General features: G+C 38.6%; 3 protein-coding genes, 2 non-coding genes and 1 pseudogene across 7 annotated transcripts; 3 read left to right on the forward strand and 3 right to left on the reverse strand.

Moving 5' to 3' along the window:
• Positions 1-1,134: 1,134 nt before the first annotated feature.
• On the reverse strand, positions 1,135-95,721 carry TOGARAM1 (TOG array regulator of axonemal microtubules 1). 2 transcript variants are annotated; one of them, XM_075531022.1, is made up of 21 exons: positions 93,454-95,721; positions 74,177-74,330; positions 70,350-70,487; positions 65,243-65,539; positions 63,847-64,109; positions 57,363-57,595; positions 55,018-55,118; positions 50,831-50,980; positions 45,246-45,344; positions 43,906-44,081; positions 42,721-42,874; positions 38,166-38,319; positions 24,297-24,402; positions 23,793-24,028; positions 23,243-23,401; positions 20,089-20,215; positions 19,148-19,266; positions 7,926-8,115; positions 5,746-5,965; positions 3,144-3,230; positions 1,135-2,290 (listed from the first exon to the last, which is right to left on the reverse strand). In XM_075531022.1, exons 1-21 carry the CDS (start codon positions 95,494-95,496, stop codon positions 2,037-2,039), a joined length of 5,460 nt encoding a protein of 1,819 aa, XP_075387137.1. In that variant the 5' UTR covers positions 95,497-95,721; the 3' UTR covers positions 1,135-2,036. The 2 variants fall into 2 exon arrangements, with proteins under 2 accessions (XP_075387137.1, XP_075387136.1); XM_075531021.1 differs by having other exon boundaries at positions 65,231-65,539.
• Positions 19,888-19,960, forward strand: TRNAK-CUU (transfer RNA lysine (anticodon CUU)). Its single transcript has one exon. It is a non-coding gene; the product is annotated as a tRNA-Lys (tRNA).
• Positions 95,722-95,900: 179 nt separating the features above from the next.
• Positions 95,901-123,820, forward strand: KLHL28 (kelch like family member 28). The gene is made up of 5 exons (XM_075531023.1): positions 95,901-96,050; positions 106,546-107,444; positions 115,236-115,679; positions 117,993-118,201; positions 119,387-123,820. Exons 2-5 carry the CDS (start codon positions 106,546-106,548, stop codon positions 119,548-119,550), a joined length of 1,716 nt encoding a protein of 571 aa, XP_075387138.1. The 5' UTR covers positions 95,901-96,050; the 3' UTR covers positions 119,551-123,820.
• A 12,454-nt stretch (positions 123,821-136,274) lies between these two features.
• DORIP1 (dopamine receptor interacting protein 1) lies at positions 136,275-158,897 on the reverse strand. Of its 2 annotated transcripts, none has more exons than XM_075531373.1 (5): positions 158,557-158,890; positions 152,299-152,823; positions 148,496-148,585; positions 146,992-147,126; positions 136,275-139,182 (listed from the first exon to the last, which is right to left on the reverse strand). In XM_075531373.1, exons 2-5 carry the CDS (start codon positions 152,820-152,822, stop codon positions 138,999-139,001), a joined length of 933 nt encoding a protein of 310 aa, XP_075387488.1. In that variant the 5' UTR covers position 152,823; positions 158,557-158,890; the 3' UTR covers positions 136,275-138,998. The 2 variants fall into 2 exon arrangements, with proteins under 2 accessions (XP_075387488.1, XP_075387489.1); XM_075531374.1 differs by lacking the exon at positions 136,275-139,182 and adding an exon at positions 143,854-145,744 and having other exon boundaries at positions 158,557-158,897.
• LOC142426954 (U4 spliceosomal RNA) lies at positions 143,306-143,446 on the reverse strand. Its single transcript, XR_012779812.1, has one exon. It is a non-coding gene; the product is annotated as a U4 spliceosomal RNA (small nuclear RNA).
• An 87,610-nt stretch (positions 158,898-246,507) lies between the features above and the next one.
• On the forward strand, positions 246,508-248,191 carry LOC142425945 (WD repeat and SOCS box-containing protein 2 pseudogene; annotated as a pseudogene).
• Positions 248,192-261,154: the final 12,963 nt, after the last annotated feature.

Below are 261,154 nucleotides of genomic sequence, written 5' to 3' on the forward strand. Positions count from 1 at the left end.
ACAGTCTTTACTACTCTTAAAAAATGAACAGGTACATTGTCAGGAGGGAAGAAAATTTCTGGGTACAATTTCCTGGCCTTTTTCTCACCAATGGAATTTTCAGTTTTCTTATAACTTCTGAAAAATAAGCAGGGTCCTTTAAGAGAAATCTATCAAGATTACGCCTTTGAAGTCCCAAAGAACATTCACAACCTTCTGAGCTAACCTGTCTTGAAATTAGCTGGCCCAATAAATGCCCTTGGAAACCAGTGTTTTGAAACTTTTCTTTTTATATAAAGGCACCCTATTGAGACTGAAAGAGAAGTATATTATTGAGAGACCTTGCCTTCAGCTACCCACAGGTTACAGAGGTAAGTTTAAACTCATTTTAATAAACCTATGCATGTGTGAACTGGAATGCCAGTAGCAATACTTTAAAATTTTACCATCATATGTATAAGAAATACATATATATATATATATATATATATATATATATATATATATATATATATATATATATTTCATTTAAAAACCAGTATGTGACAATCTGAGACCTGGAATATTTATTTTTTGGCCGTTTACAGAAAAGACTGCCAACTGCTAGTCTAAACCATAGGAATATAACAAAATACACATGGAAGATAAGATATTTTAAAACAGTATATGTCATTATAAAATAGTTCATATAAATAGAAAAAGTAACCAACCCTTTACCTACCCCCCTTTCAAGTAAGCTTAAAGTTGTGGCAAATATAAACAAAACCTGGCTTTTGTATTTTTCTGAATTATACAAGGAATTAAAACAATGAATCACAATTTAAAAATCAGTTAAACAAATTAGAAATAAGGGAAAATAAATGTAGTTTAAATTTGTAATAAACTGATCATTGAATTAATTGCAATATACAATTGTCAGAATCTTAGAGTAGGACCAGGACCTTGAGAGCCATCTAATTCAGCACTCACATTTGAAAGATGAGAAAACTGATGCCAGTCCATGGAGTAAATGACCTGCCCAAGGTTACACAGTTTTATGTAAAGCTGACACAATAACCCAGGTCTTTTGTTAGTATGAAAATAGCATGCTATCGCTATATTTCCACCATTTTATCATATATGAGAATTTCAAGAATAGAACACCTCTCACACATCTACAGAAATAAATCCTTTTTATTTTATAACATTCCTTTTCCTTTTTTTAAAGATGCATACAGTACATATAGCTCAAGAATTCTGAGAAAAGCTATAGGACACCTGGCACTATTTTTGAGAATTACACAAATGGGCAGCAAAATAATACCTTTTAAAATGTTGTGACATATATAAATAAAATTTAGTGTTTGCACACAAAAATAAGAAAGTTACATTCAGCACGTTTTTTAAAACGTGGATTTAAAAGGTTTTAAGTTTCCTAAAACTTTGGTCATCATGCTTTATTATTAACTTGCTAATTTCATAATTATATAGATGATTAAGCCCAAAAGATAAGCAAATACATCACATTAACACAGCAGCAAAAGCAAGCTGATACTGTACAATCATATCAGCAAACTGATTTCAGAAATACATGTTTTCCAAAAATAGCACACAAAGCTTAAATGTTTGTGATAACATAGTTCAATGACCTTTCTTCCACCTCTTAAAATAATGCTGAGTAATGAGACATAGCAGAACATGATTACATAATAAAAAGTATATTTTTTAATTACAAATCTAATTGTACAAATAGGGTGATAATTTGCAGATTCTATAGAATAGTGCAAATGGGCAGGACTTTTCTCCAAAATATTAAAATTGCATTAATTCTACATGACCTAACATTTCATGAATATTAGGTTATAATAATTATAATTAGTTTTTGTACTTTCATACAAGTGTTAGGACTGATACTGGACAAATGTGGACTTATGGGCTAAAAAATAAAAATAGCCATTTACTTAATTTACTGGATGAGAAGTACAGGCACTGAAATGTAACTTTAACAAAGCTCCATTTGTCATGTAAACAGTTTTGTTCATCATACCATATTTCAGAGTTAAGATTCATAATTCCTTTTAAATTGTCATATCAAGCAATTCTTCTAAACTCTTTTTGATATGTGGTGGCTGAGATGCAGCCTGATTCAACAAATTCTGACCCATCTGTGCAAAAAGTGCTTTTGATAATTTAGCTGTGGCTGTTCGTATATTTCCTCCGGCTCCAGGCAGAGAGCCACTGTTGGTCATGTGACCTAAGAGGTGCCACAAAACCACCAACACTTTCTGTTCTGTGGCGTGGGGCTTCCTTTGATACAGTTCCATAACAATATCTGAAACACAAAATCATGGTGAACAGTCAGAATGCTCTGAAAGAAGTAAACTAGATTTCTGATCATTGAAAAGCACCTGAAGTCTGTGCTGGCACCATGGCTAGAGTGCTCAGGTGACCAGTGCATGGCTGTGGTTGAAACTATCGGCAGCATCTTGGGACAAACAACATGGCGATCTACTCCCGGAGAGGCTACAGTTTAAGAAACCCTACACAGCAGTTCTCCTCTGTCCTATGAGTTTGCAATGAACCGCAGCCAACTCATTAAAAACAAAATTTATGAATCCTTATCTCTATGCCTCATAATGTTTGGCATCATAACATACAGAAATAAGAAGTCAGAAACTTTCTTCCAGGATTAAAATCTTCTGGAATGAGATTTGCCTATGTAATGATGAGTTGAGGGAAAAGTGGTAAAGAGAGAAATCAAACATAAAATTCATCTTGGTGTTTTCTAAATGGAGTTAAATAAAAATTTATATATTTTAAAAACAGAGACTTTATACAAAACATGTATTTTGAAGCAGGAGTTTTCTGTGATTATCAATATTTGCTTTCAATGTCTTTGTATTTTTTTTCTGTATTATTTCTACTAAGGAAGACTGAATCCTTCCTTGGGGAAGAAACAAAACAAAAAGCAACTAATTTTTTGAAGAAAATCGCTGGGGAAAAAAGTCTCATAAAGTTCTCTTGTGAATCATTATATACATATTTATATCTACTTTACCTATAGATGTTTATATCTAGTCCATAAATTTATATCTACCTTACTTAGAAGCTATCCAAAGATAGTTATCAATTCCTAATTTCTAATAACTTTTATAGTTAAAAATATATATTTAAAAAATATTTACCAGCAAGCTTTTCAGTCATATCCTGTTTTGCTTTTCCGTTTAAAAACTGAGCTTTTGTGCAAAATGGCTGCAGAAGCAAATAATTGTCTAAACAAAAAGGACAAAATAGAGGTATCTTTAAACAGTTATGAGCGATCTTATTTTCAATTTATACAGCATTAAAATGAAAAACTTACATTTTTTCAAGGGAAATGTCTTAACAACTGAAAACATTTATATCAAGTTACTATTTAAAATTCTCTATTAATAAAATGAATATTCTTACAGAATATCAGAAAAATAATTTATGGGGTATGAAATATTAAAGGAGTTATAGTATAAAAAAGACAGAAAAAGAATTGTCCATCTCATGGGTATTTTCCATCAGAAGGATGTACTACAGTTTGTTTAACCACCTAATTGCTGAATCTATCTGGGTTATTACCAATTTTTAGCTATGTTCAAAAGCTGCAATGAAAAATGTGTAGATTGCCCATCTGTAGGCAACTGGACATCCCCTCACAGAAGGGTCGCAGGGAGGAGATGAGTCAGCCAGGGTGCAGTGTAGCAATGATGAAACATACAACTTTCCTCTAATCCTTAAATGCTTCCTCACCCCCCTCTACTATCATGATCCCAATTCTACCTTACAAATCTGGGTAGACCAGGTGATGCACACTGGTACAGATCAGAGCTGGAAACACAGGGACTCCAGCACAGATAAACCTCTCAGGACCAGTAATGACAGTAGCTATACCAGGAGGGGAAGGGGAAGGTGAAGGAGAAAGGAGTAGCTGGTCACAAGGATCTACATAGAACCCCCTCCCTGGTAAACGGACAACAGAAAAGTGTAAGACATGGGAAAAATAATTTATAAATTATCAAGGGCTCGTGGGGGAAGGGGGGCGGGGAGGAAGGGGAAAAACTGAGAAGCTGATACCAAGGGCTCAAATAGAAAGCAAATGTTTTGAGAATGATGATGGCAACAAATGGACAAATATGCTTGACATAGTGGATGTAGGTATGGATTGTGAGAAGATTGTATGAGCCCCCAATAAAATGATTTTTTTTAAAGTGTAGATTTGTCTCTACTTTTATGGAATAAATAACCAGGTACAATTCATGGATTGCATAGTTAGTGTCATTTAGCTTTTTTTTGGTCATTTAGCTTTTAAAAAATGAATTATCACACTATTTTCCAGATTGTATTATTATTTCCTACACAACAACAATGTATAAGGTAGGTAGTGAGCATGTTTTTAATTTGCATTGACCTAATGACTAGGTTGGACTTTTTTATATGCTTGTCAGCCATTTGTATAGTCTCTTGAGTAAAATGCGTCCTTTTGACTTTTTCTAAACTTGTACTTTTTGATCTTTAATTGTTGAGTTTTGAGATCTTTATATATTCCAGATATGATCCTTTGACAGATATGTTTTGTAAATATTTCCTCCCAACTTGTAGCTTGCTTTTTTTTTTTTTAATTGAAAGGTCTTTCTTATCCACACTTTAGTACCATCAGTTTCCCAGCTAAACACCGAGCCCTGTGTCTCACCAACCCGTGCTGAAGACCCGTGAGACACAGCCTTTGTCCAACTCTCTCTCCTTTGGGGGACCAAGGCGCTCTCTGAGGGAGGCAACGTGAATAGGGTCCTCAGGGGAGGAGTCAGAGGACAGGACCAAGCAGCATAATGTGTGGAGGTGGGTGGGAGATGGGGCCCCTCTTGGCACCCCCGGGGAGAGGCGGGTGGGGTTGGGGGGGGAGACTTCCTAAGTAGTGAGGGCTCCGGGGCAAGGAGCACAGTGAAGAGGATGAGGATGCGGACGAGGACACTCATCTTCACGTTCTTCTAGCGAGTCACTTTCTGCTACGTCATCTTGAAGTGCTGGGATATGCCTTCCAGACCCTGTCTGTGGCGAAGGTGGTCTGGGTTTTCTCCTTGGGCCAGGATCTGCCCCACATTCTGGGTCAGACTATTCTTGACTCCCCACACCGCACTCTGCTTGTTCTGCACCTGGTCATCTCCTCCACCTGCACCGCCCTCCTCCATTTCTCTGAGTGGCCAGGACCTGTCTGCCGCTGAACTCCAGTCTAGTTAGTTTCCATAGCTTGCCTTGTAATCCTCATAATAGTCTTTTAAAGAGCAAACATTTTGAATGTTGATGAAGTTCAATTTACATATTTTTCTGTTAACATTGTACCTTTGCTGTCATATCTAATAACTCTTTACTAAATCCTGAGGTTCTAAAGATTTTCCTCCACCCTCCTTTTTATAACGATTAGTGTAAAGTTTTATTTTTAAATCTTTGATTCATTTTTGTTAAATTCGTGTAAATTATGGCAGAGAAAAAAATTTAAAAGGCCAAGAAAACAGGAAGGGAAAGTCAATTTAATGAGGTGATTTTTAAGTATTAAAAGTAACTGAAAATGGTATTGAGAAATGGAAAAGTATTTCCATGGCCATAATTATGGATAAAAGAAGATCTTAGCATAATCATACATATGTACGATCAGAAAAAAATGCAAACAAAAGTAATCTTATTAGAATTACAGAACAATGTGTGATTGTAACATTTCTGTTTATTTTGCTATTGTACCTTTTGGGTGGTAAGATCGCTTACCTACGTGCTGACTTAGTGCCTGAACTACATTTGTGGCAGCAGCATAGATCCCTGGGTTCTTGGAATTCAGGTTGTTATCCACTATTGCAGGAATTAGCATGTGGATTATTGGCGACAGATTGTCTCCGAGCAAAGGAATCATTTTGTGCATGGTCTCGAGAGCCACCAGATTTACTTTACTATTGGAATCATGAAGCCGAGATTTAAAAGCATCAAATATCTGAAAGCAAAATGGTAAATTACTTAAATTTAAATAATTGTACAGTTATTATATTAAAACACTTAAAGTCTACTTTTGCATTTCATAGTATCACCTTTAATCTACTATTGAAAGACACACCTAGACATACGTGCACATTTCAATTGATGTAATATGCTAATACATTAAAATTGAATATGGAAAGTGTTTTGATTTTAAAAAGCTGACAACAATGCATCAAAATGACTTCGAATGACTTTGAACCTCTTACTAAGGTTGAGAAATTTGACTCGGTAGGCAGAAAACGGAAGCACTCACTATAAATGTGGTAAGACCCTGTTTTCTAGAAGGTCCAGGTGAACTTTGCTAATGCTAAGAGCTTAAGGAATGTTTTTCTTTTCATTTCTATTCATAGCACAGGGAGACATCAGACTTATTTTTAATTTATTCTGGTAGAATTCTAGAAGCAATTTCAGAGATAAATATTATTATTGTTTCTTAACCTGTGTGATTAATAATTAACCCTTCTTTAGAATTCTTAACGTTCATAAATTCAGCATACAGGCAGGCAACTGGCAAGGTAAAAGACAAAATCCAATCCTAAGTGTGTCTTTAAGTGGAATTTATAGGGAATCCATAATAGGTGCAGATAATTCTTCTTCAGCCGATATTTAGTGCAAGGCAAGGCCTCGAGGCTTTTCAGTGATTGAAAGCTGCACATGCCGCAAGGGAAGGAGACTGTGACAGAGAACTTATTGCAAGTAAGGGCTTCTTTAAAGAGTCCTAGTAGGACATGGTTAAAGCATTTGGTTGGATACAAATAGGTCAGAGAATGAAACCCAAACCCACTAGCAGAAATAAGCGGCAGCCTGCTATGAATTGGAACGGATTCACTGGCAGTAGGGTTGAGTTTGGTTTTAGGAGTTGGCTCAACTGTTTCAAAGTGAGGGTAAGTTTATATAACTTATCAAGTATGAGTTGTCCATAACTTGGACACTTGTAACTTGGTAACTTGTTATACAATGAATTGTAATTGTGTCAAATGAGTAGAGAATACTCTATGAGGCTGAAAATATTTAGTAAAATCTTGATGTTTATTTGTCTAGCAATTATTTTCACATTAAGAATAGTTTTTCCATGAGGTTCGTTTTTAGACAAAAGTACATTAGAAAATGTTACTTTCTGACTTCTAAGAGACAAAATATAGTATTTTTATTTTTAATAAGATAAGAGTAGCTATCAGGTCCCCATGGGTCAGAATTGACTCGATGGCTGTGGCAGTGAGGTGGATGGCATGTTTGACCGGAGACCTGGGGGTGCTCATTGAAGGTCACAGGTTTAAACTCATCAGCTGCTCCATGGGAAACAGAGGGGCAGTCAGATTCCACAGAGATCATATCCTTGGAAACCCTAAAGGCCAGCTCTCCTTTACTCTCTCCGGTTGCTGCTGTAAATTGGAATAAATGCAGCAGTAGCACATTTATGTCTGCTAGGTTTAGTGTATATTATCTAGATAAAAACGACTGATAAAGTACTCTGAGAATCAACTGAGATAAATTCAGCATACTCTGCCACACCCACCACTCACTAGCCCCACCTCTCTGGCTGTCTTCTTAAAGTGACAGCTGGTCCACACAAGCTGCTAACCCACATGACAAGTTCTATTATCTCATCTAGAGAAAACTCAGGTGTCTAAAATGTGCTTGTTTTTATAATACCTTTTGTTTCACTCACCATTTACTTATCTTGAGACTGAAAAGCTCTCATGGGACTTACTCAGCTATTTTCTTTTTCACTCTTTCAATGACTTCATTTGTCCAATCATGCTTTAACAAAGCAAAATTCAAATTTTTTTCTACTATGTTTCTTTTAACAACTTGAAATGACATAAACCCATTTACACAAAGTACTACTTTTTCTCTACTGATAAACTATATTAGTCACAGATTTTAAGTGAAAATTCATTTTGAAAGGCTCTTACCTTCACAATGTTTCCAACCACAAGTTCTTGATTGCTTTCAGTATCTGACAGAAGCTGCTTAATCCCACTAATACGATCACGGAAATCTTTTGCATTTAATAACCCTGTCATGACTTTAATGTACTCAGTACTTTCTACAGAATTACGAGGAATTGACTTTTTGGTGACTTCACGAACTTCAGTTACCTCTCTAAGTGAAAGAAAAGTATATTTAATTTCATTATTAACTTAAAAATGCAATTTATGAAATAATTTCCTTTGAACACTCACTTCTTTTACAATTCACAAAACAATTCTGTTTGATTTATGATATCTATTTCCACATTTCCTTCAAAAGATCGATGATCTTTATAAACACACGTCAGTAATCTAAAACTGTACTATCTGGGTCAGTATTCTAAGAAGCCCTTTTGGTGATTCACTAGAAGGGCTCACAAGAATCAGCACATCATATCCAAGACTAAGATAAATGACACTGAAAGGACACAGAGTTGGGTTAGGATTCGGGTTAAAAAAAAAGGAGGACACAAAGCAAAATTAGTAAAAGACATAGTGGGGTTGCTAAAAAATTTGAGCAAAGAATTACGATATGACGCAACAATTCCCCTTACTAAAACCTTTAAAGCAGGAACTCCCATATACACCAACATTCACTGCAATGTTTTTTCCACCAGAACATAGAAATAACTCAAATGTTAGCAACAGATAAGTGGACAAAATCTAATATACTAGAATATTATCCAGTCCAGAAAGAAAAATGAAATTGACATATGATGCAACATACATAAAGCTTAAAAATATTATGTTGAGTGAAGTAAGTAAAACAACAAAGATTGGAGTGGCAGGCCTGGTAGGGAAATGATCAAGGGTAAGGTTGCGTAGAGAAGAGGTATAGCTGGTAACCCAGGTGGGGACGGAGCATGGAAGTAGGGCAGGAGGAAAGTCAAGGGAGAGGGAGGAAAGAGCTAGAAGTCAAAGGGCATTTATAGAGGTCTACACAAAGACATGTACATGCAAATACATATATGAGGATGGGGAAATAGATCTATGTGTCTATTTATAGGTTTAGTATTAAGGTGGCAGAAGGACCTTGGGTCTCTACTCAAGCACTCCCTCAATGCATGAGTACCTTCTTTTATTAAATTGGCACTCTACGATGCTCACCCTCCCGACACAACTGCTGAAGCCAAAGCAGGTGAACAAGTAAATGTGGTGAAGAAAGCTGATGGTGCCCGGCTATCAAAAGAGATAGTGACTGGGGTCTTAAAGGCTTGAAGATAAACAAGCGGCCATCTAGCTCAGAAGCAACAAAGCCCATACGGAAGAACACACCAGCCTGTGTGATTACGTGGTCCTGAAGGGATAAGTTATCAGGCATCAAAGAACAAAAAATCATATAATTGGCTGTACACCTCCATGATATGATCGCCGAAGACAAATGGGTACATAAGCAAATGTGGCGAAGAAAGCTGATGGTGCCCGACTATCAAAAGAGATAGCGTCTGGGGTCTTAAAGGCTTGAAGGTGAACAAGCAGCCATGTAGCTCAGAAGCAACAAAACCCACATGAAAGAAGCACACCAGCCTGTGCAATCATGAGGTGCCAAAGGGATCAGGTATAAGGCATCATGCAAAAAAATATATATATATATACCATAGTGAATGAAGGGGGGGGAAGTACAGAGTGGAGACCCAAAGCCCATTTGTCAGCCACTGGAGATCGCCCTCACAGAGGGGTTTAGGAGAGGAGATGGGTCAGTCAGGGTGCGATGTAGTACCGATGAAGAACACAGCTTTCCCCCAGATCCTGGATGCTTCCTCCCCCCAACTACCGTGATCCGAATTCTACCTTGCAGGACTGGATAGGGCAGAGATTGTACACTGGTGCATATGGGAGCTGGAGGCACAGGGAATCCAGGGTGGATGATACCTTCAGGACCAGGGGTGAGAGGGGTGATACTGGGAGAGAAGAGGGTGAGTGGGTTCGAAAGGGGGAACCAATTACAAGGATCCACATGTGATATCCTCCCTGGGAGATGGACGGCAGATAAGGGGGGGAAGAGAGACTCCGGATAGGGCAAGATATGACAAAATAACAATCTATAAATTATCAAGGGCTCATGAGGGAGGGGGGATCAGGGAGGGAGGGGAGAAAAAAAAAGAGGACCTGATGCAAAGGGCTTAAGTGGAACTATGCTAGTGCCCTGAGCTGGAGAAGCCACATGGCCCTACCCTGATGCAACCAGACCTCTGAAGCCAGACAAGGGAGAACTTGGCCAGCACTGAGATGCTTACAACACCACTTATCCAAAGACTTTCTACCCACTGGCCTGTGATCGTCCCGCATTTGGCATTATTGCATGTGTTTTGTGAGTCTGAAAAGGACTTTATAGATTGGTATTGGACAAATGGCTAATATCAAACTTATGGGCTTGGACTGGACTGGGTTGGGATGCTTTCTAAATGTACAATTACCCTTTATATAAAACTCTTTTATACACATGATTTTCTATGGTTTTATTTCTGTAGTCTACCTAGACTAACACAGATGGTTAGAATGGAAAAGACAGAAAATAAATATCGGCCAGGATATGCAGAAACTGGAACCCTTCCTTATCCACCACTGGTTGACTTGTAAAATAGCAGGGCAGTTTTCAAAATTGATCATGCAATTTCTCAAGATTAACGAGTTGCCATACGACCTAGCCATTCCACTCCAAAGTATATACCTAAGAGAAAAATAAAATACTACGGAATTATTTACTTTAAAAACATGAGTTAAATACAAATGTAAGTCAAAATAGTGCCACTATGAGTTTATTCCATATAAAAAGAGCTTAAACTTGTCTCAGTGATCGGTGGAGTGTCAGACAAGTTTTTTCAGTAATCTATTGCCTTAGTCTCTTAGGGTGCCTTAAAAAAAGAAAAAAGGTTCAATCAAAATAGTCGTTTTAAGGAGATGTGAAGGACCAGTTAAACTCAAGGGAGAGAGGTCAGCTCTAACATTACGTTGATGATTTACTGGAATTTCTAAGGACTAATCTTGACAAGTGTGGTGGTTACATAATTTTATGTCAACCTGACAAATAGTTGTAGGGGTGGAGTCTAGCCTGTCAATCAGGTCACAGCCTGATGGTACCTCCTTGTGGGCGTGGCCTTCTCATGAGACTTCTGAGAACTTCCTCTCTTTCTCCCTGGAGGAGAGCTACACTCTGTCTCACTTTCTTCCTGTTGAGGAGCCACATTCAGACAGCTGAAGGAACCACATGGAGACCCACGCCAGCACTGAGAGGCTTCCACCAGCACTGGAGCCACAAGACTTTTAACCCACTGGGTTGTGACCTTCCTGCATTCAGCATGATTGCATGTGCTGGGTGAGTCTGAAGAGAAATTTATGGACTAGTATTGCCATATGAGCTAATATCAGACATATGGACTTCATCTGTACTGGGTGGGGATGTTTTCTCAATACACAATTGCTCTTTGATAGAAAGCTTTCTCTTACACACATGAATGTTTTTGGATTTGTTTCTCTAATCAACACAGGCTAACACAACAAGTTTTCCTGGAGGATACAGGACAATCAAGGGAACTTATTAAGAAGAACTTTTAAGAAAACGGAAAACTCCATTGATGAGAAAAAGGCCAGGAAAGCTGCACTGAGGATTTCCCCTCCACGCTCCCTTTCAAACCAGCACACCGAATCTACTCATTCTGTGACTTTCCTGTGGGAACTTCACTGGGAAATCTTATTCCATCTATCCTACCCCCACTTCTCCTTACCTATCCAGAATTCTTTTTATTTTCAAAACTCAAAAGAATATTTCAAGGGAACACTATTTGAATTCCTTGAGGATGCCAATAGTGCCATTAGAAATAATTTTACTGAATTTTATCAGTATTAAGAACCTGAAAATCATTTTAGGTAAATAGATTAACCATTTTCTTATTTTTAAAAGAGTTAATACATATATATCATTCCACAGAGCAATCACATCAGGTAGAATGGTACAAATGCTACCACAGTCAGTTTCCAAACATTATTTTTCTTCCTGGACTCCTTGACATAGTTTCCCTTTTACCTATCCCCCCACCCCCCAAAAAAACCCCAAACCCCCAAACCTAAAAATTCTTATTCTACTTGCTGTCCTTATAGGCTCATCAATCCTGGTTTTCAGATACTGAAAAACATGTAATATAACTTCAAGAGGATGACCCCCAAAGACAGACACCTCGGAGATAAACCCTAATATGAACAAACAAAAAAAGCAAACACGACAAAAATATAGAAAATGTTGAAAACCAAATCAGGTTCAGCAAGTATCAGAGGGGGGATCAACTGACAAGGTTTTAACTGTTCAAATCAGATTTATGCTTTCGATTTTCTATACTCCTCTCCAATGCACTCTGTTCAGTAACCACTATCCTTTCATCCCCCAACTGTGGAAAGAGGGAGTTCAGTGGAGTCTATTTCCTATGCAGTTCCCACAAATGAATCCTGGCCTCTCACTCTCATCCACTGCCTATTGAACACAGGATTCTCACAATTTAGGCTGACACTAATTCCTCCTTCCACTTTGAATTACATGGACTGCAACACCTCAGTGACTGATGATGGTGTACTTCTTCCATGTGATTTCAGCTACCATCTCATTTAGATGGCTGCTTATTTGAAGATAAGCCCTTAAGATCACAGACACTATTTTATCTGATAACCAGGCACCATTTAATTACTTTGCCACATTTTGCTATACCACTTGTACCTTCTGTGTTCCCTTCCTGAGGGTAAATATGCAGTAGGGCTATGATGTAATTTTTTTTGGGGGGGGGTAATTGGTTCTTAAGTTGGAGCTAGGATATAGTGCAAGCCCAAAACCCATTCCTGGAACTGTATATATTTTAAATATTAATTGGGAGTTAATACATATATTATTCATAATTTAATCACATCAAGCAGAATTGTACAACTGCTTCAATAATCAGTTTCCAAACACACTTTTTCTTCCTGTACTCTGTAGCCTCATCTCCCTTTTACAACCACCTGCCTCCCCTCTACCAGACCCCCAAAGCAACAACAACCCTATTCTACTTAAAACTGCCACTTTGACATCGTGTGAGTCAAAGGGTAAAGGCTTTTATGAGAAGGGTTAGAGATGGGAACACCACTTTTAGAGATGTATAGCCTAGATGGAGGATATGTTGGGAAACAATAGCTTCACGTTTTTTATTTTCGTTTAAATAAATCCAGTGTTAGAGATGTTAACAGTCTTAGTAATTGGTACAAATATATAGAAGTGTTGAATAACAGAAAGCAACCAACTTGATCTAATTGACATTTTAGAACATTACATCTAACCAGTGCAGAATACACATTCTTTCAAGTAGATGTAAAACATTCACTGAAATAGACCATATTTGATAGACCATAAAATAAGTGTCAATAAATGAAGGAAGACTGAAACCTTTTGGAGCACTAACAGGAAAAATTAAATTAAAAAAATATAACAAAAAGATACTTAGTCTTCAAATATGTAGAAATTAAACATTCCTTAAAATAACTCATGGTTTAAAAAAGAAATTCCAAAGGTATTACCCAGCAATGTCCCAGTACTTGAACCAAAAATCATTAAAACAAGGAAAACTACAGACCAATACCCTTCATGAATGTAGACAAAAAAATATACCCAAATAAAATCTACCTATAAATATTACTATCAAGTGGGGCTTAATCATTCACGTAATTGCCATTGAGTCACGGCTGACTCTTGGCCAACTTTATGACAGGGTAAAATTGCCTATAACTGTTTACAGGAGTAGAAAGCCCTGTCTTTCTCCTATGGAGAAGCTGGTGGTTTCAAACTGCTGACTTTGAGGACTGAAATCGATGAGGTAACCACTACACCACCAGGGCTAATCCCCACAAAAAAGAATGTTTAAAAATAATTTTAAAAATCACTGTTGACTCCACAGGTCTGTCTGAATAGGACAGGCTGAATGAACTATCTGGATGAAAAACAACAGGACCGACAGTTCCGGGGGGACTTGGGGTGGGGGGTAGGGGGGGGTAAGGAAGTGGTGTTAACAAACCCAGGGACAAGGGAAAAACATGGGACCCCAAAGGGTAGAGAAGGGGGAGTGGCAGGCCTGGTGGGAAATGATCAAGGGTAAGGTTGCTTAGAGAAGAGGTATACTCTAGCCCAGGTGGCGATGAAGCATGGTAGTAGGGCAGGAGGAAGGTCAAGGGAGATGGAGGAAAGAGCTAGGAGTCAAAGGGCATTCATGGAGGTCTAGACAAAGACATGTACATGCAAATATATATAGGAGGTTGGGGAAATAGATCTTTGTGTCGATATTTATAGGTCAAGTATTAAGGTGGCGGAAGGACCTTGGGCCTCTACTCAAACACTCCCTCAATGCATGAATACCTTCTTTTATTAAATTGGAACTCTATGATGCTCACTCTCCCGACACAACGGCTGGAGCCAAAGTGGGTGAACAAGGAAATGTGGTGAAGAAAGCTGATGGTGCCCGGCTATCAAAAGAGATAGTGACTGGGGTCTTAAAGGCTTGAAGATAAACAAGCGGCCATCTAGCTCAGAAGCAACAAAGTCCACATGGAAGAACACACCAGCCTGTGTGATCGAGTGGTCCCAAAGGGATCAGTTACCAGGCATCAAAGAACAAAAAATCATATCATTGACTGCACACCTCCATGATAGGATCGCTGAAGACAAATGGGTGCACAAGCAAATGTGGTGAAGAAAGCTGATGGTGCCCGGCTATCAAAAGAGATAGTGTCTGGGGTCTTAAAGGCTTGAAGGTGAACAAGCGGCCATCTCGCTCAGAAACAAATAAGCCCACATGGAAGAAGCACACCGGCCAGTGCGATCACGAGGTGCCCAAGGGACCAGATATAAGGCATCATGCAAAAAAAAAAAAAAAAAGATATAAGTGTGTGTATGTATGTGTATATATGTGTATATGTATATATGTATGTGTATATATATATTATATTAAATGAAGGGGGAAGTGCAGAGTGGAGACCCAAGGCCCAAGTGTCGGCCAATGGAGATCCCCTCATAGAGGGGCTTAGGAGAGGAGATGGGTTAATTAGGGTGTGAGGTAGTATCGATGAAGAACACAGCTTTCCCCCAGATCCTGGATGCTTCCTCCCCCCAACTACCATGATCCGAATTCTACCTTGCAGGGCTGGATAGGACAGAGGCTGTACACTGGTACATATGAGGGCTGGAGATACAGGGAATCCAGGGTGGATGATACCTCCAGGACCAAGGGCGTGAGGGACGATGCTGGGAGAGTGGAGGGTGAGTGGGTTGGAAAGGGGGAACTGTTTACAAGGAGCCACATGTGACCTCTTCCCTGGGAGAGGGACAGCAGAGAAGGGGGGAAGGGAGACCCCGAATAGGGCAAGATATGACAAAATAACGAGGTATAAAATACCAAGGGCATATGAGGGAGGGGGGAAAAGGGAGGGAGGGGGGGGGGAAAGAGGACCTGATGCAAGGGGCTTAAGTGGAGAGCAAATGCCTTGAGAATGATTGGGACAGGGAATGTATGGGTGTGCTTTATACAATTGATGTATGTATATGTATGGATTGTGGTAAGAGGTGTTGGAGTCCCTAATAAAATGTAAAAGAAGAAAAGAGAAAAAAATGATTAGGGCAAAGACTGTACAGATGTGCTTTATACAATTGATGTATGTATATGTATGAACTGTGAAAAGAATTGTATCAGCCCCAATAAATTGTTAAAAAAAAATCACTGTTATTTCACCATAGTAAAATAATAAAAGAATTTATGATCATAGTAACAGATTCTGAAAAAAACATTTGATAAAATTCAACAGCTTTTAGGATAAAACTCTCAAACTATTGTCAGAAGACTTCCTCATCCCGATAAAGTGCTGAATAGAAATCTACAAATAACATCATACTTGAAGGTGAAATATTGAACCTAAGTTTTGGACTACTTGTCTACAGTTACTGATAAAGTAAGAATGCCTGTCTTACTATTTCTATTTAACATTACATTTAATAGTCTAGTTGGTACAGAAACAAGCAAGAAGAAAATAAAAAGCAAAGATTAGAATGGAGAAAATAAAATGCACGATGATCTTGGAAAATCTTGTGATGCAAGAAAGAAAATATTCACTAAAGGATGAATGAAGCATGTTAAAAAGTACAACAGGTAACCAAAAGCAGATGGAACAGGTTGAAATACAATGCAAATAATGATAGCACTGAGTCATAAACCCATAGAATAATGTATTTATTATCATTAGATATCACTCATTAGCATATCAATAATATATAATATTTGATATTATCATTATATATTAGTCCATACAAACAGAAATAAATATTTGAATAAATAAATGGAGACAAACAGACAGGTTTGTTTTTTTTCTAAAAGTAGATTTCAACTAGAAAATGTAGAAGGAATGAGAATGAAATAAAATAATCATTATACCAAAATACATCCAATAACTGGTATAATACATATCAAGTCATTAAAGTTAGTAGACATAAGTATGATAATAGGATATTTACATAGCCTAATGTATCCCCAAATGCTTATTAATTACAATGAGAAAACACATTAAATTTATAGTGAATAAATAAGATAGAAATTCACTTAACCAAATGATTAAGGTTAGCATCATCAGTAATAAGACATAAAAAATCATGAATCTGATGAGCTGTAAAGAGAAGGCCACATCATCACTTTTTTTTGGTATTCTTGCCAAAAACGAATATCCTCATAATTAAAAAATTACTTGTAAGGGCATATCAGACAAATCTAAATTGAATAACAGTGTACAAAACGAGTAACTTGTCAATAAAGGGCTCCGAAAAGGTCTAGCACACAGTATGCTCTCAATAAATAGTCTATAAAATTTTTTGGTTATTTTTGTTAAGTTCCAAGAAGTATTTTATACCAACTTATCTGATCCATGATTTTATGTAATTATATCTTATGTGGGTAAATGATAGAATCTGACTCAAAAGGTCTGAAGGAAGTCAAGATTCTGCATTTCAAATAAGATCTAAAGTGGCTGTTCTGTTAACTAGACTTTAATTAACAGGATGCTAGATCATATTTTCATATAGATTTTTATTTTTTCACAAATTTAGCATTTAAACTTATAAAGTATTTCAAAGAAATATAAATTCAGAAAATATGGCAAATATCCTTTTATCTACTCATATAGTATTTAACTGATGTTCAAAGTATATTTAAAAATACACCCAATAATAATATATAATTGATCAAGGATAGGGTGGGAGGGTTGGGGAGGAAGCGGGATAAAAGAGGAGCTGGTAACAAGGGCTCAAGTAGAAAGGAAATGTTTTGGAAATGTTGAAGACAACATATGTACAAGTATGCTTAATACAATTGAATGATGAATTGTTATACGATTTGTAAGAACCCCCCCAATGAAATGATTAATAAAAGCAAAAGAGAAAAAGAAGAATAAATAGACTTGAAGAGACGGAAGCGAGAATTAGTGAACTCTAAGGCACATCTTTTGATTCCAACCTATGAGAAAAACAAGCAACAATAACAAAAATCAAAGAAGACCAAATACAGCCTAAGAATTATGTGGGACCCAATCAAGAGGAACAATATACAACTTATAAGGATTTCGAAGAAGAAGCAAGGAAATCCACAGAATAGTCAAGGAAAACCTAAGGAAACCCCAATCAGAGTAGACTCCAACATAGAAACTTCGTGACATATTTTAGTCAACTTTTCCAACATCAGAAACTTCTGGCATTTCTGTTAGCACCCCAGCTCTGAACCCACTGACCAATCATGGCTGTTTTCACAAGATATAAGGTGTGGGACACAGAAAGATTTTTCCCCAGGTTGTCCCCCCATGTCATATGCCAAACCAAAATGCTGTTTGCTATCACAAGGTCTATGTCTCTACACTTGGAGGTCAGCTGTTTAGAGGGTACCTCCCTGAGAGTATGAGCCATCAGACCCTATTGTCTGCCCCACCCTAGGTGGGGCCCACTCCCTACTGATAAGGAGAGTGGATTGTTCCCCTTAAGGAGACCCCAAAGACAAGGTCAATCCAACTCAGGAGGGTCAAGTTAGGTTGCCATCTTGACTTTAGAGTCCGCCCATCTGGTCACATGTACACCCCTAGTACCTCCTCTTCCTATTGCATGTACACCCCTAACTCATCCTCTTCTTGACACGTGTCTGCCCCTTCCTGTTACCTATGTGGTTACCTGTATTTAGGGGAACTTACACATCCCAAAATGCATATGAGCCATGATCAGAAATATATTCTCTCTGCGTGGACGTGGCTGCTAAGATCATGGCCATCCAGAGGGTGAGCAATTGCATGCTCTATATTGTCTGGTGTCTCTTTAATTTTACTCCTCAATTACACAACTACCCCTTGGATCCATTCGATTGTGGGGCTGGTACCCCACAATAAGGTATATTAAAAAACAATAAAAATATGAAGATAAAAAATACACCAGTAGACAGCAAATGTTTTGAGAATGATGAGGGCAACAAATGTACAAATGTGTCCGACACAATGGATGTATGTATGGACTGTGATAAAAGTTGTACAAGCTCCCAATAAAATTATTTTTTTTGAATACCAAAGAGGTTGCAGTAGTACTTAGGAAAGAGTTAAAAATTGTATAATCAATAAATTTAATATTGTGAAGTAGCTTAAACAGATATAAAACTATACTGAAAAAATTTTAAGAGTAGATTTTTTGGGGGGGATTGGCAAAATTATGAGTATTTAGTTAAGTCCTCTTTTAATGTTTGTATTTCCAAAGCTGTTTTAAAAACCATAATATATTGGATAAGCTTTGGTTAGCAATAAAATTAGGCTCTAAAAAACCAAAAACCCATAATATATATTACTTTTATAACCAGTAAAAATAAACTTATTTTAAAAAATCAAGTTTTTCCAACATAAGTCGAATATTGACTAGTTCAAAAACACTAAAGATTTACTAATGGGCACAAGTGTAAAAGCAAGTTGTGGTAAATATATAATTGCCTTATGAAAGCTAATTACCTTAGACTTTTTACGTTCATACCAAACTTTTAAAACGCCATTAAATTTTGACAAATACCCTTGGGATAGTTCATGAAAACATCCAAATGAGACTACTCTCACTAGGGAATGAGTTCCCTACCATTGTGGACATCAAATGATCTTACCGTTCAGCTGGATTGAAAACATCTCTAGAAACCGACGATGACCTGGCATTTCCAACACTGCTTGTATGAGAACGTCTTCCTTTTGCTGAAGGAGTGTCTACTGGCATCTCTCCCAAGCCCTATGAGTACATATACCGAGAAGAGCAATCTGATAAAGGTCTTAAAACTAAGATAAAATAATTTAGATAATTTCATTTTCACTATACCAGTATTGATTTTAATGACAGAAAGCATTTTTATCTGCGTATTTATACTTCAAAGGATATAGGTATATCAAATACCTTGAAGTTAGTAGTAAATGAACAAAACACGTGATCTACTAAGAGGAAATCATACTACTTAAACAAGCTTTAAATTAAAAAAATCAACTAATATATTATTGTTTTGAGTGAAAATTTAGATTGCAGCTTAGGTTTTCATTCAATCATTTGCCCTACAGGGGTTCCCTTTAAATGCTTCGCAGTATGGTACAAAGTCTAGTAAAACATACGAGCATGGTGAACATCATGCTTATTTTTTAAAAGCACAAGTTCTAGCTAGTGACATAAAGTTAAGTGCCTACTTACCACGTTGCTAACTCTCAGAGCCGTGGGTCAAAGGGCAGGCTGGCTTATAATTTCCAAAGTGCTGAATGTGCATTCTAGCAAATACGTGTTCACTAATTATTTACTTTCCATTCCTGACATTACAGTTTACCCAGGACTACAATGTGAAAATGCCATGAATATAAATTCTGATGTGCCCGGCTAGCTCAGTCGGGAGAGCATGAGACTCTTAATCACATGGTCGTGGGTTCGAGCCCCACGTTGGGTGCAGTATCTTACATATAAATTCTGAACGCTGACCGAGTCATAATGAGATAATTATGTCTATTCTTTATCTTCCAGGGCAAATATGGTTCATATTTAAAGTTGTTTAAAAAACAATCTTTTTCCACCTACCTTTTGCCGTAAGTTTTTAACAGATTCCTTAATATAAGGTAAATCTTTAGAGGGAACATACTTTTCTATCATTTTATCAAAGTTAGGATGACACATCATGAGAAAAAGCATCTTTCGGCCATAATACCTGTAGATATTAGAGAAATATTTAAATAACATTGAATATCTCATAGTAACAATGTTTCTGTTTTTAACTGAAATTTTTTTCAATGGGGGGGGGGAATCTATCAACATACATCAAGATCCCCAAACCTATCTTAAGTCAGTACTGTAATGTAGTTATACTAATTGAACCAAAGAGTACTGGATTCTCCTGTGTGTGCCCCTGTCCACCTGACTGAAATGCTTTCATTCCCAGCCTCCCAATCACTTCCACCCCCTCGTTCCCATTTAAAGGCACCCTAGTGACCACATCAAGGCTGGCAATTGCAGAAGTGAGAAGCAGAAGTGTGTCCTAGTGCCCTTTGCTGGTCCCCTGCTGGCCCGATGTATTGGCTTGCATCAACTCCCCTTATGTCTTGTATTTCTGACCTTCTCTTCCTTTTAACCCTTCCCTGGGCCTCCATTCTTCAAAAACCTGTTCTGTGCAAATATATGCAATATTAACTGATAACCTTGTTAATTAATGCTATACACTCTCCTAATATGCTTACATGTTAATGAATGCTATAATACTTCCCAGATTAGGTTTCTACATTATGTGCATTTTAAAAACCCCAAAAAACTCCTTAGTATAATACTTTAAGCCAGGATATTACTCCTAGTGAAGTTTCAGATTGTGTAAAAGTTTGTAATGAACCATCACTCCCCCTAATTCACAATTTAAAAATCACTTATTAAAAGAAAGGTGCATATTGAAGTTTTCTGGATTGTTACAGGAGATAATATCCGAGACTTCAGTCTTGTATTCAACATCTGGCCCTAAAATAAATCATAATGATACTTTTGCCTGTACGTTGGGGTATCTGAGGCTAGAAGAAGCAGAGAAAGCAAGGTCTTATTTTTGGAAGGAGTAGTAATAAGGTGATTTCAGGATTATCTATATCAAACAAAACCAAAAAACCCTCACAGGCAGAGTTAACTGTGACCTGCAGCAGACCTGACATTGACCCTACAGTATACAGTCCTGTGGGCTCCGAGAGTGCAAATCTTTATGGGTGTTGAAGATTTCTTCCACGGGGTGAACGGTGGGTAAAACTGCTGACCTTGTTGCTAACAGTCCAATGTTTGACCCGCTACACCACCAAAGCTCTCTGTATCACACCAGACACCTTCCAACAGAATTTTTTTTAAAGGAAAGGTGTTATCAGAGACTATTTATTACTCTCTTCTCCCCATAGTCATAATAAGGTCTGTGACAATATAAGTTTGAAATCAATTACTGGTCCAAGGACCATTCCAATGTTCAGTCTGAAATGTTCAGCATGGGTCCACTGTATCCTATGGATATAGGAAAGCCTAATACAAACTACAAGTCTGCCTAGGAATATAAAACGTAACATATAGCAAAACTTGAAAATATGGTAATAGCCATTTTATATTTTTAAAGTTTCAAATAAGAATATAAAAATACTGCAATGAGTTGACAAATGACAATGCCGTTAAAAGATAAAGTAAAAATGCACATAAATTATGACTTTGTTCTTGTTGCTAACTTGTTTATCATGAACACTTATTTTTTCTTTTTATAGCTTACTGTGTTTACTATGAATATACATAGAACATAAACTAATTTAACAATTTCTATATACTATTCAGTAGCACTGACCAATATTTTTAATCTTCACAAATTTAAAAAAATCACAGCATGAAGAATTTGTTTCCCTAAAAATGACTTGCCCTAACCTCAGCAATCTGTGAATATGATGAGGTATCAGTTCCATGATTGTTACATTATATGGCACCGTTGACTTTAAGATCGATTATGCGGGTAGGATTAATCCAATGACATAAACCCTTAAATTCAGAGTGCTTTCTACACTGGTAGAATAGAAAGCTGGAGAGATTCCAAGCTCAAGGGAGATTCAACACTGAAGTTGAATCTGGCTTGAAGAAGGAAACTGATGAGGAATATAGATGGCTTTTAGGAGCTAACAGAGAACCTTTGCTGACAGCTAGCCGGAGAAGGGGATGTCAGTCTTACAATCATAAGGAAATGAATTTAGCCCACAACTTGAATGTGCCTGAAGTGGATTCTTCCTAGAGCCTCTAGATATGAGCCCAGCACAGTTATTACCTAGATTGCAGTCTTGTAACTCCCGAAATAGAAAATCCAGTTTAGCCATGCTAAATCTCTGACCTAAATTCTCTGAACTTGTAAATTTGTGTAGCCTAAAGCCATTATATTTGTGGTAATTTATTATACAGCAGTTAAAAACCTAATATATTTACTTTCTGCATTAGCTTTAAATAAGTTACACAAGATAGATTTAGCTAAATAAATAGGATTTGTCATAAAATATTAAAAATTTGATCCTTCTTATACTTTACTTTCCATGAATTCAAGATCCTCAAACTTCCCTTTTAATATGCCTTCATATGTAATTCTTATAAAATTTTAGGTTTGTGTGGGGCACATTATGTTACCTGGTTCAACCCCCTAATTTCATAGACAAAGAAACAGAGAACAACAGGGATAAGTAATTTGCTTAAAGATAAACAAAGGCAGGGATTTGACTCTGTTAAAAATTTCCATTACTATCACAACTATAGTAGTGTACTATGTGCAGTTATCTTACATTCCAGGGAATAATTTAGTGTTTTCTATTTTGCTTACTATATTTTTCATGTGTACCTATTTCCGTGATTTACCTGATAGCTTAGACAATAATATCATTTCCCCCAAATGCAGTACTTTAAACTTGCCCACGTTAGAATTCCTGTAAATTTGGATAGTCTTGTACCATTTCAATATAGTTTATTCTTGTGACTTACAATTCACTACCTAGAAGTATGTATTCATTAATAAATTTGGAGAATTCAGTGGTCACCCCATCAAGATCACTTACAAGTTTATTAATAAGACCATCCTCCATCACCAGTCCTTAGGGACACTGCTTTTTCTAGTTAGAAAAATATTCATTTTCTTTATCCTGTTTCCTATTTCTAAGCCATTGTACAAGTAGACTTAGCAAACATCATTATCACCGATTACCTGGTTTCTTGTGAACTGTCCTGAGCAAATTTAGCAGCAGCTGGTATCATACGATCAGCCATATCCTTTGCTCCAGATAGGACGCGTCCCGGTTCCATACATTCCACTACATCTGTTAAGTGCTGTGCTGAGCATCTTCTCACTGCTGCGTGTAAATGGCTGTTAAGAACACATGTCCAATTAAACAAAGCTGCTATTGGAAAAAGGTTCATGTATGAATTATTTTCCAGAGATTAAATTGTTCCTATACTTCAACAATCATTCTTTCTGGTTAAAGTGACAAATTATATGCATTTGCTATTCCTTGCTAAGAAGTTAAAAATTAAGATTCTTCGTATGCTCCCACCTGATATGATACTTATCACATGTTGCTGTTATTAGGTGCCTCCAAGTCATTTCCAATGCATAGCAACTCTATGTACAACAGAACGAAATACCGGCCAATTACTTTTGATTGAAATGCACTAATCAAGTTTTCCTTTTTCTACACCCAAGATTACAAACACCTGCCTTTTAATTTAAGGACACTGCAGGTCATTTGGAATATTACCTTTGTCCTCCATTGATAAGAGAAACGATTGCACGTGCAGGGGTTACATTATTAACCATGGCCCTCAGTGCTTTGTCAACGTCTTCTCTTATAAATGTATTTGATTCTCCCGCTTTATGCAACAAGACTTTCACTGTCGCGTCCAGCTCTTGATCCATGTTCTTTTTCAAGCAAGTGAAAAGATCACTTAAACAGACCACAGCAGCACGAGAAACTCCAGAGCGTAAATTTTTCACCTAAAAAACAATTTTCCAAATAGTACATTTTGCTAGTCTGAATAAAAATCGGTAATAATGATTTTGAAACAACTTTACTATTAAAAGCACACATTTTAACATATATCAATCTAAAATAGATATATAATCTGTCCTAAAGTCATCAAATACATTGTTTTTAATGTTGCAAGGAGTTATTTTTACTTCACATATGCCTGTATCATTTAGTAAAAGAATTTAAAAAGTCAAATAAATGTGCTTATCTGTTGCTATTCACATAATATTTTACCTCTTGAACTACTGCAAAATTTGCTTCATGCAACTTTGTGTTCAGTGTTTCAGAATGGAAGGCAGCTAAGCATCTAATAAAATTCAATCCTTCAATTTTCTTCTCCCTATGAGAAAGATAAACAAATTCCAAGAATAATCATTATGGTGCTCAGCAAGAACAAGAACTTATTTTTTTGTGTATGGAATAGTATCAATAAGGAAACCTTGCCTGTTTTCCCTATCTTTTATGAATCTAAAATAAAAAACATGTAATTATATTCCATACAGTTTTTTGTGATTCAAAAAATCTTGTATGAATCAGATCCAGCATTGATAATCAAACTAAGTTAATTATTTGTAGTAAAAACAAAAACAACAATAATAAGCCATTATCTCCTATTAGGAACAATATAGAAGAAGGGGAAGAAGAGAGAAATAAAAGTGAGGGGGGTGGTAAAGCCAAATATGTTGGGAGATCAAACCACAATGACATACCACTTGACATGCACTCTGGGATGGCAGTTTTTTAAAAAAGTATACCTATGATTTTGAGAAATATTTACCATCATCCATTGTAGAGGGAATGCAGAGTGTTGCACCTGCTGTAGAAAAGAGTTTGATAGTTTCTCAATGAACTAAATCTATAAGCTTATTTGCACCTGCAATTCCACTCCTAGGTATAATTTAAACAAACAAGTGTACACAAAGAAACTTACACGCAGTAACATGACTCAAATCAAAACGAAGACAGAAACAACCCAAATGGCCATCAGGATGAGTGGATAAAGCAAATGCAATATATATATATATCCATATAAGGAAATACTATTCAGCTATAAAAAAACAAAGTATTGATACATGCTACAATTTTTGATTAACTCTGAAAACATTATGCTAAATGAAAAAAGCCAGACAACAAAGGACAACATATTCTATGGTTTGATTTATAAAAAATGAAAATATAAACAGATAAAGCAGATTAATATTTTCAAGAGACTGAGGACAGGAAAGGAAAATGGAATATGGCTAAATGGGCACAGCATTTCCATATAAAGTGAAAAAGAGTTGTGAAACTAAATAGTGGTGAGGGTTATGCATTATATATACGGTAAATGGACTTAATTTAATTGAATTATATACTTTACAATGGTTGCATGGATAAGTTATTACATATGATTTACCATACACATAATTTTTTTAAATGAAGAAAAGTCACTATTTGCTATCCTACTGGTGTATCATCCAAGAGCAGAAAATCACCATTAGATGTTTCTGCAACTTGTAATTTTTTTCCTATTATGTGACTAAATAAACCACATGAGGATTAAGATGTATACTAACATGAGGATAGTTAAGGGGAAATTTAGATGACACATTTCCAATTTGATGGCTTTCACCTTGTGCCCTGGAAGAATGTGAGCTGGTAATACTGACTTTTCCCCACTCCCCTCCCCCCAGCTATTAACTTCCCTGACATATTATGGTAAATAGTGAGAAAAGTCTTAAGACTCTAAGTTGGCAAAAGTAAACATGTTTACATAAATAGCCCTCATACAAAATTTTCATTTTTTTAATAAGCATGAAATATTTACAGTTTGGTTTGGCTGCAAACACAACCCAGTTCTGCATTCATAAATAGAAAATAACAAAAAGCATTGTGTGAGGTCATCCAATCTTTGAGGTTGTGGGACATTTTGAATATAGGTAGATCAGACAGGATTTGAGTACTCAATATATTTATCGATTAGATGAGAAGTGAAGCAATGAAAAGGAAGAATTTGAGAGAAAAATTCCCAAATAAAAAGAATGTGGGGACAAGTATGATATGGGCAGAAAAGTTGACAAAAGTAAAATCTACCCATTGAGAGTAATTTAACAAAGTTTATTTGGGTCAAGAAAATAGCCTAGGAAATCAGAATTTAGATTCAAAGCATTTCTTATCTTGACCCCTCAGGTAATTATAAACTCTATCTGGACTAAAACTCTTCTCTGGGCTCTGTAATTCCATATTGTCTTGGCTTTTCCTTTTAGACACTTAGCCTTCATTCTAAGCACCATTTTCTACTTCAGTTTTCTTCTATGTAATACAACTTTCTCTCCTATCATTTTTGTTAATCATTTTATGGGGGCTCTTACAACTCTTATCACAATCCATCCATCCATCCATCCATCCATTGTGTCAAGCACATTTGTACATTTGTTGCCATCATCATTTTCAAAACATTTTCTTTCTACTTGAGCCCTTGGTGTCAGTTTCTTTCTTTTTTTTTCTTCTTTTTTTAATTTTAACAATTTATTGGGGCTGATACAATTCTTTTCACAGTTCATACATATACATACATCAATTGTATAACACACATCTGTACAGTCTTTGCCCTAATCATTTTTTTCTCTTTTCTTCTTTTACATTTTATTAGGGACTCAAACAACTCTTACCATAATCCATACATATACATACATCAATTGTATAAAGCACATCCATACATTCCCTGCCCCAATCATTCTCAAGGCATTTGCTCTCCACGTAAGCCCCTTGCATCAGGTCCTCTTTTTCCCCCCTTCCCCTCCCTCCCCATTCCCCCCTCCCTCATATGCCCTTGGTAATTTATACATCGTTATTTTGTCATATCTTGCCCTATCCGGGGTCTCCCTTCCCCCCTTCTCTGCTGTCCCTCTCCCAGGGAAGAGGTCACATGTGGATCCTTGTAATCAGTTCCCCCTTTCCAACCCACTCACCCTCCACTCTCCCAGCATCGTCCCTCACACCCTTGGTCCTGAAGGTATCATCCACCCTGGATTCCCTGTACCTCCAACCCTCATATGTACCAGTGTACAGCCTCTGTCCTATCCAGCCCTGCAAGGTAGAATTCGGATCATGGTAGTTGGGGGGAGGAAGCATCCAGGATCTAGGGGAAAGCTGTGTTCTTCATCGGTACTACCTCACACCCTAATTAACCCATCTCCTCTCCTAAACCCCTCTATGAGGGGATCTCCATTGGCCGACACTTGGGCCTTGGGTCTCCAGTCTGCACTTCCCCCTTCATTTAATATGATATATATATACATATATACACATACATATATACATATACACATATATACACATACATACACACACTTATATCTTTTTTTTTTTTGAATGATGCCTTATACCTGGTCCCTTGGGCACCTCGTGATCACACTGGCCGGTGTGCTTCTTCCATGTGGGCTTATTTGCTTCTGAGCTAGATGGCCGTTTGTTCACCTTCAAGCCTTTAAGACCCCAGACACTATCTCTTTTGATAGCCGGGCACCATCAGCTTTCTTCACCACCTTTGCTTATGCACCCATTTGTCTACAGCGATCCTATCATGGAGGTGTGCAGTCAATGATATGATTTTTTGTTCTTTGATGCCTGGAAACTGATCCCTTTGGGACCACTCGATCACACAGGCTGGTGTGTTCTTCCATGTGGACTTTGTTGCTTCTGAGCTAGATGGCCGCTTGTTTATCTTCAAGCCTTTAAGACCCCAGTCACTATCTCTTTTGATAGCCGGGCACCATCAGCTTTCTTCACCACATTTACTTGTTCACCCACTTTGGCTCCAGCCGTTGTGTCGGGAGAGTGAGCATCATAGAGTTCCAATTTAATAAAAGGTATTCATGCATTGAGGGAGTGTTTGAGTAGAGGCCCAAGGTCCTTCCGCCACCTTAATACTTGACCTATAAATATCGACACATAGATCTATTTCCCCATCCTCCTATATATATTTGCATGTACGTCTTTGTCTAGACCTCCATGAATGCCCTTTGACTCCTAGCTCTTTCCTCCATCTCCCTTGACCTTCCTCCTGCCCTACTACCATGCTTCATCGCCACCTGGGCTAGAGTATACCTCTTCTCTAAGCAACCTTATCCTTGATCCTTTCCCACCAGGCCTGCCACTCCCCCTTCTCTACCATTTGGGGTCCCATGTTTTTCCCTTGTCCCTGGGTTTGTTAACACCACTTCCTTACCCCCCCTACCCCCCCACCCCAAGTCCCCCCGGAACTGTCGGTCCCGTTGTTTTTCCTCCAGATAGTTCATCCAGCCTGTCCTATTCAGACAGACCTGTGGAGTCACTAACATGCACGAAAACAAGACAGAGGAAAACAAAGCAACAGTATACAACCAGACAACAAAACAACAAAAACAAACCACTGAAAAAGAGCAGAACAAAACAGTTCACAAGAGAAAAGCTTGTAGTTAGTTCAGGGATCGTTTGCTGGCCCTTAGGAGCGTTTTCCAGTCCAGTCTGTTGGGGCACCATGCCCTGGCCCCAAAGTCCACTTTCAGCATTCCCTGGAGACCTTGCCGCTCCATTCCCTTGCTGTTCCACTGCACTCCCCCAGTGATTTGCCTCGGTGTGGTGGGATCAGGTCAGGTGCTATTCCCACACTGTGTCTCCGGTGCTGTCCCCTGTATCGCCCTTAGTCACTGAGGGGCATCATGTCTCATAGTAGGGCCAGCCATGTTGTTCTCTCTGTGGACTGGCTGCTCTACTCAGGAACATCATCATCATGGCCTGGTGGGCCAGGCTGTGCTCCACTCTCTCCTCCTGCCCCTTCATCTGCTCCCGTGTGCTCTGATCAAATATGTCCATCTCCCATAGCTGCAGAGTCAATGTCGTCCTTTGGAACAAATTCTTTTCGGGGAAGGGGCAGGAATCCACTTAATTTATGGTGCTGGGGCCAGCCTCCCAGACCTCTCCACCGGTCAGTTTCTCATTCCCCCTGGCCCTCCCTCTTCCATTTCTCCTATCATTTTACATTTTATGCCTCTAGGTGATCTAGTGCCTCCAGGGATGTTTCATAATCATGTCTCATCTTACAAGTTATCAGGAGAGACTAGTTCCTGGAAAAAGGACAGGTTGGAAGAGTTGATGGTCAGTGAAAAGAGGAAGACACTCAAAACAAACAAAAAAGGGAAGAGGAAGACACTATGAATTAGATCCACCCCGTGGATGCAACAACAGCACAAACTGAACAACTGTGAGCATGGCACAGGGCCAGAGTGTGTTTTCTTTGTGATGTTCTATGTGATGTTGCTATGAGTTGGGTCTAAACAATAACACAATAATAATTTCAGACCATTTAAGTAGAATTTCTGTATGAGCCCATGCATGTGAATATGAATATATTCATTACTTTCTATTCTACCGAGGACTTAAGAAGATAAAAAGCTGGCATATCAAATGCTTTGCCAATATCCTTGAAGATGACTGCATCATTATGATTTATAGATTTATCAAATGATAAAACTCCTTGGGAGAGTTCTTAATACTCAAACATATTATTTCCTAATATTAAAAGGTATTACTGAAGCAACCTCATGTAGTCAGAATGTCATTTTTACGTGGTTTACTCTGTTTGCTGGTATTTTATTTGGAGGGGCCCTGGTAACGCAGTGGTTTACTCCTTGTTCTGCTACAAGAAAGGTGGAGCTTTCTGTTCTGTAAAGGGTTACAGTTTCAGAAACCCAAGGAGGCAACTCTATATTGTCCTATAGATTCACCATGAGTTGGCTATTGACTCAAAGGAATTGAGTATTTTACTTAAAAATTTTATGCTGACACTTGAAAAAAGTAAGACTGGTCTATAGCTTTTTTAATGTTCACTTTCTATCAGAATTTATAAAAATCATAAGAAGAAACTTTTAGACATTTTCTTTATTTTTTCTGAAGAGGGTGTAGGAAGCCTGATAGGGCTTGATCAAGGGCAATGTAACCGAGAGGATTAATGAAATCCAAATGAAGGCTGAACATGATAATGGGACAAGAGGAAAGTAAAAGGAAATAAAGGAAAGAACTAGGAGGTATAGGGCATTGATAGAGGTCTAAATACAGGCATGTACACATGTAAATATATTTATATATGACAATGGGGAAATAGATCTATGAGCCTACATTATAGGTTTAGTATGGAGTAGCAGATGAACATTGGGCCTCTACTCAAGTCCTCACTCAATGCAAGAACACTTCCCAACACGATCACTGAAGACAAAGTGGGTGCATAAGCAAATATGGTGAAGAAAGCTGATGGTGCCTGGCTATCAAAAGATATAACATTTGGGGTCTCAAAGGCTTGAATATAAACAAGTGACCATCTAGCTGAGAAGCAGCAAAGCCCACAAGGAAGAAGCACACCAGCCTGTGTGATCATGAGGTGTCAATAGGATCAGGTATCAGTCAGCAAAGAACAAAAAACCATATTGTGAATGAGGGGGAGTGCGGATCAGAGACACAAAGCCCATCTATATGCAACTGGACACCCCCTTACAGAAGGGCCTCGGGAGAAGATGAGCCAGTCAGGGTGCAGTATAGCATCAATGAAACATACAACTTTCCTCTCTAGTTCTTTAATGCTTCCTTCCCCCCACTGACATGCCAATTCTACCTTACAAATCCAGAGGTACAGATAAGAACTGGAAACACTGGGAATCCAGGACAAACCCCTCTGGATCAAGAATGAGAATAGCAATACCAGGAGGCTAAGGGAAGGTGGGGGAGAAATGGGGAACCAATCAATATGACCTACATATAACCCTCTCCCTGAGGGACGTACCACAGAAAAGTGGGTGAAGAGGAACATTGAACAGTGTAAGACATGAAAAAATAATCATTTATAAATTATCAAAGGTTCGTGAGGGAGGGAAGGTGGGAGAAGGGGAAAATGAGGAGTTGATACCAAGGGCTGAAGTAGAAAGAAAAATGTTTTGAAATAGATGATGGCAACAAAAGTACAAATGTGCTCGACACAAAGGATGTACGTATGGATTGTGATGAGTTGTACAAGCCCCCAATAAAATAATAAAAAAAATTGTTTGGTGGAAATCTCTATTCTGGGCAGTGTTAGTAAACTGCATGTCCTTATGGAAGTATCTAGTTACCCTGGTAGCATAGTGCTAAAGTTGGGATGCAATCTGGGAGGTTAGGAGTTTTAAACCACCAGCCTCTCTCCTTAGGACAAACCTGGAGCTTTTCATTCCCATAAAGCGTTACAGTTTCAGAAACTCACGGGCAGTTCTATACTGTCCTTTAGTTTCGCTGAGAGTCAGCATGGATTTAATGGAATGGAATGAATGTGAGACAAGTAATCTATTTTCTATTTTTATGCAAATGTATTTCAAATGAATGGGCAAAATAGACTGTTTTCTTACTATTTAAGTTTTATGAATATATCCTCTTATTTTGCATTTATACCTTTTCCTTTTTTTCTTACATGTTCTAATGTTTACATTTTTCTACTTGAAAATTTTTGGTTTTTTAAATATTAGGGGCTCATACAACTCTTATCACAATCCATACATAAATTGTGTAAAGCAAATGTGTACATTCATTGCCCTCATCATTCTGAAAGCCTTTGCTCTCTACTAAAGGTCCTGGCAGCAGCTCATTTTGAAATTTTATTTTATTTTTTTAAGAATCAACTCTAGGATGTTATTTAAGCAGCCACGACAGAGTAAATACGATACAAGACTTAGCCTCCCATATTAAACAATGGTGGGTATCCGAACAGAACATAATGGTTTCACTGAGGTGAAGATGACAGAACTTGTTTTCGATAGATTTAGGAACTAAAATCTGTTAGGCAGAGTAGTAGAAAGACGAAAGCTATGCAGAACAAAACTTCATAGGGTACTGAGATGTAGTCAATCAATATGGCCTTTATAGCCATAATTCCTTATGTGATGTATTCGAATTCTAGACTCTATGCCTGTGGAGGGATATGTCTGCTATGCTAATGGGCAAAACTGTTGTTAGGTATCATCTCGTAGGTTCCTCCCTGTAGCAACCCTACGCACAACAGAACAAAATACTACTGGGTCCTGTGCCATCCTCACAATTGTTCTAGTGCTTGAGCCCACTGCTGCAGCTGCCATGTCCATCCACCTCATTGAAGGTCCTTCCTCTTTTGACTGCTGCTCTCCTTTACCAAGCATGAAAGCCTTGACAACATGCACAAATCTGTGAGATAATGTCTTCTCATGCGTGCTGCCTCTAAGGGGCAGTCTGGCCTTCTGCTCCCAACATAAGATTTGCTTGTCTTTTTGGCAGTCTATGGTGTTTTCAATATTCTTCTACAGCATCACAATTCAAAGACACCAATTCTTCTCAGTCCTCCTTACTCAAAGTCCAACTTCTATATGCATATCAGGCAATGGAGAATACCATGGCTTGGGCCAGGTGCACCTAAGTCCTTAAAGTAACATCCATGCTTTTCAATATCCTAAAGAGGTCTTGTGTAGTACATTTACCTAATACAACACATCTTTTATTTTTTAACTGTTGCTTCCATGAGCACTGATTGTGGAACCAAGCAAGACAAAATCCTTGACAACTTCAATCTTTTCTCCTTTTATCATGATGTTACTTATTGGTCCAGTTGTGAAGATTTTTTTTTTTACAATGAGTGGTAATATATACTGAAAGTTACAATCTTTGATCTTAATAAGCAAGTGCTTCAAGTCTTCCACATTTCAGCAAGCAAACTTGTGTCATCAGAATATCGCAGGTTGCTAATAAGCTTTCTTCCAATCCCGATGCCCAATTCTTTTACATATAATCCAGCTTCTCTGATTATTTGCTTAGAATACAGATCGAATAAGTATGGTGAAAGGATACAACCCGACACAGACTTTTTCTGGTTTGAAATCATGCACAAATGCCTCTTGATCCATGTACATGTTCCTCATGAACACAATGAAGTATTCTGCAATTCCCATTCCTCTCAAGCGTATCCATAGTTTATTTTGATCCATGGAGTGGAATGCCTTAGCATAGTCTGTAAAACATAAGTAAATTATCTTTCTGGTATTCTGTGCTTTCAGCTAAGATCCAATTAGCATCAGATTTCCCTTGTTCCACCTCCTCTTCGGAAACCACCTGGAACCTCTGGCAGCTCCTTGTCAATGTACTGCTGCAACCACTATAGAATGATCTTCAACTAAATGTTACTTGCATGTGATATCAATGATACTGTTCTATAACTCACACAATCTGTTGGGTCACCGTTCTTTGGAATGGGTACAAATAGGGATCTCTTCTAGTCAGTTGGCCAAGTAGCTGTCTTCTATAATGCCTGGCATAGATAAATGAGTGCTTCTAGTGCTTTATCAGCTTGTAGAAATGTTTTAATTTGTATTCCATCAATTCGTGGAGCCTTGTGTTTCGCTAATGCATTCAATGCAGCTTGAGCTTCTTCCTTCAGTACCATTGGTCTTGCTCCTATGCTACTGCCTGAAATGGTGGAAATGTCAATTTGCTCTTTGTGGTGCAGTGACTCTGTGTGTTCTTTCCATCTTCTTTGGATGCTTCTTGAATCATTCAATAGTTTGCTCATAGAATGTTTCAGTACTGTAACGCAAGGATTGACTTTTTTTTACTTTCTGTTTAAGATATACTGTGTTCTTCCCTTTCGGTTTTATAACTCTAAGACTGTACATTTCAGTTTAGTTTGTCTTCTTGAGATACCCTTTGAAATTTTCTGCTTAGCTCTTTGACTTTAACATTTAGTTCTTCTATAGCCTTAGCTAGTCTATGATTAAGAACACATTTCTGAGTCCCTTCTGATATACACTTTGATCTTTTCTTTCTTTCCTGTCTTTTTAACGATCTTTGCTTTCTTCATGAGAGATGTTCTTGTTGTCCTCCCACAGTTCACTGGGTTTTCTGCCATTAGTGTTTAATGCAGCAAATCTATTCTTGAGACATTCTCAAAATTCAGGTGGGATAGACTCATGGTCCTATTTTTGCCCTTGTGAACTTGATTTAATTTTCTTCAGCATCCACCTAAAATTACATATGAGCAATTGATGGTCTGTTCCACAGTCAGCCACTGTCCTGGTTTAGCTGTTGATACTGAGCTTCCTCATGGTCTCTTTCCATAGATGTAGTCAATTTTATTTTGTGTAGTCTATCTGGAGAAGTCCATGTATATAGTTGCTGTTTATGTTGTTGAACAAAGGAATTTGTGATGAAAAAACTGCTATTCTTGTAATATTTTCCAACTACTATTCCTTCCTCTTGGTATCTAACTTTTGCATTCCAATTGCCAATAATTAGCAATGCATCTTGATTGCATGTTTCATCAATTTCTGACTGAAGACATTGGTAGAATTCTTGTTTCTTCATAATTAAGTTTTGTGGTTGGTGCATAACTTTGAATAATAGTACATTGAATTTCCTTGAAGGCAGATAGATAAAATCCTATTATAGGCAGCACTGTAATTCAATATAGACCTAGAAATGTTCTTTTTGACATTGGATGCAACACCATTCCTCTTGATTGTGTCATTTCCAGCAAAGCAAACCATATGATTTTCAGATTCAAAATGGCCTATACCCATTAATTTGGCCTATACCAAAGAAATGGATCTTTATGCATCCATTTCATTTCTGACAATTTCCAATATTCCTAGTTCCATACTTTGTATATTCCCAGTACTGATTCTTAGTACACTGACTTTTGTAGCAGTTTTTACTCACCTTGAATTCAGCCCCATCTGTAAGTGAAGATCCCTAAGACTCCATTCCTACAGGCTTTCCTTGATTTCGGCCTGCTTCTACTTTGAGAAGGCAACTGCTCCTCAGTCACTTTTAGATTATCTTGTGACCTGAGGGGTCCATCCTTCTGCATTATCTCTGACAATGTTCTGCTTCCATTCATTAGGCTTCATTGTATCTGACAATGTTTCTATGCTGTTCATAATAAGGTTTTCTGCAGCTACTTCATCTGAAGTAGACAGCTGATTTCTTCTTCATAGTCTGTTCTTAGTCTGTAAGCTGCATGTTCACTTTGGGTGACCTTTCTGGTACGTGAAATACCAGGGACATAGCTCCAGGATTACAACATTTTCAATGTTTCAAATCTCTTTCAGTAATTTCTGATCTACCATTAATCCTATCCAGTGTTTCCATATGTAGAAAATTAGATTATTACTTTTTAAAGTTAAAAATTTTATCTCTACTTGACTTCTTCAATTTTCCTTCTGGCTTTTTTAACAGCCAGAAAAGAATAATTATAGTTTTAATTCACCCATTAACATGTATCATCTAGTCTAATTCTACCATCTACCTCATTTGAGATAATGAATTTCCATATATACTTGAGTATAAGCTGACCTGAATATCAGCCAAGGCACCAAATTTTACCATAAAAATGTGCCGAAAAACTCGACTTATACACAAGCATATACGGTCTTATCCTTATTATTATGGCCTATCTTTTCCTATTTCTTGGCATACTTGATATTTTCCTAAATGACAAACATGGTGGATTTTATCTTGAATGTTTTTGAATTCCTGTAAATATCATTGAGCCATGTTCTGGATTGCAGTTAAGTTCCTTTGAAACAGTATGATCCTCCAAAGTCTTAGAAACTTTGTTAGGTTGGACTTAAGCAGCATATACTTTAGGGATCATTTTGCTACACTGTGAAATAAAATATTTCGAATTATTCTACCCAATGCTCTGTGAATTGTGAACTTTTCCGCTGTGTTGATGGGAACAGAAAGTATTCTTGGTTTTATATTTGGTCCAGGGTTTGTTCTGATAATTTTGGATGATCCTTTATTTGGCCTTGGGTAGTTTATTTGCATGTACATTCAGACCATTATTCAGCTGAACACTCAAAGGGAATTAACGGTAGATCTCTGTTGTTGTCTACGTAGCTCTATCCTCTGGCAATCTGCTTGGTAAATTCTAGCCACCATGACTTTCTCAGACTTCCAACTCCATATGCTGGGTTTCTTTCTCCTCTGGAGCTAGGACCCGCAAAGTCTCTCCAGGAAGGAAGTCGGGTAATTGTAAGGTTCCCCTCATTTTTCCTCATCTCGTAGGGATCACCGCCTTTCATTGTCTGGTGAATAATAATATGAACATGGTTGGTTCCATATATATTTTGTATAATACTTCAATTTTTCAAGTGGGAGAGTTAATTTGCTTGCTACTAAACCTTCCAAGCAGGGAGTGAAAGTGCAAGAATTATACTCTGGACATGAGCCATTTAATATGCCTGTTAGTGGGTTATGTGCTGAATTGCTAACTGCTAGGTCAAAAATTGAAACTACCAGCTGCTCTGTGGAAGAAAGATGAGACGTTTTACTCTTATAAAGCTTTATAGTCTCAGAAATCCTCAAAGGCACTTTGTGTCCCATAAGATTGCTGAGTCAGAATTTAGGAAATGGCAGTGAGTTTGGTTTTGGTATACTGGAATGTAAATGAACCCAGGTAGCCTAGTGGTTCAAGTTCTCAGTTGCTAACCAAAAAGGGCATTCAAACCCACCATCCACTCCACAGAAGAAAGATGTAGTCTGCTTCCTTCACGACTACAGCCTTGGAAACCCTATAGATCAAATTCAATTAGATGGCAGTGAGTTATTGTCATCTGTGTAAAAGTATCCCATTTGCATTTAGATTACAAGTCTCAAGAAGATATCAAGAATACACAAAAAAATCTGTAAGGAATCACAATATAGGTAGAATTTAAAGCTGTGGGCTGGGTGAGATAATTTAAGGAAAACTCAAAAAATCCCAAGTGCTAACGAGTTGACATTGACTCATAGCAAACCTCGATAGGGTTTCTGAGATTGTAAATTATTATAAGCAGACAGCCTCATTTTTCTTTTGAAAAGTGGCTCATGGGTTTAAACTGCTAACGTTATGGTTGGTAGGCTAGAGCCTAACCCATAATGCCACCAAGGTTCCTTAATTTAAGGAAGGGATTGGGAAACTACAGTTTATAAGCCAAATATGACCTAATGTTTTACAATCAAAACATTATTAGGGATCAGCTATCTTCATTTAGTTTCATGTTACCAAATGCTGCTCTTGCAGTACTACAACTGCAGAAGTGAGAAATTGTGACAGAGAATTCTGGTTCACTAGTATTTGCTATCTAGCTTTTTATGGAGAAAGACTGACAACATCTAATTTACATAATGAATGTACATAGAAAACAGCAAATACCAGTGGACTGAAAACAAGAGCATTCCAAAATTTCGAGGTCAAACAGAAAAGGGACCAGAAAAATAAGGGAAGCAGGAAGAGTACAATGAAGAAAAATGAAGAAAAAATAATCAAGAAGAAAGTTGTGTCAACCATATTAAGTATGCAAAAAGTGAAGGCTGATGTATGACCAGTGTACATTTGACACAATGGTTATTTTGTAGTTTGGGAGAAGTGGTAAGTGGCTATTATAGGGATAGCTGATTAACTATGATTGAGAAGACAATGTGAAGTGAAAACAGGTAATAAGCCAGTCTTTCTTGAGGAATTTTGCTAAAAAAGAGTAAGAAATGCATACACATGAAACAAACATGCAATTTTAGAAAGATCTAATAGACACAAGATATTACATATTTTTGTTGAATCTAGGAGAGAGGCAAAATTGATGAAGAAGGGTGTGGGAGGGTGAGGACAGAAAAGCTATTGAAAAGAGAGAAGAGGTATTGCGACAAGGGCAACCACTGTTGTCAATGTCCTGTGTTATCTGTGATTTATTAGTCAGCTAGGTTGCTATGCAGCTATGACAGGAGCAGGGAAATATTTCTAAGGATTGCAATGGGGTATATTTCAGAGGAGCAATTTGGGAAATGGTGAGATTTATAGTCCTATAACAAAAAGTATGCTTAATTCATTAAAACCTAAACTACATTTTTATTATATATGTGATAAAATAAATGCTGACAGTATTACTTGAATTAGAGTTCAGCTATATAATAAGTTGGAAAGATATTTTCTGACTGCCTAAGAACTAAAACCATCACTTCTATTTTAAATGGAAACTGTGCTTCAATGGCTCTAATTAAAAAAATCACAGGAAACTTTGGGTGCTTTCTAGTATACGATGATAGAGATGGTGAACTTACCAATCTTCATCATCTAAAAGCTTTAGAGCTTCTGACAGTGCTACTTCTGGTTTGGAAAACGGCCGCAGTTCTGATGAATCCATTATTTCTGGACTGTGTGTGACAGACGGTATCCTTTCTTTATACTGTGGGATGGCTCCAGGAGACACTGCACCTGAAACAGAGCATTAACACAACCTCAGAGGACAGGCACACATGTTGACTAGAGGGAGAGGCAGAATGGGAGTATACCCACAGAGGATATTTGTATATATGTATTTACTTTTATTGGAAATATATCCATGAATGTAGTGGTGTATACAAGGGACAATGCTGAATAAAACTTCTTAGAAATAATCAAATACCTTAAAGGAATGAGTCACTGGACTTCAGGACTCAGGAGCATAATCTCTAGGGGCACTAAGGTTCACTGAAATAACACAATTCAATCGCCAATATTCTTTAAACAAATTTAGAGTAATAACTGGAGTCTTAATGGTTTGTGAGCAGTCATCTATTAGTCTCAGGGCCACCAAATATTGATTTCTTTCCATCCAGAGGCCAGAAGAGTGATTACAATCCAGAGACAAATGAAAAGAATTAGTCCAGTGAACTAATGGACCACACAAACAACAGTCTCCATGACCCTGAGACCAGAAGAACTACATGGTACACAGTATCGTGAACATCAGCTCTGAAAAGGATCACATTAGGAGGTCTTGGGCAGAGGAGGAGAAAAATATGGAACAGAACTCAAAATCATCAAAAAGACCAGGCTTACTGGTTGGATGGAGATGGAGGGACCTCAGAAACTATGGCCCTTACCCTTCAGGAAATTCATTATGATTTAAGATCAAAAGGTTACATATATTGAAGGACAAAGTTCAGAGCGTTGGGAAATGAGACATAGAAGCAGGAAACACAAGAAGTGGGATAAATGATAATACACTGAGAGAATTGGAATGAATGGGTTGAATCAGATTGTGATTCAATAAATCAGTGTAAATGAGGTGGGGCAGAGTGGAGACCCAAAGCCTATCTGTAGACCTTTGGACATCCTCTCACAGAAGGGTAACAAGGAAGGGACAAGTCAGTCAGGGTGCAGTATAGCACCAACAAGACATACAACATTCCTCTAATTCTTTAATGCTCACCTCTGCCCCCAACCCACTATCATAACTCCAGTTATACCTTACAAATCTGACTAGATCAGAGCATGTACACTGGTATAGATAAGAGCCCCTGACACAGAAACTCCAGGATAAAACCCTCAGGAACAATAACAGAGTAGCGATACCAGAGAGTAGAGGGAAAGTGGGGAAGAAAGGGGGAACCAATTGTAATGAGTGACATATAACACACACACACACACAACCCCCTGCCAGAGTGATGAATAACAGAAACATGGGTGAAGGGAGACAGCAGATGGTGTAAGATATGAAAATAATGGTAATTTATAATTTATCAAGGGTTTGTGAGGGTGGGAGGATGGGGGAGAGAGGGAAAAATGAGCTGATACCAAGGGCTCAAAGTAGAAGGAAAATGTTTTGGAAAGGATGATGACAACATATGTACAAATGTGTTTGATACAATTAATATATAGATTGTTATGAGAGCTGTAAGAGCCCCCAATAAAATGACTCTTGAAAAAGATAAACATGAATTATATTCTACTATTCACCTGACAACTGAAAATTAACCTTCATGGCACTTGTATGTAGAATTCTACTTGTCTTTTTTTCTACTGGTATAGAATTAATGGTCTATTATAAACCCTGAGGGCCTGTTTAGTAATAAGAACATTATTTATTCAATAATCAGGCATTTGCCAAACATTTTCCAGAGGTAAGGTCTTCTCCTTTGTGTTAAGGATACAAATGATAGCTACTGAGTTTCCTCAGAGTATAAATGTCTACAATTAATCCTAGGGACATGCTAATAATCACTTTACTAACACCTTTGATAAGACATACCACCTACATTAATTAGCTTTGGGAATACAGACTTTACATAAAAGTCTACTACACTTCTGATTAAGAGTTGAACTACTAGTTCAAAGTTGGCAATTTGAAATAACCTCAGAAGAAGCACCTTAGAAGAGAAGCCTGGCAATCTGTTTCTGAAATGCTACAGCTTTGAAAACCCTATGGAAAATTTTATTCTGCACAAGCTGGGTTATTATGAGTTAGAGCTGACTTGATAGCAACTAATAACAACTCTATTTCTAGCATTATAAAAGATAAACTTCAGACATTCAACTAGCTCAATTTGTTTTATATTTATCTCTAGGAAAGAATTTGAGGGCACCAAATATAATTCACACAAGTTATTCAGGAATAATCACAATAATGTTTACAATAGTTCAACAAATTTCCATTTCAAACTGATTTTCCTAGTTGTTACTGTGATAGTTAGAATGTCCATTTGAATTTTTACGAAAGTGTAGGAGTAGAGTCCAACCTTTCAATTAGGACACGGCCTGATGATGCCTCGTTTGGGATGTGGGTTACTCTTAAGTGAGGAGACTGGGAACTTCCCTTTCTCTGCCCATACCTACTAGTAATCTGCCTGTCTTGAGGAGCAGACCCCAGTGGGTTGCCCAAACCTGGGAGCTGCCACAGCCCTGCCATGTCCTCACTGACCTTGGATCCACACAACTCTGAACCCACTGGCCTATGATCTTCCCACTTCCTTGTTCATCTTTCTGCATCACCAGTCTGCAGCTATATGAGTTTGAAGAGAGTCCTGGCTTGAATCAAACTTGTGGACTTGAATTGGACTGGGCTGGTGTGGTAGTTACATAATCTTGTGTCAATTTAAGAGATTACGAGTGAAGGGGTGGAGTGTGGCTGATCAATCAAGATATAACCAATGAGGTCTCTGTGTGGGCATGGCCTTCTCCTGAAAATTCTGGCAACTCCTGTATTTCCTCCTAGGAGGCAGAAGACACTTTTCACTCTTGGCTCACTCCCTTGGAGAGACTCTACTGACAAGACACATGGAACTACACTAGACCCCTGGAGCCAGAGAAGACACTGCCAGTGCTGAGATGCTTACAACGCCACTGGATCCAGAGCACTTCCAACCCACTGGCCTGTGATCTTCCTGCATTTGGTGTCATTGAAAGGGCTTTGTGAGTCTGAAGAGGACTTTATAGATTGGTATCAGATATATGGGCTAATATTGGACTTAAGGTCTTGATCTAGACTGGGTTGGGATATTTTCTCAATATTCAATTACTCTTGGATATAAACCACTTTCATATATATACTTATGTATGAGTGTCTATGAATTTGTTTCTCTAGTCTACCAGGCTAACACAGCTAGGATGACTTCTTCTGATATGATTATTTGTTTATATAAAGTACTTTCTCATACACGGAGGAGTTTCACTGTATTTGATTCCCTGGACAACCTGGCCTAACAAGGACCAATACATACCTAGTATGTTTAAAAAGTAGTACCAAACCAAATACCAAACCCAGTGTCACAGAGATGAATGCAATTCATAGGGACCCTACATAGGGCTTCGAAAACTATAAATCCCTATAGCAGTAGAGAGCCACATCTTCCTCACAGGGGTGGCTATTGAGTTTGACCTACTGACCTTGTAGTTAGTGGCCCAATATCTAACCTACGGTGCCACCAGGGATGCTCTTGGCCAGACAAAGAACATAGTAGGCCCTCAATGAATAGGTTGGACAAATAAAACATACAATGACTTAAAAAAATCATGATCTAATTCAAACCTCCTTCACTCTCTTAGTTACCTCAGTTATGAAATGGGGTAACAAACAACTCTGCCTTATTAGAAGAAGTATAACCAGAATGCTATACTTGGAGAACTTGTGCGATTGTTAAGGACGGTGCAGGACCTGGCAGTGTTCTGTTCTGTTTATACACAGCATTGCTGTGAGTTGGAACTGATTTGATGGCACCTAACAACAACTTCTCAGAAAATGCTCAGGAATGATAGAAGGCTCTAAAGAGAAAATCGTTACACCTTTGAGATAATTTAGACATTTAAGGGAAGAAGATTGAGACCAAAGTTGTTAATTGAGCATTTCCAATGCAAGTTAAAGGCAGAACTGATTTTAAAGAAGATAGGACTTAAAACTGCTACTTCAGAATTCTTTCTGTCACAATGCACTTAACCATGCATCCCTAATTTAACAAGCATTTAGATATCACTATTTACATCTAAACAAGGGATTTAATCACATCTGCAAACCCTGAAGAGGATGACCTTTCAAAACTGGCCCCTTCTCTCCGTGAAGGGCAGAGAGGAATGTTTTCTACAGGGGCACTCCTTGTTTTGCACTCCTACCTCCTCTCCAAACTTATTGAAGCCTAGAAGGGAGAAAAACAATCAATTATCTGTAACTTGCTTTTTATGAAAATAAACAAACAAAACAAAAAGAGTAGTTATAGTAAAAGAAGCTACTGGGTCTGCAATTTCAATTTTCTAGGACATTTATCTTAGACATTTATCATCCACAGTTAACATGTTCAATCTTCCTATTAGCCTTAGTATATTCCAAGTCCAAAAGTATACTGAGAATTAAATTCCACTTACTTTCAGACGTCATTTTCTCAGTTCCTGCATGTTTTACTCGGTCCCAGTGATACTGTTCTTTTTCTTCACAATCTTTAATGTCAAAAAGGTCTTTCTCTTCTTCTCTCTTTTGTCTCATCTTACCATAAGTAGATTTTGAAATTGAAACTTTAATCTGCATGAAAAAGTTGAGATAACTACATATTCAGGGGATTGTCATGTGCATTCATTACTCTCATGTCAGACATCTATCTGTATATATCTTCCCTGTCTAAACAGAATAAACTATGCAATCTTAGTCATTACTCCAGTAATCGTAAAGTCTAACTACATGTTGCTCATATCCAATGAACTCTGTACCTGAGCATATTAGTTAGCTATTCCTAGCTATTCCCAGGAAATTGCTGAATATGTATATGCTGTTGTGTGCCATGAAGTTGATTCTAATTCATATCGACTCAAGAACAGCCCTCCAGGGTTTTAAACATTTTAAACATTTTAAACCTGTCATCTAATAGTACCCAGATTACCAGGTCTTTCGCCGGCAGAGCTCCTAGATGGGTTTAGCTTAGTGCTGAACCAGTGTACTGCCAAGGCTCCTTGAATATGTGCATATATATGAACATGCAGATATAGATATATTTGTTTCTGTTGGATGTTGTCGAGTCAGCTCTGAATCATGGCGACCCCTGTGTTGCAGAGTAGAACTGCTGTCATGGAGCTTTGAAATTTGTGATCGATTAGAAGTAGAGTGGCAGTCCTTCCAAGACGTCTTGGGTGCACATAAACTGCCAACTTCTTCGTGAATAGATGAATGCTTAACCATTTGCTTCACTTAGGCACTATCTACTCTAACATCAAAATTAGAAAGTAAATATCATTTAAATGATTACTACTCCTCTCCTATCAGGTTAATTTTGACTCATGGTAACCCCCTATCCGTTTCTGAGACTGTAACTCTTTACTCAGTAGAAAGCTCTTTCTTTCTCCCCCAGAGTTGCTCTTGGTTTCAAACTGCCAACCATGCAGAACGCGGTCCAGTGTGCAACCACTGCACCAGCAAGGCTCATCTTTAAATGACTAAGGATCAGAATTTTCATTTTTTAAAAAGTTTTATTAAAAAACAATAAAGACACTAAATTTGATCTATACAACGATGACATTCATAGATGTAAACTTATCCTAGTAGTTAAAAGATACCCTTACATTTTTTTCATCTTCAGTGTCAAGATGTGACGGAATACTTTGCTGGGCAGCTCTTCCATAAACCCCCGATGGGGGTGCAAAGCTTTGCTTGACAGAAAATGTCTCCCCATTTCCCACAGAAGCTTTCACTGATTGGCTGCAGGTTGCTGGTGCCAAATTTGGGCTTCCAAATACACCTGAAATTAATCAAGCATTAGGTATTTGTGTATGATAGCACTATGCATGCCAAAGGGTGAAATTATGTAACAAGACAGAAATACCAGAGGTGTCATTAGGCAGTTCATGACTAACATTAAATGTGAACCACATACTCATTGTGATTATCATTCCTGTAAGTTTATAAGAATGCTGTTGTTCCAGGAACCCAAGTGGAAGGTGAATTATGAGAGTGATGAGTGCAACGAATGTATAAGGGTGCTTTGCTAATTTGATGTATGTACAGATTGTGATAAGAGCCAAACTACGTGAGCCCCAATAAAAAGATTAAAAAAAAAAAAGAAAATGATTAGGGCAAAGAATGTACGGATGTGCTTTATACAATTGATGTATGTATATGTATATGTATGGTTTGTGATAAGAGTTGTATGAGCCCCTAATAAAATGTAAATAAATAAATAAATTAATTAATTAATTAAAAAAAAAAAGAATGCTGTTGTTAGCTGAGTTTAAGATGGTTTCAAGGAGCTGAGACAAGGAAATAGGTTGCATTGGGCGAAACAAAAAAGGAAGGAAAAGAGGACAACTTTTTGGATGAGGATGCTTGTAAGCAGAGTTGACAAGTATGAAGTGAATTAATTACGTAGTTTGGTTGGAGAAATGGCAGATAAAGGAGACAAGGAGATAAAGAGGTATACTTTCTATGTCTGTGTACACGTTTTAGTTTTTGTTGGTTTAAAAAACAAAAAGAAACTACTACTTAAAAGCCAAGGCAAGGCAAATATGTTACTAAAAGATCTATTCCCCCTAAAATATATAATTTAGGAATTAAATTCTTATTCATCCATACTAATTTATATTTATAATTAGGCATATAAATGAGGACTACCATTTCATTTAAATTATGCTAATTAACACTCTTAGCTATCCTAAAGTTACGTGAGAAGGTACCTAAACTGCAACTATATTGCCTATTTCTCTGAATTGCTGACATAATTTTGCCTCAGTTTTTTAGAAGATAAGGAATGCCAAGTTAGGTATTCACTTCTAAGTCTTTCAATTAATAATAATAAAAAACAAATTTGATTCACCACCTATGTTATACTCATGTCTACTTTTTATTGTTATGCTTTACTTGGGTGTGAAGAGCACATATAACAGAAAGCTAAGTAACTTTGAAATACCTTTTCCAACAACTACTACTGAGTCTTCTGGTAAGGTATTTGTGGATGTCAAGTCAAAACTGGAAATTTGCTGTATGTTTGTTGTTGACCCTGTACATCCTAAAAAAAAAATACAGACCCCGTATTAAAAAATATTTATTTACTATATAGTATTTTAGGATATTGTAATAAGGCCTTTAAAAACTGATATTTTATTTCATATAAAAATTCACAATTTGTTTATTCACACAGATCCATTAATTAAATATTCACAATGAAAAGATTTACTATGGTCAGGCACTGGAGAGAAATGTTTTTCCCCCCTGAAGGAGCTTATATAATTCAGGTTTAGAGGTGAGAGATATACAAGCAAACAATCACAGCATAAAAATCTGAAACAAAAAAGAAACAACAAAGAAATCTAAAACAAAAGCATAAATATAAAGGAAGTCTTCCTTAACTTTATCCAAACAGTGTAGGTCAAGGTTTTACTTTCCAGTATTTATCTGGATTAACCATTTTTTAAAAAAGAGTTTTTTTCTCGATTAACTTTTAACTCAGTTTGTAATTATATGTCTTTGCTACTAGACTATAAAAATGTTCATGTATTATTTTTCCCCTAAAAACTAGTATAGTGTTTAGCACAAATTAGCTGTCCAGTAAACATATGGTAAATGAATATACCATGGCAGGAAAATGCAAACACAAAATAACTTTAGGGTCAATGAAAGCAAACCTGTTAACTACTGGAAAATTTAAGTAAACAGATTTTAAAAAATCATTTTATTAGGGGCGCATAAAACTCTTATCACAATCCATACATACATCAATTGTGTAAAGCACATTTGTACATTCACTGTCCTCAAAACATTTGCTCTCCATGTAAGTCCCTGACATGAGCTCCTTGTTTTTCCCCCTCCCTCCCTGGTCCCCCCTCTCCCTCATGAACCCTTGATAATTTATATATTATTATTTTGTCATATCTTACACTGTCTAATGTCTCCCTTTACCCATTTTTCAGTTTCCATCTCCCAGGGAGGAAGTTATATGTAGATCCCTGTAATCAGTTCCCCCTCTCCACTCCACCCTCAATAACAGAATTTTTAAAAAGTAAACTGATAAGATTATTTTGCTCACCTGCTAAGGTAAATGACTTGTCTGGCTGTGTGTGAATATGGCAGAGAATAAGGGAAAAAACACTATGAATATGAGAAATTTTCACATTTACTTTCTTATTTATTTAATGAAATAGTTTATTGTGCCAGCCTGGCTGATAAACACATGTGGGATTAATTGAAGGGCGGAAAGATAAATGGCTCGGTGAGCCTCGCCTTTCTTGCCTCTCACTCTTTGATCATCTGACCAGTGTGCGGCTGCCTTGCTTGTTCTGTGCCTCAATTTACAGGCTACACTATCTGTGGATGTCTAGCCTGTGGACTGTGTTGCTATAAGTTCCCTTTAAGACCACATAATTGGAATGTACATCTCTGGAGCTGGGGACTGACGGTTGGTGACCTGGCTGACTGTTGGTGACCTGCCTTGCTGTTTGCTGCCTGTGCTGATATAGCCTAGCTCTCTCTATAGAGGATTAACTGGCGGCCCTCAAAACTTGAAGGACTGCCAGTGTCTCACAACTCTCACACGGGAGTGAGTTGCACTGAGTCATTTTTACTGCTTTATAATTTAACAGTTCATTTCTTGCATTATATATCTTTACAAATATATATATAAATTACTAGCAATCTGGTTTTGTCTCTCTAGAGAACCCTGTCTAACACATTTAAGTATAATCTGAAATAACAGAAATTAATGTGCCCTCTTTCAGCCCAAGGAAGAGACCTGATGGTGTCATTAGCACAAGGTGGGCGATTAACCGCAAGGTCACCAATTAGAAATCTGCTTTTCAGCTGCTTTGCAGAAAAAAAGACAAGTGATTCTACTGCTATAAAGAAGTACAGAGTGGGGATACACAGAAGCAGTTCTCCCCTGTCTTACAGGATTACTATGAGTCAGAATTAACTCAATGGTAATGAGATAGCACATACCAACTGACAGAAAAAACTGTTAGCCCAAAAAGCTATTTAGTGATAAAAGCACATCTTAGTGAATGGAGTAATTTTCTCATCAAATAGTACACAAACAGAAAGACTTATACTTAAGTAATTATGAGATGAATCACCAAATAAGATAAATTTCATGAGGAAAAAAGGTATGCTTCTGCTAAATAATTTAACTTCATTTTAGGGAAGCTCATGTAATTAATAATTTTTAATGTTATTTTTACTTCTGAACAAAGAAATGTTGAAATTAATACTGCGTATTCAGCCTCCAACCAAATAAACACCAGAGTGTTTCAGACTTTTCATGAAGAAATGCAATTTTTCCACAAGCTTTTGAGGCTCCCTTGTGCATGTCAAAAGATTTGTTACACATAAACTATGTGAAGCCATTGATTTTTACTTTCACTCAGTTCATTGAAGCAGAGAGAAAACATATTCACAGAGGATCTACTTTGCTAACACCCATTACTAAGCACTTTCTGAAGTCATGACTCACAGCTCCAAGCTGTGGCAATGGAAACGTGCAAGTTCAACAGGTAGCCAACAGAAGACAGGAAGGAAGAGGAAGATGGGACTCTGAGAACAAATCCATTCATATAAATTGGAAGCTTTTTAATTACGTTCAGATTTACACTCAATATTAATTTCAATCTGATTAATTTAAGATGTAATTAAAATAGTATTTCACTATGGTATAATGCATATACCAAAGTATTACTAACGTCGAACATCTTTGTGTGCACACTGTTCTAATTATGTCCTCCATGCTGTGCAGCCATCAATGCTAATCTCTTTCCAAGTTTCCCACCACCCCTCACACAAATTTAGAACCCCTTTAACTACTAACTTCATTACTGTCTCCCTTCTATCTTTGCATTGCTACAAAACTTTGGTCTCTTTCAATTTGGCTGTTCTATATATTTCTTAATAGGGAGATTATACAAGTTTGTGACAACTTTCATTTTTTTCATTCCATTCCCACGAACTTTTGAAGTCCCCTTGCATAAGTGGTTATCATACAATATCTGTTCTCTTGTGGCTGGCTATGTCACTTAGCATTAAGCTAGCAGAAGTGTCGAAGGGATCAGATATCAGGCATCATCAGAACAAAAAATCTTACCATAGTGAAAGAGGAGGGAGTGCGGAGTGGAGACCCAAAGTCCATTTGTAGGTCACTGGACACCCCCTTACAGAAGGGTCTCGGGGAGGAGATGAGCCAGTCAGGGTGTAGTGTAGCAATGATGAAACAAACAACTTTCTGGTGTTCCTAAATGCTTCCCCCCTCATCCGCCACTATCATGCTCCCAATTCTACCTTGTAAGTTTGGTTAGACCAGAGGATGTACACTGGTACAGATAGGAACTGGAAACACAGGAAATCCAGGACCGATGCTCCCTTCAGGACCAGTGGTGTGAGTGGTGATACTGGGAGGGTAAAGGGAGGGTGGGTTAGAAAGGGGGAACCGATTACAAGGATCTACACATGACCTCCTCCCTGGGGAATGGACAACAGAAAAGTGGGTGAAGGGAGATGTCGGACAGTGTAAGATATGACAAAATAATAATTTATAAATTATCAAGGGTTTATGAGGGAGGGGGGAGAGGGGGTAAAATGAGGACCTGTTGCCAGGGGCTTAAGTGGAGAGCAAATGTTTTGAGAATGATGAGGGCAATTAATGTACAAATGTGCTTTACACAATTGATGTAAGTATGGATTGTGATAAGAGTTGTATGAGTCCGTAATAAAGCAATTTAAAAAAATAAAAAGTGATAAAAATAAAGAGATGCAAAATGCCTTGCAAGAAGACTCATAATTACAAGCATGCTAACAGAAAAATACCCAAATTACAACCCTGCTAGCAGAAAAATACAGTTAAGACTCAGAAGTGGTAGGACTGGATACTGTCTGAACTGCAGGATGGAAGGGACAACAAAAATGATTCTGAAGTGTTTAGTAATTAAAGTTAGGAAAAATGATTTATCTAATAAAATAGATAACAGGTCAGAAAAGGAAAGAAGGAATGGTTTGAACATGTCGAATTTTATTGACCAAAGACCTAGTAAGTGCTTTGTAATAAGGCTGGGAAATGCTACTACAGAGAATTTCTTGGGTAAAATGAACTACTTATCAAAGGATTTAAGATATGGTTCTGTTATACAAAAAAGAATGCTGCTAGCCATAAATAAACATATTCATCAAATTTCCAAGCATTTTAAAATTTATAATAAGTTAGGGATATGGGTTATCTTCAAGAATAAAAATATTTCAATAATCAACATATAGTGTCCACCCCCCACTTCCCTGGGTTACAGAAACATGGGTAAAGGGTGATAGCAGACAATGTAAGATATGAAAATAATAATTTATAATTTACCAAGGGTTCATGAGGGTGGCAAAAAAGAGGAACTGATACGAATGGCTCAAGTAGAAAGAAAATGTTTTGAAAATGGTGATGGCAACACACACACAAAATGTGCTTTACACAATTGATGCATGGATTGTTCTAAGAGCTGTAAGAGCCTCTAATAAAATGATTTATTAAAAAAAGAAAAAAGACATGACAACTCAAAAATGCACACAAAAAGAATATTATTTGTCCTTCCTTTTCTTTAAATGAAAAAAAATATTAAGTAGAAAAACACTTATTAGCTATTTTTATAAAACAATAGATAACTGTTCTCTGTCACAGATATACTGAATTATATCAGGGATTACATTTTAAGAAATCTACAAGAAAAAACAATAGGAACATAAGAGAAAGTTTCTAATCATACTCTCTCGTACTGTTTGGGGCACTTCTATACATAAATATACACAAACACATCTGATTACTTAAACATATACAATTTAAGTTGATCCAAAATAACCAAGTATAGCAGCTGACAACTGTCAATTTAGTACACACACACACACACACACAGGCAAAATCCTTACTACTTATTGGTGGATTACAAGGTTTCAATATAGATAACATCCAATAACTCTATTTAAATTTTTAATACCTTTCAAAATTAAAAAAAAATTAGAGCTATAATAGAATCTTTGAAGACATGACCAGAACACTTAGCTCAACAGAATAGAATGAAAATAGTTAACAGTGGTTAGTGACAAAAATGAAACCTTCCCAAGCTCTACCACAGGGAAATCATTCTCCTGTTGCCACAGCTTTATTCCATAGTCACAACCTAACTAGGCATTTGGGAGTAACTTACATGATTTTCTCCACCCCATTTTAGTGGCAGAGTATCTTTAAAAACTGTGTGTCTGTATATTTTAGGGGTTGTTGTAGCAGGAATTCCCTAATTTTTATCCTCTTGAACTGTTGTTCTCTGAGACTGCTCAGGCGATGTCATAAACCAATACATTTGAACCTGTGAGCTCTCCTAACTTGGCATAATTATTTGAGCAACAACATAGCGGCAAAAGGGCAAGATAAAAATTTAAAAATAAGTACGGTAGTTTTCAGTTCATTAAAAAAATTTTATATGATTAGAGAGGATTCTTAGAGACAATTTAAAAAGTCAACTTGTCATGAAATGCACTAACCTTTTGGGTGCTTATACCTTGGGTGTTCTTTATTCTGTATTTTCAGACTATTTGGTGAAATGTCATGTAATTTATCATCTTCAAAATCACCACATCCATACCCATAGTTTATACGCTGACCGATTATGCTTACATTGGAGGCCATCATCCCTATGAAGTAAAAGAAATGTATGGGGTCAAAAATTATTACATGATCACTAAATATCTCCTCTTTAAATTTATCTTGACTTCTAACTTTTTAAACGGTCCATAACAATGTTATAAAAATCTAAAGTTTTAACCTATTTTAAAATGTATAATAGTTTTAATCTTAGTAATAGGTAAAACCATTTATTATGAGCTATATTACATTTCTGAAAATGAGCTCTAAAGTTAAAATGAAATAAAAAAGTTTGAAAGACATAAATATTTATCCATTTACAAATGGCAGGCACTTAACTTATATCTATAAGAAAATTTTAGAAATCAAGAATTCAAACTCTGCAGGCTGAGAGATGTTCATATTCTCAACTTCTTCCCTTCCCTCTCTCCTCCCTTCCTTCCCTATGTAATGGGTTTATCCTGGACTGGCTAGTGAGCCAGTAAACTACATATTAATTAGGACTTTGGAACCTGGAATCATGTTCTCGTTATAAACCATAGTGCAGGCACTTAAATCCATAGAGAACCCGGGATTACCTGTTACCTCATCTGCAAAATGGGGATAACTCTAGCTGTTCTTCCAAAAGGACTATGCGGATTAAACGAGATAAACATATGTAAAGGGCTTAGCACAGGGTTTATCGCATAACAAAAATCCAAATGTTATTAACATGTCCTCATTGAAAATTCAGCCAAACTCCATAAGCTAAGGTAAGCCTCCTTTCAACCAATATAAATCAATCTACATTGGCATATTAAAGGTGATTACTTACATTACTATTTTGAGCCTGTTTAAACAATAAAACAGAGGATACATGCTTCAGTAATTTTCTATCGATATACAGCTTAGATGTAAAGTGTTTAGAAATAATAATAAAATACAAGTCACTTCGGATAATGTTACAGATATTTTAACAGAAAAAACAGGGAGAGAAAGACTGGAGGTAGCATGGTTAGAGAGGGCTGCAGAGAGTATCAGTTCACAAAAATTTAAGAACTATCTGCTGTTAAAAGACAGAGAAGTTCTGTATTCTTCTTAGTTTTGACACTTAACTTGTAAAGTATGTTACATAACGATACTAACTTTGAGTAGAAATGCTTTCTATTAAAGGTGACACTGAACTAATCCTATAGGATAGAGTTTACTATATTCTCTACCATTCAGTAAACAGAGCCCAGCCTGATGTAATGGTGAGATGCACGTGGAAACAGTAGAAATGCTCTTGTCAAGGCAGACTGCATTTATAAGTTCACATAATTGTTGAGTTCTTATTCTTCAGTTTATCGTTATTTTAATCATTGTCATTTTCTTAAGTTATTTTTCATTGACATTTTAATACTCTAATCATTAAACACCAAGAAACTAATAGAAAGCACATACTTATTTAAAAAAAACACAAAAATCTGTTTCCATGATCATACATATGTATATATATGAGTCCAAATTTATAAAGTCCTAAACCATAACAACTTAATATTTTAGAGAATGTTAAATTTAACAGGTATATCTTACTATAAATAAATAATAGTACTGTTGCCAAACTAATTCTAGAAATATCTGTTATTTGTTTAAAACACAGATCACTAACCCTGAAAATTCATCCATGAGGCATATGAGGGAGACAAGGCCCCAGAATTTATATTTGTAATATGCAAAGCAGGTGATTCTTAGGAATAGGCAAATTTGAAAAACACTGAATACTACATATAAAAATATATGCAGTGTTTTGTGATAATGTCTATCACTATAAAATCTATCACAAGGTCATACAACGAGGAAGGGGGAGAACTCAATTCCAGGTTTTAAAAAAATCCATTCTTTTTTTCCATCCAAAGTTATTCTTTCAAAAGAGGGTTCTGGTTTTCCAACAAGATAAGATCTAGTGATCCAATGTCTCTTCAAACGTATAAAACATTTGTAAAATTATAGATTACGATGAACAGCATTAAAAATACTATTGATGGGCTTTTATGCACTGTGTGTCTCCTTCTTAAGGAGACCAAATAGCAAGGGCCCATAATACACTAGGTGCTTCATGTATATTACATATATATTAACAGATGAGGGAAATAAGTTTCATAGCACTTAAGTAACCTGTGGAGTATGACAAGAGTTAACAGGATCAAACTGGGACTTTAACTGAGTCTGTCAAATTTTTTTTTTTCTCTAGTTCTTTTTTTTTTTTAACAATTTATTAGGGGCTCATACAACTCTTATCACAGTTCATACATATACATACATCAAATGTATAGCAGAGTCTGTCAAATTTAAAGCTACCCTCTTCCTGAGTCTAGCAGAGAAACCAGCTCTGTCCCACACTAGCTTGTATATATCGCTATACCAGGCGCACACTCAGGATTATAACAAGCACTTGATCAATATTCAAAGAGAAATAATCTCTGGAGTTCAAGAATCTGACAGTCTTAAAAAACAAAAGTAAAATAGTAGTACCACTAAAATGTAAGTTGGCATAAGAAGAAATGGGAAAAATCAGCTTTGTGTAAAAATTAGTTAAACCTTTCCTGCAAAAGCAACTGGATGGTGTTTTAAGAGGTGAATGGAGGATAGTGTAGATTACTGATGACAACAATTAGATTCTGCATATGCCAACATTCAAGTGATTTAACTGAAGTACAAGATGCAAAGAGAGAAGGAAAAGTGAGGATGATGTAGTACCCAATGGTCATATCACAGACAGATGTCTTGAATGGATTTAGGTCAGGCAAGGTAGTCAGATTTGCAGTGTGGGACATATACTAGAAAGAATTAAGCTTCCCAGTGGATAGAAAATTCAGAAGGCTATAGGGGCAAGCAATGATGGAAAGTGTTAATAGTGGTAGGGATTAAAAACATGATATTAAAAGATGTTTAGAACTGAGGAATTAAAAGTCTTAGCCAACAATTAGATATAGTATGTTAGCAGAGTAATTATTATATAAAAGTCACCTTAAAGTTGTTAGGACTTAATATAACAGGAGCATATGAAAATAAGCATCATATTATAATGTGTGGCATTTAAATCACAATTGAATACAGCTTTCCTTATAAAAAAGAATCATATGCAATTCCCATTCTAAACAGACTACCTTTCTGAATATTCTACACAATTAACTTTTCTGCTAATGGATTACTAATAACTAAATTTAGTTTCTGAGAAATGATGCTCTAAGTGATAAAAGACTTCCAGGCCAACTTGTAAAATTTTAGTACAAAGCAGAAAATTGAATAAATGCTGTTAAAAATTCATAATACAAAGTACCTTGTTAAGTAACCAATATTTAAATATCATCACTCTAAAGGAATTATTGTTTGGTGATGCCACATTCTATGACCATAGTGGCTAAATTTTGCTGTACATTAGAATCACCTTGGGAGTTTTACAAACTCTGAAGACTGGCTCACACACTCCAATCTAATTAAACTAGAATGATTGGAGGTGGGTGCCATGAATGGGTATAGCTATGGGCTTCAGAGGGGATTGATTATTCATGTAGATAGTTTTTTCTTCAAAGGAATATAATTGTTATTTTTCTAAAAATTGTTTTTTGAAGTGTTTGAAAATGATCTATCCTGTGGCAACTCAAATGTTCAACATAACATACTCTTTTCACTTAAAAACATGCTTTATATATATATGCTATTTTAAAAACAGTCATAGTAAGAAAATGTTTTGAAAATGATGGTAACATGGAAGGAGAGTGGGGTGGAAAAGGGGAACCGATTACAAGAATCTACATATATCCTCCTCCCTGGGGGATGGACAACAGAAAAGTGGGTGAAGGGAGATGTCGGACAGTGTAAGATATGACAAAATAATAAATTATAAATTATCAAGGATTCATGAGGGAGAGAAGAGTAGGGAGGGAGGATAGGGGAAATGAGGAGCTGATGACAAGGGCTTAAGTGGAGAGCAAATGTTTTGAGAATGATGAGGGCAACGAATATACAAATATGCTTTACACAATTGATGTATATATAGATTGTGATAAGAGTTATATGAGCCCCCAATAAAATAATTACATAAAAAAAAACAGTCACAGAATACCTGCACTGGGGTTTTGTTCAGCTATATGAGAGTTTTTATGTTTTGCTGAAGAAAGTCTTGTTGGGCCAGGCTTTGATCCAAATGTAGGAAATATGTCTGACCTACAATAAAATAAAGTTATTTCAATAAACATTTAAAATTCAGATGTTTAACATTTGTATATCACAAATTATCTATGTTTTAATAACTCACAAAACATTTCATTAACAAGGCAGTAACAAATATGTACTTTGTCTGCAACAACTATGACTAAAACTATCTTTTACTGGCATTCAATCCTTTGAACTTTTATTTCTTTTAAACATATGGTCACTTCTTATCTAGAATATTTCCATTGGAAATGAAAACCCACTGATTTGTACTGTATTACTTTTGGATGGGTTATAAATAACTGCTCTAAGATAATTCATTTCAAAACCAAATCAAATGATTCCAATTCTCTAACACAATTGTCACCAGCTAACAAAAACAGGGACAAAACTAGGAACAAGTGAGTTTGGCAGATGCTACCTTCTTCTTGAATTAGAAGAATATTCCTTGCAGTACTCTCCTAAAATAATGAGAGCAAACAGAAGAACATTACACCCGAATCTAAAGGAACTATTTAAAAGCCCAAACACAATGCCATCGATCAATTCTAACTCATTGTGATCCTGTAGAGCAGAGGTGAACTGAACAGAAAGGTTTTCAATGTGTAAATGTTTACAGGAGCAGTCTGCCAAATCTTTCTCACTTGGAATGACTGAACTAGAAATCCTCCAGGCAGCAGTCAAGCACTTCAACCACATGCTACTAGGACTCCATCAATAAGCCAGTGATGGGTATTACAGACTTTACACAGTACAATTTTTTATAGTAGGCATATTTGCCAATGAACCTAATGGGAAACCAACAATAAATATTTTAAAAGAGTAACCCTGTTAGAAAAAAATTACTATAAATTTATATTTAAACTTAATGTATTTATATTACATATTTATACAATCTTACAACCGTAAAAGTATAAAATTTCACATTTTATACTTCATTTATGGAAGATTCACATTCATGGGAGATGAGAAATATCACCTTCATGGAAGATGAGAAAATGACTTTAAGTCTAAAACAAATGACAACTATGTAAATATTCAAACGCTGATAATTCACTTCTCATGGAGCCATTTTAAATCCATTATGTAAACATATTCTCTATCTGTATAATTACAACAAAGAAATATCCAATAAGAAAAATTTCCATTGCAAAATTATCTGCATTTAAATTAATAATATAGAGGGAAAAAATCATGGGATGAGAAAAACCACCACAAATTATACAAAAAATTGAGTTTCATTTTATGAATTGATGAAATAAAACAACTTTTTCCTTTGATAACCTATAATAGTAGACTTTGCAGTTAGCATGTGCCAAAATATTTGCATTAAATTTTAATTATTTCTAATAGCTGTATTACCAGCATAGGTTGGGATAAAATAAAAAGAAAATAAAGACTACACTTACCAAATGTTAGAAGGATGTGAAACAACTGAAAATCTTATGCATTACAATGATAGTGTAAAATGTTACCACTATTGTAAAAATCTGTTTATAGTCACTCAAAGAGTTAAATATACATCTACACTATGACCTAACAATATTATTCCTAGGTTTTTATCCAAAATAAAGGGGAAGCAGATTCCCTAAATTCCTCTATAGGGTTAACAAAGGTACCTGAAAATCAGGGGATGGATCACTCTGAATTTAGGAATTACAGCAGTAATCTAGGCAAACCAGTGAATTGCTATACTACAAAGTCATTCTGTCAACAAGGGGTGGCCAGAACTATTGGCTAAAGTGACTCCTGACCATGAATTCCTGAGCTTCTATAAAATAATGGAAATTTAAAAATACCTTAAAATAGTGGAACAAGGACTGGTTGAATTTTATTAATAGATTACAGGAAATTACTTCTGAGTTTAAAATGAAGCAGCAATCTAACTATTGGCCAGCTGGCAAGAGTCAGAGACTCAGAAAAGAACTATAGGACAAAGAATTTTAGGGTTAAGTTTAGACAAAAAGCAGCTGGTGCTTTGGGAATCAGTGTTAAATTTATTTTAGAGCTTTGGTTAAAGATGAAGTTGGAAAAAAAAGAAATATGATGTTGTACTCCCTGTCAACCTCACCACAAGCCCAAACAATTTAAGGTACTATATGTAAACATCTCATCTTCTTTTTAAATGTGCTTCAAAAATATTTCAGACTAGCATACAGATAGCTTTAAAGTTTTTCTCAAATATGAGCTCCAGAATAAAAATTATTAGTAGTATTCATTTAACATGCCAAAAAAAAAAAGAAAAGAAGGAAATACATTATTCTTTTCCCCTGGGGAGTGGTAGACAGAGAAGATGTCAGTGATTCTTGGCTGTAAACTCCACTTTCACTGTAGGAGCTGATGTTTGGGGAGGAAGATCGGGATAGGGAGTCCACGGTCAAGTCAAGCTTAATTGCAGAATCTGGACTTTCAAGATCAGAAGTACTGCCACTCAGTTTTGCCCTTTTCTTTGCCGCACTATTCCGAAGGGATCTAAGAGAACTCTGCATCTGCGGAGAAAATAGAAATACATAATTTTATGAAACTATAAATTCTTTATAAGCGATCCTAAGGTTTTAAACTCCATTAACTAGACCTAGTTAGCCACATCCTAGTCTACCCAGATGGATGCTAATATGTGAGTTGTTGCTATGTGTCACTGAGTCATTGCTAACTAATCTTGACCTCATACATAACAGAACTACATGTTGCCTGCTCCTGCACTAGCCCCACAATCAGCACTGTTGCTGGCACTGTTTCCATCCAAATATACAAGTGCTTAATCTACGTACCCAAATTCTATTATTCACTTATTTACAAACATGTTAGGCTGTAAGCTACTTGAGGAAAAGCTATGCATAGTTCACCATGCTCTCTCAGCACTGAGCCCCGTAACTAATACTGCGTAGCCACTCAAGTACTTAATACAAAATCAATGAATATGACAGCATTCATTGAGCGGAACATCATCGATAACATCCATCAGAATTGAGCCACAGAGGACTAGCTAATTTTAGGTCACCGCTATGCTGATGTGGCTGTTTAGCAGTTTCATAAGAAGGTTACCATACATACTCGTGTATAAGCCGAGCTTTTTCAGCACATTTTTAATGCAGTGTTTGTGGTAAAATTAGGTGCGTCGGCTGATATTTGGCTCAGTTAATACTCGAGTATACACGGTAAACAACACCAATCAGTTTTCTAGAGTCCTAAATTTAGATAAGCTTGCACATGCTCAGAGAGTAACAAGTAGTTTTACATGACTCATGAAGCTGAGTATTTCTAGAAATGAAGAGTAGATATTTATTACAAATTAATACATTAAGGTTGGGAATTAGAACTTTAAGGAATATCACCAACTGTGTAGTAGATACATTTTGATTTGTACAGTTAAGCATTTAAAAAAATCATTCTTATTGGTGGCTCTAACACAATCCATACATTGTGTCAAGGACTTCTGTACATGTTGCCATCATTTTTAATATATTTTCGTTCTACTTGAGCCCTTGGTATCAGCTCATTCTACTGCCTACCTCCCACCCCCTGCTCCCTCATGATCCCTTGAGAAATTAAAAAATCATTTTAATTTTAATCTTATATCTTCCATTGTCTCACTTCACCAACTTTTTTGTTGTTCGTTCCCTGGGTGGGGGAGGGGTTATATGTTGATCATTAAGATCAGTTCCCCCTCTCTCCCTCGACCTTCCCCCTTCCCTCCTGGTATCGCTACTCTTGTTTTCGGTGCTGACGGGTTTGTCTGTCCTGGATTCTCGGTATTGCAAGCTCTTATATGTACCTGTGTACATGCTCTGGTCTAAACAGGTTTGTAAGGTAGAATTGGGGTCGTGATAGTGTATGTTTTGGGAGAAGCATAAAAAACTAGAGGTAAGTATTACGTTTCGTTGGTGCTATACTGCACCCTTACTAGTTTGTCTCTTCCTTGTGACCCTTCTGTAAGAGGATGTCCAATTTTCTATAGATGGGCTTTGGGTCTCCACTCCACTCTCCCCCTCATTCACATCAATATGATTTTTTGTTCTGGGTCTCTGATGCCTGATCCCATCGACACCTTATGATCACATAGGCTGGTGTGCTTCTTCTATATGGGCTTAGTTACTTCTCAGCTAGCTGGCTACTTGTTTATCTTCAAGTCTTTAAGACTCCAGACACTGTATCTTTTGATAGTCGGGCATCATCAACTCTCTTGACCATATTTGCACCCATTTTGTCTTTAGCGATCATGTTGAGAAGGTGAGCATCAGTGACAAGTTATTAGAACAAAGTTCTTGCGTACTTTAGTAGAGGCTCAATGTCCGTCTGCTGCCTCAATACTTGACATATAAACATATGCACATAAAGTTCCCTATTGTACATATTTACATATGTACATGCCTGTATTTAGATCTCTATACATGTCCCTTGCCTCCTAGTTCTTTCCTCTATTCCCTTTGACTTTCTTCATCCTACTATTTACTTTACTTTCCCAGTATCACATTTGGCCCTCATTCGGGTTTCAGTAATTCCTCTTGGCTACATTGCCCTTGATCAAGTCCCACCAGGCATCCGATGCCTTCTTTACCGTAAGACACATCTTCAAATATTCACAGCTACCCCACAGGGCAGGATAAAACTGCCTGTGAGTTTCTGAGATAGCAACTCTTTCACTGTGGTCCTTTTCAGAGCAATTGATAATGATAACAGGGTACCATGTAGTTCTTTTGGTTTCACGGTATGGAGACTGATGTTTGTTGAACTATTAGTCCATTGGGTTAATTATTTCCATGTGACTTTCAATTTTTATCACTCTTCTTTCTTTGTGATTTTTAGTACCTTAGGTGGCTGGTTGCTCATGAGCTTTTGAGATGCCAGTTACTACTACTCACCAAATTAAGATCATACACATTTTTGCAGTGTTTTCAACAATTGTTATATTTTGTTTCATCTCATCCATTGCATTCTCCTCTGTACTATCAGTTACCCCACTTCCTCCACGTGTTTCCTGTTTCTATTCCACTTCCTTTCCTAAAGTTACTTTAGGAAACTTTCACTTAATTAAAAAAATGTTTTTTAAAAGTGTATCTTCTATTATTTCCCCCCTTCAAATGAAATCCCTTGGAGCAGTAAAACACTTGTCTTAGTCTCATTAAGGTGCCTTCATTAAAAAGAGGCTAATAAAAACTGGCTTCCCTGGAAATTGACTGAGCCAGTTAAGTTCAAGGGGAGAGATCAGCTCAGAAGGGCACAGCGATTGTTTTTTTTAAGGATAATCTTGATATGTTTTCAAGAAGGACACAGGATGGTCACTGGGACTTCATATGAGGAATTTTAAAGAAAACTGAAAATTGCACTGTGAGAAAAAAGTCACAAAAGTTCCACCCGGAATTCCCCCTCCCGGCATCATGACAATGCGCCTGCTTATTCTTCGAGAGTACTAAAGGCTATCCTAGGATAACTTTGTTGGGAGATCTTAGCCTTCAATCTATAGGACTCATCTTGGCCTTTCAGAATTCTTCTTGGTTCAAAACTCAAAGAACATTTACAATGAACACAATTTGAGTTACTCAAGGAAAACAAACTGCCATTCCAACAAAGTTCACATCAAAGACCACAGAATCCTCAAGAAGGATGAAAGAGAGCCACAGAGGTCATGTGGAGATACAATAGCTTCACATGTTGTTATTTTTGTTTAACACAGGTTTCTAAGATTTTTAAAAATTATTTTATTGGGGGCTCATACACTCTTATCACAATCCATACATACGTCAATTGTGTAAGCACACTTGTATATTTGTTGCCCTCATCATTCTCAAAACATTTGCTTTCCGCTTTGGCTCTTGGAATCAGCTCATTTTTCTTTTTTTAAGTTTCTAAGATTTTATATCACTGCTTTTGGGAAACTGGCGCAGTCAATGCACAGAAGCCAGCCCCACTATGAGACATGATGTCCTTCACTGACCCATAGTGCTACGGGGGACAACACTGGAGACACAGTGTGGGAAATGTGCCCAATCTGACTCCAAGACACTGAGGCAAAACACTAAGGGCGTGCAACAGAACAGCAGGGGGAGCAGAGCAACGAAGTCCCTAGGGAATACCAAAAATAAACTTTGAGCCAGGGCTTGGTACCTCAGCAGACTCAACCGGAATATACTCCTAAAAGGTCAACAAACAGACCTTTTACTATTTATAGGCTTTTCCTTTTTTTGGTTGTTGGTCTTTTTTGTTGTTGTAGTTTTGCTTTCTTTTGTTGCTTTGTTTTGCTCTGTCTTGTCTTTGTGCATGTTATTATCTCTACATGTCTATTTATGTAAGACAGGCGGGATAAACAATCTAGAGGAGAAAACAACAGGACCAATGATTCTGGGGTGGGAGGGAACATGGGAGAGGACCAACAGTTCTGGGGGGGGAGGACCTGGGAAAGGGGGAGGCTGGAAAAAGGAAGTGGGTGCTAACAAACTCAGGGACAAGGGAACAAGTGATCTGACAGCGTTGGCCAGGAGGGTATAGGAGGCCTGGTAGGGCTTAATTAAGGGAAATGTAACCGAGAGGAATTACTAAAATCCTAAAGATGGCTGAACATGATAGTGGGACAAGAGGAAAGTAAAAGGAAATAGAGGGGTGGGGGGAAAGGAAATAGAGGAAAGAACTAGGAGGCAAAGGACATTTATGGAGGTCTAAATACAGGCAATATACATATATAAATATATTCATACATGACAATGGGGAAATAGATCTATGTACATATATTTATAGGTTTAGTAGTAAGGTAGTCGATGGACATTGGCCCTCTACTGAAGTACTCCCTCAACACAAGAACACTTTGTTCTATTAACCTGGTATTCCATGATGCTCACCTTCCTTGAGACACAATCACTGAAGACAAATGGGTGACAAGCAAATGTGGTGAAGAAAGCTGATGATGCCCGGCTATCAATAGATATAGCGTGTAGGGTCTTAAAGGCTTGAAGATAAGCAAGCGGCCATCTAGCTGAGAAGCAACAAAGCCCACATGGAAGAAGCACACCAGCCTGTGTGATTAAGAGGTGTAGATGGGATCAGGTATCAGGCATCAAAGACCCAGAACAAAAAAACATATAATTGTGAATGAGGGGGTAGTGCAGAGTGGGGACCCAAAGCCCATCTGTAGACAATTGGACATCCTCTTACAGAAGGGTCACAAGGAAGAGATGAGCTAGTCAGGGTGTCATATAGCACCAATGAAACATACAACTTTCCTTTAGTTCTTTAATGCTTCTCCCTCACCCCGCCCCACCACTATCATGACCCCAATTGTAACTTACAAATCTGACTAGACCAGAGCATGTACACGGGTACAGATAATAGCTGGAAACACACGAAATCCAAGACACATAAACCCTTCAGGACCAATATAGAGAGTAGCCATACCAGGAGGGGAAGGAGAAGGTGGGGGGAGATAGGGGGTGCAATCACAGTGATCTATCTACAACCCCTCCCAGAAAGAGAGATGCACAACAGAAAAGTGGGTCAAGGGAGACACAGAACAGTATAAGATATGAAAACATAATAAATTATAAATTATCAAGGGCTCATGAGGCAGGGAGGGAGGAGAAAAAATGAGAAGCTGATACCAAGGGCTCAAGTAGAAAAAACTGCTTTGAAAATAATGATGGCAACATGTGTCCAAATATGCTTGACACAATGGATGGATGAATTGTGATAAGAGTTATACGAGCCCCCCCAATAAAATGATTTAAAAAATTTCTCAAATCATAGTTAAAGAAAATCTTGAACATTCATAAAATATATGTGAACAATGTTCATCATAGTGTTGCTCACATAGTAAAAATTGGAATGGGAGTGTGCATGAGTGTATTATGTTATAAATATGTTTAATTTTAAAAGGAGTAATATAAGAATAGAAAAAATACTGTAAAGAAACACATTTGAAAGTTCATGGTAGTAAGATTTGCTGAATCTTCTTCCCAATAGTTCATTGTCCTTTCCACATTTTCCATAACAAACCTAAAATACTTTAGTAAATAAGAAAAAGTTACAGTACATAAGTAATTTATTTTTCTCAAAAATTTAGGCTACATATTAGACAAGGGATTAATCTCTAAGATTTACAAACAACTTCAACATTTCAACAACTAATAGACCAATAATCCAATGCTATAACGGGAAGAGCCAAGTCCAAAAGACTAATGGACCATACAAACCTTAGCTTCCACAACCCTGAAACAGTAAGAACTAGATAGGTCTCTGACAGGTCCTGGATAGAGAAGAAATAATACATGGAATAAAGCTCAAAATAATAAAGACTCACTGGCTGTCTGGATTGAAGATTTCCAAAAACTATGGTCCTTGATCAAGCCTTGACCTGACTCCCCCTGTGGCTCAATTCTCACTTCAAACAATAGGCAAGTCTACAAGGTAAGTAATAAAACACCAGGGAACTATACACTTCTTAGAACAATCAATTATCCAAGGTCAAAAGGAGAGCATTTGCTCAGAAGGCCAGAAGGGATTGGAAAGAAGGACAAATGAAAACGAGAAACAGGGAGGAAAGGAGCTAGCTGCTCTTGTTACACTGCATGGACTGGAGTCAAAGGCATAAAACAAAATGTGTAGGAATTAGTGAATGGAAAACTGATTTGCTCTATAAACTCAGTCAAACCAGAATAAAAAGAAAATAATTACTTGATTTTCCTAAAATAACAGCTTTAATACATAGAAAATACCGTGAGTTTTACAATAGTAGATTATTCTTGATTCTAACCTCTTCTTGATCCAAATCTTTATCCTTCACATTTAATTCGGAGATATCAATTGCAAGACTATCTTTTTCAGTCTTCCAAATATCATCAGGGTCTTTCTTTTTGTTTCCCACTGTGCTTAAATTAGCTTTATCAGGCAATAGGTTTATTCCTCTTGGTATGGGAGGCACAGGCTTTGTCCCATTGAGGCCTCGTCTGAAAGACGGTGATCTCACCAAAGCAGGTACCAGTTGAGCTGGAGAAGGTTTCCCTTGAGAATTTTCTCCTGCATGAAAAAGACATGTTTCATTTCTTTCATTTTAATTTTAAAGAACAGGGAGTTAACATCAAAAGTGTTTGCAATATATTGTTTTTAAGTGAAACGCATATTTTATTACAAGTAATGAGCAGTATCTAAAAAGTGATCACATTGAAGTATCAATGACTTCTAAGACAAAGTTTCTTAAACTGTGGGTCTCCAGCCCATACGAGGTCATTGAAGGTGGGAGTGGCAAAAAAGTTGGCAACAGAAAAAGTTTCTGAACATGCAACAACAAAATATTAATAAAAAAGCAAACGATTTTTAGGCGCTTCTGGCAACACTTGACCATAAAAAAAAAGGGTTGCAAGGAGAAAACGTGTAAGAAGCCCTTTCCTAAATTCTGGATTGATGTCCCTGAGAGTTATAAACAGTTAAGCATTAACCTTGTATAAAACACAGGCATGGAAAAACTCAGAGACTAAACGTTTAGTGCTATGAGGAAGGGATGAGATTTGAAAAGATATTAAATTATCTTTATGGTTGTATATTGGAACACTGTTGTCACAGGGAAGTTTAGAGATAGAAGAACTATCTTAGATGCTGGAGATAGGAAAGCAGTGGCAAAGAAGGTAGCCTTTGCTACTGGAGGTACCCCAAAAGAATGATTGAATTTCATGATTTTAGAGTGTGCTATTGCTAAAAAAAGAATATTCTAGTTTATAACAAATATTAGAGAACAATTCAATATAACTGTAGCATATAATAAACATTCAATAAATAATAGTTGAATATGCGAATATTAAACATTCAATGTTAAGGATATGAACAATATATTTATAAAGCTAAACTATGTTACTGGATTCTCAGGGAACATAAGTGACTTATGTCTACTATAAAGTCAACATAAAATAGTTTCTAGCTCTAAAACAAAGAGAAAGATTTTGGAGTGACAATGATTTCAGATAGATTTTATGTTATGCATCTGATCTATTCAACATACTGTTAAATGCAACCTTAAATATTTACTCACATAGGAAAAGAAAATATAATTCCCGGTTTTAAAAGATCTGTTAACTCTATGTACCAACTCCAAAAGAACAATTTAAACATTCAAACAAATTTGAACAAAATATATTGCTTTTTACCATCATGTCTACCTGTAGGGTCAGATGATTTTTGGCTGACAAGCTTTTTCTGTGGACTTGGCTTTGAAAGTCCTTCAAAACTTTTAAGAGGCCAGGAATTTGAAAAATTAATGGAATTATCTTGACACTTCTTTGGAGATCCATTAAGAGGAGATGTGTGCTTTGGACTAGTTCGGGGTGATGAGAGAGGATAGGATGGAAGGATGAAGGCTCCTGAACTTGGATTTGGACCAGAGTATGAAAAAGCGTGCTCTGTTTGACTACCAAATGTTTGCTGCGTCTTACTGCCAAAAGTTAGGCTAGCATACACTGTAACAAAAACAAAAGAAAACATGTTATGTATTTACTAAGGATTTTACAGTTTTGCTTTTCATTCAAATTCCTATCTTATTTGGTATTTGTATTTTGCATAGCATGAATCAAAGAGTTAATTCTTTTCCCTCCCCCATATTGAAAGCCCAATATTCCTAAAACCATTTTTTAAACTGATCCATCTTTTTCTTGTGTTCTATTAAGTCCCCCAATAGTTTCCCCCCCAAATATTTTTAAGTCAATCCATAGATACTCCTCATGAAATTCCAATAGCCTGTTTACCTTTCCTTTCACCACAATCACAACGTTTTATCTATCACTACTCCATCTGATAGGAGGAGCCCTGGTGCACAGGAATTAAGTGCTAAGCAGGGAATCCAAATGTCTATGGTTCAAGTTTAATGGAGAAAGATATGCTGGTCTGTTTCCTTAAAGATTTATGGCCTAGGAGAATATCAGGCAGTGCTACTCTTATAGGGTTATTATGAAGTCTTATAGGGTTGTTATGAAGAGGGACAGACTATATGGCTGTATATTTGGGAGTTTTTTAGGAATCAATTTGATGACAATTAGTGTGGTGTTTTGATTTGGTTATAGGACAAGCATCTGTTGTTTTGAGTTTTTATATTATGTTGGCTAATCTTTCACATAAATTTTAGAATCTACCTGTCAGGTTTCATAAACTGTTTTATTGTGATTTCTACTGGAATGGCATTGAATTTGCAGATTAATCTGTGAAGAAATGGCATTTTCCAAATACTGAGTCTAACAGTTTAAAATTACAGTATTTCATCTATGTGGGTCTTTTTTATTTTTTAAAACTATTATGTTTCATAATGAATACTATATTAATTTTTGTTAGGTTTTCAGATATCTTATAAATTTTGTTGCTAATGTAACTTCTTATTGAAAAATTACGTTTTCTGTATATAGGTACTTTATTGACCTTTGTTGACCTTTGGTAAATATTACACCTCAGCATAAAAAAACAAACCCTTATAACTAGACCATTGGGCAACATCATGATAAATGGAAAAATAAAGACTGAAGTTGTCAAAAATTTGGCTTATTAGTCCACAACCAATGCCCACAGAAGCAGCAATCAAGACATCAATTGGATACGCCCTTGGGAAAAACAATTAGCATTACTTCTACAGACCCCCAATGGGATACTACAGTCTGTGTTATTTTCCTAATCAGTCACTGTTGATCGAATTTCTATTTAGCCCTGGGTGACACATGCCAAGTACCATAGATAATTAAAACTTGACTTTGGACTGTCCTTTTGAGATGCACAACTCCTTCATGGGCCACCCCAGCAGGATTCAATCTGGAAATCCCACTAAGCAAACTGAACTTTACCTTTCACACCTGTAGTAGATGAAATGAAACACTCCCTTGGACTTAAGGCTAAAACGCCCTAGTGTGGAAAGCAGCAAATGACTACCCCAATGTTATGGATTTGGAAGTTTGTTCAACTCTCCTGCCTTGAGGATGCTCAACAATTGGCAATTTAAGACTAGCATATATTCGCTATTTTCATACTCATTGTTTTTATATGACATGTCTTAGTCGAGCATGCATAGTTCTGACTTAATGAATAAGCATTATTCAAGTTTTGCCCTAAATCCAGTCTTCATAGTTTGCATAAATACTGTCTAGTCACTTATGTTTTTAATCTGTACCACAACCCAAATATTTAAGTCCAAAATATACATGTATACTTTCTTTTTCTCATCAGTATTTTAAATTATATACTAATGGCAAAATTAATGTTACTATTAATAGAGTTATCATATGTTCAATGGGGATTATTTATAACAGTCCCAAATGATAATGCTATCTCTAAAGTGGACCAGAGACATATATAAACCTTAGATATGAATGTACGGATTTTGAGCTCACACTTAATCTTATGCCCTAATTCAAGTACCGTTAATTCACATAATGGGATCCTACTCAATACCTGTGCTCATGAAGAGATCACTAAGGATATGGGTGCTACAGCAAAACTTGGTGAAGAAAACCTATGGTCCCTGGCTATCAGAAAGAATAGTGTCAGAGGTCTTAAAAGTTTGTCTTAAAACAACCAGTCATCTAAATGAGGTGTCAGCTATGTCCACATATGTTGTACATATGTTGTTGTACATATGTTCCTGAGAGTTGGATCCCACTCAATAACATTGACAACATGTCTAGCAACCTTGCTGAATTCTACTAGATTTTCTTTTCTCATTCTTAATGGAATTAGACTTTCTACACATATCTAATAATAATGATGATAAGACCTAATGTTTACTGAGCACTTACTATGTGCCAAGCAGTGTTCAAGGAACTTTGTATGTAATGATCTATTTAATCCTTACGATATTCCTATAAGGATAACAGTCCTATTTCACAAATTTGAAAAATAAAGGGGTTGATAACTTCTTAAAAGTCACATAGGTGGTAGAAAGGTAAAATACCATCCCAGGTAGTCTGATCCCTAGCCCTGTGCTTTGTATTGTACCATATTTTATCTGGATACAGGCAAGTTTTGGGTTCCAAAGGCATTCAAGAGTCATGATTTAGAGACTATCTACATAATTTAGAAAAATTAATTTTTTATTAGGAATAACATCACAAAAAAAAAACCTTAAGCAGTCATGTGGCCTTTTGGAAGAAAGGCGAAGGAAAGGGTAGCTAAAATATAAATGCTAGGCTAACTAAATCTACTTTAGTAATTTCAAATGACAGTACTTTATCATCAACAAATAAAGAAGTACATTTCTATCACTTTTGAAATTTTTTCATACAGAACATAAAACAAAAATTAAAATATATTAAAAAAAACAAACTCACTGCCCACAAGTCAATGCTGGCTCAAAGCGAACAAATTCCTCGGGGTTTCCGAGACTGTAACTGTTTACAGGAGTAGAAAGCCTACTTTTTCCCTCATGGAGATTGTTTTGACTTGCTGACCGTGAGGATCGCAGCCCAATGAATAATTACTACCTCACCAGGGCTCCTTAGGGGAAAGATGAGACTTTCTACTCCCGTAAAATTACAGTCGTGGAAATCCATAGGGGTAGTTCTGCCCTGTCCTATAGGGTCACTGTGAGTCAGAACTCACTCAGTGTCAGTGAGTAATCTATAAATAGTATTTGAAAATGTTATTCACAAGCATGAAAATTAAAGAAACTCCTTAAAATCTCAAATTCATGTGACTGATAGCCTCAAACTCTTCCTTTTGTTTAATCTTGTATCCTCTGAAATGATAGTCATTCAGCAAGTTATGGTTCCTAATAAGAGGCATAAGAAATTCTAAGTATTCTTAAAATTTAAAACTGTCATGGAAAATAATTGTCCTTTGCTAACACAGAGATGTTAATGGATATTATTATTTATCATTCTATTGGAAGTGTTTACAGATAACATACCATTCCATGGTTCAATCATATCCAGCAGTATTGTACAAACTGCTACCACAGCAGGTTTCAAACCATTTTCTTTCTTCCAGAAGTCCTGAATATCAGCTCCCCTTTATCCCCTTCCTCCCCCCACCCAGGAACCCTTACATTTATTTATTTTTGTCACATCTTACAACATCCAGTATATCCATTACGTACAATTCTGTTGTTCACTCCCCCCAACTGGGGTTAAACAATTATCAGTGCTATCTACCTCGCTTCCCACTCCTTCAGGGAACTATTACTTCTGTTACTGTTTCTGAAGGGTTATCTATCTTGACTTTTATGTATCCAACGATCTTAATTATACAAATGAACATATGCAAGTCTAACATTATTGATGAGTAAAACAAATAAAACCCTAATAGTAAGGGAAGGGCATAATAAAGAACTAGAATATAGTTATGTGTTTCATCGGTGCTATACAGCACCCTGGATTTATTATCCCTTTCACGTGCTCTTTGGAGAGGGGCTGTCCAATTAACTTGCAGGTGGATTTTGGGTCTCCACTACATCCCATCCTTCACATCGACTTGGTTGCTTGGTTGTGAACTTCTGATACCTTTTCCTGTTGATACCTCATGATCATACAACCTGGTGTGCTTCTTCCATGTAGGCTTTATTGCTTCCCTGCTAGATAGCTGCTTGTCTGACTACAAGCCTTTAAGACCCCAGACACTATATCTTTTAATAGTTGGGCACCATCAGGTTTCTTTACCACATTTGCTTATGCACCCATTTTGTCTTCAGCGATCCTGTCAGGAAGGTTAGCATCATACAAAACCACAGTATTGGGACAAACCATTCTTGTACTGAGGTAAGGTTTAAGTAGAAGGCCAAAGTCCATCGGCTTCCTTATTGCATTTGTATTTACATGTATACATAAACAAAGATGCATATATTTAAATAATTACATATTCATATATTTAAACACATATGTATACCTATATATTTTTCTTTCTTCTTTCCTTCTGCCCTACTATCACATTTACCCATCGTTCACCTATCAGTAATTCCTCTCAGATAGAATTCTATTGATCAAACATGACCAGAAAAGCTACCATCACCATCTATTTTAGAACCCCCTATAAATGGATATTATTTTTTTAGTGACTTTGTATTGAGAGTTTCTAAACGCTCTAATTTTAATCCTTAATATTCATATCAAGATGATGAAAGCTATTATTTTAGGAATAAAAATGATAAAACTTTATTAAAATTGTTATTAAAATATAACAATATACTTTAAATTTTTGTGATGAGCATAATTACATAAGCTGATGTTTTACTTAGATGGAGAAATTCCATGATATTTATAAATCACTTGTATCAAAAATTTTAAATATTGAACTTTATACCTTTATCTTGATGACTGTTAGTTGTCCCCAGAAACTGTACATCAGAATGCAAACTGCCACTTTTACCACATATCTGTGAGGATCCGAACGGCCCACATTTCCCAGATACATTTGCTTGAAGAGCTCCAGTAGTGCCTTCTGAAGAACGGGCAGAAAAGGACATGCTAGTGAAGGCTAATTTTACTTCATGACTGCCTCTCATTCCACAAATGTTGGCATGATTTGTTTAGGGAAAATCACAGGCAAGCACTCAAGACACAAGGCTTTTGTGAGAGAAGGCTTTTGATAGATCTGACTAGTGGCAAGACAGGAGGCAGACTGGTAAAGGAGAAAAAAAGTCGATTGAAGAACATACAAAAAGGCAGGATTCTACTGTTTTTCTCACTGTTCTCCTTTCACCATGGAGTATTTTTCCAGACCTGGCTTTCCTTCTGTCCAAAAAACTCTGCAGAATTCTTCTACTTTCTTTCCTAACATAACATGCAACTTATACATAATTCATAAACTTATCCCATAATTCCCAAACACATCTCCTAAATTCCTTTTTCTCTCCAATGGATTAAAAAAAGAAGCAAATTCACGGCCATCCAGCTGATTCCAACTTAGAGTGACTCTATGGAACAGATTACAACTGCCCCTGTGGGTTTCCGAAACGAACGTTTTATGGCAATAGAAAGCCTGTCCTTCTCCAAAGGGGTATAGAACTGTTGACCTTGTGATTAACAGCCCACAGTTCTAACAATTATGCACCAGTACTCTCCCCTCCAGTGGATGCTTTTGTTGTTAGGTGCCATCAAGTAGGTTCTGACGTATAGTGACGCTATGCAAAACAGAACAAAACACTGCATCTTTCCATTGCTCTAGCCAACGATCCTTAAGTCATTCTTTTAAAAAAATTAAACAATCATTTTATTGGAGGCTTTTACACCTTATAACAATCCATATATCAACTACATCAAGCACATTTGTACATGTTTCCATCAATATTTCTAAAACATTTTCTTTCTACTTGAGCCCTTGGTATCAGCTCTTTTGTCCCCCTCCCTCCCACCCTGGTGAACTATTGATAATTTATAAATTATTTTTATTTTCATACTTTCTACTGTCCGCTGTCTCCTTTCACCCATGTTTCTGTTGTTCATTCCCTGTGGGTGGGGGGTTGTATGTTGATCATCATGATCAGTTTGCCCTTTCTTTCCCTATCTTCCCTCTACCCTCATGGTACTGCTACTCTCATTGTTGGTCCTGAGGGATTTATCTGTCCTGGATTCTAGGTGTCCAGACCTCTCATCTGTACCAGTGTACATGTATCCAAATTTGTAAGATAGAACTGGGGTAATGATAGTGGGGTGAAGGAAGCACCAAAGAGCTAGAGGAAAGTTGTGTGTTTCGTTCTTGCTATTCTGTACCCTGGCTGGCTCGTCCCTTCCTTGTGACCCTTCTGTGAGGGGATGACCAATTGTCTACAAATGGGCTTTAGGTCTCCATTCTGAGCACCTTCGTTCACATCTAAATGGTTGTTCTGGGTCTTCTGATGCTAGATACCTGATCCCACTGACACCTCATCATCTTATCAGTTGGTGTGCTTCTTTCATGTGGGCTTTATTGCTTCCTTGCTAGATGGCCACTTGTTTAAGACCCCAGATGCTAGATCTTGCAATAGCTAGGCACCATCAGCTTCCTTCACCACATTAAGTCATGTACCCATTTTGTCTTCAACAATCATATCAGGAAGGTGAGCATCACAGACAGCCAGGTTATTACAACCAAGTGTTCCTGTGTTGATGTAGTACTTGAGTAGAAGCCCAATGTCCATCTCCTACCTTAATACTTAACCTATAAATAATATGTACATAAACCTATACACTATCGTTATACATTCATCTATTTACATATGTACATGCCTGTGTTTCTACCTCTATAAATGTCATTTGCCTCTACTTCTTTCCTCTATTTCCTTTTTCTTTTCTCCTGTTCCACTATTATGTTAGACCTTCATTTGGCTCTCTAGAGTTAAGTCAATCTTGAGTCTTCTCTCCCATATTCCATTTCTCATCCTAACCCATCAAAATCATATCAACTCCATAAGTTTTCATGAACTTCTCACAAAATTTATTACTATGTTGGTCAAAGTATCCAACAATTCTAGCCAGAATTACTACATCAGATTACTAGTCTTCTTCTTTATTCTAAACACAAAAGCCAAGAGGAGCCTGAAAAACCTAAGCAAATGCCAGACCTTTCTTCAAAATGAAGACACATAAAATAAATGATATCCCTTCTTTCACCACTCAGCAGAAAAGTCAACGTTCATTCGACAGCACAGGAACCTTTATAAATAAGGATCCCTAAGTGAAGAAGACTTAAGAGTACTTACAAAGATCAAAGAATAAAACCATCAGTACAGGTTACAACTTAATGTAAAGAAGAGAAAAATTCTCACAACTGAACCAAGAGACATCATGATACATGGAGAAAAGAATGAAGTTGTATAGGATTCCACAATCAATACTCATGGAAGCAGCAGTCAAGAAATCAAAGATGCACTGCATTGAGAAAATGTGCTGTCACTTCGAGGACTAGGGTGCACCTGGTCTAACCCATGGTATTCAATTGCTTATGTGTGAAAGTTGTCAACGAATAAGGAAGACCAAAGAAGAATTGATGTATTTGAATTATGGTATTGGTGAAGACTATTCAGAGTACCATATATGGTCAGAAGAACAAGTAAACATCTTGGAGAAGGTACAGCCAGAATGATTCTTAGTAACACAGGATGGAAAGACTTTGTCTCACATACTTTGTACATGTTATCAGGAGAGAATGGAAAGAAGACACAAGGTTGGGTAGAGGGTCAGTAAAAAGAAAGATGATTTTTAATGAGATAGATTGATAAAGTGCCTGAAACAATGGCTCAAACATAACAATTTTACAGATGGCACAGGACTGGGCAAAGAAAGAGCACTAGAGTGGGATGCAACATCCTCACCCAGGTCTGATCCAATATATGGGATCTTTTATAAGAAATTAAGAGAGAGCGAGAATTGAGCAGGGGACAGGGGGCCGGGGTGGGGGCTCAGTACCAGGAAGAAAGAAGAGCCAGGAACAGAGTACATCCTTTGGACCCAGGGTCCCTGTGCTGAGATCCTCCTGGACTCAAAGACTGATTCTCATACACATGGGTATGTCCGTAAGATGCTGGGCCCACACAGGTTGAAAAATATACAAGGACCTTCCTCCAAGAGTCAACAAAATGAGAAAGCCTTCCCCTAGAGTTGGCACCTTAAATTTGTACTGATAGACTCCAAAGCATGAGAGACTTTCTATTGTTAAAGCCATCAACTTGTGGTATTTCTGCTATCATAGCACTATATAATTAAGACTATACCTTTCTGAATCTGGCCTTCTTTTATAACATTCATTTAAATAGTGTCCCCACGACATTCCACCTCTCAGCTTTATCTTCCACATAGCATTTCCCATCACGTAGCACATTATATATCTTGTGTTTATGTAAGGTCCACTGACCCACAATTAGAGTGCAAATTCTTCCAGGCAGGACGTTTTCTCTTTTGCTGACACATGGGAGATGCTCAATAAATTTGAGATGCTGACTAAATGATAAGTATTCAACATTGTTGCTTAAAGAGGTCCAGTGAAATTCCTTAAAACAATTATGTCAAATGTCCCTCTTTCTCAGATGTTTAATAAATGTTTGCTGAATCTCAACGGTCTACTAGATCATAATTTTCATGAGACCTTGAATAATTTCAAAGTTCAGTCTTTATTGCTGTACAACATGTTTATTACCTGCAACTGTTGCTTACCAGAACATACAGGAAGAGAATCTGGGTTACACTCTCGGCCATTCTGAAATAAGTTTCTTGACACTCTTTTTCTGCTAAAACACAAATCGTCATTGACTGACATTCCTTGAGAGGGCTTTAACTTTGGAGATGAGATGTAGTCATATGCTGAGAACTATAAGAACAGAAAAATAAATTAGAAAATTTATATTAAATCCATTTGGTAAAAAGTATGACAAAATTATACAATTAAGATGACAAGAAAAATGTAGATTGATCAACTATATGATACAAATAAACATCCATCCATATATAGTGTAGCGCACAAACTGTATCATTCCATGACAAAGATGTTTGTATTTTATTAAAAGGCAATTTTATTGGGGACTCTTACAACTCTTGTGACAATCTATGCATCAGGCATGTTTGTACAAATGTTGCCTTCATTATTTTCTAGACATTTACTTTCTACTGAGCCCTTGGTATCAGTTCCTATTCCCCCCCCCCCCACACACACACACATACCCTCTTGAGCTGTTGTCCTCTATTGTTCTTCCCGCTGGGGTGGGTGCATGGTTATGTGTGTTGACTGCTGCAACTGGTTAATGTTTTATTTTTTTCCTTCTCTCTCACAGTATATCTCCCCAACCCCTTTCTGTACCTTACCTTCCTCTTGTATACATTTGGCAGCTAGGAAGTAAGAATATAAATGACAAAAAGTAGAATTTATAACTTGAATAGGGAGAACACTTCTAATTGAGTGGCATAACCCATCACACACTGTGCTTGTGCTGTCTTCGAGCATTAAACAAGGACTGTCCAGCGAAGGCCACTGAGTATGTTAAAACATCACTGTTCTTTTTTAAAGAATCATTCTATTGGGGGCTCTTATAACAATCTATATATCAATTGTATCAAGCATATTTGAACATATGCTGCCATCATTTTTTAACATCATTATTTTCTAAACATTTACTTTCTATTTAAGCCCTTAGTATCAGTTCTTAATTTTCCCTCCCACCCCCTCCTATCTCATGACTCCTTTATAAATTATAAATGATTATTATTTTCCTATCTTATACCGACCACTGTCTCCCTTGACCCATGCTTCTGCTGTTCGTCCCTCCTGGGGCGTTCTACTCTTCTTAATTTGGCAAACTTACTATCATAATCTGTAGCCTAAATACAAATGTATACTTGGTAACCTATGTCATGGTTTCTTTGTTAAAGCCATGTACATATGTTTTTTCAGTATCTTATAGTTTCCAAGTCTTTTCCCACATACCTCATTTGATCCTTTAGGTATAAATGTGTCAGGACAGAATTCTGAAGTTCTATCTAATCATAGTTAAAACTAAATAGAGCATGAGTCAGGTGTTCAGTCCTTCACCAATGATGACCCCATTTTTTCTGGATCACTTCATATTTACCAATGTGTATAGAACATTTTAAAAATTAGAAGAAATTAAAATTGCTATCTCCATCGATAAGGGACTTCAAAAAATTCATGGAAATTTTAAATACAAATATAACGAAAAATTTTCAGGAACTTTTAAAAGACCTTTCATATGTCTGCTTGGAAGTGAACAAAAATCAAAGCTAACCATTTTACTATGTCTCTTTGGAAATCCTGCCCAGTATAAAGAGCATTAAAAAAATCAATGATGTCTATAACTTCTTAGTCACTTGTCTATTATGAGATTACATACTATGGAATATACTAAAAGGACTAATTAGTCCACATCTAATTTTGCAAAAAGCCCTTCAAAATTAACCTAAAATATTTTTACTAAAGATAAATGAAAATGTTCTACTTGAAAAGAGACCTGCCTTTACTTTCTTAAAGGAGCCCTGGTGGTAGAGTAGTTGAGTGCCCAGCTACTAACTAAAACGTTCACCAACTGATCTGGAGGAGAAAGAGGGGGGAGTCCACTTCTTTAAAGATTAAACCTGGACTCAATGCCACTGAGTGAATTCCAACTTTTCAAGTCTATACAACAGAGCAGAACTGCCCTGCTGGGTTTCCAAGATTGTTTGAATCTTAGAAAGCCCTAAATTCCTCATGTGGTACAACTGGTGAGTTTGAACTCCTGGCTTTGCAGTAGTAACCTAACATATAACCCCACTCTGTTACCAAGACTCAGAAATCCTCTGGAGCAGTTCTGTCTTATAGAGTTGTATGAGTTGAAATTGATGTGATGGCTATATATACATACATATATATTTACTTTATTGAAACCTATTATCATTTCTCTCATAATTACATAGCAGTAAGTTAAAACTCATTTAGTGGCACCACAAAGAAAGTTCTGGACTTCTGCTTGCTATAAAGATTATAGCCAAGTACCCTGCAAGGTCAACAGTTTAAAACCACCAGTTGCTTCATGGAACATACATGTGGTTTTATACTCCCATAAATTGTTACAGTCTTAGAAACTCATGGAATAGTTAATTCTACCCTGTTCTATAGGGTTGCTATGAGTTGGAATTGTCTTGATGGCAAGATAGCAATGAACTGTTTTTGTTTCTAATTGGTTATTGAATGGAACATAGTATTAATGGGTGATACTATTTATTTTATAATCCAATCAATTGTTTAGATGAAAGGTTACTACGAGTGGCTTTCCCTCCAATTTCTAAGTGTATGTGATAGTTTTGGGGTTCTTTTTTTCTTCTTCTAGTGATCCACTAAGTTTTGACATTTTTAAGAGATTGAGTTTGTGTTTGTTGTACATTTCCTCCCTTTCTATTAGGTCTCCAGTCACAAGATCAGTAGCGATAGCCAGGCATCACTGCATTCTTCTGGTCTCAGCCTCAATAAGGCTATGGTACAGGTGGGCTTTTAGTACGATGAACTAATTTTTTTCTTTGAGTCTTTGATTTCCTTATAAAGAAATAGAGGCACATATGCCTTTAGGATGCCAGACACTATGCATTAATGTAGAACACTGTCCTGATGAACTATGTTACACCAATTGACTGTGTCATTCCACAGGTTATAGCCCAAGCCTTTAATCCCAGTAAACTGATCCGTGCCTAAGAAGTAGTTCTCCTCTGTAACATAGAAGACTGTCATGAGTCATAGCGACTTGGTAATACGGTTTTTCCTTTTAAAAGTATTTTTGAAATGGAGTAAAAATAAAATCAATTATAGTCAATATCTGATTAGAGATGCTAAATAAAGGCATACCTAGCAGAGTTCCAAATAGTGAGTCTTCCAGAAATAATTCTGCACTATGGGATATATTTTGTATTAAATCTACCTTGTAGTTAAATTAGTTCTGCTTAGGTATCGGAACATTATTGTTATTCAAAATACATGTACCTGGTGGAGATGGTCACGACACTGATAAAAACATGTGTATGTGTGAATGTGTGTGCCATTTTGGGAACTCTAGAAGCCAGTGGCTTCTGAAAGCAGACTCCGAACACACAAAATATTAATATGAGAGACTCAGTTTTCAATCTATAGCCAAAAGTAGAAAAGGTCAACTAAAACACCAATAAAAATAAGGCTATCAGAAGAAGAAACACAAACTGACTATTTTGTCTCGTACTTCTCAAAGCACTGGGAATAAGGGGGATAAGAGAAACGAATGTGATATATTATTTTACTATACACAGATGCACAGACATTCAAGGGTGTGTAAAATAAGGGCCAGAAAGAATGTCAGATTATGAAACAGAAAACCTACCTTCTAATTCTCAATCTGCTAAAAATCAAAGTGAGCTTGGACTAAAATATTCAATAACCCCGGGCTTTAATTTACCTCATTTATAAAACTAGTAAGTTAAACTACATGATCTCTAAGGCTCATCTAGTACTAAAATTCCTACCCATGTGTCAAACTCACTGAACTTACAGCGTTACTGCAGTGCAGTGAGTTATTTAATGTGGCTCTTCTTCCCAGTTTCTGTAACAGCCACCAAGCGACCCTTCCCTGATGGTTCTGAGTAAGAGAAAGTGGAGGAAACCAGTAATAGAATTCTGTTGTAAATGACTGTTACACAGGAGTCATTGTGATTGCCATCCTGTTGAGTATGACATGAGATATCTCAAGAGGAGGAAGCCGGACGGCAATCGCTCTACTAGCAAGAGAAGAACCAGGAGTGGATTGTGTCCTTTGGACCTGGAACCTCCTGTAAATGGAATCTCCTTAATCCAAGAGACAGCTTTGACACAGAGGAGTGTCTTCAGGCTGAAGTTTATGCTGGAGTGGCATGCCCTTTGGACATTTATTAGTAGTTCCAAAAGAGCTTTGTAATATTGCAAAGAAAGACTAGAGAAAGGCCTGTTTGGGTGTTTGACTGAGGATGTCCTGAGTAAATACACCCTGATCATTTGTAACCTGTGACTTTGTGTGTGTGGCACTTAATCCACATCACACAATTTGTAGTTCAATCATATCAAGAAGTATTGTACAATCATTACCACAATCAATTTCAGAACATTTTCTATCCCCATGATTAAATCGCCTTTAAAGAGTTGTGTAATCACCTTCAGTTTTAGTGCTCACTCCCCATTCCACCTTCATTGTTTACTCCCCAAATCCCCTCACCCTACCCATCTCTCACCCCTACAAACCATACAAACCCTTGCATCAATTATCTCTATGCATCCACTTCTTCTGTGCTTCACTAACTGGAAAACCCAACAGAAACAATAAAAAACAAAAACAAAATGAAGAGGTACGGATAAAACAACAGTAATATAAAGATAAAAATACAATTAATAAGAAAAAAGGACCGGATCAAATTTTAAAAAGCCGGGGAAGAAATTTTTGTCATAGAACAATCAATAGATCTTTGCACCTAGAACAAATGCAGGTAAACTGACCCAGTATCAAGTCTGATCCAGCAAAATCAGGATTACAATTACCTGTGCTTGATAGTAAGGCTGTTTCAGACCTTTGCCTGTGGCTAGAGGATCTGACAGCAGCTTAATCAGACTAGATACGCTGTAGAGAGGTTTCGGGTACTCACTGTACTCTACAGCCTGTGCAAATTGGGTGTTCACAATTTTAGCTCTGATACTTTCCCCTCCCATCATTATTTTAATTTTATTATTGTCACCTTTGGATCACACAAGCTGGTGTGCTTCTTCCATATGGGATTGTTGACTCCTCGCTTAAATGGCTTCTTGTTTGAACACAAGTTTTTAAGAGCCCAGACACTATTCCAAAGGATAGCGGATTACCTTTCTTAATAAACCCTGTGAGTTCTGTGTGACTAGTGCAATGAATGGTAGAACCAAGCTACGACGTACAGAATGCCAGGGGAGGAACATTGAGTGCCGTGAGAAGAGCAGCTACTAAAGTAGTTGTGTAATTGACTTGATTAGATATTGTCAATGAAATAATGGCTTGTTACAAAGTCAATGTTAGTCTGGGTACTGTAGAGAAACAAATCCACAGAAACTCATGTATAAAAGAGAGTTTTATATAAAGGTTAAGTGCACACCAAGAAAACATCCCAACCCAGTGCTGCCCAAAACCACAAGTCCAACATTAACCCAATAACCCATATGTTCAACACCGATCCATAAAGTCCTCCTCCATCTCACAAAACAGACGCAATGAGTCGAATGCAGGAGGAAAGCCGAGTCAGTGAATGTGTAAGCATCCCAGTGCTGGCAGGGGTCTCCACACGACTGCTCCAGCACCCAGGGGTGCATCAGGGTAGGTTCATGTGGCTGGCTTCTCCTTGGGGATGTCTTGCAGGAAGTCAGCCTTGCAAGCTGAAGCAGGGAACTGCTAAGGCAGCTGCACCCTGGTGCGACCATCATAAAGCAAGAGACCCGAGAACTCGAAAGGCAAGGCTCACCGAGCCATTTATACCTCCGCCTTCAATTAATCCCACGTGTTTATCGGTCAGGTTGGCACAATAAACTAACTCAGTCAAGTACACACATTCATCACTTATGACATGGTTAGGTTTCAAAGATCAGGTGATTCAATTCTGTGGGGACATGGGGGAAGGGAAGGTGAGGGGAAAGGTAGTGGTGTTAATAAACCCAGGGACAAGGGAACAAGTGATCCAAATCAGTGGTGAGGAGGTTGTGGGAAGCCTGGTTGGGCATGATCAAGGGTAATGTAATCAAGAGGAATTGCTGAAACACTGGTGGGGACTGAGCATGATAGTGGGGCAGAAGGGAAGTACTGGACATTGGGCCTCCACTCATGTACTCCCTCAATGCAAGAATACTTTGTTCTATTAAATTGGCATTCTATGATGCTCACCTTCCCGACACAACTGCTGAAGACAAAGAAGGTGAACAACCAAATGTGGTGAAGAAAGCTGATGGTGCCGGGCTATCAAAAGATATAGCGCCTGGGGTCTTAAAGGCTTGAAGGTAAACAAGTGGCCATGTGGCTCAGAAGCAATAAAGTCCACATGAAGAAGCACACCAGCCTGTGTGATCACGAGGTGCCGAAGGGATCAGTTATTAGGTATCAAAGAACAAAAGATCATTGTGTGCTCACCTCCCTGATACGACCGCTGAAGACAAATGGGTGCATAAGCAAATGTGGTGAAGAAAGCTAATGGTGCCCGGCTATCAAAAGGTATAGTGTCTGGGATCTTAAAGGCTTGAAGGTGAAAAAGTGGCCATCTAGCTCAGAAGCAACAAAGCCCACATGGAAGAAGCACACTAGCCGGTGTGATCACGAGGTGTCGAAGGGATCAGGTATCAGGCATCATCAGAACAAAAAGTCCTACCATAGTGAATGAGGAGGGGAGTGCAGAGTAGAGACCCAAAGCCCATTTGTAGGCCACTGGACATCCCCTTACAGAAGGGTCTTGGGCAGGAGACAAGCCAGTCAGGGTGTGATGTACCAACAAGGAAAAATTCAACTTTCCTCTAATTCCTAAATGCTCCCCCCTCCCCCCCGCACCACGCCCCGCAAGTCCGGCTAGACCAGAGGATGTACACTGGTACAGATGGGAACAGGAATCACAGGGAATCCATGGCAGATGATCCTCTTAGGACCAATGGTGTGAGTGGCGATACTGGGAGGACAGAGGGAGGGTGGGTTGGAAAGGAGGAACCGATTTCAAGGGTCTACATGTGACCTCTTCCCTGGGGGACAGGCAACAGAAAAGTGAGTGAAGGGAGATGTGGGACAGAGCAAGATATGACAAAATTATGATTTATAAATTATCAAGGGTTCATGAGGGAAGGGGCAGTGGGGAGGGAGGGGGAAAAATGAGGACATGATGCCAAGGGCTTAAGTGAAGAGCAAATGTTTTGAGAATGATGAGGGTTATGAATGTACAGATGTGCTTTATATAATTGATGTACGTATGGATTGTGATAAGAGTTGTTTGAGCCCCTAATAAAATGATTTAAAAAAATAAGAAAATGGAGGATGACTGCACCAGATCGAATGGGAAACGACTGTAATATTACACAACTGCCAAACTCTCTGAGAATTATGTCCCAGCCAAGTTGAACACAACCTTAGCCATCACAGTCAGTGTTACTCTCAGGCTAATCCTGCATATTCATTCCTGACAGAGATGTCATTCATGCACAAACAATTTCTTACCATTGTCATGTGAAATGTTGGATAATGAGGTAGCTGGTGAGGAATAAGTGTGTTTACTTTAAGTTTATCTTGCCCCCTTAATTGAACCATTTGGCTGAACTTTATAAGTCAGTTTCAGTTCAATAAACCATCACTTAAACTAAGTTGGCAGATATTTTTAGTGCCTATTATTTGCGAAGTTCTAGCAATATACTGCTGAACAAGAAAAACAAAAAAAAATATGGCATGTAAAGCTATGAAGCTGAATGAGATAAATTAAAGGACGAGGTGGATAAGAAGAAAGCTTCAAGGCTTGAATCCTGTAGAACCCTTCACTTTAGGAGTCACGTAGATGAGGATGAAGCAGCGAAAGATACTGAGTGAGAACAGCCAGGGAGATAAGGAGAGTACTGTGTAGAAAAGAGCTGACATTACAGATTTGAGATCGCTATCCTACTTGCAAGTTTGGTTCTGGTTACCAACTGGGAACTTAAAATTTTGAGAGGTTCTCACCATTTCCTATGTAATAAAATGTCTCACATGTTTCACTGTGTCTAAACTATTCATACCAAAATAAAAAAAAGTTTCTAAAGAATGCTCCCTTTCCTTGTAGGAGTCCACCCTCTAGTAGAGGTGACTGTGTGACTGATACCTGATGGAAACCTGTGCTCATAGGTCCAGGCAAGCTGCACTGGTAGAAACATTTTACGGTTGTTACACAATCCTTTGTGAAAGAATTAAACACACCATACATGATTCTACTAGCAGAGGCCTCTTGGAAGCTTTTACCTGGTTCCTTAAGACATTGTCTTTCTCAGTTATCGAGTGCTACGATAACAGAAATACCACAAGTAGATGGCTTTAATACATAGAATTTATTTTCACAGGGTTGGAGGCTACAGGTCTGAATTCAGGGTATCAGCCAAGTTGACAACATAATTCAATCCATAACATTACCCTATGAAACTTTTCCCTTGGCTGATTTTGCTTTGTATCTGCTTTTTGCTATTATACCTTTTAAGCTGAGAGCACAACTAAGTTGTGGTCCATGAATTTTCCTGGCAACTAATTGAACTTGGAGGTAGTGATGGGTATCCCTGACATGGTGTGGTTTTGTGGAAGTCAACAACATGTGTGGAAGAAGGAAATGCAACTGGGTCAAACTGAGAGGTCACGTAAGATGAAAACCAAGAAATGGTCACTGTATTCATAAGTGACCTTAATGATATTGAGGAAAATGTTAGTAAAATAGAGCAAGAGGCAAATCTGTTTGGAATCAGTTTAAGAGAGAAAAGAAAAACTGTAGCTAACTCTTAAGATGCTTTACTTTAAAGAAAAAGGAGAAAGTGAGATCAGGGGTTATAGGAATACATTGGATAGTGACATTGTCTGAAGACAAAGGAAATCTATAAAATCAACTTTTGTCATGATTTAATATATTAGCAAAATAGGAATTTTAACAATTCCCCACAACAAGTGTTCACATTGCCAGGACTTAGTCTGAGACATTATTTCACCGAATTGTTTTTTTTCTTCAAAATTTACACATATGAGATATGAATCAATTTTAATCTCATCCCAGAGTGGTTTTCTTCTTTTCTTAGTTCATATTTTGGAACACATAGTTGTTTAAAAATATTAAAAAGGCTCTCCAGTTCTTGCTAGTTGAGACTAGCTTAAATTAATTAGATAACTATATGTAAAGGTCATAAACAAAAACATTATAGCATACTAATTAAATATTCCAGAAGCACACAGTTCCATAATTAAGATGTTAAAAATCTAAATGCACGGTAAAAAATGTCAAGTTAATGCAGATTATTAGAGTTTTGAAATTTTTACTTTCAAGCTATTTTCTTTGTTAAATTATTGAATTGCAGTCATTAGAATCAAACTATTTTCATCTGGGTAAATTTTGATATCATCAGTGGTCTGTCAATTGGACATACTACGATGAGAGGAAATTTCTGTCATGATACTGGAGCTATTTAAATTTCAAATATCATCTCTGTGACCATTGTGGATATATTTCAGAGGAACTTTCAGATGGTCTGGTCATCTAATTTAAAAATTAGCCAATAACAAGCCCATGGATCACAACAGAATACCATTCAATATTGTGTTAGAAAGGAATGTTGGTGGTGCAATGGTTAAGTGTTTAGCTGTTAATCAAAAGGTCAGAGGTTTGAACCCACCAGTGGCTCTGCAGGGAAAAGACTTGGTGATCTGTTCCTCCAAAGATTGACAGTCTAGGCAACCCTACAGGACAATTCTACTCTGTCATATAGGGTTACTATGAGTCAGAATCAACTTGATGGAACACAACTTGATGGAACAGGGTTGTTGAGCATAGAAGATGAGCCCCCAGAACTGAGAGGCACTCCAAACATATTTGACCACAACAATGGACTCAAGCATCCCAATGATAATGATGACACAGGTAACATGTCAGTCTATGAATTAAAGCGGACTCAATAGCAACTAGCAATAAGTTTTAATATGACAAAAATTAAATAATGATACAAGAGGGGAAGGAAGTGGTTATAGTAGAAAGCAAAAGCAAAGATAAAGTTTGAAAGCATTTTGAAAAAGTTATAAAATATGAAGTCATTTGTTGAGAAGATCTTAGAATTCTAGAAACATTAGAGGACCTTAGAATTCTAGACATATGGACATAAATTTTCAGTTGCTGAAATTACTAAAAATCCATTTAGAGATTAAATCATGGTAAATCAAAGTGTTATATTAAAAAGAAGCTTCATACTTAATAATGGTTCTAAACTTAAAATGTATTACCCATTCTTAATAAAAACTAAGCAAGTTAAGAATAAAAGTGAACTTCCTCACCTTGATAATAAGCAAGGTAGCTATAAAGCCTACATTTAACATCATACTTAATGGTGAGAAAGTGGATACTTTCCTCCAAAGACTAGGAACAAGACAAGATGCACCCTTCCTACTGGCTGTATTAAACATGGTAAGGACTCTAAATGAATTACATCATCTGGAAGTCTTAGCTAATGCAATTAGACAAGGAAAGGAAATAAAAGGTATTGAGATTGGGAAGTCTTTTTTAATAGGGATACAAGTAAAGCAGTTCTACTAGGAGTCCAGTGCATACATGCATGGGTTTTCTCCAAACAAGACATGTTTAACATGTGTCTGTCATTAGTGATTGCCTTAAAGAAAGGTACTCTGTAATAATGCTTCTCTTGGTCTCAGTATCATTAAGGTACATCCAACAACAATCAGAAAAAGGGATACTTTTTGTGGCATGATTTTGAGGTCAATATCAAATTTTTAACCAAACACAGGTGGACGGACCTATTGCCAAATAATTGAAACTTTGTAATAAGTTTACAGGAATACTGCTGCACATAAAATAACAGGTTCTGCATAACGTGTTTTTAAAAAGGTCAGAAAGAATACAAAGAGCCAGAGAGGACATACTGTCACCTGGCAGAAGTCCAGAAACTCATGAAGGCAGAAGAATAACCATTGATGTGATATTTATTGAACCTGGAATCTCAGATGGCTTGGCATTTTCAATTTTAAGCAAACATCATGGCCCCAGTAAGCATTCAGATAGAGTGTTAAAATTGTGCAAAGATCCTAGTCTTCTAAGCAAAATGAAAGCTAATTAAGAACACTGTATGGCATTATACTGGGGCTGGGTCTTGCATTTACCAAACTGATCCCGAGAGCAAAATCCAATCATAACAGTGGCTTCCAAGGGGATCTGCTAGGCCAGTGAAATTCAAGGGAGAAAAGGCAGCTTAGATGATTATAGTGACTATTTTGGGGAGAGTTAATAGTTTCTCTCAAAAGACACAGGACAATCACAACTTATTTGGAAGAATTCTTAAGAAAACGGAAAATGACATTGGTGAGAAAAAAGGCAAGAAAACAGTGCCACAGAGTTTTTCCCCATCATGACAATATACCTGCTCATTCTTCTAAGATATTTAGGGGTGTTCTACTCGAGCTGTGTTGGGGAGCTTTATCTCCTCCACCCTACATCCTTATCTTGCCCCTCAGACACACCACCACCCCAACTCAAAGAACATTGAAAAGGAACATAACTTGAGTCTATTGAGGATGCCAAACCTGCCATTTTGACATGGAAATTGAAGAGTGAAGAACACAGAATTCTTTGGGGAGGTGTTGCAAAACTGCCTTTAGAAGAATACAGCTCTAGAGGGAGGCTATATCAAGAAACACTAACTACATATCTGCATACTTTTTCCATAGGGGTTTTCTATGATTTCATAGCAATGTACTTTGGCTTTTCTGCATTTAACTGTGTATGTATAGAATGCCAATGAATTGCGGGATTGAAAACAGGTGAATATAATACAGCAGCAAGATACAAGGTTAATATGTATGTCAATGCTTTTCCTATGTCTCAGCAACAAATTGGAATCTGAACTTAAAAACAACACACCATTTTCATTTAGCTTACCATTCTTATCATCTAATTGTCAAGGTTTATCTATATAAATCCATTATCGAGACCTAATGTATGTGAGAGAACAATTGTGTTCCAGAGAGTTTTCTTTTCTTTTTTAAACATTTTATTAGGGGCTCATACAACTCTTATCACAATCCATACATATATCAACTGTGTAAAGCACATCTGTACATTCATTGCCCTCATCATTCTCAAAACATTTGCTCTCCACTAAAGCCCTTGGCATCAGGTCATTTTTTGCCCTCTCTCCCTGCTCCCCCCTCCCTCATGAGCCGTTGATAATTTATACATTGTTATTTTGTCGTATCTTTCCCTGTCCGACATCTCCTTCACCCACTTTTCTGTTGTCCGTCCCCTAGGAAGGAGATCACATGTAGATCCTTGTAATCTGTTCCCTCTTTCCAGTCCACTCTCCTTCTACCCTCCCAGTATCACCACTCACACCCCTGGTCCTGAAGGTATCATCCGCCCTGGATTCCCTGTGTTTCCAGTTCCTATCTGTACCAGTGTACATCCAGAGTTTTCAATGGCTGAATTTTTAGAAGTAAGTAATCACATTTTTTTTTCAGAGGCATCTCTGGGTGGATACTTATTCCTTTAGTTTAAAGCAGGGACTTAAATAGAAAACTGTACACTAATGGTCACTGTAGCATTATTCACAGCTATGGTGAAGAGAAATTGCTTCAGTATGGTTTTTCTATTCATGTCTTTATAACTCTCACCAAATAACTGGATGGAACTATGCAAATAGTCTGTGTGAAACACTCAGAGGGGTCTGGCCAGTTTTACCATTCCTGTGGGTATGAGAGAGCCATCCCAGAAGCAGATGGAGAGGATTCCGTGACCATCAAAAAGAAGAGCCACCAGTAAGTCAGAGAGCAGAGGCTGCAGCACCACGACCATGAGGCAAAGAGGTGGGCTTCACAGCCCACAGAACAAGGTGGAGGCCAAAGGACCACACGACTGACAGACTGAGGACTAAGAGAGACTTGTGCTGCTGGCACTGCTGAGAAGAGGTGCTGCTGTGGACAAGAGGGCTGTTGCTTCCATGTTTTCTGATCTTGACCTGGAGTAACCTATTATTTACCCTTATAAAGCCCATAATCCTGAGTATTGCACCTGTGAGTTCTGTGTAACCATTGCAATAGATTATTGAAGCCTGAAAAGAAGTAGAATGCCATGGAAGAGATGACTAGTGTCAGAATATGGTAAAAAAGGATAAAGGGCAGAGACATGTCAGATTTCTGCCTTGTGGGACTAGGCCTTCGGCTGGGTGGAAAGGAGACCATTGGTAGACCCCATGACAATTCCTTGGTAGCCAACGTGGAAACAACCCAAGTGCCCATCAACAGCTAAATGGATAAACACAATTATTATATAGATGTACAATGGAAAATTATTCTTTTAAAAAAGGAGTAACATTTTTAATACACATAATCTCCAAGCAATGATTGCATTATGTTCCAATGACTCAATCCCACAAGGAGGTACACCCCAAAAACTGGAATTTTTTCCCACCTAAGCTATGTATTTTAAAGTTTTTTACAAAACAACCTTATCACCTTCAATGTAATCTCCATTACACTTAATGCATTTTTCAAATCTATGATTCTAATCTTGAAAGCATTTTTTTAAAAAATTTTTTTATTTTAACAATTTATTGGGGCTGATACAATTCTTTTCACACTTCATACATATACATACATCAATTGTATAAAGCACATCTGTACAGTCTTTGCCCTAATCATTTTTTTCTCTTTTCTTCTTTTACATTTTATTAGGGACTCAAACAACTCTTACCACAATCCATACATATACATACATCAATTGTATAAAGCACATCCATACATTCCCTGCCCCAATCATTCTCAAAGCATTTGCTCTCCACTTAAGCCCCTTGCATCAGGTCCTCTTTTTCCCCCACCCCCTCCCTCCCCACTCCCCCCTCCCTCATTTGCCCTTGGTAATTTATACATCGTTATTTTGTCATATCTTGCCCTATCCGGAGTCTCCCTTCCCCCCTTCTCTGCTGTCCCTCTCCCAGGGAAGAGGTCACATGTGGATCCTTGTAATCAGTTCCCCCTTTCCAACCCACTCACCCTCCACTCTCCCAGCATCGTCCCTCACACCCTTGGTCCTGAAGGTATCATCCACCCTGGATTCCCTGTACCTCCAGCCCTCATATGTACCAGTGTACAGCCTCTGTCCTATCCAGCCCTGCAAGGTAGAATTCGGATCATGGTAGTTGGGGGGAGGAAGCATCCAGGATCTGGGGGAAAGCTGTGTTCTTCATCGATACTACCTCACACCCTAATTAACCCATCTCCTCTCCTAAACCCCTCTATGAGGGGATCTCCATTGGCCGACACTTGGGCCTTGGGTCTCCACTCTGCACTTCCCCCTTCATTTAATATGATATATATACATATATACACATACATATATACATATACACACATATACACATACATACACACACATATCTTTTTTTTTTGCATGATGCCTTATACCTGGTCCCTTGGGCACCTCGTGATCGCACTGGCCAGTGTGCTTCTTCCATGTGGGCTTATTTGCTTCTGAGCTAGATGGCTGCTTGTTCACCTTCAAGCCTTTAAGACCCCAGACACTATCTCTTTTGATAGCCGGGCACCATCAGCTTTCTTCACCACATTTGCTTATGCACCCATTTGTCTTCAGCGATCCTATCATGGAGGTGTGCAGTCAATGATATGATTTTTTGGTCTTTGATACCTGGTAACTGATCCCTTTGGGACCACTCGATCACACAGGCTGGTGAGAAATGATCAAGGGTAAGGTTGCTTAGAGAAGAGGTATACTCTAGCCCAGGTGGCGATGAAGCATGGTAGTAGGGCAGGAGGAAGGTCAAGGGAGATGGAGGAAAGAGCTAGGAGTCAAAGGGCATTTATGGAGGTCTAGACAAAGACATGTACATGCAAATATATATAGGAGGATGGGGAAATAGATCTATGTGTCTATATTTATAGGTCAAGTATTAAGGTGGCGGAAGGACCTTGGGCCTCTACTCAAACACTCCCTCAATGCATGAATACCTTCTTTTATTAAATTGGAACTCTATGATGCTCACTCTCCCAACACAACGGTTGAAGCCAAAGTGGGTGAACAAGTAAATGTGGTGAAGAAAGCTGATGGTGCCCAGCTATCAAAAGAGATAGTGACTGGGGTCTTAAAGGCTTGAAGAGAAACAAGCGGCCATCTAGCTCAGAAGCAACAAAGTCCACTTGAAAGCATTTTTTAAAAACTCATTTGTATGCATGGCTGACAGTACTGCCCTCGTTTTTTCTTCAACTCTTCCATGTTGTCAAATTGCTGTCCTTTCATGTCCTTCTGCATTTGCAGAAACAAGTCACACAGAGCGAGGTCAGGTGAGTAAGGTTTGGGGCAAGAGAGGCATGCTGTTTTTTGCCAAAATTGGTGCACTGAGATGGCAGCATGAGCAGGTGTGTTGTCCTTGTGGCAAAACCAGTCCCTAGTCTGCCATAAATCAGGCTTTTTTTGTCGTACACAAGTATACAATCTTTTCAGAACCTCTAAATAGAAAGCTTGATTAACAGTGTGACCTGGTGGAGCGATCTCCAAATGCACTATGAGTCGACATTTTTTTGGTCCATTTGGGAAGCTGACGGACAAACAAGGTTTGTCTTCAATTGACATTTCACCTTTTATGAAACAAGAAAAGCACTCATATATTTGAGTTTTCCCCATAGTGCTGTCCTTGTAAGCTGTACTCAACATCCCAAGAGTTTCTGCAGAATTTTTCCCAAGCAGGAAACAAAATTTCACAGCCGCATGCTCTTCTCTGAAATTGGCCATCACAAAAAACAGTTCATGCAAAACTGCTTTTACAAAAAAATTCACTGTGACCAAAATGAATCTTCCCAGGTGATGCCACTGAGTGCACCAACTCAGTGCGGGTTGCTCAATACTTTCTAGTGGAAAAAATGCATACTACAAACTCTCAGCCCAGTGGAGCTTTTTTCCATTTTGGGCAGGGGTGGGCACCCCCTTGTAAAGAGATTCTAATATATATTGAATATGACATTTAAAACATGTTTCTACTATTACTGCCCTTTATTATCAATATTTTTATAAATCACAATATTGAACATTTGTGAATGAACATCTGAACATCGTAAGTTCTTAGCTGTTGTATGCTACAACCTTGTATGTAGTATAATATTAAAAATCCACCAAAAAACAAATCAGATGGTTATAAGTGTGGCTTTTTTGTAACCTTGAAAGCATTATACTAAGTGAACGAAGCCACATAGTGGATAAAGACATCATGTTTGGTAAAGTGGAGAGGCAGCAAAAAAGAAAAAGAGCCTCATTGAGAGGAACTGACATAGTAGCCACACCAATGGTGCAGGATTGGGCAGTGTTTTGTTCTGTTATATATAAGGTTGCTATGAGTTGTAATTGACCAACAGCATCTGTTAGCAATATTGTGTGATCCCATTTATAATAAATATTTAGAATAGAGAAATGTATAAAAATAGAAAGCAGATTAGAGATTACTATGGGCTCAGAAAGGGAAGAATAAAGAGTTATTACTTAATGGAGACAGAGTTTCTATTTTGGGGTGATGAAAATATTTTGGAAACAAAATGATACACAACCTTGTGAGTGTGATTAATGTCATTAGATTATATAGCTAAAAACAAAAAAAAGGGCAAAACTTAAAAAAAAAGATAGTAAGTGATACAAGGTAAAATATCACTGGTAATTATGTCTATAATATATCAGAACACAAAAATAGCTCATTAAGAAATAGAAACATTCGTAGCGGTATGCATGTTCTGGTCTAATCCAATTTGTAAGGTAAAATTGAGGTCATGATAGTGGGGTAAAGGAAGCACTAAAGATCTAGAGGAAAGGTGTGTGTTTCATCAGTGCTACACTGCACCCTGCCTGGCTCATTTCTTCCTTGTCACCCTTCTGTGAGGGGATGCACAATTGTCTACAGATGGGCTTTGGGCCTCCAAGCATGACCACCTCCCCCATCAAATTCACATTGTTCTGGGTCTTAAATGTCTGATCCCTGATCCCATCAACACTTCATGATCACACAGGCTGGCATGCTTCTTCCAGGTGGGCTTTGATGCTTCCCTGCTAGATGGCTGCTTGTTTGTCCACAAGCCTTTAAGTCCCCAGAAGCTATATCTTTTGATAGCCGGCACTATCAGCTTTCATCACCACATTTGCTTATGCACCCATTTTGTCTTCAATGATCGTGTCAGGAAGGTGAGCATCACAAATGCCGGATAATTAGAACAAAATGTTCTTGTGTTGAGTGAGTACTTGAGTGGAGGCCCAATGTCCATCTGCAACCTTAATTCTTAACACACACACACACACAATATATATATAGATTTATTCCCTACTCATTACATATATTTACCTATGTACATGCCTGTATTTAGACCTCTATAAATGTCCTTTGCCTTCTGGTTCTTTCCTCTATTTCCTTTTACTTTCCCTTTGTCCCACCTGATATGATATGCCTGTGACATGGTATAAAGTGAAGTTCATAAAATCCTCCCTGTAAGAGTCTTGCCAAGTGTTATCTTGAATCTAATCATAAGGAAATGATCAGAAACAAATGATACCATTGGATAGCCTACAACACAAACACCCAGACTATTCAAAAAGTCAATGTCATGAAAAAATAAGCAAGCAAACAAATAGGTGGAGACATTTTCTAGATTTAAAAAAATGCATTAATTACATGAGCTTTTAATGGATCCTGAGAGAAAATGCACTTGGGGGATATTCGAGAAATTTAAATGCAGACTATGTTTTAGATATTATATTACCATTGATATTCTGTAGTGTGATAATATTATTGTGGTGATAAAAGATAATGTTCTTATTCTTTGGATTAGCATACAGAAATATTTAGAGTGAAATGTCAAGACACCTGCAACATATTTTTAAACAATTCAGCAAATAGGGCAAATTGTTGACAAGCGATTAAGTATAAGTGAGGTATATGAGTATTCATTGCACTGTTCTTTTAACTCATCTCTAGATTTGGAACTTTCAAAATAAAAACTTGGGTGGGGAAGGGGAGGAGCCTCAGTTCAAATATCACACCTTCTCTAGAGGGCTCTTTTGATGCTTTAGTTGTCCTGGTGGTATCGTGCGTTGCACTATCCCAAAGGGCAGCAGTTCAAAATCACCAGCTGCTCCTCTGGAAAAAGATGGGACTTTTAACTCCTGTAGGGTTACAGTCTTGGAACCCCACAGGGGCAGTTCTACCTGGTCTTATAAGTTCACCGAGGGAAAGCAGCTCATTGGCAGTGAATCTGAGGAGCTTCAGTATCCCACAGGGCTTTTAGCTGCCTGTCTCTTCCTCTAAACGTATTTGGCATACTACCCCTTTTCAGGAAAAAACAACATTCAGCACTTTCCTGGAAATGAAAACCTTTTGTAGTATATAACCCACAATCCAGGATGAGGTGTAGTAGAGGCTTTTGCCCCCAATCGTTCCAGTGCCCCTTCAAGGTCGATTTCATCCACTTTGGAAACGCTGTTCTAAACTGTGTGAAACCAGAATTTAAGTTAGTACCTGGCCCTCTACTCAGTATTCAGGGTGTTTTGTAGGAATAAATGACATACCCACAGTGACAAGTCAAAACTAAAGTTGTCTATAACACCTTGTACTTTAAAAAACAAACAAAAACACATCTTGTACTTCAAATTTAACCAAACCCCTCAGGCTCAAAGCTTTATCAGATTTTAAACAGGAAGAATCCCTGGATAATGAATGCAGTTAAGCATTTGGCTAACAAACCACTTTGCTGTACTCCACCCACAGAAACCTGGAAGAAAGGCCTGGCAATTTACTTCCAAAAGAGAAACCAAAACCACTGAAACCCATTGCCATTAAGTTAATTCTCACTCACAGTGATCATACATAGGGTTTGAGGCCGTAAATCTTTACAGTAGCAGCAGATAGTGGTGTGGCAGGTGGGTTTCAACCAACAATGAGGGTTCCTTCCAAAAGACTAAAGCCATTAAAATCCCCCATTGGATACAGTTCTACTCTGATATACATGGGGTCACCATGAATCAAATCTCACAATAACTGGTATTAGTCTGACCTGAACCATTACAATACCCACATCACCATTCAAATAGATTTAAATACACCAAACCACCTCGGATACCACAGCATAAGTGACTACAGGCTCTATATAAACATTTTTATTTCAAATTATTTCATAATCTTAATTCAAGAATATTAGAGAAATTCATACCTGCTCTTTTTCTTTGGCATTGGAAGTCTGGTTTTCTCCCTTGACCTCAGGCTGCTCATTTTCCCAGGGTAATTTATTTTTCCCTTTTCCAGCACTTAAGACCCTTCGGGTACAAACAGTTGGACTGTAAGATCCGTAAACTTGCATACTGTCCCTCGTGTGTTCGCCACAGTGACAGTGTGCACTCTGTGTTCTGTTGCCAGCCAACAGCCAGTCTGTATCTGCTCCGTGTGCTAAATGGCTTGACCTACACTGGGCAGAAGATGGCATGAGTACTGCATATTCCACAAAGCCCTGGTCTGTCAGTCGTGGGAGGGTTTTCCTGGCCAATCTGGCCTGAACAGCATTCATCACTCCATCTCCATTATCTTGTAGTTCCACAGTATCCACAGCTTTGAAAAGGATACTGGTTTTACCTGAGCCCATTGATGATGCCAGCACAGCAAAGGCTTCGAGAGCTGCTTGGCGTACCCTGCGTTTACTATCTACAAGAGCTGGGGCGAGATCAAAAGACATTTTGGGCAAGTCAAAATCTTCACTGGGATAGGTCAGGAGGGAACATATGCAAATGTTCACCACCTCCTCTCTCACTCTGGAATGCTTATGTTTGAGATGTTCCAGAAGTAAACAAAGCACCTGTTGAGGACCAACTTCCTTCATCAGCTTGAGGAAGATTTTCATGTATTCTTGCTTGATCACTAGCTTGTTGTCTGCCAGCACTTTGACAGAAGCCGCTATAATTGGGCCCAAGAACTGTTGTGCCTGCGCTCCAAGGCGATTAACCAGTAAATGCAGGACCTGGAGTGTGCCGTGGACCACTTTGAAGTTGGAATCATCTAACAAATTATACAGCAAGCTAATGAAACCGACAAGACTAGACTGAAGCGTCGAACTAGGGTTAAATCTTCCCAGCACCTGCTTTAGCTCTTCAACGGCCTGAGTCCTGTTTTTATAATCTTCTTGATCCAACAATCTTGAATGCAGTTCCTGAGGAATAATGCCAAATTTAAGATTGCTGTTGGAAGGAGTCACTGCACAGGGAAGGGGCTCTTCAGGAAATCCAGGGGCTTCAAGTTCCAGATAATAAGGAACCTGACTTCCAAAATGAGACTCCAAGTGGCGATTGTAGTGTCTCCGCAAGGCAGAAGGCAGGCGAGAGATGTAGGATTGAAACCTCTCTTGGCCAAGTCGCTCCCCAATTTGTTGGAGAGCTGAGAAGGCGGTCTCTGCTTCTTCCTCTAGCTCCTGATCGCCAAGCTTTCGCGCTAGGGATATTATTACCTCAGCAAGATCGAGGCTGAGCAACAAATCTTCAGGAGTAAGCAAGATCGGTAGCAGGAGGGCTGTGGAAGCTCTAAGGCGGGCATCCGCACTTTCTAGTCCTTGTTGGATAAGTGTTCTCAGCACCTGGCCAGAACTACGTTTCAGGCACATATGCAGGATTTGTAGCGCATCCTTCCGCATGGCTGGGTTCTCTTCTCGTAAGGAGACTACTAGTTGAGGCAGAAGTGCTAAGCTAAAGGCCTCTTCCAGCTGGCCTGCCTCCCCCTGGCCTCGAAGAACGTCCGAGAGAAGTTGTAGGCAAAGTCGCTTCTCATCGCTGCCGCCTTCCAACAGGACTCGACCCAGGGCCCGATACACAGCTTCCTTCCGTCGGGGAAAGCCAAGCCGGCCACCGCGCCGAGGCAAAGCCGCTTGCAAAGCCTGGAAAGCCTCGGAAGGATCCGGAGCAGCGCGGAGGAGTTGTAGGAGCCGAGTTTCTTCTTCATCTCCCCCGGACAAACCACCTCCAGACCCAGACCAACTGCTCGAGACCGCGTCCGCCGGCATCAAGAGGGTCGAGGCCAGAGGAGACGGGGTCCGGGGGAAGGAACTGTGGTCGCCGGCAGCCCCACGGCAGTAGTTTTTCTCTCCTCTCATGGTGCCCCCAAGCCGACTGTCATCAGTCTCTGAGGCAGAAGGTTGATAGCGGCGCTGGAGGCGATAGGCACAGGGGGTTGGACGGGGCGGCAGCTGGAACAGCGCGGAGGACGCAGCCGCCATGGAGGGTCGTCGGGTGGCGATGGCTGGAGGATATCATTGTCATATCGAAAGGGCTCAGTGGAGCCCAGTCTCCAAGTTCCTCTCCAGGCTGCAAGCTGCAGAGGAGGAAAGGGAGTCGCTCCAACCAGCTGTTAGGCCGCGCCTGAAGTCTATCTTTTAGTAAAATGGCCCCCGCCAGGGCCCCAGACCCCACAGCGGCCACGGGCGTAACCAGGGACACCACGTGACCAAACCGATCGCTTCCATGGTGATTTACCCAGCACGGAACTCTTGACCCGGAAATGAACCTGCCGCGACGAATGCTGGGATATGTAGTGCACACCAGATGTTTGGCACAGACAGAAATTTCAAGGTGGCGGGAGTCAGATCCGGAGGGGCGGGTCCGGAGGGGAGGAGTAAATGCATTAGACGGAAGTGACGTTTCCCTCTCGGGCGGAAGTTCCCCGCCCCACCCGAAAGAGTTGGGCTTTGACCAGAGTCAAGTGCAGCTTCTGTTCGGGCTTCAGAAGTCCACGGCTCCTCCTCTTGTCGCCGGCGTGATTCTTGAGACTCAGGTATTTTCCTTTTGTTATTCTCTTGGGACACATGCACTGACAAGTTTTGCTTGGAATGCCGCGAGACTGAGAGGTAAAGGAATGGTCGGTAGCAAGCGGGGAGAGGCGACATCTTCTTGGCTCGGTGCTCGTTGCTGTTGTGGACGCGTTCTGTGGAACCCAACGATAAGTGGGTTTCCACCTGCTGTGCGCTTGTCGGGACTTGACATTCAGACAAAGGCCAAGAGAGCTCGCGTGCGGTTTTCCAAGTTCACGTCTGTTGGGCCCTTTACTCGTCCCTCCACCCCGCCCCCTTCCCTTCTCCTAGAACCGAGGACTACTGATGGGTTTCTGTTACTTTCCCTCGTGTTTCTCCTAGGTTTTTTTTTTGAAGCACAAATAATATGGGGAAATGTCTATTTTCCTTATAGCTGACCACCTCCATTTTACCCATTTTCAAAGTCTTCTAATGCATTTCTTCTGTGGGGCTGGCTCCTTCACGGTACTCCTCCCCCCCCCCCTTCACCTCCTCCCGCAGGATCCTCACGTGTCTCTGCAGCCTCTTTAGTCTCCTAGAGACAGAGATTGCAAAGACAATTTTAGTTGGAGGTGAAGTTCTTGGCTTCATGGTCCGCAGAGAATTCTGCCCTATGGATTTGGGACTACTAGTAGACATCTCTTTGTTTTAGAGAGTACATGTAAACCCGAAGAAGTCTAGCGTCTGGTGCAGGGCTGAGTTCTTTGGAGATTCTATTTTTTTTTGTTCAGAAATAACACATACTTTGGACGATATAGAGGGAAAATCCCACTTAGGGTATTTGCAGTACGACATATATGCACCTTGAATGTAAGTGCTGTGTTCGAGATAGGGTACCTCTTCAAATATTTTCAAAGTCTTGAAATAATTGAGTCGCTTATGCCAAACCACTTCAAAAATAACGTTCCTGGATGATGAGAATTCAAAAATAATTATTTGATGTTGCCTTTAAAAGACAGTTTCTTTGGGAATAGAGTATTAATGTAAATGAAGTTTGTGTAAACATATATCCTTATTTTTGGTTACATTTCAGGCTGTACTTTTTTTAGTTTAGTCATTTTGGTGTTTAAGTGAATCTGCCAATATTTGATTTGGCTAGCATATTTTAACAGGCCATTTCAATTTTCAAGGCAGAGTGGAAAGGGGAGCGAGATCAAGAGATATGGCAGCTGTCAGTGAGGAGTGTCTCATTTTCATATTTCCACTTGATGAAGCTTACATTTATGCCTTTACTTGTTTATGCTAAGTGTTCAGTAACCCTGTCCAAATTAAACTAGCAAGAGAAGTATATACATACACACATTAGAATGCCAGTTTATGTTGGAATAAAAGATAAACACTTTACAGTGATCAGAATTTTCAAGTTTAAAATCCAGTGAGTGAACTCTTTCTTGTGCCCGAGAACTTGAGAAACCAAGTTAATATTAGAAAGTTGTGTGGACTCAAAAGAAAAGGAACTTGGAAAGTCTTAAGTGACTTTTATCAAGTTTATAGTAGAAGCTTTACAATTTTCCCATCATTCTATAGAGAATACATTATTAGGGACATGGGTACATATCATTAACCAGCCAGCTGCCCTTTTCCTTGAAACAGAACAAAATGAGTTTTCATTTGAACATTTTTTCCCTCAAATCTCTGAACATCATCATACATTAGAGAAAACAATTTAGTCTCTTTGTTGAAGACTTAGAAGATGCATTAGTCTTAATGGTGAAGAGATTTAAAGTGGAATCTCAACATTATATATACAACTATTGAAGTTGTAGCTTTAGTTTGTAGAAGAGAAATAGCATCTACTTAGTATTGGTTCTTTTACTTCTATAGAGTGGTATTTGTTTGTTTTAATATATTATTCTTGGATTCTAGGGACTTACTGTATGCTGACTAGAAAAACATTATATATTTTTATTGATTTTAAAAGCAAACAAAAAAAATCACTGCTTTGGAGTTGATTCTGATTCAGAATGTATGGGACAGACTAAAACTGCAGCATAGGGTTTTAGAGACTGTAACACTTTATGGGATTAGGTGCAGGTAACATCATCTTCTGTGGAGCAGGTGGTGGGTTTGACCTTAGTTAGTAGCCTAGTGCTTAATAAACTGTGCCACCAACACTCCTTATTATAGCTACAGATAGGGTAAAATTTTTAAAATAATATTCCACAACAGTGGATCCAAAATACACTTCTGAAAATTGGAAAGACGTAAAGGATACATAAATAATAGCAAATTTGTGTAAAACTAGTTAAATTTTAGAGTGTGTTTTAAAATTTTAGTTGAATTAATGAATTACAGAAATGTTTGTATGCATCTTTGTTGTTGTTGGATAAAAACCTTCATTTCCATAATTATTCATTGGTATAGTTATAGCCAAAAGTATTATTTGGTTGAATTTTTTCTGTATCTTTACTCAGATTTACTCAAATATTGTAACTAAGTGTGAATTCTGTAAAATACTAAGAATTTTATGTGACTTGATAGGTTATTGTTTAGAAATGTTATCAAATGAAAGGTGCTTTTAATATTAGCAGATAACTAGAATATTATTACCACTTTTTGAATGTGTCAGCAAGTGCTAGACTCCTAGTGAATATTAGCTTATTTAATTATCAAAAATGATTATGGTTACATTTTCAACATTTATAGTATGGCACATTTTATGGGTATTTCCACTGGGAATAATTGGGCAGAGGAAGAAAGCAAAACTTAGTCAATTTAGCGATTTGTTTAGCACTGTGGGAACGTTTCGATGCGGAATAGTAATTCAAACTCTAGGATGGAATTAGATTTGTGCATCATTATTCGTTTATTCTTTATTTAAATGTGTTCATATGTATTTTGTGCTGCTTTTCTAAACCTTTTTGGTCTTTATTAGAGTTAAAACGTTAATAAGATTAAGAAATTATGAGTATAGAGAGTGTTTTGCAAAGTAGGTGATAGACCTCCCTCTGGGGGGTGCTGAATGAACCTGAGAGCCTGTAAAATCAGAGACCTACACTTTATCCTGCATTATGGGCTTTAAGAGGTTTTAACTGCCAGCAGTGTACTGAGAATATGTTTTCCTCTAAAAGGGGGCAGAAACCCAAATGAGCTTGGAAACCTATGGAGATAAACAGACAGATGCACTCATTAAATAGATTTTTGTTTGTTTTTAAATGTGTTTTAGTGATGTATGTGATCTTCATAGGTTTAAGTTTGGAGTTGGGTTCTTATAGGAGTCCTGGTCATGCAGTGGGTTAAGCATTGGACTGCTAACCAAAAGTTTGGCAGTGTAAACCCCAGCCGCTTTGCAGAAGAAAGGTTAAACAGCCTGCTTCCATAAAGATTTCCAACCTCAGAAGCCTGATGAGAAAGTCTTTTCTGTCCAATACTGTTCCTGAGAGTGGAAATCATTTGAAGGCACTAGGTAGTTAGGTTTATATGAGAGGGCTTCAGAAAGTGCCGGGAAAAATTCAGCTACCTCTTAGTCCAAAGTCATTTTACATTTCTGCCTTGAGTCAAAACTATAATTTTAAACAAAAATATATTTCTATTGCATTGCAAGCACTCAGATTAAAAAGGCTTCAGACCTATTGCAGCAAATTTTGCAGTGGACAGTGATTAATTATGTAGTACTTTTATTGAATGTAGTAACAGCCTTGAGAACTTTCTTTTGTTATTTCTGAATCCGTCACAATGATTTATACTATGACAGGCTTTTAATTTTTCTTTTATTTCTCTAGCTGTAATAAAAATCAATCTTGGATGAAAGCGAATGTTAATGCTAACTTGTTCTATATAGAATCACTAACTAAATTCTATGTAGCATTAGTTGAATCATTTGGTGAGGAAAGTTAAATTTGAAGAAATTCAAGAGTAGATTGGATAAAAAAAGAGCGGGCTTCCAATTCTACCTTACAAATCTGGCTAGATCAGAGAATGTACATTGGTACACAGGGAATCCAGGACAGATGACTCTTTCAGGACCAGTGGTGAGAGTGGCGATGCCTGGAGGGTGGAGAGAATGTGGGGTAGAAAGGGGGAACCGATTACAAGAATCTACGTATAGCCTCCTCCCTGTGGGATGGACAGCAGAGAAGAGGGCTGGGGGAGACGTCAGACAGTGTAACATGGCAAAATAATAATAATTTATGAATTATGAAGGGTTCCTGAGGTTTGGGGGAGTGGGGATGGAGGGGGGAAATGAGCAGCCGATATTAGGGGCTCAAGTGGAGGGCAAATGTGTGAAGAATGATGATGGCAACAAATGTACAAATGTATTTGACAAAATGGATGGATGGATGGATTATGATAAGAATTGTATGAGCCCCCAATAAAATGATTTATAAAAAAGAGGGGGGTTCAAAAAGTTTATAAAAAATAGAATTTTCCCTTGAGCGATTTAAGGATTCCTCATATTCATAACTTGATAAATTGCATTTTTCAAAGCAACATATATACGTTTAGATTTTTTAAAAGCAATCTTCATTTCTCTCCAATTATTTGTTCACTGTGCTCTCTATATTTATATAGTAGGAGATAATTGCCTCCCAAGTGACTTAAGCACCACTGTTTTGTAGCCTAGGTATCAATTAAATAGCTATTAAACTTAAAGCTTGACCTTATTAACTTGGTTTCAGAACTTAAAATTATAAGGTTATTGTAGATTATGGATATTTTTATTTTAGTTTAGTTTCCTCTTCTAGTATCATTTTATATATATGTATATATATACACACAACAAGAATATGATTAGGGAGTGACATAATTTTATTACATTTTTAAAACCTTTTGAATCAATACTGTTTAATATAACTAATCCAGTTACCTGGAGTATTCCTAAGTAATTGTTTTATGGTATCAAAACTAAAAATAAAAAAGTAGGACATGGATGTCGGGGAAGAAGAATTAAACCTGTTCGTATATAAATAACACAGAGTACTTGTTTTGTGTATCTCTCATTTCATTTACACACCCTGCTATGTTTTTATATCTGATATATATATTATACATATATCTAATTTAACAATTTGGGTTTGTATTCTAAACCTTTAAAAAATTAATTAGAATTAATGCATATATCAAATCATTTTTTCCCAAATCATATCATAGTCAGTCATGCCCAGCAGAATTGTACATTTGCTAGCACAGTCAGTTTCCAAACATCCTTTTTCTATGTGGAAAAAGATGTCATCATCCCTTCACCCTACTACCACTTCTGTGTCCCCTCACCCTCACTTCTGTGTCTCCCCACTTCTACTCATGTGTCCCCCCACTCCCGAAACCCTTATTCCACTTGCTGACTCTGTAGGTTCATCAGTCCTAGTTTTGATACACCAAAAAAACGAAAGCACATATAAACTCTAACTTAATGAATAGTGAGACTCCAGCATAACTTTTACAACTCTGGAGACAGATTGTTGTTAGGTACCACAAAGTTCATGCTAACCTGTAGTGGTCATAAGTGTTGATTTTGGTATATATTTCTAAAAGATGAAAGTTCTTAAAACCAAGCTGCAATACTCTAATTCAACCACAAATATAACAATAAGTAAGTAATATGTCGATTAGTCAGTGAGCAAAATTTTATTTATCCTAATTATAAAGTTTGTGTCCATGTCTGTATATGATTTTTCATTTGATTACGAATGTCTTTTAAGTCTAATTTGTAGATTGCTTCTCCCTTAAAACTAAACTATAATACTAATATTTACCACAAATATAAGTGTAAAGTAATATAAGTCAATTATCCAGTCAGTGTGCAAATTTTTATTTGTCCTAATATAAGGTTTGTGTGTATGTCTATGTGGTTTCACAGTTTGCGTTTGATTGAAATGTCTTATGTCTAATCTGTAGATTGCGTCTCTATTTCTTTTATTTGTTGAAGAATTGGATTATGCACTCCATAAAATTTCTCACAGGGTTTTATTTTATTATTACTCATTACATATGAGGGACCTTTAAAATTTTGTGACAAATTCCATTATCTTTTTATTAAATTTTTCCATGAAAATTGATAACAGTTATCTCTGATAAAGTTTAGCCTGGTTTTAGTATTTCTTGGAAATTTTAGTTCCATCTAGAAAGTTGCTTAGATTCATGTTTGATTTAGGAAGTGGTGAGGTTCAAGAGCATACATGCGGCCAAGTTCATAAGTTGGTTTCAATTTATGGTGACCTTGTATCGAACAGAAAGAAACGTTGCCTAGTCCCATGCCATCCTCCGACTCCTTGCTATGCTGTAAGTCCCTGTTTCAAATGTTGTGCTCACCACCCTTTTTTTTGCCTATCCTTTACCAAGTTTGATGCCCTTCACCTGGACTGTCATTCTACTGATGACAGATCCAAAAATCATGTGCCAAGAAGTCTCACTATCTGTATTTCCTGAGCATGTTGGCACCTAAGAAAGTGTCATCGTTGCTTTTGAGATTTTATAGGTCTTCTGTAAGATATTTGCTTTCCGTAAAACATCATTGGATTTCTTGACCACTGCTTCTGTGATCTTTGTGGTGGATCCAAGTAAAATGAAATGCTTGACAGCTTCAATCTTTTCTCTGTTCATAATGGTTTTGTGTATTTTTCTAAGTGAGAAAGTATTTGCTTTCATTGCATTGAGTAAACCATACTGAAGACTGTGTCAGTTTTACATCTTCATCAGTAGAGGGCTTCTAATCTTCTTCACATGTGGCAAGCAAGGTTGTGAACATTGCATTCACAGATTCTTGAATCTTCATCAATCCTGATGCTATGTTGTTCTTCATATAGTCCAGCTCAGATTATTTGCTTAACATTCAGATTAAGTATGGTAAAAAGATACAATTTTGCCACACACCTTTTACAGTTTTACTAACTGCTACAGTTTGAAGTTAATGAAATATGCAATTCAAATGCATTGATAATTACTGGACTTTGGAATGTGAAAGTTGGAAACAAGGAAGAAGAATCAGTAATTGGAAAATATAGCCTTGAGTGATGGAAACAATGGGAAGATCACATAATAGAATTTTGCAAGACCACCTACTCTTCAGAAATACCTTTTTACCTAAACAGAAATGATGATTAAGTATATGGACATCTTCAGATGCAATATACAGGAGGCAAATCAACAAAATTTTTTAAACAGCTATTGTAGAAGCTCCATATCCTCAGTGAGGATCAGGCCAGGACTGCTTGTAGGACAGATAATGAATGCTCAAGTTCAAGCTGACCATGAAGAAAACTAAACAAGTCTATGAGAACCCAGATATGACCTTCAATATATCCCATCTCAATCTATGGTGATGATATCGAGGGCAGCACTCATGAAAAAGCAAAAGATCATTATCAAGACAGAAAGGAAATGAAAAGCCAAATTAGGTGTCCAAGAGGCTCTGAAACTTGCTCTTTAGTACGGTACTAACCCAAACCAAACCCGACTCAGTGCCATCGAGTCAATGCTGACTCAGAGCAACCCACCTGTGGGCTTCTGAAAGCCTGCTGCTGGTTTCACATTGCTGATCTCGTAGATCGCAGTAGATCGCAGCCCAACTCGTAACCACTACACCACTAGGGCCCTACAGTAGCTAAAGCAAAGTGTGAAAAAGGATGACGTAGAAGAACTGAACAGAAGATTTCAAAGAGCCTCTTGAGAAGATTAGGTCAAGATTACAATGGATTATACGAAAACCCGGAGTTAGAAAACAGAAAGGGAAGAACACACAGCGTTCGCATGTTAAAACTGAAGGAACACCTCCAGCTTCATGAAGCCAAGTGGAAGGATTCTAAGGGCCTGGTGTTGCTTTATGTCAGACATTGTGTCACTGACTGCACAGGTGGCTGCATAGCAGCTATTCACAGCTGCTAACCTCTATGTTTCTGTTGTTAGGGCTGTGAGTGCCCAATCCCAGGCCATCCTTTCAATTGCTGTTATGTTTCAACCCATTGTTGCTAATACTCTTCGCACAGATGCAGTACAGTTGATGTCTTTATGTTCTGTCTGAAGAAGTCCACATGTGTAGTTGTTGTGTTGTTGAAAAGGTATTTGTGATGAAGACGTAGTGGGCCTTATGAAATTCTTTCATAATGTTTCAGCTTCCTTTCTGTCACCAAGGCCATATTTTCCAACTACTGCTCCTTCCTTTGTTTCCAAATTTTGCATCCCAATCGTTACCAGTTGTCCATGTATCTTGATTGCAAGTTTGATCAGTTTCAGACTAAAAATGTTAGTAAAATTCTTCAGTTTCTTCATTTTTGGCTCCAGTGTCTTGTGCATAAATTTGAATAATAGTTATTGTATATACTTGAATATAGGCCGACCTGAATATCAGCCAATTTTACCACAAAAACTGCGTGTAAAATGTGCTGAAAAACTTGGCTTATACACAAGTATATATGGTATATTGCCTGGATTTCCTGGTATGTACATAAATATCATCCTATGTTAGACAGCATAGTGCTTCAATATAATTATTGCAGTGTCTTTTTTTCACGATAAATGCAGCACCATTCCTCTTGAATTTGTCATTCCTAACAAAGTAATAAACTATATGACTGATTCAAAATGGCCAAATGAGGCCATTTCAACTCACTAATTACTAAGATGTCCAGCTTCATGTATTCCACTTTATTTTTGACTTCTGGCTCTAGATTCATGCAATCCAAGAGCCAATTTGTTATAGTTGCGTGCATCTGGTTTTTTTTTTATCATTTTGAGTTGTACCCCATCAGCATGTGAAGGCTGTACTCCTTCTACATCATATAGTTGACTCTACTTTGAGAAGGCAGCTCTTCCTCAGTCATATTTTGAGTGCCTTCTGACATGAGAGGTTCATCTTCTGCCACTGTTTTTTAAATCATTTTATTGGGATCTCATACAACTCTTATCACAATCCATACATCCATCCATTATGTAAGCACATTGTACATTTGTTGCCATCATTTCAAAATATTTTCTTTCTACTTGAGCCTTTGATATCAGCTCCTTATTTTTTCCCCTCCATTTTTCTTGGTCACCCTCCAATCAAGCTAATTAACCCCCTGATTAAACTCCGTCTACATAGTCTAAGCTAGCATTACAACTCTGTTGCTTCACTATAGTTCCTCACACTTAGAGCTTTGCCATTTACTATATACATTGCCTGATCTGATCATCAAAACCTTTCTGTATTTTATTTTACAGATAAAGGAAATCTATCTGAAAGAAGATAAAATTTATATATTCACTTGTGTTTTCTGTTGTTCATTATTCACTTTTAAGTCTAGGCATCAGTTTGGCCAGTTCTGGAAGTTTTACCATCCTCCACACGCCCACCTTCTCTAGGGGGGATTCCTTTCTTTGGCTCTTCTGGTTTCTGGTAGCTGCCAGTATTCCTCAGTTTATGGCTGCATTTTTCTAATCTCTGCAGCCATGGTTACTATGCCTTCTCTACTGTCTGTATCACATATCTTTTTCTCTTATGAGAATACATGTGATTGCATTTAAGGCCTATTGATTTATTCCTAGTTTACCCAAGATATCTTCCTAACTTAAAACCCTTAATCATATATGAAATGTCTTTGCCATATAAAGTAATATTCAGAGGTTTTGGGATTAGGACATGGTATCTTTTGGGGGACCATTATTTAACTTAAAACAGACCTTATATTCACTCTTCCTTTTTTTCTGTCTCTTCATTTTTCCTTCCTGTTTTTATTTTTTTCAATAAGGAAAGTGATAAGCAGATTGGGGGTGGGTGTTACCTTTCAATTCCATTTTTCTCGGAGCTTTTTAAACACTCCCAACACTGGGCTCTGATGGTTAAGTTCATGTGTCAATTTAACTGGACCATGTTTCTCAATGGCTTGGTGGTTATGTAAGGATGGCATTTGTCTGTTATACAATTATGTAGCCCTCCTCTACTTTGTGATTTGATGTGATCATCCTCCATTTTTGCATAATAACAGTTTTCACATAATGATATGACCTTTGGATCTAATGATGTCCTTAAACGGAGACGTGGGTATGCTGACTTTGGGATTTAAGTTTTTGAGTTAATATTATGAAATTTCATGTACATTAAAACATCTGTTGTTTACTTTGGCAGGCACTAATACTGAGAAAATGGCTAAGTAGAATTATTTTAATATTGGCTTTAGGTTAGGCAGTTTTTCTATTTTTTTGCTTGTATTTTATTGCAATGACAGCTCAGATTTGAATTTAATGAAAGGAAACAGGTGGGAAGAATTGGCAGAGTCTGATATAAAGATTTCATTGTCAAGAGACCTATGTGGTTTTGGTCATATAAATGCTTTTATTTTGTACATTTTTAGACTTCACTTTTCTAATACTTGTAATAAAGAAGCTAAATTATATGATTATTAAGTTTCCCTCAAACTCTTAAAGCTTCTGTTCTACTATTTAGTATAAGGGATTTAAAGACCAACAAATAACAAATCTAACCTATTTTGCACTATTTGGAAAAATCATATTGCTAAGATTACTTAGATAACTACTCATGCTCCCCCCCCCTTTCTTTTCCTGCAGATGGACCACACATCACCGACCTACATGCTTGCTAATCTGACTCATTTACACTCTGAGCAACTTCTGCAGGGCCTGAATCTTCTTCGTCAACACCATGAACTCTGTGACATCAGTCTTCGAGTAGGTGATGTTAAAATTCATGCTCACAAAGTGGTACTTGCCAGCATCAGCCCATATTTCAAAGCTATGTTCACTGGAAACTTATCTGAGAAAGAGAATCGTGAAGTTGAATTTCAGTGCGTTGATGAAGCTGCTCTGCAGGCCATTGTGGAATATGCCTACACTGGAACTGTGTTCATTTCCCAGGACACAGTTGAATCTCTTCTTCCAGCAGCAAACCTACTCCAGATAAAACTTGTGCTGAAAGAATGTTGCGCATTTCTTGAAAGCCAACTTGATCCTGGTAATTGTATTGGAATTTCTCGTTTTGCAGAGACCTATGGTTGTCATGACCTTTATTTGGCAGCTACTAAATATATATGCCAGAATTTTGAAGCTGTTTGCCAGACTGAAGAGTTTTTTGAGCTAACACATGCTGATTTGGATGAAATTGTTGCTAATGACTGTTTGAATGTAGCCACGGAGGAGACTGTTTTTTATGCACTGGAGTCTTGGATTAAGTACGATGTACAAGAACGCCAGAAATACTTAGCACAGCTACTAAATAGTGTGAGATTGCCGTTGCTGAGTGTTAAATTTCTCACTAGGCTGTATGAAGCAAATCATCTTATTCGTGATGATCGTACGTGTAAACATCTTTTAAATGAAGCCCTAAAGTACCACTTTATGCCTGAGCATAGGCTCTCTCATCAGACGGTCTTAATGACGCGACCTCGCTGTGCTCCAAAAGTACTTTGTGCAGTCGGAGGAAAATCTGGACTGTTTGCATCTTTGGATAGGTAAATATAAGGCTTTTTAAAAGAATTGATGCTGATAAGTTTTATGTGTTTTAATATACACAGCAACGCAATGCTAATCCAACCTTTGTACATGTCCAAACCCGTGGCATTGATAGCATATTTCACGTTGTGTAGTTTTATGCATTTTAATGTGATGCGTTTCTATGTGTTTTAGAAATAATTGGTTTTTTTCTTTGCTTTTTTTTACCACCCTCTCCTCTTTTTTCCTTTCTACTTAAAACACTTGTCTGGTTTTAATAATATTTCTATCCTTTTTTTTTTTTTTTCAAAAACTCTTTAACTCTATCCTCGCTTGGAGGAACTGGTGGTGTGATTACATGTTGGACTGCGATGTGCATCGTCGCTGGCAGTGTGAAATCACCACGCGCTCCCTGGGAGAAAGACGGGCCTTTCTGCTCGAGGAAACACTCCGTCTCGGGAGCCCACAGCTAGTCACTCTGAGTAAACATTGACTCGAGGGCAGCCAGGTTGATGTTTTAGTCTCTTCTGCCCCCACCGCTTCTCTATCTTATCCACTTTGATCACTAGGTTTTCTTCCATTTCGTACCTCTTTTTTTCTCTTAGCCCTTGTTTTGGCATGTAAATGTACATCCTTAATTGAGTCAGACCAGGCAAAACCAAGTCAACTGCCATTGAGTCCATGCTGCCTGTTAGCGACCCGCTAACATAGAATACAACCGCTCCCTAGGGTTTCTGAGGCTCTAAGTCTTTACCAGTCATCCTCAAACTATGGCCCCCGGGCCACATGCGGCCCTCCAAGGACATTTATCCAGCCCGCCTGGTGTTTTTGCCCCGTTTGTTTTTTTACTTCAAAATAAGTTAAGTGCAGTGTGCATAGGAATTTGTTCATAGTTTTTTTAAACTGTAGTCTGGCCCTCCAACAGGTCTGTGGGACAGTGAACTGCCCCCCTGTTAAAAAAGTTTGAGGACCACTGGTCTTTGTAGAAGGAAAGAGTCCCAACTTTTTCCTGAAGAGCAGATGGTGGTTTAAACTGATGAGTTAGCACCCATCATGTGGCCCCACTATTCCACCAGAGTCCCTTCAGTGAAGTGTTGCCCAGCTGTATTAGAAGCTGTTAAAGAGGAGCACTAGAAACCTGTTGTGTTAGTCTGGGTTCTTTAGAAAAACAAATCCACAGAAACTCATGTATAAGAGAGAGTTTTATGTAAAGGGTAAGTGCACATCAAGAAATCATCCCAACCCAGTGCTGCCCAAACCCACAAGTCCAACATTAACCCATTGACCCATATGTCCAACACCAATCCACAAAGTCCTCCTCCATCTCTCAAAACACATGCAATGATGCCGACTGCAGGAGGAAAGCGGAGTCAGTGAATGTGTAAGCATCCCAGTGCTGGCAGGGGTCTCCACACGACTGCTCCAGCACCCAGGGCTGCATTGGGGTAGGTTCATGTGGCTTCTCCTTGGACATGTCTTGCAGGAAGTCAGCCTTGCAAGCTGACGCAGGGTACTGCTAAGGCAGCTGCACCCTGGTGCGACCTTCACAAAGCAAGAAACGCGAGAACTCAAAAGGCGAGGCTCACCGAGCCATTTATCCCTCCGCCCATCAATTAATCTCACATGTGCTTATCGACCAGGTTGGCACAATAAATGAATTCACCTGTGATGTGAGTAGAGCGAGGACAAGAATGTTTTATTGGAAGTACTGCTAAAGAAATGGGAAAATATAAAATAAAGATATAAAGCATGACCTTTATAAGCAGTATTTTTTTCTAATGTAAATGTTTCTTGAGAATAGTAAACTGCTTTGTTTTTAATAACTTAAGAGCTTGTGAGACTTCTTCTAAAAAAGATAGTAAAGTTTTTAGATTTTGTGGGCTATATATAGTTTCTGTCACACCTACTGAGGTCTGCCATTGTAGTGAAGTTTAGCCATAGAAAATACATAAATGAGTGAGCATGGCTGTATTCCAGCAAAACCTTATTTACAAAAATAGCTAGTAGGCTAAAGTGGCTTACAGCCATAGTTTGCCAAACGCTGACTTTTATATAACATACTTTTATACAGTGAAAGTACAGTTATACCAGGGGCTTGAGTGGAAAGTAAATGTTTTGAGAATGATGATGGCAACAAATGAACAAATGTGCTTGACACAATGGATGTAAATATGGATTGTGATAAGAGTTGTATGAGCCCCCAGTAAAATGATTTTTTTTAAAAACCACTAGTTGCTCCAAGCAACCAAAACAAGGCTCAGCTCCCGCAAAGATTAGCAGCCGTAGGCAGTTCAGCCCTGACCTATAGCATTGCTCTGAGTGGAACTGACTCTATGACAGTGAATATGGTCTTGCAAATAAAACCATATGGGTATTAATGGGCCATATGCTAACTGACCCTTCCAGACAGTAAAGAAATGGGTACATAATATTCCTCAAGAAGACCCTTGGACAAGTCTATGGGAAACTAGGATCCTGAGCCTGGTATTCTGATTAACTGTATTCCCCATTGATACTGAAGCACAGCCAAAGAGCCCTGTTGAAAGTATGCTTTCTACATGGACAGCTTAATGTAGTCCTTAGGGATGTTACTAGAAAGAAAAGGAGCAGTTGCTAAGGAAATTGGAATTTTGTTTGTAACCTTAAATAATAACAAGATTTCATAAGGGCTGAATGTGTAAAGCAGTACAGAAAACGTTTTTGTAATTCATTATACTTCTAAGAAATTCTATTACAGTTATCCGAAAGAATCAATGTGCCGCTTTATAAGAACTGTGTGTCCTCTCGTGGGTTTTTCCCTGCCTTTTTCTAAGCTAATAAATACATTCAGCTCCTGAAAGAGCTAGGAATGTCTTGACTTTGTGGAATAGAGTATACTCAAGCAGATACCAGACTGTACAAAAGATAACTATTATGATGTATAAACCATAAGGCTTATAGAAATAAAATCACTGTTAAATGTAAAAAAAAAAAAAGTATAGGTAAATATTAGCCCTTGTACCAGACTGCTTCAGTTTGTTTCTACTTAGAGAACTGTACTTCTTTCTGACCATTTCCAGAACTTTTGTAGGTTACCTTCCTCTCATTCTCATGTAGGCAATTATTAAATTTATCAGTGGCAATTTATTAAATATCTGACTACGCATATTAGTTGTAATCTGACACTGCTGCTATTGAAATTGAGCTATTGGTACTTATTATGGTGGTAACATGGTGCTTGTGAACTTTCATTTTTGAAGGCATTGATTATTGTCATATTAGTTAAGTGTCATGATAAAGATTCTAAAATGAGTATACATTATTAAAAATCTTGAGCAACTGCTTCTTGAGCTCTCAAATACAGGCATTCTCCAGTTTACAAATGTCTAGTTTCTGTATAGCCTGTAGTTATGAAATGTCATAAGAATAAATTGAAGTTTTGGTATTTGAATGAATACAGTACTAGGGGGTGTGGGAAGTAGTGAGGAAGAGAGAAGAATCAAAGAAAAGCCAGATTTTTTAAGTTAGATTGGGGTGATGGGTTATACTAGCAGCAGAATGAGAGAATATGGGTGGGTGAACCATTTTAGGGTGAAGATAATGTTTAGTTTGGAGCAGAATGAGTTTGATGTACCTATGCAATATCCAAATAAAGAATACCCTATAGCTAGCTGAATGTGGGTTTGTAGCTTAAAAGAAGAGATCACGGTTAGAGATTTGGAAGTCATCATAGCTTATAATTTAGAGGTAAAAGCTAAAACCATGAAGTCTTCTGTGAACTTTTGACTAGCTTAAATGTCCCTTTTGGTACATAAAATAAAAGTAGAAGGTTTTGAATAGGAAGAATGGGACTCAATGTTCTGAGACCGGAAGGTGAAGATAGATTTATGGGGGGCAGGAACAGATTTATGATAAATTGTGACTAAGGGCCTCAGTTTTTCCTTTAGCTCCCAAAGTTTGTTATCTAGAGAGGGAAGTAGGTAGGAGTTGCCTAGATGACTTAAGGAAAGTGGTTAAACTCAATAATTTTTTTTTTACATTTTATTAGGGGCTCATACAATTCTTATCACAATCCATACATATACATACATCAATTGTATAAAGCACATCCATACATTCCCTGCCCCAATCATTCTCAAAGCATTCGCTCTCCACTTAAGCCCTTTGCATCAGGTCCTCTTTTTTTTTTCCCCTCCCTCCCCGCTCCCCAAACTCAGTAATTTTAATGATTCTATTTACACATAAGGAGTTGTACAGGTGACAGTACATTGAGAGCATTTTAAAGTAATTATGCACATATGTTACAGGTACCTTTAAACTGGAGTCGATGGGTAGTATAGATAGTTAAGTACTCAATTAATAGCCTAAAGGCTGGCCGTTCAAATCCATCTAAAAGTATCTTGGAGAATTACCGTATATACTCAAATATAAGCCAACCCGAGTATAAGCCGAGGTATCTAATTATTACCTGGGAAACCAGAAAAACTGATTGACTCTAATATAAGCCTATGGTGGAAAATGCAGAAGCTATTGGTGAGTTTCAATTATCAAAACAAATGAAAATAAAAAACTAAAAATTGAGACATCAATGGGGTAATATATTTAAATATTTATTTTAAATAAAAAATAAAAGGACAAGAAGTCATTTAACATTAGTAAACTAGCACAGTAAGTGGGAAATAGGTTCAACAAAAAACAATAAGGTATCAACAATGATACCTTAAGAGTACTATTCCCTGAGCTCAATCAGCAACCAAGCTAAAATGTAGAGTTAAAATCCTTCAAAACTGGATTCCTCATCATCATCTGTATCCCAATGCAGAGCTTCAGCTGGTGTGAGGTCATCATAGACGCTGCCCTCGCTGGGGTACCACTGACCCATGGATAAGCCGAACCCCAGTTTTTCAGCATATTTTTTGTGCTGAAAAACTCGGCTTCTACACGAATATATACAGTAACTGCTTTTGAAATGTCACAGTCTAAAAACTGCTGGTATCTCACCCTCCCGCTCTTTCTCTTTTTCAGTGTCATGTGTCACAGGAACCGGAGGCTAGATAGGTATTTTGTTTTTCTTTGCCTTCTCTTAACCACTTTTTGTTTAAAACGCTTTCTTATTTCAAGCATTTACCATCGGGCTATATCACTTGCCTCCTTGTTGCTATCATCTTCTGTTCCTTTGGTTAGTTCACTTGTTAAAAACTATATACCTGGCTCACTGGTTTTCTTATTGCTCATCAGCCTTCATTCTTAAAAATTTCAATGTCCACATAGACCGTTTATCTTCTCTTCCTTCTTCTTGGCCTCATCTTTGCCACTCATTCCCAAGATCTTCAACATATCCATTAGCGATAATTCTAACATACTTGAAATCTTAATTTCAGACATCTTTCTCTGACTGCCACCTTCTCTCTTACTACCACTAGGTTTTTGGTCCTCTACTCAGCCGCTTTGACTGCTCGTGGACTGCTCCACGTCCTGACTTCACTTCTTACTCAGCTTCCGTTCCAGTGGCATCACCCCTTTGGCCCTCCTATCCTCGTATCCGTCCCATCGTACTTATCTATGCCATCTCACTTACGTAGCAGAATGGAGCTGGAGCACACATTTACCCGCTTTGATATCATGGGGAGCCCTCAGCACCCTCCAGCACTCCCTGTACAATCACTTAATCAGTTCACCCTTTCACGGTCTGTTTTCTACTCAGTTTAAAGCCTTAGCAGTCTCTTTCCCTTCACCTCTAGCCCTAAGCTAGTGACCTGTCTCGTTCTGAGAAAAGAGGAGCAGTCAGAAAAGAGCCACCTTATTTTGTCTTTTCTAAATCTGCCCAATCCCTTAGCCCTGTAACTAATCGGCCTCCCCTTGTGAGGGTACCTGAATGAACTTTTCTACCTTTACTACGTTTTTCTAGCCTTTTTCTAGCCAACTACTCCAGTTGCTCACATGTGCACTGGGTCACCTCCCCGCTCCTGTGCACAGGACTTAGCTCTTACACTTCTCCTTCCCTCCTATCTGGGCACCTTCTGCTACTGGGCTGTGCCATTGCTATCAGCATGCAAGCCTAGTCTGCTTTAAGCTTCCAGATTAAGTGAATTTTCTTTACACTCCTTGCTCTCGCTCTGTTTTACTTTATAGCTACCTCCTCATAGTTTTTCTACTCAGTATAGTCAAAATCCTTGGAACAGTTGCATCAATTTAAACCCATTGTTTTCACTTACTTAACTCTTGTTCTCTTTTAAGTAACTGTTTTTTTTTTAATTCCAATGAAATTGATAAATCAGGGAACAATCTGACCATAACACAGGTAGTGAGGTGGTAGGGGAAGAGTCAAGATTTGCCCTACCACCTCACTGAAACTACCTGTATTATGGTATTTTAACAGTTTAATGGAATAAATACTTGTTTTCAAAAGAACGACTAGAACAAACTGACCATAATAGGCCTTCAGCACTTTTGAATGAATTAACAAATGGAAGAATGCTCTTTGATCCTATTGGGTGGAGAATATACATTGTTATGATACTGCTTTATTGAGGTAGGGGGCATTGGCTATGATTTTCAAACTATTTATTGTAGTGAAATATATTTACATGGAAAATATGCATGCAGGGTATGAAGAATTAATACCAAGCTCTATTAAGTAGCTTAAAAAGTAGAATATTAACAATAGAATTTAATGTCCTAATGTGCCCTTTCTCCCTTTCATCTCTCCATCCTCATAAGAATTGACTCTCTTGAATTTTTTATGTATTAGCCCTTTGCTTTTCTTTATGGTTTTGCAAGATTGTATGGATCTCATTGCATTGTTCAATTCTACACATTTATGTGCAAATGTTTATATTCTTCAGAAATGACTTTTGCTGAACAGGAATTTTGAAATTCATCAGTGAGATTGCATGAAGATATGCTTTATTTAGTTGATGCATAGTATTCTAAGTCAGTACAATTAATTTTTTCAATGAAAATTTTGTAAATTCATTAAAAGTATAACTAGATTAAGTACACACATACCAAATGTGCAGTTCAGTGAATTATCACAAAGTGAACATTAAAGACCAGTTCAAGAGCAATGTGAATGAAACACAAAGCACTGCATTGTTTTTCCCGAAGGTAGCCACAGTTCTCATTGCTAACCCAGTTAGCTTTGTCTGTTTTTAACTTGATATAAATGAAATTACACAAAATATATTCTTTTGAGTTGTTGTTATTATGTCATGTGTATAAGGTTCATCCTTGTTTCATTTAGATGTAGTTTTGATCAGTTTGTAATATTTTGTGCAGTGTGGCAGTTTATCCATTATACTGCTGGTAAGCATATGAATTGTTTCCATTTTTCTGTTATTATAAATAATGCTGCTGTGAACTCCTTGTACATTATAAGCACATGTATCTATTTCTCTTGGCTACATATCCAGAAGTGGAATTGCTCAGCCACAAAGCATATATACTGTATCTTATTTTTCTTTCCTTTGTTAATGAGTTAACTGTGCTTTGGGGCTGTTTATTCTGTGTAAAGCTGACTAATATACATTCAGTAGAGTAGGTACATAGGCATGAAATTCCTGGCTCATAGTAGGTGTGATTCTACTTTATTAGATACTATAAAATTCTAGACTATCAGTTTACACTCTCAACAACTGAGTATGCGTTCCTTGATTCATTTTCTTACCAACAATTGTTATTATCTGATTTTAAATTTTTGTCAATACGAAGGTATGTAATGGTTTATTGTGGTTTTAATTTGTATATCCCTTATTACTAATAAGACGAAACATTTTATTTTCTTCTGGGCCATTTTGATTTAAATTAAAAAGAATTTTTTTCTCATTCTCTAGTGTGGAGATGTATTTTCCTCAAAATGACTCATGGATTGGTTTGGCACCTTTAAACATTCCTCGCTATGAATTTGGAATATGTGTTTTAGATCAAAAAGTGTATGTGATAGGTGGCATTGAAACTAACGTACGTCCTGGCGTCACTATCAGAAAACATGAAAATTCAGTAGAATGCTGGGATCCTGATACAAATACGTGGACTTCTCTGGAGAGGATGAATGAGAGCCGAAGTACCCTTGGCGTGGTAGTACTTGCAGGAGAACTTTATGCTTTAGGTGGCTATGATGGGCAGTCTTATTTACAATCTGTAGAGAAGTATATTCCCAAAATCAGAAAATGGCAGCCTGTCGCACCCATGACGACGACAAGAAGTTGCTTTGCTGCAGCTGTACTGGACGGAATGATCTATGCCATTGGTGGGTATGGTCCTGCCCACATGAACAGGTATTTAACTTAGTCACGTTGTCTACTTGTGTGGTCTGTTGGGCTCTCTTCCTGTAGAGTTTCAGGCTCAGGAATGCACACAGGGCAGTCCTCCTCTGCCCTGTAGGGTCCCTATGAGTCAGAATCCACTTGATGGCAGTGATAGGATACATGTGTACTTTTCTTTAAAAGTAGCATTAGCAGTGCTGAATTTTAAGTAATTTATTTTGTGAATGAGCTTCCTTTTAAAAGATGTTACAGTAACATTGATAGGCATTTTTGGAATGTAATATTTTCCATCAGTATAATTATAATTGTTTTTCTTGGGAATTTATACACCCTAAGAAATGAATACCTCTTATTAAAACTTACATTCATTTATTCACTGTAAATGGAATAGATTTTAAAATTTAAAAAGACCAGATTAGTTACAAAAATAATTTTTGGGTGGTAGTAATCTCTTACTACATTATTTTTCCTTTCTGGGATTCTTCTGGAATGATATATCCTGTTGGTGGGTATGGTCTAGTCCATACCCCTAAGAATCATCACATGTATCTGAGCTTCACTGGTGGCTCAATGTGAGATTTGTGACTACTTGTATATGGAAAATTCATCATAATCCTCATAGCAAGTTAATATACTAAAGATTTTATCTTTAGTAGTAATTAGAGTGGCCAGTATCTTAATTGCTTATGAGTATTTTAATAATTTTAATCTTATTGTGATCCAGGCATATTTAATCTTGTGCCTTGCTGATTGAGAAAGTAATGACAACAGCATTTTCATCTATAAATTTTTATTTCTATTAAAGGTAAACCTTTTAATTGCCCTGTTGACCTTAAAGGAAGAATACTTAGGGTTCATACCTGCATTTCTATTCTTTGAAAGGCTGCTGGCAAAAACTTCCACCATAACTACTGTATACAGTATAAGCTGACCCAAATATCAGCTGAGGCACCTAATTTTACCACAAAAACTGTATTAAAAATGTGCTGATAAACTTGGCTTATACATAAGCATATATGGTAAAGGTTAAATATAGTCTTGAGGTTATGCCCTTAAAGTTTATTTTCTTATTACAGCTTATCAACTCTTCTTGTGTAATGATTCAGGCCTCATGATTGTTTGTTATGTGGACTCTGAGAAACATTCTTTTTTCTAGCCAAGAGCAAGCTTAGCTGACTTGCTTTTGTGCCTCTTCAGTGCTAAGCATAATCCTAAAGGGTTCCCAGAATTTTCTAGGGACAATTTTTAGAATTTCTGATTTGATTTAGATTTCCATAATGCAAATTGAATATACCAAGGCTTCTCTAGAATGTAGACCTGACTTAAATTCCTGGATTCTCTAATGAATCACTTTGAAATACTTAAAGCTCAGCCAAGATCTGCAGGAATTTCTTTTAAAAAACTAACCACCATGAATCTTTTTGTGAAAAAAAAATTCTCTTCTCATCTTCCTTTTCCCTTAATTATGTAGAAGCTCCTTTGTCTCTTTAGAAAACACAGTCAATTTGTGGTTTTGAAAGTACGTTCACAGTCATACTTATTTGATTTTATTCCTATAAGATTATTCTTATAGGTTCTGCCCTATTTTTATGGATGATAGGGAATAATTTATATAAAATTACACAAATGCAGAATGGTAGGGCGAAGGTTCATCTAGCTCCAAGTATGTAGTAATAGTACTTGAAGTCTTCTGACTCCAAATTCTATTACCTTCTGAATATATCTTGTTGGTGAGACAATATAATGGAATAATGTGGTTATTGCTACATCCTCCGTTAGGGCAGGTTGACTGGAGAAATCCATTGACACTCATGAATGTGTACGAAAGAGCTTTAGAAGAAGAATTCCCAACCCAGCCCAACTCAAATCCTTACAGGCTGGCACGTGCAGGGTTGTGTGGATCCCAGGTCTGTGGAAAAATGGTTCCCACCTGGTTCCAATAACTACAGTGGTGGCCAGAAAGTAGGAAGATCAAGGTAGAGCACTTGGGAGGAGGTAGGAAGGTATCCTGGGCCCTCCTTATGAGAAGGCACCATCAGGCGGTGACCTGATCGATAGGTGGAATACCGCCCCCACACTTTTAGATGTCTTCAAGTGGACATGAAGTTGTGCAACCACCACACCCTCTCCACAAGGAAAATGTTTATTCCTGCAGTTCCATTGTAAAAGCTAAATATTTGAGACAGGCTATTGTTTTATATCTGTATTTATATATATATCCTTAAAATTGTAGTACATTTCAGGTTTCTAAATTCTCTAACAAATATACTTTTTACTTGGAATGGTGCAAATAACATGAATTCTTTCTTTTGTGAATATCTACAGTGTGGAGCGTTACGATCCAAGTAAGGACTCCTGGGAGATGGTTGCCTCCATGGCAGATAAAAGGATTCACTTTGGTGTGGGTGTCATGCTAGGCTTCATTTTTGTGGTGGGCGGACATAACGGTGTTTCACATTTGTCAAGCATCGAAAGATACGACCCTCATCAAAATCAGTGGACTGTGTGTAGGCCAATGAAAGAGCCCAGAACAGGTAATAATTATTTATTATTTTCTAAACTCTTGGGGGAATGTAGCAGTAAAGATGCTAACCCAAGGAAAAGCTTTTTTTGTGTTATAAGCTTGAGAGACTAGACTTAAAACTACAAATTTATTTACTCAGAACTTAATAAACCAGTGTGGACATTATTGTTTCCCTAAATTGGAGAACACATTGTGAGAAATGCTGATGATGGAATTTATCTTAAACTACATAAGAGATGTTGTCTTTTGATAAGGAGAGGGGTGAAGCTTCAAAAAAGTTAATGAAAAAGAAAATAGAATTAAAAGATAGTGGAAATTTTCCACCACAAATGTTGATACACACAGGGACATTCATACACATGCACACCTTCCTTAGAGTGTTCCGTTTGTTTCTCTGTTTTCTTTTTTAAAATTCCAACCATCCATATGTTCACTTTTAAATGTTCTTTCCTTTCCAAGGCATAGAGTTGCATAACTATTTTAGTTATTATTGAAAGTAGTTACTATGAGTCTGCTAGAAGGAAAATTATGAAACAATGAGAGCATAAAAATTTAGTACAGGGTTTCTCTTTTTATATGTGATAGATTATATAGTAGAATTTCATATAGTTAAATATCAACTTGAAATATTTCAATATATTTGAAAACCTAATTAAGTGAATGATTTATAGAGGGAAAATGTATATTGACAAGAAAGCATTTGGAAAGATACATAGTTTTAATACTTGTTTATTGGGAGGGAGGCGGAGGCTTAGATAGAGATGAAGGAATATGTTAACTCTTTTTTTTTCTTTTTTTAAAAATTTTTTTATTTTAACAATTTATTGGGGCTGATACAATTCTTTTCACAGTTCATACATATACATACATCAATTGTATAAAGCACATCTGTACAGTCTTTGCCCTAATCATTTTTTTCTCTTTTCTTCTTTTACATTTTATTAGAGACTCAAACAACTCTTACCACAATCCATACATATACATACATCAATTGTATAAAGCACATCCATACATTCCCTGCCCCTATGTTAACTCTTATAGTGAGACTCCCCGCCCTCTCCATTGCTATATTGCTTGTATGATTAATGCTATATTGTTGACATAGAACATACTTTTAGAAAACACTAAATATACGCCCCATGGGAATAAACCTCTATTTTATGGTTAATATGCTTCTTACCCCTTTTTTCCCTAGGAGTTGGTGCTGCAGTAATTGATAACTATCTCTATGTAGTTGGTGGTCACTCAGGGTCGTCCTATCTCAACACCGTGCAGAAATATGACCCTATCGCGGATGTGTGGCTGGAGTCAGCTGGCATGATATACTGTCGCTGTAACTTTGGATTAACTGCACTTTGACACATGTGGACTTGGAACTAGTATGATGGTGAAACTTGTGCCGCATGAAAAGATGACCAATTTTCAGAGCTCCAAACGCTGCATTGCTTTCGTTAACTTGAAGTGACATGAAGACGCAGAATTTTGTTGGGTACTTTGAATTGACAAGTAGCTTCGATTGCTCTTGATTACACAGTAAATCAATAATCAAAACAAAGAAAGACCTTGCTAATTAAACTGTTCCCTTTTTTTTAAAGCTGAGACTGGGATAAAATAGTTTAAGTGTACGCATGGTACAACCTTGCTGCTTTTTGTTGTTTCTTTTCAGCCTTAGCGCCTCCCTCCCTCCCCCTCCCGGATGTGTTCCACAATGTACTAGATGAGAGGCTGCGACGGCTGAGTGCATCGAGTGTCTGTACAGTGCTGACGATGCCCGTTGGATGTACATTCATAATGCTTCACACTCTCTTTAAAACATTAACCCAAACTTTCTTTAAACAAACAAAGGGCTGCTTTTTCTTTTGGTACTTTTAAAGGTTTTAAAAAAAACATAACATCTAAAGTCATTTGGGTTTTCTTCCTACCAAATGGGTTTAGCCTGGGGATACATGGTAATAAGTTTGCAAGACAAATGCTTTTATCACCATGATATCTGGGTGCCTATTATAAGAAGTTATGTATTTGCTGGTTTTGCCTATTTTAAGATGGGCTGGCTAATGCTGAGTGAATTTTAGTTAAGCTTATATGCCATAATAAGCATGGATTTAGAAAGAGCTAATCATATTCATCATTTCATAGCTTTTCTTTATAACTACTTCAGTGTTGATTTGAATATTTGAGAAATGTTTAGTACCAGCCTCAGTGCATAGTGATCCCCTCCCATACACACACATATCCTTAGAATTTGTTTTTTTGAGGTCAGTTCTTGCTTTTTCACAGTGTTCAGATATAAAAATGGTGCTAACTGTAGGATCTATAGCAATGCTATAACCAATGTTTTTTTTGGATATTCGGTATGAAAAATATGCATGACTTCTTTTGGTAGTGTTTTCCATTCTTAATTGATTTGATTAATTTGTGCTTATTAAAAATGTTAGTGAATATACTGTTAATATCCAAAAATCATCTAAGTGGTCGATCCTGACCCTTTCATGGTTCCTGAAGATGCATTTTGGTCTTCTTTCTTCTATGCTATATATTACATATCCTCTTAAAAATATATATGCATTAAATATAAAGCACTATAGGCAATTATGCATTACTGTGTACATTTCTAGGTAACTGAGTATTTTACAGTAACTGAGGAAAACTGGAACTTGATGTTTACTTGAGTAATGGTCTAAATTTGGTTTTTCTTTGACTAAAGAAATGTTCTTTTAAAACAAAATAGTTTGCCGTAGCCAAGTGACACCTTATTTAAGAGTAGGTTAATTTATTTTATTTGAGCATGGTTTGCTTAATATTTGTTAGTCTAAGCACGTTAGCTTACATTTTATTATGGTGTTGGTACTTGTATTTTTGGTACTCTTGCCATTTTCTTTCCTGTGATTTTTTTTTAAACAGTCCTACGATTAGCTTTGTAGTTTCTGCAAAGCTGGTGTATGTTATTTTTCTCTCTAAGAAAAAACTCACACTTCATTCTTAAGTGCCATAGTTTCCTAATCTATTAAGCCATTTGTAATTATAAGCATAGGTTCATTTGTTTGTATATGTTATTTTTTGCAAACTCTTTGTAGGTGGGCAGTTTGCTGTTTTCCTTGTTCTTCCATTCAACTGCCAGTGTAGATTTGAACGTATGTTACAAACCTGTGTAAAGCCACCTGTAATCATAAAAGTAGTGTCGTGCTTTAAGAATGTTTGCACAAATTATAAAACCTTGCAAGAGATTTTTAATCTGATTTAAAGTTCAATGGGAGCTACTAATAAAATCGACAGGCTGAATATTTTCTATCTTGCTTGTTTGAATAACAATGATCTATAGCAATAACTTTTTAATTTATTTAAATAAATCTGTTGAATAGAAACCAGGTGTAACTTATGATTGACGTAAGTTTTATCTAAAGAAAAGCAATTTAAAGTAGATTTCAACACATACTTAGTTTTAAATTTACAAGCTCTTTTTTTCTGTATATATCAGTGAAAGTAACTGGATCCTGTGACTCTATTTTTAGCCCCCACCCTATGAAAGGTAGAAGATTTTGAGACTAGAAAATTCTTTAAATTTTTAGAACAGATCTATACTGTATATAGTATTTTAATAATGTTTTACTTGGTTATCACCCCTACTTTCAAATTAGTATAAGATACATAATCACTTGATAAATTAGATCAAAAGTATATATTAATAATTATTTTTGAAAAAATCTAAACTTCATAGCTTGATGAAAACTAAATGTGAAATACATTGGACAATAGTAGGAACTGTATACCAGAGAGCAAATTACGTCAAGTTGCAAGGAAAGGAAATTTATTTTCGGGTACTAAATCTGCACTGCTTACAACAAGGCAACAACTAGTAACATGACAATAGAGCCTTCTTTTAAATTGTGTCAGAAATCGCAGAATAAATACTTCATTGGCAAGTTGTGAATTGAAAGCCAGATGTCTCTTACGTTCAAAAGGATTACAGTATTTTGTTATAAATACCTAAAGTTGATTTTAGAACTAATTATATTCAAGCAAAGAACAGAAAGCTATTTAAAGTTGCTCCGAAACATTTTGCAAAAGAGTTAATAGTGGGCAATGATATGAGTCTATTTGATTGTAAGATAATTGCTTTCTCTAATTATTATATGAAAACTTACTCTGTTAGAAGTCTTTTGCTATTTCATATTTTTTGGCTATATAGGACAAAAGTGATTTTCAGCCTAGTTCAAAGGATATTTAATGTAAGTTCCATATGTTATTGTTGATATTACTTAAACATAAAGAAATACTAAATTATAAGGAGTGGTATCAGGGGGTAGAAAGTTGAGAGTTTCGCATGTGGAGTATCTATTGTGCATGTACATTGTGCTCTGAGCTTAATGCCATGGGGCTAGAAATAGAAATGTTAACACACTCTTCACTGAGTGTAAAGTATAGGGGGAAAGACTTGTACTTAAATTATGATGCTGATGTGTGATTCTAGTTCCTTTATCTCCAGCAGTATAAGAAGTGATTAGAAACCCAATTTAGTGTATAAATAATTCTTTAGTATCTATTAGCTTTTATTGGCATGAAAAAGAATTTTAGCAAACCTAATGTTTATAGAACTAAAAAATTTCCTGGATTTGACAATGTATTTTCTAGTAGAACAACATAATTAAAGAAACTTAAATTCTCTCTCTCTCTCTATGTCTGTATACTACCTATAGTACCAAGGCTCTGGATAACACTGAGGAAATTATATGTACATGTAATATTGTGTTTATTTTAAATTTTTGTGTTGGATTCCTGGTATTGCCACCTAAGTGCTCATTTTCAGGAAAATAAATTTCTACAATAAAAGTACTGCTTAAACTTCAGCAACCTTGTGATAACCTCTATAACCTCCATACTCTGAAAGTGAAAGGTGTCACATGTCAAATTAATACCCGGTTCGACTTCATAACCTATTTCCCCCACCCATTGTAACCAGCACTTTAATTAGATGTGATTTAATTAGGTGGATTATTCTGTGCTTGGATATATCTTGGCTTTTCACTTACAATATATTGATTCAGTGTTGATATACATTTATTTGAAAAGAGTGAGAAACAAGTTTTAAATTAAAAAATAGGTTTACACATTTTCTTATTGGTGTGAATTTAGAATGAATAAAAATCCAGTTTACATCTCTGCAGAGAAAAATTGTTACCCTTATGTATTTTATATTTAACCTAGAAATAATTTATTGTTAATTTTGTCAAGTTATCATGTATAAGTTCCATTTAATTTAATATACTAAGCAAAAAGTTCCAAGTTTGCCTTAAAATACAAGTGAAATTAAAGAACTGGATGACATTGCCTATATTTTTGCCTTATGAACTGTGCTGTATCACCAACCGGAGATGGTTTAGATTTTAACAGGATTCTGAAATTTTGTAGATGTGGAGTACTAACATGTGTACTCTTGTAAAGAATGTGATCTTGTGAATTAGATTAATGTTTAAGTGTTTTTGTATATGTATTTTACCTCTGACAACCTTTTTTAGCATTAGGGTTTTATTTTTGTTTACATGGTCAAGTGGCATATAATTTGTTGAAGATTGTATTTTTCCCCTTTATTTAGAAAGTTTATTGTTGCATACTATTGTGGTAATGCTCTGTAATGATTAAGTTAAATTTCATCTAATATGAAATGTTTAAAATAAATATGGAAAATGAGATTTTTTTAATGTGTCATATGATAATTTATAAGCTGACTCAAGCTAACTTACTCAGGTACAAATCTTTAGGTTTTCTTTGGTAGGTAGATAATGTCCACAATAGGTGAAATAGATGTGGTATAGCCAGTTTTGTTTTGTTTTTGAACATTTTATTGAGAACTCTTACAGATATCATAACATTCCATAATTCAGTCACATCAAGCAGTGATGTACAATTGCTACCGTAGCCACTTCTTTATATCTTCATTATTAGTTTATGAATGCATGTTTTAGGTTAAATCTTATCACATGTTCAGACTTTATGAGATGAAGTCCTAACTTTCTATCACTTTCGATTACTCTTCTATAGTCAAGGTTTACTACTTGTTAGCTGCATACTATAAAAACACTATTTTAAATCGTTTTTCATTTAATATATTTGGGAGATTATTCCATATCAATTTATCAAGGGAGTATCTCTATTTTTCCCCCCAGTTCATTTTTCTCTCAATTTTATTTTGTCATCAAGAATATACGTGGGAGCCATTCCACCAATTCAGCAGTATGTACATGCCCTATTTAAGGACATTGGTTTGATTCTTCCAGTTGCACAACCATTCTGACCCTTCTTTCTGGAGTTCCCCTTCCTTAACAAAAAACCTCCTTGCCCCATAAGGTGCTTGTCTAACCTTCTGAGTTGGCCTTCAACTGACTCTCAAACAGGGAGTTCTTAGAAGAGTCTAATGCTCAAGGCAGACATTTTTACCAGTGATGTATACTATTGTTTGGTTTTTAAAAGGCCTCAGGGACTATTTTTTGTTTAAGATCTAAGGCTTATCTCAGGACAGTAATTTCAGTTTATCCAGTACTGTTGGCTCCAGAATGTCTCTGGAGCAGTGGTTCTCAACCTGTGAGTCACTACCCCATTGGGGGTCGAATGACCTTTTCACAGGGATCGCCCAATTCATAACAGTAGCAAAATGACAGTTATGAAGTAGCAATGAAGATAATTTTATGATGGGGAGTCACCACAACATGAGGAACTGTATGAAAGGGTGGTGGCATGAGGAAGGTTGAGATCCACTCCTCTAGAGTCTATGAGAATTTGAGATTCTGTTGTGCTTTTCACTCATTTTGATAAGGATTCTATTAAGGAATTTTTTATGAAAATGCTCAGTAATTTTAGCTGAACACGGTCTGGTCTCAAGGCCAAGGAGGCAGTTGTTCATGGTGGCTATTGGCCATACATTCATATCCTCCTATACCTGACTTCTTCCTTTCCAGGTGAATGGAGACCAGGTCGGCCATGGATGGTCATTTGCTAGCTTTAAGACCCCAGGCACTATGCAAGGAACATGGAGGTAAAACTAAAGCACTGACCTCCTTACTAGTTCATTTGACTAGGATTGCTCCCGGCACCCCAACCTCCAAATGAAGTACCGTATATATTCGTGTATAAGCCAAGTTTTTCAGCACAAAAAAATGTGCTGAAAAACGGGTTCGGCTTATACACGGGTCAGTGGTACCCCAGGAAGGTGTAACATCTCGCTGGGGCCCCTGAGATAATGGGATGAGCACCTGTTATCTTGCGGTGATTGCTCTTTTTCCACTGTTCATTCAAAGCCCCACTGACACTGCAGGGCTTTGAATGTTTGTTTACTCACATCTAACCAATCAGAGCCGTCCTATGACGTGGACAGCTCCAATTCGCAGAAGCACCAGTAGTGATTCACTTAAACTGGCAGCTGAACTGGTAAGGATGTGTCCGTGGCTAAGCTACTTCTCTCCCCTCTGGTCTCTGTGTTAATTCACATCCCGCATCCCCTACTCACGGCTTCCCCCTTCCTCCTGGCGGAGGGGGTGGGGGACGGGGTATTACCACGACAGTTCTTTTTCAAAGTCTTGTTTAAAAATATTTAAATACATTACCCCACTGATGTCTCAATTTTTAGTAATTTTATTTTCATTTGTTTTGATTATTGAAACTCACCAATAGCTTCTGTATTTTTTACCCTAGGCTTATACTCGAGTCAATCAGTTTTTCTGGTTTCCCAGGTAATAATTAGGTACCTCGACTTATACTCGGGTGGGCTTATATTCGAGTATGTACGGTAAGTAAATCCCATGACATGTTGGCAGATTAGTCTCATCAGCTAGAGTGTTGGAACTTTTGTCAATTCAACTTTTTACAGGTATACAGCTTGCGGACAGCTGTTGTACTTGGCTTTACAACCTGCCCTCACTGCAGAATTTTCATCACTGCTAAGCTGCCTTTCTCCCTTTCACTCCTCGAAACCACTAAGGACATTGCTTTCTACATATTTGCCTTTTGTGCTTTCATATCAATGTAGGCCATATAATACTTACTCTTTTCTGATTAGCTTATTTCGATGAGCTTAATCAAGTGCCATTAATACTCCTCTTCTTTGTATCTATTATGACTTCTTTGTACCTCCATGGAACATTTGGCAGGTAATTATTAAATATATACATTTAATCATTTTATTGGGGTTCATACAACTCATCACAATCATCCATCCATTGTGTCAAACACATTTGTACATTTTTTGCCATCATCATCCTCAAAACATTTTCTTTTTACTTGAGCCCTTGGTATCAGCTCATTTTCCCCTTCCTGCAACCACCCTTCCTCCCTGATAATTTATAAATTATTATTTTAATTATTATTATATTAATCTAGGCAATGGCATAGGATTTCAAATAACAGTGAGAATAGGAAAATAAATGTGTGGAGCATTTATTCGGATTAAAAAAAGTGAACACTGCTAAGAATAATGGGGGTTAGACACCAAGCAAAAATTTCAATAACACTAAGGCAAAACTATGTCTGCAGCACAAACATAAGTAAACAAAACAATGAAAATTGCAAATACTGGTTGGAGTTAACCAACTTGTTGGTCTTAACCAAGTTGTTAATTATTGAGCAACCTCAAAGGCATGAGATTTGAACTTAAGTCCAATGACTTAAATGACCATGACTTTGGGATAGCAGTCATCTCTTTCTCACTGTAGGGTGTTTAAGTTTTAAATTCAAGGGAGTGCTTCGGTTCTTTTAATCTACAACTGGTGTGTTTAAGGTAACTTCCAGTTCACTTAGTGGGTTTTCCAAATCAGATCCTTCTGTTAGGGCCCCTGAAGAATGCTGTACACCTGGAAAAGCCTCACTCTAAAATCCAGGTAACCTACAGGATGAGGCTTGAAAACATTCTGTTTTGAGCACACCCACCCTTCTGTCTTTTTTTAAAAAACATTTTATTATGGGCTCATACAACTCTTATCACAATCCATGCATATACATACATCAATTGTATAAAGCACATCTGTACATTCTTTGCCCTAATCATTTTCTTTTTTCTTTTTTTTACTTTTTATTAGGGGATCATACAACTCTTACCACAATCCACACATATACATACATCAATTGTATAAAGCACATTCGTACATTCTTTGCCCTAATCACTCTCAAAGCATTTGCTCTCCACTTAAGCATCAGGTCCTCTTTTTTTCCCCCCTTCCTCCCTGCACCCTCCTCCATCATGAGCCCTTGATAATCCACAGATTGTTATTTTTTCATATCTTGCCCTATCCGGAGTCTCCCCCCCCCCTTCTCTGCCGTCCATCTCCCAGGGAGGAGGTCACTGTCTTTTTAATGATACATTACTTCAGGTATGATGCTTTTTTTCATGTGTGATGCTCCATCTCACAGCTCATCATTGCAGCAAATCTGTTCGTGAGTTTTTTTGAAGTTCAGGTGCGATATATATAATGTCATGTTTGGACTCTCATGGAGCCGTTTTAATTTTCTTCAACTTCAACCTGAGCTTGCATATGAGCGACTGATGGTCTGTTCCACAATCAGCCTCTGGCCTTATTTTAGCTTGTCCATTATCTCATCCCACAGATGTAGTTAATCTGATTTCTGTGTGTTACATCTGTAGAAGTCCAGGTGTGTAGTTGCTGTTTATTTTGAACCAAAGGTTTTTGTGATTAATAAATTGTTGGTCTTGTAAAATTTTAGCATGTGAGCTCCAGCTTTGTTTCTATCAACTAGATGGTATTCTCTTTCCTCTTTGTTTCCAACTTTTGTATTCCAATCACATAATTACATCTGGATTGCACGTTTGATCAAGTTCAGACTGATGAAATTGGTAGAAGTCTGATTTCTTCACTAGCTTTAGAGGTTGGTGTGTAAATTTGAATAATTGTGTTAAGTGGATTTCTTCATATGCTTATAGATATTAACCTATCACAGGCAGCATTGTACTTCAAAATCTTGAAATATCGTTTTTGATTAATGCAGTACCATCCCTCTTAAATGTGGTGTTCCCAGCACAGTAAACCATACGATCACCCGATTCAAAATGGCCATTGTCAGCCTATTTCAGCACGCGAATGCCTAGGATATTGTTCTTTATGCATTCCATTGCATTTTGATGAAATATCCAATTTTCCTATATTCATACCCCTACATTCCAAGTTCTGATGAATCCGAGCTGTTTTCAGCTGTTTCTTTTCATGTTGAGCTGTGTCCCATAAACAAATGAAGGCCTGAACGTTCTGTTTCATCCATGCCATGGTTGACTCCTCTGAGAGGGAAGCTCTTCCCCAGTCGTGTTTTGAGTGCTTTCCAACCGGAGGGACTCATCTGCTGGCCCTATCTCGCATAATGGTCTGGTGCTGGCCATGAGGTTTTTAGTATCTGACAATGCTCCGCACTGTTGATAGGTTTTCAGTGACTAATTCCTCAGAAGTGGACACTCTGTTCCTTCTTTGTAAGCAGTTCTTGGTCTGGCAGTCCTGCTGAAACCTGTTCACTTTGGGTGACCCTGCTGATTCTGACATACCCGTGACACAGCTTCTAGCTGTCACAGAAACATGCAAGCCACCACAGGACAGCTAACAGACAAGTAGTGGCAGTTTCCCAGAGATGTGTGGGGCATTTCTGATCTCGCAACTCCAATCCATCGCGCTCTCTCCGTCTCTTTAGATACCTGTACCAGGCTGCTTTGATCTCCATAACTCTCGAATATGGTTTCAAATAAGGAATTGTGACCCCTTCTAGTATTGTTCTCTTTCAACATTGTTTTAGCCTTTTGGAACTTCTTGTCAGCTAATAGAATATTGAATTTTTTTTCTATTTGGAAAACAGAAAACTTGAAATTTTCATTGGAATTACATTGAATCTGTAGATTGTTTTTGATAATATTGACATCTTAATAATATTGTCTTCCAATCTATGAACAGTGAACATCTTTACATTTAAGTCTTAATTTCCCTTTAGCAGTGTTTTATACGTTTCCTTATCTAAGCCCTTCAAGTCTCTGATTATATTTATTGCTGTTTTTTATTTTCATAGATCTTATTGTAAATGGAGTTGTTTGAATAATTCTAATTCCCATATCCACTTTCTGATTGCTGATATATAGAAATTCAACTGATTTTTGTTGAACTTTCACCCCGTAACTTCGCTAAATTCTTCTATTAGCTCTAGAGGTTTTCTTGTGAATGCTGGGCTTTTCTGTTATAGAATGATATAATGTGTAATTGGATAATTTTACTAATCATTATTTAATCTGGATAACCCGTTATTTCTCTTGTCTCTTTGCTCTATCTGGCACCTCTAATACAAGTAGGCTTTAATAAGTTCATGGATGAATTAAGGCTCTGGTGAATCCCCTCTGACCATAGGTCATAATGTGAATAGTCTTGTTATGATGCAGAATGCATTGGAGAGTGTATTATTGCAGATACAGTTAGGATAAATTGAACACTTTATCATTTTATCTCCCTTTGATCCGTTTTAAGTTTGTTCTAGTTTTTAGTATTTTCTGCTTTCTTTTTTATTTAGGTTTCTATCTATTTTTACTTTGTTTTGTCGTTAGGGTTTTGTTTGTTTTTAATGTTTTTTCGATGTATATGAAATCCAGGACAGGTGAATCTGTAGAGACAGTAACTGGATGAATGGTTTCTGGTGCATATGGCAGGGGAGAAACGATGGGGGGAATGATGACCCAATAACAATGAGTGTAAGAACACCATTATCATTTTATGATAGAGCACATTGAAAATCAGTCCTCTGGGGGCATAAGGTAGATCTATTGATAGTGAAATTAATTTAACCAATGGTATAAAATAAAATACTCTTGAGAAAAGGAGGTTATACAAGTATAGGCTGGCCACAAACTTCATTACATTAATTGTTGACTTACAGAGATTTAACTCTTAAGTGACTGGACAATGGGGTTGGTGATAGGGTAAACTTTCAATAGCATTCATTCACAATGGCAGAGCCGCACCTACCAGATTGATACTTGTCATAATTAAGCAAGGAAGCTATTAAAATAGTAAACATATGGTAGTGTCAGGCCACCAATCATTGGGCACCCTCAAGGTTAGAGATCTTTTTGAAAAATTATTTTATTGGGGACTTGTACAACTCTTATCACAATCCATTCATACATCCATTGTGTCATGTACATTTGTATATTTGTTGTCATCATTCTCAAAGCATTTTCTTTCCACTTGAGCCCTTGGTATCAGCTCCTCAGTTTTTCCCCCACCCACCCGCCCTCCCTCCCTCATCCTTGATAATTATAAATTATTATTATTTTGTCATGTCTTACACTGATCGATGTCTCCCTTCACCCACTTTTCTGTTGTCCATCCCCAGGTAGGTGGTTATATGTAGACCATGGTGATCGTTTCCTCCTTTCTCCCCACCTTTTCCTTACCCTCCTGGTATGCCTATCTCCTGGATTCCCTGTGTTTCTAGTTCCTATCTGTACCAGTGTACATCCTCAGGTCTAACCAGATTTGTAAGGTAGAATTGGGATCATGATAGTGGAGGGAGGAAGCATTAAAGAACTCGAGGAAGGTTGTATGTTTCATCGGTGCTATATTGCACCCTGACTGGCTCATCTCCCCGTGACCCTTCTGTAAGGGGATGTCCAGTTAAGGTAAGAGATCTTAACCATAGCCCAATGGACTGCCAATTCCGTACCCTTGGGATAGCAGCCATCTGCTTCATCTCACACTAGGAAGTTTCAGCCAAGGGCTACATACAGGTGAGTTTGCCTCCGAAGGACAGAGTTGATTTCATATTCTTGCTTCTTTGGGGCTGGAAATTAGCAACTGAGAACTGATGTAGAGGGAATTCAGTCAAAATTCTGAGAATTCAGATGGAAAATCTGCTATTTCATTACCTTTTGATGGATTAAAATATTAATCCTGGATCAGATTTTCTGGCATAACCCAAGGGGAAAGGAATCTAACTCATCTCAAAAGAAGTGAAGGAAATGGGGGAAGATTCCAGAAACTCATGAAGCTTTCAAGAAAGGAACTGAGGAAATCCCAGGAGCAGGTCTACAATTCGAATTTTAGCTTACAGTGGAAAGACAGCAGAGCCAGTCTTATCAAAAGAAATACAAGTTTTTGCCAAGTTATGTGTGTGAAAAAAAAGAACAGGAAAAACTAGATTTCCATCAAATAGAAGTAGGTTAGTAATTCGTGGACAAAAAGTTCTGTCCTTTTACAGAGGGAGAAGCTTATGCCATCTCGTGGTCATAGAGCGCACCGCAGGAACTGGGACAAACGTTCAGTTTCTCCACAAGTTTGTTCCAGTATGAAAGAGCCCACCAAGAAACTCATCTTCAAATCTCTTAATTCTTTTCAGCCATAGAAAATATTTAAGATTATTACTTTCACTGTAATAAACTTTTTAATAGGAGGTTTTGAAATGTCTAGCATTTTTAAATTGAAGAATTTATATCTCACATAGAAATTAAGGTGGTAATACGTTTAGGACAGAGGCCGAAGGAATTAGACTTCATAATTGTCCTTGAAATCACAAGTTAGATCATCTCTAGTGTCTTTCGTCTATAAACCTGCTGCAGGGATGGCTGCCGGCTGCTGTGAAAGGCGGGTTTAAAAGACCTCCCTGCCACTTTGTGCTATCAGATCCCCTGCTACATAGTGTTTTCCTCTGGACAGTCGTCATGGATTTGATCAGAGACAAGCACAGGTCCCAAGCAGAAATTCCTGTTCGATTCAACCAGCAAAGCGCATATCCTCAGTAAATGTCTTCAATGAATGCGATCAACAACTCTCAGAGAAATTCATTGTAGGGGTCAGTTCCCACGTCAGGTTGTTTGCTTAGAGAAAGCTCTCCCCGCCTTAATCTCTTCTTGGCATGAGACTGGCTCTCCTGTATTTCCCTCTTTCTCATCTGTCCACTTCTCTCCCTTCCTCTCTCCACCTTTACTTTGACGTCAAGCTTCCATGGGAGCCCTGCCGGTTAGTGGTTACACTGCGCTGCCATCTGCAGAGTGGCCAGTTTGACATCACCAGCGGCTCCGTGGGAGAAAGGCTGGGCTTTCTAGTCACATAAACATCTGGTCTTGGGAGTCCAAGGGTGACTGTGAGTCAGCCTGTACTCAATGGCAGTGAGTTTGGTTTGGGGTTGAAAGTTCCCATGTGTCGGGGATTCACCATTATTTATCGTGCCTGCGCTCCTCATCTTTGCAAATTCCCGCAGCCGACTTTTCCCCAACCTAATGAGCAAGCTAATTATAATGAGTATTTAATTTCTTCGTAAATTCTGAGTTAACAAAAACAGAGGCTGTTTATCTGATTCTATCTATTTTAGGACAGTTGTACCACGGAGGCCTGGCTGCTTAACTTAGGCCACTAGGATACCAGACTTGAGATGTACGTAGGGAAGCATAAAAGAATGACATACTTTACCAAATGATTTTGAAGGTTGGAAAACATGAAACGTTCTGAAGGCAAATGTACAGATAGGTAGCTGCAGTGTTTTTGTTTTGTTTATCAGTCTTGCTCGCCCCTCAGAGCTTTCTCATTTTGACAATTTCTATCATCACTAGGCCCTCGGGAATAGATCTCTTTTTTTTTTTTCAAAATCATAACTCCGTGATTCTTGGCTTTTGTCAACACTACTGAGTTATGATGGATTTTTCAAGAAGGTTTTAGCAGCAAGACAATGGTTATTAATGAACACAGAAATTAATATTTTCTTTTATGTTTAAAACTTTATTTTGCAATAAACATTTTAAATCATAAAACTTCACAAAATACAAAGGGAAAACAAGGCTGTATTGAAAGCACAGCAAGTATGCAAATGGTAAGCTTCTAATGTGTCTATACAGCTAATTTGTACCCAAAGCTCCTGTTCCATTCCATGTCCTCTTTGAAGAACCCGCTATATAGAAGTTCACTTTTTCATTTTAAAATAATATCACCTTTGATCCTTTTTACAAACAGATCTCCTTGAGAAAACAGTGGTTGGAATATGGAGTTGATTGCATTTAAGGGTAAATGATGTAATGTATATTCCCAGGAAGGTTAGAGTATAAAAAGAAACCATCTAGTTTACAGAAGCCTTCCCACTAATTTTCTCCTCCTCAAAGTTATAAGCCTTTATGCATTAAGTGCTGAGAAAAGTCTTGCACGAAATCCCACTACCATCAAACTGATTATCACCAGGGCTCCCTTCTTTCAGTTAAAATCAAGCTCACGGCCATCAAATTGATTCCAACCCATTAAAGTAAGACTCAATCAAATAAGAGGTTTGGGAAGAGGGTCTGTGATTGGTAAGTTTATTGTGCCAACCTGGCCAATCGGAACATGTGTGGTTAATCAGGTCACAGTTTGATTGGAGAAAAGATATATGGCCCTGCAAGGCCCACCCCCTCACTCTTGCTCTCTGGTATCAGAGCATGCTGGAGCAAGCGAACTACTGCTTTACTTCTCTGCCTCAGTCTTTGTGCTACACTACCTGTGGGCCAGGCCAACCCTTGTTCATTTCCATGTGAGGCCTGCTTCTTCATGCTGCTGGTACACACATTGAGCTTGAGGCTGGTGGATCCTGTCACCTTGCATTACTTGTGATGGATATCCCATCGCCAGCCTGCTTCCCTAAGCTCTTGAGTTACTGTTGGTGACTCACACTGCGGCTTGCTGCCTGTGGACAGACTCTGCTTGCCTTGTCCCAGGGAGAACTCTGCTGTCTGCTTCCTTGACCTTGAACCTGGCAGCCCATGTGAGATGAAGGACGTCTAGTATATTAACTGTCCACTGAAGTGAGTTGAACTGCACCCTCTGTACTGCTGTGTACACTAATTAGCTGTGATATTCCTCCTTGCTGTATAAGTATATAGATAGATTAGATAGATAGATAGATAGATAGATAGATAGATAGATAGATAGATAGATAGAATCATAAGTGTCCTGGTTTTGAGTCTCTAGAGAACCTTGCTTAACACAGGTGGGTACAGTGGTGGTGGTAGGGTAAAAGGGATACGATATCAAGGAGTCCATGTAGAAAAAAATGGTTGGAAACTAATTGAGGTAGCAATTCTACAATTCTATTTGTTGTGATTGAAACAGAGAATATGTTATATGTATTAAATCCCAACTAACAAAAAACTAAAGGCTAAATAAGAACCATATACACTTGCTCCCACTTGTTTCCCTGGGATCAAATTAAATTTGAGGTAAGGGAAACTATTTAGGATGATGCTGGATATTGAATCCTGGACTAGTTGGGTGGGACAGAAGAATCCTTACTGAAATTAAGTCAGATTTAAGACCTTTGTATAATTGTTTCAATAGAAGTTTAAAAGCTATGTGATTTTAAGGTAGAGGAATTTGATGCTGATTTTAAATATTGGAACATTAACAAAGGAAGATGGAAAAAACATGTTTGCTTTGGCTATAGTTTAGTAGCACTAATTATAGTAATTTTACATCAACTGCTTACTCTTATTATAATTAAAATAATTAGATATCATTAAATCATTGTTATAAAATTGCTCACATGCTCAAGATGGAAAACTCTTTGTTATGGTCCTGATAGTTACACACAGTTCCCCATGTTATGAGTGTCCAATTTATGGACAACATGTAAATTCCTGTTAGTAGGTAATTTTGCCCTCACTTTGAAATGAATGAACCTCTACTCACAACTTCATCATAATCACCTGCACTTGCTGCAGGTGCAGCTTTTAAGTCATTGAAACTACTTCTGGCACTAAGCCCCACTTCTGCTTTTCCTATTTGTGGTTTGTGGGATTCTGATTAAAATATATAAGGAGGCTTCCCAAAGTTTGTAGAAAATTAACTTGAAACGACAATGACATTTGTCCGCGAACTCTTTGAAGCCCCCTCATATTCTGAATTATTTCCTTCTATCTTTTGCTATCCTGAATATTCTGGTCAGCCTTTTAAAATCCCTAATCTGAAAACCGAGAGGCTTCTGCAAAGGTCCTTTGTGTTCAGAGAATTTTCCATACTCTCACCTTCACATTTTGTGGATAATCGTTCAATTCATTCCTTTTGACTGTTTTTCTTATTTACTGTCAGTTTGGTCAACATATTTCTTTCAGCACACTGGCCAACTTCATCCTTATAGTAAAATCTCAGTTTGAACCTGATTAATTTTTCTAAATTGTAGCAAAAATATACTAAACCAAGTTTGCACCTATCACTTATCATTAGTGATACCAAAAGGAATATTTATGACTTTACAGATTATAAAGGATCAAATTTTATTCACAAATCTCTCAGATTTTAGTAGTAAAATGGGATTTAGGAAATTACTCTATGGAAAGCAATTTATAAGATTAAAATGAATTTTGGTATATTCATTAGTACTATTTAGTTACCGTATTTCTCAAACCAGTCACGTAGTCCTCAAATCACGGCAATTTACCCCCCAGGAGACATATCTGGAGACATTTTCATTGTGAAGACGCAGGGAGGGCCACAGCTGGTGTTTAGTGGGAATAGGTCAGGGCTGCTGATAAACAGTGCACAGGGATCCTTCCCACCTCTACTCCTAATGAGGAATTATCCAATCCAGAATAGCAGTACAAAGGTTGAGAAATTCTGAGTAAATTCTATTGGAAAGAGCAAGCCAAATGCCAACATGTATTAGTTTGAAGGTACAAAGCAGACATTTCCTCACTTAGTCCTCTAATTCTAACGTGTGTCTTCTAATTGGTGAGATATTGGATGTGGAATCCCTTTGCTAAACTTTCTCACATTTTCAGTCTTCTTTACTAGTAGTAATCACTTCAGATGACTGTAGTCACATATATGTGACCTGATGGTCATTAAATCAACGTGAGACTGAAGTACAAATAAACTTGAGAAAATGCTTCCTGTTCTTACAAAATTAAAAAAAAAATGAGTTGCGCACCACGTGATTAAACTGTATTTCTCACTCACTGACTGCCGTGGAGTAGATTCTGACTCATCGCAACCCCATGGGGCGGAGAACAACTGCACTTGAGGCTTTCTGGGACTGCTGACTGGAAGGAGTCGGAAGGCTCAGCTTCCTCTGGAGGAGCACCTGGCCACTTGAACCTCTGGCCTGGGGGTTAGCAGCCATGTGTGTCGTCACTATGCCACCAGGGCTCCACAGATGTATTCACTGAGACGAATGCAACACATAGCTAGTAAGCAGTTGTCCCAAATATGAGTCTTTGGGAGAGCACTTTATAAAAATCAGTTCTCTCGAGTACATTATTGATACAAAATACTGCCTAAATAATTAAAAAAATTGAGACCTTCCTGTACATGAAATAGATAAAAAAACAATGTTTTATTATTAGCACGTGTGATCAAGATTTTAACAAACATCTTACTCCTCACAACAACCCTGTGAGGTAGGTAAAACATTTTTTTGTAACTAACTAGTATTATCCCAAATAAAGTGCAAATGCTAAAAGAGTAAGTCTTCACGAAGAATTAACTTTGCTAAGGACACTGTTTATGTGTACTTCTGTTTTGTATACTTTGAATCATGCATTTAATGAGTCAGGACTCAAAACTTCCGCTAGCAGGTTGATTCTGTCTCAGAGGCCCTGTAGGGCAGTCGGCCTGTCCCTGTGGCTTTCCACGGCTGTACGATAGCCGCCTCTTTCTTCCCACACACCGTCCACTACGCCATCCCTACTGACATAGACCGAGACATCACTTAAATACACTGCGTGGCGAGGATTTTTGTAAAATAAGTAGATTTTTATAAAAAATTTTCATAGTACTTGCTCAGTGGTATTACACACACTTATCTATTCTACCTATTCCTCAGTAAGTTACCTTAATGTGGCACCAAATGAATGTAAGATTTCATTTTCTGAGTTAAACTTCAGCAATTTGGTACATGGCAGTGAACTGCATTGTCACTAAGTCTCCTATTGCATTTAATCTCAACCCCCAAACTAAGGCAGACACTATTTATTAAAATGTAAACACCAAAACAGAGCCTGATCAGTTTCAAAAAGCATCCTCCCTTGAGAATTTTACTTTTTCTTCTGAAAGGAAGAGCTATCTCAGGGAGTACATAAAGAAACATAATGTCTGATAGGTATAAAACTTTAGGGACTTACAGGGGTAAGTAAAAAAGTATTGCAACAAAAATAATCGAAACTTCTATTAAGTAAAAATATCTAGATGTGAGGTTACTGTTTCTGTATACATCATCCATTATAGGTCTGTATAATTATGAGGTGTTTCCACCTCTGTAACTTTTCTCCAAGGAATTCTGAGCTCTTCAGTTTACACATCAAATGGCAGTGTAAGTATCCTCAAGGGATTCAAATATTCCTTTTAAATGTTGACTTTTGGGGGGAAACTAAGGGATCAGCCGAGGGCTGTAGGGTGGGTGGGATAGGGTTTCTCACAAAGTCTCATTGGACAGATCTTGTAACCCTCAGAGAATAAGCAGGTGCATTGATCTGATGGGGAAAGAATTTCTTGTTGCACTTTCCTAGCTTTTTGACCAGTGCAATTTGGAACTTAAAATTTCTTCATAATGAATCTGTGACTGTCTTGTGTCCTTCAGGAAAAAATCTATAAAACATTACCCCTTTTGGAATCTAAAAAACCCAAGTCTCCACAACCTTCTGCATTGACCTGCCTTGAATTTAACTGGCCTAGGAGGTCCTCGCAGAAGCCACTGTTTTGAATGGACTTTTTTAGCAGACACCCTAAGGAGAATAAGACAGGTGCAAGAGAGAACTTGTCTGCAGCTATCCACTGAGCACAGAGACAGGGTTGGTTTGGAATCAAACCTTGCATGTATGAACGCGAACGCTGGTCACAATACCTGTGACTTACCCTAGTGCACTGCAAATCAGAACTTCATGCTTTCAATCTATCACAAGAGAGGCAGCAGATGCCACTCCCAAATGTTAAGTATTTTTTCTGTCAATATAAGATTTATATGGAAAAGGAACATACTCATTCATTTTGCTCTTAAATATACAAAGTACATTTATATTTGCTAGTCCAACATTAGCAAATATTCTGTTACTATCCTTATGGTTGATTTATATACAAAACATTTTAAAGACAATTTTCATTAAGATTTAGTGATAAGATAAATGTTTAGGATAATTAAAGAATTTGTTTGAAACAATAACTTTAAGTTTGGAAACTAAATTAATACTTAAAGTCCACCAGCAGGTTTTTATAATACTTTTGAGCAACTGGCTAACAAAATATTCCATTATTAATAAATAATTCTAACCCAGAAAAAACACTCTCACCTATATATTGTCAAAACTTGCAAATCAACAGGTAAAATAAACTAATCCTTCTGCACGTTGTACATTCAAATCCATAACAGATCCAATAGTGCACTTTGGATTATCGTGAGGTAAGGCAAAGCAATAGATATACTTTGAACTGTTAAGTTTATATAAAATGAAATACTGAGTTCTATCCAGCTTTTATTTGGATATCCAAAAGGAAAAAATTAGAATTTAAAGGACAAAGTATACTCTTGGATGATAGAATTATACAAACTCTGACACAACAATCAAAACATTTGAGGTACATATAAATAAAAAATACAAAAGCTACAAGATATATTTTATTTCAACATAAAATGATTGTATAAAAATAACCCAGGAAATATAAAAAGAAATACAAACATTTTGCATAGATCTCCTATAGAAAACATTTACCTGGGGCAAAACACCTCCGAAACTAGTATAGTTGAATTATTTCCTTGGATACCAAGTAAACCCAAAACAAGCCCTTAAACTAGGGAGCATGGGCAGGAGGGAAACAATTTAATTTAGCATCAGTCTATATTTATTTCTCTGTTGCTCTAATATAAACCAATGATGACAAGAGAAGAAACTCTGGGGGTTTATTTAACAAAATTAAATTCACATTTCTGAGGCCATCATAGTGCATCCAGTGTCCATCAATCTGGAAAGCTGCAGAATAATGATGTTCCTCTTTGTTAAATAATGTGGCACCTTCCAATAAGTACCTGCAAAGTAAATGACAAAGTGTAGCAAAAAATGTTTAATACTTCATTCTTAAGATAAATATTTCTTAAATTCTTAACCAAGGAATTTTAATGACTTGCATTCTATTTTTAAAACATATCTACCATTATAACTCATGTACTATAATTGATTATTTGGAGCAAAATGCTCAAGATTTTTTTTAAAAACATATTTTAAGTGAAAGTTTACACTGCAAATTAGGTTCTACTTTAACAATTTTTATACAAATTGTCCCATGCTATTGGTTACAATTTTTTTTTTAAGTTCAAGGATTGTTCCTTGGCCTTTAGGATCCTAAAGTACTCTCCAGTCCCATCTGTTGGGGCACCACTCTCTGGCCCCAAAGTCCACCTTCAGCACTCCCTGGGGACCTTGCCGCTCCATTCCCTTGCTGTTCTGCTGCACTCCCCCAGTGCTTTGCCTCAGTGTGGCAGGATTAGATAAGGCGCAATTCCCACACTGTCTGTGGTGCTGTCCCCCACAGGGCCATGGGTCAGTGAGGGACGCCATGTCTCATAGTGGGGCTAGCCATGCGGTCCTCTCTGTGGACTGATTTCTGTAATTGGGGTCATCGTCCTCAAGGCCTGGTGGGCCAGGATGTGCTCCACTCTCTCCTCCTCCTCCATCTGCTCTCATGTGCTCTGATCAGATATGTCCCTCTTATGTGTGTCAGCAGTCTCTTTATTTCTACTATATATATGTTCTGTTTCCACTGATCTAACTTACCCTCCTCTTCTCACTTTTGCTTTTGGATAAATGTTAACCATTTGGATCTCATATAGTTCATTTAATAAGGAAGTATATTACTCATAGATACTATTATTTATTTGATTAGCAAATTTATTACTTGGATTTGAAAGATGACCTGCAAAAATAGCTTCAATTCCATGTTCAAAAGTTACTTAGGGCAAAAACCTTGGAGTTTGTTCTAGTCTTTATTGGCCTAGTAGGTGTGGCTGTTTTTTGGAATCTGAAGTTTCTTCTGAATTTTTCTGCCATTCTATTCAGGACCTCCTATTGCGTCCCTGATCAGAACACTCAGTGGTGGTAACTAGTTGTTCTGGTCTCCGGTTAGAAGAAGCTGTGGTTCACGTGGGCTATCAGTCCTATGGATTAGTTCCTTCTTTGAGTAATTGGTTTCCTTCACTTTCTTTTGCTCTGTACTATTAGAGACCAATAGTTGTCTCTTAGGTGGCTGATTACAAGCTTACAAACTCCTAAACACTTTACTAAACTGGAAGGTAAACATTAATTATCTTTTAAAACTATGTTATGCCAATTGACTAGGTTGTCTCCAATGAATATGATTTTAAGTCCTTTGACCCAGTAAACCAATCCCAAGAATTGTCTGGATCTGTCTAGGAAGCCTCTATAACAATGCACACCTTATATATGGTTTAAGCCTCTATAACAATGCACACCCTATATATGGTGCACAAATGTGCACATTCATATGCCTGCAGGTATCCCTATACATGCATTGCATTTATTTTTACGTGTCGTTTGATCTCTCGACTGCTACTTCCATGAGCACGCATTAAGAAAGATGAACTCCTTGACAGCTTCAATCTTTTCTCCATTTACCACCACATGTCTGTCAAGTCTGTCATACTGTGTTGACTTGTGTGTTGCTGTGATGCTGAAGCCCTGTCACAAGCATTTCAAATGCCATCAAAGTCACTCAAAGTGAACAGGTTTCAGCAGAACTTGCAGACTAAGGACAGGCTATGTAGAAAGAATCGGTTGTCTACTTCTGAGGAATGAGTCACTGAAAACTTTATAGACAGAATGTTTTCATGTGTTTGTTGAATACCTGAATGTCCTTGTTGATTAAGGATCTGTTTCTGCGCTTTACCCATTTTTTAAACATTGGAGGTTCTTTTTGCTGTTAGACTTTTATCAGATACATCTTTGCCAAATATTTTTCCCAGTCATAGGTTTCTTTTCACTCTCTTGGTAAAGCTTTTTGATGAGGATAATATTTAATCTCTAGAAGGCTGCAGTTATCTAATTTGTCTTCTGTCATTAGTGTGTTTTTAGTTTGATAAACTGCTTAGGTTAAAGACTAGGTTCCCTAATTTTGCTTCTGTGTTACCATCTAGGAGCTTTGGTGCTTGAACTTGTAGGCTTTCAGGGATTTTCAGTCAGCATGTGTATGTGTACGAGGTATGGATCCTGATTCATTTGTTTGCATGTGGTTATCCAGTTCTGCCCTCATCATTTTTTAAAGAGAATGTTTCTTCCTCGTCAAATAGACTTTTGTGGAGTTTTGTGGAGGATCAGCTGTCTGAAGGTCTGCTGCTGGTTCTCATTTTTATGCTACTGGTCTATGTGTTTGCTATTGTATCAATACCATGCTGTTTTCCTTTTCAATTCAATGGGAGTTCCCCAACATTTTATTTCTTACTAGACACTGGTAATACTGTTGCTCTACAGAAAGGCTGTTAAATTTGTTTAGCACAAAAACTCTCCACTTTTTCCTATTCTGAAGTGAGTTAGAGTGGTGGGAGTCGTGGGCTGGTGGAGGAGAGGGGGCTACTGGTAGTGGTCCTGCTTCTGGTAATGGGAAAGAAGTGCTGGTGACATCACTTTAAAGACCAAGATGTCTTTGACCCAAGCCCTCATATTTTCAGTCACCTCAATTGCATATAAATGCTGGACAATGAGTAAGGATGACTAAAAAAAAAAATCAATGCATTTGAATTATAGCGCTCAGAAAGAATATCAGGCTGTTTTGATTAATGTGGCTATACAGGAAGTTTCGAGATCAGGAAGTGTAAGGTCTTCCTTCCACTTTGTTCTTCAATAGTGCTTTTACTATTTATTTTTGTATAAATTTTTGGATTAGTTTCTCTATTTTATTAATGAATGTTGTTCGGATTTGGATCATGATTGTATGATATTTATAAGTCATACAGTTCTCTTCCGGTTCATGTGATGGAAGGCTTTCCCATTTATGAGTCTCTTACTTCCTTGCAGCAGTGTCTTACTTTTCCTTACGCGTGGCTTTTATGTCCCTAGTTAGGCCTCTTCCTTTTGCGGGCTATTGTAGATCGTACTGTTTTCTTGACAGCCTGTTTAGTGTCCTGGGCAGTGAGGAACTCAGGTGATTTTTGTGGTCATCTTGTCATCTTGCTGAATCCTTCTGTTAGCTCCAGCACAATTTTTCATATTGTTATGATCCATTTTATCTCAGTTTATGATTATTGTTGTAATGTCATCTCATCTCTCATTTTGCTATTTGCATCGTCTCATTTTTCCTTGTCAAATGTCAATTTCCTTGCTTTTTCTCAAAGAAATAATGCCTAGTTTTGATTCTACAGCTTTTCTATTCTCTAGTTCACTCATTTCTGCTGCAATCTGTACTATTTTTTCTTCTTCTAGCGACTCTGGACTTCTTTTGCACTCCTGTTCTATTTGTTCAGGTTGTAGGTTGAGCTGTTGATTTTAATCCTTTCTTGTTGGATGTGTGCTTTTACTCCTATAAATTCTCCTGTAAGCACTGGTTTAGCTATGTCCTGAAGGTTTGATATTTTGAGTTTCATTCTCATTTGAACCTAGGAATTTAAAATTTTCATTTTTAATTTCTTCTGCTACACACATGTATATCAGGTGTTAATCAGTTTCCATTTACTTAATTTCCCACTGGATCTGTTATTGATTTCTAGCTTTATAGTGTATGAGAAGAAAAGATGCTTTGTATTATCCAAAATTTTTAAGTTTATTGATGTTTGCTTGGTGGACTAAAATATGGCATATACTTAAGAATTATCCATTTTTCAGTGTTTTGCTGGTGAGTTGTGTTCTGTTTATTTTTGATGTGGTCACAGTGGCTGATTGTACTTGGGTTTTCTTTATTTTTGTTGTTTCTGTCTAGCTGTTCTGCCCATCATTGAAGTGGTATGTTAAAGATTCCTACTATTATGATAGAATTATCTATTTCTCTCTTTAATTCTGTTGTTTTATGTATTTGGGTGTTCTTGTAGGGAGTGCTAATATTTTATTACAATTATGTTCTCTGGGTGAACAGATTATATAATGCCCTTTTTTGTCTCTTATAGTGGGTTTGCCTCGAAAGTCTACTTTATCAGAGATTTTTTTTTCTCTCTGTGGAGACCGTCAAAAATTGTCAGTGCTGACTGTATTTCAAGTCGTTACGGTGGGGTATTGGGTAAAGTTTTCAATGAGCAATAATCGCGCCTTGGGTAAACCTCATTGGCTACGATATTGCCACTGTGCAAAGCTTTTATCAGAGATTATTATTGCCACTTTCCCCCATACCTGTTTATGGCTTTGTGTCAGAGGTGTGTTTTTTGTCAAAATATTGATGGGTTGTCATCTTTTTATCTTTTCTGCCACAATGTCTCTTGATTGGAGCATGTAGGACATTTACTTACATTCAGTGATTATCAATAGATATGAATTTATTGCTGCCATCTGTGTGTGTTCAATGATATCAATGGTTTGTTCTGCTTAATATTTTGAGCTGAGTTTTTTATTATGAGTTATTTTGCTTGTGTCCTCTGTTGTTGCTAAATTTGTATTTGCTGAGTCTTTTTTGTTTTCTTTATTTTGGTATGGACATACAATGATTTTCTTTGGGTTATCCTAAAATTTACCTTTATTGTCATAAGTTTATAGCTGTCTGTTATATTTTGTTGTCATCATGTCTTCCTCTCCATATACAAGTTAAATGCAACGATTCCCTATTTTTGTTCTGAAGTTGTCATTGTTGATAGATTGAGCCCTTTAGTTCCCTGCTTTCAGTTTTGTGGTTTTATTTTGCTTTCGAATATTCTCTATCAAGGTTGGCTTGGGGAATTGCTACTGTATGTGTCTTCATTTAAGGCTATTGTCTGACGTTTCTCTGTCCAGAGGACTCCATTGAATATTTCTTATAAGATTAGTCTGGTCTTCACAAGTTCCTTTAATTTCTGTTTATCTGGAAATGTCCTAGTTTACCAGAGTATTTGAAAGACAATTTTGTTGTATATATGATTTTGTCCCAGAGAGTCACTATGAGCTGGAGCAGTTTATACTGACATTTGATTCATATATCATTACAATTCAATAGTTCGATCACATCAATCACAATTCAATAGTTTAATCACATCAATGTTATTTTTTCTGTGTTTTGGTATATGAAAGCCAGGATTGATGAACCTATAGGGACAGCAAGTAGCTTCAGGGTTTGGGGTAGGTATAGCGGGGTGATTGCAGGCGGGGTGGATGTGTGGGTAAAAAGGAGACCATGTCAAGGAGTCCATGTACAAAAAGAATGTCTGGAAACTGATTGTGGTAGCAACTGTACAATTCTGCTTGATGTGACTGAACTATGGAATGGTTTATGTATTAATGCCCAATTAATAATCAATTAAGAGAGTTGTACAATCATCACCACAATCAGTTTGACACCATTTTCTTCATTCTTGTTCTCATCATTATTAGCTCTCCATCTGACCCCAACCTCCCCTTACCATAACCCCCAAGGAACTTTTAATCCAGCTATTGTCTCTATAGATTCACCCATCCTGGCTTTCACAGAGAGAAAAACTTTAAAAACAAAAATAAAAACAGTATCAAAGTAAAACAGAAAAAAACTTCAAACAAAAAGAATAAAATATTAAAAACTAGAGCAGATTTAAATAGAACATTAGAGAGATCAAATGATAGGGTGCTAAATTCTAACAACTTCATCTGCAACAATCCACTTTTCAATACATTCTGCATGATAGCAAGGCTACACATTCCTGGTCCAAGGTTAGAAGGACTCACAAGGGGCTTAATCCATGTGTATTTCCCTTTGACTTTTTTTTTTTAATTAACTGAAACAGCTTAACAGGGATCAAAAGGGAGATGAAGTGATAATACATTTTAACCTAACTATGTCAGCCATAATTGACTTTACAGTGCTCCCTATCACATTCCTCAGCTCTCATCAGAGGGGATTCGCCAGATAATTAATCCATGTATGGACCCTCCAAATGGATTTTGGACTTCCATTGTCATCCACAGTCTTCTGCAAACCAGGTGTTCACAATTTAAGCTCTGATACCATTCCTTCCTTTAGATTTGGGTTTTATTTTTTTACAACCCTTGGATCACACAGCCTGGTGTCCTTCGTCCAAGTAGACATAGTTGATGCCTCACTTAGATGGCTGCTTCTTTGAAAACAAGCCTTTAAGACTCAAGATGCTATTCATCCTCATAGGCAGGCACCATCTAGTTTCTTCATCACACTTTGCTATAACACCCATATCTCCAGTCATCTCTTCATGAGGTCGAGCATCAAGCAGGGTCATGTCATAAGAACAAATTCTTCTTAGACCAGGACTACAATTAAGACCAAAATATATTCATACATCCATTGTTTATACTTGTCTGTGGTTCACTTTAGAGACATCATTGTCATTTTATGTTGGAGAACATTATCAGTCACCGCCCTGGGACATCATTTCTGGCAGTAAGTTTAGTTTTGGATGATTCTTAGTTGGCAATTCTCTTCTTTCAGGGTATTGTATATGCCATCCACTGCCTTCTTGCCTGTACGATTTATGCCAAGAAATCAGAGTTTAGTGTGATTTTGTAGGTGCTATTTTCTTGAGTTACTCAACTAACTTTTTGTCTATTTTTGGAAATTTCATGATGATCTGTTTTGGGGATTTTCTTTGGGATTTTTTATGGGGGTTATAGAATTGCTTGAATAGAAACCTTCTTGTCTTTCCTAGTCTTAGGGAAATTCGCTTTCAGTTAGGCTTCTACAATTCTCTGGGCTCGACCCCACTTCCTATTCTAGAATTCCCATTATGTATAAATTATTTCCCTTGACTTATCCTGTGTAACTTTTAGGTTTTCTTCATTCTTTTTCTGATTGTTCCTCGTACAATTAGTATATGGAGTTTGTCTTATATTTCATTCTTTCTTCAAGAATGTTTTTATTGATTTTTTAATGCTGCATTCTTTAAAAAACAGATTAATTTATAATGTATATAGTTATATGAGGGTCCCTAGGGGGTACAAAGGTTTTGTACTAGACTGCTAACCTAGGGACCAGCAATTCAACCCCCCCCCCCCCCCAGTAACAAGGAAAAAAAGGCTGGTGATCTGCTTCCATTAAGATTATTAGCCTAGAAATTACTACTGTTCATTCAATACTTTACCCACTGTATCACCAGGAACACTGTAACAATAATAGTTTTATTGACAAAAGAGAAAATACACAGGAACACCTTTAAAGGTACAAAGTTTAAAGGATCCTTTATGTCTTAATTTGTATGTATATATTTTATATCCACTGATAACAAATAACATGTTTAAATGATGACCTCCTATATAGTATACATACCACATACTACTTTGATTTGTAATTAAAAAAATACCCAGTATTGACTGTTTACTTTTATGTGCTGAGTCTCATGCTAATCACTTTACATATATAATGTAATTAAATCCTCAGAATAATGGAACTAAGTATCTACTATCATCACTCTTTTATAGATAAGAAAACTAAGGTGGCAAATTAAGTAGGTTATTGGCCCAAGAACTAACAGCTTATAAAATGAGTTGGTATATCTATCTAATTCTGTGTACTTCACTGTCTTAAGAATGCAATCATTATTCACACTGTCACTTCCTGACTCCCCATCATAGATTCTGGCCCTATTCAGAATACATGAATTTAGAGACAACTATGTGTCTTTAACAATATCTTCTTTAAGGGTTAGTCAAAATCATGACAGAAGAGCAGAAAAAAATGTTACATTAGTTTTAACAAAGATAAAAACACTTACTTATGATCTGATAAGTCCAAGTAATAGGGTACATATGCCAGATCTTCAGATTTCCAGTGCTGCATATTTAAGACAACAAAAGGGGGTGCCCCATGGCAGAAAACTCGTTGGGAAAATTCTCTTAAGCCACCACACCTAAAATGGAAAACAGGCATGAACATTACTACAACTGGGACAAAGCTGCCTCTCAGTACTTCTGGATTACCTGTATGACTTTAATTCCCCAGGAATTAAACTCATAAAGGTAAAATTTATAATGTAAATAGGTACACATAATTCTCTAGTATACTTATTGCAATGGCTTGGATACTCATTACTCAATCTACCTATTCCCAGGAGGCCCTGGTGGCTCAGTGATGAAACTTCACCACTACAATAGTTTCATTGCTGCAGGAGAGGATGATTTGGCGGTGTGCTTCTGCTCAGAGTTCAAGCTTTGGAAACCTGAAGGGGAAATTCTATTTTGTTCTCTAGGGTCATAAGACCTATACTGCACAGCAATGGGTTTAGTTTTGTTTGGTTTCTCCCTATTCTGTTTATAAATTGTAAGATTATTAGAAATATACTTTTAAACTCTATGAAACTTTCTGAGCTTATAACAGTATATTTTCTGCTAAACTAATAAAAAAACTTTTATTTTCTTTCATTCTCTCGTAGCTGATTTAAATAAGGAATAATGAGGGGGGAATTTAATGACTCCTAGAGTCCTCTTTACTAGTTAAAATTCCCTCATGCCTCCTTTGTCAGTACAATCTTTAACTAGCATGAAGCAAATGATCTTATCAGAATACAACAAATAAAACAATACAGTAAAATCTCGATTAACCGGAATGCTCTGGGCATGATATTCTGGTTAACAAACATTTACTGAATAAACTAAGTTAACCAGAAAATAATTTCTGTTTCACTATTTGTTACTAAAAATGTTTCTAAAATACATTAATTTGCTTTCTGAAGTTAGTAAGTACAATTAACTTGAATATAGTTTAAATCTTCTCTTCTTTCATAATTAATTAGTTAAAGATCATCCTTCTAACTAAGTACTCATTGTACAATGTTGTAGATACAGAAACTGTTACGATCCTTGGTTGAATAGGCGTTGCCCCTCTGGACTTTTTGTTTTACTGTGTTAAATTTTTTGGTTGCCATTTACCTCTTTCTCCTAAATGTGGATTGCAGAAAAAAATCCAGTTAATTGAGGGTCCCGATTAGCTGGGTTCCGGTTAACCAAGGTTTTATTGTACCTACTCAGCAGTGGGGGAAAAAAAGAAAAGGCATTTGGCTTTTTATTCATCAATTAGCTGTAGTATCTTACTCTATATACTGTATTTGATATGACAACATAGCATAAAATGGCCATGTTAAACTAGAAGATGCCAAAGTAAACTTCCTGAAATCCTATGAGCAGTTATTTCTTAATAATATTAAGGAGTATATCTGGGCAGGTCTCTTTATAAACAACGCAAAAATACTTTTGTTTAATGTCTGCCTAACATATACTCACCCACGCTCTTCACACAGTTCGATCTTGGAACAGAATAACTCAGCCACAGCCAGTCGTATCAAGTTTCCATGTGGAATTTCTTGGGGAGGACTATAATTACAAAATGCATGTTAAGAATTGCTTCAGCATTATACAGGTTAATATATTATCAGGATAAGAAATTTTACAAATCAATCCATTATTAGAAAAACGAAGTGAATAAAGTATGATCTCTATTATTCATTTCTGTACTTCCTGTGGAGAGTAGAGAAACCAGCTAAATTCAATAAATGTGAGTGCGTGACACAGTTCAAGAAGCATTAAATCTTTCTGTAAACTCATCTTGAAAGATGCAGTTGTGGTTAGTTTAAACAATTTTAAAAACCTTCAAGAAATGTAATCTAGGACTCAGAGTCAAGAGAGCAGTTCATTAGTAACTTGACTAAATACAAGTCACTTATGCTTGGCCTCAATTACTCATTTGTTAAAAGTTTTTTTGTTTTTTTTTTCCCTTTCCATTTACTAGTTTAGGAGCCCTGGTGGCTCTGTGGGCTAGGCATTGGGCTCCTAACTGCAAGATAAGCAGTACTCACCCACTAGCACCTCCTCAGGACAGAGATGAGGCTGTCTACAACCTCAGAAACCCTGTATACTACAGTGGCTGAGTTGGAGTAGACCCATTGGCAATGGGTTTGATTTTGAGGTAAAGTATTACAGAAGTTCTTTTATTTATTTTTGTGTTATTTTAAAACCTTGTCATCATTTTTGGGGGGAGTGCTTACAAATACCATAACAATCCATAGTTCAGTCATATCAATCAGTATTGTACAATTGCTTATCACAATTAGTTTCAATACTTTTTCTTTCTTCTTGAACTCTTTGTTATTAGCGCCCCAATTTCCCTCTCTCCCCCATAGATTTTCTTTTAAATATAGGATTAAATTAAAGACAAAGGTTTAAGGTTAGAGTACACTGCAAATATTTTAAGCATTTAAGAAAAGCATTAAGTTCTTTGTGGTGCAGTAGTTAGAGCACTTGGCTGCTAACCAAAATGTCAGCAGTTTGACTCCACCAGACAGCTGGTGGGAGAAAGATGTGTGGCAGTGAGCTCTAGAAAGAGTCCAGCCTTGAAAACGCTGTGGGGTACTTCTACTTTGTCTTATGACCTATTGGGTCACTAGGGTTTTAATGAACTCAATTGCAGTACGTAAGATAAGCATACATTATTATTAATTTATGTAAATATGTCATCAAATAGATTTAAGAGATATACAAAGGGACTTTTAATAACAAGATACATTTCTGAAGCCTTTCTCAGTCCATTAGGAGTTAAGAGAACCTTTCCGTCTGTAGAGATTGCAAATTAGCATTCTGTCAACAACACAACTTATTTCAGGTACTATATTAAATACACAACATCATTACTACTATACATCAATAACTAAAAATTACAAACGACCATAAAAATGGTCAGATCTCTAATGGGCAGGACTTACTAGTTTTGATCTCTTCTACTAAGGAATATCTGATATTTAAATTGGCAAAGCATTTGGGCAGGAGGTTCAATGAAAAGTTCCAGGTAAGGATATATGAAATAGCAGTATAAAATGGTTCAATTTCTGACTTAATTCATGAGAGCACACTGAGAAATTATATTCGTTCTCCATTTGTTAGCAGAAAATAGAATATATACTTAAGACTACATATAAATTTTAAAATTATTGTGAGTTAATACATATATCATATCATCCTATAGTTTAATCATGTCAAGCAGAATTGTGCAATTGCTACCACAATTAGTTTCCAAACATTCTTTTTCTTCCTGGACTCCTTGACATCATCTCCCTTTTACCACCCCCCCCACTTTACCTTTTCCCCAAATCTTAATATACCCCCAAACAGAAAAACATATAACATAACTTCAAGAGGGTGACCTCCGAAGACATAACACCTCTGAGATAAACCCTAATATGAATGAACAAAATCAGAACTACAGAACTACTGAAAACCAGATCAAGTCCAGCTTGTACCTTAGGGGGATCTACTGATAAAGTTTTAACTGTTCGGGTCAGATTTATGCCTTTGATCTTCTATACTCATCTCTCCAATGCACTCGGTTTAGTAACCTCTTTCCTCTCAGCACTCAATTGCGAATAGAGGACGTTTACGGAGGCTTGTTTCCTACATGGTCCCCCAAATGAAATGACATCCATAGTTTTCTGCAAACTGGATTCTCACAATTTAGGCTCCGATACTAATCCTTCCTTCAATTTCAGATTATATGATTTACAATCCTTGGTGACTGATAATGGTGTGCTTCTTCCATATGAACTTAGTTGACATCTTGCTTAGATGGCTGCGTATTTTGAGACAGCCTTTAAGGCCCAGATGCTATTTTATCTGATAGCCGAGCACCATCTAATTTCTTACATATAGATTTTTTGTATAATTTTAATAAAAATGTTCTTGTCAGATGGAACTTGAAATTCATTAAAGATTTTAAAAGAGTCTCCCAAAATAAGCTCACTGGCATTGAGTCAATTTTGAATTCCAGTGACCCTATAAAACAGAGGTTTCTGAGACTAAATCTTTATAGGAGTAGAAAGTCTCACCTTTCTTCTAAGAAGCAACAGTCCGATGTATAACCTACTACACTACCAGGGCTCCACAGGAAAATATATCAATAATAATATATAACAACTTCTAAGATAAATGAGCAGATACAGCAGTGGTTCTCAACCTGCAATGTTGTGACCCCTTTGGGGGTCAAACAACCCTTTCACAGGGGTCACCTGATTCATAACAATCGAAAAATTAGTTATGAAGTAGCAACGGAAATGATTTTAGGGTTGGGGGGGGTCACCACAACATGAGGAGCTGCATGAAAGGGTCGTTGCATTAAGAAGGTTGAGAACCACTGAGATACAGGAAAATGACCAAAGCATATTTCAGGTTAAAAAAAAAAAGGCACTGAATGAGTAAAATATTTTAAGCTTACCATGAGTAGCAAATGTCAAATTGGAGATGCTATAAGGGAATGTGAATCAAATAAATTAGATTATATGCTCTATAATTTCAAATGGGAGCATTCTTTTAGACTATTCTGGAATATAAGCTCAAATACTCTTTCTGACAATAACGTGTATGGTCTATTTTTCTGTCTTTTCTTTTTTGATAGTAAGAATCTCCTTTCAAACTCATCTCTTAAGTGCTTTGAGGTTGCCCAGCCCTGTCCTACGGAGCCCTGATGATGTAGTGGGCTACACATGGCATTGCTAACCACAGCTGCTACTCCTGTAAAGATTTAAAGTATTTATTCAAAGTATTGGAAACCCAAACAGGCAGTTCTACCCTGTCCTAAAAGGGTCGCTGTGAGAGGGTATTGAAGGCGGTCAGTTTGTTTGCTTTTCAGCTCTCCACTAGGGTTTCCCAGATTGGGCTCTCTCCGTATCATTTCTCAACAGAAAGGCAGAAATAGTCTACTCTTAGTATAAAAGTATCTCCTGTCGCCATCCTCACTAGCTATTAAGATTCCAAGTTTGAGGTTTTCAACTGTGCTCTGGCAATGACATGAAGGTCTGTGTTCAATCCTTTTATTCCTGTGGAATTAGCCTACCAAGTTTTTTGCATGAGACCTCCTGAGGAGCCTTGTACCTGAGTGCAGTTACTTTACACCTGCGTGTAATAGATACACAAGTTCTGCTAAACAAATAGTAATCACAGAGGTGTGTGTGTGTTTAGGGTATCACTTGTTTTATGTTTCAAAAAGCATTCTCAATTATTCTTGCTGAAAAGTGGCAGAAGAGACTTGATAAGCAACTTACTTTATAATAATTATATGCTGCTGATCCTCCTGCACGCGAGTTGGGCATCGCCAGTTGGAACAGTAACTCTCTTGAATGGTAGACATGAGATTTTCAAGATTTCTTGTAAAATTATCATGCTCATTCCCAAACAAATCAATTATTAATGAAGCTTTGTGAACTTCAGATTTGTATTGCTGTTTTTCCATCTTGTCCCAAATCCAAAGGAGCTTCACAGTTGTAAAACTGTAGGTGTCCATTAAATAAAGAAAACAGTCTACAAACTCTCTACCCAAATGAAGAGAGAGTTCCCTGGGGAAATTTTCATTTTCATTAAGAATGACATACAGTAACATCAAGAAGCCATCTATGGTGCAGGTATTTTTCAGTCTTATTTCAACATAGAGTGGGGTACAAGATACTGCTTTCCGGCCAGCTTTGATAGTAAAAACACCTCCCCAAGGAAGAACAGGCCTCCAAAATGAGCGATCTTGATTATAGTTATTTTTAATTGATGCTTTGATCTCTTCAAACAGTGTCTTCATCCTGAATTTTAAAATAAAACACATTAACTTGTGACTATGAATGTTACAAATGGGTGAAAAGTTAAAATGAACATAAAGCTATCTAAAGATTTAAACTAAATTTATTTACATATTCCCTCAAAGTAACAAATCTTTTTTTTTTCTAAAAACATCTCAAGCCTTGCACCATTTTTTGGGCAGACTGTATGATGCACACCATTTTAAAAAGTGGAAACTTTTTGAGAATGGTCATCTGATGGACCATTGGTTGTTAGGGTATAGGAAAAGCATGTGTAAAAATCCTAGACAAAATTAAGCTTAGAGATATGAACTGAATTTGGTTAGGTGTACTCCTAATGTTAACCTCTTCACCCCAAAACATACGCTATGTCTTATTTTCTGGCTAATGTGCTCCTATTTAAGAAACTGATAATATTATAACCCTTACTTGGAGAACAGACTAATGGCCATTACTATATTTATATTAGTTATACTACACATTTTATGGATGGCATAGGAAAACTCTGTAATGGCGAATCCTGTTCTGATAGATGAATTCTGGCATTGAACTTTGAAAGTCATTGTGAGAACTTAACTGAATAGCAGCATACATAGTACCAAATCATTTGTATGGACTTTGGGATTTGCACTTAATAAGCATGGTACCAGTAACCAATAATTTAAACTACAGTGGTCATGATATGAATGTTTCAGAACTTAATATTCTGATTTTCCCTTCTGTTTTTGGGCTATCCTTACTCCCAGCTTGAAGTGAGCTAATTCATCATTATTTCTTAAGCTTTGATAGTGTTTCAATGATTGTGTTCATAACCTCCTCCCTGGGGGACGGACAACAGAAAAGTGGGTGAAGGAAGACATCTGACAATGCAAAACATGACAAAATAATAATTTATAAATTATCAAAAGTTCATGAGGGAGGGGAAGCAAGGAGGGAGGGGAAATATGAGGAGTGAATGGCAGGGGCTTAGGTGTAGAGCAAATGTTTTGAGAATGATGACAGCAATGAATGTACAAATGTGCTTGACACAACTGATGTATGTGTGGATTATTATATGAGCCCCTATTAAAATGATTTTAAAAAAAGAAAAAAATCAAATCATTGTGAATGAGGGGGAGTACAGATTGGGGACTCAAGACGCTTCAGTAGGAAACTGGACACCCCTTTACAGAAGGGTTGTGGGGAGGAGACGAGCCAGTCAGGGTGAAGTTTAGCAACGATGAAACATACAACTTTCCTCTAGTTTTTAAATGCTTCCCCCACACCACTACTCATGATCCAGTACTACCTTGCAAATCTGGCTAGACCAGAGGATGTATACTGGTATAGATAGGAACTGGAAACACAGGGAATCCAAGACAGATGATCCCTTCAGGACCAGTGGTGAGAGTGGTGATACGGGAGGATGGAGGGAGGGTGGGGTGGAAAGGGAGAGCCAATTAAAAGGATCTACATATAACCTCCTCCCTGGGGGATAGACAACAGAAAAATGGGTAAAGGGAGATGTCGGACAGTGTAAGATATGACAAAAAATAATTTATAAATTATCAAGGGTTCATGAAGGAGGAGGAAAAATGAGGAGCAGATACCAAGGGTTCAAGTAGAAATCAAATGTTTTTAGAATGATGAAGGCAACAAATGTACAAATGTGATTGACACAATGGATGTATGTATGGATTGTTGTATGAGCCCCCAATAAAATGATTTTTAAAAATGTTTGTGTTCTGTTAAAGCAAAATCTAATAATATTAGAAAAATAAGATCCAATTGAAAAAAAATCCTTGGGAAAATATGTAAAAAGTAACATTTTCTAATTTAACTGTTATAAAAACATACATTTTCACAAAAATGGAAAGTGCTTGAAGAATAGGAACTGTGTATAAATGTGGTGTTATTTTGGCTATCCATATGCCATATCTTCCCAAGCATAACATTAACCCAACACTCAAAATACTGTAGACTTCTGTTCTGAATTGAGCAATGATTAAACTAAAAATGATATGGTAACACTCTTAAGCTCACTGTTATAGAGATAATTCCAACTGATAGTGACACTAGTAGACTAAAGATTCAATTCTGTAATAATTAAACCCATCCATCCATCTACCCACTCTGTTTTAGGCATGAAACAGACACTGTAGCTTCTAGAATATTTAACTCTATGTTTAGTCTGAAAAGGAGATGATTATATATAGTACATTTGCACACTGGCTCTAGTCAAACCAATCATTTAGGAGGCAGGAGGAGTGGCAAATGTGAAGTCTAGAAAGACAACTGTTTCTTTTCACAGGACCAGTTTCCTAGCAGGTTTTAAAAAGCATGCAGTGGGGGAACAGGGCACTAACCCACCCAAGAGGAGGGTGTTGTTTATGTCTCCAGAGGAGAGGGAGGCACCCAATTTCAACCTGGCTAAGACATGAGTGCAATATATAGGCATGAAGCAGGGAACCAACTGAGAGGTCTGCAGGGCTGGAACCCAATCCCACTATGTGGGCACCCCTTATCCTCCACCCTAGAGGAATGCACTTCAGAGGTCAGCACTGAAGCTGCAGCTCATGAAGTAGGACACATCTCATCAGGAGCAAATGAAGAGGGAAGGAGCGAGTGGAACACACCCTGGCCCACCAAGCCCTGAGGACAATATTCCGGCTCAGAGCAGCCAATGCACAGAGGATCACAGGGCTGGCCCCATTAGGAAACACGATGACGTGTCCCTCACTGACACATAGAGCTAAGGGGGACAGTGCTGGGTACACGGTGTGGGAAATGTGCCTGATCCAACCCCATCACACAGGGGTGAAACACTAAGGGTGCACAGTGGAGCAGCAAGGGGAGCAAAGCAATGAAGTCCCCGAGGACCGCCAAAGGTGGATTTGGGGGCCATGGCGTGGCACTCCAGAAGACTTGACTGGAAAATACTCATAAAGGTCAACAGACACATCTGGAAATGTTTGAGGGGGTTTCCATTTTTGCTTTGGTTTTTCTTTGTTCATTCTTTTGCTTTATTAGCTGTTGATTTTTATCTTCTTTTTTGGTTATGCTTTGCTTTGTTTTAGTGCGTATGCATAGACATGTCTATCTGGACAAGATAGGCGGGATGTACAATCAGAAGAGAACAATGGGACTGACGGTTTTGGGGGGACATCGTAGAGGTGGATAGGGAAGGAGGGGGGTGCCAACAAACCCAGGGACTAGATAAGAATAAATGACCTAAAATTGATGGTGAGGAGGGCATAGGATGCTTGGGGGTGGGGTGGGGGCTTGATCAAAGGCATGTAGCTGAGAGGAATTACCAAAACCCAAATGAAAGCTAAGCATGATAGTGGGGCAGGAGGAAAGTGAAAGGAAATGAAGAACTGGGAGGCAACGGACATGTACAGAGGTCTAAATACAGGCATGCATATATGTAAATACATTTATATACAATGATAGGGGAATAGATCTATGTACATATATTTATTTATAAAATATTACAGCAGCAGATGGACATTGGGCTTCCACTCAAGTACTCCCTCAATGCAAAGAGCAACTTGTTTGATTAACATGGCACTCTGTGGTGTTCACCTTCCCTGACACAATCACTGAAGGCAAAATGGGTGCATATGCAAATGTAGAGAAGAAAGCTGATGGTGTCCAGCTATCAAAATATATAGTGTCTGGTGTCTTAAAGGCTTGAAGATAAACAAGCAGCCATCTAGCTCAGAGGCAACAAAACCCACATGGAAGAAGCTCACCAGCCTGTGTGACCATGATGTGTCCATGGGATCAGGTATCAGACATTAAAGACCCAGAGCAAAACAAACAAAAATCGTATCAATGGGAATGAGGGGGAGGGCAGAGCGGAGATCCAAAGCCCATCAGTAGTCAATTGGACATCCCCTGTCAAAAGGCCACAAGGAAGAGGTGAGTCAGTTAGGGTGCAGTATAGCACCAATGAAACACACAACCTTCCTCTAGTTCTTTAATTCTTCACCCCACCCATTAACCCATTATGACCCTAATTCTATCTTACAAATCTGGCTAGAACAGAACATGTGTACTGGTACAGTTAAGAATTTGAAACACAGGAAATCCACAACAGATAACCCCCTCAGGAACAATAAGGGGAGCAGTGGTGCTAGGAGGTTAAGGGGGTGGGGCAGTAAGGGGGAACCTATCACAATGATCGATGAATGGCCCCCATCCTGGGGAGATAAAAAGCAGAACAGTGGGTGAAATGAGACAGCAGTTGGTGTAAGAGATGAAAAAGAAATTATAAATTGTCAAGGGGACATGGGGGAGAGAGGGTTAGGAAGGGGAGGGGGGAAATGAGGAGTTGATGCCAGGGGCTCAAGTAAACAGAAAATGTTTTGAAAAAGATGATAAAATGTGTTTAACACAATAGATACATGTATGGATTGTGATAAGAGCTGTAAGAGCCCCCAATAAAATAAAAATTTAAAATATTTTTTTAAAAAGGGGAAAAACAAGCATGTAGGATTTACATATGAAAATAACTTCTTTGTGGTTATTACTCTGTTGAGTTTTAATCTTATTAGCGTGCTTGTGAGATTAAGGGTCTGAGTTCAGGCTCATAAATACTATTCTGGAAAGCTTAAACTTCTGTAGTAGTTTTCTTCAAATTATCTTTTAATTTGCCCAAACGAAGAATAACGATAGCTCCATAAAGCAATGCTTATCCTCGAAAACAATGAAACTGCAGTCTCTTCAGACATTCACAGTAGCAAACTAAATTTTTGGTCCTTTTCTGGGGTAAAAGGGAGGATGAATTGGAAAAATGAAAGGGCATGGTGTTTTCAATATTATCATGGTGATTTGCTTCAAAATAATTTACAACAAAAAGGATAAGATACAGATAAGGCTGCGAGCCGCTTTACTTAAAAGGCTTAAGAATGTATCACATCATTAAAAGGCACTGTACTGAAAGCCCAGGAACAGGTACTAGGTTGGCAAGCAGGATTTACCGGCTACAAAAGCTCACTGCCATCCAGGTGATTCTAATTCACATCGATCCTATGCAACAGACTAGGACTGCCCCTGGGGGTTTCCCAGACCGTAAACTCTATGGATGGAGAAAACTTCATCTTTCTCCCCTGGAGCAGCTGGTGGTTCCAAACTGCCGACCTTGAAGTTAGCAGCCCAACGCCTAACCTACTACGCCACCAGGGCTCCTTCCCTGCCCAAATAGGCCTTTCAATTTGAGGAAACCTAGCAACCACCGACTTTTATTTCGCTGGCAAAAAGGACTCTTCATTTGCGGTTATCTGCAAGGAGGACAGCAAATTCCACGTAGGTCGTGAGAAAGGACCAGCCAACTTGCCCAAGGCGTTAAAATGATGGAACCTTTAAGGGCAACGGAAAGGATTTCCTTTCCAATGAACGCCCCCCAAACGCTCTGGAAAACACCCCAGCTCCGCTAGGCAGCCCGCGGGGGGTGGGTGGGGTATCCCCGCTGGGCGGCCGGGCGCGAGGGGGGCGCCTCCCTCCAGGCTCCGGGCACGCCCCCCGCTCCCGCCCGGGTCGCCGCGCCCTCGGGGCCTGGCGTCGGGAACCGGCTGCTCCCCGCGGTGGGTTCGGGAGCCAGCACCCTCGCAGCCGGCCGGGCGCCCCGCACGGGCAGTGTCCACCGAGCGCTGGCACTGCGAGCCACTGGGGGCGGGAGGTGAGCAGGGCCGGCCGCGGAAGGCGTTCCCACACGGGCCAGTCTCCGTCCTCCAGGAAGCCGACGGATCGTACCTCCCCGGGGACCGAAAACCGCCGGTGCCGCCGCACCCGTCGCCGCCGCCGCTCGCTCATGGAGAGCCAGGGCTGCCGCCGCCGCCTCATCTACTAGCACCGTCGGCTGTCTCGGCCTCCGCCGGCCCGAGTGCTGGGCTCCGGCACGGCCTCCATCGCTTCCGCCGCGGCGGAAGCCACCGCAGCTCCAGCGCCCAGGCCCGACCCGAGCGGACCCACGGAGCCAGGACCGCGGGACACGTCGCTGCTTATTACGGAGGAAGATTCGGCCTGACCCCCCTCCCCCTCCCCCGGCCCCTGCGGCCTCACGGCGCTGCTGCGCAGGCGTGGATACGCCGGGGCCAAACGTGCGCGGGTCGGGTGTGTATACAGGATCCACGTCTGGCCAATGAGAATTAAGGTCAGGTGCGGGGGGGCGGGACCTCGGCGTGTGGGGTGGAGTTCCAACACTGGATTGTGGGTGGGGCAGCCGGAAGTGGGCAGAGCTTGCACGGAGGCGGAGCTCTGTCGGTACACCGCCTTGGCCTTTCAGGTTTGCGACCTTTGGCTTTTAACCTCCAGGTCAGTAGTTCGAGATTATCAACTGCTCGCGAGAGAAAGAGGAAACTTTCAATTTCCTCAGAGATTTTATAGCCTCTGGAACCTTCTGGAACAGTTCAATTCTGTCCTTTTGGGTCGCTATGAGCTGAAATCAGCTCGATGCCAGTGAATCATTTTAGAAATTTATTCTTTTTTTTTTTTTAAATTTACTGCTTCCAGGCCTTACTGTTCAGAGCCCTGGTGATGTCATGGGTTCCGTTCCATCATAAAGTTGCTAACCAGAAGGTCAGTGGTTTTAACCCATCTGTCGCACAGGGAGAAAAAGATAAGGCTCACCTAAACATTCAAAATATTGGAAATATAAAGGTTCAGTTCTACTCTGTCTTATAGGGTTCCTATTAGTTGCCATTGAAGTGAGTTTTGAGGTCTCAACTTAGATGGAGAAAGCTTTGTTTCCACAGTAAACACATACATAATCAATTGTTAAAGCTGATTAAGTATGTATCTAGATAAAAAGTGAATTAATGTGTTAAAAGTTCATTGGTGTTCACAAGGTAATGATTGGCTAGTATTCCATTTATAATGTAAACTACTGTTACAAGACTAGATAACTTTTCGTCCCGCCGTAAAGATGAAAACGAGCTTTGGAAATGCTAAGGTGCTACATACCAACAATATCTGCACGTGGATGCCAGAGCCTGTGCCTCAAGCATTCCTTTCAGGAAACCCGAGTGCTTTCATCCTGCCATAAAGCGTGTAATCCCCACAGAGCTCTTTTTCTCACCAACACATACCAGGGATCCCTTGTAGGGGGTTCTGTCAGTTGCTGAACTCGTCTGTATGATGATGCTTTCCGAAACTGGAGAAACCACGACAAGATGTGTGTGGAGACCCAGTGGACTCACTATAATATAGACCTGAGCTAAGACTCCATATTCACTCGACTTCCATATGCCCCTTCTCTAACTGGTGGGCCACTGTGACATTTTTGGGTCTTGTGGAATTAGTGTCAATTAAGAACCACTATCTTAAAAACCAAAAACCCGCTATCTAGTATTCTCTCCAAATGTCTGATTATTTCCTTTTCTCCCAAGTATAGTCACTCTTCTACAATGCCATATATTCCCTTTGGAAGACTGGGAGAAAGACTAATAGTGTAAATTTCGGGTGAAGTAATGGGGGGCCTTGCTTAAGGGGTCAGGTCACCCATTTATTCAAGGAGTGTGGGTATGTAAACTGGCTCAATCTTGGGAATTGATTAGGGGCCTTGACTCTATTATAGAGATTCCGTAGTGTTAGACTTATTATTCTGATTGTAACTGATTCTGCTGTGTCTGTTACAGCATCTATACCCACCTTGTCTTTGTTGGTTAAATGCTATCACTAGATCCCTACCACCATCATCTCAATGCACTTAGAGGGAAAACACTAGAGGCTTATTTCCTATGGAGATCTCACAAGTGTACCTTGCATTCCCCCTGTTCTCCACAGCCGCCTGCAAACCAGAATCTCACAGTATCTTGCGCTCTGATACTCTACCCTCCTGTGGCGTTGGGTTATATGATTTACGGTCCTTTGGTCACTGATGTTGGTGTGCTGCTTCTATGTGGGCTTAGTTAACATCTCACTTAGATGGCTGCTTGTTAGGAAACAAGCTTTTAGATCCCAGAAACGATTTTATTTGATAGCTGGAGCCACCACACTTTGCTATAGCACTCATACGTTCTTTTTTCTCCTCACGAGGGCAGGTTCGAGCAGGGCCAGGATGTAAGAACTAATGATTCTTAAATTGGAACCAGCCTTTAGTGTGAGCCCAAAACCCATTGCTTGATCTATGGGTTTTTTTATTTTTAATCTGCCTCTGGCTCCTTTTAGAGACTTCTTTGTTAATTTTGGTACAGAGTCGTATGCATAAATATGTCCTCTACTACCTCTCCATCCCTTTTTGGTTCTCCTGTGTGTTCTAATCCAATGCGCCCCTCTCCCCAAGCTGTAGCCCTAGTGCTGTCCTCTGAAGTTCATTCTTCAGAATGGGGGTGGGTGGGGGTATCCACATAGTTGGGATTGGAGCTGGCCCACAGACCTCTCTTGGTTTCCTGGTACATGCCAGTATATTGTATTCCATGTCTTGGCACATTGAGTTGAAGCCTGGTCTCTCTCTCCACTTGGCGATATAAACAATACCCGCCCTTTGGGTGGGTTAGTGCCCTGCTCCCCACCCCCACTACCCATGTCTTTTTTCCCTCTCTTTCTTTCCCCCTCTTATTTAGTTGGCTGCCATATGTATCCCTGGATTGGGTTTGGCCCCTGCCATAATTGCTGGACCTCGCCCTAGGGATGTATGGATATAGTAGCTTTTCCCCTGTGCCCCGTTTTTGTTTTTTTTAAGCTTACGTCAGTGGACTCATGTTGTACTTGCCCTTTTGTGCTTGACTTACTTCACTTAGCGTGATTTCCTCCAGTTCTTCCCATGCGGCGATGTGCTTCATGCGGTCATCACTGCTTTTTAGGGATACATGGGATACATTTTTTTGGTAAGCGAATCTTTTTAATTAAAAAATTTGTTGATATAACCTATTTTGCCTTAGTGCTTTCCTTAAATTAATCTTTTGTAATAGTAATTTTAAAGCTCCTGTGTACCTCAGTCATTGCAGTGCTAGTTTCTATTGACTTTTCCTTGGTCATTGGTTTCATTTTCCTAATTCTTTAGTTTTATTAATTTTTAATTTATGTTCTACACAGTGCATACTGTACACAATGGATATTACAAGACTGCAAGTCTGCATTCTGCTGTCCTCCTGACTGGATTGTTTTCTTCTGGCAGGTAGCTAATTTACTTGTCTTTCAGTTTGATTCTTCTGAAAGAAATTTATTATCTTCAGTTTATTTTGAGATAACTGTCAACTCTCATGAAATTGTATCAATTAGTGCAGAGAGAGCCTACATAATTTTTTCCTCATTTTATCCAGTGATAATGTCTTTTTAAAAAAATCATTTTATTGGGGGCTTATACAACTCTTATCACAATCCATCCATCCATTCATCCATTATGTCAAGCAAATTTGTACATTTGTTGCTATCATCATTATCAAAACATTTTCTTCTTACTTGAGCCCTTGGTTTCAGCTCCTTATTTTTTTCTCCCTCGCACAGGTAATGTCTTAAATGACTATATTTCAGTATCAAATGACAATGATATAATACATAAACCTGAGATTTTGCCAGTTTTATATGCATTTATTTCTGTTTTTTATATGCATTCATTTGTGTTTATGTGTGTGTTTGTAAATTTAGTTCTATGAATTTTTATTTTATAATGAAGAATGTCAGTGCTGGTGTCACATAGACCTTGGTCTAATTCTGAGAATACCAGAAAGATGATGATCTGTGTTTTATCAACTACATGAGGGCATTTAACTGTTGATTATAAAAAATTATGGATAAAATGACAAAGAATAGGAAATTCTAAACAAGTGTAATCATGTAGAATCTGTACATGAACTAAAAGGCAGTTTGAACAGAAGAGGATATTGCTTAATTCAAAATCAGAAAAAGGTGTGTGGCAGTATTGTATCCCTCCACCATATTTATTAAATCTGTATGCTGAACAAATAATAGGGCAGGCTGAGCTATATAAAGAAGAATGTGGAGTCAGGATCAGAGGAAGACTTATTAACAACCTACACTGGTGAGAGCATGTATACCGAAGAGAATCATAAGATCTGTTCTGTATACTTTTCAAGTGAGAGATGAGGGCCTTTCTTAGGGAGCGCCACGGGCTGCTTTGCCTATGGTGGGGATGCCACTAAAACTTTCAGATTTCCAGTCTGGTGACGAGAGGTGCAGGCACAATGGAAAAAGATTTTTTTTTTTTTTTGCCATTTATAAAGGGCCCTTTTTGTAGGAGCTGTTCGAGCCCACCAGCCTCTTTGAGGGAGAAATATGAGACTTTCTGCTCCCACGTGCATTTACAGCCTCGGAAAACCACAGGGCCAGTTCCACTGTGCCTGACGGGGTCATAATAGATTTATTTGCAATGTTTTAAATCTTGTTTTAGTTTGTGGCATTTTGCCACCATCCTTTCCCTACCTTTCATAGTTCTTACAGGGTTGAGTACAGGGGAAAATCCCTTTTTTTAAAAAAAGGAAAAGCTTAAACTTTTCATGATTTTATCATTCCCTGATCCCACCCATTTTTAAAGGTCATCCTCCACTATTGCCTCTTTGACAATATCCAACTGCTTTCTCCTTTCTGGTTTGCAAAATTATTTCCTGCTTTGTGTAGTTGCTACTTCCATGATATTTTAGATTTCTTTTTAACCTGTCACTTAATCAATTTATGCCCCAATAGTAGTCCTTCATATTAAGTGCTTTGTTTTTAAATAAGTGTTGTGGGTTCTCTCTCCTGGCTGATAGATCATTCATAACAACTGAGGGAGCTTGTCCTCTGGAAGCCTTTAGCAGTACTTGGAGGCATTTTCAGGTGTCATGTCTTGGAGAAGAGTTATTGGCATCTAGTGAGAAGAGAACAGAGATCCTGATAACATCCTACAATGCACAGGAAAATCTCCTGCAACAAAGAATTATCCAGCTGTGCTAAGGCTGAACTGTGGGAGCAGATTGCCTGAAGGCAGCAGTTCTTAACCTGTGGGTTGCGACCCCTTTGGGGGTCAAATGATCCTTTCACAGAGATTGCCCAATTCATAACAGCAAAATTACAATATGAAGTAGCACTGAAAATAATTTGATGGTTGGGGGCTCACCACACATGAGGAACTGTATTAAAGGGTCGTGACATTAGGAAGGTTTAGAACCGCTGCCTTAAGGTGTACTCTGTTGCTTGGACTTCCTGGGCTTCCGAGAGGCAGAGTTCATTTATGGAATGGTAACTCATTTCTTTTCTCACGTACAACGGCTATAGTCAGTATTCCACCGTGTAGCCAGACCCATGAAAAAGTTCCAGCTCTTTTCAGGGAGCTGAGACTCTGAAAGTCCTACTTTGAATGAAGATCAGGTAAATGCTTTCTTCTCCTGTTTCCTGGGAAACAGGTGAACACAGCATTCTGTAGGTGTTTAGTTATTCTCCCCTGCAGACTGTAGTCTAATTGGCTAACGATAAATATGTTTACATAAATATATATATTTATACATGTATATATATTTCTTCTTCTTCTTTGGTGTCTTTTATTCATTGTCCAGCTTTCACGTGCATATGAGGCAATTGAAAATACTATGACTTGGGTCAGTTCCACCTGAGATATCTTTGCTTTAACACTTTAAGGGTTCTTTTCCAGCAGATTTTCCCAGTGCAGTGTGAACTTTGACTTTAAAAAAAATTTTTATTGGGGGCTCTTAGAGCTCTTATAACATTCAATACATCAATTGTTTTAAGCATATTTGTACTATCATCATTTCCAAAACATTTTCTACTTGAGCCCTTGGTATAAACTCCTCTTTTTACCCTCTCTTCTCCACCCTCTCACACTTGTGTATCCTGAATAAATTATATATTGCTACTGTTATTTCATATCTTATACTGCCCATTGTCTCCCTTCACCCAACTTTCTGTTATTCTTCCTCTTTGGGGTTGGAGGGAACTGTATCTCCAATCTTGTGATGGGTTCCCCCTTTTTCATCTTTCCACCTCCCTATTCCCTATCCTCAAGATATTGCTACTGGTGTTACAGTTCCTGAGGGTTTTATCTTTCCTGAATTCCATGTGTCGAGAGCTCTTATCCATACAAATGTATGTTCTCCGGTCTAGGCAGATTTGTAAGTTAGGAATGCGTCATGGTAGTGGGGTGGGGTTGGGGGGGGGGAGTAATCAGAAACTAGAGGAATGATGTGTGTTTCATCAGTGCTATAATACGCCTTGCTTGAATCATACCTTCCTTGTACCACTTCTGTGGGGGGATATCCAGTTACCTACAGATGGGCTTTGGGTCTCCACTCCAACACCTGCCCCCCTTTTGCATTGATGTAGTTGTTTGTTTTGGATCTTTTGATACCTGATGTCTGATCCTGTTGAAACCTCATGATCACACAGACTGGTGTGCTTCTTCCGTGTGGGCTTTGTTGCTTCTGAGCTAGATGACCGCTCGTTTGACTTCAAACCCTTTAAGACCCCAGATGCTTTATCTTTTGATAGCTGGCACCATCAGCTTTCTTCACCATATTTGCTTATGCACCCATTTGCCTTCAGCGATTGTGTCAGGAAGGTGAGCATCATGGAATGCCAGTTTAATAGAACAAAGTGTTTTTGCATTGAGGGAGTACTTGAGTGGAGGCTCAATGCCCATCTTCTACCTTAATACTAAACCTATAAATATATGTTATCTTTATCTCTTATTTATCTCTCTTACCTGCAAACATGCCCCTCAACCCCCTGTTCATTGTGCGCTCGTTCTCATTTGATCTCATATGGAACCACCCTGCCTGTAACAAATGCCTAGCTCAGAAATGGGGAAGAACAGTCCATTAAGTGACCGACAGAAGAAGCAGTGAATGGACTCATTTTTCTAGATGGTGGTATATCTGGCACAGAAACATTGTAGTAGCCTGTGTGAATGGCCCATACTGTTTCTTGCAGTATACATTCTTATTTCTCCCTGGAATTTGACAAGCTTTAAAACTCCTGTTTTGGGAGTCATGCATGGAAAATATTTATCCAAACCCAAATATCATAAGTCTTCCATTATTTTACTCTTCATTTAACTGTAGACTTTTGTTTTTCCTATTCCATGTTTTTCCTTTTACGTAGCTTCTTTAGCTGTGATACATGCTTATGTGCTTCTGAGGCAAGACATTAGCTTTGCTATTTTTTTTTTGTTTCACCAGTTCTTGTATTCATTCTTTTACTTATCACATCTATCATAACTACTGTCTATGTCATCTGCCTCCATTTAGTTTTGTAATATATGGAACCTTCTTCCTTATATAAATACAAAAGTCTGTTATCAGGGTAGATTAGACCATATAGCACAGTTAATATTTGAGTTTTTTAGAAGTCATAGAAAAAATAATTAATGTAAATTACTTTAAGAGATGCAGGGGAAAGTCCTCATTTGGCTGTCTTTTGGTTTGTTTTTAAACTGACCATATATGATAGCCAGACACGGTGTTTATTGGTTCATCATTTATTCAGCCAGCCATCCAATAAATATTTACTATGTGTTTAGTTATTGGTAATCAATAACTAACATTGCTCCTGCCATATAGATATTAAAAAACAAACCAACAAACTCACTGCTATCAAGTCTCTTCTGACTCATAATGACCCTATAGGTCAGGAAAATTGCCCCTGTGGGTTTCAGAGACTAACTATTCACAAGAGTGGATGGCTTCAACTTTCTCCCTCACCAGGACCAGAAGCTTCAAACTGTTGGACTTGTGCGGTTGTTTTAATTACTGTATATACTTGTGTATAAGTTGAGTTTTTTAGCACATTTTTAATGCAGTTTTTGTGGTAAACTAGGTGCCTTGGCTGATATTTGGGTTGGCTTATATTTGAGTATATATGGTAGTATTCTCTATCTTTACGTTCTAATATCCATTGCAATGGCTACACAGCTTACAGACAAAATTTGTGATTAAAGGGTTTATTAGAAAGGTAACTTGTAATGCCAGTGAGAAATGGTCATATTTGTTTCTTTTTTAAATCACTTCATTAGGGGCTCATACAGCTCATCAAAATCCATACATACATCAATTTTGTAAAGCACATTTGGATATTTATTGCATTCATCATTCTCAAAACATCAGCTCCTCATTCTTCCCCCTCCCTCCCCACTCTCCTCTCCCTCCTCCGTCATGAACCTTTGATAGTTTATAAATTATTATTTTGTCATATCTTACACTGTCCAATGTCTCCCTTCACTCACTTTTCTGTTGTCCATTCCCAGGGAGGAGGTTATATGTAGATCCTTGTACTCAGTTCCCTCACTCTCCCTCAGTCTCCCTCTACCCTCCGGGTATCGCCACTCTCACCACTGGTCCTGAAGGGATCATCTGCCCTGGATTCTCTGTGTTTCCAGTTCCTGTCTACCAGTGTACATCCTCTGGTCTAGCTAGATTTTTAAGGTAGCATTGGGATCATGATAGTGGGGTGGGGGGCATTTAGGAACTAGAGGAACGTTGTATATTTAATCGTTGCTACACTATACCCTGACTGGCTCATATCTTCGCTGCAACCCTTCTGTAAGGGGATGTCCAGTTGCCCACAGATGTGTCTTGGTCCCCACTCTGCCCTCCCCCTCATTCACAATTATATGATTTTTTGTTCTGATGATGCCTCATAACTGATCCCTTTGATGCCTCGTGATTGCACAGACTGATGTGCTTCTTCCATGTGGACTTTGTTGCTTCTGAGTTAGATGACTGCTTGTTTACCTTCAAACCTTTTGATAGCTGGGCACCATCAGCTTTCTTCACCACATTTGCTTATGTACCCATTTGTCTTCAGTGATTGTATTGGGAAGGTGATATGATTTTTGTTCTTTGATGCCTGATAACTGATCCCTTCGGCACCCTATGATCACTCGGGCTGGTGTGCTACTTCCTTGTGGACGTTGTTGCTTCTGAGCTAGATGGCTGCTTATTTACCTTCAAGCTTTAAGACCCCAGATGCTATCGCTTTTGATAGCTGGGCACCATCAGCTTCATCACATTTGCTTATGCACCCACTTTGTCTTTAGTGATTGTGTCGGGAAAGTGAGCATCATAGAATACCAGTTTAATAGAACAAAGCATTCTTGCATTGAGGGAGTACTTGAGTGGAGGCCCAATGTCCATCTGCTACCTTAACACTAAAACTACACATATATGTACCTCTATTTCCACATCATATATAAATATATTTACATACATACATACCTTTATTTAGACCTCTATAAATTCCCTTTGCCTCCTAGCTCTTTCCTCCATTTCCTTTGACGTTCCTCTTGTCCCACTATCATGTTCAGCCTTCATTTAGATATAAGTATTTCCTCTTGGTTACATTATCCTTGGTCTACCAGGCCTCCTGCATCCTCCTCACCACTGATTTGGATCACTTGTTCCCTTGTCCCTGGGTTTGTTAACACCATCCCCCCCCTACCTGCCCCTCTCCCATGCCCCCCCCAGAACTGTTGGTCCCATTGTTTTCTCCTCCAGATTATTCATACATCCTATCTTATTTAGACAGACCCATCAGGACATGTTACTAAGCTCTTTCCAGGTTGCAAACAGATGCCCAGTAGGTATATAACTCAGCTGTAAGTCAATCAGAAGGCATTCAACTCAAGCTCCCTGGGTCAGCAAATCTAACTTCCTGAATTAAGTACCAAGAGGCACCCATCTCTGGTAAGCATAAGCCCAAAGACACAGCTTGGGTCATCTCACAAGTAAGTGCCCAGACACACCTAAGTCTGAAAGCCAATGCCTTGCACAGAAGCACTCAATTGAACTTGCTCCATTCGTTGGTAAATCCATCACTCTGTTCTATGCTGTGGCTCCTGGTTCTGATGGTAGACCTATCATCTGGATTCAGGAGGTGCACTGCACAGGGAGCTTGAGTCCAGAGGATGCACTCCATTCCTGGCTCTTGCAGGTAATGAGGTGCCTTCTGCTTCTCAGAGGGCTCATTTTATACACAGCAAGATGGCAGGAATCCCTTTTCACAATTACAAGTGAATTCTTTTATGTTCTTACAAGACCTATTCAGGCTAAGGTCCTATGATGAGAGATAGAGACTTGGCAACATGAGAGCCACATTAAATAATTCACTGCCCATGAAAAATATTTAGCATAAACCACTGCATTACCAGGGGTCAGATTCCCAGAAGACATTAATCTTGAGCTCAGAATGTAAAGAATAAATGAACTAATTAGGCAGCATGGAAGAACAACCAAAAAGGGCAACTATGTGCTCACCCCCTTTGTGGGAAGTGACTCATGGAATGAATGAATGGACAAAGTGCCAGATGAGACATGAGAGGTAAGTATTAGCCAATCTGTGAAGAACAGTGTGCTCAGAGTTTGGTCTGAGACTCTGCCACATCAACATCACCTGAGGGCTTGTTAAAAAACGCTAGGTCTCAAATACCACTCAAGACCCACTGAATGAGATGCTGCATTATAGATTACTGGATGGTCCATAACAAACATTTTAGATGCCCTGTTGCTGAATATTTATCCCTACTCTGAGAGTCGTGTGTGAGAAAGGAAGTGCATACTTTTATGTTTATAGGACATTGGAAGTAGATGTTGTACAGAGAATTTCTGTTTGGAAGAACAGATGGTGTGGGTACAAGTAGATATGGAGGGAACGTGATACACTGTATAATTCAAAGGCTTTTATTACATGTTCTTATATGTAAAAGAAAGGCACATAGAACAGTGCCTAGATGGGGATAATAGTAATTATCCTAAACCAATCCACACTCCCTGACATGCAGTCAATGCAGCCTCCTGGTGACCTCCTGCAGGTTTCTGAGGTCGCTGTCCACTGGGGTGGAAAGCCTCTTCTTTCTGGAAGAGTGCCCAGTAATGATCCTAGCTGATACTGTGAACTGCCTATTTGTTTATTGTGCTAACAAACACCAAGAACCCTGGTGATGGGGTAGCTGTGTGTTGGGCTGCTAACCATAAGGTCAGTTTGAAACCACCAGATGTTCTGTGGGATGAGGCTTTCTACTCCCAGAAAGAGTTGAGGGTTGATAGGAGTTAGAATGAACTCACTGGCAGTGAGCCATGCTAGCAAACTCCACTGGACTTATTTGATGAAATGACTTCTGAGTATGATTTCAGTAATGTATAGCCCATTTTGATTTTCCTTAGACTATCTGAATAATTCAAGTTAAGTGAAGCATTTGTTAGCATACATCCCTAACCTTCACACACATACTCCTTGGCACATGGACAAAAAGGGAAAATAAAATGGTATTAATTGTCCAACAACCCATTGCTCAATCTCAAGCCACAGTCAGATCATTGTCATCAGACTGTTGGTGCCCTCCCTTGGGTTGATACAGCCAGCTCAAGGACCAGGACTTTGTCATCTTTTCTATTCTGTGGAAATGGGGATTTAGGCCATCTCCCAGTATATCAATACCAGCAGCAGCTATCTTAGTCTGGGACAAGGCTCTGATTTTTCAATGTGGCCTCCTACCACCAACTTCTATTCATCAGAGCAGAACCAACTTTTTCTTAGGTTTTCTCTCTCAATGTTGTAATATCAGAACTTTCTGTGTGTGTGTGTGTATGTGTGTGTATGTGTGTGCACACATGCCCATTCGTGTAGGCTTAACGTCTCATTTCCTTATATCCACTAACAGACCAAGTAGAAGATGACCTATCTGGTCACTATTACTTCAGTTATGCTATTTTACGTATGTAGTACTTTATGTTTATTATATAAGAACATTTTTTTCTGATTAAAAAATTAGAATTTCATTTTAATTTTGAGTCAATAGATATCTTAATGCTGGCTTCTAGTTCTGTCTCCAAGAGAAAGAAAAATATAAGAAGAGTATGATGGGCTTTATAAATTAAAGCCTGTTTTTAACTTTTCTTTATGTCATTTCCCAAGGTTAGAAATGAAAACATAACTTTAAGAATTATTTACTGTATTTTATAATTTATAGAAATTAATGTAGTCACACATTTCTTGACACTAAAGTAGAAGATTCAATTAGATCAGAACAAAATGTAGTTACAGAAATTCAACTATAAGTTGACTATCAGACCAGAATGTAGTTACAGAAACCCCACTACAAGACTGATTGGCTGCTCCATGTTTCTGAGCAGATGCTTTGGGTCAGGATTCATTAGCCTTTTGGATTAGATGTCCAGAATTTGTTATTTAAAGCTATACAAGCTTCACTTTCCTAACTGGACAACATATAATAAAGTTCTACTTTATTATTCCTGTATCACTGGGAATTAGTCCTTAAATAATTTGTGGATCTGGGCATGTACTCTAATTGCGAGCAAATATGGAAAATATGAGGTTCTAGTTGTAGCAACATCACCAAAGAAAGCAAGCAGGTGTGAGAGGCAGCATAGCAGCCAGTTTAAGGACATCCTGCCAACTAAGGACGATGTGGGACACAATTACACAGCAAAGGGAGAGTGTTTGGGCTTATATTTCCTTCTATATGTAGTGCTTTTGTTTTTAGAAAATGTGTCTTGTTGGATGTTAGAAAAATACCATACTTTGGGTAAGTGAGGGGAGGTGAGTGGGTGCAGATAAAGTCTCTTTCACAATAAAGTCTTTGTAACATTGACTTTCAAGCTCACCAGCATAAGTTACTTCCTAAATGAACTTTCAGATAATCGAGTTAACCTATTGAATAAGGTTTCCATTTGAATACCAGAGTATCAGTGAAACACAGACCTAATTTTTTTAGTGGACAACAATTAGGAAATAGTCCTAATTTCTTTTGAGATTAATTTAGAATTTTGGTCAAATATTAGGTGAGCCTCTCCTTATTAAACTTCAAATAAATGAATTGTTTCTTTATATAAGGCAATGGATCAATGATTCAAAAATTCAAGAGATATAGGTATTAATCAGAAGTATTTAAAAATGAAATGCCTTTATTTTTAACTCAATATAACACTAGTAATCAGATATCTGCACTGATTTCTCATTCTCTCTTTTCTTCTTTGTAAGATCCCTCTACCTAAAATTGCAAGGATTTAAGCAGGCTAGAAATACCTTTTCATTTATCTCCCATCCTAGAACAGAAATATCCTTTTTGCTAAGTTCTGGATATTTTCCGATTACAGTTTGATCCTCCAGGGTGACTTGTCTCCTATTTTATATCCAAGATGATTGGGTGTGAGTTTTTCAATCACTAGTTTTTCTTCTCATTAGAAACCCTTGGGGGGTGGGCATGGGTGGGGACAAGATCTAGGAGATGAAACTAGAAAACAGCAAGTGGGTAGATTCTCATACTGCTCAGGATAGCAACATCTCATGCTGTTGTTCTCTTTTCTTGACATGACACCTCAATGATTGGTGGAAACATAATGGGCAAGCTTTGCTATAGAATGCTGTCAGCGATAGCTTTAAAGCCAGCACATTGATATTCAAGAGAAGCACTGTGACAGTGAAAATGTTTTGGAAGATCCCTGCCAGTCCCACCAGCTTGCCACACAGGATTGTTTGAGGATTTTCCTTGTAAATGGCTCCAATATCACCAACTTGAGACCACCTCTGGATGTAATTGCTGTTAAAAAATTCTTGTTAAAATTTGAGAGTGAGATTAAAGATGGAAAAGAAGGCTTGTAGAACCATGGCTCTGCTCTGTTTTGTGCCATTTAATACATAAATTTGCTTCCTCTGGGTGACACAAACAGTTAAGCACTTGGCTACTGGCCCAAAGGTTGATGCCTTAGAAGACAAAACTGATGGTCTGCTTCTGAAAGGCTGTCGCCTTGAAAACCCCGTGGGGCTGCTCTGCAGCACATGGTGCTATCACGAGTCAGACCAATTTGAAGACAACATGATAAGGGATTGAAGGACTTAAAATAATATTTTATCCCATGTACGACTGTTAAACTTCCCCCATCACTTCGCTTTATTGGAATTTTAAAAATATCAGTAAATGCTGCAAGAGTATTTTTAAAAGACATTTCACAGATTCTTCTACTGGGTAAAACAGAATTTAATGGTGGTCAATATAGGGAAGCCTGCCTATTTCCCTCACAGGATTCTAGATGGAAAGAGCCATGTCTGCAATGCAAGGATGAGAAAGATATTTTAGAGTTTGATAGCTTAGTGGTTATCCATACTAGTTGGGCTTCAGCACCATTTATGGAATTAAAAAATATATATATAAATGCAAGGATCCTACTCCTAAAAATTCTGCAACAACATATTTGGATAATCCTAGAAATTTATAATTTTTTGTTTAAAAAAAGCTTTTTGGGTAGCCCTGTTGTGTTGGCAGGTTGCAGAAACACTCCACTCAATGCCATTGAGTTGTTTAGTGACCTTTTAGGCAGAGTAGAAATGATGTTGTGGGTTTCTTCTGACCCTGTTTACAAGATCAGAAAGCCTCCTTGTTCTCTCTTGCAGGGGCTGGTGGGTTTGAACTGCTGACCTTGTGCTTAAAAACCTAACTCATAACCTACTACACCACCAGCTCTTTTGGAAAAATACAGTTGGAATTTACATGTTCACATATTAAGAGTTAGCTTGAAACAAATCTTCATTAGTTAAGATTAGGGAAGACTTTTTAGTTACAAACAGATGTCAGAAAACCAAACAGAGGACTTCCTGGTTTATGTAACTGTCCGGTTCCTGGTGGAGGTGACACAAATGCTCTCTAAACCCAAACCCAATGCTGCTGAGTTGTTTCATATGACAGAGTATAATTACTCATAGGTTTTTCCAAGTCTAAATCTTTAAAGAAGCAGACTGATACATCTTTCTCCTCACAATTGGCTAGTGGCTCTGAACTGCTGACCTTTTATGTAGCAGTCAACCACTTTAACTACTATGGCACCTGAGCTCCCAATAACTCTAAAAACCAATCCACACCCACTGTCACTGAGTTGCTTTCAACTTACAGGGATCCTACATAGGTTTTCTGAGACTGGAAATCTATGCAGGAACAGACAGTTTCATCTGGTGGCCTTGTAGCTAGCAGCCCAAGTCCTAACCCATAGTTTCAGATGACTTCATCAGTACTTTCTTTTTCCTATTTCCCTCTCTCAGTTCTGCCAACAGGTGCTCACATGTGATGGGAAATGTGGCAGTTGACAGTTCTAGCTTTCATTTTTATTGCTCATGACCTGAGAGAGCGCGCGCGTGAGAGAGAGAGAGAGAGAGAGAGAGAGAGAGAGAGAGAGAGAGAGAGAGAGAGAGAGAGAGAGAGAGAGAGACCTGTTTATCTTTAAATAGAATCTCATGGATGAACTATGTGCCTACCTCTGTGATCGATTACTATGAAAGGGAGAGGTGATCAAGAGTCAGGCAGAACCTTGTTTCATAAGAGTCATCTATGATGGAAATGGTGCAGTTTCCCTGTGGAAGAGAGTGTGCTGGGAAGTAAAAACATATTTAGCTGAGGCCTACCTATTTGAGTCTAATATAAAGATGTCTGGTGGGAAGTAATTTTGTATGTGACTTTCTATAGCATCAAACATTTAATTAAGTGATATGAAACTACAGAAGCTCCTACTTTTAGGTGAGGAAATTTCTGTTTGGCAGGTTGTTCAAGGTGAGTATGGGTTGTACTTGTTACAGTTTGAAAACATACCTTCGATCTCTTAGTCCTGATCTTCATGGTGTGGTGAGCAGCCTTCTAACATGGGCCCCCAGTGATAGTCACCTCTCGGGATTCATACCTTTCTGCTTGAGTACTGGGCCTACTGATTTATGACAAAATTTATGGGATTACAATTCCCAGATTGGATTATAAATGTCAGTCACTTTCTTTCTTTTTGTTCTAAAATGTTAAAATTTTTTAATTAAAAAAATCTAACAGTTTAATGTGTAATTCATTTATCATATAATTCTAATTTAAATGTATTAAAAAGAGTTGTTCAATGATCACCACAATCAATTTTAGAACATTTTGTTCTTTCTTGTACTCATTATTATTAGCTTCCCATTTTCTTGAAACCTCTTCTGCCATCCCCCTAATAAACAGTTAAACTATTACTGTTTACCTATTTTGAATTTCCTATGCAGAAAATGTACAAAACCAAAAAACCAAAAACACAACAATAACAAAACAGTAAAATCTCAATTGAAAAGAAGACAGAAAACAAAAGGTAGGACACGTTTAAAATGGGTCAAAGGGAGAACAACTAATATGGTATTCAGTTTTAATTGAACTACATCTGCCTTTGTCCACTTTCCAGTGCATCTGGGTGCTCAGGATTTAAGCTCTAACACTGTTTTTGCCTCTGGTCTTGGATTTTATTATTTATAGTCCTTGGATCACACAGGTTGATGTGCTTCTGTGTGGTTTTAGCTGACACCACACTTAGTGGGCTGCTTATTCTGAGACGAGGTTTGAAGGACTCAGATGCTATTCTTTTGGATAGCTGGTGACACTTCATCACCATATTTAGTTATAGCACCCATTTCTTCAATGATCTCTTCATGATGGCAGGTATTGAGTAGGGCCACACCATAAGGATAAATAATTCCCAGACAAGGAGTATGATTAAGTGGGAGCTCAAAATTCATTCATTCATTTATGGTTTCTATATGTGTGACTTCCTTCTTGTCGTTCCCTCTTTGATGAAGCTTGTTGCCGTTTGCCATGTTGGAGAGGCCCCATGGCGACTGAGAGTGACCTTGGATAGCAGCCAGGAATGATCTAAGCCTTGCAATAACTAGGTGAAGGAGAATGGAGGCCCATTTGCCTCAGGCAAGCTTTGAGATGACTTCCACCCCAGCTGGCAGCTTAGTTACAACCTGTGAGGCTCCAAGACAGAGGGTCCAGTTAAACCAGCCTGGATTTCTGACCCAAATGGAACTGCCAGATAATAAATGTTTTAAATCACTTAAGTTTAAAAAAAAATTATACATCCTTTTATTGAGAGCTCTTCGAGATGTTCTAACATTCCACAATTCAAATAGATCAAGCATATCTGTACAGTTGCTACTACAATCAGTTTCAAACATTTTCTTTCTTCTTGAACTCTTTGATATCAGCTCCCGTTAATCCCCTCCCTCGGCCACCCTTCCTCCCAGGAACCCTGTTGTTATTGTTATATATTATTACTCTATTATATATACATATATTTACTTTTTAGCTGTTTCTTACCCCATCCAATATATCTATTCACCTACATTTCTATTATTTGCTTCCCTCGAGGGGAATCGTGCAGTCATCATTTATATCAGATCCTCCTTTCCCTCCTTCTCCCCACTCTGTCCCAATATTCAGGGAATTATTTCTCACGTTGTTTCTGAAGGGTCATCCATCCTGGCATTCCTGCAGTGAACAATCTTAATTACACACGTGAACATAAGTAGGTCTAACAGTATTAATAAGGTGAAACATAAGCCTTGATAGTAAGGGGTGGAAATATTAAAGGACAGAGGATAGTTAGGTGTTTCATCAGTGCTCTGCCACAGCCTGAATTCCTCACCCCCACCAGCTCCCGCCCATGCGGCCCCTCTATGAGGGCCTGTGCAATTGTCTTGCAGGTGGGTTTTGGATCTTCTCTTTGTCACGCCAACTTGATTGCTTATTTTTTCACTTCTGATACCTATTTCCGTAGATACCTCAGGATCACACAGGCTGGTGTGCTTCGTCCATGTAGGCTTTGTTGATTCCTTGCTCAATGGCCACTTGTCTGGCTACAAGCCTTTAAGACCCCAGACTCTATCTTTTAATAGCTGGGCACCATCAGCTTTCTTTAACACATTTGCTTATTTACCCATTTTGTTTAAGTCCCTTAGTTTTGAGGGAATTTGTTATGCATCATCAAGTGACAAATGCAATGAAGGACTTATTAAAAATTTAGTATTCTGCTTGTACATTTCATGCATGATTGGGATACAGCATGATGCACTTGCTCTCATAGTCTTGGGTTCTGGTGGTTCTGGTTATACAGTGACAATTGCTGAGTAGTTTCATTTTCTGAGTCTCCTAGATTTCGGAGCTGATTTTGCACTCTATTTTCAGAATCATAATGCTTCCCAGCCCACATGGTAACTGAATCTAGAGCAAGCTCTATTATTGTTGTTAGGTGCCATCAAGTCTGTCTTAATTTGTGGTGACCCTGTGTCTAACAGAAGAAAACACCCCCCGGTCCTTTACAATTTTCACAATTGTTGTGTAAGCTTATTATTGCAGCCACGATGTCCATCCACCTCACGAAGGTCTTCTCTTTTTCACTGACCCGTTACTTGACCAAGTGCAATGTTCTGCTCCAGGGACTCTCTCCCATGATAACATGTTTACAGTACTGTGATAAAGTCTCACCATCCTCACCAAAAAGGAGCGTTCTAGCTGCATACCCAGTGTGTGTATGCATAAATCTACTCCCCACAGTTCTTAGGCTCTCCTTATTCTTTTCTTAGTGCCCTCTACTTAAGAGAAGAAAAGTTGGTCATCTGGTTGTGCCAAGCCTGGTAGAAGGGATTGCTTCTGTTGATACCAACCCCTTATGATTTCCAACATGTTCAATTTTATCATTTCAGCTGTTAACCGGCGCTCTCATTTGTCAAACATGATGTATTCCTCTATCAATTGACTCATTCTGTGACATGTCCAAATCAAGAGAGTTGGATGCTATTCTGTTGTAATCTATAAGATTTTCATTGGCTGATTTTTGGAATTATATCACCAGTCCTTTCTTCCTAGTCAGTTTTAGGACAAGTTTCACTGAGCTCTGTCTACTGTAGGTGATGACTCTGCTGGCTTTTTAAAGATTAATGACATAGCTAACAGCATCAAAGCAGTTTGCAAGCTCCCACAGCATTTCAAAAGGACAGATACGTGGTGGGCAGGATGTTGTGCTGTATATGTCAGTATATCTTCTCTCTTTTGCATCTTGAATTGTTATGTTGTGTGTCTAGGCAAAGTCTGTTTCTCTCTCAGTCCCTTCCAGGTCTGAAACTGGTTGGTTCCATAATGGCAGAGTTGATTATCTCTGGAGACTCCACCACTTTAGGTTTAGAGAGAATAGATGGCAAACCTCATTTAGGACCCCACGTCTAACCCACGTTTTTAATCCAGCTTGTGTCAGACGTTGGCATTGTGAGTTATTAGATGCTGGCTTGGCAGCAAGTAATAAAGTGGCAATTTCCCCACTGTTTACTATGCTCTATCTATAGCTTTCTTGGTTGGAAAAGGTTCAGGCAGGAGAGGTGAGGGGAAAGGCAGGATTTAAGTTTAAGATCAGCCCAGTCACATCCAAATCTCCCCTTGAATTTCTAAATATTATATTCCGTCTGGAGCTGAGTTGGTATAAACAGGGATTCTGAAATTTGGGGAAAAAATCTGTGTGGGAAGACTTTGGCTTTTGTGTGATATGCAGCAGCTGGCTTCAATTTCAGCAGCCCAGCTGTAGCAGATGGTACTGCTGGGATGGGGCCCTGGCTGTCTGGCAAGCAGAAGGGTTCATTTTGGGGTCAGAGCAGGCTTGACTGTGGCTGCAGCCCGATGAAGTAAGTATATCAGCTTGACAAGGGAGAGAAGTATGTCCTTTGGGTGAGAAGTCTTTTAATTGTGCCTCATACACACCCTGCCATTGAGGTGATGCTGTCTCCTAGCTACCTCATAGGTTAGGCTAGAACTTCCCCTATGAATTTCTGAGACTAACTCTCAATGGGGGTTGAAAGCCATGACTTTCTCCTGCAGAGCAACTTGTGGCTTTGAAAATTCAAAGGTTGTGGACATACTACAAAGAGAGCAAATTCTTTTAAAAGATCATTTTATTGGGTGCTCATACAACTCCTATATCCATCCATCCATCCATCCATCCATCCATCCATCCATCCATCCATCCATCCATCCATCCATTGTATCAAGCACATTTGTACATTTGTTGCCATCATCATTCTCAAAACATTTTCTTTCTACTTGAGCCCTTGGTATCAGTTCCTCATTTCCCCCTCCCTCACGGACCCTTGATAATTTATAAATTATTACTTTGTCATGTCTTACTGTCTGACATCTCCCTTCACCCACTCTTCTGTTGTCTGTCCCCCAAGGAGGGTGTTATATGTAGATCCTTGTGATTGGTTCTCCCCTTCTACCCCACCTTCCTCTTCCCCTCCTGGTCTCAACACTTTCAATATTGGTCCTGAGGGATTTATCTGTCCTGGATTCCCTGTGTTTCCAGTTCCTATCTGTACTAGTGTACATCCTCTGGTCGAGCCAGATTTGTAAGGTAGAATTGGGATCATGATATTGGGTGGGGGGGGGGGGAGGAAGAAGAGGAAGCATTTAGGAACTAGAGGGAAGTTGTATGTTTCATCATTGCTATCCTGCACCCTGATTGGCTTGTCTACGTACTGCGACTCTTCTGTAAGGGGATGTTCAGTTGCCTACAGATGGGCTTTGGGTCTCCAATCCGTACTCCTCCTCATTCACAGTGATATGATTTTTCGTTCTTGGATGCCTGATACCTGATCACATCGGCACCTTGTGATCACAGGCTGGTGTGCTTGAGAGCAAATTCTTGTTGAGACCAGAGAAAGCTAACCTCACAATCACAAAGCTTTCATGTTCGGGTTCTTTAGCGATGCACTGTGAATCAAACAACCATTTCTCCCTCTCGGCCCTTCCAAACAAGCACACACATCCGTCCATACATACACCGCTGCCCTGCACTCGACCGCCAGCATTTCTGGTCTCTCAGCAGGGCCATGAAATAGTTTTGCTCTTCAGGAAAAGTCAGATCTCCTTTTCAGCAGAAAAATAGTTGTTAAGGGATTCTTGATGGTTCCTTTGAAATAAGGAAAATGCAACAAAACCATAGGAATTAAAACTGAGGAGGCAAGCCTTTGATGAGAAGGGGGAAAAAGCAACCGCGGAGTCGCAGGTTACCAACACCTCGAGTTTCTGTAAGCCCTGGATGCAGGTGAGTTCAGTTTAATAGAATTGTACAATCTGTTTCTCCAAATGTTTAGCCTTGGCAGACTGGCACCTTCTTAAAGCAGAATCCACAGAGAATTTTCCATTTTTTGCTCTGTTACTTTCCTATCCTTGTTGGGCTACGTGATCCACATGATCCACAGTTCGGAACCACCAGAAGCTCCATGGAAGAGAGACTAGGCTTTCTACCCCTGTCAACAATTACAGACTTGGACCACGTATAGGGCTTGGTTGCTATGAGTCAGCATGGACTCGATGGCAGGAAAGGTAAGTGCTTTTCAATCACACCAAATCTGTGTTGGGGTCCATGACAACACTGATGGGGGAATTTTGCTTTGCTCTGGGAAATGCTATTGGGGCAAGAATTGATGCATTTGAATTGCCTTGCTGGAGACTTTTGATAGTACCGTGGAATGCTAGAAGTACTGCCAGAGGGCTCCTTGGAAAGAGGGTCTCTGTGTTAGTCTGGGTACATTAGAGAAACAAATCCATAGAAACTCATATGTATAAGAGAGTTTTATATAAAGGGTAAGCGCACATAAAGAAAACATCCCAACCCAGTGCTGCCCAATCCCACAAGTCCAACATTAGCCCATATATCCGACACCAATCCACAAAGTCCTCCTCTATCTCACAAAACATACACAATGATGCCGATGACAGAAGGAAAGCTGAATCAGTGCGCGTGTTAACATCTTGGCGCTGGCAGGGTTCTCCACGTGGCTTCTCCTCAGTAATGTTTTGCATGAAGTGAGCCTTGCCAGCTGAAGCAGGGAACTGGCTCAGGCAGCTGCACCCTGGTCTGACCATCACAAAGCAAGAGACCCGAGAACTAGAAAGATGAGGCTCACTGAGCCATTTATCCCTCCGCCCTTCAATTAACCCCACGTGTTTATCAGCCAGGTTGGCACAATAAACTTTAATTATCTTAGTGTGTTAGTCTGGGTAGACGAGAGAAACAGTTTCATAGACACACTCATATGTGTATGAGGTTTGTATACAAGAGTAGTTGAGTATTGAGAAAACATCCCAGCCTAGTCCAGATCAAATCTATAAGTCTGTTATTAGCCCATATATCTGATACCAATATATAAATCCCTCTTCAGACTCATGAAACACATGCAATGATGCTGAGTACAGGACGGTCACAGGCCAGTTGATGCAAAGTCGGTGGCAGTAGAAGCATCTCTGCACTGGCAGAGGTCTCCATGTGGCTCCTCCAGTTTCCAGGGATGCATCAGGGTAGGTCCATGTGGCTTCTGCAGCTCCCAGGGTGTAGCGCCATGTGTCTTGTCAGCAGAGTGTCTCCAAGAGAGTGAGCAGAGAGAGAAAAGTGTCTCCCGCCTCCAAGGAGGAAGTACTGGATTTCCTAGTATCCTCAGGAGAAGGCCATGCCCACACAGAGGCCTCATTGGCAATGACCCGATTGTCAGACTAGACTCCACCCCTGCACTCTTAATCTTCTTAAGTCCCAAATTGACACCAGATTATGTAACTACCACAGATGTCAAGACTTTGGACATGTTGTCAGGCAAGACCAGTCCCTAGAGAAGGACATCATGCTTGGTAAAGTGAAGGGGCAGCAAAAAAGAGGAAGGCTCTCAATAAGATGGATTACACAATGGCTCTAACAATGGGCTCAGGCATAGGAACAATTGTAAGGACGGCACAAGACCGGGCAGTATTTCCTTCTGCTGAACATAGGGCCACTGTAAGTTGGCACTGACTTCCCGGCACTTAACAACAACAATCTAAGAATCCATTACATAAAAATGGGGCCATGCAATTTTACCACTATAATTGTTTAGTAGATGTGTATAATTGTAGTTTTAAGATGTACTTCTTGCAACGGATGTACAAATGTGCTTGGCATACAATGGATTGTGTGTGTGGATTGTGATGGGAGTTGTATGAGCCTCCAATAAAATGATTTTTTTAACTGTCTAAAAATAAATGTAGTTCTTTGATCCATTTGAGGTTTATTATTTTTACTTTTAGAGTAAACACCTTTAATATGTGTATGATGGGAAGATTTGCCACTGTCCCTTTAAGATATGAATAATTAACTTCCCCTCTCTTTTTAATAATCACACTAGAAATACATAATACTATCAATGTATTTTCCCACCCTCTCTTGGGATACATCAGGAAAAGAGGAAACTTCAGTAGAGATCCTGCTTTGTCCTACTAATTTTGAGACTAAACACATCCTAGAACTTTCAATACCCCATCAGCTCATGAGTCTTTGGCTGGTAGACGATACCAACCCAGAGCAGGAGTCCTGTGTCCCAGTTTTCCTTTCTTGTTATCCTTTTCCCTCTTCCTTCCTTTATTTTTATCTTTTATCCCCTTCTTTTTTCTTTCCTTTCTTCTAATTCTCTTCTTTTCCCTTATCTCCTTTTCTTTTTTCACAGTTCTCTTCCTCCTCTCCCCCAAATTTTGCAAATTGTATTTTTCATTTTACTGTTTTTTTTCTGTCCCTGTGCATTGCTATTCCTGTCCTTTTAGTCATTTTTCCTTATATTTCCCCAGCTTCTTTTAAAATTTATTATTTTATTTTTAAGCTTTTCCCCCCTGCCCTTTTCCCTCCCAGTGGGAGAAAGCCTCAATGCCCACACAGCCCAGCCACACCCCTAGCTTCTTTAGCCACACTTCATGGGCCAGAACCACTAACTTCCCCTGAATGACGTCGTCATTGGTAGATAAATGGATACACCACCCAAATTGGCCCTTAAGTGTATTATACGAACAGCTGAGAACTGTGCACACACTCACATTCTCTATTACACCCACCAGGAGATAAGTTGTGAGTGGCTAAGGTATCGCCAACATAGAGCCATCAATTAGATACAAACAAAGCGACATCACAATGTCTCAGAGACAATGGACAGCTTTAGCTCATGACTCAGAACAAATAGAGTGCCTCAAACAAGTGACCACTATTTAGAGCTAGAAGTCCTTTCTCAGGAAAAGAGAATGGAATTATTTGATAAAGAACTCAATGATATTTGGTAATTTCAATGGATGGAGATAAAGCCTGAGAGAGCGGTAGATGCTGTCAAGGAAAACAAAAAATTGGAAGAATGCAGAAAAACATTACAAGACAAAACTGACAAAATGAATGAAAAAAAATTAGAACCCATTGAAATAGCAGACAGCAATCCATAAGATCAATACTGTGAGCCCAGAAATAGATACTGCATTGAAAGGCAAGGGAGTAAAATTGAATCAAAAGAAGGCCAAATTAGTGAGCTTGAATATTAATCTGCTAGAGTAATTATTGGGGGAAAATAAAAATCTAGAGATAATTTAAGAAATTATGTGGGGGTAGTGTTAAGAGGAATAACGTGATTAGAGTTTCAGAGCAGGATGAAACAAAAATCAGAAAATTGTTCAAGAGTTATTTAAAGAAAACCTCTCTGACATCATGAAAGATGAAAAGAGAGTCACCAAAACATATTAATCAAACTTTTCAAAAGTAAAGAAAGCAAAGAATCCTGAAAGCAGCTCAAGAAAACCATAAACTTACCTAAAAAGGGGAACCGATAAGACTAAGATTTCTCAGCAAACACCATGCATGCAAGAAGGCAATGGGATGGCATGCATAAAACTCTGAAAGGAAAGAAGATGGCCAACCAAGGATCACGCACCCAGCAAAATGGTCCCTTAAGTATAGTGATGGAACGAGGACATTTCCAGATGAACAGAAATTAAAGGAGTTTGTAAGGATCTCACAGTCAATACTAAAACCAACTAAGACCAACCTTACAATCAGTACTAAGGGGAGTTCTTTGCAGGGAGGACTAATACTCTCCAGAAGCAACCCAGCTACAGAAGTATCCAAAGTAAAATCTTTAAGGCTGAAAATAGGAAATCAGATATTAATTTGTAATGAACATAATTAAAATCAAGTAGAAGGAATAGGGTAATCATAGATTTTCACATAGGAAGTCAAATAGATTTCAAGATGTAACAGACGGTTTTAAACCTGAGAGGAAATTGATAAATTGTAGCATAACTTTAAAGAATATAAATATCAGCATAAAAAAGAAAATCAGATTTAGTAAACTGAATTGTTGAATATAAAATTGATGATCTGTTCTGCAAACTTTCACCTAATTCACAATAAAAATTCAAATAAATAAATTTAAAACACAAAGATAAAATGTTTTTCTCACTGCTTTCAAGTGATTTCAGCTCATAGTGGTGTAGTGGATTATGCATTGTTTTCTAACCTCAAGGTTAGTGTTTCAAACCACCACCAATCAACCCCCCTGGGAGAAAGATGAAGCTTTCTACTTCCACAGAGATTTCGTCTTGGAAATTCACAGGGGCATTTCTACTCTGCCCTCAAGGTTTCGATGAGAACAATATGTTCTTACAAAATAAAACTAAGGACCCTGAAATGTAGGTTCTGTGAAGACAAATCCAGGTGTGGAGCTCCCTGGAATTCAAAAGGTCATGCATGCCGTGGTCTCTCACTTGAAGGTTATTTTTGTTTGGGTAAAGCACACACAAGGACTGTCTTTTCCTACTCAAATTATTGCTGGATCTTGCCTTTTCCTCTTTATATTCCTGCAAGTTCCATATCAAGTTCTCTTGACCCTTGTGTTTCAGATTTCTGGGAAAATATATATGCTTTTAAAAAATGTTCTCTTGGTACTTCACATCACATACAACTCAATAGTTCAATCATATCAAGAAGAGTTGTACAGTCATTGTCAAAATCAATTTTAGAATATCATACTCATTATTCATGTAATTATTTTTTCAAATGTGGCAAAAATATACACAACAAAGCATTCTCCCGTTGAACACCTTCTACATGTATAATTCAGTGCCATTGGTTATACTGTTTGTGATGTATAACCATTATTGATCTCCATCTCCAATTTTTTCCTTCACCATTAAGATAAGTTCAGTGGCCCCTAAGCAGAAACTCTTCCTCCTTCGCCCATGGTAACCATAGGTCAAGTTTGGGATTTTTTAAATCGTGTTCTTGATATAATATTCACATATTACTCTTCCATAGTTAAATCTCTTTATGTGCTTTTCTCAACACTACCTTTATTTTCTAACATGGCCAGACGGACTTATTTGAAATTACTCTAACAATAATGTGTATTCTGTTTGATCTTCAATGTACTTGGATCTGTTTTACAGGTTAAGGATCATCTTACTTAGTATTAACACGTCACAGTGACGCTATGTGACCTCTAGATGGCAGTATAGTACTATCAAAGAAGTTACGGTTTTTTTCCTGCTAGTCATGCACAATTGGTATTCCAGCTTCTACGAAGATGACCTTCCTTTGCCAATGATAGCTTCTTCTTTTATTACATCCCCTTTTGACCCAGTTGTGAAATGTTTGATCACTAATTATATTTGATATAAAAATAAAATTTTTGTAAAACATCAAAGAAATGCTGTATCAGGTCGAGGGTGCTCACCTAAAACCTGAGTAACCATTATACTTGGCATTTATGATTATAAAAATAAAGAAAATCTCGCATATTAAAATTCCTGGTCATGAATTGACACATGATTATGGAACCTAATATAGAAATTGAATGTTGTATGGCACTCCAAATTAGCGAGGCAATTTCAACTATGCACAGTCCATAGGTAGCAGTAATTGTTATTACACGTTACTAACCCTGAGTATTTTGATGTTTGTATAATGGGAAAATTTGTTATGGAGGTAGGTTCAAGAAGATGCTAACACCCTTTCCATTTGCCATCCTTTCCCTCTGCCCTGCTATTAAACCTTCTGATATATGCCTGTGACCCTTTGCTTTTTTGGGTGACTTTGATTCCCTTATGAGCTTGTTAACTTTAATTCTTTCCTTGACTTCAGCCTGGACCCTTAACACTAGACAGCATCTTTGAAATGCATTACCCTGACCTTGTGGGGCATAAGAAGTGGGAATTTGTATTCTCAGTGCAAATCCTACATCACTAGCAGACAGTGAACCCAAAGCTTCTCCAGCAAAGCTTTACTGCAGTTATGAGGGTGATTGATGGGCTGAATGCTTGGAAGGTTATGGATTGTCACCTGAATCGGTGTGTTCCATTGCATTCACACTACTGCCATCCTAGCTCAGCCAGAAACGACTGCAAGCACTGCCTAGCTCCTTTCTTTCCTTTAGCTCTTACACAGCTTGTTGTCTCCTTATAACTCACAATTATCCTGTGCCTCCCCACTGCCAAAGAGCAGCCAAAATTCTCCTGTTGCTCCTCCGGACATATACCCTACAATATTGTATGCCCACCAGGCTGGACTACTCAGTGTTCTATAAAGACACATTCTGCTTTTCAACGTTGGTGCTTTTACTCACATAGTGTTCAATCTCTGAAATATATATACCTCCATTTCACACCATCGAGATCGGACCAATTATTCAGATTCTAGCTAGAATTTAACCTCTTCCCAAAAAAATGTTCCTTGATATCCTACACTGAAAGGAAACTTTCCTTTTGGTAACACTTATAATACTTTATTTTTTAACTTTTATGGCATTTAATAATGCTTTTTATTGTAGTCATTTGTTCACATGCCTCATCTTCCCTGCAGGATTTTTTTAAGGAGATAGATTTTATCATATTCATTTTTATCTCTTTTAATACCAAACACATAACAGAGCAGCAGTACATTTTGAGAAATAATGTTTATTAATATGTACCTGTAATTCCATTTTGTTTATATGTCTCATATATAAATGAAATAAGTCATATTTAATAGCTGTACACACAGACACACACATACATATGAGGGTCAAGTTAAAAAGTACTCTTAATAGAGTTCTATTTCATACATGCATGAGCATTTTCAGCAGAAGAGATGCTTGAATATATGTCTGCCATTAGTGAAGGCTGCAGACAAGTTCTCTCAGTAATGATGTAGTCTCATTAGGTCCAATGAAAACAGTGGCTTCTTAGGGCCTTTACTGGGCTGCTTAAATCCATGGCAGAGGAGTCAGCTCAGAAGGGTATAAGTATGTTTTGGAGTTTAAGGGGTAATCCCACCACTAGCCTGTCAGTTTGTCATATTGTGGTGGCTTGCATATTGCAGTGTAAGCTCTTCGTAGTCTATTTGACTTATTTACTTGATCTCTCTGGGGTCTAATAGCTACTGAGATGGCTACACAGAACTCACAGAAAATTCATGATTAAGGGATTTATTAAGGAAGTCAACAAGTTGTAATGCCAGTGTGAAATGCTCAGGCTAGTTGTTTACCAGGACGTGTTACAAAGTTTCAGTTCTGCTAATAAATGCCCAGAGGAGCATGCCACTCTACTTACTGTAAGCCAACCCAAAGGCAGTCAGCTCGAGTCTCAGGGTCAGCCCACCCAGTTCCCTGAATTTCATTTCCAGAGGCAACCTACTCCAGGTCCACTTCCACTCAGGTCAGCAAGTCCAACTTCTCCAATCAAATGCCCAGAGGCACTCCACTCCGCAAGCCAAGGTTTTTTTTTTAACTTGCTTTGCGTATTGGTAAGTCCAACGCTCTGTTGCATGTTTGGTCTCCTGGCTCTGCTGCTGCTCCTTTGGGGGTACAGCTGACTTCTCGTTCCAGAAGCTTCACTGTGCAGGAATGGCAGATCTGTGGGATTCCTTCCTCCTGCTTCTCAGAGGGCTCTTTCATACACAGCAGGATGGCACACCAGGGAATTCTGTTTTCAATTACTCACAGGTAAATCCTATCAGTGTCTACCCCCACCTTCTTACCAGACCCATGCAGGAAATGGTTGTTTGATGGGAAAGAGAGACTTTGGCTAGAAGACCCACATTAAATAATGCATTTCCCCTCATGCGGTGGTGCCAGTGGTAGTTCAAATACCAGCAGGATCACACAAGGTGGACTGGTTTCAGGGGAACTTCCAGATTAAGACAGACTAGAAAGAGGGAAAAAGTGGTTCACTTCTGAAATATTAACCACAGACAATCTTTTGAACTGATCAAATGTGCAACTAAGATGAATTAATAATTACCAAAAAAAACACCCAACATTCCTTTAGTTCCTTAATGCTTCCTCACCCCACTGTCAGGACCGCAATGCTACCTTATGTATCTAGCTAGACCGGAGCATGCACACCGATACAGACAAGAACTCTGGACACACAGAATCCAGGACAGATACAGCCCTCAGGACCAGCAATGGATGTAGCCATACCACAAGGGCAGGAGGAAAGTGTGAGGAGGATGAGAAAAGGGGAACCTATTGCAACCAGCGAAGTACAACACCCCCACCTGCCCCTGGGGGATGAGCAACAGGAACATGAAGGGAGACAGTGGATGGTGTAATATATGAAAATAATGATAATTTATCAAGGTTTCACAAAGGTGGAAGGGTAGGGGAGGGAGGGGAAAGAGGGGAAAAAGAGGAGCTGATAGCAAGGGCTCAAGTAGTAAGAAAATGTTTTGAAAATGATGATAGCAACATATGTACAAATCTGCTTGATACAATTGTTATATGGATTATTATAAGAGCTGTAAAAAAACCCCAATGAAACGATTTATATAAAAAAGATGAATTGCTAATTATTTATAATTGGAATGTAGAATTTGGAAACAAAGAGGAATGATTGGTAGCCTTGGTGATAGAAACACTGCTGGAGATCACATGATAGAATTTTGCAAGACTAGTAATGTCTTTATTACAAATACTTTTTAAAAATGATATCAACAGTGAGTGTACACATGGACATTTCTAGATGGAATACACGGGGATAAAATAGATGACATTAGGAGAAAGATGATTGAGAAGCTCAGTATCATAAGTCAAAACAAGACTTGGACTCAGGATGGCAGTGATCATCAATTGCTAATACATAAGTTCAGGTGGAGAAAATTAAAGAAGGTTCACGAGAGTCAAAATATATCCTTGCATTTATCTCACTTGCATTTAGAGGTCATCTCAAGAACAGATTTGATGTATTGAACCCTAAAGATTGAGTCTAGATCAACTGAGGTATAATATAAAGATTATCATAAATTAAGAAAGTAAAGATCCTTAAAAAGACAGGAAAGGAGAGACCAAAGTGCATGTCAGAAGAGAACCTGAAATTTGCTTTAAAATTTCATTGAAAACAATTTAGTAGTTTTATTGACATATAATTTAATGTACCATGCAATTAAATGCTTTCAGTATACTCAGAAGAGTTGTGCAATCATCACCATAATCAATTTTAGAACATTTTCTTCATTTTTTACTTTAAGATATATTTTATTGTAAAGGGATATCAAATAATATGTTTTTCATTTTTTATAACAAATCATTTTACTTGGAGTTCTTATAGCTATTATAACAATCCACACATAAATTGTATCATTTTCTTCATTCTTATACTCATTATTAGCAGCTCTCCATTTCCTCTCACCTCCCCTGCCTCAACCCTAAGAAAACTATTCATCTAGTTACTATCACTATAGGTTTACCCATCCTAGATGTCATATAAAGAGAATCATACAACAAGCAAACAAAAATTACCCCAACAACCAAACACAGAAAAACCCAAATCCAAAAGAAAGTGGAAAATAATAAAAACAGGAACAAATTTAAAATGGGTCTAAAGGGAAAACAAATGATAAGATGTGAAATCTTAGCTATATTCACATCCGTCAACTTTTCAATGCGCTCTGTCTGAGGGCGAGGCTATTCACACCTTAGCCAATGGGAGAGGGGTTTCGCCAGAGGCTTAGTCCGCGTGGGGACTCTGCAGCTAGCTATTGGGTTTTCACTGGCACCCATTGCCTTGGACCACATAGGCTGGTGTGCTTCTTCCATGTGGACTTAGCTGACACCTCACTTGTGCGACTGTTGTTTTAAGACAAGCTTCTAAGACCTTAGGTGCTATTCTCTTTGAATGTTGATTTTTTTCACCATACTTTGATGTAGCATCCATAGTTTTAGGGATTCCTTCACAAGGATAAGTAGTGAGCAGGCCCACACCATAAGTGCTGATTATTGTTATGTTATGGGTCATGACTAAGTGCGAGCTCAAAATCTATTCATCTATCTAAGGTATATATGTATATATATATTCTTGTTCCACTTTAGTGCTTGCATTATTAGCCTTTAAGCAAAAATCTATCAGGTCTTTTATAAAGCGAATAATAGTATCATTAAACTAGCCAATGGTTGATACCAAGGGCTCAAGTAGAAAGTAAATATTTTGAGAATGATGATGGAAACAAATGTACAAATGTGCTTGACACAATGGATGTATGTATGGATTATGATAAACATTGTATGAACCCCAATAAAATGATTTAAAAAATTTTCTTCACCCCCCACAAAAAACCCTAGCCAATGGTATAGAATCTAAAATATTATTGAGACAAGGGGAGTATAGGAAAGATATTTAGACTAAACCACATGGTATGTTCTCTTATATATGTTAAAGAATTCAGGTGACCGAATTCTGTTTAAAAAAACAATGAGGGTTAGACATAGGGCAAAACAGTTACTAAAGTTCACTACCCAGAGCCAGTTTCCAATCATTGGGCAACCTCAAATGCAAGCGGTTTGAACCTAATCCAATGACTCCCCAGCCCCCAACTTTGAGAGAGCAGTCTTCCTCCTCTTCTCTCACTCAGGCATTGCAGCTTTAAGTCCGAAGGAGTGTATTAGCTCCTTTAATGTACAACCGGTGTGTTAAAGTTAAAATGCAGTTGCTTCTGATGTGGCCTAAGAAGTATGCTATACACCTTGAAAGACAAAATCTAAACTCCAAATATGGGACCTGGGGCACAAAGGGTTGCAAAGCGACTCGGTTAAAAATTCATGATGAGCCATATAATACAGGACATTCATAAAAGCAACGTCAAGCATGAAAAGTGCTCTTGAAGATAGAATAGGTAAAGCACATTGAAGAAATTATGAGGTAAGAGAACTGAACAGAAATGATCAAAGGTAGCTCAAAAGACAAAGTAAAGTATTATAATGAAATGTTCAAAGACCTAGAGTTAGAATACCAAAGGGGAGAATATGTTCAGCATTGCTCAAGTTGAAGGAAATGAGGAAAAATTGAAACTTTGAGTTGCAAAATTGAAGAATTCTATAGGGCAAAATACTGAACAATGTTGGAAGTATCAAAAAACAAAACAAAACAACAACAACAGAGGTAAAGAACACACAGAATCACCATACCAAAAAGGAATCATTCAACAGTCAGTCATTTCAAGAGAAAGCATATGATTGAGAAATGAGGCTGGCTGGGCTTTGTCACACATGGACTTTGGACATGCTTTCAGGAGAACTTGAAAAGGTCACAATGCTCCATAAAGTAGGGAGTCAGTGAAGGAGAGCAAGATTGCGTTAGATTGGGTTGTCTAGAGAAACAATTCCAGTGACACATATATGAATAAGAAAGAGCTATATATCAATCAGTAATCTTATATCAAGAGACAGCATCCCAGCCTGCTCGACCTCCTATCCACCAGTCTGACGTATTCCAGGACCCTCTGTAGACTCACGTGACTGCTGACTGATGATTCAGAATGATGATTGGTAAGCAGAAAGATCTCGTGGTGGTGGGTGCCCAGTCTTGTTGCTCCAAGGTCAGAAGAGACATGGCAGGAGAGTAACAGCTCTCAGGGTTACCTGGTCCACATGGACCATCCTTGGAGGTAGAGGCCCAGAAAGTGGGAAGGTGAAGTGATGCAAGGTGAGAGAGAGAGAAAGAGAGAGAGAGAGGAGAGAGAGAGAACTTCCTAGTTTCACTACTTATAAGAAGGCTATTGCTCACGATAGGATCACTGAAGATAAAGGTGCTACAGCAAAGCGTGGTAAAGAAAGTAGATGGCGCCCAGCTATCAATCAGAATAGTGTCTGGGGTCATAAAAGATTGTAGTCAAACATGCAGCTATCTAAGGAGGAGTCAACTAAGTCCACACGGAAAAAGCACACCAGCTTATGTGATCCAAAGATGACAATTATAAAACTTGAACATGGTGGAGAGAAAAGCATCAGAGGTAAAATTATGAACACACAATTTGTAGAAGGCGATGGAGGACAGCGGGAGCCCCAAACCCATGTGCAGAGTACATAGACAGAGCTGCTGACAGATCTGCTCTAGCCAAAGGCATGAGTCCCAAAGAGCTTTACTATTAGGCAGAGACCATTGTAATCTGGATTATCCTGGACTGACCTTGATTCTTGGCCTCCCAGTTGATCTCCCTAGAGACACAACCTGAATTTATTCTGGGTGCAAGTATCTCTTAGATCAGCGGTTCTTAACCTGTGGGTTGCAAACCCTTTGGGGGGCTTGAAAGACCCTTTCACAGGGGTCGCCTAATACCATTGGAAAGCACATATTTCCGATGGTTTTAGGAACCGACACACCACTCCTCTATCCGTCTCCAGGCGGGTCCGCCCACATGCAGATACACCCACATAGAGTATCCAGCATGAAGACATGCTACAGCATGCTTTGAGACGAAATTTCATTTATTTGTAATTAGAAATAAATATTTCACAATATATAATCACATATTGTACTTGTGATTAATCACTGTGTTTTAATTATGTTCTATTTGTAACAATGAAAATACATCCTGCATATCAGATATTTTACTTTACAATTCATAAGAGTAGCAAAATTACAACTATGAAACAGTAACGAAAATAATTTTATGGCTGAGGGTCACCACAACATGACATTAGGAAGGTAGAGAACCACTGTCTTAGATGGATCTCTGACAGAAATTTCTTTCCTGGCTTTTTGAATGTTGATGGGGGTCTTCTCCCTCTTGTGCATTATTTGTATTATTGTCTTTATACTAATATGATCTTATCCTTACCACCTTAGTGCAATTTGTTTTTCATTGTTTTCTGTTGGGTTTCCCAGGTATGAAGCACAGGAGGGGTGGGTGTCTAATGATAATAACTGACAGAAGGTGTTATAAGGAATGTAGGGGTAGGGGATAGGCAATAGGGTGGGAGAGGGATTTCAGGAGTAAAAAAATGAAGGTGGGAGGGGGGAAGGAGTACTAGAACCAATCGTGATTGACAACTCATTTTAAAGGCAATTTAACCATGGTGGGGGCGGGGGTGGGGGTAAATGCTCTAAGACAGATGTGGTGCTGATTGTACAGTTCCATTTGATAAGATTGAACTATTCAATTGCATAATATGTAAATTATGTGTCAATAAAACTGGTGGGAAAAAAATCACCTGTCAGCCAAAGACTTTACGGAAGACATTTCCAGACGTTGCTCCCTGTTTTAAGTTTTCTTATATGGAAAATACTGCTTGCTCTTTGATAGACCTTAATTTACTTGTCAATGTTTCTGAAATAAACTGAAATATCTATATTTCACCTCCCCACAAAAAAAAGTTAGTGGAAAAAAGAAGGCCACACACCCTGAGGAGGTGTCATCAGGTTGTGACCTGATTGACAGGTAAAACTCTGCCCCTAGCCAGGAGTGTGTAGTTGACAAAGATCCTCACCAAGAGAAGTAGACACAGTGGCTGTGATAGTGGACTCAACCATGAGGATGGCACGTGGATTGGGCAGAGCTTCCTTCTGTTGTAGATAGATAGGGTCACTAAGAGTGGGAGTCGGCCGATGGTCCCTAACCACAATATAAAAAGTCTTTCTATGGTTCATATGCTTTTCTGATGGTTTCCTTTGTCTAATATCTTAGTGTTTCCTTCCTATTTTGGACTTAGGTGTCAGTAAGTATGTAAGCGTGGCAGGTACGTATGCTGGTGTCAACTTGAGAATATTAAGAGTGAAGGGGTGGATTTTAGCTTGACAGTCAGGTCACAGTTTGATGACCTCATGATACACTCACTCTTTGTGATATATCTCTGGTGATAAGCCACATGCTGCTACTCTGATAGAGCCAGAGCCCAGGAGCTGGAGGAGCCACATGGAGACCCATGCCAGCACTCAGATGCTTCCACCACCACTATATCCACAAGACTTTCCACCCACTGGCCTGTGTTCTCCCTGCATTCAGCATCATTGCATGGCTGTGTGAGTCTACAGAGGACTTTGTGGACTAGTATCGACATAGGGGTAATATCAAACTAATGGACTTGATCTGGACTGGGATTTTTTTTAAATGTACATTTGCTCTTTGATATAAAGTTATTTCGTACATATGAGTGTCTATGAATTTGTTTCTCTAGACAACCCAGACTAGCACAGTAAGATCTAGAACTTGACTTTTAAGTAGATTTGACCCTGACTTTCAAGAGTTTATAGAATATTGGGGACAGTGATACATAAAGGAAAATATAAAACAAATTTGCAGGCATGGGGTGTAATGAGAAATGAGGAAGGCTTTCCTAACCTAGTCTGTGGGGCATAACAGGGTTAAGCAAGTAGTAAGGCGAAGACTGTGTGTGGCACAAGGTGGTGAGCAAAGAAGCGTAAGCAAAGGCAGGTAGGATGGAAATAACTATCTGAGGTGTGAAATGGAATGGAAAAGAATGACAAAAACCTCACAGTTAATGAAAATTTGAAAAGATTTTATAGAGTTGTTGTGAAGGTTGAAGGAGATGATTTAAATTGCTCAGCAAGATACCTAGCATATCGTCTTTAACAACTTCACTGCCACCTAGTTAATTCTGACTCATAGTGCTGTGTAGGACAGAATAGAACTGCCCGTAGAGGCTCCCAAGGCTGCAGGTCTTTATGGGAGCAGGAAGCCTGGCATATAGTAAGCATTCAAATTTAGCTAGCGTTTTCATTATCACCCAAATGGCAGCTGTTCCTGATCTGTATTGATATGTTATCCAGGCCTTGCTCGCCCATTTCTTGGATGGTCATGTGGAAATTCCCATTATCACAGGAAAGGAAAGCTAACACTTTTAAAGCACAATCCACGTACCAGATTCTGGTCTAAGTGCTTTACATGCACAGAAAGTTTGATTGTCCTTGAAGCCTGGCTCCAGAGGCCATGTCCAACCAGGACATTATAGTTCCCTTCCATCTTCACTTACCATATCATTCCAATTGGAGATAAAACTGCCCAATCTTCTCCTTCCAAAGGAAGCTAGTTTAGACTGAAGCAGATCCACAATCTGACTGGTTTAATAAATAACATGGGAGAAATTATTAGGTGAACTGAGGACATTCTTGCCTCTAAATACACTGAGATATATTTAGTTTATAAGTTGGTAACGGGACTCTGACTCAAGTCCTGCCGATGCTAAAGCTTGAGCACGCGTCTACTGTAGTCTACTATATCTGACTTTGTAAGATTTCCTAGGCCTTTATAATGTCCCTCATTTATTACTTTTATTGCCTCTATTAATTTCTCTATAGTGAATAGCCATGAAAACCATTAAGATGAAAGATGTCTGCATCTATTTTTTTTGAAGCAATATAATGGAGATCTGGGCAGACAAACTCCCACTTTGCAGCTGATCTTGGGGAGATATGTCCAAAAGGGGGAGAAGGTGGGGAGAGTTCTGTGGGTCCAATGTTTAGAATGAATCACATTTTAGAGGCTTGATCAGCCTAATGGTAAATCTAGCACCAACAGTTTGCATAAACACCAAATGTGGCTTCAAAGATCTTTGAACGTAACAGACACCTTGGTAAAAAGCTTTGCTTGGTGAAAAGAATATAGGGAGAAGGAAAGTGGGTAAAAATAGTCTGCAAACATATTGACTGCTGAATGGCCAGCATTAGAAAACTTTTACAAAAAGTTACCTTTCTTTTCTGGTTACGGCAACTGAGGTGCATGTCATTTGTCTAGGGTCACATGACTGATAAGTGGCAGCTGAATTTATATTCATGTCTGTGTTTCCAAAATCCAAGTGCTTTAGTTGCTACTCTTTCCTATTTCAGATGAGGGAGCCCTGGGCGTAGTAGGCTAAGTTTGGGGCTGCTTTCCACAAGATCAGCAATCTGAAACCACCAGCCACTTTGTGGGAGACAGATGAGGCTTTCTACTCATAGTTACAGTCTTGGAAACCAATAGGGACAGTTCCGCTCTACTCTACAAGAGGGTCACTATGAGTCAGAATTAACTGGATGACAGTGCTTTTGAGTGACTCAGATGAAAATCTCTCTGATGAAAGATAGGAATTCCACAGAGTTACATACACAAACTAGAGACTACTTTCTACCTCCAACTTATAGCTGTATTCCCCAATATTTTATAGACTTTGTACGAGGATGTCTGTAATTATATCATTGCTAAACAGTTTATAAGAGTAGCAACACCAAATGGCTTGTCTTATTAATCTAAACACTTTGCTTTGCATTGCTAACATTCCAAAAATACTTTTTGATTTAGGATAGATTTATTAGAATGTTGAGAGAAACCAGAGCCACCTATATTTAACTCAGAAAATATCAAAGCCAAAGTCGATTGTTTTGTTAGGTGTTGTTGAGTCAGTTGCAATTCATACTAACCAGTGTGCAACAGAACAAAGCACTACTTTGTTGTGTGTCAGTCTCACAATTATTGTTGTTTGAGCCCATTGTTGCAGCTGTTGTGTCAATCCCTACAGAGGATACATTTTAGTAGTAGTTAGTATCCAGAGTGTAGTTAAGCAAACACTGGCCTAAGCTAATGATATTAATGTTTAAAGTCAGAATATCTTTCTGAGTTCAAGTTTATATTCAGTGCAGTATTAAACTTAAGAGAATGAAGCTAGCCAGTATTAAAGAAATAATCCTTAGAGGATAACATGTAGCTTAACAAGGAGTCTTGTACTTGAATTTCATCTCACAAATGCAAATATCTTAAGTGGTAATGAGGGGATTTTTATGAAGTACTTGAGTTCTTAAAGCTGATATTGCAGGAGTGAAATTTTCCATGCCATGTTAAAAGATGAATTACCTCAAATCTTTAAATCATGCTTCAAATTTAGCCTTGCCAAGAGGGAATTTAAATGGGCAAAATCTTTGGCAGAAATACCATATAATATTACAAAATAAGTCACTAGCTACAGAAAAATTATTCCTTATTTCTCTCCTAAAGAAGTGTCTTCTACAAAAAAAAAATCATAGCATTGTGAAAGAGGGGAGTGCAGAGTGGGAACCCAGGGCCCATCTGTGGGAAATTGGACACCCCTTGCAGAAGGGCTGTGGTCAGGGTGCTGTGTAGCAATGATGAAACATACAATTTTCCTCTAGTTACTGAATGCTTCTTCCTCCCCACTATCATGATCCCAATTCTACCTTACAAATCCAGCTGGACCGGAGGAGGTACACTGGTACACATAGGAACTGGAAACATAGGGAATCCAGGACAGATGAACCCCACAGCACCAGTGGTGAGATTGGTGATACCAGGAGGGTGGCGGGAAGGTGAGGGAGAAAGGGGGAACAGATTACAAGGATCTACATATAACCTCCTCCATGGGTGACAGACAGCGGAGAAGTGGGTGAAGGGAGACGTCGGTTGGTGTAAGATATAACAAAACAATAATAATTTACAAATTATCAAGGGTTTATGGGGGAGGGGAGAGTGGGGAGGGAGGGAAAAATGACGAGCTGATACCAAGGGCTCAAGTAGAAACAAATGTTTTGAGAATGATGATGGCAACAAATGTACAAATGTGCTTGACACAATGTATAGATGTATGGAGTATGATAAGAGTTGTACGAGCCCCAAATAAAATGATTTTTAAAAAAAGAATTGTCTTCTAAATAATATCCTTAGAATTTAAAGAACAAGTCGGTGTTGACCAGGAATGCTGGCAAAAGGGAGAGAATTTTGTGTCAGCAAGCAATGCTCATTTCTGGAGATAAGCATAAGTATAAATATCAAGTATGATGTGATAAGTATAAATACGAATCAATGATCTCTGCAACGGCTACCCTAACTTTTAGCTACCCAAAATTTCATGATTAATAAATTACAAAATAAATTCCAAACTGATTAATTACAATATCTGGCATGAGGTAAAATTAAAATGACTAAAAATTTTGTTGACACCATGAATATTGGAATAGGAGAATTGGATGATAAAGAATTTGTACCATAGATCTAGCATGGCCGAGGGAAAGAGTGCTTTGTTTCTAGGCAACTAGTTCTTTGCTCAGAAGAATAAATATGTTAGTCTGTGTAGACTATAGAAGCAAATCCAGGAAGACACATATGGATAAGTTATATAAAGAGCAATTGAATACATCCCAGCCCAGTCCAGATCAAGTCCATAAGTCCAATATTAGCCCATATGTCCGATACTAACCTATAAAGTCCTCTTCAGACTCACGAAACATGTGCAGTGACCCAGAATGCAGGAAGGTCACAGACCAGTGGGTGGGAAGTCTTGTGGAAGACTGTAGGGTTGTAAGCATCTCAGCGCTGGCAGGGATCTCCACGTGACTCCTCCAGCTCAGGACACTAGCATAGATCCATGTGTCTTGTCAGCTGCAATGTCTCCCAGGGAGTGAGTTTATGTCCCACCTCCAAAGAGCTATTTATCTCCTTAGCACCTCCAAATGAGGTCATCAAGCTGCAATCTGATTGATAGACTGAACTCCACTCCTTCATTCTTAAACCTCATATTGACAACAGATTATGTAACTACCACAGTAAAGGATTGAATAAAATAATCTCATGTAGTTTTGTGAATATGTGAAAATATCCAATGGTGTTTCTCCTCAGTCTACCGTCATAAAAGAACCATTGGATTTTAATTTGGCTTCTTGAATGTATTTAACATTCTGAACAATGGCTGGTCCATTCCCAATTGTAAATTAATAAATTCGCAGTCTGGGATAGGAGTGACACTGTTGTGAATTTGATATCTTGTGGACATGATTGTGAATTTGATATCTTGTGGACATGATTGATTTCTGAGGGCATTGCTTTTTGGTATGTGAACTGCTAAAATTTAATTTATTAACTTATAGAACAGTGAACAATTCCTTCTCTTTCCCCAAGATATAGATGTCTTTTGTCAGATATGTGCTTCTAGGTTGAGAAGGTCAGTGTATTAGTTATCTCTTGCTGCTTTAAGCAATGAAAATTTATGGTCTTACAGTTTCTGTAGATTAGGGATTCAGAAGCAACATAGGTTGATGATTCTGGCTTAGAGATTCTTTTTTTTTTTTTTGGCTTAGAGATTCTTATGAAGTTGCAATTAAAGTATTGGCACAAGTAAAAATCATTTGAAGTTTGAGTGGGGTTGAAGGTTCTGTTTCCAAAGTGGTTTTGCTCATGTTACAGGCAAGCCAATCCTGCACACTCCTGGTAGACTCCACTTCATTCTCATGTCTCACATGAATGTTCTCATGACATGGTGAATGGCAAACTTCAGAGTCGGTGATACTAGAGACAAGGTGGAGTGGCAATGTGATTTATTTCTACAGTGTTCAGTTGGTCACAATTATGATTCAACATCAGAAGAAACTACATAGGGCAGGGATATCAGAAGCATGAGGATGACAGATTACAGGGATTATTTTGGAGGCTGGCTTGCAAAATCAGCTTCTTACATATCATAATTAGTACATGATATGTATTACTGTATTCTGCTTTCGGTTGAAATTATATACTTCCTCAAGCTTCATCTTTCAAATAAAAATAGTATTTGCTAAATTTCTTATATATTGGCTCACTATTTCACTCCCATTCCCATGGAATGTGTCTTTATTTCTTGAGGGTTAGGAACCAAATCGCCACGTCTTTGGTGAAAGGAGAGAGTCATAATTTATCTCACATTTAAAAGAATTTTATGATGATGTACTACATTAAAGTTTGGTTTAAAAGACCCTGGTTGAATGTATTTGTGTCCTTCATTTTTCCTTTTATTGATTCTTTGGCCAGCAGTAAAATTCCATGTGTTTAAAAAGAAAAAGAATATTTTCCAGGACTTCATGTAGTATAATTTTTAAGCCTATAAATACAGTTTATGTTTATGCATGTCTTCTCAAGTTGCTCAAATAAGAATATATATGTGGTGTTATTTCTAAACTCTTCAGAATCTATTACAGATATTATTATCATTGTTTTTTGACAGCAACATCTTTGCTGTATTTTTCTTAGAAGAAAATTTCTTGACAGCAGTATTTGTGTTCTACATCTAGAAGTATGTATAAAATATATTCATTTCTCAGAAAATCTCAAAGGAAGAGCTGCTGTGATAAAATTCTTGACACAAATATTTTACATTGCTAGCTGGGCAACAATGCCATACTTTTAGGGGGTTGGGCATGGGGTGAATATATATGTGGAACAAAATACCCATATATATATTTGTGTACATGACTGATGACTTCTCTTTCTGAAGATAAAAGGAGATATCCTTATTCTAATTCTTATTTTCTGACTTTTGAAACACATTTCTTCCTGCAGGTGTAGTAAAAAGATAACTTTGTTACTCACTTTGTGATGCTAGGTTCTCTAGAGAAACAAAACCATTGGCACTTATATGTTTATACAGAGAAAGAGATTTATATATAAAAAAGTAGCTTATACAGTTGTAGAGATGATTTAGTCTAGTTTGATTCAAATGCATGGGTCAAATATTAAGCTGGAGACTTTTCCTGACTACATTAGCTGCCAGGGCTGAAAAACCAGGAAGCAGGAAGATGAACCTGTGAGCAGGAAGGCCACAAACTGGTAGAGGCAGAGGTAGATGGATCCGATATCAGTAGACCAGGCTATGGTTGCCGAGTGAATTCAAGACTGGCAGGCAATATGACAGGCTGATGATAACTCCCAGAGTCAGCAGGTAATATGATGGGCCACTGGCTCAAGTTCAAAGAACCAGAGGCCAATGAGAGAGATCCAGGACCCTGGCCAGCAAGAGGACACAAGACTGCTCAAAGAGTCCGCTTAAATAGGAGTAGCCCATACCCTGGGGATACTTCCTTTAGATTTCATCCAGTAAGACGGTGACCTGAACAAGGAAGCCTGCACTCCTCTTTGATCCTTCTCCAGCTGCTTTGCTGCTCATGGTCGATTCCATCATGGAATTGTTCACATCGTTTTAAAGCACGTCATGGAGAAAGCCTCAACTATGAAACTATTGAGAGTCCTGGCCCAGTCAAGTTGACAGAAACACCTAACAACCACAATCACCATTTACAGACAGAAAAAGAATTAATTAATTTTCCTTGCCTACGTATTAGTCTACAAGGTGACTGACTCAGATTTTGCAAATATGACTGAGAAGGTGTGAGAGACGACCTTAAAAGTTATTGAAGTGAATTTAGGAAAATTTCTTCAGAAGTCAGAAAGTAAATGTTTAGAGATCCAAGGTTCTATGAATATTAGGGTGGCGATTAAATGCCATAATGAATTGGGCAAATATCATTTTAAAATTTGCAATTATATCAGCACAATTTCTTGGTCCATAAAATAGTTGGTAATCATGACATATATTGCTAAAAAAAAAGTCCCCTGCTGTCCAGTTGATTCAGCCTCACAGCAACCCTAGGTAAAGTTTCCAAAGCAATGGGCCAGGCAGCTTATGTCACAGCTCTGCTTCATGGCTTCAGTGTAGGCCTTTTGTTCTGTCTCATGTACCCTACTAGTGGCTCTTTATTTCTTTTTATTCAATAAATCATTTTATAGGGCGCTTTTACATATAACAACCCATATATCCATTATATCAAGCAGACATACAATTGTAGGCATCAACAATTTGTAGACATTATCTTTCTTCTTGAGTCCATTGATATCAGCTCCTATTTCCCCCCTCACTTTCCCACCCTGCCATTCCCACGAACCCTTAATGTGTTATGTATTGTTATTATTATTTATACATATCTTACACAGCCAATTATATCCCTTCACCTAACGTCCTGGTACTTGTCCCCCTTGAAGGGGTTATTCCACCATCATTGCTCTCCATTCCCCCTTTCTCCCCTTCCTCCATATTCCCTTCGCCTACCCTCCTGGGGTATCTGAGGGTGGCAATCTCTCCTGAATTCCATGTATTGAAAGCTCTTGTCTGTGCTGCTGTATATACACTGGTTTAGTAGGATTTGTGAGGTAGGACTGAGATCATAATAGTGGGAAAAGGAAGGATTAAAGAACTAGAGGAGTGTTGTGTGTTTCATTGGTGTAAAACTGCCCCCAGATATATTTTCTCTTCCATGTAACCCCTTACACAGAAATGTCCAGTTATCTATGGATGGGTGCTGGGTCTCCACTTTGATCCCTCTCCACCCCCTCAATGAGATTGTTTATTCTTGAACTTCTGATGCCTGTTCCCATGGACAGCCTCAGGATTACAGACTGGTGTGCTTTTCCCAGCTGGGCTTTGTTGATTCCTTTTTAGATGGCTGCTTGTTGGGCTTCAAGCTTTTAAGATCCCAGATGCTGTATCTTTTAATAGCCGGACATCATCTGTTTTCTCCACATTTACTTATGCACCTAGTTTGTCTTCAGCGAATGTGTTGGGGAGGTGGGCATCGCCCAGTGTGGTAGCTCTTTCTTAATTAATTACATTGTTTAATTTCTTGACTGTTGATTCCATTACTGATGTAGGGGTTGGTAAAATAAAAACCCATAGATTTGATGGTGCACTAGAAACCCCCTCAGGATATTTATTTACAGTTCTGAGCCACAATTCCTTCTCAAAACTTGATTCTTTTCAGGATTTCACCCGATTAGATGATGTACACCTCTACTATTGAGAATAAACTCTTTTTGTTTAGCATTTACTAATTTTAAATGGTAGTCCAATCAGCAAAATAATTCACAGCAATATGTAGATCAGTGTTTGACTAAAATAACATCACCTCCCCAAATTGACAATAAAATAAACCATCACAGCTTTTAATAAATTTCCAACTTTTATATAGAAAACAGAATAAAAGTCATTGATTCATATGAAATGGACTCAGAACCTTGTTGCTTAAGGAATGATGAAGACTTCGTATTTGGCATATTAAGAGAAAGAATTATAACATACTTTTCAAATTCTTCAGAAAATAATTTATATCCTTCTGCACTTTCGTCCTGATTCAGCCACCATGATTGGCGTGGTCAATAGATGAAATGGCTGTTTGCCTGGTTTGTGGGGCCTTACAAACTCCCACTTTCCCACTAATATCTCTCTCTACCTGCCACCCTCTTCTAAGTTCACCTTTAGAAGTTCATTCCTGCAAGCCCAAGATCTATCGTATTTCAAAACACTACAGGCGAACTACTGTGTAACTGACCTTAGTTAGGGTGACTTTGTTAACATTATTAAAAATGCTTAGAGAAGGAAAAGGACAGTTTCCCTTTGGGAAGCTCTTTGGTTTGGGTGGTCATATTGTATACTGTTGAGTAGATTCGACTTACAATGACCCTAGTGTTCAGAGTTGCATTGACTCATGTGGTTCAATAATGGAAAACAACAACAACAATAACAACAGCATTTTGGGGAGTAGATTGTCAGGTCTTTTCTCCACTGAAGGCAAATAATTATTTAAAAATTTTATTTATTAATCATTTTTATTTTTGCAAATATTTATAATAGGTTTTAAATTTATAATAGTTGTATTGACATATCTAACACTTACAATTCTGTAGTTCAATCCCATCTGCTTCCTTGTTTTATACATATATAAATACACATATACAAAACATATATATATATATATATACACTGTAGTTCAATCCTATCTGCTTCCTTGTTTTATACATATAAAAATACACATATACAATATATATCTATATCTATCTATCTATATTTATATAGATAGATAGATATACAGTAGTTCCATACCATCTGCTTCCTTGTTTTACAATATATAAATACACATACAAAACACACACATAACAAAATCTGATGTTTATTTGGCTTTTTGATATGAGGGGGATAGTGCATTTGGAGTTCATTCCACCAGGTCAGACTGTTAATCAAACTTTATATTGAGAGGTTCTGAAAGGATTGTATAACAGTGTATGACAAGAAAAGCCTGATTTGTGGCAGACAGGGGACTGGTTTTTGCCACCACGACAATGCACCTGTTCATGCAGCCATCTCAGTGCACCTGTTTTTGGCAAAAAACAGCATGCCTCTCTTGCCCTTTGCATCTTACTCCCCTGAACTCACTCCATATGACTTCTTTTGAAAAAATTTCCAAGAATGGAATTGCAGATTTGACAAATGTATTAAGTGTAATGTTAAAAAATTTAAATACATAGCTTTAAAAAAATCCGGGTTTTGGGGGGGAGAGGTACCCTCTCATGAGTGTGTTTGTGTGTATAAATATATTGCTTTTTCTCCCTTCTACCCCACAGTTATGTTTACCCATTATTCACATTTTCACTAATTCCTCTCATGTACAAGAATAAACTCAAGGTGGATCACAGACCTTGAAGTAAACCCCCAAACTTTTAGGGCCATCAATGAGGGTATTGGGACCAACTAGATAACTTTGGTACATGGAATACATAGGATATCAGAAATAGGGAAGGACACAAACACAGAAGAGGCTCAAATTGACAAAATGGGTTATACTGAAGATAAACCACCTGTGTGCATTGAAACAATTCCCTAAGAGAATAACAAAAGAGTCCAAGGACTGGGAAAAAAATCTTTAGCAATGAACATCAGACAAAGACCTTATTACTAAAATCTACAATACTCTGCTAGCTTCCAAAAAGAAAAAAAAAACTAATTGCCCACTGAGGAGGTGGGCAAAGGCCCTGGACAGAAGTTTGACAAGAGCAGGAATCTGAATGGCCAATAAACATATGAGAAAATGTCCCCGATCTTTAGCCATAGAGAAATGTAAATTAAAACAACAACGAGATACCACCTAACACCCTCAAAGATAGCCCAATTCAAAAAACCAGAAAGCAACAAGTGTTGGAGGGGCTGTGGGGAGACAGGCACTCTCATCCACTGCTGGTGGGACTCTAAGTGTGTACAGCCACTATGGAAATTGATCTGGCGATATCTAAAACAGATGGAAATTCAGCTAACATACAACTCAGTTATCCCCCTACTGGGCATTTACCCAGAAGAGGCAAGAAACAAACCATAGCCAGACATATGTACTCCAATGTTCATTATGGCACAGTTCACAATTGTAAGGAGTTGGGAACAACTCAAATTCCCATCAACTGACAAGTGGATTAGAAAACTGTGGTACATACATACAATGGAGTACTACGCATTGCTGAAAAGAAGTGATGAACATATGAAGCACATTGCCAGATGGGAAAAACTGGAGGAAATCATGCTAAGTGAAGTAAGCCAAGCACAAAAGGACAAGTACAACATCAGTCCGCTGAGGTGAACTTTAAAAAGAAAAATACAAAAGGGGCATAGGGAAAAAGCTACAGTATACAAACATTCCTAGGGCGAGGACCAGGTAGTATGGCAGGGGCCAGACCAAATCCAGGGATACATATGGTAGTCAACTAAAAAGGAGGTGTGGGGTGGAGGAAAAAAAATGGGTAGTGGGGGAACAGGGCACTAACCCACCCACAGGGAAAGAGGAACCAGACGTCAACCCAGTGCTCCACGATGTGAATCCAACAGGTTGGCATGGAGTAGGGAACCAGTGGAGAGACCTGAGGTGCTGGCCCTAATCCCAACTATGTAGACACCTGCCCCTACCCCCAGAAGAACTTATTTCAGAGGACAGCACTGAAGCTGCAGGTCTGGGAGAGGTATATGTCTGATCAGAGTACACGGGAGCAAATGAAGGGGGAGGAAGAGAGAGTGGAGCACATCCTGGCCCACCAAGCCTTGACGAAGAGATTGCCGCTCAGAGCAGCCAATCCACACATAAGACCATATGACCGGCTCCACTATGAGACATAACATTCCTCACTGACCCATAACCCTACAGAGGACAACCCTGGAGACACAGTGTGGGAATTCTACCCAATCTGATACCACCACACTGAGGCAAAACACTTAGGGCGTGGAACAGAACAGCAAGGGGAGCAGAGCAACGGCGTCCCCAGGGAATACCAAAAGTAGACTTTGGGGCCTCGGCTAGGTGCCCCATCAGACTAGACCGGAAAACACTCCTAAAGGTCAACAAACAGCCCTTGATCCAAATACAAGCTATTCTTTCTTTTTGTTCTGTTCTGCTGTGTTTTTTTGTTTGTTTGTTTTTTTGGTCATTGGCTTGTTGTTGTTGCTTTGTTTTATTTTGTTACTTGGTTTTGCTCTGTCTTATTTTTGTACATGTTATTATCTCCGCAGTTCTGTCTAAATAAGGTAGGCTGTATGAACAACCTGGAGGAGAAAACAAGGGGACCGATAGTTCTTGGGGGGCATGGGAGAAGGGTGGGGGAAAAGGCAGTGGTGATAACAAACCCAGGAACAAGGGAACAACAAGTGATCCAAATCGGTGGTGAGGAGAGGGTAGGAGGCCTGGTAGGACGAGACCAAGGGTAATATAACCGAGAAGAATTACTGAAACCCAATGAAGGCTGAACATGATAGTGGGACAAGAGGAAAGTCAAAGGAAATAGAGGAAAGAGCTAGGAGGCAAAGGGCATTTATAGAGGTCTAAATAAAGGCATGTATATATCAAATATATTTATATATGAGGATGTGGAAATAGATCTATGTGCATATATATATAGATTTAGTATTAAGGTAGCAGATGGACATTGGGCCTCTACTCAGTTACTTCCTCAATGCAAGAATACTTTGTTCTATTAAACTGGCATTCCATGCTCACCTTCTAGACACAATCACTGAAGACAAAGCGGGTGCATAAGCAAATGTGAAGAAAGGTGATGGTGCCAGTTATTAAAATATATAGCGTCTGGGGTCTTAAAGGCTTGAAGGTAAACAAGCAGCCATTTAGCTCAAAAGCAACAAAGCCCACATGGAAGAAGCACACCAGCCTGAGTGATCACAAGGTGCCGAAGGGATCAGTTATCAGGCATCAAAGAACAAAAAAATCATATCACCGTGTGCTCACCTCCCTGAAACGATCACTGAAGACAAATGGGTGAATAAGCAAATGTGGTGAAGAAAACTGATGGTACCCAGATATCAAAAGATATAGCATCTGGGCTCTTAAAGACTTGAAGGCAAACAAGCAGCCATATAGCTCAGAAGCAACAAAGCCCACATGGAAGAAGCACACCAACTGGTGCAATCACGAGGTGTCAAAGGGATCAGGTATCAGAACAAAAAATCATTGTGAATAAGAGGGAGTGTGGAGTGGAGACCCAAAGCCCATCTGTAGGCAATGGGACACCCCCTTACGGAAGGGTTGTGGGGAGGAGACGAGCCAGTCAGGGTGCAGGGTAGCAGTGATGAAACATACAACTCTCCTCTAGTTCCTAACCTCCCCCCCACTATCATGATCTCAAGTCTACCTTGAAAATCTGGCTAGGCCAGAGGATGTTCACTGCTACAGATAGGAACTGGAAACACAGGGAATCCAGGACGGATTGTCCTTTCAGGACCAGTGGTGAGAGTGTTGATACTGGGAGGGTGGAGGGAGAGTGAGGTGGAAAGGGGGAACCGATTAGAAGGATTTACGGATTACCTCCTCCCTGGGTGACAGACAACAGAAAAGTGGGTGAAGGGAAACGTCATACTGTGTAAGATATGACAAAATAATTTATAAATTATAAACAGTTCATGGGGGAGTGGGGAGCAGGGAGGGAGGGGGAAAATGAGGAGCTGATGCCAGGGGTTTAAGTGGAGAGCAAATGTTTTGAAAATGATCAGGGAAATGGATATACAAATATGCTTTATACAATTGATGTACGTATAAATTGTGATAAGAGTTGTATGAGCCCCTAAAAATGATTTTTAAAAACAGACAAAAAAAGAAAGTACCATGGACTGCTTAAAGAACAAACTAATCTGTCTTGGAAGAAGTATGGCCAGAATTTTCCTTAGAGGAAAGAGTGGCAAGACTTTGTCTTAAATGCTTTTGACATATTGTATCCACCAGTTCCTGGGGAAGGACATCATGATTGGCAAAATGGAGGGACAGTGGAAAAGAAGGCCCTCAACAGGATGAATTGACACTATGGTTGCAACAGTGGGCTGAGGCACAGGAGCAATTATGAGGATGGTGGTGGACCTTTCAGTGTTCCATTCTGTTGTGCATAGGATCTTGATGGGTTGGAAACAAATTGATGTCACTTAACAACAACAACAAATTATACAAGAACATTTAGGAGCTCTGCTTACAACAAACCCACTAATATTCTCTGACCAATGATGTTCTCCTAGGAACTTTGTCAACCATGAGAGAGCTCTGCAAACATACATGACAATGTGGTTCCTAGACAGAGGAAAAGGATGAAAATGAAAATGATGGGAACATATGCACAAATGAGATTGATGCAATTGATGTACAGATTGTTATAAGAGCTGTAAGAGCCCTCAATGAAATGATTTTTTAAAAAAAGGAACAATAATATCATCAACTTCTAGTTTGTAGTGGGGCATTGAGAGCACATGATTTACATTGTGGGGAGGAGATAAAGAGTGGCACTATAAAGTGTGGCACATGGCAGCAACCTCACGTGGTGGGCATACCAGATAGGAAAGTGGCATGCGCTTACTTGCTTTATCTGAGCCCAAGCCAGACTGTCTACTTCACAAATTTATTTAAAGCTATTCCAGTTGGTAAGGGGCCTATTTAGAACAGAACTATGACAGTGCAAGGCACTGGGGTCCATTTTGGACCATTGTATTATCACAACCCAAAGGAGTAGTAGGTTAGGGTTTGTGGTCAATGCTTATTCTCAGTAGAGTTTATTATGTTCATTAAAATCCTGGCTTGAATCTCCTTCATTGCAGCACAAGTAATATTCTAAGTAGCTTTTCTAAAAATCCCAGTGTTCTCAGCAACAAGAATGCTTCTTAATTTAAGGGCTACATTTTGGACCTCGGTCCTACCATTGGTTCCTTTGGGCTTTTTACAAGATAGTTTCTGGTAAGGAGCTAACATATTATTGTCCCTTCTTCTACTGACAGTATGAAGCAATAATGATATTAATAGCATTTCTCAGACTTCTAGTGTGTAGCTTGGAGGATATAGTCTCACTTCTTTAGGTGGGATGGGATTAAACAGTGCAGTCAATGCTAGATGAGAAAAGCCTTTGGGATGGAATAAGAAGAAGTTTGATTTTATGTTGGATTGTTGAGGGAGAAAAGGAGAAACAAGTGAAATTTTAAATGGATTCTTTTTAGAAAGATGGCTCAGAGAGCATGAGAAGAATAGACTTCAGGAGGAGGCAGGGTGTGGTAGCTACACAATCTGTTGTCACTTTGAGAGGATTAAGAGTAAAAGGGTGAAGTCTAGTCTGTCAATCAGGTCGCAGCTTGGTGACCTCATTTGGTGGCACCACGGAGATAAATAGTTTGCTGGAGGCAGGCCGCACGCTCAGTCCCTGAAAGACGTAATTGTTGACAAGCCACATGGAGACAGGCTGATGGCAGCCAGAGCCTCTGATCTAGAGAAGCTATGTTGAGACCCCTGCCAGTGCTGAAATGCTTACACCACCACTAGATCCACAAGACTTTCCACTCACTGGCCTATGATTGTCCCACATTCGTCATCATTGCATGTGTTTTGTGAGTCTGAAGAGGACTTTATAGATTGATATCAGACATATGGGCTTGTGGACTTTGTGTGGGCACCAAAGTGTGGCTAAGTGAGGCAGCCCACATTGAGTTGACCAGAACCCGACCAGATGAAGAGAAGATTTTTGAGCCGCTGAACTGGTGTATATTGTTGCTGACTTTACGAGTGGTCTGTCCTGATATGACTTTGCTTATGGATGCAGATTTCACAAGGTTCCAACTGGAATGAAGATTCTTCACATCAAAGAAGAATTATGCTTGTCTCCTCAGAACACTGGGTTGATTGATGTAAGCGGGCAGTATAGAAATTGCATACCCAAAATGGGGAGGATAAAGGCATGAAGTTGTTGGCTTACAAACTTTCATTGGTAAGGGAATATAGTCATAGGTTATATGATTGAGGTGTAAGTGCTACTTAACTGCAATTGTTAGGCATAGTATATTTTTGTTTTGTTCGCTTATAGAATATTATGTTTAAATGGGGCTTTGGCACATATTGAATGTATGCATTTTAGTTTTATCCTGTTAGGTACAGATATGAATTTACTATTGTTTATTTGAAAATTATAAATGACTAAAGAGTTGCGTGAAAGTGTCAAATTGACAAGGGGTAGTCTGTGGTAGTTACATAATCTGGTGTCAATTTGAGAGAATTCAGAGTGAAGGGATGGAGTCTAGCCTGTCAATCAGGTCATAGCTTTAGGCCTCTGTTTGGACATTGCCTTTTCCTGAGGATTCTGGAAATTCTGGTATTCTTCCTTGGAGGGGGAGACACACTCTCTTGGCTCACTCCCTGGGAGACATTGCAGCTGACAAGACGCATGGAGCTATGCTAGTGCCCTGAGCTGGAGGAGCCACGTCAAGACCGCTGCCAGTGCTGATATGCTTCCACTGCCACTGGATCCACAAGACTTCCCACCCACTGGCTTGTAATTATCTTTCATTCAACATCATTTCATGTGTTTCATGAGTCTGAAGAGGGCTTTATAGATTGGTATCAGTTTTATGGGTATCAGATTTATGGACTTATTTGGACTGGGCTGGATGTTTTCTCAATATTCAATTGCTCTCACATATAAAGCTCTTTCTTATGCACATATGAGTGTCTATGAATTTGTTTCCATAGTCTACCTGAACTAACACAGGGACACCTATTTGTATTGTAATGACTTAAGCAAGAGTCGTAATAACAATCTTCTTCAGATATGCTCTTGGTGCCATCTCTTCCTAGCATTTTCTAGTACTTTTACTTCTAAAACAACAACATTCCGGGAGGCTTCACCTAGAATTTCCATCTGATTGTTAGATTTATGTGATTAAAAAAAGAAAACCACCTTCTTAAAATATATGATAAAAAGTAGACACTCAATGTTTGCTGAATCAAAATAAAATTTTGTTTTGGTTATTGATTGTGAAAAGAAAATAATGTGCCTTGGAGTATGCCCAAGAAGAAAGAAGCCTTATTAAGGCTCCATCCTAGAAAGGGTGGAGCCTTGTGGCATAGTGGGTACTTGTTGGGCTGCCAACTGCATGGCTAGCAACTTGCAACCACAGGCAGCCTGGCAGAGAATGACAGGGCTTTCTACCCCCTTAAAGGTCTACAATCCAGGAAACTCACAGAGACAGTTCTATCTGTCCAATAATAGGGTTGCTATGAGTCGGCATAGATTCAATGACAACAAGAGCTATAAAGGGTGAAAATAATCCTTGGTTTTGCTTGTCTATATCCATGTTGGGAAAGGGAAGAATATGTACTGTGCAGAAGTTAATATTTACTGTTAGCCGGTCAAGTACATATACATTCATACATGGAGCGCTCAATTTTAGTTAAAACAATACATTTCATGTCATGCACAGCTTACAGTGTGGCAAAGTCAGAGACTAGTCTATTTATTTATTTATTAAATCGTTTTATTGGGGACTCTCACAACTCCTATCACAGTTCATCCATCCATCCATCCATTGTGTCAAGCACATTGTGCATATACTACCACCATCATTTTCAAAACATTTTCTTTTTACTTGAGCCCTTAGTAAAAGCTCCTCACTTTTCCTCTCCCTCCCCAACCCTTTTCCCCTCATGAACCCTTGATAATTTATAAATTATTGTTATTTTTTCATGTCTTACACTGACTGATGTCTTCTTTCACCCAGTTGTCTTTTGTTTGTCCCCCTGGGAGGGAGTTATATGTACATCATTGTAATCGGTTCCCCCTTTCCCCCCACACCTTCCCCTTACCCTCCTGGTATCACTATTCTCATTATTGGTCCTGAGGGCTTTATTTGTCCTGGATTCCCTGTGTTGTGTGATCTTAGCTGTACCAGTGTGAGTCTAGTCTATTTAATGTCACATGTTTAAGTGCTTGGAACCAACACTCAAATGTGACAGAAATGTCGCCTTCTGGATCCTTTCTTTGATTTTAAAAGGCATATAATCTTTGAGCTTGACTGTTCTTACCCGGCTCTGAGATACAACTTTACCTTGGGAATCTTCCATGGGTCCTGGGAGCAAATACTGCTGCAGTTGCTGTAGAACATAAGGCTAACTGTTATCTTTTTAAGTAGAGGTTGAAGTAATCCCACCTAGATATAATCTCCAATTTTAAAGGGTCACCTGTTCTATGAGTATTACACCCCTCCTCTATTTTCCATCCTTGATTATGTGTGTGTGTGTGCTTGCACAAGTATATGTATGTTTTCTTTGACCATCCTTAAGAGTTCTGTGGCTAATCTGATGTAGGGCATTATGGGGAGGTAAGCTTTGGAGCCACCTGGAATTTTGCTGAGATTTGAAAAACTGTAGTTTTCTTTATCTCCTTGCTTCAGTTTAGCTTTGTAATTGATTTCTAACCAATCTGAGAAACTAATCTTATGAGGGCGAGTCTTTCACATGAGCTCCACAAAATTGTAAGAGACCTTCACAACCTTGCTTACCTCGTTGGCTGTGCTTTGAAAGTTTAAAGGGATTCTAACTAGTGAATCTCCATATGTCACGTCTTCATCCAAATAATTGAATCCTTTCAAATTTAATCCTGTAGCAAGGCCAGTATCTAGTTTGCCACTGTTGGTCCTGATCCTGGGTGCCATTCCTCACTCACATTTATGTTGAACTGTGCTGGTAGTAGTCTCATAAGTTTCTTGCATTTGGCTTCCTCCCCACCATCCATTTTACCACTATCCTAGGTGAGACTGCATTCTTCGGACCCATAGAGTCCACTCAATATGACATCAGGGAATGGGAAGTGGAGCCAATAGTTTCATTCCTTGTGACAATCTGTGTATGATGGGAAAATATTTCAAAGTATTAATTCATGCATTCACGGATCACCTTTTCAAATTACTTCACTTGAGACTTGAAGATCTTTCTTCTCCTCTACTACACTCAGATAAACATGGGTCACCCAGAAAGATAGCTTGTGGCCACTCCATTTTCAGGCTAACAAGGCATACTTGTTGGGATCCACTGCTCCTGGCTTAATGAAGCTATGGAGCTGGAAGAGTAGAAGAGGAGGGATGGAGGCCTTGCATGTTGTCTAGTGGCATTTCTGAGGCAGTATCAAATGTTTCTTATTACTCCACTCCCATCGGTTAGAATGTGCTCAAAACACTCAGTGATCCACTTCATTTATTAACAACAATTTTTACTATTTCTAGAGCTGAGTTCAAATGCATTTGAAGAAAGCTGTAGCCTCTCCACCACTGGGGCCGAGAATTATTGTACTAACTTTTGAAGCAAGGCTAGCCATTTGGGGTTTAAGTAGTTTTGGGCTGCTGAGGAATCAGATTGGAGGGGTAATAGTCTCAGACTGTCTGTCAAACTCCCTCATTCTCGGGGACTCAGCAACTTCACAGTTTCAAATTGTCCCTCTTTTCTTGCTTGATATAACATAAGTTACCAAAGGGTAGAGCTGGCACAGGTGATTGTTTGCATCTGTTACTATATTCATCATATAATACATTTTATCATATATTTCTTCTTTTCTGGTTTAAAGTGATTCAGTTCTGACTTAGTTTATAACAATTCCTTTACAACTAAAAATAATATGCATGTTTTTAATTCAAATCTCCCAAGTTATTGCTAGTACAGTCAATTTAAAGAATGGCATGATATAGTACATTAACCTTAGCAAGGATGGCCTACTTTCAAGATAGCATATAAACAAAAACTGTCCTTATGCTGAAAAGGGGACTACAGATATTTTGGAAATATAATAGGTATTGTTAAGACAAAAGCAAAAAAGCCTACAATTTGAGGACGAGTGTATACAGATCTTATCTGATATTGGATTATTTCTTTGTGGAAAAACAGGCTCTTCAATGATAAGCTAAGACTTCAGCTAATTCTTCTGTGGAAATATTAGTTAGGTTATTTTAATCAAATAACCCCCACCTGTACTCTTAATAGGCTATATCTTCTTCAAAAAGTCCAAAGGAATAAAACTTTTTCTTGGGGTAAAAGAATAAGTGGTGGGAGAAAGTAATCTCATTTATAGGAATTGAACAACCTAGATAGTCTCAAATTTTGCCCTCTAGTTTGTAAATACTATGGCACAACAGTTGAGTTTAAATTACCTAGCCCATTATTATGGATAAAATAATAGCACTTTTGGACCACTAATAGAGGACTCTCTATTACTATTAATATTTCACTTATGTAAACACTTGTATTAATACCAGGATTGGGGAGTGGTTGAATAATCTATATCAAAGCTAAAAGAAAATGAAGCCTGACCATCTCAAGTAGATTTTAATATGCTATTGAGACTTTTTTATTTGACCCATCCTGGGAAATCCTATGTTATGATTCCAGTACAGTATAGGCATGCTCCAGGTTATTAATGAGATTAATTTCTAACTATGTCTTTAAGAATTTGTAGTGACATTAGAAAGGGTGCATATATTTCTCCTTTAGTCTTCCTTCAGTGCAAGAAGAAGTCCTGTTGGTTCAGCGGCCTCGGCATTGTGCTGCTAACCACATGGCTGGTGGTCAAACCCAGCGACTGCTCCCTGGGAGAGAGATAATGCTGCTGTGCCCGTAAAGATTTACAGTCCTGAAAACCCCAAGGTGTAGTTCTACTCTGTCCTTTCTATAGGGCCAGTGGGTTTGGTTTGGTTTATTTATTTTTTACTGAAAGAAAAGACTTATGAATAAAAAGTTGCATGTATAGTAAGTGAAGATAATGAATAATTTGTTGCATGTAGAGGTTGATTTAAAGTGAGGACATATTTACATAACATTAGAGGGCAAACCTTAGTTGTCCATAAATTGGGCGTTTGTAATATGAGGATTGTGTGTATTGCAGTTACTCTTATTTTTAGTCCCTTCATATCTGTTATCCAGGGGCTTACCTCCTTCAGCGTACCACTCTTTTAGTCAGTAGTGATAAAATCATTCAGAGCAACACTCAAACTGAAAATCAGGGCTCTGCAAAGGAAGCATCCTTCTATAAGATTCAAAAACAATGATGAAGAGCTGAGAAATATTGATAATCTTTCTTGGAGCTTTGCCTGGGCAAGAGTCAAAATAGTAAACAGATAAAATTATAAAACTGCCATATTCCTTAGAAAAGTACTGATAATTTTCCAGCCACGGTTAGGATTAACATTAGATTACAGGTACATTTGAGTATAATCCGATGCGCATATTACCCGAGGCTCTTAATTTTACCAAAAAACTCCATGCAAAATGTTCTGAAAAACTAGGCTTATACATGAGTAAATACAGTAGGTTTTAAACCTGCCTAGTTGATTAGTGACAATTTTTACTAATGAGTAGTGGCTGCACTATAATGAATATGCTGGTAAGGCTGGCATCAATCTCCTGTCTTGTTATCAACATAAAACATTCTTTTCAGGATTGTACCAACCCATTCTCACCATTGTAATCAATATTCTTTACACAGGCTGGTGTGCTTCTTCCATGTGGGCTTTGTTGCTTCTGAGCTAGATGGCCGCTTTTTCACCTTCAAGCCTTTAAGACCCCAGACACTATCTCTTTTGATAGCCAGGCACCATCAGCTTTCTTCGCCACATTTGCTTATGCACCCGTTTGTCTTCGGCGATCGTATCATGGAGGTGTGCAGTCAATGATATGAGTTTTTGTTCTTTGATGCCTGATAACTGATCCCTTCGGGACCACGTGATCACACAGACTGGTGTGTTCTTCCATGTGGGCTTTGTTGCTTCTGAGCTAGATGGCCACTTGTTTATCTTCAAGCCTTTAAGACCCCAGACACTATCTCTTTTGATAGCCGGGCACCATCAGCTTTCTTCACATTTATTTGTTCACCCGTTTTGGCTTCAGCAGTTGTGTCGGGAGGGTAAGCATCGTAGGGTACCAATTTAATAGAAGAAAGTATTCATGCATTGAGGGAGTGCTTGAGTAGAGGCCCAAGGTCCTTCCGCCACCCTAATACTAAACCTATAAATATAGACACATAGATCTATTTCCCCATCCTAATATATATATTTGTATGTACATGTCTTTGTCTAGACCTCTATAAATGCCCTTTGACTCCTAGCTCTTTCCTCCATCTCCCTTGACTTTCCTCCTGCCCTACTACCATGCTCCATCCTCACCTGGGTTACAGCTATACCTCTTCTTTACATAACCTTACCCTTGATCATTCCCTACCAGGCCTGCCACTCCCCCCTCACCACCATTTTGGGTCCCATGTTGTCCCCTTGTCCCTGTGTTTGTTACCACCACTTCCTTACCCTCCCACCTCCCCCTATCCCAAGTCCCCCGGAACTGTCAGTCCTGTTGTTTTTCCTCCAGATAGTTCATCCAGCCTGTCTTATTTAGACACACCTGTGGATACAATAACATGCACAAAAACAAGACAGAGGAAAACAAAGGAACAGTATAAAACCAGACAACAAAACAACAACAACAAACCACTGACAAAGAACAAAACAAAACACATCAAGAAAGAAAAGCTTGTAGTTAGTTCAAGGATCGTTTGTTGGCCCTTAGGAGTGTTTTCCAGTCCAGTCTGTTGGGGCACCACGCCCTGGTCCCAAAGTCCACTTTCAGCATTCCCTGGGGGCCTTGCCACTCCATTCCCTTGCTGTTCTGCTGCACTCCCCCAGTGCTTTGCCTCGGTGTGGTGGGATCAGGTCAGGTGCAATTCACATGATGTGTCTCCGGTGCTGTGCCCTGTATCGCCCTTGGTCACTTAGGGGCATCATGTCTCAAAGTGGGGCCAACCATGTTGTTTTCTCTGTGGACTGGCTGCTCGAAAATAAAATTTCAATGAAGTCATTGATCTTAAAAATTTATATCCTATGATCTCAAGCTTTTTCTATCACTGGGGACATATTTTCCAACTGTATATCCTTCCTTGTTGTAAATTTTCATTTTAATCAATAGTAACTATCAATGCACCTTAATTGCATGATTGAGCAATTTAAACTGAAGAAGTTGGTAGAATTCTGCAATTGGTTCATCACTGGCTTTAGTGCTTGTTGCATAAATTTGAATAATAATTGTATTAACTAGCCTTCTTCGTAGGTGTATAGATATTACTCTCTCATCCATGGGATTGAATGTCAGGTTATCTCTTGAAATGTTCTTTCTGATGATGAATGCAATGCCATTCTTCTGGGAGTTGTTACTGCCTGCATAGTAAAACAAATAGTTGTCCAGTTCAAAAGGGTCAATACCAATCTCTTTGAGCTTACTAAGGCCTAGGATTTATTTTTTTGATGAAGGTCTCAAAACTTTGATCCATCTATGTTATTAAGTCAATTCCCTGTGTTTCCAGTTCCTATCTGTACCAGTGTACATCCTCTGGTTTAGCCAGATTTATAAGGTAGAATTGGGATCAGGATAGTGGGGTGAGGGAGCATTTAGGAACTAGAGAAAGTTGTATGTTTCATCATTGCTACACTGCACCTGGACTGGCTCATCTCCTCCCTGCGACCCTTCTGTAAGGGGATGTCCAGTTGCCTATAGATAGGTCTTGGGTCCCCAATCTGCACTTCCCCTCATCCACAATGATTTGATATTTTGTTCTTTGATGCCTAAAACCTGATCCCTTTGACACTTCGTGATCACACAGGCTGGCGTGCTTCTTCCATGTGGGTTTTGTTGCCTTTGAGCTAGATGGCCGCTTGTTTACCTTAAAGTCTTTAAGACCCCAGATGCTATAGCTTTTGATAGCCAGGCACCGTGCGCTTTCTTCACCACTTTTGCTTATGCAACCAATTGTCTTCAGTGATTGTATTGGGAAGGTGAGCACACAATGGTATGATGTTTTTGTTGTTTGATGTCTGATACCTGATTCCTTCAACACCTCGTGATCACATAGGCTGGTGTGCTTCCATGTGGGCTTTGTTGCTTCTGAGCTGGAAGCTTTTCTTCAGTTAAGTTGCATGTCTTCTAACCTTAGGGTATGATTTTATGGCCTTATATCAGACAGTAAGAACCCTGATGGTGTAGTGGTTTTGAGGGGGGCTGAAATCTGCATGGTAGGTAGTTTTAAACAACTAGAAGCTCCATTGGAGTAAGGCATGGCTTTCTACTCCTGTAAACAGTTAACAGTCTCAGAAATCTTCAGGGGTCACTATGAGTCAGCATTGACTCTATGGCAGTGAGTTAAAAAATTGTATTAGACAAAGGTCTTCTGCTATTCATAAAGTTTTTAGTGGTTAATCTCTTAGAAGTAGACTGCCTGTCCCTTTTCCTGGGGACTTTGTTGAAACCTGTCCACCCAGGGTGACACTGTTGGGTCACTGGGAATGCTGGTGCCATAGCTTCCAGTGTCACAGAGCATGAACTGACAGACAACAAGCTGACTGACACATGGGGAAATTTTCAGTACTTGGTGTACAAAAATACTGGAGGAGTCATTTAGAGAATGAAGAGCATTTAAAAATGTTTGTGTATGTGACAAATATGATATGCAATTATTGTAGCCATTTTCCCAATATGTAAAATTGTTAAGAAAATGAAAGCTACTCATTATTTCATCACCAGAGATTGTTCTGTTATCAGTGTGTATATAAAACTGGAACTGTATTTCTATCTATCTATCTATCTATCTATCTATCTATCTATCTATCTATCTATCTATCTACCTACCTATCTACCTATCTATCTATCTATGACTGTGTCTGCAAACTTCAGCTTTCGAGCCACAAGTGGCTCTTTCTGTATATGCTTGTAGCTCTGAAGTAAAAGTGAAAATGGAAACAAAACTACCACAGCTTCATTTAAAGAATATTATTCAGATAATGGTGATTTCATTTGTTTGTAAAAATACTTATGTGTAATTAAACTCAGTGAATTGTATACTAAAAAAATACTTATGACTCTTAAATGTCTTTTAAATTGTTGTGAGGGACAGGATCAGCTTGCCTGGCTCAAAAATGTTCTGATCCTAGATCTAGAATATACTGTGGTCTTCTCCCTCTACCTCCCCCTTTATGGCACACATCTTATAATAAAATAATTTTTATAACAAAATAATTTTAAGAAAATGATTAAGATAATTATTGTTGAAATAATTTTGGTTATACGTAGATTGTAAACTTAATTTTTTGTATTACCATAGTGCCTATTAGAATGCTCAGAATGACTAAGAACAATAAATTATGATATATTGATGGATGACCTTTCTTACAGTATAATTGCTTTAGCTTTTTAACCGGAAAATGTATCCATTTACTGTAAACTTGCCTTACAGTAAATTTGTTGAGTAACTTGTAAGCTGCCCAAGGGTTATCTATGGTCAGAACACTTACAGATGTGAATTGAACTAACAAAATAATACTTTCTGTAATTTTGTGGCTAGATGACTTAAATTTCATTTGTAGAATGAAATTTGCTTTGCCCCTTTATGATTTTGCTCATTTGTTGTAAATGATTCACTCATGGCTTTCCTTATTCAGATTCATTAAAAAAAACCTTATCAATGGAATTATAGATAGAAAGATGTCAAATGGGGTTCAATAGTAGCAATTTACTTGAATTTTGGGTTAGAAGGGAAATTAGGGTCATTTTAGGGCAGTATGACTAAAAATTAAAATGAGCAGAGTTCTGAGGAAAGAGAACAAAAGAACAATAATATGAGCATTTATGGTCTTTATGAAATTGAAACGGAAACTCTGTCTCAGAAAACAATCCAATTAAACTGTGAGACGTAAGATAAGCTCTTTAGAGGCTGACAGTTATTGCAGTTCTGAGACAATTCAATTTTAGTTAGGAATAAATGGTGAACCTGTTGGTTTTTTCACATAAAAACAAATGGACAGAGTATTCTATGCTCTTTCAGGATGGGTTTCAAACCATCTTGTAAAACCATCCATAGTAAAACTTATCAAGACATGTTATATAAAATTGGATTTTAACATTCATGCTCTCTGAGTTTTCAACAATTCAGTGAATCTGTATTAGAATGTAATAACTCCAGTCAACAAGCATGATGAATGCATTCTAAGTGCAGTCACACAGAGATAAGGTGTGCTGTGACATCTGACTTCTTTTGGGAGATAAATTTCCACTTCCTTCCTTCTATGGCTCAGATCAAGGTAAAATAATGATGCTACATTTTAACAGACACCTTTCTCTGAAAATTATGTTCCCATTAACCAATTCAATTCCTGCTAAATCCCTATGTATTTTCTTTTAGTTGTTTTTCACAGTTCTGTAATAGAAGGTTTTCATAGGATAGCCCCAAACCCCATGATTTATTTTAATGATTAAAATACAATAGGAGTAGAGCACAAACAGCAAGATTAGGAGTCTCTTCTACTCCCTCCTGTTATTCCTTGCAGGTTTCACTAGCGTCTCTCAATGCAAAAGTTTTTCCATTGCCTTCCTGGAGGGTTTGGTGATTAAACTCTCTCTGTTCATGAGGACAGGAAAGCTAGTTGTTTGGTGGATAAATTGGGCATTCAACTTTTATTCAACAGTTCTTCATTGAGCATCGATCATGTATCAGAGAGTTTTTTCAAGATGCTAGTTTGTAATCTGTGTAGGTGAAGATGGAGAATCGTGTCAGAGCTATAATATAAAAAATACAAATGTCTACAAGGTAATAACAAGGGATCTATAAATCGATGGCCAGAAGGGTATAGGATGTCTTGCCGGCTTGAACAAGGGCAAGGTAGTTGAGAGGAATTACTGAAACCCAAATGAAGGCTGAACATGATAGTGGAACAAGAGGAAAGTAAAAGGAAATAGAGGAAAGAACTAGGAGGCAAAGGACATTTATAGAGGTCTAAATACAGGCATGCACACATGAAAATATATTTGTATATAAAGATAAGGAAATAGATCTATGTACATATATTTATATGTTATGTATTAAGGTAGCAGATGGACATTGGGCCTCTACTTAAGTACTCCCTCAATGCAAAAACACTCTGTTCTAATAACCCAACCTTCTTTGATGCTCACCTTTCCGACACGATCGCTGAAGAAAAAATGAGTGCATTAGTTGATTGCTGAAGACAATGGGTGCACAAGCAAATGTGGTGAAGAAAAATGATGGTGCCTGGCTATGAAAAGATATAGATAGCATCTGGGGTCTTAAAGGCCTGAAGATAAACAGGTATCCATCTAGCTGAGAAACAACAAAACCCACATGGAAGAAGCACACCAACCTGTCCTGACACAATTGCTGAAGACAAAGCAGGTTCATAAGCAAATATGGTAAAGAAAGCTGATGGTGCCCGGCTATCAAAAGATATACAGTCTGGGGTCCTATAGGCTTGAAGATAAACAAGCGGCTATCAAACCAAGAAACAGCAAAACCCACATGGAAGAAGCACACCAGCCTGTGAGATCACGAGGTGTCGAAGGGATCATGTATCAGGCATCAAAGACCAAAAAAATCAGAGCATTCTGAATGAGGGGGGGTGCGGAGTGGGGACCCAGGGCCCATCTGTGGGAAATTGGACATCCCCTTGCAGAAGGGCCATGGGGAGGGGACAAGCCAGTCAAGGTACAGTGTAATAATGAAGAAACATACAATTTTCTTCTACTTCTTGAATGCTTTCTCCCCCTCCCCACTGTTATCCCAATTCTTAAAAATTCAATGGACTGGAGGATGTATACTGGCACAGATAGAAATTGGAAACACAGGGAATCCAGGACAGATGAACCCTTCAAGACCAATAATGAGAGTAGTGATACCAGGAGGGCAAGGGGAAGGTGGGGGGAGAAAGGGAGAACTGATCACAATGATCTATATATAACCCCTTCCCTGGGGGACAGACAACAGAAAAGTGGGTGAAGGGAGACATTGGTAAGTGTAAGAGATGGAAAAAAAATCAAGGGTTCATGAGGGAGGGAGGGTGGGGGAAGGGGAAATGAGCTTATACCAAGGGCTCAAGTAGAAAGAAAATATTTTGAAAATGATGATGGCAACATACGTACAATGTGTTTGACACAATGGAGGTATGTATGGATTGTGATAAGAGTAGTATGAACTCCCAATAAAATGACTAAAATATGCAAATGTCTGATTTTAGGGAAATGTTATAAAGAAAAATAAAGCAGATAGGGAAGTGAATGAATCTTTGAGTGGTACAAACAGTTAATGTACTCCCTGTTAAATGAAAAGGGGGAATTTGAATTCACCCAGAGACATTTCAGAAGAAAGGTCTCCAGCTATTAAAAATCCCGTGAAGCACATGTGGGTTCGCCATGAGTCAGAATGCACCTGGGTAGCAACTAGTAGAAGGAAGTGATGAGGGATGGATGGGGCAGCTGGTACGAGGAGGAGACTTTTAGATAAGGTTTGAGGGATGCGCCAGAAGTGTGAGGCATCACCTGAGACGGAAAGGAGAAGGGAATCTATGGGGATTGGGTACTACCCTTGACTTTCCCTAAAAGTGGTGGCCAGATTATAGAGGAAAACCTGTATGGTGATCCGGGAGACAACACCCCAAACACTGGGTTTTGAGTCTCAACTTATTCCCATGTTCCATTTGTGAGTTATCTAGAGAGGGTTTTTGGGTTTGAAGTCAAATTAATCCATAAGGGCCAGCTCAGATCACTAACTAGCAGGAGGTGTTCCATTTGAATTGGTGTCAGATAAGACCATGGAACCTTGACTTAACCTTGGTAGTTTGTGTAAGAGAACCATGATTGCCTCAAGTTGAAGGTTCTGCTAGCCAAAAATGACATTCCTCCACAGTAAGTAGAAACAATTTTCTTTTCTTTTTTTCCCTGAAGTCTTCTTCATTCATTGTCCAAAAATTTTTAAAAAATAATTTTATTGGTGGCTCCTACAGCTCTTATTACATCCATCCATTGTGTCAAGCACATTTGTACCACCATCATTTAAAAAACATTTTCTTTCTACTTGGGTCCTTGGTATCAGCTCATTTCCTGCACCCCGCTCCCCACCAATGAACCCTTGATAATTTATAAATTATCATTTTTTTTCATGTCTACATCTGACTGCTGTCTTCCTTCATCCACTTGTCTGTTGTTTGTCCTCCTGGGAGGGGGTTAGATGTTGATCGTTATGATGAGTTCTCCCTTTCTCCCCCCACCTTCCCCTTCCCCTCCTGGTATTGCTACTCTCATTATTGGTCCTGAGGGGTTTATCTGTCCTGGATTTCCTGTGTTGCAAGCTCTTATCTGCACCAGTGTACATCCTCTGGTCCAGCCAAATTTTTAAGGTAGAATTGAGGTCATGATAGTGGGGGTGGGGGAAGCATTAAAAAACTAGGGGCAAGTTATATGTTTCATTGGTGCTATACTTCACCTTGTCTGGATCATCTCTTTTTTGTGACCCGTCTGTAAGGGGATATCCAGTTGTCTATAGATGGGCTTTGAGTGTCCACTCCACCTTCCCCCTCATTCACACCGATATGATTTTTTGTTCTAGGTCTTTGATGCCTGATACCTGATCTCACCGGCACATCATGATCACACAGGCTGGTGTGCTTCTTCCATGTGGACTTTGTTGCTTCTCAGCTAGATGGCCGCTTGTTTATCTTCAAGCCATTAAGACCCCAGACACTGTATCTTTTGATAGCTGGCCACCATCAGTTTTCTTCACCACATTTGCTTATGCATCCATTTTGTCTTCAGCGATCATGTTGGGAAGGTGAGCATCACAGAAGGCCAGGTTATTAAAACAGAGTGTTCTTGCATTGAGGGAGTACTTAAGTAGAGGCCCAATGTCCATCTGCTACCTTAATATGTGACATATAAATATATGTACATAGATCTATTTCCTGATGGTTTTATATAAATATATACACATATGTGCATGCCTGTATTTAGACGTCTATAAATGCCCTTCGCCTCCTAGTTCTTTCCTTTTACTTTCCTCTTGTCCCACTATCATGCTTGACCTTCATTCGGGTTTCAGTAATTCCTCTTGCTCTTGATCAAGCCCCACCAAGCATCCTGTACCTTCCTCACTATAAATTTTAGATCACTTGTTGTTTCTTTGTCCCTGGGCTTGTTTCACCTTCTCCTTTCCCCTGCCTCCCCCTGTCCCCTGTCCCCCTAGAATCTTAGCTGCCATTGTTTTCTCCTCCAGATTGTTTATCCCACCTCTCTTATCTAGATAGACATGCAAAAGCAATGATAAGCACAAAAACAAAATAACAAAAACCCAAAATCAAAACAACAACAACAATAACAAACCAACAACAACAAAAAAGCAATTTTCTTTATCTGTCACTTTTCCAACTGAGAATCATTTTGGCTATATTTAAATGACTTCTCCAAGCTGCATTTCACTCACTTCTACCCCCAGTGTCATCCTGCTCAAATGGTAAGCAAATTTATTTGTCTATTTCAACTTGAACATGATTTCAACAATTTGTCTTTCTTGAATTTACTGAAAATTTGACCTTTCAAGGCAACATTTCTGCAGCTTACGAAAAGATCACTAGGGTAAAATTTAATTTTACAGCTCAACTTTATAGTCTGTTTTACATCTTCAAGTGCTACCTGTCTTCTTAAAAACAAACAAACAAAGCAAAACCCCAAACATAAGGTTTAAGTTTTAAAACATTACTGTTTCCTTTGAAACGACGATGGAGAAACTGAGGGCTATTGAGGCCAGTAGTCTATGAGGTCAAGAAACATCCTTTCCTGGGCGTCTTGGATTTTGAGAAAGAAAGGTCTAAGTGGCAGTCACTCTTCTTCTTTCCCTTTCAGAAAAAGTGGTTAGCAAGAGGCTTTTCACTAAAGTAGACTCTTCACCAAAAAGATTATGGATTATGACTCATTGCATTCTGGTGTTAAAAAACCATTGACTAGAATATTGCTAATAAAATAAGGGTGGAATTTTGCTGATTCACTATGAGGAGGGGCTGATGTGCTTCGGTTTGTTTGAAACTGAAGAATTAGAGCAAACATACATAATGCTGTGTGTTACCCTAACTCTTAGCATGTGGACTTGGGAATGGAATATATTTAGAGAGGGCCAGGTAGTCTACGTGGGAACATATTTCTATCTTGTCCAACAGCGGAGGCCCTACATGCCCTAGACACCAGCTAGAGCGTCACCTTTCCCAGATACTTCCAACCATGCTTACTATGTCACCTTTGGTGCCCTCCTAGTTCTCATTTCAAATGTCTTGGTGGGAAGAGTTGCCAAATAACCTCTCTTTGTTAACGTTTGCATCTGAGAGAAAGACTGAGGCCAAGGGGTACAACTAGAGCTGGACCATACCTGGAGACAGGATGGAGTTTTGTGACTCTTGCTGCCACTTGGTCCCCAGCCCAGCTGAATAGAATCCATCATTCTGGAGTGAAAATGGGTTGCCCATTGTTTCTCCACAGCAAGTCAGAGCCCTACTATTGGGGAAATGTTCTTTTTTCTACATGAAGACTGATGTGTCTCCAAGGAAAGCTAATGTTTGTCACTGAGAAAAGTGCTTATTTAATTGGTCCCCTAGTCAGGGAACCAGCAGGCTCGCCACTATCACAGGAGGGAAGCTGGAGCTAGAACTGAGGGACACATGTTCACTCTGGTTAATGAACTGAAGTGAGGTGGGAATAACATCATGTGTGCCACAATAAGCGAGGAAAACACTGATAATAGGGTCCTTAACCCTGGGAGTGGGGTAAGGAGTTAGGGAGTGGGTAGGCAGCTAAATCTTCCAGGAGAGCAGAATCACTATGAGCATTATGGAATAAGAAATTTGTTTTGGGAATTAGGCCAAACAGTATTTTTCCAAGTAGTGGAGACAGTGATAATCTGGAAGGGGGGTTCCAGGATCACAAAACAAGAGAAGCACCATTTCTATTTGAGGAGCTGCGCATGTCCAGCAACAAAGGGGGACCTTGAAGGGGATTTTCCGGGAAAGGTCTATGAGGAGATCTCCATCCCTCTTCTTAAAAAGCAATCCCCTCACATTTACTAATCACTAATATACTTTTATCTTTATTATTTGTCTGTTCTAGAGATTTCATGGGAGTAGGATCACATAATAGTTGTCCTGTTTGCATTTGGATTATTTTAACAACGTTTTCAGGGTTTATCCATGTTGCACTGGGTAGCAGAACTTCAGTTCTCTTGATGGATGAATAATAGTTTAGTGTATGTATATACCACACTTTACCTTTTCATCCATCTTCATCTATTAACATACACATGTGCGGTGTCTACCTCTTGGATACTGTGAACTATATTGTAATGAACATTGGGATACAAATATTTGTTGGAGTCTCTACTTTCAATTCTTTTGGAGTGATATTTCTGGAAAGTTCCTGCCTTTGTGTGGCTACTGTTTTTGTGGGTATGCAGCCAATTTGTGATGTGGACCTTGGGTCAGCAAGATCAACAATTAGGAAAAAGAATTAGAACAGAGTACAATGAGGACAAACGAACCTGCTGGTTATATTTACACATTTCTGTCTGTGTCACTGTCATGAATGATTTTTGGAGAGTAATGGTCACTAGTTTAAAATCCCATGTAAGACTCTCTTTTGGCTAGGTCTATTTAAAGACCATACTTGGTCGGGGATTCAGGGAAATGCCATTTCCTCGTTTAAGAAAATTTGCAGTGCAAATCACCACAGCAGGGCTACAAACTGAGAGAACCATGTCCTATCAGAAGCAGAGGAGGTTTCAACTTAGAATGATGATTAAGATATTGAGATATCTTATATGGTGAATGCAGAAGACCAGGTTAACTGTAACTGTAACCGTGGCCCTTCTGTACCACATTTCTCTTTTAAATCTTCAATAAATTATGTCATAGTTATATTGCTGTCTGTCATATTAGTTTTCTAGGGATCAAAGGGAAAAAGCAGCAAGCGGGGGAGTGTGTCTTAGTTATGACTATGATGATAGCAAAACCAACTGAAAGCGGCTTACACAGTAGATGTTTATTTTGTTGTATGGGGTAAAATGTCTAGAGGAAGTTTGTCCACCATCAGAACAGAAGCTCAATGATATCAGGTTATTTTCCTCTTTTTGCCTCACTGGCCAGAACTGACTTCTGGTTGCAAAGGAACCAGAAAAACAACAACAACAACAACAACAACCCAACCCTTAACTGGCAAAGTAGCAATAAGTCACCATGACTGTTTAAAATCCATCAGGATTTAAATCCTGAACCTGAGGGAGTGAACCCAATTTATCTGTCACCCTGGATGCAAACTGCTGTTCTGGTTTCATAGCTGAAATACTTATAAATGACAGTGGTCATTGAGGAAGATGTCTATGGTAGCAAAGAACAATATCTGCCACAAGGTTTTTCCCTTTGAGCCCAGCAGGAAAAGACATCAAAAAGAGCGTGTACTTGCTCTTTGGGTGCGTAATACTAATGTCTCGAAAGCTTTGAGGAATTAACTAAGGCACAATGATTGGTCTCTCCCCATCCAGAGGAAAGAAGAGTGATCAAGTGGGAAGATATATGGAAATGATTAGTCCAGTTGCTTAATGGACCATGCAAATGTCAGTCTCTATAACTCAGATTAGAGGAACTAGATGGTGCCCAGCTACTATGTTAGAAGGTCATGGGTAGAGTGGAAAAATATGTATAAGAAAATGAAAAGAGTCGGGGCGGGGGAGCAAAGACCAGTCTTATTAGTCAGATAAATACACGTGGACCCTCCAAGATGATAACTCTTTATCACCTTTCCATTCTGGAATGGAACTCACTGCATGTGAGGATAACCATGCATTTGAGATCGAAACACAGAGTTCAAATGGTTAGGAAGAAGGAGGAGCGGCAGCAGGAATTACAGGGAAGAAGCGGGGTGAGCAAGGGCACACTGAGGGGACTGCAATGGGTGACTGGAAACAAAACTTATATAAATTGTTTAGTGTAAAACTGATGATATGCTCTGAGAACCTTCACCAAATTCACAATAAAAAGTGCAAAAACAATTGAATGCAGATGAAAGATGTTTATATTAAATGTCAAACAATAAAAAAAGTTACCCCTCCATAAAAAGATAGACTAGTCCAGTAAAAATCTAACCTAATTAACAACTCTTGTACTTGACTATTAAAAATCTCCATAAGGGGATGATCCATAGGTGAGGAAAGAGATGATATGGTAATGTCAGAACTATAGCAATATTAATGTTACAGGAATTTGTGACCTTAATTTTTTTCTCCATAGAGCTCTCAAACATGGCACAATTGGCTGTCGTTATTCTTTCGCTATCCTCTCCCTAAAATACCATGCTTTCATTATTCCTTCTGATTTCACTGTTATTGTTAAGTATCGCCACATCAGTTCTGACTCAGTGGCCTAATGCGCAACAGAACAAAACACTACCCAGTCCTGCACCATCTTCACTCTTGTTATGTTTGTGTCCATAATTGCTGAGTTAATCCACTGAGTTAATCCATCTCCTTGAGGGGCTTCCTCGTTTTCACTAACCCTCTGCTTTACCATGGGGCCCTGGTCATGGAGTGGTTACACGCTAGGCTGCCATCTGCATGGCCGGTAACTCAAAACCACAAGCAGTTCCAAGGGAGAAGACGGGGCTGTCTGTACCCTGTTACAGGCCCGGAAACCCACAGGGGCCGCTATTGATCAGAATTTGTTCGATGGCAGTGATGTCTTTCTCCACGGTTGGTCTCTCCTAACAAGTCCAAAGTGAGATGAACTCTTGCGGTCCTTGCCTCCAAGGAGCATTCTCTCCGTATTTCTTTCAGGACACATAGTTTGTTCTTTTGGCAGTCCAAGGTACTTCCAATATTCTTTGCCAACACCATAGTTCAAATGAATTCATTCTTCTTCGGTCTTCCTTATCAATCCAACGTTCCCATGCATTTGAGGCAACTGAATGTTTTCCATGGCTTGAGTCAGGTACAAGTTAGTCCTCAAAGTAACATCCTGGCCTTTCCAATACTTTAAAGAGGACTGTGCAGCAGAGTTACCCAATGCCATGTATTGTTTGATCTCTTGACTGCTGTTTCCACGAGCATTGCTTGTGGATCCAAGCAAGTTGAAATCATTGATGACTTCAATCTTCTCTCAATTTAACATGATTTTATCTATTGGCCTAGTAGTGAAGATCTTGATTTTCTTTACATTGAGTTGCAATCCATACTCAAGGTTACAATCCTTACCTTCATTAGCAAGTGGTTCAAGTTCTTCTCACTTTCAGCAGGCAACTTTGTGTCATCTGCATATCACAGGTTAATAAACCTTACTCTAACCCTCATGCCTCATTCTTCATCTACACCAGCTTTCCGTTGATTTGCTCAGCATACAGATTGACAAAGTATGGTGAAAGATACAAGTCTGACACACACCTTACCTGATTTTAAACCATGTAATTGTCCTTTGTCTTGTATGAGCAACTGCTTCTTGATCCATGTACAAATTTTCCCTAAGCATGATGAAGAATTCCCATTCTTCTTAAGGCTATCCATAGATTTTTTTTAATGATTCACACAGTTAAATGCCTTTTCATAGCTAATAAAACACAAGTAAATACCTTTAGGATATTCTCTGCTTCCTGTCAAGATTCATCTGACACCAGCAATGATAATCCTGTTCCACAGATCCTGTGCTGAATCTGACCTGAACCTCTGGTAGCTCTCTGTCAACACACTCCTATGACCATTGTTGGATGATCCTCAGCAAACTCATGTGATATGAACAATATTGTTCTATAACATGCGCATTCTGTTGAGTCACCTTTCTTTGGAATGGGTACAAATATGGATCTCCTCCAGTCAGATGGCCATGTTGCTGTGTTCCAAACATCTTGGCACAAAGCAGTGTTTGATCAGCTTGTTGAAATATTCCAGTGGGTATTCTATCAATTCCTGGAGTCTTGTGTTTAGCTAATGTTTCCTGTACGTTTTGAACTTCTTCAGGACCATTGGTTCTTGTGCATGTGCTAGGTCCTGACATGGTGGAACGTAGATTAGTTCTTTCAAAGCTGTGACATCTTTCCATCTTCTTTTGATGCTTCCTACACCAGTCAATGGTTCCCATATGGCATCTTTCAATATTGCAGCTTGAGGCTGGAAGGTTTTCTTGCGTTCTTTCATTGTAAGGTATGCCGAATGTGTTCTTTTTGGGAGAGCGCTTCATTTTCTGCATCACTAGCTTTAGTAGTTGGTGAATACATTTGTATAATAGTTGTATCGATTGGATTTCCTTGAATTAGAATAGATATTATCCTATCACCGACAGCATCACACTTCAAGGTAGCTCCTGACATGTCCTTTTGACTAGGAATGCAAGTCCATTCATTTCCAGCATAGTAAATGATATGATTTTCTGATTCAAAATGGGCAATACCAGTCCATTTCAGTTCACAAATGCCTAGAATATCTGTTATTAATTCCATTTCATTTGTAATGACTTCCAAGTTTCTTAGACTCATACTCTGTACATTCCAAGTTCTAATTATTACTTGGTGTTTGTAGCTGTCTCTTCTCATTGTGAGTCATGCCTTCTGGGTCAATGAAGGTCCCCAAGGGTTTACTCCCACAGCTTTACACCATCATCCATGTCACTATGTTCTACTCTTCGTTGAGGAGGCAGCTCTTCCTCAGTCATGTTGCGAGTGCCTTCCAACCCCAGAGGCGCATCTCCTGGCACGAAGTCTGACAATGTCCTGCTTCTATTCACTGTCTGACAATGTTTTGATGCTATCCAGATTTTCTGGGTTTTCAATGGCTGATTCTTCTTAAGTGGATAGCCTATTCCTTCTTTGTAATCTGTTCTTTGCCTGGAAGCTCTGCTGCAGCCTGTTCGTGTTGGGTGGCCCCACTTGTATTTGACATAGCAATGATAGAGCTTTTAGTATGACTGCAACATGTAAACCACCGCAGAGGGACAGCCAGATGACTCCTTAAAAGAACACCCAGAACGTACCTTGAACATGTTGAGAACAGTCCCTGGAGACGGACATCATGCTTGGTAAAGTTGAGGCTCCACAAAAAAGAGAAAATCTCTCAATGAGATAGACTGATTCCTGTTGTTGCAACAAAGGGATGAAATGTAACAATATTTGTGAGGCACAGTGAGGAGTAGGTAGTGTTTTGTCCAGTCCTACATAAAGCCATTGTGAGTTAGAACCAGCTGGACTGGGTTGCACCTGTGTACAACAACCACAATCTCATAGTGAATGGCACCTACTACTTGTTGTTGGTAATGATTGCTACAGCAGAGGGTTTATCTGACTCTGGGAATCACTCTCCAGTTTTGTTCTCATGATCTAGTTGCTTCTATTTGCAGTGATTTCTGAGGTTTTGTGGATCAATTAAATCTTCAGTCATCCTTGGAGAGTTTAACAGATTGACTATTAACACGGGCAAACTATCACAAGCTTTGCTTCAGTAAACACATACCAGTTTGATGAATTTTTTGTGAGTAATATTCTAACTGCCAAGTCAGAGATTTCCTTAGAGTTTGTTTAATGATTGAATATGTGAGCATTTCCTAGAAGTAATTTTCAAAATTTCTTCATTATAGAAGCATACTTTAAATTAAATAGAAAAACCCTTAATTGGATATATTTTACTTAACATGATTGCTTTATTTTTCTAAATTTCATTATAGAATTTTATAAAATGGAACTCATAAATCAATGTATAAAACTCAATGTTTATTTTATATGTGCTATTTTATATTGGATAAGCATCCTAGTGTTATTGTGTGTTACTTGTTGGACTGCGAATGACAAGGTCAGTATTTCGAACCCAATAGCCACCCCATGGGATTAAGACGAGACAGCCTACTCCTGAGCCTCAGACTCAAGAGGGAGGTGTCTCGCTGTCCTGTAGGGACTTGGTGAGTCACAGCAGACTTGACGTTGTGGGGTTTAAAAGTTTTATATTGGATAGAGTTACACTATTTTGCTAGAGGTTTTTGTTTGTCTTGAGAGTACAATGAGCATACTTCAGTATCCTCTTAAATACATTTCTCTGTTTCACATTAAGATAAACCAATTCATCTAAAAAAAGAATGAAGGTAACAGCAAGGAAAATATAGAACTAAGTTGCCCCAAAACACGTTTTATGGAGATAAGTGATGAGTTATAACTAATATAAAAAGCAGATGCAGAAATGTACTTAAAATTGAGTACATTTTGGTCAATAAGAGAAGCACTCTTTGGGCACCCATCCTCGGGCGTTGTTTCCGACTGGAGCAAACTGGCAGGAGAGCGTAGAGCTGCCCCAGCAGTTTTCCAAGGTTATACTTTTTACAGAAGCAGCTTTCCCCACATGTTTCTCCTGAGGCTGGTGAGTTCCAGTGACTGACCTTTTTGTCATCCTTTTCTTTGGGGTAGAGTTATCGGATCAAAAAGTGGAGGAGGCAGGGATATAGGTTATAGGGGGGAAGCCTGTTGGTGTAGTGGGTTATACGTTGCATTGCTAATCACAAGGCCAGCAGTTTGAAGCTAACGGCCAGGACAGGACTTTCTACACTGCTTCTCAGAAACTCAGGGGCAGCTCTACCCTGACCTCCAAGGTCGCTAGGAGTTGGCATCCACTCCACGGCAGTGAGTTTTTCCTTAAAAAAAAAAAAAAAAAAGAATAAAATATGTAATTCACACTCTGATCGCTAGATGTCAGTGTTGTCTCAGTGAAAACAGTGAGGCTGTGGCATGTGGAACAGACCAAGATGATTTTATGTGATTGCTAATCAAAGATCCTTACCCTTGCAGGTTTCTAAGGGTCACGAGAGTTACTTTAGCATCACAGAGCTGAAAGAGACTCCAGGTCCACATAGATGATATCAGGCAGATGAAGAGTAGCACGTTTCAAAAAACCACAATAACAACCGCTAACAATAACAACCGCTAAAAGATATTGAATGCTTATTTTGTTCTAGGCCTGGCAGTCAACACTTGACACAGATTCTTGTAGTGAATGCTTGCCTAGGTCACCTGATGCAGAGATTCCACTCTTAATCTACTCCTATTTCACGTGTGCCGAATTGAGGCACAGAGAGGTTGAATCATTTGCTAGGGGTCATGGAACCAGAAGAGAGCAAGTTCAAGGATTCAACAAAGGGAGGGCAGGAGTTGAGATTAATTTTGCTCTTAATTACCCTAAGTACTACGTGATCTCACCATCACATTGATCACAATAGGAGAATCTGTGCATCCCAAACTGAAATTTTGAAAGACACTCAATTAGGAATTATTATAAGTGTAAATTATGTGTGGATACTTATGAGTGTAAAATTTTCTGAAATATGAGATACTAATTTCTTAGCATTTTGTCAAATATTGACAAATTCCTCCCTTCTTTGGATTTCCCCCAGGCAAGGGGAAAACTGATGATAACGATCTTTTGAGAAAGATGTGCAAATGGAGACATTAGCTGTGGTGAGCTCTCTGGGCCCTAGGAGTGGGGTTGGAGCAATTACACTGAGCTCAGGTTGAGGCTTCTTTGATATGTTGCAGGCTGGGCAATACGAAGGACCTGCTGAATAAATAATAGGAAAATGGGCGTGACTCTAATTTTTACTAATCAAGTTAGCAGCCCAGGCAATTAAGTGAATAAAAAACCGTCAGAGAAGAATTTAGTCCTCCAACAAACCCATGGAGACTTTATATCGATCATTAGCCACTGGAGAGATGATGCAACCCAGAATAGCACTGAAATGACTTCTTACCGCAGCAATAGAGCAAAGTTCAGTAGGACAGAACATGATAACTGCTGGAGATGGTGCAGAGATTGAAACTCTCACGCACACCTGGTGGGACAGCAGGATTGTGCAACTGCATGGGGAAGGATGTGGTGCTGTCTTAAAATTTGGAAATCGAAACAGCACCCGATCTGTCTATCGCACAGTTGATTCCTACTTATGGCAGCTCTCTTAGACAGGGAGGAACTGCCCTTGGGGGTTTCTGAGGCTGTAACTCTTTAGGGGAACAGAAAGCCCCATCTGTCTCCCCCAGAGAAGCTGGTGGGTTTGAGCCAATGACCTGGTAGTTCGTCACCCGCTATGTAACCCACTACACCACCAGGTGTAGAGTTTAAAGGAATGAAAGCCGTGATGCAGGTAAATCTATGTACATTCATGTTCATCGCAGCATTATTCATGAGAGCAAAGAGATAGAACAACCTAAGTGCCCATCAATCAATGAATGAATTATGGCACAGACAAATAAAGAAATACTGTGTCATGTAAAAGAGTGACAAAGAAACCGCCAACTCCTTGTAATTTGGTCGAACCTATAGAATATTGCACCGAGTGAAATAAGTCCATCACAAAAGGACACATATTGTATAAGTCCACTATTATAAGGAGTCAAAGAAAGAAGTATTCTTTGATGGCTACCAGAGATGGGAAGAGAAAGTATGGGAGAGAACCCCACTAATAAGATAAGAAAAGAATATTACTCAGGGTGTGGGAAAGGGATGCAGAAAAAGGAGGAGATGAACACACTCTAAGCAAAAGGAAGTCATGAAGAGGCAGGCACAGAAGAATTACAGACAATAGAAGTAAACATGTGGGCAAGTAAAAAAGTACCGCGACAAAATGATAGGGAAGAAGGCGCCTTGCTTCCTGACAGATTCTCCATCGAGGTTTGTACGCTTCAGAAAGTGGTGCTTTCTGTTTACACTGCATTTCGGGTCCCTTTAGAGGTTCGAAGGTTTGGGAACGAACTCCGAAGGGGCCAGGTCAGGATTGTCGGGTGGGTGGGGTAAGGTTTCTCACTGAAAGTCTTCTAGGGCAGCCCTTGCTCCTGCGAATAAAGAGCTCTGTATTGTCAGAAATGAAAATAAATCTCTTAAGGCAATGTTCCTGGCCTTTTGATCACCAATGCAATGTTCAATTTTATTCGAGGTTCTTCATAATAATCCCCCATTATTGTGCTTTTCCTTCAAGAAATCTATTACTATTTTTGGAATCCCCCAAGACAGTTACTCTAACCCTCTGAGCTGACCTCTCTATCTTGAATTTAACTGGTCCAGCAGATTCTCTAAAAAGCCACTATAGTGAATGACCTTGTATTTTGAAGACCCCAGTGAGACAAAGACTTGTCTGTTGAACTCCTCTGAAGCTATCCATTGACCACAGAGACCCATTTAAATGCAATCTATGTTTGTATGGACTGAAACCCCAGTTGGAATATATTTTTTAACTTACTCTTATACTTTTACCTACACAATCCTACATTATTGAAAATAAAAAACAAGCCAAACTCACTGCCACCAAGTCATTTCTGACTCACAGCCCTTGTAGAACTGCCCCTTGGGTTGCTGAGACTGTAAATCTTCATGAGAGGAGAAAGCCTCATGCTCCCGAAGAGTCCCAGGTGGTTTTGGACTGCTGACTTCGAGATTAGCAGTTAAACCATAACAACTAGGCCACAAGGGCTCAACAATAAGAAACACAAGCCTGTGAGTAGACAGGTAGGCAGATAGGCAAGATGAACAGGCATGGGTAAATGAATGCGTATACCTATACATAGGCTTGTCAGATGACATTTCTACATATATTTTATGTGCTGTAATATATCCATATATATAGTAGAGAAAACAGGGAACAAAGTTATGAAAACGTCTTCACTGTAAACACCATAAGGGAATAATTTGCAGAGCTGGGAGGAAGTAAAGTCCAGGATCAGCCATAGGGAACAAGGTAAATTGACATAACATAGTCCCAAAAGTCTCCACTTATCTGTCAGTTTACTGTGATGTCTTGCATGTTGCTCTGATGTTAGAAGCAAGGTCACTGGTAATTCAAATACAAACAGGATCGCCTAGTTGGCTAGGTTTCAGTGGAGTCCCCTGACTAAAAAATACTCCCAAGAGGGAATAGTCAGTCCATTTCCGAGGGATTAGTCACTGAAAATAAGAAGAGTGACAGCAGAACATTGTCTGATTTAGTGCCCTTCCATTCTGAGACAAAGGTAATTTGGGAGGAGCTACCACTTCAAAGTAGATGCGGATGGAGCAAAGCTTTTTGAATTTTCATTTGTTGACTAGGCATGGCTCGAAATGAGCAAATAGCTGCAAGCACCCATTAGTAATTGAACTATGGAATGAATGAAGTATGAATCTAGGAAAACAGGAAATTATTAACTAGGACATGAAATGCATAAGGATCAATTATTCATTTTGGCAGAGAGCTGAAATGGTCTGGTATTAGCCATGGTTTATTGTGCTGAGAATGACAAATTCAGTGGGAGTGACATTACAGTTACCATCAAACTAAAACAAAACATCTCAGCATCTCTCTAGAAGTGCAGTGCTGTTTTTGATAATGTCTATAACCTAGAAGTAAGACCAGTTAATGAAATTATTATTCAAATGTACACCTCAGTAACTAAAAGCAATGATGAGGAAATAGAAAAATTTACCAATGTATTTACTTTGAAATTGATAAAAATGCAACCAAGAAGCATAGATAATTATTGGTGATTAAAATGTGAAAGTTGATGATGAAGAGGAAGGATCAGTAGCTGGAAAATAGAGTCCTGCTGTTAGAAACAATGTTGGAGATCACATGATAAAAGTTTGCAAGATCAATAATTTCTTCATTGCAAAAACCCCTTTCCAATGACATTAACTGGCAACTCTACATGTGGAGCTTACCAGAGGAAATGGAGAAGAATAAAACGGACTACCTCTATGGAAAGAGACAATGGAAAAGTTCAATATAATAAGCCCAGACCAGGCCAGGGGCCAAGTACAGGACAGACCACCAATTTCTTCTTCAACCAGCAGTTTAGGTTGAAGTTACAGAAAATTAAAATAACCATATGAGGACCAAATATGAACTTGATTTTTTTAACTTGATTTTATCCCAAATGAATTTAGAGAATAGCTCAAGGACATATTTGCCACACTGGACACTAATGACCAAAACCAGATGATTTATGGGATGACAGCAAGAACATCATACACAGAGAAAGTAACAGGTCATAAGAAAGAAAGAAAACATTACAGTGGAAAATCGAAGAAGAGACTCTGATACTTGCTTTTTAACCCAGCAAAGCAAAAGTGACCGGAAGAAATGAAGTAAAAGAGTTGACCTGAAAATGACAAATGGCTTCTCCACTTCTGGAGCAAGTAACAGAACAGGATGAAATGCGAAAGAGCCTGGAGTTAGAGAGGCCAAAGGGAAGGACCCATTTAGCGTAGCACAAGCTGAAGCAAGTGAAGAAAACACTCAAGGCTTGAGTTATAATATTGCAGTATTCTATTGGAAAAATACTCAATGATGGAGGAAGTATTAAAAGAAGATAGAATACATAGGGTCACTGTATCAAAAAGAATTGTTGGGTATTCAACCATTTCAAGAGCTATCATGTAATCAAGACCCTATGTTATTGAAGGAAGAAGTAAAGTGGCATTAGTGAAGAACTGAAGGCATTCATGATCAATAAGGCTCCAGGAATTGATGGAATACCAAACGACATGTTTCAACAAGCTGATGTAGTGCTGAGGCACTCAGTGGTTTGCGCCAAGAAATTTGGAAGATGGTTACTGAGTGGAAGAGATCCATACTTGTATCCATTCCAAAGAAAAGTGAACCAACTGAATGCTGAAATTATTAAACAATATCATTAATGTCACATGCAAGTAAAATTTTGCTGAAACTTATTTAAAAATGGTTGCAGTAGTATATTGACAGGGAGCTGCCAGAAATTCAAGCCTAATTAAGAAGACTTGGGACAAGGGATAGCATTGCCAATTTCAGAGGGATGTTGGCTGACAGCCGAGAATTTCAGAAAGGTGCTTACTTGTGTTTTATTGAGTCTTCAACAGTCCACCGTGACAGTGCTCTGCATCCTCCTTCGGTAAGTGAATGCTGGGATTGAAAAAGTTTGTGAATGGCAACTCCCTGTCTTTAAGGTGCAACTGCTTGTCTTTGTCTGGAGCAAAGAAGAGTGGAGAAAACCAAAGTCAGTTTGTCCAAAGGACTGACGGACCATGTGAACCTCAGCCAAGGTAGATTGTGCATGGCCATCATTACCAGCCCCTCTGAGAAGGATCACAGTCGAAGCTCCTGGATAGAGTCAGCAGCAACATTCAAAGGAATAAAAAAGTTCCTAGGATGACTGGTGTGATATAGACTGGTGGAACCTCTTGGGCCATAGCCCGTGGGCACACTTCAAGCACGGAAGGAGACTCCTCTCCTTGGTTCATTTGTCAGCCAATAACAGGCAGGTCCACACAGTGAACAACAATACCAGGAGGACACAATCCTTAGAACAGTCAGTCATATGAAATCAAATTATGTATTTCTGTCTTTCAGTATATGAAACCCAGGATTGATGAACCTAAAGGACAGTAAGAAGAGTAAGAGTTTTTTGGGGTGGTGGTGGTGAAGTACAGTGGTAGTGGGGATGGTGAGAGGGAGATGATGTCATGGAGTCCAGGATGAAGAAGAACGCTTGGAAACTGATTGTGGTAGCAATTGTACAATTCTGTTGGATGCGATTGAATTATGGAATGATATAAATATTAACTCTCCCAATCATTAAAAAATTAAAATAAATTTAAAACCCCAAATACCGCCCCCCCCAAAACCAAACCAAACCAAACCAAAAACCTCAAGGGCAAGATTTGCCAAGAACAGTCAGAAGTGAGGAAGGGATGAAAAGGACAGATGGAAATGATAAGCAGGTGAGTTGTAGGCAATGTCAGCAACCCAAATGTGTATAGACTGTAGAATGAAAACCAGAGTGTTCTCCATGCTTCTGCTCCAGTCTCGCTCTGTGTCTCTTACACACACAGCTTTCCTGAAGGTAATTTGGCAAGATAGACAAAAAAGTTAAAAAAGTCACATCATTTAACATAGCGATTCCTTTCTAGGAATATGTCCCCAAAGTAGCTTTCAGATTTATTAATTTGGGGGGTTACCAAAGTGTCACTAATAACAATAAAAATTTAAAGCATCCTTAATCTTAATGGGTGGGTATTTGTTAAATGCAATGACATTGTTATAAAACTTAGAATATTTGATGATAGGGAAAATGATGTGATGTTAATAATAGCTTGCACACCATACTTAGTAGAATACCAGTTTTGTAAAAACACTATGTATATATGCATAGAAAGAACACTGAACTATACAAAAATGTTAGTAGTTCATTAAAAATTATTTAAGAATGCTTCTTCCTCCCCCCTTTAAAATTGAGTTTAGTTTGTTATTTAGAAAAGCTGAACACAGCTATTTATTTTCTAATATCTGCAGTAATGTTAGTGATTCATGTTGTGTGTATAGTGCAGGGACAGGAGGGAAATCAAAATAGTTACTTTTACTGATTTCTAAGGAGGTCAGATGATAGAAAAAAATATTTGGTAAACTTTTACACATTTTGAGGACTATCAGTGAAACTTTGGTCAAGGATTTTTTTCATAAAAGTTCCCACTTAGTGTTTTATAATAAAGGTCACAGAGCTTTGTGTAGGCATTCGAACACACGGCCCTTAGTGTTGTAGTGATTGACAAAGGTTTGTTACAATGAAAGCAAAGCAGTAAATGGGATATTCTGTGATCTATTGCTGCTTTAATTCTGTTTCTTTACCTTCTTTATTGATGCTGTTACATTTGTGTGTTTTTTCTTTTAATGGGAGGTTATACAGTATATGATTCTGGCTTATTTTATGAATGCTTAATATTTTTGAAGTCACATCATTCTAACTAGGCAGTGAATGCCCAATTAAACAATTGAGACATTATTGAGAGCAAACTTTTCCTGGGGGATTTCACATAGTAATTTTCTTCACAGACTTACTTGTGAAGAAAATGCTTACAAGTTTCACAAAGTGTGAAGTGCTTTGCAAAATTTTAAAATAGCATCAGATTTTTGAAACCGGAATTATGTCAATTAATGTGTGTGCTTAACGTGCTGAATTTTATGGCACATCCATAAAAAATGTTGTCATACCCCCTTATAGAAGGGTCACAGGGAGAAGACGAGTCAGTCAGGGTGCAGGGTAGCAATGATGAAACATACAACTTTCCTCTAGTTTCTTAAATGCTTCCTCCCCCAATATCATGATCCCAAATCTACCTTACAAATCTGGCTAGACCAGAGGATGTACACTGGTACAGATAAGAGCTGGAAACACAGGGAATCCAGGACAGATGACCCCTTCAGGACTAGTGGTGAGAGTGGCAATACCTGGAAGGTGGAGGGAAGGTGGGGTAGAAAGAGGGGACTGATTATGAGGCGCTATATATGACCTCCTCCCTGGAGGATGGACAACAGAAAAGAGGGTGTAGGGAGATGTCGGACAGTGTAAGACATGACAATAATAATAATAATTTATAAATTTTCAAGGATTCATGAGGGAGGGGGAAACGGGGAGGGAGGAGGAAAATGAGGAGCTGATATCAAGGGCTCAAGTACAAAGCAAATGTTTTGAGAATGATGATGGCAACAAATGTACAAATGTGCTTGACACAAAGGATGTATGTATGGATTGTGATGAGTTGTATGAGCCCCCAATAAAATGATTTAAAAAATGTCATATAAATAGATGGATGTTCTTTCATGGATCACAATTGGAACCCGAGCAGAGGAAGAATAGAACCTTCTAAAATACATAATTATCCTCTGATTCTTTAATATTTCCTCCCCTTACTATTAAGGCTTATGTTTTGCCTCATTGTGTTATACCTATGCATGTTCATTTGCATAATTAAGATCGTTTGATGCAGGAATGCCAGGATGGATGACTCTTCAAAAAAAGAAAACAAAAAACAAAAACGTGAGTAATGATTCCCTGAGGATACTGGAGGGGGGGGGGGGGAAGGGAGGGAAACCGGAGCTGATAGCAATGATGACTGTACAATCCCATTCGAGGGGAGCAAGTAACAGAATTGCAGGTGAATAGATATGTTGGATGGGGTAAGATATGGCTATAAAATATAATAATAATATATAACAATAACAATAAGGGTTCCATGATAATAATAATATATGACAATAACAATAAGGGGAAGGGTTGGGGAGGGAGGAGATAAAGAAGCTGAGATCAAAGAGTTCAAGAAATTACACTCGATCCATTTGAATTATGAAATGTTATGACATCTGTAAAAGCTCCCAATAAAATGATTAATTAAAATCATATTACAAATGCTACTGGGACAATTAAATAGCTTATTTCCTGTCCTGGAACTCTGGAGCCAAAAACTTTAAATGTCTTACTTACATGTGTCTTCAAAATAATCCATGAATAAATCCACAATTGTATTTACCCAGTAAGTGCTTGTTCTGTGGTTTCTTAGTGAGCTGGGGTAAGGAACTGAAGACGTTTTTTTTTCTGAATATATATGGGATTTTGACTGCTAGCATATTTGACCACACACTACTCTAATTAGGAATCACAACAGGTGATGTGACTGTGTACTGGAAAGCAGGATACAAAAGACTTTAGTGCAGAGGGAAATCTGACATTCATGATGGAGTCCATTTTGTAGAGAGTATTGGACCTGGTACAATCCAATTACACTGAGTCATGGTTGCAACATATAATACAGCAGCGCTCAAGCTTGTTCTAGCTTCCATCTTCTTCCATTAAAACACCACCTGAAATTGGAAAGATCACAAGGAAATGCATTCAAGACAGCTATTTCGATGGAAAATGGTACCTTTAGCTGTCTTTTGGTACTTACTGCCTTACAGAATTCAGTAACTGAAGGCCTTTTTCTTTTCTTTTCTTACTTAGTTGTTTTCATGATTGGGACACAGCCTGTAAATTAAAAAAAAGCATAGGGAAATAACTAGACTGTATAGTTTTTCTTATGTCATTTAGAACAGAAGAGTATGTTATTAAGAAAGAGTCAATTTTTGCAATAATTCATTCAAGTTCATGTTCTTTTGATAGGCACTATAGTGTTTAGGGAAAATAAGCAGCAAGATAACTTCTCTATAAATGTAATTTAAAATTTTATGTTGTATAAATTAGAAGAGGAGTAAAAACATTCTCATTTTAAGCATGAAAAATTTTAAAAAGGGGGATGACATCATATTTTAATCCTATGTGAAGGTAAAACAGATTACAATCTAAAATTTAAAATTAATTTACAGCTATTCCTCACTAGTTAACTATTTCATTACCTGATATTTTTCATATATGACAATCATAACAAATTTGTCTATTTTTCACATTAATAATATATATCTGGCAGTAATGAATGCTGAGGTGCTGTGATTATTAATGTTGGCAACTTGGCTTGGTTATGATTTTCAGTGGTTTGGCAGTTATGTAATGATGTAATAATCCTCCACTTAAAAATATATAGCTTTTATGCATATAATCCACATACCATATAATACAACAGTTCAGTCTATCCAGAAGAATTGTACAGTCACTACCACTGTCAATTTTAGATGATTTTCTTCTTTCTTGCCCTTCTTGTTATTACTGTTCATCCCCCCTCTACCTCCCCTGCCATAACCCCAAGAAAACATGAATCCAGTTACTGTCTCTATAAATTTACCTATCCTGAATTTAGTGTACAGAGAAGCATACACCCCCTCCAAAACAAAAGCAAGAAAACAACAAAAACCTAACAACAATAACACAATGTTGTTGTTGTTAGGTTCCATTGGGTTGGTTCTGATCCATATTCACAATAGAATGAAACACTGGTGGTGAAGAAAGCTGATGGTGCCCGACTATCAAAAGATATAACTTTTGGGGTTTTAAAGGCTTGAAGGCAAACAAGTGACCATCTAGCTCAGAAGCAACAAAGTTCACATGGAAGAAGCACACCCGCCTGTGTGATCACGAGGTGCCAAAGGGATCAGGGATCAGGCATCATCAGAACAAAAAATCTTACCATAGTGAATAAAGTGGGGAGTGCAGAGTTGAGACCCAAAGCCCATTTGTAGGCCACTGGACATCCCTTACAGAAGGGTCTCAGGGAGGAGACGAGCCAGTCAGGGTGCGATGTGGCAATTATGAAACATACAACTTTCCTATAGTTCGTAAATTCTTCCCCACCCCCCCACCCCCCAACTGTTATGATCCCAATTATACCTTGCTAGTTTGGCTGGACCAAAGGATGTACACTGGTACAGGTAGGAATTGGAAACACAGGGAATCCAGGGTGGATGATCCCTTCAGGACCAGTGGTGTGAGTGGTGATACTGGGAGGGTGGAGGGAGGGTGAGTTGGAAAGGGGGAACCGATTATAAGGATCTACATGTGACCTCCTCCCTGCGGGATGGACAACAGAAAAGTGGGTGAAGGGAGACTTCGGACAGGGCAAGATAAATAATAATAATTTAAAAAATTAAAAATGCTAATTTATAAATTATCAAGGGTTCCTGAGGGGTGGGGAGTGGAGAGGGAGGGGAAAAATGAGGAGCTGATGCCAGGGGCTTAGGTGGAGAGCAAATGTTTTGAGAATGATGAGGGCAATGAATGTACAAATGTGCTTTACCCAATTGATGTATGTATGGATTGTGATAAGAGTTGTATGAGCCCTAATAAAATGATTTAAAAAAAAAGAAACACTGTCCAGCCCTGGACCATCCTCACAATTGTTGCAACCACTGTGTCAATCCATCTTCTTAAGGACCTTCCTTCCTTCTTCTCTCTCTCATTTTTTTTACTTACTCTGTTCTTTTAAAAACAATTAAACAACATTTTTCTGGACATATCTTACTCCTTCCAGTGTCTCCTTTCCCTTACCATACAGTTCGGTTGTTCCATCCCATTGGGTGGGGCTAAGCAATCATCAGTGCTGTCAACTCCCCTCTCCTCCATTCCCCGCCCGCCCCCCTCCCCCCTACACACACTTCCTTCCTCTCTTTTGCTAACCTTTTACTTTACCAAGTATGCTGTCCTTCTCCAGGGCCTGGTTGCTCCTAACAATATGCCCACAGTATGTAAGATGAGGTCTTGCGACCCTTGCCTCTAAAGAACATTCTGGCTGTACTTCTTCCAAGACATTAGTTTGTTCTTTTAGCAGCATGTGGTATTTTCGATGTTCTTCTCCAGCACCACAATTCAATTATTCTATGCATCAATTCTTCTATGGTCTTCCTTATTCAGTGTCCATCTTTCACACGCATATGATGCAATGGAGAATAGCATGGCTTGGGTCAGTCACACCTTAGTCTTCAAAGTAACATCTTTGCTTTTCAGTACTCCCAAGAGGCCTTGTGTAGCAGATTTATCTAATGCAGCAGTTTTTTGATCTCTTAACGGCCCACATGAGAATTGATTGTGGATCCAAGTAAGACAAAATCCTTGACAACTTCAACCTTTTCCCATTTATCATGAAGCTACTTATACATCCAGTTGTGAGGATTTTTAACAGTGAGTTTTAATTCACACTGAAGGCTGAAATCCTTGATGTTCATCAGCAAGTGGTTCAAGTTCTCCTCATGTTCAGCAAACAAGGTTGTGTTGTCTGTGTATCATCACATTGTTAATAAGATTTCCTCCAAACCTGATGCCACATATTTCTTTATATAATTCAGCTTCCTTGATGATTTGCTCAGCGTACAGATTAAATAAGTATGGTGAGCGGATACCTTTCCTGATTTTAAACCATGCAGCGTTCTCTCATCTGTTTGTACACTTGCCTGTTGATCAATGTATAAGCTCCAAATAAGTACATTGAAGTTTCTGGAATTCCCATTCTTCTCAAGACTGTCCAGAGTTTGTTATGATCCACGCAGTTGAATGCCTTGGCATAGTCAGTGAAACACAAGTAAATGTCTTCCTGGTATTCTTTTCTTTGAGCCAAGTTCCCTCTGAAATCAGCATGATATCCTCAGTCCCATTTCTGAATCCTGCCTGAACCTCTGGCAGCTCCATCAATGTACTGCTGCAACTGTTGTTGGATGATCTTCAGCAAAATTTTACTTACATGTTATATTGCTATTGCTATATGATATTGTTCTATACAATTTGAGTATTCATTTGGTCAACTTTCATTGTAATGGGTACAGATATGGATCTCTTCCAGTCAGTAGGCCAAGTAACTCTCTTTTAAATTTCCTAGCATAGACGAGTAAGTGTTTCCAATGCTTCATCAGTTTGTTGAAACACTTCAGTTGTTATTCCACCAATTCCCGGATCCTTGCTTTTGGGCTAATGCATTCAATGCAGCTGGAACTTCTTCCTTCAGCACTATTGGTTTTTGATCTTATGCTACCTCCTGAAATGATGGAATGTCCTCTAGTTTCTGTTTTTCTTTCAATCATTTTATTGGGGCTCTTACAGCTCTTATAATAATCCATACACCAAAAAAAATAATCCATACACCATTGTGTCAAGCATAATTGCATATATGTTGCCATTATTATTTTATAAACATTTACATTTTATTTGAGCCCTTAGTATCAGCTCCTCTTCTTCCCCGCTCTTCCCCCCTCCCACCCTCATGACCCCTTCATAAATGATAAATTATTCTTATTTTCATGTCTTAACATCAACCGCTGCCTCCTTTCCCCCACAGTTTCTGTTGTTCATCACCCTGGGGGGCCGTGTGGTTATGTGTCCATTGTAATCGGTTCCCCTTCCTCCCTTCCCCTCCCCACTTTCCCTCTGTCGACAAGTTCTTTTTGGTACAGGGATTTTGTGCATTCTTTCCATCTTCTTCCGAGTCTTCATGCTTCATGCAGTATTTTGCCCACAGAAACTTTCAATATTATAACTTGAACTTGAGTTTTTTCTTGAATTCTTTCAGTTCAAGATATGCTGAGTGTGTTCATTCCCTTTTGGTGTTCTAACTCTATGCCTTTGCACATTTCATTATAATATTTTACTTTGTTTTCTTGAGCTGCCTTTTGAAAATTTCTATTTTTTCTCCTCTTACCACACTTAAGCATGTGAAAATTAGACATTGAAAAAGAAGAATTGATGCATTTGAATTGTCGTGATGGGGAAGAATATAGAAAATACCATGCACAGCTCAAAGGAGAGACTCATATGTCTTGGCAGAAGTATGGCTAGAGTGCTCCTGAGAGGCAAGAATGGTGAGACTTCATCTTACATCATTTGATACGAGGAGGAAGTATTCCCTGGAGAACTGCCACAGTAAAGGGGCCATGAAACAGAGGAAGGCCCTCATCAAGACGGTTGACACCGTGGCTGCAACAAAGGGCTCTAGCTTCGGAAGGATGCTGAGGATGCAGCAGGTCCCAGCAGTGTGTTATTGTGGTGTGCGGAGCGTTACTAGGGGTTGGAATCGACGCTGTGGCACTTAACAGCAACAACAACAACAACATTCAACTCTTTGACTTCATCATTTCTTCCATTTGCTTAGCTCTTCTACAATTAAGAGCAAGATTCTAATGATCTTCTGAAATCCACTTTGATTTCTTTTCCTTTCCTGTCTTTTTAGTGAATGATATGATATTCTTTATACCTTTTATGAATGATATTCTTGAAACCTACCAGCCGCTGTATCACAAGCCTCTCTAAGAAGTTATTTTTCATTTAATTCAACAAGATAATTATTTTATTCTGGTGGGGACAATGGTTTCCTTTAGAATAACTGGCGGGATGGACATTAAAGAAGTGGTAATCTTTGAACTTGGTATGCTTTTTATCTTTCCCTGTCTCAATATCTTCTGAAGTCCTACATAGCTCCCTTGATAAAGGAATTGAGAATGCATTTGCAGGTGACCATGGAGACCCTGCCATGTAATTCGTTATCTTTTGCTCATTTACCAATACACCTTCCCTCTGGGAGCTCACTATGAGTGCTTTCCTACCTATGTGGCACAAAGTAGTTGCCCATTTCTGAATGTGACTCTGAGAAATGTCATGGATACTGGTTGGGTCATTGGTCCAAAAGTAGCCAGTAACCAAGATTTCTTTAGAGCAATAGCTAATGGAAAGTAAGATGATGCCGTTAAGCTTTAAATCACTGTTACAACCTCTTAAAGGTGAAGAAAAGTAAGTTGAATAGGAAAACCATTGAATGAGGATGTAAGGACAGATGGCCTCTCGGCCAGCGGCAGGGCAGAGGCTGGCATGGGGTTGGCATGAGGCCCGCGGACCAGGGGGCTGAGGCACCATCCGCCTGCCACAGGAGCAGGGTGTCCTCCATGGGGACCGGAGAGGAGCCGCCACCGCTGGCTGAACTCAAGCCCGGGCGCCCCACCAGTTTGATTGGAAGTCCAGCTGTGAGACCTGGAGTGTCACCTTCTCCCCCGATGGTTTGCCTGGTCTCAAGGCCACTATATCGACAGGCTGATCCCCCGGCCGCTGGAGGAACAGTTCACCCCCGAAGGGTTTGAAGCCAGGAGCCTAAACAGGAAAAATGATCCCAAAGGATGAGGCAGCCCCCAAGAGAAGACCCTGGACTGCGGTCAGATTGTCTGGGGCTTGGCTTTCAGCCCGTGGCCCTCCCCACCGAGCCGAGGTTCTGGGCACACCACCATCCCCAAGTGCCAGATGTCTCATGCCTGATCCTGGCCACAGGGCTCAACTATGGGCAGATCAAGATTTGGGGGGGGTGCCGACAGGGTTCCGGCTTTTGAATCTTTCTGGCCATCAAGATTCGTGAGAGAGCTGAGCTTCACACCCAGAGGTAGTTTGATCCTGGTCTCTGCGTCCCGGGACAAAACTCTTCACATCTGAGACCTGAATAAACATGGTAAACAGATCCAGGTGGTATCGGGCCACCTGCAGTGGGTTGACTGCCGCTCCATCTCCCCGGCCTGCAGCATGCTGTGTTCTGCAGCTGGAGAGAAGGCTGTCTTTCTCTGGAGCATGCGATCCTACACGCTAATCCGGAAGCTGGAGGGCCACCAGAGCAGTGTCGTCTTTTGCGACTTCTCCCCTGACTCGGCCTTGCTTGTCACGGCTTCTTACGACACCAACGCGATCAAGTGGGACCCCTACACTGGCGAGAGGCTGCGGTCACTCCACCACTCCCAGCTCGACCCCCATGGACGGCAGTGATGTGCACATCAGCTGACTGAGATCCGTGTGCTTCTCCCGAGAAGGCCTGGACCTGGCCACAGTGGCGATGCAGGCTCCTTAGGATCTGGGCCCTGGAATGGAAAGCTCCCATCGCGTTTGCTCCATGGTCTGTGTGGCATCTTCTTCCCACATGGCGAAGTGATTGCCACAGGGACAAGAGATGGCCATGTCCAGTTCTGGATGGCTCCACGTGCCTCTCCTCCCTGAAGCACTTAAGCCGGAAAGCCCTCCAAAGTCTCCTGACAACTCAATACCCAAGAAGATGAAAGAGTTCCTCACATACAGGACTTTCTAAGCACCCTTGGGGGAGTCTTAGCTTGCTTCTGTTGCTCTTCCTGGGCAGGCACTCATTGGCCTATGGACCAGATAGCTGGTCCTGGTTGGAAATATAAATTCGGGTTGGGATTGTGAACAGAATGTAGCAAATGCAGATCGTAGGGATCAGCCCTACTTGGGTCTTTTCTCTTCAACCTCTGAAAGCAGTCTTGGGGTGGACTCTACCCACTCTCTGCCAGGAGAAGACCTCTCCCCCTTACAACTAAATCCACTCTCATCAGCATTGCCCTTTTGATTCCAAGTGCAGTTAATGTTCTGATAATACAGTAACTGGCCTTCAAGAGCCCCACTTCGGTGGCAGACAGGTTTAAGTCCCCTCAAGAGAACAGGGTGGCTTCCCAGTACCTATCCCGCTGTCCCTAAAGTGTCGTGGGAGCTGGTATAAAGGCCTCTCCTGCTGTGGTCAGAGTTGCTCTGACCTTGACCAATGCTTTCCTTCCTCTGAGCCGGCTCCCCCTTTGGTCACCAGCTCACAGGACCCTGGAGCCGTTTGGTCTATCCCTTCATTCCTTACAGGTGGACCAGAGTGTGTTCAGGAGTGATAGACACTAGGATCATTTCTCACAGCAGTGTGCATGGGCAGGAGGTGACTCGTTTGTGTAAGATTACGAAGGGATGGATTCCTCACCTGCATGACCTTTCCTGTGGCTTCTGAGCCCTCAGTGATTTGCCACTAAATAGCATCGTATTTATTTGTATTTTCTCAATGAATGTTAAGGTATAGCTGTGTTTTTTTCAATGATAATTAAAAACCATAGCTCTGAAGTTAAAAAAAAAGAATTTAAGGCCAACCAAATGTTATTTTCTTATTCTGATGTCTTTTGGTAGAAATAAACTTTTTGTAAGTGAATTTTTAAACCATCATCATCATTATCCATGATATTTGGACACCACATTTCTCAAAAGAGAAAAATTTACACAGTTTTAGAAAGCCAGTGTAATCTTTTTACTTTTAAATTTAATACATTCATAAATGCTGTCCTTCTACAATGAAGAGCCAATATAGTTGGTGCATATAGTTTGTGATATTTTGGTTTTTCTTTGAATTATTTGTATGTGGTAAATAAAACTCAAAACACTATTCTCTTGGCTTAAAAAATTGACTAGGTGAAATAGACACTGCTCTGCTGACCCTGAACTTTCCAAAGTTCTGTTGTATAAGCTACAAGCAGTTTCTTAACATGCCCCTCACATCTTAAATATCTCTGTTCACAAGGATTCCAGAATAACAAAACATGTACCTGAAGCTTTGATATATATACAATGACAACGAAAAGAGGAGTAGGTAAGTAATTCTTTTTATTAGGGTGGTTTAAGCACAAGGTAAGGAAGAGAAAAAGGGGTGAATGGCTTTACTGGTCTATAAAAGAATTGATGTCCTTCTTTTTCCAGTCCAAGGATTCAATTACATATGTCAGTAAAAGAAAACATACTCATATGTGAATTTTTAAAAAAAGTTTACTTTTGACTGTGTTTTTTGTCCCTTTAGTTCTGATTTAAGATAACCCCTTCCTTATGAGAATTTCCTCTAGATTTTATAAAAGAATAAAGAAGATGAATTCCCACGTACGAGAGATTACTAAGGGGAAAGGTAAGAAGAACAGAAGAAAACCAGGAAAGGCTGGGGAACAAATGGAGAGAGAAAAGCAATTAACACAGCGTATTCATCCTGGAAAATGCTTTGCCTCAGGTCCCAGTGGGATCAATTTTAGAGTTATAGTTTCTAGTGTGTGTGTTGGAGGGATGCATAAAATAACTTGCCTGGATGCTTGCTTATGACTGAATTTCAAGTCCTCTCTGTTTGGTATCAATTCTACAATGTAAAATGTGGATATGGTCTTTGTTGAAATCCTACTTTCGTGTATCCGAATGGTTTAGTGAGTTGCAGAGGAAAACAGAATGCCAAAAGATTCTAGCTTTTAAAATCTATCTCGGTTCAGGAGACCCTTGACACACCAGTTTTGATCCCACAGACTCTATTAGCAAGAGCCTTGGCAAAATTGATTCAGGTTACTTGTGTAAGGTCTGGGGCTATAACCCTGAGCTCACATGCAGCTAAAACTTTTAATCCCTAGTTTCCAGATGCCCCTTTTAGCATCAACAGCAGCAATAAAGATAGATCAGTTACTATACTATGTAGTAAACTCGGAAGAAAAAGAAATCACAGTGAAACATAACTCTGTCGAGTGCTACCTACCTGGCTTCATACCCTCGGCATGCTCTCTCCTGCCATGTCCTGGTTACAGTCCGTCAAAAGCCAGCCAGTTAGGACCTAAAACGGTTTCTTAAACCCGAATTTTAATGCAGGCACAGAAAGATCTGTTGAGAGTTATAAAAGCAATAGCATAAAAATATACCTTTTCCTATTGCTGTTAGTTATTAGGTGTCATCGACTTGGTTCCAACCCATAGTGATTCTATGCACAAGAGAATGCGACACTGCTGGGCCCTGCACCAGCCTCACAATTGTTCTTATGCCTGAGCCCACTGTTGCAGCCACGGTGTCAGTCCATCTTGTTGAGTGCCTTCCTCTTTAATGCTGCCCCTCCACTTTACCACACATGATGTCCTTCCCCAGTGACTGGTCTCTCCTGACAAGCTGACCACAATATGTGAGAAAAAGTCTCACTGTCCCTATCTCTAAAGAGCACTCTGGCCACACTTCTTCCAAGAGAGCTTTGTCGGGTTTAGAATCCATGGTGCTTTCAGTATTCCGCAGTACCACCAGTCAAATGCATCAATTCGTCTTAGGTTTTCCTTATTCAGTGTTCAATTTTTACAGCCACGACTTGGGCCATGCACATTTTAATTCTCAAAGCATTGCCCTTGCTCTTCAATACTCTAAAAAGGTCTTTTGCATTGTTTCTACATACATACACATCAAAGCCAATAAAACAAGGCCTCCTTTGCTGAGACAGAATTGATTTGGACTCATATTGCTCTTACGCAGGGTTTCCGAAGCTGTGTCAAAGGTTATGGGAAGAGACGGCCCTTCTTTATCCCTCGAAGCAGCTGATGGCTTAGAACCACTGACTTGTGGTTAGCAGTCCAAGGCCAGATAGCATCACTAGTACCCATTTTACTTACACATTTAAATTATTATATTAACAATTGTAAACGTCATGAAGGAAGGTATAGTTGCGTATGCTTCATTGCTGAATCCTGAATTCCGAGTACAATACCTGATATAGAGGTCCTTTTGTTTAACGAACATATGTAACAATATGTTGCTGTGAGGTGCCTTTGAGTTGTTTCCTGTTCATTGTGGTCTTCAGCATTGTTTCCATGCTTGAGCCCATTGTTGCAGTCACTGTGTCAGACTGTCTTCTCCAGGGGCTTCCTCTTTTTCACCACCCTTCTATGTGATCAGGTACGGTGTTCTTTCCCAGGAACTAGCACTTCCCGATTACGTGTCCAAAGTCTTTTCATCCTCCCTTCTAAGGAGTAGTCTGTATTTTTAAATCATTTTTTGGGGGCGCATACAACTCTTACCACAATCCATACATACATCAATTGTGTAAAGCACATTTGTACATTCATTGTCTTCATCATTCTCAAAACATTTTCTCTCCACGTAAGACCCTGGCATCAGCTCCTCATTCCCCCCCCCCCTTCCTCCCTGCTCCTCCTTCTAAAGAATATTCTGGCTATAATTCTTCTGAGAGATTTATTTGTTCTTATGGAAATCTATGGTACTATTACTTTGCCTCTACCATGATTCAAATGCATCAATTCTTCTTTGGTCTTCCTTATTCAATATTCAACTTCCACACGCATCTGAGAAAATTGACAACATCATGACTTTGGTGAGCTACTCATTAGTCCTCAAAGTCACATCCTTGCTCCTCAACAGCTTCTTTTTTTCTTCTTCAACATTTTAAAGAAGTCTTGTGCTGCGGATTTTCCCAACAGAAAATGTCTTCTGATTTCATGACTGTTCTTTCCATGCGCGTTGATTTTGCAAGACGGAATCCTTGACAACTTCATTTTCCCACTGTTTATCAGGATGTTTTTTTTATTGGTACAATTGTGAAGATTTTGTTTTCTTTTTAAAAAATCATTTTATTGGGGGCTCGTACAATTCTTATCACAATCCATACATACATCCATTGTGTCAAGCACATTTGTACATTTGTCGCCATCATCATTCTCAATACATTTGCTTTCTACTTGAGCCCTTGATATAAGCTCCTCATTTCCCCCCCTTCCTCCCCACTCCCCCTCCCTCATGAACCCTTGATAATTTATAAATTATTATTATTTTGTCATATCTTACACTGTCCAATGTCTCCCTTTACCCACTTTTCTGTTGTCCATCCCCCAAGGAAGAGGTTATATGTAGATCTTTGTAATCGGTTCCCCATTTCTACCCCATCTTCCCTCTACCCTCCAGCTATTGCCACTCTCACCACTGGTCCTGAAGGGATCATCCGCCCTGGATTCCCTGTGTTTCTAGTTCCTTTCTGCACCAATGTACAGCCTCTGGTCTAGCCAGACTTGTAAGCCAGAATTGGGATCATGATAGTGGGGGGAGGAAGCATTTAAGAAGTGGAGGAAAGTTGTATGTTTCATTATTACTACCCTGCACCCTTACTGGCTTGTCTCCTCCCCTCACCCTATAAGGGGGTGTCCAGTTGCCTATAGATGGTCTTTGGATCTCCACTCTGCACTCACCCTCATTCACAATGATTTTTAGTTCTTTGATGTCTGATACCTGGTCCCTTCTACACTTCATGGTCACACAGGCTGGTGTGCTTCTACCATGTGGGCTTTGATGCTTCTGAGCTAGATGGCTGCTTGTTTACCTGCAAGCCTTTTAGACCCCAATGCTATATCTTTTGATAGCTGGGCACCATCAGCTTTCTTCACCACATTTGCTTATGCACACATTTGTCTTCAGTGATCGTGTCAGGAAGGTGTGCATCATGGAATGCCAATTTAATAGAACAATGTTCTTGCATTGAGGAAGTACTTGAGTGGAGGTCCAATGTCCATCTGCTACCTTAATACTAAACCTATACATTTATGCATGTAGATCTATTTCCCTACCATCCTATATAAATATATTTGCATATGTACATGCCTATATTTAGACCTCTATAAATACCCTTTGTCTCCTAGTTTTTCCTCTATTTTCTTTTACTTTCCTCTTGTCCCACTGTCATGCACAGCCTTCATTTGGGTTTCAGTAATTTTTCTCGGTTACATTGTCCTTGCTGAATCCCTACCAGGCCTCTCACACCCTCCTTGCCACTAATTTTGGATCACTTGCTGTTCCATTGTCCCTGGGTTGGTCAACACCACTTCCTTTCCCCCACAGTCCCCTCTCCCATGTCCCCGTGGAACCATTGGTCCTGTTATTTTCTCCTCCAGACTGATCATCCAGCCTATCTTATCTAGATAGATCTGAAGAGATAATAGGCACCAAAAAACAAAGCATAGCAAGCCAAAGAGCCAAAAGAGAACACAATGATGACAACAAAAAAGAAAACCAATGACCCATACAAAATTAATTAAAAAAGAAAAAGAATTTAAAAAGCAAGAAAAACCTGTAAATAGATCAAGGTCTTATTTTTCACCTCTGGGTGTGTCCTCCAGTCAAGTCACGCTCTGCCTCCCTTTGCACTACCTCGGAAGCTCCCTGTTTTGTCCCCACCCCCACCCCCACCTTTAGTGTGTTGCCTCAGTGTCACAGGGTCAGTCCGGGCCATTCCTGACACTGAGTCTCCAGAGTTGTCCCCCATGGGCCATGGGTCAGCGAGGGATGGCGTGTCTCATATTGGGATCAGTCGTATGGTCCTCTCTGTCCATTGGCTGTTCAGAGTAGCGATATCCTCTAGGCCTGGTGGGCCAGTATGTGCTCCACTCTCTCTTCCTCCCCCTTCATTTGCTCCCATGTGCTCTGATCAGACATGTCCCTCTCCCCTAGTTGCAGTTTCAGTGCCGTCCTCTAAAGTAAATTCTTCTGGGGGGATGGGCAGTTGTCCACGTGGCTTGTATGGGGGCCGAGCCCTCAGTTTCCCTCCTCTGGTTCCCCACTCCTTGCCGGCACACTGCATTTCCCTGTGGAGACACAATCAATATCCTCCCCTTGGGTCGGTCAGTGCCCTATTCTGCTGCCACACATCTCTTTTTTTTTTTCCTTTTTCTTCCCCCACCTCCCCACTTTTCAGTTGGTTATCATATATACCCCTGGATTTGGTCTATCCCCTACCATACTATCTGGACCTCACCCCTGGGGTGTTTGTATACAGCAGCTTTTTCCCTGTGCCCTTTTTGCATTTTTCTTTTTTTATTATTATAAACTTACCTCAGTGGACTCATGTTGTCCTTGTCCTTTTGTGCTTGGCTTACTTCACTTAGTATAATTTTCTCCAGTTTTTCCCATGCAGCGATATGCCTCATGTATTCATCCCTGTTTTTTTAGTGATGCATAGCACTCCATTGTATGTATGTACCAGTGTTTTAATCCATTCATCTGCTGATGGAAATTTGGGTTGTTTCCAACTCCTTGTGATTGCGAACTGTGCTGCAATGAACACTGGAGCACAGATGTCTGGCTGTGGTTTGTTTCTTGCCTCTACTGGGGATATTCCCAGTAGGGGGATTGCTGGGTCAGATGGTAGCTCAATTTCCATGTTTGAGAAATCGCCAAATTGATTTCCGTAGTGGTCGTACATACCTACAGGTCTGTGAGCACTGGATGAGAGTTCCTATCTCACCACAGCCCCTCCAACACCTGTAGCTTTCTAGTTTTTTGAATTGCATTATCTTTGAGGGTGGTATCTCATAGTTGTTTTAATTTTCATTTCTCTTATGGCTAATGATAGCAAACATTTTCTCTTATGTTTATTGGCCATTTGGATTTCAGACTCTGTGAAACTTCTATTCAGGTCCTTTGCCCACCTCCTTGGTGTGCAGTTAATTTTTCTCTTATTGTAAGCTTGCAAAGTATTGTAGATTTTAGTAATAAGTCCTTTGTCTGATATGTCATTGCTAATTTGGTTTCTTTATATGAGTTGAAATCCATACTGAAGACTGAAGTCCTTGATCTTCATCAGTGTTTGTAGACCTTCTCTATTTGTCTTATGTGATGTCTTTTGTTTTCATATAATTCATCAGGTGTAAGGACACAAGCTTGATGCACATATTTCTGATTTTATTTTTAGTTCCTGATTTTAAATGATACAGTATTTCTTTGTTCTATTCAAAATACTGGTTCTTGGTCCATGTACAAGCTTCACATGAGCAAAATGAAGTGTTCTAGAATTCCCATTCTACTTAATGCTACCTAACACTGATCATGATCCATGCAGTCAAGTGCCTTTGAACAGTTAATAAAGCACACATAAGTATTTTAAAGCATTTTTATATTAAGAAAATATTTCATAATGAATAGCAACTGGAAACTGCGACAGCTGGGGAAAAGCCCAGTGCAGAGTGCTTATCTCTGAGAAAGCAGAGTCTTGATTCTGTCAATTCACTTGAGGCAATTCCACCTTGAGAGATAATATTGACAGGTTTGGGATTTATAGTTTAATTTTAAGTAAGTTCAGACTGTCTAATTTGAGATAAGGGAAGTGATATAAAAAAGCAGCTACTGGTTTTATTCACTAATGTGAATAAAGAATCCTTGCCACTTATTTCTTCACAATGATTTTTTCCTTAAAATAAAAATCAAACAAAAACCAAGATGAATTTTGTCGGGTTGCATCAGTAAAAGACTTTAAAATAAAAACGACACTTCACCTCCTGAGACCTACTTGGAAAACACGCATAAGGATCAGCAGACAGACTTGGAACTATCTATCCCCCACCCCCACCCTTTTCCCCTATGCCTATCTTTATAAGAATGGCAGGACAGACAATCCCGAGGAGAAAATGATGGGACCAATGGTCTGAGGTAGTGGGCGGTGTGGGGAGTAGGGGAGAGGCGGGGTGGGGAGGGGGAGTGGGGAGCCACTCAGGGATAAGAGAACAACAAGAGATCTAAAATTGAAGGCGAGGAGGGCATATAATGTCTGCTAGGGTTTGATCAAGTGCAATACAGCTGAGAGGAATTCCTGAGAGCTGAATGGAGGGTAAGCATGATAGTGGGATAGGAGAAAGGTGAAAGGAAATAGAGGCAAGAAGTCGGAGGCCAAAACTATTCATAGAGGTATAGCTATAGGCATGTATATATAAAAATATATTAATTTATAATAAAAGGGATAAGGCCAATGTACATATATTTATATGTTAAATGTTAAGATAGCAGATGGATTTTGGCCTCTATCCAAGGCCTCCCTAGACACAAGAACACTATGTTCTAATAACCTGGCACTCTTTGCTACTCACCTTCCAAACATAATCACTGAAGACAAATGTGTGCATAAGCAAATGTGAAGAGAGCAGATGGTGCCCAGCTATTAAAAGATATAGTGTTTGGGGTTTAAAGGCTTAAACTTCAACAAACAGCTATCTAGTAGGGAAGTAAATAAAGCTCATGGAAGAAGCACACCAGCCTGTGTGATCACGAGGTGTCAACGGAATCATGTATCAGGCATCAGAAGACCTTAAACAAACAATCATATCAATGTTAATGAGGGGGTTGGCATGGAGACCCAAAACCCATCTGTAGACAATTGGACAAATTGAAACATTTCAATTTGATCCCCTCAATTCTTAGAGCCTTGTTTTTGGTGAAAGCTTTCAGTGCAGCTTGGATTTCTTCCTGCAACACTATTTGTTCTTGCTCATATGCCACCTCATGAAATGGTAGAATGTCGACTAGTTCTTTGGTAGCGTGGTTCTTGTGTATTCTTTCCATCCTTTCTCGATGCTTTCTGCATAATTCAATATTTTTCCCATAGAATATTTCAAGTTTGAAACTCGAAGCTCGACATTTTTCTTGCGTTCTTTCAGTTTACGATTTGCTGATCGCATTTTTCCCCTTTGGTTGTCTAACTCGGGTCTTTGCACATTCCATTAGAATGCTTGGCTTTGCCTTCTAGAGCTGCCCTTTGAAATATTCTATTCCTCTCTTTCATTTCATCATTTTGCCTAGTCAGTGTAGCTTCACTGACATCCACCTTGACATTTTCTTTCCGGTCTTTTTAATGACTTTGGCATAGTTTAATGACACAAGAAGAGTTGCACAATTATCACCACAGTAAGTTTTAGAACACTTTTTTCATTCTTGTCACATTGTTATTAGTTCCTTGTTTCCCTCCTCCCCCACCCCCGCTGCTATACCCCCAAGGAACCAATAATCCAGTTACCATCTCTATTAACTTACCTGTCCTGGATTTCATATACGGAAAAATATTAATAAACAAACACAAAATGTATGAGAATGACAAAGTAAAGCAGATAAAAACCTCAATTCCAAAGAAAGCAGAAAATGTTAAAAACTAGAACAAATTTGAATAGATTATAAGGGAGATCAAATGGTAGGGTGCTAAATTTTAACCTGTGCCTGAAACAATCTACTTTCTAGTGCATTCTGCATGATGGTGAGGGTGTTCACATCCTCGTCCACGGTCACAGAGGTTCACCAAGAGCTTAATCCATGTGCAGTTCCCCTTCACTCTTTCTAAACGGAAACAATTTTTAAATGAGTCAAAGAGAGCAAACGATAAAAGAGTACACTTTGATGTAACTAAGTCTGCCATAAGAGACGTTACAGTGCTCTCTGACTGATAACAGGGGTATTCACATTCTGCAACCATCATTAGAGGGAATTCACCGGAGATTTAGCCATATGTGGACTCTGTATGGATTTTGGGCTTCCTCTTTCATCCACAGCCTTCTGAAAACTAGTGTTAGCAATTTAAGCTCTGATACCATTCCTTCCTTTAGATTTGTATTATGTTATTTACATTCCTTGGAGCACAGAGGCAAGTGTGCTTCTTCCATGTGGACTTACTGACTAGTTGATGCCTCACTTAGATAGCTGCTTATTTGAAAATAAGCTCTTAAGATCATAGATGCTATTCTTTCTGATAGTCAGCCACCATCTAGTTTCAGTACATACTTTTCTATAGCACCTGTATCTGCAGTGATCTATTCATGAGGAAATGCATCAAGCAGGGCCATGTCACAAGAACTAATTGTTCTTAGATTGGGGCTCGAATTAAGGGCAAGCTCAAAATACATCGATGCATCTATTGTTTATATATGTCTCTGGTATCCTGTGAGGTATCCTCAAGGTCACATTTTACTCTTGTACTTGTTTTAATTTTCTTCAACTTCAGCCTGAGCTTTCACATGAACAATTGATGATCTGTTTCATAGATTCTGGCCTCATTTTGGCTGCTGATATAAAGTTTCTCCTTTGTTTCTTCCCACAGATGTGGACAATTTTATTCCTGTGTATTTTCTCTGTAGAGTTCCAGGTGTATAGTCACTGTTTATGTTGTTGAAAAAAAAAAGATATTTGAATTGAAAAAGTGATTGGTTCTGCAAAAATCTATCATGTAATTTCCAGCTTCATTTTTATCACTAAAGCCATATTTTCTAACTAATGTTTTCCTTTCTTTTTGTTTCTAATTTTCTCATTCTAATCATCAATAATTATCAATGATTATTTATCTCATGTTTGAACAATTTCATACTGAAAAATTGGTATAATTATCCAATTTCTTCATCACCAGTGCTTGTTGCATAAATTTAAAAAGTTTGTATTAATTGGTCTTCCTTATATGTGTATAAATCTTATCACACTCAGAAATGTACTTCAAGATAGATTTTGAAATGTCCCCTTTTATTTTTTTAAAACATTTTATTAGGGACTCATACAACTCTTCCCACAATCTATACATATACATACATCAATTGTATACATCAATTGTGTTTGCCCTAATCATTTTCAAAGCATTTGCTCTCCATTTAAGCCCTTTGCATCAGGTCCTCTTTTTTCCCCTCCCTCCCCATTCCCCCCTCCCTCATGAGTCCTTGATAATTTTAGATTATTATTTTGTCATATCTTGCCCTATCCAGCGTCTCCCTTCACCCCCTTCTCTGTTGTCCATCCCCCAGGGAGGAGGTCACATGTAGATCCTTGTAATCGGTCCCCCCCTTTCCAACCCACTCACCCTCTACTCTCCTAGTATTGCCCCTCACATCCCTGGTCCTGAAGGTATCATCCACCCTGGATTCCCTGTGCCTCCAGCTCCTATATGCACCAGTGTACAACCTGTGCTCTATCCAGTCTTGCAAGGTAGAATTCAGATCATGGTAGTTGGGGGTAGGAAGCATCCAGGATCTGGGGGAAAGCTGTATTCTTCATCGGTACTACATCGCACCCTGACTGACTCATCTCCTCCCCTAGACCCCTCTGTGAGGGGATCTCCAGTGGCCAACAAATGGGCTTTGGTTCTCCACTCTGCACTTCCCCCTTCATTCACTATGGTATTTTTTTTTGAATGATGCCTAATACCTGATCCCTTTGGCACCTCGTGATCACACAGGGTGGTGTGCTTCTTCCATGTGGGCTTTGTTGCTTCTGAACTAGATGGCCGCTTGTTCACCTTCAAGCCTTTAAGAGCCCAGACACTATCTCTTTTGATAGCCGGGCACCATCAGTTTTCTTCGCCACATTTGCTTATGCACCCGTTTGTCCTCAGCGATCATACCATGGAGGTGTGCACCCAATGATATGATTTTTTGTTCTTTGATGCCTGATAACTGATCCCTTTGGGACCACGTGATCACACAGGCTGGTGTGTTCTTCCATGTGGGCTTTGTTGCTTCTGAGCTAGATGGCCGCTTGCTTATCTTCAAGCCGGGCTCCATCAGCTTTCTTCACCACACTTACTTATTCACTCGCTTTGGATTCAGCAATTGTGTCGGGAGGGTGAGCGTGATAGAGTGCCAATGAAATGTCCCTTTTGATGGTGAATGTGATATGGTTTCTCTTGACGTTGTCATTTCCAGCATAGTAAACCGTGTCATTGTCTGATTAAAGATGTTCAGTCAGTTCAGTTCTCTAATGTCTGGGGTGTTGACCATTATCTGTTCCATTTCATTCTTGAAGTCTTCCAATTTTCCTGGATTCATACTTACATAGCCCATGTTTCCATCTGTTTGTTCTCATTCTGTGTCATGCCTCATCAACAAACGAAGGTTTCCAAAGACTTACTCCATCTATGTCTTTGTAGTCACCTCTACTCTGAGAAGGTAACTTGTTCTCAGTCAAATGTTGAGTATCTTTCAACCCATGGATTCATCTTCTGGCAGTGTAACTGAGAAAGTCCTGTTGTTATTCATATGGTTTTCAGTTGCTAATCCTTAAGAAGCTGATATCTTTCTTCACAGACTATTCTTAGTGTAGCAGCTCCACCAAAACCTCTTCACCTTGGATGACCCCATTATTTGAAATACTGGTGATATATCTTCCATCATCCCAGCAATATGAAAGCCACCACAGTATGATAAATTGATTATAAGTTTTGAATAAATGGATGAAATAGCAAGTCTGATAATTTACTTGATAGAAATTTATATAGTAATTTAAGTGATAAACTTCAGTGCTACTAGAAGAGTTCTGATTATTCTGATCCTTTAGGGTTTTCCCCCCACTGCACAAAAATTCCTGCATTTATCATGCCATCTATTCTGGACCATCATTATCTTGCATTAGGACTCTAATCCAGGATCACAGAAATTTCTTAGGCCTTTCCTTGTAATCACTTAAAATATAATTTTGCAATAATAAGCTTTTATCATTTGATACTTGGGAAGAGTCAGTTTATTTACTGACTGATGCCATTTAGTACAGTTGGGAGCTTAGCTGATTTTTTAGCTGAGCTTGTGAGACTGTCAGATTCAGCATCTGTGTGCTCTTTTTCTGGGTTAAGTTCTTTCAAAGATAAATTACCTTGGGCTGTAGCCAGTGGCCACAATTCTGAGAATTGTATGAAGGAAAGTGTTCGATGGTCGTAGCATTGGGGATGCATCTCTTCTCTGAATATGTTATGTTCATCTTTGAGAAATCCCTTTCCATTTCTGCTGAACATACAGCAATTGTTCTGACAATATTTTTAGCCCTTGTATATAATGTATATAAATGTAACATTTAACCAAAAGTATAACGAGTTTATGAAATGAATAAATAAATATTACAAGCATATTTCTGTCTAATGTTATATACCTATGGATACTTACAATACACTGTGGTACAGATGCATATTAAAAATGAGTAAGAAATGTGGATTTGTGATTTCCACATTGGACAGCTGCCCAATGGCCCACCTTTGGAAGAAACTTAATTTCAAGTGCCATTTTAACAACCAGTTCACCAAACTCAATAAAAAATTAGGTATCTGTTCTGCTGAACTGGTATGAACTGGCTGAATCCTACCACTTTTCCTGTTTCACCCTTCCACTTTACCCCTACCTTGCTTTGCCTTTGTGCTTGCTCTACTTCAAAAGTATTTTTATCATCTTTGTA

Source organism: Tenrec ecaudatus, chromosome 14 (genome assembly GCF_050624435.1).
Source record: "Tenrec ecaudatus isolate mTenEca1 chromosome 14, mTenEca1.hap1, whole genome shotgun sequence".
Taxonomy (NCBI): Eukaryota; Metazoa; Chordata; class Mammalia; order Afrosoricida; family Tenrecidae; genus Tenrec; species Tenrec ecaudatus.

Coding starts and splice junctions, on each gene's coding strand:
- TOGARAM1 (XM_075531021.1), bottom strand. CDS start 95,496: ATGGCGGCTGCGTCCTCCGCGCTGTTCCAGCTGCCGCCCCGTCCAACC. Junction 42,875..43,905: donor ACACTGAAGATGAAAAAAAT/GTAAGGGTATCT, acceptor TTTTTCATGCAG/ATTAAAGTTTCAATTTCAAA. Junction 24,403..38,165: donor CTTTTAGATGATGAAGATTG/GTAAGTTCACCA, acceptor TCTTTCTCATAG/GGAGAAGAAAATTGAAGGAT.
- KLHL28 (XM_075531023.1), top strand. CDS start 106,546: ATGGACCACACATCACCGACCTACATGCTTGCTAATCTGACTCATTTA. Junction 107,445..115,235: donor CTGTTTGCATCTTTGGATAG/GTAAATATAAGG, acceptor CTCATTCTCTAG/TGTGGAGATGTATTTTCCTC. Junction 115,680..117,992: donor GGTCCTGCCCACATGAACAG/GTATTTAACTTA, acceptor GAATATCTACAG/TGTGGAGCGTTACGATCCAA.
- DORIP1 (XM_075531373.1), bottom strand. CDS start 152,822: ATGAAGACACTGTTTGAAGAGATCAAAGCATCAATTAAAAATAACTAT. Junction 148,586..152,298: donor CAGCATATAATTATTATAAA/GTAAGTTGCTTA, acceptor TTGTAATTATAG/TCCTCCCCAAGAAATTCCAC. Junction 147,127..148,495: donor GAACTGTGTGAAGAGCGTGG/GTGAGTATATGT, acceptor TTTCCATTTTAG/GTGTGGTGGCTTAAGAGAAT.